The sequence below is a fragment of the Cavia porcellus genome, unplaced genomic scaffold (genome assembly GCF_034190915.1).
Source record: "Cavia porcellus strain 051 isolate PalLab524CR breed Dunkin Hartley unplaced genomic scaffold, mCavPor4.1 scaffold_6, whole genome shotgun sequence".
In the NCBI taxonomy this organism is placed as follows: Eukaryota; Metazoa; Chordata; class Mammalia; order Rodentia; family Caviidae; genus Cavia; species Cavia porcellus.
The window spans coordinates 4,034,043-4,321,298 of record NW_026947489.1 but is presented as its reverse complement, the minus strand read 5'-3'; the positions used below and the strand labels follow the sequence as shown (position 1 = coordinate 4,321,298).

Here is a 287,256-nt window from a genome sequence, read left to right as displayed (position 1 = left end):
TCAGATTTTTATTTCTTACTGCTTTTCATACTAGGGTGGCAATATGATATTTATAAATGTGAGTTTGGGGCTGGGGATTTAGCTCAGCGGCATAAGCGCCTGCCTTGCAAGCAGGCAGTTGTGAGTTTGATCCCTGGTACTGATAAAAAAAAAGAAAATACTTTAAAAAAATGTGAGTTTGATTTATTTCACTTATGAGTATGGTCTCAGGTTGCCTCTATTTACCTATAAAAGCCTCAAGATTACCAAGGATGCTTTTACACTATAGTTATGACAGAATAGTTTTCTTTTCTGGGTCACGGTGAACTGCTGTGATTGTCCTTGAAGGGCTGCATAATGGATGAAGAGGACGGGGTCCTGTCCAGGGCACCTGGACAGGTGAGAGAAACCCAGGAGCTTCCAGCGTCCTCTCATTGCCCCTAAATTCATTCACCCCAGATAAACCCAGCACAGCGTGTCCATCCATTCCGTCACCAGCCTGCGATGTTTAGAGCCCTCTATGCTCCTGGCCTCTGCTCAGCACTCTGCAGATGGGAAACACAACGTCCCGCCTTGCCGGGGACTTGTCATAGAGTCACAGCTAATGCGGATTGAGGACTGACTCTGGAAAGTTACATTTTGGCTCCGTTATTTTGTTCATGCTTCTGTCCTTGTTACCTATGATGAGTGGATCTACAGAAAGAAGTCCAGTCTCTGGTTCAAGGTCTCCATGCTAGTAGGTGATTAAGCCAGGGTCTTATCCCTGGCCTGCTGATCCCTGGACTTACCCACATCTTTCCTAGTATAAACAAATGTTTTGGCATCACTATTGTATTACAACAAGTCTCTGTAAAACTCAGTGCTTTAAAACATTAACAATCATTTATTTGCTCGTGGTTTTGCAGTTTGGGAAGTACTTGGCAGAGGACAATCCAGCATTGCTCTGTGTAGTGTTTGCTTAGACTGGGATGTCCATGGTGGACTTTTAGACTATGAATCAGGTGACTTAGTTGAGATGTTGAATCCCGGGTCTATCATGGCACCCGTTTCCACATGACTAGGTGGGCTTCCTTTCCTATGGCAATCCAGGCTGCTGGCCTGCTTAAATAGCAGCTGGTTTTATTCAGGGCACAAAAGAGGAAGCTACCATTCCTTCCTGACTTCTAGATTTAGAAATCCAAGAACAATGCTCCTTTATTGATCAAAGCAATGAGGCTAGAGTCAAAGAAAAAGTAAGAAACAAAACAACCAATCAGACAAACAGCAAACGTCTTATCTTTTATTGAGGGAGAAATCAAAGTCAAGGTCACATTGCAAACATTGCTCCCAGTGGAAATCTCCGGAAGCCCACTCCTCAATAGGTGATTGGATGTAGCTAATATTAGAGAAGAAAAAGTAAGTGTCTCCTAAGGATTAGTTTGTAAGACTGACAGATTACTGCTGCCTTGTCGACTGAAAGGGAGATTTGTGGAGGGTTTATTAGAATTACCACTTGTAGGTAGGCAGAATTTTCAATTTGCATGTGAAAACAAAGTGGCTCCAGGAGGCAACATGTTCAAAGGCCCAAAGTACCAGGTACCAGGTACCAGGTATGGGGGAGGGGAGTGCGTTGTGTTCATCCAAAGATCTAGCAAGAAGACCTGAAGTGCATGAAGAGTTCTGTTTCTAAGCAAAAGCCAGACCATGCAGCAGAGGTGACTGATGGAGTGGGCTCTTTGCAGCCCAGGTGAACGGCGCAGATTGTCTCCCAGAGCGCTGCAAATCAGGGTGGGAGGAAGCTGACTTCCAGCCCCTCAGCCTGTGAGGCACGCAGGAATAGCTTCCTCTTCCAGGACTGTTGCCAGGCAGACATACTAATTTGTGCACCTACGCTTGCCGCTGACCAAGAGATGACAGTGAGGGGGCTGTTTTGTGTTTGCTGCTCCCGTCCTGAAGCTGAGCCCTCCCAGGCCCTTGCTGCAGCACCTGTGGGGTGGGTGCAGCTGCAAAGGGCGGCACCAAAGTAATTACAGGAAGAATATGCTAATAAGCAGATGCCTGTGATTAACTTGCCTTTTCTGTTGCTTGTCAAACCCAAGCTGCATGTGTTGGAGAAAGTAATTCAGCTGGAGTCAGATGAGTAAAGATTTTATTCAGGGCTTAGAGGATGGTAGGGGAAGTTGACTGTGAAGTCTGCCTTCAGATTCTGGCCTTTGTCTGAGCCCTGCACCAGACTCGGGGCTTGCACTGTGACTGCTCAAATGAGCTTCTTGTTAAGCAACTGAGAGCTCAGGGAGCATGTGGTACTCATGAGCATAGTAAGGTGAGGCTATTATGGCAATGTGTATCTCGTCCCTTAAGAGTGGATGCAACTTGACTCAGAAGGTCAGGAGCACCTGGCCACTCCAGCCTCTCCTCTCCTGAACACCCCGCTGTGCTCCTCAGGTGAGCACTCCTGTGCGCTCCCTTTGAGGTCTCTTTTGCACACGCATCTCATGCTGTATACCCTTCTTGCACAGCCCTGAGTGCATCTGCAGGGTGAGTCCAGTGTGTTCCCTGCAAATCTTTTTGCTCTGTGGGGACCTTGGGCTTGGGTCCCCTTTCTGCCAGAAGCTGTTCCTGTGCACCAGCAGGGTGCTGAGGCTCAGTGCCTGGATGAACGTTTTGGCTTCTTTACTGGGCTTGCTTTGGCAGGTGACAATCATAATGGTGACTTCTGTGTCTAAGTGCCCAGGACAGAGCCTGACAAATTTTCTTTCCTCATGTGGTATGTTAGTCTCCATAAATATTAAGACTAGGACAGTAGAGGATGCTAGGAGGCAAGCAGCAATTTCTTTTGGATCCAAATGGTAGTTTTCTTTAAAAACTTTATATGCGGTAAAGGTTTGTAAAGAGGAGGCAATCTGCCCTATTGTACCTTCTTCCCAGCTCGCCAGGTCTGCTGGTGTCCTCCTGGCAGGGACCAGAGAGGGATGCATAACTGACCTCATCTTTGTTTATCAATGGAGAAATGAGGCTCAGAGAGGGAAACATGAGGATGCACTGGCCTAGCAGTCATAGAATTTGAAAGGGGCTCCATGTGAGGGTTGGAGAGCTTTCTCCTGCATGCCTAGGCTCTGTTTACACTGATCATTAGGAGCATCAGACCAAAACAAACGGTCAAGAGTGAAAAAGCAACCTGTACCGTATGAGTGCATATTTGCAAACCAATGTCTGATGAAAGATAGGCAAAGGGTGGGGTAGGTGTTTCTCTAAAGGTGACATACGAATGGCCACCAGGTCTATGAAACATGATCAACAGCCCTGATTATCAGGAAGATACAAATGGAGACTAGTGCATGGGTACCTTGGACCTGTTAGAATGGCTGGTACAGAAAAGCACAGCCCAGCAGGTGTCGGCAAGGTGTGTAAAGGTGCAGCTGGTGTGGAAAACAATGTGAAGATTCCTTGAAAAATTAAAACTAGACCTTCAATACGACCCAGTAGCCCTACCTCTGGAAACACATCCAAAAGAGTCGAGTTAAGGATCTTGAGAGGCATTTGTGCTATCATGTTCTCCGCAGCATTATCCCTAAGAGCTCAGATGTGGAAATAACGTGAATGTGATTCTATGTATGAATAAAGAAAATGGGATATGTCTCCACAGTGGAATATTATTTCACTTTTAAAAAGAAAGAGATTCTACTACTCTAAGAGCTTCGAGGGACCTGGCAGACGCGATGCTGGAGGAGATGAGATGGTCACAGGGAACCAAGCACGCAAGACTCTTCTTTATATAAAGTGTCTGTAAGAGTCAAAGATACAAAAGTGGACAACAGCAAAAGGCGGTTGGCAGGCAACGTGGAGGGGGATTAGGGTGATTATTAGTTTAATGGCTATAAAATGACATTGTACAGATGAGGGATTCCTGCGGTACGCTCTATGGCGGAGTGCCAAGAGTTACTTTGTGCTGGAAAACTTGCTGAACGGATAAATCTCATGCTAACTGTGCGAACCACAAAACAGATACCAAGAGACACAAGGAAGCTTGAAGAGGCGCCAGATATGGTTATTTCTTGGAATAATATACTTAAGTAAAAATAATTGTAATTAGGGCTGGGGAGAGGGGATCTTTTCTCTATACCTTGCTCCTTCTACACATTTGCCTGCTAAGGAAAGAGTGGTGGCATTTAGTTATCACCTTCTTTTATACTGAAGTCTGTGCTTTTCGCTTCTTATGCCTGCAGATGATCTTATTCACGAAACACAGTAGGGCAAATGTTCAACTGAATCAATCCACAAGTGAATGAATCCCACGGATTTCCAGTGCTGGGCTTATGGGCTGCACAGCACGGCCAGATGCCCTCCCCTCGAGGGCTCTGTGGTTAGGAGGACACGGAACAAATGCGAGCAGGCTTGGCCCCACCACTGTGTCCCGAGTAGCTTTCCAGAGGTGGGTGGTGAGGGGCTTCGGGGAAGTTTCCATCATGCATCCCAGACCTTACAGATCTTAGCTGACAAGCAGAATCCTCACATTCCCCTCCTTGTCCAAACCTCTGACTTCTTAACCCATTTTGAACATTTAGTTTGAGACACACTACAACCTTTTTCAGGTCATTGTGTTAAGTGAAGTGAGGCAGACACTGAAGGACAAAGACTGCAGTGTCTGTGGCGGAAGATGAGATGTTGGTTCCACGTGAGGTGAGGGTAGAATTCTGGGTGCCTGAGCTGGGCGCTTAGCGGGGAGAGCAGGAGGGGAGAGTTTGACCAAGGAGTGCTTAAAGTAACAGATGCGTAGGAGCAAGTATCTCTAGCCTGTTACTGTACGTTAAGGTGACTGTGGGTAACGGTAACCGTACATTTCAAAAGGCCAGAAGAAAGGATTCTGAAATTTTGTGCCACAGAGAAATGATAGCTAAGGAGCTAGGTCTGTTTAATCTGACTAGACACTATGCAAAATACGTATATATGAAAATATCACATGCATCCCACTAAAACACACAATTTTCCTGTTTTACATGCCAGTTAAAAATGAGTTTAATTACTTTTTTGTTGTTTTAACAAGCATCAGAATACTTTTTCTTTAACATGGCCAGTGATAAGGGTCATGTTAATGCATCCTTTTAGTGGATTTGAAGGCAAAAAAACTTAGATGTATTTGCTGTGTATTAACTGTTAGTTACCTTTTGTTTTCTTATCTACAATGTGAATGATACTATCAAGAGTCGTAGGGGTGTAACACTTTACCATACTACACAGTTGACCAATTAGTTTGCCGCAGTTTTATGAGTGTGAGGGAAGGCCTGTGGCCACCTGGCCAGAGGCAAGGCCATTAGTGCACTCCCAGCTGTGGTGGTGTCCACAGTGTCAGTGCAGCCCCACATCCACAGGGCAGCACAAAGAAATGATGCAATGGCTTCGTGGTGAGCCACCCAAATCACCACAGAGGCGCTGGGGAGCTCAAGTCTTTTCTATCAGACAGTAAGCTGCCCTGACCTTTGCCCTGGATGGAGATAATTTTTTATCACACTGGACAGTAGATGCAATTGTCCTGTCTCTTATCTTCCAAGGCTGCTTGGTACATAAACATTCTTGAATGTGAAGTTCCCAACAAAGGGAGTCAATCCCTTTTCTTGAAAACCATGCAGAAATCCAAATGATGAGTGGGGAATTGCCTGACAATTTATTATATGCTTTAGAATGTTTTTGTTAGGTTGCTTACTTTCTTTCAAGGACAGGGAGGGTAAAGGCTTAGCACAGCACCTAGAACATACTAAGTGCTATTCTGAATAAAAGCTAGTTTACATCTTAAAAAAAGTAAGATCACAGAGATTTCTTCTAGTTAACTGATCACGTCATGTATTTTTCCACCTACATTTTTCATTTAATTTCAGTGATCTCTGGCCAATGTCTAAAATGCTAATGTTTTAAATGCTTTGTCTTCCTTTGTCTCTTTGTTGCTAAAAAATGAAGATGCTCCAGAAAATACATGTAAAGGATGTTAGTAATCTCTGTGCTGTCAGCTTCATTTCCCAGGATAAAGTTGATTTGGAAAATTTTTCATGATTCTAACAGCTTTGCAGATTGTGGAAGATTAAAAGTCCACATCCTTGAGACAGTAATGGCTTTAAACATTCTCGGCTTCTGGGTTGCTTTGTAGCTTATGTTTGGTTTTAATTTTACTTTAAAAGTATATACTTAGGTATTTTTAAAAAATGTGATGAGTGAAGAGGCAGGGCTTGCTCAGGAGAATTCAAGGGTTTGTTGGGAAGTGTATTTGGAATCAAAATTTATCTTTTATTCCATCACATTTTGGACTTTGGTTGTAATCAGGGGAAACATAAGAGACTGTTACTAAAACCTTTAGCTTATAAAAATGCTTCTCTTCCAGTTTAGGCTTTTCAAATCCTGATGAGCAGAGACTAAGGACACTGAGCAGAAAATACCAGCATCTTATCAAGGGCAAGCGTAGTGCTCACATCCTCAGTCCCATCACTGGACCACGAATCAGTCACAAACTCTGGATTCAGCAGCCTCTAAAAAGCCCAACCCCCATGACTGCATGAAGCTTCGGAGGAACATCTAGACACAAACCATAACATCCCACCCTGGCCCCACAAAGTTCATGTACTTTTATTTATGTAAATGGCATCTAGTCCATCTTCAAGAGTTGCCCAAGTGCTAACAGTTTCAGCATTGCTGAAAAGTCCTAGTCACAAGACTCTGCTGATATTTAAGGCAAACTTTTGGCTGTGAGTCCCTGTACAAATGAAAAGAGAGTTCAACACTTCCAACATTCAATGGTATAAGATAGACATTTCTATTCCAAAAGGTATAAACAGGGGAATACAAAGGAGTGGGACCAAAGAAAGTCCAAAATCCAGCAGGGCAAACATTAGGTCCTATAGCTCCACGTACAGCATCAGAGACAGTCTGTGTCAAGATGCGAGCCCTGAAGTGCTCGGGTGCCTCTGCGTTATGGGACTTCAGTGGTTGTAGCTCTCTTGGTTTCTCTCAGACTGGCTGTGCTCCTTCCTGGCAGTTTTCCTCAGACTGCCTTCTCTGAACTTCCAGGGTCTCCACTGCACCTTTGGCTTCACATTCACAGCTTCACACACCCTCTTTGGGGTACACTGCCTGGCCTCCTAGGCCTTCTGAAGTCTGGATGAAAGCCTTCCTGACCCCACAACTCCTTCATTCTGCATGCAGCTAAAACCAGCACCACATAGATGATGTCAAAGTCTGCTGCCAGCTGGAGTATTAGCCAGGCTTTCCTCTCTTTGGCTGCAGGGTTTGAGTGCCTGAATCACTGGGCACTCGGAATTCAATTCTGAGAAACAAATTCTCTATGCCACTGCTATTCTGGAATATGATACTCCATGGCTTTCTCCTCAAAGTAAAGTCTCTCACTTTTGCAATTTTGGGGCTGGAAAGGCTGGAGTCCTGGTGCTTCTTCTGATGCCCTCAGTCTATTTTTTCTATTCTCTTGCTCCTTCTCAGCAATCAAGAGCTCCTCTGTTCTATAATTGTGGTCCACAGATTTACTTGATATTCCTTTCTGGCCAAGTTTGCAATGTTTTAAATCACTCTGCTTGGCTCTTTGCTCTTTGGTCTCAACATAAACTTGACTAAAATCCACCCAACATTAGCCATGCCACCACCTCAACAACTGACTGCTGTAAAATTTTTTCTGTCAGATTAATTAGTCTGATCCTCTTATTCTCAGTCTCAGGCAGGGTCTTTGGACACAAATGCAGAGAAACTTCCCGCTAAGCCATAACACACATCATCTGGAGTCCAGACTGCTCCCCACTCTGAGACACAATGACAAAGCTGCCTTCAACTCTGGTGACTGGCATTGTAGAAAATGGATGTAGGAGATTGTTAAATGGTTTTAGCTCTGGCAGCAATATGGGAAAGAATACTTTTGTTTAGAAAAGGAGAAAAGTCACAAGAAATTAAATAATTTCTTTTTATCCTAACCCTTTATATGCTAAAGCGTTTTATTCTTTTAAGTGTAACTTTATCTTCATTTTAAAAAATGCTAGATTTATAGGAAAACAAGCTAACCATCCATTTCTAACTAACGCATTAGATAGGTTATATTGTAGCTTGTTATGTGCATGGCTGGTTGTGAAGAATTAGTATAACAATTTAACCCATATGCAGCTGTCCTGATGTGCCTGTAATATAAAAGATGTATCTGACCACCTGGCAGTTCCTGGATGCAATTTTTTCTGCTAAGGATAAAAGGCCAATGTCTACCTATCAGCCCAGAAGGCTGGAGATAGATTGATCAAAGTTTCATTTAGCGTATATCCCTGCTGAGTGGTAGCTTCTTTCCATTGTTTCCAAATGTATCATTTAATATTCCAAGTTGTTACAGTGTTTTTATTCAGAATGGAACAAGTTTTTATGCAGAATGGAACAAGCTTAAAGCTCATACAGTTTTTGTTTTTTTCACGAGCAAAAAGAATAAAAAATTACAAAGATTAAGTTAGGAGAACAGAAGAAAATTGTTTTTAGAATGAAGAAATATATCTTAACAAATTACAAATCTTTATAAGCAAAAACATCTCACAAAGTACAGGAAAATATTTTTTGTCAACTCCTTGTCACTATTTGTCATATTCTTGGCATTTTATTTTACTATGTGCTTTTCAAACATTTTTTTTTTTTTGGTATTAAGAGTTTCTGGCGATCACTAAGATGCAACCCTATCCTTTTTAAAGTTTTTATTTTGAGACAGAATTCTGCTAAATTGCCTAGATTGGCCTTGAACTTGTGATTCTGCTATCTCAGCCTGCAGCCTGGGATTACAGGCATGTGCCAATATGCTAGGCTCTTTGGTCAGTTTTATAATGCCATTTGTATAGAAAGATCAGAGGGATAATTCTGCATTTCTTATCAGATTGATGCATATTGTAGTTTATTATTGATATTTAGAATGCATAGCAATATAATTGCATATGTAGATGCAATTCCCCCCTTTGTAATATAGATACAGAAATTCTGGTCATTGATACTTGGTGAAATTCCCATCCAAAAAAAGCACCTACTTTATGATCTTGAAAGAGAGAGAGAGAGAGAGAAGAGAGATTATGTTTTGACTATTGACTATTGCCTGTGATAACTGTCCCCTGGGCATTTGATTTCCATGTTTGATTATTAGGTCTGAACATTTTCTACCTAAAAATTTCTTTTTTTAAAAAAATTTTGTTTTAAAGAGAATAAAACCAAGCAAAACAAAACACAATAAAGCCAATCAGAACAAGACAGTGTGACATAAGATTTCAAAACAAAATAGTAGGAAATTGACAGTAGTTACCATAATGCCCCTTGTTGTCCTCAAAATAACTTCCCGTACCCTCAGACATAGAAAAATAAAAAAAAGAACAAAATAGAACCAGCAAAAACAAAAAATGAATGCAATAAAGGACCTCAAAGCAAGACAATAGCAAATCCAAAATGACTACCATAATATATCTTGTCATCCTTGAAACAGCTGCCCATGCCATCAGATACAACAAAATCAAAAGGATGAAACCGAATAAAGCCCAACCCAACCATGAGAATGATACAGGATTCTGGAAAAAGATAACAAGGAATTAATAATGGCTACCACCTTCAGAAGGAGATGCCCCATACATGCTACGTTGCGTATTGTTATCCTCTTAATAGATGGTCCAATAGAGAGGTCTTAGCTCCTTGCTGACTTCTTGCTCTCCTTCTCCACAGTCCATGAATGGCACCGACTCACAAGAGAGGGCTGGCATCTGGCTCTCCCTCAGTTAGCCCAGGCCTGGCACTGACCCACTCTACCTACACATTTCTGTTGCTGGGAATGGTGGAACCTGTTTCTACCATGAATATTCTTTAGCTGCAGCTAGAATAGTTTTAGTTCAGCAGTTAAATGTTCTTTTCTGTGTAGGGATCAGTTCTGGGAGCTCATCATTGTTTGTAATTTGGCAGTCCTGCACCAGCAAAGGCATGTGTCTTGCTCCTCTTCTGCGAGGTCTCATTTCTGACCCTTTGGAGTTGATCCTGGGCAGATTGAACAGACTTGAGCTGCCTGCTGCAGTGATCATCTGTGGTGCAGGCCCTTCTAGGTCTCTGGGAGGTTCTGCTGAATTCATCACGGACGGGAGAGTCATTTTGGGGAGACCTCCGGGGCATCTTTCTTACGCTGCCACGTTCAGGTCATTATCTTTTTAGGCTTTGTAGTGATCTCTTCTCCTCTTCTCTTCTGGGTCCTTCTGCTTATCTTAATGACCTACTTGGGCATACTGCCCTTAAAGTGGTTTACGGTGGTCAGGCTCTCTGGAGATCTCAGGACTGGTCCTTACGAGAGGTGCAAGTGAGAGGAGCACAGCTCCTCCACTGAAACCTCAGCTCCGTGGTTCTTCTTGCTTTCTCCATGATCTCAGGTCTTTGGAGTGTGAGTGCCTTCACCCCAGGACTCCCGGACCCTACCATTTTCATAGGCTGATTTTCAAGCCTCTCTTCCTTGGCAAAAAACGTGGGGAAGAAAACTCCATCCTGCTAACGTGGGATGGTGGGAAACTCCTCAGCATCCTCTTGGTAATGTTTCCATTCTCTTTCACTGCACGGGTTGGTAGACTGCAGAACGGGAGAGGATTTATGTGGGCACAGCCAGGTAACATCACTTCACAAACCCAGAGTTAGCACTTTAGCACTTCCATTTAAGAGTATTAGAGGCAGAGTTTGACAGATTTGGTGGTGGTGGAGGTGGCACTTGAGATGTAGGAGGTGATGGCAGACTAGTGGCCGTTGAAACTAGGACGATAGCTTGCTCATTTTAACCTTGTAATACAGAGCCATGTGTATGTACTTTTCCTTCTTAGTCAGGACTATATCAAGTGTTACAGGTCTTCCCCTCTGGTTTTCACTTCTAAAACACTCCTACCCAGCATCTACTTGTCCCTAACCTGGTGGCTCATCATTCAGGACCGTGGTGGTACCCCACCACTCCCAGATAACCATTTACGTCTAGCTTAGCATCACATTGGCTGTGACATTCCTCCCCAACAGGTTTAGAGAGCTTTTTTGTGTGTCACTCAACTTACTAAATATCATAAATTTTCTTGGAAATATTTTGATGGAGCTGGTATTACTGGAGATACAGATGTTGGTGAAAATAGCAGTATTTGAAATATTGATGGTAAAAGTGGTGGTGCCATTGTGGAGGTGAAGGTTAGTGGAGGTGGAACTGGAGGTGGCAGCTGAGGTGCGGGAGGTGACGTGACGGGAGACTGGGGCAGAGGCAGGGGCGGAGGTGCAGGAGGTGGCAGGTGTGGAGGTGGCAGTGGACACGGAGGTGTTGGCAGGAGAGATGGAGGTGAAGAGATGTGGTGGCGATGGTGGTGGTGGTAGCCGTAGAGCTGGAGGCAGGGGGAGGTGGAGGTAGGGGTGGGGGAGGTGGGAGAGATGGAGGTGGGGGCGGCGGTATCGGTCTGGAGTTGGTAGCAGCAGGAAAAGCTGGTGTGCAGGTGAAATCTGAGAGGCTGCTGCAGGACAGACCGAGCAGTGTGTGTGGCTCTTCTGTGCTCTGGGGAATGTGCTTCCACAGGGCGCACTCTGCAGGACCAGCTCGTTGTAAGAATGATTGCGAACCACTGCAGGGAGTGATTTCTATGGCAGAGAGGAGGCAGACAGCACAGTGGGAGGATTTACATCCTGAGACCCAGATTTAGGACCTACAAGGGTACTTGGAAGCAGAGAGTGGAGATCATTTCCAGAAAGATCAAACAAATGAACCTCACCGATGCTCTGATTGTTAAAAGCCTCTTAGCCATGAATTGAATAAATGAAAAAAAATTCTACATCTAGGTACACTGGAGTGAGTTTTCAGAACTTTATAACAAAAGAAATTCTTAAAGGCCAACACGGTCCATTCCTGGGTGGAGAAAGGGAGCAGGAGGGCAGCTGGTGACCCCCCCCAGGATGATTGCGACAGCAGATTGGCAACCAGAGATCACAGAAGAAACCTGGCAAAGTAACCGCTGGGTACAGAGGCCCTCTCAGGCACTCACGGGGTTTTGCCAGTGCCAAGACAACTCAAGGTCCTCCCTGGAATGTAAAAAATTAACCGTAATTTAAACTTCAGAAAAAAGAAACTAACCCAAATGTAAAGTTTGAGTTAGAGGCAGCAGTGAACTAAGAACTTCACGAGCTCACTGGCAAATCCAAGTCAGCGCTAATTATAAATAATAATATTGATAACTGATCTTGTTATAACCTAAGGCCCCCTAACTATCGCGCAGTAATGTCTGTTCTGTATAAGCTGCTTCCCCTCCCCTTCTCCCTTCAAATCTAACTAGGTTGAGTTTTAACTTCTTAAAGGCCATAAAACAAAGCCCTGAGGTAATAGCTCCTGACAACCCAGGTCTTCCCTACCCAAAAAGACCCGGTAGCCCGTCACAAATTGTGTTAATTGCATTAGATTGTATTAGATTGTACATTCTTCACAAAAATAGCTTCGTTTGTATCATAGCAATACCTGTAACTTGGCCTTACTGTAAATGTGTGTTTTCCTTTCCCTCTGGGCAAAGGATTGATATGTTAATCAAGGCTCTCCTCTGTAAAGAATTGTAAAATCTTACCTAATTGATATGTTAACCATTGTTGCCCTCTACAAATAGAACAGTTGTGGTGCTAAAGTAAGGTAACTAAGGTTGTTAATTGCTGTTAGACTTTTCTATTCTTTGCTAAGAAAAACAAGATTTCTTCTTATCTAAACTTGCTAGTATGCAGGGAGACCTGCAATTGCCATTTCTGCTTTGTAGTGCATCACACCCCCACCCCCCTCCTTACATGTGTGACCAGCAGCTGTTTGTGGATTTACAAGATAAAAAGTCCTGACTTTTAGCTGTGAGGTGTGCAGTCTCCAAATTGGCTCCCGGAGACTCGTCACCAGGCCTGGATTTTACCTAATAAAGCCTTTGCTTCCCAAATTTTAATTTCTTGCTTTCTTGGATTTTATACCGGGGTCCGAGTTATCACAGTCTATAACTGTTCTGGACAGAGGTGGTGGAACTGAGACACTGGGAAACAGAAAGTACAGAAGGAAATAATTTACAGTGGATGAACTCTATATTCTACAGGATGAGTACAGAGAGACCTACTAATTTTCAGTGTTAAACAATCATGCTAAGCGTTTAAACATAACTTGTCAAAGAATGTAAGTAGAATGCTCAGTTTCCAAGCCAGATAGAATACTAGGGAAACAGAGCAGCTTTTCAATAAAACAGAAAGCAGGAAAGAAGAGAGGAAAGGCTGTAAGAAAACCCATAGTCAGTCACGATGAGTGAGACCACAGAAATCACTTCAGATAGGCTGAGGAGGGCAGCTCTGTGCCAGATGGGATTGGGCTGGGACCACTTCCTCCGCAGCACCTCAGGAGACCCTGGCCAGCCTCAGAGGGCCATCTGGGAACCTCCCAGGCAATGGCAGGGGAATGAAAGCGACACCTCTCTCCAGCTGTTGTCCTTACTCAACACAACCCATTATTTCCCCAGGACCTTGTGTCTTTGCTGTTGCTGGTAGACTGAAGACCCTGGAGTCTAGTGTGTGGCTGCGTCTACAGTCAACTTCTACGGCTAGAATAATCCAGTGTGTGGAACATGGCTGCATTTACAGAGGGAACAAGCAACATGCAACATACACGCTGTTCTCCACCGATCTGTGCTCTGGTGCTTTGCTATGGATTGCACCAACCCTGACGTTTCAGAAATAAATTTATGCCCTGCCAGTGTGGATGAAAGCAGAGCGTTGTTGATGGGGTCTTGGGTGCTGCTGGCAAAGAAGGAAGGTTCTTTTTTGCTAGTGATTTTCATGTGATGATAGAATTTTTAAATCAGCCCCTTAAAACACACCGATTCCAGATATGGCGCAGACTGCTGCTATTTTAGGAAGCTGTTTGAAAGCTCTTTCATCAAAGGGAGAGAAATAGCTCGGTGGATAAACCTGCCACTTTCTTCCCGACCCATTTCTTTCTTCTCATTTGTGTCCTCGCTTTGAAAAAGAGAGTCAAACAGCAGGCAGGAATAAGCTCTCTCCACCCGACCTTCTCTTCTTGCATCTCAGAAAGGATGCTCTGGCTTGCCTGGATGTGGAGGAAAGGAAACCTGCCGTGCTTTAGAGAAAAAATGACTGGGCCCCCGGGGAACACCCGAGCTGGATTTAAAGAGACGGCCTTGTCGTCTCAGCAGATTCTGAGGGGCCAGGGGCTGCTCAGATGAGAGGTACTAAGGGTGCGCGGGGTGGGGGTACTCGGTGTTTAGGATCTGGAGGGCATTTCTACATGCCAGCTACCCTCAGCACTTCCGCAGGCGCCTGCCCGCCTTGCCCGTGACCCTGCCAGCCAGCAGGACCCAGTAGTTTGCCTTATTCTTATAGACTGGTTCCCTTCAGTGCCTCTCTTGGAGGCCTTCTTTTTTTCTTTGCTTCTTCTTCCTCTTCCTCTTCCTCCTCCTCCTCCCCCTCCCCCTCCTCCTCCTCCTCCTTCTTCTCCTTCTTCTTCTTCTTCCTCATATTTGATTTTCCTCCGTCTTTTCTAACACTATGGCTTGGATCTTTGAGCCCCAGAGGCCTGTGTGTTAAAAGCCCCAGCTTGGTGATCCTGGGAGGTGACAGAATGTAAGAGGAGAGGCTGAGTCAGAATCCGTGCAGTCACCTGGTGGGCACCCTCATCAGGTCAGTGGGACCCCAGCCCCTTCCTCCTCCCATTCCTTACCAATTGTGAGGTAAATGATTTTGCTCCGCTGTGGACATCGATGAGCAGCCTCACCACAGGGCAGCAGAGCCCATGGACTGTGGACCGAAATCTCCAAAACTGAGTCAAAATCCTCTTTTTCTTTTTATAAATTGATAATCTCTAGTGTTTCCTACAGTGATAGAAAGCTGGCTAGGATGTAAGAAATGGTGTTACATATACTCTTGATAGTTTGGTCCATTTAGTATGGTGGCTTTTATTTCTTCTTGAGAGATTTTCTCAATTGCATTGTTTTTGAACTCCTGGGCTTCAGTGAGCCTCCTGCCTCAGCCCTGAGTACCTGGAAGTCCCTGGGACTACTGCCACCTGCCACTGTGATAGCTTGGTGACTGGTTCTGAGCACCTCCTATGCACCCAGCATAGTCAAAGGCTGCCTTCTAGGCATAGCCTTGCATGCAGGATTGCAGAACTGGCCCAGCCCACACCCACTGGCTCTGTGTTTCCTAAGGTCATCTAACCCTTTAGGCGCTTAGGTCTCAATTGAGTTTTCCAGTAAAGAAGAAATCCTTCAGGTGAAACATAGTTGGATGCTGCTTGTGAAGACGTCACTGTCTTCTTTCAGAGTTTATTTTCAGAAGTAGCCCAGGATCCCTGAATTTTTTTTCTTTTGATCTGTGGTCCTGTTTCCTGCTATTGGGAAGGCCCTGGCACTAGGTGTTTTGCTCACCATATTTTGCCAATCCATACTGGGCAATTAGTTCCCCGTCCTCCGCATAATGCCCCTAATTTCCCTAAGGTAGTCATGCCGTTAGCCTCAACACAGCTAGCTGGAAGCAATGCCAGCCCATTAGACAGAAAGAGGAAGTGGGAGACCTCTCCAGATAGGGCTGCGGAAATGCCTCCTGCCTCCGTTTCCCCGGGGAAAGCCCTGAGAGGTGGTGCGGGGCTGCAGTTAGAAAGTGCATCTGACGGCTTGCGTCTGCCATGGCCTCTCCCTTGACAGTCCAGGCACGCGGATGTACTGAAGACAGGTTTTTATCTCCAGGACTAGGTACTTCAAAGAGACTTTGCTAGCTTTATTGCTGGCCAGAATAGCACATCCTGTAGATGAACTGCTCCCTGGTTCTCTTTTAACACCCAAAATAGAGCAGGCGAAGCCAAGATAAGCAGATGCCTTTTACCCCAAATTCTGAACAAGGAACTTACAGCTCTGGAATCCAACGACCACGAGTACAAAAACCAGAGTCTAACTTCATCTGGTTCTTTCTTCGAAAGGCTTCACAGGGGACAGAGGTTCCTTATTGCATGTGATGTTGACGTGTACACTACTGAATTCTTCTTTGCAAAATTAAATGCTTGCCATTGAATTATTTCGCAAATGGGCTGCTCTTATGATGAGATCTTTTATAAAGCAATACATTTGAGGAAAACGGATGTACCTTGAGACTGTAATGTTAAGTGAAATGAAACAGATATAAATATTGCGTGGTTTCTCTTATTTGAGAAAATCAAAATATAAATAAAGAGCAAATGAAGGATGGATAATAGGACTTAGATCTTTTACAAACAGGAAGAGGAACAAGAGATGGAGTAAGGAAAGGAGGATGGGAAAAAGCCATAAAAAAGAAGCAAAAATAATGGAAATAGAGCTTTTTGACATGGGAAGGGGAGCAATGGGAGGGGACACGGGTGGAAAAAGCAAGATGCCCACGTGCCAGCTCCCCCGGGAACGTAGTTATTATGCCCTGCAAATGGGTACTAATAAAAAATTGAGATATAAAGAAAAAGAAAAAATAAATCCTTTTTGTTACTGTAATTGTAACATCAATACAAAAGAATTACAGGAAGTGTCAACGATGAAAATATCAATTACCTGCAATCTCTGAGCTCAAATATGACTTTTCAATGATGCTTCTAACTTTTCTGTTTATTTATTTGAAACTATGCAATTGAAATAGTATCAGGTTCTTCTCCCCCCACCTACATTATTATCGATTGGCTGTTTTTCACCTTAAAAATGGTTGTGCGGCCAGCTTGTGCCTAGTGACTGAGATGGATGTTTCCATCACGCACTCCCACGTGGGTGTAACTGATACGCAGAGCAGCAGCGGGGTGCATATGAGTCCTTTTGCAAGGCCACTCAGTGTCGCACTCTGGTGGTATCTGGAATACACGTGACTGTAGATGAAAAGCCCTGGCCCTCTCCTTAGACTTGCTTAACAATTTTTTGATAAATTCCCAGAAACCATGTACAAGTCCAGAGAATTCTTTTCTAACCAGCAGTATAGCTAATGTGTTAAATCCAGCAGTTTGGAAAACGACACTGGCAGAACATTGTCTAGTTTTAGTTTCTGAACTCCTCAACTTGGTGTGTTCTACAAGGCATACACACCAGCCAGGGAATCTTTGACAGAGCGAGGTTTTCTGAACTCGAAGTATAGGAGCAGCTGAGACATGAGACATCGTACTTCCTACTTAGTGTGACGAGAAGCATCTTTTTGGGTAAATTGGAGCTGATCTATTGATTGTCTGCCTATAGATGCCTCAAGCAGAATTACTACATTCTCAGAACACTGGGAAGGCGTATGGGTGTGGGTGGTCGGCACTGTGGTAGACACACCACTGATCTCATCTGGTAGCCTGTTAAAACTGAAAAGAGGGTATTTCAGATATTCTCACAAGGCAGTTATTTGCTGCTGATACTGACGGGTGGTATGCTTGTTAACTTTCCATTCCTGTGACAGAACACCTGAGATAATCAACTTAAAAAGAGGAAAGGTTTATTGTAGTTCACAACTTTAGAGATTTCTGTCTGTGGTCAGTTGGCCCTAGTGCTTATGAGTCTGTGGTGAAGGGGTGCATTGTGATGGGTGCTTGTGGTGGAAAAGGCTGCTTATCTCATGGCTGCCAAGAAGTAAGAGAGAGACAGGAGGGGCCGGGATCTCAGTGTCCCCTTGTGGGCTCCTCCCCCGACTAACTTCCTCCTGCTAGGTCCTGTATCGTAAAGATGCCACCTCTTGCCTGGGAATACCATGGACTGCAGGCAAACCTTTACTGGGGAACAGTGGTCCCAGTAAGAGGTGTCCAAAAACCTCTAGCATTCGTTGACAAGCTTTGGGTTCTTTCACTCTCTGTGGAGCTTCAGTGACACTGGTGACCTCTGGGACACCAACGTCAGGGAACAGCGAGGGGACTGTGAGGGGGTGGCTCTGAGTATCTTGCATTGTTCCCTTGTGAAGTAATTTTATTCTTTCTCTTTGACGTGTACATGGTTGGGGCATGGCAAATGGACACAGAAGCACCTGTGATATATAAGTCAGCGGGTACCCAGCAGTGAGCTCTTTATAATGATCACCTAGACCCGTTAGGATGTTTCCAGGACCCACAGAGACCTCCTCCCAGGCCTTTCCTGTTGAAAGGTGTTTTTTTTTAATTGTTGTTTTAGGAGGCCAGAACACAACACCCTGAAGTGTACCTCTAGATCATGAGGATGATTTTGACCTGGTTATTCTGAGAGCCTGCAGACACAGGAGAAGTTTTGGAAACAGTGCTGATGCTATGTGTAACAGAAGTGCTCGTTTGTATGGGTGTTATCTGTCCTGCACTCAGAAGAGGAAGAAGACTTACAGTACTGCAGACGCTTGCACAAGGGTCCATCGACCTAGTTCCACAAGTGCTGATTTCCAACATCAGCAAAGATGGCGATAGTTTTCAGGGTGGTGACTTGTGGCCCACCCACAGCATGCTCCAGATTCTCACCAGCACTTGGGGGCAGCCGTCTTTCTCAATGGAGTTGTGACCTTTTCCGTGCATTTATGGCCCACTTAGGAAAATATAAATATAAAATATAAAAATAAACTTGCAGGGGCATCCTTGTTTGCATCACCTGCTCATTTTTCAATCAAGCAATTTTTTTTCTTATTGACTTGTTAGAAATACTTTTAATATTTTGGATATGAATCTTTCATTTCTTATACGAATTACATGAAGTACAAGTGTCTTCTCTCCTTTCAGCCTCCCCTTCCCTTCCTTATCTTTCTGGTGATGCTGAGGCCTGACCCCAGGCATTGTGCAGGCTAGGCAAGCGCTCTGCCACTGAGCTGCCCTCCTGGCTCCTTTTTGCATGTTCTTAGTGGTACTGTGTGTGTATGTGTGTGTGTGTGTGTGTGTGTGTGTGTGTGTGTGTGTTACTAGGGACTGAACCCAAGCCTTTGCACTGAGCTACAGCCCAAGTTCCTTTTAAAATTTTTTATTTCAAGATATGATCCTGCTAAGTTACTGTCTTGGTTACTTTTCTTTTGTTGTTGAGACAAAATACCTGATGCCCAAAGTGAGGCAAGGAAAGGTGTATTTAGCTTACAGGTTTCTTTGGAGGTTTCAGTCCATAATCAGCTGGCTCCGAGGCGGGGTGGTGTGGTTGAAGGGCAGCTGTTCATGGCAGCTGCAAGCAGCAATAGCAAACTGGGCAAAAGGGGAAGGCACCTCCTTCCCGGCCTTACATTGTATGCCGGCTCCGCCCCTAGGCAGGCACAGTACTCACAGCACTAATCCCAGTGCTAGTCAACGAACCAATCGGGAATGCTAGATTCGGCCACCTCCATGACTGCACGAGGCTTGGGGGCGCATCTGAACACAGTGCACCGCAGTTACTAAGTTGCCCAGGCTCGGTTTGATTTTGTGATTCTCCTGTCTCCGTCTCTCAAAATGCTGGGATGATAGGCCTGAGCTGCCCTGTCTGGCTGAATGGTATCTTGTGCAGAATGCATATTCTTACTTCAAGTGTAATTTGATTATTTATCTTTTCTTTTATGATTAAGAAGTCTTTTCTGACCTCCAAAATTATGAAAATATTTTTTTATTCCTTCCTTGAAAATACATTGTTCTGCTTTTTATTTTTGGATTTAAAATCTACCCAGGCTTGATTCTAGTGTAAGAGAGTCAGCTTCAATTTTTTCTTCCAAAGAATACATGATTGACCTGATGCCATTTATCTAAAATGCCATCTTTCCATCTCATTGTTTACTGTACTACTTTTCCAAAAGTCATGTATTAAGTCACACGTTGGTCTGTTTCCAGGTGTAATATTAAGATGCGCATATTTTGCTTTTCATTCATGGTTCTCAGCTTATAATTCCCAAACTAGGCCATAGAAACTAGACTTTTCTTCCTTGAGGTGGGTCATAGAAACAAATCTTCCTCACCACTAGTTGGCCATAGGGAAATTTTCTGACCTATCATGTCCAAGAGAGAAAATCAAGGCAGATTAAAGTGACTTGCTTTGGTCCACACACACAGTTGGTGTTAGAATCTGGGGAGTCTAGTTCAAAGGCTGCCATTGTTAACTATTCTACAACATTGCCTTTACATAATTGCTCACGCTAACTTTCTATTTCAATAAATAAGGAATCTGGAAACTGTTACTGACAGTGTTCAGGACTCCCAAGTCATGTTTTGGTTTTCTCTCAAGGTCACAAAGTGGCTGCCCCACTGCAGCATCTCCACCGCAGGGCCGGTGGTGCCCAATGGGCGGAAAGGCGGCACCAGCATTATCTGTTATGTTAAGAGGTGAGTGTCCCCTGACACTGCCTCCAAACAGGTAAACAGGCTGCTCTAGGAGGTCACCTTTCATGGTAGTGGTGAGCAAGGAGACTGAGGGGGACGCTGAGACTGGGAGAGTGGGAAGCGGAGAGTGGAAAGGCTCTCCATCCTGCCTCTTGGTCTTCTTTTAAATTAAACTTTGCTATAGCCTATTGGGAACTGGGAACTGAGAAAACTCTAATGTTTCTCTCCATATCTTCCCACAAAGATCAGCACAACAGATCCCTGCACAGAGAAGGAAGTCAACAAGCATTTAGTGATCTGATCTGATTTGTCTAAAAGCTGGACAAGAAAATTGTGCATTTCACATTTATATTGGGTAAAAATAGACAACGGGAGGCCTGGAGATGCCCATGTGCAGTGCACACATCATGTGCAACGATTATTGAACACCGAGTCTATCTCAGAGGTCTGCGTACTTGTAAGGAATAAACGCTCCCTATGCTGGTTATTGGAAAAGCACCAAAGTACCTCCTACACCCTTCCTTTATGAGAAATTTGGTCTCACAAGTAGCTCTAAGCCAGGCAGCAGCCAGTAATTCAAAGACCGAATCTCCCTCTTCGTGTAAAGCAGCGGTGTAACGATGATGGGTCCGTGTGTGTCTGCCCCTGTGAGCTTTTCAGCGTGCTTTCCACTCAACCTCATGAAGCACGCGAGTGACTCAGACAGCACGTTCTGCGTGGGCAGGGAGGACGAGGTGACAGAGTCAGGAAGATGGTTCTCCAAATCCTTGAGTTTTGCATGTAAATAAGTGACATTTGAAACACACGTGAGCTTGTGATTAAGAGACAGAGCATTGACTGCTTCTTTTGTAACAAAAGAAGAAGAAAGATGAAAGGAGAAATGTTAAACTTAGTTTAGACTTTAGGGCTCTGGTTTCCTGTTCTACCTTTACAACTAATTACTCACACTCTAGGCGGTCCCCTCCAGGCCCTTCCGTCTTCCCAGCATGTGAGGTGAAATGGGAGCGCTTTTCTCTTCCCTCCTGCTTTCCTTTCTTTTCTTTCTGTCTGACTTTTATAAATGCCTATTAATTGCACTGATAATTGGACCAGTGTGGTGTTTCGCTGCATACATGCACCTTGCATTGATCAGCTTGGGCTTCTGGGACCCCGACACCCCCCCTCTGGTGCTCAGAGTTCTGCTTCCGGGGCGCCCCTCTTTAGCTTCTGCATAGGAGGCGGGACACGAGTCTGACTGTTATTTTTTTCACTTAGCATAATATCCTCCATATCCATCCGTTCTTCTGCAAATGACAAGATTTCCTTCGTCTTTATTTGCTGTGTTTTCTTCTTCCACCCCTCTGACAGGCATCGAGGCTGATGCCCTGGCTTGCTGGTTGTCAGTGTGCTGCCATAAGCATGGGCACGCAGGTCTCTCTGGTGTGCTGGCTTCCGCTCCTTTGGCTGTGTTTGCAGGAGTGGGATAGCTGCAGCCCTATTTTTAGCTTCCCAAGGAACCTCCACACATTTCTCCACAGTGGCTGGACTAATTTACTTCCCACCAATAGCAAATAAGTGTTTCTATTTAAGAGACAGTGCACTTCTTTCTGAATCTATCCTAAGGGGGCAGAACTCTGAACTGTTTGGATGAAATGATATTTTCTGCTTTTGTTCTTTGCAGATCCCAAACTGCTTTGTTTGTGTCCTTGTAGCTGGATTGTCAGGGCTGTTCTTCATCTGCAGACTGCATTGCTCTGCCAAAGACGGCTATTTCCAGGATCTGGGCTGCAAGCCAAGGTCTGGTACAGCATAGCTGTGGAGGAAAGACTCTCTTTCCTCTTCTCTTTCATCTAGGGCAGACTAGAGAGGCAGAGAGCACACATTCATCGCTCTGTTGCTAGCCTTTGAGATGGAGCTGAGGAGAGAGCTTGGTCTGCTTGTGGCCACAGGGGGGTCCCAGCACTGGCCACCTGAGGGTCCCTCCCTGATTCTCCTCCCCGACTGTGCCCGGCCTGCACCTTCAGCCTCACCGTGTGGTTCAAGCCAGCAAATGTCTGGTCTGCATTCCTCTCTTCCTCTTCTCTTTCTCCTGCCATTTTCTCTCCTCCTGTTCTGCCTCTGCTGTTTTTTCCCTTCCTCTTCTTCCTCGTGATCTCTCTCTTGTTTTGCTGTTCTTCCCCCATGGTTCTTTCTCTGTGTTTGCACTTAGAACAGCCCCTGTCATCCATGGAGTTTAAGGGAAATGTAGAATTTTGGAAAATACAGCTATCTTTACAGTCAGGTAAGTCAACCTCTACTTGGTGCTTGGGGAAGGGAACCAAAAGGTTTCTATCTCCAGGCCAGCACCATGAAGACAAGAAGCATCACGTGTGATAGATGGTACATTATCCTCTTGGGGCTGGGGATATAGCTCAGTGGTAGCCTGTTTGCAAGGTCATGGATGTGCAAGGTCATGGGTTCCCCCCAGCATATCAATCAATCAAAGTCATATTTGTGCCCTGCGTATCTAGTCATGATTTCCTCATCAAATATTGGTTGGTGCCTGCTCATTTTAGATACTATACTGGGTACCAGGTACCGAGCACAGAAACCAATGTGTTCTGTCTGTCCTTATTCCCTTGGAGGCTGACGCTGACCTGAGAGGGACACCTGACCTGAGGCTGCCATGGGACCAAGGACAGAAGTTTTTTCTGTTAATCCTCATGATCCTTACCCAGAGAAGAACAATAGGTATGGGGCAAACACAGTGACACACACAGCCATCAAATGATTTAAGCAAATGCCTGGTGATTTGATTTGCTACCATAGCAACAGGAAACTGTTCTAAGCCAGAAAGTCTGCGGTTACCTTAGGACCGACACCATCTGGATGATGTCCCAGTGGAACCATATTGTCTCGCAGGTGATGCAGAGACCACCTTTAGAGACCTACACAAAGTTCTCTGAGTGATGTTTTACAATGAGCTTAACAAAAACCTGCCCGTAAGTCTCTAGATATCCGCAGAGGGTGCAGTCTTTACCTGCCTTTTGAACAATGGATAAAAATAAGATCTGAAGCGAGCCTGGCTTTGAATGGTTCTGCTGTCCTTTAATGTAGTTTATCAGACAATTTAAGTACTGGCCCTGTGTCAGACACTGTTCTGCTGTATTAAGGCACATGTGCTATAGTTTACTGGTCCAACCCTAATTTCAAAGTCCATTTCCTAACATAATCAAAACAGTGGCTTTATGAGGTTGTGCATTTTATTTAGGATCCATAGGGTTACAGGATTCTGCTGAGGAACTGTGTCATAATAAATCACCATCAGTTATGGCCTCCAGGTTTTACATGATGCAGGGGAAGATTAAAACTGATTTTCAATGTACCTGCTCTCGATAATGTGAACATGTTAAAATTCCATAGGAACTTATGATTTCTGTCTCTCAGGGGCTTGTTAGAGTACCAGTTGCAGGTGGTTAGTGAACGTTTGGACGCCAGCTCTACCTGGTAAATCTAATTAATCAGATCGAAACAGTCTCAAGTAGTGCTGATGAAGCCCCACCTGTGGACCACGCACATCTAATTTTCCAGCACTCATAGGGGTGAGTCAGTGTGCTCCCTCCCACACAGTACCCCCAGCCATCAGCGTGGGTCTGCAGGTTCACAGAGTGATTCACCAGGAGAGGGGTGGGGGCGCGGACCAAGGGACCCGAGAAGGAATGGTTAGGAAGGAAGTTACTCAGTGGTAGAAGGAATACATAGCAAACATGAGGCTCTGGATTTGATCCCCAGCCCTAGGGAGGAAAACAAATAGCCTTACAAAAATGCGTAGTCAATGAATAAAAAATTAGTATTGTGTCTTGCAATTCACTGTTTTTTTTCAAAGTCTCTTGAGAAAAATTACAGGAAAAATAGGTCAGGAATGAGGAATTTTAATGAATTGCAAGATCAGTCTCAGGTAGCCTACCAGAACCTGGTAGAGTAAAATGTAACTGTGGAAGGAAAAATGAAGATAAGGATTTAAAGACGTTTGTCCGGGGAAGAAGAAGATGTAACAGTGGAGAAAAGGAAACCAGAATATCCTTTAATTAAAACAGCGAAGGACTCAGTGCTCGTGGCAATGTTTTGCTCGCTGGGACTGATTGTGAACTCCGGTGATGAATGTGACCCCGCTCCCGCAGCTGCGCTCGACTTTGATGAAATATCTGGGGTGTTCAGGACACTCTGCTCAGCTCCAAGCAAAAGGACGTATATCTAAAAACTTCAAAAGCAGTTCCTCCACAACTGGTAGTAAAAACTTACAGAAAATCGAGGATAAAGAAAAACTCGACAGACCATAAACCAATAGGCTGTAATCGACATTGTGGAACACTGCACGGAACAACAGCAGAATCACATTCTTTTGAAGCATTCAAGAAACCTACTAATATAACCCGTATTTTAGGTGAGAAAACAAACCGTGGGGAGCCCTGAAGCTGGGGATCATCACAGGTGCAGAGCTGGAGCTGATGGGAGAACAAACAGCGCCCCTAGAGGCCAGCCGTGCAATCAGGCTGCCCCGGTGCAGAGAGCACCAGGCCCTCAGGATGGGGTGCAGGGGTGTCACGTGACGTCAGCCCGCGAATGTACAAATCAACGCTGGTGGTTGAGCGGTTCCTTTCCTCGCATCAGGAGAGATGGCACTATCTGAGCCCAACTTCTGTGCCTCATTTTCTCCTCCTTTCTTTTTTTTTTTTTTTTTTTGTAGCAGGAATCGAACTCATGATCTTGTGCTTATCAGGCAGCATTTGAATCACTGAGCTAAATCCCTGGCTTCATCTTTATTTCTTGGCCTTTTCGCTGCCCCTCACAGTTCTCACCCCTGGAAGCCTGAGAGACGCACGGACCATGGCAACAAACCTCGATCAGTTACAAACAATGCAATCATATAGACCGCTTTCTCTGACCATAACACAGTAAAGCTAGAAATCAAGTTAATAGCGAGATAATAAGACAAACTTAAAGCATCCTAGAAATCAAACAATGCATTCCTTAATATTCTACGCACTGAGGACAAAGTCTCAAGAGAAATTAAAAAATAAAAAGCGTACACATCTGAAAAAAAAAAACCTATCCTACTTACAGAAGACATTATACAGTATGTTTTGAGTACACAGAAACTCCTGGACCTAATAACTGAGTTTGACAAAGTTCCAAGATCAACATGTAAAAATTAATGTTTTAATAAATGAACACATGAAAAGCAACATTTAAAATAAAATGCTCTTAATTATCATTCAAAATAAGAGAAATACATAGTTGTAAGTCTAACAAAACATGTCTGAGACTTGTATGCTGAGAAATACAAAATACTGATGAAAATAAATAAAAACACCTATTCCATGTCCTTGGATTTGAACCTTTATGAGACAAGGAGCTTGGGAGAGCTTAGTAATGTTTGTGGGACCCAGTCAGTTCCCACCAGAGAAGGTTGTCATAAGAAGAGAAAAGCCACCCTGGGGCTGCTTCCGCGTGCCTACCACCAGGAGGCCTCGCCAGAGGCTGGAAAGCTGGCTCCGTGGTAACAGCATAGTATTCTGTGTCTTCACTGGACAGTGGTTATGCAAGCCTCCTGCATTTTCTTCTTGTAATTCCATGGTTCTGTATTTTCTCATTGTTCTGCCATGCTGATTCTTTTCTACTCGGATTAGCACACATGCTGAACTGCGATGGATCAGGTGCAGGAAAGACACAAAATTAGGGACATTGCCCTCTGTGAGGGAGAGGGCAGTGCTGAAGGTCAGCCCGGGAGGAGGGTGAGCCACCACATTTTCCACTAGAATATTTCTGTGGAGCTCAGAGAGAGTTTAAATGAGATATTGGTTATAATCCAATATCCTTTACATCTTTATAGTAAGTGTTTGCAGAGGTGAGTGTTTACCCCGATCTAAGTATTACACGTTGCACGCACCAATCTGTACGTCACCCAGTGAGTGCTCTGTTAACAGTTTTGTGTTTTTCTGCACCAGCTAGAAAAGAAGTTTAATTAAAAACCTGCTTTACATCTTCTTAGTGAGTCTGGGTACAAATTACAGTCTAACCAAGCTGTGTAGCTTTCTTGTTCACCAGCAGAAGCCAGTCTTCTGAAAGTGAGTTGCTAGTGGGGACTGATCATTATGGGACCTTTATAACGTGTTCTGACAGTTGTGTGCAGAAGGTGCAGGTACCTCCCCATCCACGGCCTCAGGAGGACCCAAGGGGGCCTTTTCACCACAAGATTGGGTCAGCTGGTTTAAAGGCATTGAAAGAAAACCACTTATGTAATTCTTTCAAATGCTTAATGTGAGCTCCAATATTTGCTGAAGGATTATTCTCCTTCTGCAAGGTTCTCAGTCTAATGTTTTTAATTATGGGGAAAGCAGTGGTCCAGGAACTTCTGAAAGTGAAACTGCTTTCTGTGTGTTATTGAAGGAAGCCAAAGGAAAGAACTCGTTTAAAGCAGGCATGTGCGAAGCCTTGGTGCTTATTGTATAAGCACGAGCAAGGCCCAGCAGGGCGGCTCAGGAGTCTGTCTCCCAATGGGCTGGGAGAGAGATTCCAGACTAAGGGAACAGGTGCGACTCTTCTGGGAAGTCTGTTAGGGTTTTCCAGTTTGAACGCACCCATGTCATCTCCTTCTACCCACTTGCTGCCATCAGAACAACCAGACTGCAGGGTTAAGGAGATCTTTGATTTGGTGTGTTTGACATCCAGCAAGTAGGAAGTTATATTTTCTCCTCTGTCAATAGTTTGTTGATTGCTCTTTTAGTAAAAATGCTCTTCCATTAAAAAAAGTCACAAGTTCAGCTCACAAATTAGATAACTGCCTACAGGGCTTTACTGGGTGGCTAAAGTGATTTATGTCAGTGCTCTCCATGATCATCGCTGTGAGGGAGAAAGGTGTGTGCTCAAAAGCAAAATATCTTAACATTTTTTTCTCCTGAGTCTTTAAAAGCATCCGTTATATGTGGTTTTTATACACAGTAGAGTCCTAATCTGCCATAAAGAAGAATGAACTTGAGACATTTTTAGTTAAGTGGCTTGAGACCATACATTGAAGCAAAAGAAACTGGACAGGCACGTTTGAATATCACAGTGTCTCTCTTGTGTGACTAGCTGAAAGGGTTCATGAGGACCACAATGCGTGACCGACCCGGGAAATGGGAAGATAATGCTCCAGTGGGGAGCAAAGCAGGAAGGAGGGACGGAGGGAAAAGAAGAGGAGAAAAGAGAAGAGAAGGAGAAGTGGAAGCAAAGCCTTTGTAAATACGGAGGGGAAGGAGGGTCGACGAGGGGAAGGATGGGGAATAGAAGAATCGAGAAATATTACACTCAGGTACAAATCCACTATGATGAATGTGACCATTACATATATCAAAAGCACACCAATAAAATTAATTTAGAAACCCTTTAGTGAAACTTCACTTTTTGTCTGTACTTCTGTGTACAGTGACACCTAGTACAGCTCGGTCACCCTGATTTCTGTTAAGTCGCCACAGCCTTGCCACTGTCGTACATGTTAACATGGTCAAAAGGGCAAATCATGTTTTAGTGCTATTATAAAAACAGTTCTGGCTTTGCAGACACCTTGAAGAACACACAGAAGAAAGGTTACGTGTTGGCCGGTTGTCAAAAACATTGTAGCTGGAGACTGCCAGGAAACACAGTACTGTATTTCCTCCTAGACCAGTGACAATGGGTGAGCCCAGGGCACAGCAAAACCACTCAGCTCTGGGCCAAGAAGCCAACGAGAGTGAGGAGTCTGGACATTGCAGTCCCCTTTGATGCAGACACTCGAAGACCTGAAGATCTCCCCTGAGGCCCGTGCCCCTAGAGTTCCACCAACTCCAGACAGCGACACCCTGGGGACATAACCCTGGGCCAAGCTGGAAACACGTGGGTCTTTGGGAACATTCGGAATCCAAACAATTGCACTCATACATCAGGAGCTGAGTGTCCCACACACTAGAGACGACCTCAGCTGGATTCAAAGCCTGCTGGTTCCTGGGCCACACAGCCTGTGATGGCCAGATTGAGGAGGCGGGACTGTTCCTGTCCACTTGGCCTTGCCCTACGGGCACTGGCCTTTAGGCCACAGTTTTGTAGGGGTGCAGCTCACCAGGAGCCGAGGTGATGATTCCTGCTGAGATGGCGTCAGGCTTCTTGCAGTTTCTAGGTTTATAGAGGAAATCCTGGGCTGAAATCAGCCCTGAGAGGTCAGCTTACTTTTCCGGATCTCATTCAAAGTGTGGCGTAATGATGGCTCACTCTCTTCTAAGCTCTTCAATGATAAATTAGCTCTTACAAGGATAAATTTTAACATCACCCAGATACTTTAATTTTTCTCAGAGCAGAGGTTGGTCTAAATTACCCAGCCTGCATTACTGGTACCATTTTTTACTTTTATAGCTGAGAAAAAAATTAAAAAGAGGCAAACTGTCTTATTTTTGAATCATTGATATCAAACTAACCCCCCCATATTAGTGTTTTTGTCCTTCATGAAAATAATACTATTCTTCCTAATAACGTGAGTCCGCAGACCTGGACAGTGAAAGGGTCCACATGGGTCTGAGAAGTCCGGTGAGGGACTGTGATTTGTGTTTGCCAGGCACCCAGCTGGAGACTCACTTCAAACCCCCCCCCCCCCCCCCCCCCGCCCAGGCTCGTTGCACAGGTTGAGGGTAAGGCTGCAGAGGCTGCAGACTCAGAGCTCGGAATGGAGCGGAGCTGATGGGTGCCTGCGTCAGGAAGATCAGACGAGCATCACCCGAAGGTGCCTGTTCTTAGTGCTTCGATGCCCCGCTCCTGTTCAGCCTGCTGACATTCATGGCACAAAAGCCTCTGTGTCTGCTGCCCTGCTCCATACACAGGTGCCATGCAATGGCACAGAGAGGAAATTAGTGCATAAGCCTGGCGCTGAACTGAGGGCACCTGTGGCATGAACGGATGTTGGTTATTATTGAAAGCTCTAGAAGGTTCACTGACACAATGAATGGAAAAATCCACAAATGAAGGAACAAATCAAAGAGCATTTGTTTCTAAGTCTGAACCTCGTAAGAAGTCTAGTGTTACATTCCAGAGAGCCGTGACCTAACTGACCACAGTGGTAAAATCCAGAGACATACCTGCATTTGTTTATTTATTTATTATTCTGTCTGTTCATTCTTTCTGGGGATTGAAGCCAGGAACTTACAGAACTATGTCCGTGGCCTCTTTTTAAATTTTGTTTTTAAAGCTGGAGGTAGGGTCTCAGCAAGTCTCTGAGTGGCCCCCGCTCAGGTTTACAATCCTGCTCGGCTTCCAGAAGTACGGTATGTGCCGCCCTATGTGGCTAAGGACAGGCTGAAATGACGTGTGCTCAATCACAAGCCTCGTTTCCTCCATCCAGTCCTTTTCAGGAAACTGCACAACACTAAGTAACAAAATCAGGTAGAGCCCTGAGGTCTGCAGTCCTCTGGGAGCCGTGGTGGCTGGGTCTTTGGGGTGGCAGCTCAGCAGCCTGCGTCCCTGTGTAAGGAGAGCAGAGGCAGCAGTCACAGCATCCCTGGGGGCGGGGTGCACTGAGAGCAGAACTGCGGGCCCCGGGGGTCCTGTAGCCGGCAGCCTAGGCGGTGTCTCTCCCTCCCTGCAGGTGAGGGAGGCCGGTGGGGGGGGGGTACAGGGCTACGAGGGCCGAGGACAGAGGAGCAGCTTGTAGTTTAGTGTCTAGTTTAGGGGCAGTGGGGACCCATCTGGTCTCTGTGGCTGCAGCGCGGGGTCCTGACTGATGACCAAGGGAGTGCAGAGCACCGCAGGGGAGGGCGGCGTGGACACAGGTCCTCCCACACGGAGTCCTCTGTTCCCCTGACATGGCTTGTAATCACTGTTATTTTTACCCATCAAGGGCTGACTTGATGGCTGTTTCTCTCTTTCTTTCTGAAATTTGATATATTTATTTTAATTTTTAAAATTATAATTAACACACATCAATCAAACCAAATCGGGGGTTCAGTGTGGCATCTTTATGCACACCTGTAACACACTTTGATCACGTGTTCTGCACTCTCCCTGACCCTTCCCCATCTAACAGCTCCCCTTGTGTCTTTTTCCCCCAGATTTCTCACAAAAGGGAAGAAACTCGGTCCCTTTCTTTCTGAGTCTGGCTTATTTCACTTAATGATCTCCAGTTTTGCCCATTTTATGTGGCTGACAAGATCCTGCCCTTCTTAGCGGCTGAATGATACTCCGAGGTGTGCCCATACCACAGTGCTCCCGTCTGTCCACCCACTGACGGACACCTGGGCTCAGTGGGCACAGTGCCTGTGATTGTGAAGCAGTGCTCTGCTGCCATGGTATTCAGGACACGGACCCCGGAGCAATCCCGGAATGGAATGTGTGGAGGAAGCTCCGGGTGTCAGACTGGGTCCTGAGCTGGGAAAAGTTCAGTGCCTTCGCACAGCTCTGTCTCCGCGCACCAGCAAATCCCTGGCCTGTCTGGTTGCTTCCTGGCTCCACTCCTTCAGCATGGTGGGGTAGGGGGCACTGGAGGCCTCTGCAGGAAATCAGATACCACTGGATCCAGAGGAGCAGAGAGAGGCCTGGCTGCTCCCTGGGCCACCAGCTGCAGCTTGCCATCCATCTCTCCCTCCTCCCTCTCCTAACCCTCCTCTCTCCTCTGTCTTTCTTCTGTCTCTCTTTCTCTGTCTCTGTCTCTTGTCTTTTTTTTTTTTTTATCGGTACCAGGGATCGAACTCATGACTGCGCGCTTGCAAGGCAGGCGCTTATGCCGCTGAGCTAAATCCCCAGCCCCTGTCTCTTGTCTTTTTGAGACAGGGTCTCGCTAAGCAGTTCAGGTTGGCCCTCAGCTCACTCTGTAGCCCAGGCTGGTCTCAAACTCACAACAATCCTCCTGCCTCAGCCTCCCAAGTGCTGGGATTACAAGCCTGAGCCACCACGCCTGGTTACTCTCATATTTAGTTTCTTCTCCTTTTCCCATTTTATCATCACTGTGAAAGGTTTAACTGTCATACAGTTTTGGAAACACATAGAAAAACTAAAAGAAAATTAAGAGGTGGAGGAGCAGAGAGAGAGAGACAGAGAGAGAGAATTTCTGCTTCTGCCTTTCTGTGTGTGCTTGGCCTTGATTCATGAGGTGTCCTTCACAGCCCAGAGCAAGAGAAAGTAAGTTCCCTGTCCTCAGAGATGGGGTGATTCCTTCCTGAGTGGGTGGATCTTCGAAGTGTCTAGAATTCACCAATTTTTTCCTATTAGTACACTCTTTCTTGAATTTGCTCCTTGCTGCATCTGGCAGCTTTGATGAATGCTTGTGGTGCCCGTTACGCTGGTTTTACGATCTGTTGTCCACCTGCCTGCCTGTCCCTCAGAGCTGGTCCACTTGGAAGTGTTTACAGGACCCTAAGGAGGCTCATGCAGATGGTCCCAGTATCTTGCTGGGAACCAGCTCTTGATCCGAAGGAAGGGATCCCGCAATGATGCTGGTGAGGCGCTTTGGAAAACATCAAGCTTTTGCTTTAGTTAGCTGTCATTTCCCACAGTGACCACATGATGGTTAGAGTGCGTAGGAACTTTGGAGAGTGGGCGGGCACACACTGATGATTCTGACACACCACAGGCCTCGGCCAGGCGTAATGCATAAGGGAGGACTTATGGCCCCTCTCATCGTGGACTCTACCACATTCCCAATGATTATTCCAAGTCATACTTTCCTTGGCTGCGTGGCATTTCTCTTCAGAGAATGAAAGGCCAGAAGATTTTTCTACGGTTGCACATCCAGTGTCTCCTAACATAAGTGATATCTCAGTAAGTGTGTAGAAAGAGAAATAACCAAGAGTGTATTTCCAGGGCAGGAGGATGTTATTAAAGCTCTAAATGCCTAAACTCTAAACAACCCTAAACTCTAAAGCCAAACTGCTCACCCAGAAGGTTGGAGACATTTACGTTCTCCCTGTAGTCAGTCTGATTCACCAAAACCTTTCCAAAACCTGGAATCTGGGCAGAGAGAAGGCTTTCCAGGCCATCAGCTCCTGCTGTGTGGGCTGGGTTTTCCAGCTAAGCTGAGTTCGTTCCAGGAACCCGATGAGCTCTCATCTCTCGGGCTCCTCTGTGTGTGCTGTTCTCTCCGCACAGAGGATCCCCCATCTCTCATTCATTCTCTCATTCACGATTGAAGGTCTCCCTAGTTGTGTCTATTCTGGTTTAGGAACGAACTCAAAGATGTGATTAAAGAATTTCACAAAGATCCACACTCAATTATGTTTATGTACAATAACAGCAACTTAGAAACAGCTTGAGGCCTCCAAAACTAGGGATTATTCGAATAAGCTCTGGCATCTCCTTATAATGGAAAAATACGCACTTAATCAAAATGATAAAGACTTGAATGTGCCTAAGAAAGGATGTTTTAAAAATGATAAAAAGAAAAGCAGGTTAGTAAGTAGAATATGAGGGGATGCCCTCACTTCCGTGTACTCCGCTTAATGGAACGTGTAGGAAGTATAAAGTGCTTGTGTCTGGGTGGGAGACTGGACTTCACGGTGATTTAAAAGTTTTAAGTCTGTATTTATGACTTTTAGACAGTAGAAATAAATTACTTATATAGTGAAAGGCTTTGAGGATCTTTTTTGCACAGGAAAATGTGTAACTTCTATCCATACCTTGCGGATTTTTTAAACACTCCCTCTGTTGGAAGTCTTCTCCAAAGCAAATCGGACAGGTCCTTTCTTCCTAATTCTATGGCCTTTGTGGCACTGTTGGGACCCTCCTGTGCTATCAGGTAAAAAAGCTTACTTGGGTCTTACTGATGTTCTGTAAATTCCAAACAAGAAAGACTGTGCCATAATTTTGTTCAGGAATATGTGGGTGCCTCCTGTTTGTGGCAGGGTTTCAGTACGTGTTTGATAAACTGAGTTCAATTTGACTTTCCCAGGTACCAGCACCTGTGTGTAAGGCAGAGTCCTAGAAACGCATCGCACACCAGAGCGATGACATCCTCAAAGCCAGATGACAGCACTGAATGGGAAACTCACTGTGAGCTGCTTCTGCATCTCCTCTTGCGTCTCCCAGGACAGCCCTGGCCTGTTACAGTGCAAGAGCGGGCACAGCCCGCTGGTCTTACACAGTGCTGAGTCCTGTGATTTCAGAGGATCACGCAGACTTCTCATCCCAGAAAGCTGACCCTGGGACCCCAGCAGCAGGAAACGCGATTTGATTATGCCAGACAGCAAGGTGTCCAACCATTTTCCCAGCTGTGCTGGAATCTCAGAATTGGCCACTTCCTGTACCTCCTGCTGAATGTTTTGATGGAAATCAAACCACCCAGAGCTAGATGTGGGACAAAAGCAAAAAAATTGCTTGGTCTCATAACAGTGAACTCCCCGGTAGCTGCTGGTGGATCACAGGGTTACTCGATTGTTAGTAAGTGGAGTCTATCGAGTGAGGTAGTGCACTGAACATTTAAATGTGGGTTTGTAACTTGGCTTCTAAAATATCAGTGTCCTTGTCCCCAGGGCTTGGATAAGTCTGATTATTATTTGTGTCTTCTTACTGGTCGACTCCCAACTCCTTTCACCAATGCCCTGGCTCCCTGGGAGGAGGCGTTTCCTATGCGGGGACAACCTCTGAGCCCTGATGCTGCCTGCCACTCCCCTTCCACAGAGTCCTGGCCACCACAGCAGCCTCCCCACATTGACTGACTCAGGGTGTGATCCCTGGAGCCCCAGACACAGCACTGAGAAGTCCTTATCCTGTGGGCGGGAGGCCTGTGTCTCAGAAGGGCCAGCCCAGCTGCCTCTGGGTGTGGGGACCCAGCTGGTTCTCCTGCTCCTCAGGCTATGTGGGCGTCAGTGCCGAAGCCACAGCTGTGCCCTCACAGTGTTTCCAGGGGTGGCACACGCCTTTCCAGGGGTGGCAGACTTTGCTCCTCACACTCAGAAGAGGTCTGAGTCTCTCTAGAAAGCCTGCCTCCTTCCCTTTCTCTGAGGAGCAGTGGAATAACACTGCAGTCCAGCAGATTTCATCCTCACTGTTGGCATGGGGAGCCCCAGCTGGTCCCAATTCTTCATTTGTGCTTTTGGACTTCCCCTCCGGCACAGAGAGTCCCAACGCCGTGACTAGAAGACACTCCCCATGCAGAAGCCACACCGTGGGACGTTGTGGGCAATATCAGCAACGTGGAATCACGTTTTTCTGGCTCCTCTCTTACTTACCCTCTCTCAAGGGCTTTGTGAAAGACCCTGGGCACAAGAACTCCCTTCTGACTTTCGTGGTGGGATGGCTTTGTCCCCTCTCCTGATCTGGTTCATGCTGAGATGCCACACAGACCCTGAGGCGCTGGCAACCCTTCACAGTTGGAGTAGGTGGTTTAGATGCAGATAATGATAAAAGGTACAGATCACTGTTTCAGCCAAAGACCCAGGGCATCCTTTCTTCGGATAAAGTCTTCTCTTTGTCTCCCATTTGGAGAGACCCTGGAGCACCTCTGAAACCAAGGGACTCTAGTTCTCTGCCTGGCAGGAGGCGCCCAGCAAAGCAGTAGAAGGGAAGTGTGAGATTCCCTGATCACCGCAGCTAGGGAACTGCTCCCGCTGGGGATGGAGCCCGGGAAGTCTTCCCTGCTCAGCCGCCCAGGCCGCCTTCTCACAGAATCCACTAAGTGATTTAAAAAATTATTTCCAAATGGAGAAACTAGTAGGGAAAATAGTTTATCATCACAAGGATAAAACGACTTGATCTTACGATCGTGAAGAAGGATGTGCTGAGAAAACACTGTCTTAGAAGCACTCTGGCTGGACACGCTAGTGATTCCGGGTATGCAGGAAGCTGAAGCAGGAGAATCGCAAGTTCAACTCTAGCTTGGGCAATGTAGCGAGATCTTGTCGTGTTAGATAAATAAATGAGCAAATAAATAGGTAAATAAATAAGGTTGAGATTGTCACTCAATGGCGGAGCACTTGCCTAGCAGGGGCGTGCGTCGGAGAGCGAGGGGCGGTGGGGAGTCGGTCACAGGTCCCGTCCCAGTTCACCACGAGAAGTAAGTCCTGCTGCACCTGCTGCGTGGTAGTGTGATTACAGATATTGATAATATACCGTGTTTTTCAAAAAGCTGGTGACAAGGATTTTGAATTTTCTGACAGAAAAAAAAGAGACCTGAGGAATACTGCAGAAATAGATCTATGTTACCCGTGTTTGAATATTACACAGTGAACACATTCTTGAGATGTCATATGGTATTTTTTTCTCTTAATGTTATTTTTTGAAATTCTGTATCATTTCTAATCTTTTTTCTGTTTTTTAAATAAAAAAGACATATCATATGGTACTCTACAGATATGTACAATCTTAGGGGTGAACAAAAGACAGAAAGGGACGCCCTTGTAGGCCCCACCAGTCTCTCTCTCCGCGGCACACACGGTGATTTTCTCTCTGCCCCCGCGATTGGCTCCATTAATCTTCCACGTGGGTGAGCACCTGTGATGGAACCGCACTGAGAATTATCAGGGGATAAGCGACAGAAGGGGGATACTAATGCGAGTCCCACATCCTGAGGGTCACCTTGCATGCTTAATTTCTTTGCAGGTCAGCAAGTTTTTATAAATCATCTGAGAGCAGTGTTGCTATCATTGCATTTTTCGTTTACTTATCTGAAGTTACGCATTTTTGTGTGTGCACAGGTTTGGACACATAGCTGGGAAACCACGAATTCTTCGCAGATTCTTCTTTTTGCTTGTGTTCATACAATGCTCTATCAGTTATCACTAACTTGATACAATTTACCCCCAAATTCAGTGGCTGTACAGAAACCACCATGGTCATTTCCTGATGTCCATATTGTGGTCCAGGAATCCCAGAGTCAGGCACTGGCCAGTCTGTCATCATCTGAAGGATTGGCTGGGCTGGAGGGTCCAGTTCCCACAGTGGCTCCCATGCCGTGGGGGTACTGACCATGGACAGGGGACCTCTTTGGTGGTCTTCAGGGGATCTCTCCACAGACCTTCCCCAGTGTCCTTCCTGCATGTCCCAAAGACAGGGACTGAAGAGACAGAAGGGTCAGTCAGTGCCTTTCCAGCAAACTGTCCTGGGTGTTCCACATCACGGGTGACACAGACAAGCCACATTGCACGCCATCTAGCCGTAGTGATGTGTGAGATTCCCGAATGTCTTAAATCGTCCTGTGGTGCCTCTGACCTGTAGACTCTAAACTAGGGCAGCCCCCTGCCTCTTTGTATCCCCTATGCCTCATGTGCACCTGCATGCATTCACGTGGACACCGGCACATTCACCCAGACACAGACATATTCATGGCCCTGTACGGCCACTCACACACACTCACAGATATGCAGTCACATGCATACTCATGCCTGAACACACTCACCCTCCTCTCTTCACATCCACACTCACTCTTGTATTTAACATATGTGCACACTTACACTCATGCACACACACATGCACACACACATGTACATGTGCATGTATGCAGGTCCTGCCTGGCTGCAGCCACTGGGACTGAGTGTGCTGGCCGAGGGTCTTGTCTGCTGCTTGGTACCCCCATCTCTTGCCTGTCCGACTCACTTGCCCACAGCAGGTGCCTCTTCCATGGAAGATTTTATCCTCCATCCCCCTCCTTCTCCTCCTCCCTCTCTTCTTCTTCTTTTTATTTTATTTTTTTGGTACTGGGGATCAAACTCACAACCTCGCACTTACAGGCAAGCGCTTGAGCTACATCCCAGGCCTCCGCCCTCCTCTTTTCACCACACGAGATCGGAGCCAGGGTCTGTGCACTGAGCCACATCCCCAGGCCTTGTTCAATTTTTTATCTTGATGCAGGGTCTCTGTAACTTTTTAAGTTGCCCAAGCTGGGCAAACATCCTCCTGCCTCAGCTTCCCAGAAGGCTGGGCTGACAGGCCTGCACTGCCACATCTGGTTGCTTGTTTGGTTTTGTGAACCGGTACCCAAGCTCTTGGCTCCAACCTGCCTTAGATGCTTACTGCTGGTCAGTGTGTGTGGCCATCCTGTGTTCTTCGTACATTCATGGCCTGCCTGCCTGGATGCACACTTCCTTCCCCCCCCCCCCGCCCCCAGGCTCTCCTTTCCCTTCCTATTAGGAGAAATTCCCTGGCTGTAATCCAGCCCCTCTGACCTCCTCCATGCCACTTCTGCCTTGTGGCCAGGCAGAGCTCTGCTGGGTGTCGCACCACCTCCTTGCTCACAGAAGTGAGAGAATTTAGGCACCACAATCACAAGGACCAGCTCGTGTAGAGATGAGATGCAAACTGAACTGATCCTCTGTTGCAAGCATTTCTCTGAGCATCTATAGCTTTGATTTGGAAATCATCCAAAAAAGCCAGACAAACACCCACTAGGCATGCAGGACGGTGGGAACCTCTTTCCCTGCTCACTGCTGAGAGGGCGGCCGTCTCCTTGGCGCAGTTCCTGAGTGCAGTAACTGCCTGGGGCCTTAGATATGGTCTGGTTCACAAGGAGATTTTAAGTCATGGTAGATGTGGAGTTGGTCACCAGGAATGAGAAACAGCTCACCAGGAGTCCACAGTCAACTCTATGAAGTGACGAGGCCAGAGAGGGCACAGGTTTTTCTCCTTGGAGAGCCAGGTGTGAGCAGGAAAGGCTGATTTGGGGTGGTGGGAGTGTATGTCCAGGACAGGCTGGGACCAACGCTCCACTAACACACCAGTCCGAGGTGTCAGCTGCCTATGACAACTCTGTGACAGGTCCTGGAACACATGGCCGTGGAGACCTGGGGCTCAGCCTCACAAGCTGCCCAGTCAGGGGAAGAGTCAAATGTGCAGAAACTTGGGGGTAGGGTGTCCCGAGAAGATAAGCAGCTGCACCTGCTGGACTGAGGAAGGGACAGCCGTGACCGCCCACATCTGGTCATGAGTACTTTGGAGGTGACTTGCTCCAGAGCTAGGCGCCTCAGCCCCTGCTGTGACCACGGGATGCTGTCGAGTCCCACTGATGATGGCTGTGGGCACCCAGAGTGCTGCTAGCAGTACTGCTGCTAGACTGGAGACTGCTGTACCCCTGGGGTACCTTGTCCAGGACTCCACCCTCTGGGATGCCCCAAGTCCGGCTAAGGGCTGCCTGAGCCTACTGCTGGGCCAGCCCTCATCCTGCCTTGCTGGACCTGTCCTTCCTGCCATCCTTCTGTGGCCTTGATGCTGGTAGGTCTCACTAACAACCACTGTGCAGGTCTGGCTCCATCCTGTGTCTGCATCGTGCATAGTGGGGAACCCCGGACGGAGACCATCTGCCCTGCACTCCTGGGCAGAGGATGGAGGAGGCGCACGTGTTCGATTTATATACACTTGTACCCGAATATCTGCAAGGAATTGGTTTTAGGACCCCTGAGGGTAATAAAACTCCAAAATGCTCAAGTCCTTTATGTGAAATACGGTAGTATTTGTGGAGCACTTCCTCATACCCTTCTGCATGCTTTTAATCACATCTAGGTGACTTATCCTACCTAAAACAGACAGGCGGGCCACGCCGCCATTCCATTGTACTATTTAGGGAATAATGACAAGAAAAATGTCTGTGCATCTGCAGTTCAGAAATCATTTTTTCCAAATATTTTGATCTTTGATTGACTGGATCCTCAGATGTAGATTTTGAAAATCCAGAGAACTGACTGCACCATATGGGCACGTATAAAATGTATTCAATATGTAAAAATATTTGCAGCTTAATGTATGCATACAAATATTTAAAGTATGTATTTATATATAAATACACATACAAAAGCTCTTTTATTAATGCCTTGAAAATAGTAACCATTAATAAACCACCAAAATGATTTAAAGGAGAAAATCACTGCACGTATACCGATGCACAGGTGTGTGTGTGTATGCATGTGTGTAAACATTTCACTCCAGCTCCACGTTTAACAGGTGTGTGCTGTTCCTCCGACGTGGTTTCCGATTAGGATCTCCTTTTGCTTTGGCACGCACAGCAGGGCTTCCCCTGTGTGTGGCAGTTCTGACTCAGCAGCGGTGATGTGAGACCTCAGCCCACGGCTCTAAGTGCGAAACTCTCATGGATCGTTACCTTTCCCGTCCTTTAAGAATCGCCCATTCACACACAGACTTATTTATTTTAGTTAGTGTGTATTTTCAGTGTACAATGTTCACACCCGTCACGAGGAGATGATGCACACACGTCACATCTTCTTTCCTTTTCCAAAGCTTTGCATTTTTCATAGAAAAAGCTCTTTTCACTCTGTCTCACAGCACTGATGATATTTAACCGAATCACACGGTAACGCAGTCGGGGTGTACTGGGCCTGGACCTCAGTGCTGGAGACTGAGGGGGACTACATAGTGCTGGGTCCAGTCCGGGAGTGGTTCCCCCAGACTGGCGTCCATGGAGGCATTCAGTAGCAGCCTATGGGGTCCTCGGGGGCAAGTGCTGGGGGCAGAGAGAGCCCAGGCAGGGGTTCTGGGAGGTCACCCAGGAGGCCTGAAGAAGTCTAAGTGCGAGATGCCGAAAGTCGCCAGTTCGGATATGAAACGTGTTAGGGCTTGGTACCCAGTCTGGTGCTACTGGAAGGTGATGGGGCCTTTAGGAAGTGGGGTCTCATGGAGGGAATTAGGTCACTGGGGTGCGCCGTCGGAGGAGTTTGTGAGGTCTGCTGTCTGTCTCTCTATCTTGTCCCTCTGTCTCCGCCTTCTACCGTGAGTTAAACAGGCAACTCCACCACACACTCTAATTATGGCTTGCTGTGTCTCCTGAGGCCCAAAGCAACAAGGTCAAGCAACTTCAGACTAAAACTTTCAAACCCGTGGGCCAAAAGCAAAACTCAAACGTATGCCTCTGTGGCTTTTGCATTGCTGGAGTTCAAGGTGTTGTACTTGCTGGGAAAGGGCTCAACCTCTGAGCTACGGCACTATTTATGACTAATTTGTGATCAGGTCACTAAATTACTTGTCCTGGCTTTGAATTTATAATCCTCCTGCCTCGGATTCCCGAGTGATCGGGATTATGGGTGCCTGGCACCCTGCTGTCTGTATTTCCTTCGACTTGTTGGTCTCAGGTATTTTGTCATTACAGACAGCTGACTGACCAAGTGTCCAACCAGGGGCCAGGTGTGTTTTGTACAGGTACACACGTTCCCTAGTCTCACCCACCCTGTGTTACTTGTTCCTACTCTGCTGGTGAGTGAAAATGCAGTCCCTCAAAATGCAAAGTTGTTCCCCTCGGGGACTCACAGGAGTGTGACAACAAATTCATAAATATCTCATTCAAGTCATGCGGCAGATGTGAGAACCCGCAGGTGGTAGAGACCACCTGTGTAGGCAGGGTGCAGTCCACAGGGATGTGACAGCTATTTGAGGCAGGTCTTGCATACTGAGTAAGGTTTTGCTGGGTAACTGATGCGGGAAGCAGAGGACGTCTGAGGGAAGTCTCTGACTTTGCTGAAGGGCTCAGTTCAGGGGGACGGGAGGCTGACACTTGTGGCTGAACACAGAGGGATGCAGAGGAGAAACCTGCATGGACTGGAGAATTCATGCACCGGTGCATTTAAATTCTTTCCGCTACTAGAGGATTTTCACTATGGAACAAACAATAATACCTTTTAACTGAGATTTGTTTTAACTGAGGTATTTTAAAACACAAGTGTAATCTACTTGGAAATTATTTTGCATGTCAGAGGCAAACATCACACAGTTCCCCAATTTTTCAGTGTGGTTTGTTACATTGTTTGTGCTCCTCACATCCTGCAGCGCTGGTCTGCAGAACCTTTGCATCGCAGCTCCCTGGGAGCATCGTCTCTGTCGTAGTCCAGGGGACATTTACTGGGACCCCATGATGCACAGAGGAGAGGGGGAACTGAGAAAAGGGAGCAATGAGGGTGAGAAGGCACTGTAAATGCCTTCTCCCTTCTCATTATATAAATGAAGTTACTGTGCCGTGTAACTCCATTTATACAAAATTCTGTAAAATACAGAACACAAAGTAGTCTCAGAGACAGAGAGCAGGTGTCTGCTTGTCTCTGGATGGGGTGGGGTAGAGGAAAAGCAGGAAGAGGAGGATGGAAAGGAGTGCAGGGTGGACAGCGAAAGCCTCTGGAGGAGACTCAGACATTCACTCTCCTGTTGGTGTGGAGGATTTCATGAAAAAACTCACGCTGTCCATAGGTAGCTTATTTGTGTCAACTCTAACTGTGGAGGGAAGATTTCATTGTTGCCAAGCAGCTGCCAGGATAAAATTTCTCAATCGAGACATGTTTTGAAATAAAGTTTAATTTCAGATTATGCGATGGAAATAGAACATCAGGTCCTGGTAGGAAAAGTCAAGCTTTTTAAATTATAGTTGTTTCCTGTTTCAAATTAGGGATAATTTCTCTTCATGTGTAGCAAAAGGCACTTACGTGAAGCCTACAGAAGTTTTCTGGGTTGCTTTTTGTGACATGACACCACCATCTGACAGGCTTAAGGAGCACACATTGATTTCCTCATAGCTGTGAAGGCCGGAGGTCTAAGATCAAGGTGCCAGCCAGTTGGTGTCCTGAGTCCTCTGTGCCTGGCTTGTAGGTGGGTTTCCCATGTACCCTCACATGCTCCTCTCTCTGTGTATGTCTTGGTCATTTCACACGAGGTTCTTTTTATAAAGACATTAGTCATACTGATGAGGGGCAAGCCCTAGAGCACCATGACTTAATGTTAACTATTACTTACACAGAGTTAAGGTACAGATCTAAAATGTCCCCAAAAGCCTCACGTTCAGAGCTGAGGTATGATTGAAGGGTCAGATCCCGAGGCTGTGACTCAGAGGGGTGTGTTCTTGTGCCTGCTCATCTCTTCTCTCTCTGTTTCCCAGCTGCCATGTGGTGAACAATCTCCCTCCACCATATCTGCGGTGCAATTTCTGCCTTGAAACCAGTCCTTAACTATGACTGAATCCACTGAAACTGTGAACTGAAATAAGCTTCTTCTCACTTTAAAATTGTGGATATTAGGTATTTGGTCCCAGTGATGAGACAATGACTTACACAGAAAATTGGTACCGAGAGTGAGGATCCTGAAGACTAGAATGCTGGTTAGAATGCTGACATAAAGACCAGGCCCCTCTGCGAACAAGGACACCACTGACAGTTGGACTACAGGTCATGTGTGTTATACTCTGGTAGAAAGTGGCCTTAATTTTGCCCATGTCCTTTGCAGGACACCAAGATTAAGGGAAGTAGTCTAAATAATCTGGGGAAGAATGTTCAAGGCAGCCCAATGTTCAGGCAGTGTCGTGACTACCTCTGGTTGCTTTAGCCAGATCTACAGGAGAAAAGTAGCAGAAGTGAATGGTTTGAAAAGTTTGCAATTTAAGCCCAAAAGAAATGCCTGAAAAATTGGGATCCAGGGAAGCATGATTGCTGTTATGTTTTATGTTGGGATGTCCCCCCAAAGCCTCATGCAGTCATGGGGGAGCAGGCCTTTAGAAGGTGGCTGAGTCTAGCATCTATGATTGGTTCATTACCTAGCACTGGGATTAGCAGTGTGAGCGCTGCACCACCCATGGAGGGATAGCCAGCACACAGCACAAGGGAGAGGAGGACACGTGCTCTTTCCATTTTGCCCTTTTGCTCTTGTTGCTTATGATCACCATGAATGGTGGCCCCTGGGCTACATCACCCTGCCTTGGAACCAGCTGAATAGGCACTGAGAACTCCACAAACCGTAAGTTAAATAAACCTTTCCTTCCTTCATTTTGGGTGTCAGGCATTTTGTCTCAGCAATGCCAGAAAAGTAACCAAGAAAGTTGTTGAAAAGATTAGCAACAAAAAGAAGCCAAGTGTTTTTGCATCAGGACAAGAAAGGTGCTTTAAGGGCATCTCCCCAGCTGGTACATAGCTGGGGTGAATAACAGGCAGACCCCTCCGAGGGTGCTTTCTTCACCTGCTGTCTTCACAGCAGCCTCCTCGATAGGCAGCAAGAGTCTGGGGCACTGGGACGCTGGCTCCACCACACAGCGGGTGCGCGGCACACAGCACCTCCCGCCTCCTGGCTGGACCCACACAGGCATTTAAATACATTCACTTATGCCCACTCTTCCTCCATCACAACCTGCTTGTTGAACTGGACACTGTCACATTGGACAGATGTCCTGGATTCCTGCAAATGGCTTCTCAAGCGACCTCCAACCTTCCTGCCTACCAGCTGTTTCTTCCTATCAACCTGCTTCTGTACTTGAATATTCCTTTTCTTTTTTAAGGAAAAAAATAACACTGTTGTTACAAATAAATAAAAGTGCTGTCTACGTAGCCCCTGAAATTATCCCATGGGCTAGCAGGGACTGCACGGCCTGGCTTAGGGAACAGTGATGGGCAAAGGCACAGCCTCTCAGCCCTTCCCTGCGGGCTCTTGGCCCCTAGCTTATGCCTTCTGAATAGAAGGAAAAGATTGATGGACTTCGCCTAGCCAGGGTCATTCTTTAGGGATCCGTGTGGTCTGCTAGTATTTCCGGGTGAACAGGCACCATGTTAACAATCACATTTCCTCCAGCAGGCGATAGCTTTGTGAAGCTGCTTGGAATGTCAGGCCTCCTGGGGTCTGGAGCCCACAGCTGGGAATCCTGGGTTTGGAAGAAAAGGCCAAGGCCATCTCTGTGCCCTTGTGTGGCCATCAGAAAATTGCCTCCTATCTGCCTGGGGGTTCACTGGTCTGCAACATGTCTGCAAGTGTGCCTGCTTACTTAGCTCACAGATGACCTTTTTCTTTTTGGTGAGGATGCTAATAAATATCATATTAACAAGAGAAAAAGAATGCAAAAAGTCAGTACAATACCTTCTGTGAAATCTCAGAAGAAAAGTAGAGCTCTAGAGAGAGGAAGGAAAGAGAAGAAACGAACAGGAAAGAGAGGACAGAGCGGCAGCCAGGGCTGGTGGTACTGACCACAGGGCATGGACCCATGGGGCCCTTGACCTGGGTGGGAGGTGGCAGCCACAACTTTGCAGCTCCTTTATAATCACCAGGCTGGGCCACCTGGGCCAGAGACGAGACCATGGGAGGTGCTTGGGACTCAGTCCCTGGGCACTGGGGATCTCACGGGCACCCCAAAAGGAGAAGTGTGCACTAGTGGAGGGGAAGACGGGATAGAGCCACACCCCTCCCCACAGGGGTGTGTCTCTGGTGACTCTGAAAAGTGTCAGGTCCCACGGGGGCTCCTTGGAGGTCCACCAGGATGGCAGTGCAGCAGGCAGGAGAGGAGAAAGACAGGCAGCGAGCAAAGGGCCCTGCCCTCCCGCTGTGGGGAAGAGGACTGGGCTTCTCCCCTCGCTCCCCACGGAGCTGAGGACAGAGGGGATGGCCACCTCCAGGGTGAGTTCTATATCACCAGATGCTCAGCCCACCCCAGCCCAGAGTCAGAAGCAAAGGACTGCAGGTGGGCAGTTCCCACTGTCACGATTTCATAGCGATAGGAGGGGGCAGACAGGCGTGAGGACCTTTTAGATAGATAGGCGGGAGTTTATCTTAACATTGACAAACCCCCTGAGCCTTTCTGGTTCACAACAGTGTCAGTGTGACAGTGTCCTGTTGCAGAAACAAACAATACCTTTTCTCTCTCTCTGTATTTTTTTTTTTTTTGTTGTTGTTGTTGTTGTTCAAAAGCTCAGAACAAATAAAAGCCTGAACTTTCAGAGTGGAGCAGAATATTTCCCTTGACTGACACAGGTCTATGGGTTTGGGGTGCCAAGCCTGGGGGATTGCAAACAAGGTGAGAAGGACAGTGAGAAAGAATGTTAAAGACAAACCTCCCTGAGTGCCAAATCCAAGACCTTTCAGTCAGTTCCGGTGATTCAGGGAAGTTGGTCCGAGACTCCAGTGAGCACGGCTCCAGGGTGCCTTCATCCGTCTGTCAGGGCGTCCTTCCGCTGCCTGTGGGCTCTGACTGTTTTGTTCAGTGCCCTGCAACTCCAGTACTGATTGGCCTAAATCACCCAGCTACGAACTCCCGCCCTCCACAAGGACCAGGTGAATAACAGATGCATCTTGTTCCAAAAGGGTCTTTGGGGCTGGGGATTTAGCTCTGCGGCATAAGCGCCTGCCTTGAAAGCAGGCAGTCGTGAGTTCGATCCCTGGTACCGATAAAAAGGAAAAAGACAAAAACAAACAAACAAACAAACAAACAAAAAAAACCAAAAGGGTCTTCAATTGTTTTCACTAAGGACTCAGTTAGCTCAGTGGATGGGATCCAGCAGAGTCACTAACTGCTTGATGAAGACAACAGAAGCTGCAGGAATCCAGTGGGGAGAACTTCAGTGGGGATGTGAGCCCTGGCAGGTGGAGAGGGGCTGAGAAGATGTGAAGCATGGGTGCACAGAGGGCAGAGTCCAGGTATAGAGCCTTCTCCCGGGACTGACCAGGAGTTGACTTGGAGTGAAGCGCTGAGCTTAGCCCCCAGGAAGCACCTGTTGTTGACACCAAGTTGGAGGTAGGAAGGGTGGACCCGGACCGGGAAGATGTCAGAGTGGTGAAGTTTGGAGTCTGTGCACTTGCAGCCTGGTAAGAAGTCAGGTTCGGGGCGGGGATCATGCTGCTCCGGGCAGGGGAGGTACTCTGGGAGCTGGTCTTGCTGCTTGTCTTTTGGAGGCGATAAACAAAACCCTGCAAAAGTAAATAATAATCAAATCAGTGGCACATGGAGAAGCCTCTGCAAAGAGCATACAAAGTAGACCCTGAAGTCCTGAGTGGACCTCTCTGAGAGCACTGCCATGGCTTGGCATTATCAGCTGTGGACTTAGAAAATGTTTCTAGAGATGATGACCCTGTGACAGAAGCCCAGAGGCTTGCTTCTGACCTCTATGTCCCTGCAGAGTTCACACACAGACTCTCAAATGCATGCACACATGTGAGTACCTGGGACCACGCACAGACACAAGCATGTACACATATAGACAAATGATACTCACGCATACTTGTGCACTACATATAGTATGCACATGTGTATACTATACCTTTGCTGGTTTGTTCAATCTTAAGTAATTTTCTTAATTCATCTGCTGTAACAAAATACTATAAGCTGGGAAACTTGTAAACAATAGAAAGTTATTTCTTGCAATCTTAAATCTGCAAAGAACAAGATCAAGACACGGCAGATTTGATGTCTGCTGAGGTGCTTTGTCTGGTTCCTAGGTCCTCTTTGCTGGGTCCTCACGTGGTAGAAAAATTATGAGCTCTCTTGGGTCTTCTGAACTGAAATCCTGAGATCCCCACACTTAGGGGTCTGCTCTCAGGGCCCCATCACTTCCCAAACGCCCCACCTCCCAGTGCCTAGAGGGTTAGGGTCCCAGGATACGAATCTAGAGGGTCACGAGCATTCAGGTCACCACAGCCGTCTTTACTCACCACCCTCCACTCTTGCTTGTGTGACACCTTGAGTTCTTGTTGATTTTTCCAATTCCATGTTGAAGAAGGTTGAAGGAAGAGATTAGAAATAACTTGGGCGTTGAAAAGACAGATTTGGGCGCAAATCCTGGGCGTAAGTGTGTGACACTCATCTGTCCTTGTGTAAGTCTCTGCTTCCTTGAGCCTCAGCAACCCCTGTTACATGTATCTGTCCCACGAAGCGGAAAGTGCCACAGCACCCAGGAGATGCTGACGCATGCGGATGGGTGGTACCCAGCAGGAGCTGCTTACTCACCTGAGAGCCCCTCGATGCCTCTGCTTCTTAGCACGTGAATAGGTATAGAATTTCTGAGCCCTACGATGGAAAAGTCTTAAAGATTCACTATACAACAACAGCAATATAGTTAACATTGCTAAACTGTATATTTAAGAATGGGTTAGATGGTTCAATTTACCTTGTGTTTTTAATCATGATTAAGCTTAAACAACTTTAAAACAAATTATGGGATGAATCAGACACAATATTTTTGGTCATATTTTCATTTACACAAATAGTATTAAATTCCAAATTTTAATGGAACTTTTGAGAGAAATTTTAAATTTCAGAAATTCAGTCCACTAGATTTATTCTTTTTTTCTGCTTAATTTGGGGGGATTACCCATTTTAGTGGCAGACATGCAGTTTAGTTCACAGAGATTGGGAAGCTTTCACTTGGGAGAGATATCCTGCCACTCAGAGGGGTCGACGCCTGCAGTCTGCAGGGTGCCGGGGTGTGCAGACATTTCCGAATGTCCCGGTGACTCTAATGCACAGTGAGGGTGAAGACCTCTGATCCGCAGGGACAGCATGTGACCATGAGTGATGGTGGAAGCAGCCCTCGGCACAGGGAATTCTACAGCGCAGTTCAGTGTACACTGGAACAGAGCAAGAGCGGGCTGTGGAAAGAATGCACTTCCCTTCCCACGAACAGAGGAACTGGGAGGAAACAGTGGTGACCTAGCGGCTCTCTAGGTCAGGAGTGGGAGAGTGGTTCACACCACCCGGGGAAGGGGAGGCAGCAGCGTAATCCTCACGGAGCTGGGCACTGAGCTGTGAACCAGCTCTGTTCCTGAACAAGGGGTTCTCTCAAGATGGCCATGAATTTTTAACCTTCAAAAATGCTCCTAAGGCCCACCTGCGAGCCATCCCGACAGGCTCAGTGATATTTCACTGCTGAGCGCATGTGGTGAGAGCCAGCACTGGAGTGGTCATGCCTGTGTGGACACACATGTCACCACTGCTGCGTCCCACCAGAAAGCTTCCACTACCATCAAGCAGCAGGCCTGCTTCTCCTCTAGGGGCCCAGGCGGGATCTGGGGACAGGCAGGGACACTGAAAAGCAGTGTTTGGGCAGTATGTTAAGTCCCCACGATGCTACAATGGTCAAGTCCCAAACAATACTAAGGCGCTTCTCCCCCGACCACTGTGACACAGTGTGCTAATCATATTGACTCTATTTGAATTTTCCTCTGCCTGTGGTAGGGGGCTCTGCTGTTAAACTGGATATGGCGCCCTGGAGCTTGAGTCCGCTGGCTTCCTGAAGGGGCCAGGGGTTAAGAGGAGAGCTGAGTAGAGAGATGCAGAGGAGGACAGGAGGGGGAACGGAAGTGGGCATGGAGGACTCCGTGATGGGAAACAATGGATAGCTAGATAGATACCTACATTCATGCACATGTTCATAGATTCAGATAAGGAGAAGGGGTGGGTACAGATTGATAGGCAGGCAAGGAGACCTCTGGTTAGATAGTATTTGTATGATAGAAAGAACTTCAGTGTCATACGGTGTTGTTTGGCCATTACGGTAGTCCTATGGAACAGCTGTGCTGTAATTACTTTCAGTCTATGGAAGAGAACATTGACCCCAGGTAACCTGGCAAAGTCACACCGCTCACAAGAAGCCACACAAAGACTCAGACAAGGAACTGCCCATGTCACAGCACCTCTCAGGGTAGCCCCATCCCGAACTCTTGATCTGTCTCCTGCCACGTGCTCTCAGCCACCAGTGAACCCCGTGGTCCACGATCAACAGCGAATTTCTCAGTGACGTGTACTTCTGAGATGTAACACATCTGCCAGTACCTATGCCAAGGAAAGCATTTTCTAGGAGGTTTCTGGTTGGCAAAAGGAAGGAGGCAAGAGAGGGGCCCTCAGGAGCAGAGGGAAAGGGATGTACCACCCAGAAACAGCCAGAGCCATGACGGTGGCTTATCTTGGTTCACACACTCACCAGTGACCCTCCCTGGTAGGAGTAGAGTAGGGGTTTATTCCTTCCCGTCCTGATACAAGTCCTCAGGACAGCAGAGCTGCAACTCCATGAGAGGTTCCTTCGAGCTCAGGGCAGGAGGGAACGGGAGGGCGGGTAAGGGGACATGCTCCGCGGTGTTTGCTGAGAAGATACTGCAGTCCCCTGTGGACTTCCCACGTCAGTGGGCTTCTCCTGAAGGACTGTGAGATGGATCGTGACAGTGAGCAGATTTTGGAGAATTTCCTGAGTCCCCTCGCTCTCTTGGGGCAGAGGAAGTCTCAGATGGCTGTCTCAGAACGCGTGAAGAATGGCACAAAGCACAGCTTTCCTGGACCATGCTCAGGCAGGGACCAAGCCCGGCCACCGTGGCCCGGCACACAAGCATCCAGGGCCCCGCAGTTCTCCATGCTCCTCCAAACCACCTCAGTCTGCTGCAGCTGAAGTGCTGGCCCCAGATCCCGAGGCCTTCAGTACTGGTTCCTCCATCAGCTCCTAACTCCTCTGCCCTGCAGTCCCCGCAGCTAGGATGGCAGCAACAGCTGCTGCTTTTGTTGGGAGCCAGTTTTCATGCACAGCTGCGCCTCTGCACATCTTATATCAGCTTTTCTTCTGAGCTATCTTTTCAAAGATGCCTGTGTAGAAAACAGTTTTGGCATATAGAGATTGCACCTTTCTCTGGAGCAAAGGCAGATTTCTTCCCAGACCGAGATAATAAAGATGTTGTCACCATGCAACCCCCTTGTAAGATTGGGGATGCTTTAGGCTCAAAGCTACTCAGTGTGTCAGCAACCTCTGGGGCCCAGCTGCGCCTTGCAGCCTTGGGAGTCCAGGGACAAGGGCAGTGCACGGGTGGGTGCAGCAAGCACTGTTGAATGACGGGGCATGCTCTGAGGACTGTGCCATCAGGTGATTTCTTTGTTTTCAACACATCACAGAGTGGCTTACACAACCCACGAGAGCTATCATGTCACCAGTGATACAGTCTTAAGGAGCCATTAGTGTACACACTGGGCCATCCCTGGCCAAAATGTCACTGTGTGTGTGCATGGCTGCTTCCAGTCTTTTGTCTCTGACCAGGAAGTCTCATGTCTTCTGCGGGTGTCCCTGGCCTGGGGCAACCTAACTAATTAGGCTGCATAAAGGGAGAATGCTGGGCTCCACACCTTCCAGGTGGCCTCTGGCGAGATTCTCTCACTGCGAACAAGGGAACTAAACCTCAGGCCATCGCCCTTGCAGCTTCCTCCTACGAGAGGCACACACTTCTTCAGCCTCTGTCACAGCCAGCTCTGCGGCCCAGCGCACTACTGGGCTCGTGAACTGTTAAGCTTTTTCTGGCATAAATTTTCATGCCTCAGTAAACTGCTCTGCTGCTGAAATCTACCAATACCCTGTATCTTCTTTTGCTATCATTTCTTCTCTTAAAAATACCATGTTAAAAGGCGCCTAAGCATCCACACATTCAGCATTTTAGCCAGAGCCGTGTGCTAACACAGAGCCCTTCTCCAGGGTTCCTACATTTCCTTCACTTGGGTTGGGGCTGGCGGTTATCAGTGTTCTAAAATTAAATGAAAGCTGCGTCTATGTGTGTAAATTTTCCTAGGAATAGGGACTCCCAGTTTTATTGGATTCATAGAAGCGCCTGAGGTGGATGAAATCCTTCCATTAGGCAGAGCCGGTTGGGCATTGCTGGGCTCTTCTGGAATGCTGTGATGAGAAAGAGCCATGTGGCTGGGTTTCAAGTCCAATGGGAAGTTACAGACGTGACAGGGACATAAATGCAGACACCTAACTCCTGGGTGCAAGAGAGAAAATCAGGCAAGAAGGGAAAGAGCCCCAGACCACAGCACTTGCAGTCAGGATGGGGAAATACAAGACTATTTTTTCTAGACTAAATCTCTCTTTAAAAGAAGTAAAGACCTTTCTGGAGGATGTACGAATTAGAAGACAGGTTGGGGTGACCTAGTCTCTTACTCTGCTTGGGCTTCCAGGAAAAATACCAGGTATTAAGAAGCTTAAACAACACACGTGTATTTCTTGTAGTTCTGGAAGCTGGCTTCAACACACACACACACACACACACACACACACACACGCACATGCACACACACACATGTGATGGCACTTGGTAAGATCAAAGGTGCACTGTGGTGGTTAATTTTATGTCAGTCTGACTTGGCCTTAGGAGCCACCAATAAACATCATCTCTGGATGTGTTAGTAAGGGTGTTTCCAGACAAGACCAGGATCTGAATCCACCAACTCAAGAAAGTTGGTTGCCCTTCCTGTAAATGGGTCCAGCCCAGCCTTGCTTCTAGGGCTAAATGAAGCAAGAGGAAGGAGGAGCCAACACTTACACCCGCTTCACAGCTGAGCTTGGATAGCTCCTTTCCTCTTGTTTCTCCAGCCTTCAGATTAAGGTTTGCACCAGCAGCTTCCCCGGCTCATAGGCCTTCACATTTGCAGTGAATTATACTATCTGCTGCCCTGGACCTCCAACTCCTAGGGGGCAAGGAGTGGGACCTCTTTGCCTCCACAATCAGGCAAGTCATTGCTTCATAATCTACTCATCCATCCACCCACCCATCCATCCATCCATCCACCCACCCATCCATCCATCCATCCACCCATCCACCTATCCATTTATCCACCCACCCACTCACCCATCCATACATCCATCCACCCACCCATCCATCCATCTACATTTCCATTGTATCATTTCTGTTTCTATGGAGAACCCTGACTAACACATGCAAGTAGGCTGCTACCCAGGACCCTCTCTGTAGGTTTGGAGGAATGCTACACGTGTGACCAACAGGTGCACTGGAATGCCCACAGCAGCACTGCAGACAGACACACTCTTTGCTGAGAGTCAAAGGTCTGGCAGCAACAAGTGGACAGATACCGTGAGGTGCATTCACACTGAGCTGGGGAGGTGGGGGTACTGCACAGCAGGGAAAAGGAATGAGCCCACAGCTTCAGGCACAAGCAGGGAGGACTCTCACCCAGGAGGGTGGAGCAGGAGAAGCTGGCTACAGAAGATGCACGAAATGTGAGCTGGCTTATGCAGATTTCAAACACAGACAAAACGAAGACTTGGCTTGTCTGGGAATGTGCACATGGAGGGAACAGCTGCTGAGAAGACAAAGAAACAAGTAAGGAAATCCAGAGTATTCCTGCAGGTGAGGTGGACTGGTGGTCTGGAGGGCACATGGCGTGAGGAGACCCAGTGGTGCTGACTGTGTTCTCTGACTTCACCTTGAATCACAGTGGTACAGCAGCTTATTCTGTGATTATTTTGAAAAGCTGAAAGCTGCCCATGATGTAAAAGCTGGCAGAATCAAAATGGAACCACTTTTGTCAAACCCTAAGAAAAACAACAGCAAAATAATAATTAATAAATCTGGGTGTTTGGAGAGGAAGCCACCCATGTACACATAGTTAATAACGGTAACTACCACAAACACCTCTGAGTGAGAACCACAGTTTTGCACAAAGGCCTCTGCAACCACACACACACACACACACACACACACACACACACACACACACACACTTTCTGCAAGGGCAGCTGCCTGTGTATTGTGGACCGATGCCACCATTGTTACTGACATTCATAGCTAAGGATTATTATTTCAAAGTAACGTATGCAAATCTCTTTATTTTGCCTTTAGAAACTTCCCCTTTCTTTGATTTCCTCGAGTATATACATAGTTTCCTGCTGAGTGCATTCCCATTATAATATCTACTTTTAAATAAACTTATTATCTTTGGAGAATCTCTTTGATATTTGAATTCTGGATTTTGACTATACACAAATAATATGTGTCACAGACCATATATATCATATATATACATACATATATATTATATATATTCTTTTTATGAATAGCTCACATAAAGAAAAAGAGAGACAGAGCCTGGTGTGGTATTACATGCCTGCAATCTGGGAGGCTGAGGCAGGAGACTCACAAGCTGATCAGCCTGGGGAATTTAGTGAAATTTAGTGACTTTAGCAAGACCCTATTTCAAAGTAAAAAATAAAATAAAAGAGTTGGGGTTGTGGCTGGAGCAAAGGTCTTGTGTTCAATCCTACTACCACAAAAGGAAGGAAAGAAGGAAGGAAGGGCAGGCAAAGTGTGAACTGGGGTGACATTTACGTTGCAGCTGAGAATTCACCTCTGCACATTTGCCACCACGTGGCACCCTGATATCCTGACACCATGGTAGTCTGGCCCCCTGACACATGGGGGCTCTCAGTGCACTTGCCCTGGATGAGAATGACCTTCTGAGAAGGCCAGGGAGCATCACATGTCTACCTGCAGACATCCTTCATGGGCCTGCTATCTGGGTTTGGCTGTGCAAAGATGAGGGGTGAGGCTCCTGCCTGCTGGGAAGCCTAGCCCTGTGCATGAGTTTGGTTGAACCACATGAGTAGCTGTACAAGAGCTGCCTGTCCTGAGAAATCACCAAAAGTTGCTGAGTTCACTGAGTTAGGGAATAGTGACAGACAAGACTCAAACCCTCGAGGAGAGAACTTCTGTTTCCACTCTGTGGCGAGCTGCTAGGACTCCCTGTATCATGTGGTTTGATAGAGACCATGTACAACTTGCCCATGAAATCACGGGCAGGCATGAGGTCTCTGCTGTCGATGTGGAGGCAGGGCAGTGGAGTGACAGATCTTCTAGGTCACGCCTGAGCCTCAGGAACTGTCTTTCCAGGAGCATGTGGGCCCCAAAGTAAACATTGGAAAGGTCTGGATTGTGTTTGTTTTATGAGAATCTCAGGCCTAGTAATCTCGGGTGGGCTGAGGCAGTGATGCTAGCACTGGGGAGAAGCAGCAAATGCAGTTGAACCTCAGTAGAACGATTTGACTTCAGATAAATCAAATGCTTGCGGACAAAGATCAAAATCTTACCAGTGAGTAGCAAGTGACAATCAGATCATATCTGGTGGCAGCTTACATCAGCAAGTATTTCAGTGGTAGCTACATATGGTGGCAGGCTTTCAATCAGAACCTGACACATTTCAGTCTGCATATGGCCTGCCTATCATTTTATTTACACTTCAGTCTGTGCCTCTGTTTGCACTACACTATTGTCTTAGTTATAGTTTGATAAGCCCACCAGTTAACACGAGCCAAAATGAGTACACAGAAAGTCACTGGGGAGCTTCTCTGAAGTGGGGGGCGATGATGAGAAAACAGAAAACTCTAAGAGGCCAACAGAAAGAAAGGTGTGTTTAAAAGAAAATACCAAGAATCCTATATAAATTGTGGGTTTATTGCAACAGGTGATGTACATTCTCCAAGACAACTTTTGTACAAAAGGTGGTGAATGGCTGTCTAACAAAGCCACGAAACATTCAAAACTGCTTTGCCACATAGCAATCAAGCACCCTGAGTTAAAAGACAAATTTTTGGAGTTTTTTTAAAATAAAAAATGTGAACACAAGGAACAGAAATAATTATTGAAGGCCACCACTACAAATGTTTTGCACTGAAAGCATTATTCTTAGTGGCCTACTGCATTGCTGAAGTTAAGAGGTCTTTTGCTCTTGGTGAAGAGTTGATCCTGCTTACTGCTAAGGATGTGTGTTGTGAACTTTCAAAAGGGGAGGCAGTTCAAAACATAGCTTGTGTCCCTCTTTTGACTAGCAGGATGGTTAGATGAATTGGTGACATAGCAGAGAACACTGAGGCACAGCTGTTAGAGAGGTTTAAGGAGTCGCTGCAGTACACAATCCAGGTGCATGAGCTCACCAAAGTCAACATCAAGGCAATAGCACTTGTTTTTGTGCAATGTTCTTTCATGACAATGCACATGAGAGTGTGTTATGGGCATTTTTGTTAGCAATCAACACCACAGCTCTGGAACTATAGAAGCCTTTGAATAACTACATATCAACCAAAGAGAACTGGTCATTTTCTGCTGTATCTATGGACAGAGCTACCATGACTAGACAGCTTTCTGGTTTCACTACTTGGGTCAAAGAGGTTACTTCTGAGTGTGAATCCACGCACTGTCATCCGTAAAGAAATTCTGGGTAGCTGAAACATGTCATTTGGACTTAACAATGTCTTGCATGATTTGATTAAGATTATCAAGCACATAAAAGTATGTGTGAGAAGATGAACGCAGAGCACACACAACTTTAACACAGAAATGACATGGTTCTCCATAGGTGCATGACTGGCCAGAGTTTGTGTCATGAGAGCTGCTGCAGAGATTTCTTTTATAAAAATAGTCACCAAGGGCAGCACATTTCAGTGACAGAGAATGGGTTACGAGCTTGCTTTCTCATGTGCCATGGTCAACATGCTCAAGGAGCGTCATCTGTCATGGCAGTGAAGAGTGATAACTTGTTCAGGTCAGTTGATAAAGCAATTGTCCAGTGTCCAGCTGTAACTGTGAGGGCCAGAAGTAAGCAATGGGATTCTTGACAAGTCTGGAACATTAGAAGGAAGTTTATAAGAGACTGAGGTAGAACTTTCTTTCTTACAGCTGGTGGATGATTACATATCTCAGTTTTCAAAAGTTTGGGCATTAGTTCCCAACCACAAAAGACCCCAAACTGGTAAGAAATGGACTTTCAATCCATCTGTGAATGAGCTAGGTGACTTTGCTTTGACTGTACTAGAAGAGGGTCAGTTCCTGGATACTGCAAATAATGATAGCCTTAATAGTGTGTTTAAGACAACTTCAGATCTCCATGCATTCTGGGTTAAACTCAGATTGAAATATCTTAAGATTGTGACAAAAATACTGAAAAATCTTTTTCCACTTTCAACTTTGTACTTTTTTAAAGCAGGGTTTTCTGCAACGAGACAGCAATCAAAACAAGAGTGCAGGGGCTGGGGATTTAGCTCAGCAGCATAAGCACCTGCCTTGCAAGCAGGTAGTTGTGAGTTCGATCCCTGGTACCAATAAAAAACGAAAAAGACCAAAAAAAAAAACAAAAACAAAAACAAACAAACAAAAAAACCAAGAGAGCAGAGTAGACTGGACATAAACAGCACACTTTGGGTCTCACTGGCTCCTGTCACCTCCAAATGGTACTCCTGAGCACTGCACACGAACCAATCAGAAAGCAATATTCTCAGCCCTTCACCTGAATCTGATTCACTGGACCAGTCAAAAGTTGCTATTATTAATCCTTCATTTATATATGGGTACAACAAATCAAAAGACACCATTTCTGATACTTCATTTAGAACTGATGTGAAACCAAGTGAATTTGTTGATAGATGGTTTACATCTGGTGGAAGTCCAGGTGAGTTTTTGATATGATAGTTGTCTTCGTGACATAGTTGAAGAAGATGGTGGTCAATTCAGGTATTTTGGATAAAAAAGATATCTTTTGCTTTATCCTTAGTTCTTCTGTGAGTCTTTTCACCAGCCGTCTCTTGCCCTGTAGAGTGTACTTCTTTTCTGCTTCAAATAAATATACAACTTTGTTGCCTTTTCTGTGTGTCTTGTCCAATTCTTTGTTCAGGACACCAAGGACCTGAAAAGAAGCACTATGGGGTTTCTCAGCTGGTAACACCCAATGTCTTAGTTACTTTTATCTTGATGCTGAGACAGACTATCTGACATCCAAAGTTAGGGAAGGAAAGATTTATTTAGCTCACAGTTTGTGGAGGTTTCAGCTCATAATCAGCTGGCTCCAAGGCAGGGTGGCGCGGCACAGGGGAACAGCTAAGGCAGCAGAAGACAGCAAAAGCAACCAGAGCAGAGAGGAGGGAAGAACAAGCTTCTTTTCCTCCCTTATAATGTAAGCTGGCTACCAGCCCCTAGAGTGGGTGCAGCATTTATGCCATGTTCAGTTTCTTCCTCTTGCACAGAATGAGGACATTTATCAAGTGAGAACTCTGGCTTCCTGCTGAGTAGCTCATTAAGCTTCTAAACTCTTCAAGTTGACACAGTGTATCAACTATTACACCCAACCTCAGGGAGGGGAGAAGGGCTGCAGGTGGAGCTGACCACAGTGGCCACTGATTTAATCAGCTGTGCCTCTATGTGAGGGTCTAGAGCGCTTCCAAAGAACTGAACACAGAAGTTCCTGCAGGCTGGTGAGCCTCAACAGAGTATGGAAGCCCTCAGCACTGTTCACATGCCTTGCCCTGTCCGTCTGTTTATCTGATGTTTACGGACCTCTTGCTGTTATGAGCTGTTACAATAAACATGGGTATGTGGTATCTCTAAGGCATGCTGAGTTTAATTGCTTTGAATAAATACTGACAAGTGACATACTGGGTCATACAATTGTTCTATTTCTAGGTTTTGAGGAAAATCCATGTTGACTGCCACAGTGGCTGTACTAATTTACAGTCTCACCAGTAATGTAAATGGTGTCTTTCCTCCGACACCTTTGCTAGTGTTTTTCCCTTTTTGTATTTGGGTTGATAGCTGTTCTGACCGGGGTGACATGGACTCTCAGTGCAGTTCTGATTGGCATTTCCCTAATGGCTAAAGAATCTGAAATTTTTTCATATACTTGGCCATTTGAGAAGTGTCTGTTTAATTTATTTGCTCATTGATGGTTGGGCTATTTAATTTTGTTCACTGGCCTCTTTTGCAATGTCCTTCATAATATACAAGAACACCTATGTCCCTAAGTGCTCTAGCCAATTAATCAAATCCAAGGAAGTGGCTACGAACCCTGGTTCATAGCCTCTGAGTCAGAAGCACAAAGGAAAACAACCTTGGGGCTCATGATGGGGATCTGAAGGAGGGAGAGAAGCAGCGCTGAGCCCCAGAACCTAACCTATGGGGCCAACGCCATCTCCGTGTGGACAGAATCAGAATGCCTTGAGTTAGAGGAAGCCAGCGATGAGTGTGCAGAAACTGATTGCTCCTTTGTTAATGGGAAGAAGCCTCCTCCTTACAAGTGGTTTACAGAGGTTGCCAATGCTGGTTTTGAGTGACAGCGAAATTGAATTTGGTTTTAAGGTGTTGTCTTCAGAGGGAGTGTGGGGGGTGGCCAGCCGTTTACGGGAATGATGGTTTGATTCAGCAGTGCCACTTCTCGGTAGATATCCAAACCAATTAAACTCACATATTTTCGAGATACCTGCACAGCCAAGGGTAGAGGGATTTGAAAAAGAAACATTTTGGGAGGAAAAGATGCAGCTAACACACAGCACGTGGTCATGGATGCCCAGAGGGGTGATGAAACATATCTGCTTGTGCAGGTGCCTGCCAAAGTGTTTTGGAGAAGATTAGCATTTGGGTAAGTGGGAAGAGGGGATCAGACAGCTGGAGGTCACCCACACTGTTAGGATTGGTGCAGAGGAAGGCCAGAGTTGCTTCCTTCACACGAGTGGGGACAGCTGTCTTCTGCTCTTCCACACTGGCACCCCTTGCTCTCGGCTCTTCTGACTCATGACTTACAGCACTGGCCCTGCAGGCCTCTGCTCCTGGCTCTGATCTGGGACTCACGTCAGCTCTTCTGGACCTGAGGTGCGAGTCTGAATGAGAGGGATGCCACCAACTTGCCTGAGCTCATGAATCTTCTTGACCTCCACAACTATGTGACTCAAAACCTTGCAATAAATCTCCTCCTGTATCTGTGTACACCTGCCCTTCCTACCATAGGGAATTGACTTCAGGGTTCCCATAGATACCAAAGACCCTGAAATGCTCAAATCTTTTAAATAAAATAGCAGAGAATTTGCATAGAACCTACACATATCCTCCTGTGCAGTTTACATCAACAGCGGATTCTTTGTAACACCTAATATAATGTAAGTGATATCTAAATAGTTCCTCTAGTCTTAAGGAAATAATGACCAGAAAATATTTTGGACATGTTCAGAATGTATACAGTTTTATTTCCAAATATCGTTGGTAGGTTGAATCTACAGATGTGGAACCCATGGATATCGCAGAAGGATTGTATACTCTTATCAGTTCTGGGTCTCTGGAGAACACTGGCCAGTACTTTGAGTAACAGGAATAATTTTCAGTCAGATGGGCAAGGTTATACTGAATAACAAATGACCCTAGGACTGTAAAGGCACCACAAGGTAAGGCTTGCTTATTACTCATCCTGATATTTTCCAGTTATATGGACGATGGGGCTGTGCTACGGTGGGTCTTGGGGTCTCGAGGACTTGGGTAGACAATACTTTTGTCTGTGACATCGCTGTAGGACGAGATGCTGTAGAGAGGAACATGTGAATCACTTCCTGCTCTTCAAGCCTCCTTTGTAGAAGTGGTGCATGTTCCCTTTCATAATTCAGCAGTCAAAGTGAGTCACACAGTCACACCTAACTTCAAGAGACTGTGTCACACAGCCCTGCCACATACAGCGCAATACTCAGAAAAGGAAGAAATGATATCAGCACACCTCCTTGAAGTCCACTGACCCCTCACACTGTGTCTGATGCAGCAGAGGTGACCGGAAGCAGGTGAGGGTGAGCTTAGTGTCAGGCACAAGGGAAGGTCCAGGCTTGAGCTCTCGAATAACGCATTTGTACAGTGAAGAAATGTGAGGAGTTTTGTGTTTCAGAAGGAGAACTCCCGAGAGGGGTGTGGAAAGTCTTGCTGACCGGAGAGTGGTGCTGTCCCGCGTCACTGAGGACTAAGAGGATGAGTGAACAGGGGATTAATTTGAGTTGTGTTTCTAAAGTAAAATCAGTGGGACTTGGAGTAAGGTCTCTGTGTGGTGTGGAGAGAGGAATCTATGGCAGTACAGTTGAACATTGGGAATTAAGGTGATTGATCTCACTACAGAGAACAGGAGAGATGGAGAAGCTTGGAAGGAACCAGGCTGGATCTGAGACATTCAGGCTTGAGGTGCTCTGTGACCTGCAAGGAGGGAGCTCCACACAGAGCAGCAAGTCAAGGTGAGGGCAAGGTTTACTGTGCAAGGTTCATGGAGCGCTGGAAACGACTGCAGTGCCTGACAGAGGACAGGCAATGAGGAGGAAGTGCAGGCCGGGCCCAGGCAAGCAGAGGCGGGGACACGCTGGGCAGCCAGGCGATGCAGCTCCCAGGAAGCCAGGTGCAGCCAGCTCTGACAGGTGCTTGGGGTTGGGGATGGATGGGCTTGAAGGGGAGACATTCCGTGTCTCTGGGCTGCTGAGAGATTTTCAGTGATACTTCAGAGAACAAGTCCGGTGAGGACTTGGACACAGATGTGGCCAAGGACCTTGGAGGACCCTTCTTCAATTCTTGCACAAGCTCTCTGCTTGGCTCAGAAACTGCTTTGCCTCTTGTTAGCTGAGATGGGTGTAAAGAGCAGGGCTCTCTGGTCCCCTGAGCTCCTCCTTCCAGCTGTCCCACTGCGTTCCATGGCGCATTCTGGAGCCCACTTGAATGCCTCTCTGTGGCCTCTCCATGTCTGTCCCTTCTGGGCCTAGCTTCACGCAGGGCTGTAGATCTAGAAGTGTTGAAGTCACCTTTGCAATCCATGCCTGTCCCATCAGGAAGATTATAGAATTTAATGGTGAAGACACGGAGGGGAACTGATGCTGTTTATTGTAAGTGAAATAGGGAGGAGAGAATGAGCAAGTTGATAGGCGGAGAGGAAAAAACCCTTTAAAGAAAGAGATCGGAACATAAGAAAAAGATTTTAAAAATTAAAGTATGGAGAGAGGATGGGGAAGAGAGCAGCAAAGGAGATTTCCTGTGCAAAGGGGCTGGAGCCCGCCCACCACAGACAGGAGGGGAGACCGGCAGGGCAGGGCAACCTGCTAAGTCCACTTCCGGTAAAGAGCCCAGGTTAGACCATGTGCGGTATCTCCCTGAGCCCCTCAGGAGCCCCAGGAACTCCAGCTAAGGTGTAAGACGGCGGGTAGAACTACCGGCAAGACTTCCAATGTTAGGAGGAAAGAAGGGCAGCCAGGCTCAGAACAGAGAGCTGCCCTGGAGAACAGCTGAGCTGCCCTGCAGAGCCCTGGAGGACCGGGTGCCCCTGCGCTGAGGTACTGGGGGAGGGGCACAGTGACCACCAAGGCACGTCCCACCTCTCAGTGGTGGAAATGGATCTGGGAGCCTTGGAGTCCGGCAGTGAAAGGGAGAGGCCAGGAACTTGTATGGGAACAATGCTGGTGGCCACTGCAATGGAGAGAACCCTGGCCCCTGCTTCAGGCAGCCCCATGACACAGGGATCCGGGTGGAGGCCCAGCTTCAGGCTGCAGACTGCAGACTGCATTACTGTAGGAGCCAGACAGCCCCAAAGGAAGCCCTTTGCAGACCCCACTGAAACAGCTACCAACCCCAAAGGAGCCTTGTGCCTCCAGCTACATTTCCACTACTTCACCTCTAAATATGCACAAAATATCATCAGATGGTTGAGAAATTTCCAATATGAATTTCTGAGCTCAAAGGAAACAGAGGAAAGCACTCTAGATATCCTACTAGATATTGCACCTATGGAAAATAATAAGATGTCACAACAAGTAGTTAGGAACAAAAATGTGCTTTTGGAACTTCAAGGTACGAAAAATACATAATTCAATGAGTCAAGTTAATGAAATGTCCTAGACAGCATTGGTAGGTTTAAAAAGACAAAGGAGAGAAGAGTGATTCATGTGTTGGAAATGGATGCCCTGAGACCCGAAGTTTAAGTGAAATAAATCAGACGTGTGAGTTTAAATGCTGTGTGCTGTCTCTTATAGAGAAATTCAAAGCCGTAAAGAAGTTAAAGATGAGAATGAAAGACAGGCCACAGGAAACAGGGGGATATAAATTTTGCAAAAGGGGAGGGTGCCAAGAGAGGAAGAGAGCGCAGGGGTGGGAGGTAGGAAGGGGGTAAAACGAGAAAGGGAGTAAGATGACTGTGTACGGGTACTAACTCTTCCCAGCAAAGTGATCGTCATGTACTACAAACGTGCACCAACAAAAAGGCCAAAAGCTTGAAAATAAGATAGCGGAGAGACAAAGTACAATATCGATGCACAAAGAACGGGGAGTTCCACAAAGACGTAATTCATACAATGGAGAGAAGGATTTACTAATGGGATGGAGTAAGACCATTGCCTAAATGGAGAAACACAAGCTTTCACGTGTCAGATACATTTCTCAGAAAAATACTGAAAAGCTATCAGCACAAATCACACCATTAAATTACAGCTCCAGCTCTAAGGGAAAGATTCAAAATGTTCCCAGAAAGGAGAAAGGAACGAGTCTCATGCAAAGAACCGGAGCAAACACGACTTCCTACCAAGGTCTGCAACAAAGTGCTTCAGAACCCCCAAAGCTCTGGAGCAGCGCAGTCCAGCTGCTGTGGGAGAGTTACTTAGTCTCGGCCTGGAATTTCTTTTTCATCCTATCAGCGAATCACAAGCAAGAAGGAAAGCCTTCACAGGTGGACAAGCACCCCCACCATGCCTCCTTCTAAGCTGGGGTCTCCCGAGTCCTCCTCTTGATGAGCTCAAGCTTGGGTTCTGCTGTTGGCCAGTTTTTCCTTTAGGACAGTCCTATAATGGCCACTCGGCAAGAGTCCTGCTGAGCCTGGGCAGTCTTCGGTGAATGTAAAGATTAGGGTTAAAGGGTGATGTTCCCCAGGAATGGGGAGTCATTCTAGCAGAGAGTGGAGCCTGACAGGGGAAAACTTTCTACACTTTGTGATCACTGTGATGACTTAGAATCTTAAAATTCTGATAAATAGACACAACATAAATGCATCATTTTAAGCATTATTAAGTACATGATTCAGTGACATTAAGTACACTTGATTGGTGTGCAAACATTGGCAGCCTCTTCCAGAACTTTTCATCCTGCAAAACTGGAACTCTGTACCCCTTAAATCAACCCCAGCTAGCCCACTCCAGGAACCACCCTTCTGCTTCCTGACTCTGTAAATTTTCTAGGGGCCTCATATAATTGGAGTCATGCAGTATTTGTCCTTTTGTGTCTGGGTTATTTTACGTAGTTTAACATCATCAAAGTTCATTTGTGCTGGCGCATGCCTCAGAATTTCCTTCCCTTTTAAATCTGAACCGTATTCTCTGGTGTATACAGACCACACTTTGTTGTTCTGTTACTCTTTTGATGGACACTTGCATCGCTTCAACTTGTTAGCTATTGCAAATAATACAGCAATGGGTGAATTCTTGTTTCCAATTATTTTTTGGAGGAAGAGCCAGAGAGGAGTTGCTGGATCACATGGGGCGTCTGTCCCTTGTTTTGAGGAGCCACCACACCCATTGCTGTAGTAGATCTGCCATTATCATTCCCTGCTGCAATTCACCAGGGTTACATTTCTTCATGTTCTCACCAATAATTAAAATAATGATAATGATTATTACTATTTTGATAATAGCCATCCTCATGGGTGTGAAGCGGTGCTTGAAGATTCCGAAGCTTGTGCCCAAGTTATTTCTCTGCCGGCTTCCAGTCCCTTTTTTTTATTTTGGTCTCGGTGTCACCTGGCCCCCAGAAAGCACCTGCTGAACGCCTGCATTCAGCCAGAGACTGCGGGTGCTTCACTTACCCAATCTGTGCCTTTTTCTGGGGGCCGGAGAGCACAGCGAGCCATCCAGAGCTCACGCTTTGCCGTCCCCCACCCGCCCCCCTTGCTGGCCTTTTGCCTCCCAGGTGCACACCTGATGGGTCCCCTGCCTGGCGCCCCGTGCGCTGGGAACCTCTCAGCCTCCGGTGATGGTGGAAGAAGGGTGGGACATTTGCTCTCCTTTTGTGTAAGACATTTTGACAGTTCAGTTTTGATCTACCCTAAAGGCCAATTTAACACCTTTGAGGGGTGCACTTTTTCTGCCCGAACCCTCATCTTCCCCAGCTCCATGTCACCCCCAAAGCTGCTCCCACTGTGGTCTGACTGTAAACTGCCCTTTCCCTTCAGAGAGAAGCGAGGGCAGTATTGACCCCCCATCACCCAGATGCAGGTGAGCTGCTGTTCCTGGTGCCCCTTAGCTGTGGTTTCAATATCAGGGAGCAGAAGATGCCTACCCCTGCAAAAGCAAAATGCACAAATTGTGTGGGATGACACCTGTAATCCCAGCACTCTGGGAGGCTGAGGCAGGAGGACTCCAAGTCTGAGTCCAGTCTGGGCAGCTTAGTGACTTGTGAGGCCCTGTACCAAATGTGAAGGCCCTGGGTCTATCCCTCAGCAACAGGAAAGCAAACAACAAAGAAAAAGAAAAAGAAAAAGAAAAGGAAGAAAAGCTGGACGAACAGGGGAGTTGGGGAGCCGGGACACTCACTGGCTGGGTGCTGTGCTACTGCTGGTGAAACTCAGCTCCCTGGCTGGGTGCTGGGAACCTGTCCTGCAGGAGGCCAGGATGTGCTGGGGTCAGGGGTGCCCTCACCTGCAGGGAGAGGCCTCAGGGACTGAGCAAGGCGAGAGGTGAAACGGGGCCGGGGTGGGCCTGCCTCAACCCAGTAACACGGTGTAGCGGGAGGTAGCAGCCTTCCCGTCTCACAGCTCTGTGGGAAATGTTCGTCCAACACCTCTGCTTTTAGACAAGACGCAGAGATCACACTGTTGGTCTGCTTTTTTCCCCTGGTGCTAGGGACTGAACCTGGTGCTCTGCTCATGCTAGCCAGAGTTCTGCCCTTGAGCTGCGTTCCCTGCCTCTCTCCTGCTGATCACAGACCATCCTAGGCTAACACTTCCTGAAGCTCCTCATTGACCCTAAGAACCTGTCTATTCCTCTAGAAGACTATGTAAGAGTGACAGGCGGGTAGCCCTGACCAGAATGTCAGATGCGTGCCCCAGGGTAGAGCAGGTGCTCCCCAAGCTGCCTCGTGGCCTCTGTGGCTGCTCCCCTAGGCCTGGCCCCGAGGTGCCCCTCCCACCTCCCTGCAAGATTGCTCCTTCCACCGGCAGGGTCTGACATCCAAGACGACAGGAGAATGTAACCACTAGCTCATCCTAAGCCAAACTCTTGCATAAGAAACCAAGGCTCATGAAGTGGAGTCTTAACTCGGATCTAAATCATTGACCTGCAAAAGATTCTTGGCTTCCTAGAAACTCTGAACTTGGAGGGGCCCTGGATGTATGCCAAGCCCCACAATTCACAAACCGTCTCCCCACCATACTGCTAGCATTTCGTATAAGATGTGGGGCCCAAACCGGCTGTGGTGGTGCACTCCTGCAATCCCAGTACTGGAGAGGCTGATGCAAGAGGATTGCCATGAATTCAAGGCCAGTCTGGGCTCCATAGTGAGTTCAAGGCTGGTCTGGAGTACGTAGTGAGGCAGTCAAAAACAAAACAAAACACATGGTGGCCCTGACCCCACCACCGCAAGAGAGAGGCACAGAACAGCTGCAGTGACACCGCTGAGGGGTGGCACTTCCCCTGACCCTCAGCCTTGCTGCACGCAGCTGGCAGCTGCTGTTGCTGGAGCCCGCAGGCTCTTCTACGGTAACATAGGAAAGTGCACGCCGCTGTGTCCTTGGGCTCACCCTCTACACAGATCTTCCTCTGGTCTGGTACTTTATAGGCTTACCATGGCCTGCAGCCAGGGCTGTGGAGAGGACTGGAGGGGACAGAGCCGGGAGCAGTGGAGCGGGAGGATGCTGGGGGTGACGCAGGTGTGCCTGTGAGCTTGCAAAGTGTCTGAGCGCAAAGGGAAGGTTGTATCTTCCCGTCCCCGCCGGGTCCTTCGGGGTGAACCCTGAGCTGGCTCCCTGGCTGGCTCAGTTGTCCACGCTCCCTTTTGGCTCAGGCTTGGAGGTGGTGAATACAGTCAATTAACTGAGAGCTTGAAGAGGAAGCTGGGACAGGAAAGGCGATTGCTGCTCAAAAGTGGTGGCCTTTCCGGCCTTGCTGATCGGCAAATGTTCTTTCAATGTGAAACTTCAGTGGCAGTCCTGGAGCGGATAGAATTTTCCTCCTCCAGAGTTGGGGAGGAAGCTTGTATCAAGAATTATGGGAGCCACTTCAGTTTAGACGTCAGAAAGACGCAGGGCAAGCAAATACATGTCTAAGACATCATTTTGCATGAAAGAGGGCTGGGAACAGATTCCAGCACACACAGCAGGATGTCTGGAGGAGAGCTATCCACTGTCTTTCTCGTTCCCACTCGCTGTGCTAGATACATCTTGGTGGTTGAAAGGATCAGGAAACCCCTTCTTCCCAGGAAGGAACCGTGGCTCTGAGTTTCCCAACTCATGAAAAGAAACTGCTCACTATGATTTTCAAAGACCTATCGAATGCCTCCGTTTTAGTTCTCTGAGGGTGTTTTATGCACAAACGGCCAACATCATAATGATGGCATGGCAGGTGGCAGGTGCCTATTATTTACTCATGCATTCAAGCAATGAGCAGTTAGAATGTGTGCAGCTTTAGAAGATGGAAATCTGATGTACCTAACAGAAGATGGAAAGCTGATGTACCTAACCCCAATATTCGGGAATTTACGTCCTAAGAAGGCTGCCAACAAGAGGAGAATTTTAGTTTGGTAGAACGTTTGGCGGCACAAGTGATGCCAGAGGTGGCTTCTACCAGGACTGGCAGCCATGCGAAGCCTTGAGAAGTCAGATAACAAGTCTCTGACTGATCACACCGGGTCAGGGAGCAGCAGGCACCTGAGACCCACAGGCACTCTGGGAAGCCAAGCTAGCAGGTGCCAAAGGTTAGGGCCCCGAGGGGTCCTTGAGAACTAAAGACAGGCACTGGCTGGCTGGTGCGCTGAGCCCACTGTGTGGGGGAGTGCGGGTGCTGGGCCAGGCTGGGAATGGGGATGGCCCGTGAACTGGGACAGGAAGAGAAAAGTTCACCAGTCTCTGACTCAAATTTAACATTCTTCCCATAGTATGAAAAATAAACTACTGGAGTATTAATATTGCTGAAGGGATGCCAGAGTTAGCAAATCAAAAGTACAGGCTGCCTGGTGAAATGCAAATTTCAGAGCGATGAATACATTTTTAACGAAAGCCTGGGTGTTTGCAGGGAACTAACGGAAAGGTAATTGGTTGTTGCTGCCAGGCTGATAGAAGAGTAGAAGGAGGAAAAGAAAAAGCAGCTCTGATTATTCTAGAGGAAAGATCAGCTCCAGCTGCCACGCCAGCGGGTTCGGGAGCCCTCCCGTCTGTCCCTCCACTCTTCTGCCTCCCTACAAAGCACCTCCTCTTCCTGCTCCCTTGTTTGCATCACAGCTGGGAACCTCTTCCCAAGGCCAGGCCCACAAGGGCACCCCCGGGGCTGAACTCCCCATCACATCCTCCCAGCCTCTACCTGGTGTGGTTCCTCAAAGCCTGGGAGACACAGGTGATACCTGACACTAGCTCAGGGTGTGTACTGTGCCCCCAGCACTGCATTTTCCCAGCATCAGCTGTAAAACCAGCAGTGAACTGAGAGCACCGAAGGGAACCCCAAGCCCGGGCAGCACATGTTTGTTGAATGATTGCATAGATGAATGAACTCAATCAAACAGCAGATGCCACAGGAAATTTGACAGAAATAACTTGTGTGCCACTGGAATTACTCTAAGTTGCCTCTCTGTATTTGAGAGTGGCAGTTGGCATATCTAGGTACAAATCAGGTGAGTATTTTGACTGGTAGGTATCAGTGCAGGCTTAGTAAGTGTTTGCTCGACTGAGATCGGGTGTGTGACGGTGAGGGCTCACACCCGCCTCCTGCACGCAGACTCCAGCTCAGCCGCGGAAGCACGCTCACTGCCTCGACTGGGCTGTTCCCATCATAGATGGGGAGAATCCGAGTACTCACCAGCTCTGCTGAGGGGTTGGCTGATCTGGGCACTGTATGGGCACTGATCGTCTCATTGATTTTGAAATGTGTGGGTGGCTGGCCTTGTGGGGGACCTGGACTCCCTACCCTTTATGAAAGTCCAGCCAGCCAGCTCTGAAGCATGGAGATGCCCATAGAGGGGAAATGTGTATATAAAGAAATCGAGACTCAGGCACATGGGGAGCCCCGCGCTCCTCACTCATCCCTCCCAGGAGAACAGGTTACCTTGGAGACAGACCTGTCCCTGCGCTCCATGAGGAGCCCATCAGTACTCACTTCCATGGCAGGGTTCACCTCCCACGCAGAGCACTGAAGCCTGTGGGGCAGATCTGAGAAAGCCCCCGGAGGCCACCCACGGCCCCTCTTCCCACCCACTGGCCTCTCCCAACACTTCCTAGGATGTTGCTAAGATTCTGCCAGCTTAATAAAGCAACATATGCGGACGTGTTTTCAAATGGTGACTGTGACACACATGGATGTAATAATCATATTCAGGAAAAGATGGGACAACGCTCTCAGCAATTACAGCCTCATTACAGACGTCCCTGTGGAGCCCGGGGCCGGGGAATCCCTGTCAGGCTTGGGGAAGAGGGAGGTGTGTGATCCTCTTGCTTTTGCAGGAAGCCCAGCAGGGAGGCTGCAGCCAGCAGCAGACCCACGTGGCCAACCCCGTGAGACCTCCCGGCCAAAAATAGCCTGGCACATCACGCTCAGTGGCTGGGCGGGGTATGGTTCTTGCCCAGCATTCAGAGAGGCATTAGAAGGCTCTGAGCACAGCTCGGAAGGCACCGAGCCTCAGCAAGGGCTTTGGTTTATTTCCGTCTGGGCACTGGGCGTTCTTTTAGCTCCACTGTCTGAGGACGCAGTCAGCACTGCACATGAGGAGGGCCAAGCTGTCCATGGGGACAGTTCCCAGGGCCAGGGTTTGTGAACAGACAGGTTTCCTTACAGGGGATAACAGTGCTGTGACCAGTTTACTGTTGCCAAGAATCCTGCTCCTTTACTGACACCTGCAGTGCATTATTACACCTCTCTAGGGAAATACACATGCATGTATACGCACACACACATGCACACGCACACCGTGTGCTGCTTTCAGCTATCAAGTCATGTGGCTCGCTGCTGGGTGTTAAATCAATAAAAAAAGACTCAGAAAGAGGCGCCTCAGCTAATCCTCTAAAAATTCACATTATCAGGGTATAAATCATCTGGAAGTTTCTTGTATTGAATTGGCTTATAAATAATCAAACTGCATGTGTTTGGAAAAGTGAGCATTTTCAGGGTGAGGAAGATGGTGGAATTTGTGTTTTTATTTATTTAAATAAAAAAGGCAAATCCTGAGGAACACAGCTGTGTTCTGTGCTGCAAGCTAGCGCTGACGTTTAATATCAAAGACACATGTCAGTTATGAAAATTGTTTGCAGTTAATAATGAAGAATGCTATCTGACCTATCAGACAACGCCTTTCCTATGGGATTTTTTTATGAGAGTGTTTTTTGACAGGAAGGGGAAAAAGGGGCGAGAGGTAAGAAACACGTGAGCACATGAAGAAGGTGGTGGCTGTCACGCAGCCCCTGCTGGCAAGGACACTCAGCGTATGCCAGGATAGAGCAAGTGGTGTCTCGTGGGGTGCATTTCCAGGGAGGCAGGGGGTGCTGGTAACCCGCCCAGGAAAGCGGTTCAGACTGCAGGCTGGAGGTTCTGGTTTTCTCTGTGAGAAGGCAGGAGCTAAAAATAGCAGCCCGACTCCTTGGGGAGCCCCGGCGTGGGTAACGGAGGACAGAGATTTATGGCTGCTCCAGCTCAGCCAGCTATTGAGCGTTTCCAACCAGGGCAGACGCATTTGCTATCATGTTTATTTCATGTGGAGATGAGCTTTCAGACCACCTGAAAGTGAAATCCGGTTTAGGGAGCCTGGGTCCAGAGAGCTGGGAGCAGAGGCCCCTAGCTTGGACTCTGTCTCACAATCTCAGGCTTCATAAATATTTCACTGTGAAATAGTCTCCTTCAAAGTGTACACAACCTAAACATTACCCTCGCAGCCATTTCTGAGCGTGCTGTTCAGGGGTACTAACACTATACTCAGTCCTTGAGTGCCCATCACAGCCATCGTGTCTGGGACTTTTCACCATCCCTCCGTGAAACTGTGCTCAGGAGACGGGGGCTCCATGGTCCCTCCCTCGGGCCCTGGAACCACCATTCCACTTCCTGGGTCTCTGCTGGGGAGATCGCGGGACTGGAGTCCTCCGTCCTTTTGGGAGTGGTTCGTGTCATTCAGCAATGTGGTAGCACTTGTTGGACTCGCCTTCCTTTTTACCACGGAATAATACCCCACTGTCAGGGGCGGGGAGAAGGTGCGGGGATCCCCTTTGTCACTCTAAGGCTATGGCTGGTCCTCCTTCACAAGAGACAGTTTAACCAGAGAAAAACAGAACAAATTCATTTCCTCAACATTTTACTCCACACAGGAGCCTTCAGAAGTGAAGACCCAGAGACCCAGGAAAAGCTCTCATGTGTTTACTTACTCCCTGCTGGGCTGGGGCTCAAACACAGGCCTCTTGTGCCAGCAAAGTCCTGTACCACAGAGCTCCATCACCAGCACTTTACTGGTTTCATTTTGTGACAGGATCTTGGAGTTCCTCATGCTGGTTCAAATGTGTAACCTCCTGTCTCAGCCTCCCAAATAGCAGATCGTAGACACGTACCCCCACATCTGGCTGTGTGACTCTAACACTGCTGTGTTAGAGTCAATGAAGAATGGGCAGACAGCTGGGTAGATATGGGGCTGAATGGAAGGACATGATCATTAGGTGACAGACAGAAGGAGAAAGGCAGCCAGCAGGTCAGTGTTCTTCCTGGTCTCTCTGGCAGCATTTCCTCCCTCCAAAGCATGAGGTAGGCTCCTCCTTGATGAGGGTTCTCAAGGAACAGAGAGAAAGTGACTTTTCTAGATTTTAGGGTTAATCTTGGTTGGAGAGGCTTCAGTTCCTATGATTCTCCTGGGGAGGAGGAATTCCTCTTTCAAAGACTGGCCTGGAAGGAGGAAAGAGGGGAGACACACAGGATCAGGAAAGGGTTGGAGCGGGGTCTGGCTTCTGGAGCCGTCCAGCCACAGTGCTGTGCTCTGAGGCCCATTTCCAGAGTCCTGACATATGCATACACCACGTTCTGTTTATCTATTCATAGGCTGAGGGCATTTGGATTGCTTCCTCCTTCGGCTCTTGTGAAGTCCACTGCGGTGAACATGGGTGGTCGGATACCCATCTGCAACCTACTTTGAATTCACTGGGGTTTATACCCAGAAGTGTAGTCGGCAGGTCATGTTCAGTTGATGTTTAAGTTTTGGAGACTTGCAGTGCTTTTTCTAGTGGCAGCACTCAGGGATCTGATGGCTCTACCCCTTCGCCAGCACCCATTTTCTATCTTTTTCATTATCAAACAAGCTTACCTGGGCATGGTGGCCCATGCCTGTAGTCCCAGCACGTGGGAAACTGAGGCAGGAGGATCTTTGAGAGTTTAAGACCAGCTTAGGCTACAAAGTGAGCTCAAGGCAAGCCTGAACTACAGAATGAGACCGTAAAGAAAAACAAAAGAGCTTTCTTGATGGATGTGTGGTGATAGTTCATCATGGTGGTCACTTGATTTGCACTTCCTTATAACAATCGATGCCAAGCATGCCATGGCTGTGGATGAGATGAGATTTAAACATGAGTGATCACCAAATCAATGACAAGAACTCTTGTAGTTTATGTTTTGCAGTTTCCAAGTGAGATGTGCTGAGAATATGGGTTTACGGACTAATCTGTGGTTCAGAGGATTCCCAGAAAGGTATATTGAGGTCATAACCCATGGACCTGAGAATGCATTTGATTTGGAAAGAGGGTCTTTGCAGAAAGAGCTGTCTGTGGTTGTTATGGTTTATGTCTGGATGTTCTCCTAAAGCCTCATGTGGTCACAGTGGGCAGGCTTTAAGGAGGCAGATGAATTGAGAGTTTCCAACTGGTTCCTGGTCAAGTGCTTGGATTGTTCATGTGAGTGTTACACTCACATTAGGCAGGCAACCTATATGCAGTATGAGGGAGGAAAAGAGCCTTGCTCCTCTCTTAGGTTCTTGTTGCTTTTGGTATCTTCCTCCCCCATGAACGGATGCCTGTCTGCCAAGCTACTCTACCTTGAATTATGGACTGAAACCTCTATAAACTGTGACCTAAACAAACCTTTCCTCTTTAACTTTGGGTGTTGGGTATTTTGTCTCCACAATGAGAAAATGCGTAAGACAGTGACCACTGCTCCTGAGACACCTGCATAGATATAGGAACGGTCCCATCCCAAGCCTCATCTCCCTAGGGTGAGAGAAGAAACAGGATCAACAGGAAGGAGCCAGTCAGCAGGTCATGCCCAGGACAGTGTCATGGTTCTGGGTGTTTAAGGATCACCTCCAGCAGCTGATGGTGAAAACAGTCCCAGCATCTCAGAGTGGGACAGGATTGGACACAGAACCACACATGAGTTCAGTCTTCCAACTGGCATTGGCTGTGTTTCTTAGAGTGGGCCAGAACCTGAGAGAATGGGTGAGTTTTGAAGGACTACCTCAGCCTTTCGTAGTGGTCGTGAGAAGAGCTTGTGTACCCTCTCCGGTCTGGGCTGGTGTGAGGTCATCCTATTTAAGTCACAAGAGTAAAACACTGAGGTGTCTCCTCTGCATTTAAAAAGAAGGTAGAGGAGCAGCACTGCTTCTCTCTGGCGTCTTATGTGAAATTATACGCCATTTCCACGGGCCTCAGTCCTTCTGGCTGCCTGTCCGCTTTGTACAGCCTGAGCTGTCCTGAAGTCCCCTGGACGTGTGACAGCCACACGGCCTCTTGAGCACTCAAGTGAATGATTTTTCTCAGCTTCACAGTGTTACTTTTCTCCAGCTCAGGGAGGTTTCGTGTTCCCTGGACAGTCACTCCTACTAGACGAATGAAGACAGCATGGTGACAAGCGCGGGTGTGATCCCCACGGAACTGTTGAGGTGACACACATGGTCACCAGCCGTGTGTGCCCGGTGTGTGGGTAGGCACAGTTGGGGAGACACAGGAGGTGTGTGACAAGGCATCATGGTCCTGTGTACACACCAAATATTGCCCCTGACAGAGGGTCAGAACTCAGGAACCACGTTCCAAACAGAGAACCATGTTGGCCTCTATGCATAGGAGGCCAAGGAGCAGGTTCTGAGCTCTTGTATAAAAAGGTTGGGACAGCTTCATTTGCAGACGGCTGCTGCCCACCAAGGCATGGACCTCTTTTATAATAAAAGACCACTCCGTTCAAATCCAACAACTGAGATGTGTTTCAGTGGCTGTGCCTCTGGCTGGGTCTCTTTAAGATCCATGGTTTTGTTCCCAAACTGCAGATGGGCTTAGTCCTTGCTGCCTGGAACATTTTTGCATTTCTCTGTATTGATTTGCTGGAGCAACGCGACCAGTATATCTTGCATTATTCATTATTTTTTGTCATTTACTTTGAAATGCAGAGTTGGAAATCTGTACAACTAACACATACCCATTCTAAAATAGATTATGTGCCCAGACATCATTTGTGTAGTACAAGCCTAACTTGCCCGGAACATTTCAGGAGGTTCCCTTGCTGAAGGGGGAAAAGAGGAGAAAGCTGGTCCTGCTGGAGCAGCTTGTTCCTCCACTGCCCCCAGAGCTAAGGCTTCCTCCCCTCCAGCCGGAAAGAAGGGGGAAGCGCGGAACCAGAAGGGCTTTCAGTCCGGCGGGCAGTGCAGGGCTCGCGTGTTTAAGCACACTGCAGAAATTAACACCCTAATCAGCCAGGAAGACGTGAGTCACCTGAAGCTTGCCCGGAGCTGAGGTGATGGCTAATGTCCGTCATGACCCCCGTGGGCACACCGTTAGGCGATTTATGAGAGCAGAGGACGGTTCTCCTGGCTAAGTAGGAGGTACTGACCAGCTGGACTTGGTTAAGGGAGTTTACTTTGGGTTCTCTGGTGCCTGAAGCACGCCATAAACTTTCTAGTAAAGGCCTCCGGCTGTGGCTTTATTCATGTGGCCGGAAGAAAGCGACACCATTATACATGTGCTGAGCATATTTTGCCGCTTTTAATGGTCTCTAGCACTTGTCTCAAGTTAGGTATGTGTGAACTCTAAATTGTTCGAGAGTTTTCATGCTTTTAAAATCAAACACAAGGAGGGATTCTTTCAGTGAGCATTGGGATCCTGTTAGAGTGGGTGGGCTGAGACCCTCCTGGGAGGGTGGGGGACTCGTGCAGTGGGGACCCTGTGATGGGGAGGCTGGTGGCTGCGGTGGAGTTCAGCTGAACAATGTACCTGTCTACTCTCAAAAAGTACTAAAAGAAACTGTGGACAGCAAATTCAGAGCAGCAGGGACCAATTTTAATACAAAGTTGTATTAAATCTCTCTTTTTATGATATGGACACATCTTAGTACAATTTTATATTAAACTTTTCATTTATATTTAATATAAACGCTTTGATACCTACCTATAAAGAATAGTTTAAATCATCAAGAGTCACTCGCCGGCTTCCTCAGGGTCCTCCTTCCTTGATGTTGGGGCTGTTCCAAGGCCAGGCTCCCCAGGAAACACTCCAAGGTTGAGGTTTGTGGGAGCCACTTTACTGGGAAGCACCTTGGAGTGACCCTGAAGGGATGGAAGGAAGCAGCACCCCGGAGCAGGGACTCCTGAACACGATGAGGGCGCACAGAGCTCTCTGCTGGTCCTGCTCAGAGCTGTGAGGGGTGGCCCTTCGGGCTGCTCACTCAGAGCTGGGGCAGGGGGCCAGGACTTCATCTACCCAAGAAAGCCAAGGCACTCATTGCAAAGCAGTAAAAAATGCGAGCTTGGGAAAGCAGTTTGGGTAGCTCAGGGAAACTGAGGGTCTGGCTGGTATTCTACGGCATCTACAAGGGTAACTAACTCAACTTTTCTTTGTTTTAGCATGTGGCAGAGAAGCCCTCGCGCCTCGTAACCTGCTAAGCAAGTGTGCTACCACCGAGCTGCACGGCTCGAGATTTGCACTCCCCCTCTTAGTTCTCTAATGCAGGATGGTCTATCCTACAAGGGTTCAATTCTAGCACTAAAGTGACTTCATTCATCACTTACTTGGACCAGTTTTCTAATGAGGAAAAGAATTCCAAAGAGGAAATAACATTTGGAGGAGGTTCACAGTTACTCTGTGACTAACTGAAAGTCCAATTTTTTTAGACATAGTCATATATAATTTCTACCATGCTGTTTTTCAGTGATTTGGATCCAAAGACAAGTGGCGATGGAGACAGGAACGCATCAGGTCCACAGCATTCAGTAGACAGGTCCACAGCGGTGCGAGCTAAGAGTGGTCTTCGGTGTGGTCATAACAGCATCGCGTGCCCGCTAGCCAGATGGCAGACATGAGGGGCTGCTGTCTTGGTTCAGCAAACACAGAGTGTAGTAAGCGCCAGGCTGTGATTTAGACCTCTGACTCTGTCTTGGAGACTTAAATATACAGTAAGTGGTCTCTAAACTTTCTATCCCAATGGAGCTCTTTTCTGATGTTGCCTCAAAGGATCCGCAATTTTTGGATATATGACAGCTCTGGTATTTCCTGAAATTACTTAGTCATGACATTACTGACATTCACTCAAGTCATTCCCGAATTTTTGTCACTAAATATAAGATAAAGAAACCAGCACTACACGTGGACCATCCCTGGTGTGGGAACAGCTAGACCTCACCCCTTCCAGGGCGTGGGCTGGCACACAGGAAGTACAAATTTCCCCCACCCCTAAGTGACCAGCTGATCTGGAGAACCACAGCTGTGATGATAGCGATTAAGTGGATTTGACGTCTGTGGTGCTGTGTTGTTTCCCTGACCTTGCAGGTCTGGGGTCAGTGGTCTGATCACAGGTTCAGAGGATAGCGGTACGTGCAGTGTGGCATCTGGGGGGATTTCCTTCTGAGGGCTGCAGCCATGGTTGATTTCCTAAGGTCTTATCTTGAAGTCCTGTATTGTTTTCATTGTTTTGTTGCATTGGGTTTTATTCTTTTGCTTTGCTTGATTTTGTTGTATCCGATGGCAGGAGCATCTATTTCAAAGATAGCAAGATATATTATGGTAGCAATTCTGGATTTGCTATTGTCTTGTTTTGAAGTACCCTATTGAATTCATTGTTTTGTTTTTATTCATTCTATTCAATTCTGTTTGATTTTACTATGTCCAAATGTATCTGCAGCTAATTTGAAGACTATCAAAGGCATTATGATAACCATGTTGACTTCATAATGTTTTGAAGTCCTGTATCACTTACATTGGTTTGTTTTGATTGGTTTTATTCTGTCTGATTATCTTGGATTTATACTCTTTAAATGAAATTTTAAAAATATAAGATAAAGAAATCTTGCTGTGGATATAGGTCAGTAGTGTAAGTGTCTGACAATTACAACGTCCTGAGTTCAATTCCTAGTTAAAAAGAAGAAGAGGTAGGAATCTTAAATGTACCTAATAGATTATTTTCTTCAGGTTTGGTCTCCAAAATGGAATTAGGGTCCAAGAAAATGAGCATACTGACAGCATTTTGCTCCATGCTTCCAGGTTTCTTTGGAGAAGGCCTGGTCTCACTCAGAATCAGTGCCCAGTGTATTGGTCTGGGGCCCAATAATAGCTTGATCTTTGTGGTACTGATTCACAGCAGCCACGCGCATCACGAACTCTTCCCACGTGTATTACAACTCTTCACAGTGGGTTCAGTCTTCCAGTTTTGATTATCAAATACTATGCACATACTGAAATAGTGTTAGTGAAAATGGTTCTCCTCTTTGGAGGTTTTTCTGTCATTTATCTGCAGGAAGCAGATAAACTTCCTGTGAAGTTTTCCTCACCAAAACCTCTGCCTGGGACTGCCTGGTGGGGACCCAGGGCCTGGGCAGGATGACAGCCCAGTCCCTTCATTCCTTGCCATCGTGTGGAGCTGGAGGGGTTTTAGGCCAGTGTCTTAGCGGGCTCAGAGGGGTGCTCCAGAGCAGGGCAGCGACCTCCGAATGGGCTGATGAGATGTGAGGGAGGCTGAGGCAGGGCGGGGTTCGGGGGGGCAGGGGAGACTGGAGTGAGGTCCCTAAGGCCAAAGGCAATCAAGGGCCCCCAGACCACCTGTGGAAGTCAGATGCTTGCTTCAAGCTGGCATCACACTGTGGCTCTTCACCTGAAGTCACTTAGTGGTTAGCGACATGATTTAGTAAATATTCCCCATCGGTTCCCAACCTTTTTTAAAGCATAAACCAAATTCTTACATGTAATGATACATCAAATCTCTTCTGTCTGCATCTTTTCTTCAATTATACCTCGAGTACTAGTACTTTATAAAATACCACTGGACTTCTCATTTTTCTTTTTAAAAGTGATCTTAATTGATTTTCTTTTCATTCTAGTATCAGACAACCCTTCATTCTATAAAATGGCGTGTTTCCTTCATGACTTTTATTTATTGGAACTTTCTTTGATGCTTTTTGCATCATATTGCATCCTTCCAGATAAACTCCAGAACCATTTTGTTAATCTCACAAACACCTAAACAAAGAAAGAAGAAAAACATGAAAAAGATAAAAAGCTACAGAAACAGTGAAAAGCAGCAGTTGTATAATATTTTCTGAGGCATATTTTTGTATTTAGGATGTTGATTAATGTCGTCTTAAATTCTGACAAGCTGTCTTTATATTTATCAAAATGATTCTTAGCAATTTAATATTTGTTAGTGATGTTGTATCAACCAACAAGATCTTCCCCTGTCTCCATCAGTCTGCCTTCCTGGTTATTTCTGTTCTATGTAGAAGCTGTGGTTTGTTTTCTTTGTACAGAGTCAACTTATTTCCTCCTTTTATTAGTTTTGAGAGCCTTTTAATTTAGTCATTTAGATTTTTCAGGTGTATAATCATATCATGTGTAAGTAATGATAATTTGGTCTTCAACATTCCAATAATTCTTTTTAAAAATTCATGGCTTATTGCACTATCCAGATATGCTAGAAATACTAAATAATAATGAGTTACAAGAAGTCATTTTTTAAATGCCTGGTTTTTAACAGGAATGCTTCAGCATTTCACCACTGCCATTTATGTGTGGATTCATTCAACATTTACTAAGCACGTTAAGTTGCTAGATTCTGTCCAAGTGCTGGGGATCCAAGTCCAAAAAAGAAAAAGGATCTGACCCTCAAGAGTTTAAATTAACAGGTCTGACTTTGAACTAGGCACGCCGTAAAATGTCAAATAACTAGCCCAGCTATTTTGTTGCCAAAAGCAGAGCTGTTTTTAGTAGTCAGCTTTCTATTTGCTACTAGGATTTGATGACATCTTTTACTCAATGCTTTCATAAGATAATCATGAAATTCCCTCCGTGTGTCCGTCCACAGATGAATGGATGAAGGAAGAGTGGAATACACACACAGTGGGGTACGACTCAGCCATGAAGAAGCATGCATTTGAGTCACTGGTAGAAAATGGAGAACACAATGCTAAGTGAAATAAATCAGACACAGAAGGCTTCTTCGAGATTCTCACAATAAACATAATTTAAAGGGGGAAATAAAAGAGCAGGAAACAGGGAGGTAGATCTAGGGACGGAGGGAGAAGGATCCCTGGGAGAGGGCGGGAGTAAAAATGATCAAGATGCAATTAGCTCGTCCATTCCCCAGGAAGCACGTGGTAACCGTGGGCTGCAAACACATACTCTAAAGAGACATTCTGTGTCCTCTTTCACTGCAAAGTGAGTTGGCTGTGAAGGACTACTGTTGTGAACTTTCTTTCCTTTTGCATTACTAGGAATTGGATCTAGGGCCTTTGCCCTGAGCTGCATCCCCAGCCCTCTATTTTTTATTTTGAGATGCGATCTGGCTAAGTCACTGAGTTGCCCAGGTTGTTCTCCCATTAGCCTCCTCCTGCCTCAGAGTGCGGGGATTAGAGGTGTGGGCAGGGATGTGGCTACTGTACATTGTTCTGAATGCTCCTCATCCTATGTGGTCTCTAACTCCTGAGGCCGTCTAAATGGGCCTAAGCCTGCATGTTCCTGAAGTTACCACCTGGCCTCCCCTTGCTGAGCAGAGGCCGCTGATGGCAGGACTCGTGGGAACCAGGCGTTCTGAAGTCTCAGATGTGCAGGGCGGTGGGATTCTGGCCCTGCACTTATGACTGTCACTGGAGTGATTCAGGCACCGCTTGCGATTCTGAGCTGAGCAGACCAGGTGGCTTTGGCTGGGGAGTAGACGGTGAGCGTGGTCACCTTTGGTCCCACACTGTGGACGCAGAGGCTGCCTTCACCCTCTTCTGCCTCCCCCAGCTGACGGTGGGCCCGCATCTGTTCCTCCGAGGGTCCCCTCCTGCGGCCAGCTCCCTTGGGGAAGAGGAACACTTCGCCAGCAGGTCACCTGCCTGGCCTCAGTTCTCCGGTCAGGGGTCTGGAGGGGCTGAAGGATGGATGACCCCGCTGGCAGTGTGGACAGAGGCGCCCTTGCCCTGGACAAGCCACATGGGTAATGGTGCTGCCTGGAGTGACACTATGCATGCAGGGTGTCACACGGACAGAGCTGGCTGTGGAAGGGGACCAGGGAGCCCTGTCTCAGTCTGTCCTGTGCTGTTAGAGTAGCAGATGTGAAGATGGGCTATTATTTATTTTAGAAATGAAAAAAGAACAAAAATTATGATATGGGATTTCAAAACAAAATAATGGGAGGGTAACAACGGTTAACACCGCACACTATTGTCTTCAAAGTAGTTGCTCAGATGGCAAGACACAGGCATGAAAATGATCAAAATGAAAGCACAAACTGGTTTTTGGAGATTAGCAGTATAACTATGTATCATACATATCATATATATATATCTTTCCCCTTCTTTCTTTTGTCCTTTCTCCAATCCCAGTTCTTTCCTGTTAAGCAGATTCTTTTCATTTTCACACTATCTATTGCACATTTTGGATCTTGTTTACTCTTTACCCTAGAGAGACCATACGACGTTTACATGTGAGTCTGATTTATTTCGCTGAGTATGGTCTCAAGTTGCATCCATTTACCTACAAAGCCTCCAGCTTACCCCTTTTTTTTATAGCTTAGTACTCCATTGTAGAAAAAGACCTCATCTTTATCCATTATGGGCATTTGGGTGCTTTCTGAGATTTTGTTATTGTAAATTGTGCTGCTATAAACGTGGGTGCACATATACCTCTATGGTATGGTGTTTTCAATTCTCCTGGGAAAATGCCCAGAAGGGGAATAGCTGGGTGGAATGGGACCTCTAATCTAGCTTTGGAGGCATCTCCACACTGATGAGTACACTCCCACCAACGTGACAGCATGGGGTGGGGCAGGGCTGGAAAGAGGGTCCCTTTCCTTTTCTGTTGTTGGAGGCACAGAAATGCCTGGCGAAGGCTCCTCACACCTGGTCTCTTGGGGGCAGCGTCTGGTGGGTGCCCCGGGCAAGGAGCCATGATGTGAGGGGCCAGGCAGTGCTGGCTTGCGGGTCACCCAGCTGCTCCCTCCAGTGTGAGAGGCAGTGCCGAGGTCTCCAGAACACTGCGGGGTCACACGCTAGCGACGCTGCACGACAGCGGCAGACACACACATTTTTTACACAGTGAAGGTGGTTTATTGCTTGTGATGATTTTAACAGGCAAAACACCATGCCGGGGCCTCACACTACAAGGGAGCTGTCTGAAATAAAGGCCGCATGGAACCGAGGCTGGAATAAACAACGCATCGGTTTCTCTTGAGGTTCCACTTCCCCTTGTGGGTGGACAGCAGTCAGTCAACAACAGCCCCAGCCCACGTTGGGGGAGGCTCTGCCTTGGGGGCTTGCCCGCGCCCCTCCCCTGCTCCCCCACCAGGGTTTCCTGCGCTTACTCGGGCATCTCTACTTGAAGAGAGCAAAGGTCATGCAGGATGAAGAAAGAAGCCCTATTGCCTTTTCTTACAAAATGAGATGAAAAAATAAATTTGAACACACTGTTCAAGGGTCACGCTTCCTTAAACTTTACACATACATACACAGATATGGGTTAAAGCTCTCATTTGTCTTTATCAATATACTTAGAACTTTAAAAAATAAAATTTTTAGGGGGTACCTTTCATTTCCTGTGTTAGCCTGGAAACATTTAAAAATATATCTCCCTAGAACTCTTCTGTGCAATAATAAACATAAATAATATTAACACCTATGTTATATATATAGCAAAGGACGTTTCCGGGTCCACACAGGCCACAGGCCTCGGCGTCCCTTCGGGTGACCTAGACGTAGCCTGTAGCCTGCCTCTGTAAGCCAGACAGGTCCTGCTCTGGCTGTGGGGAGCTGGACAGGAACTCACTGTCCCGTTTGTCCACATGTAAACTACTACTGGAGAACCGAAGGACACTGCCCAGCCCGCTGACCAGCGACAGGGAGGACACACAGCCAAGCGAGCTGAAGTTGGGCAAGCTGAAGAGGGACTGCAGGGGGGCTGCCCGGCTCGTGCTGAGCGACTTCCTCCGCAGATGCCCAGGACACTCTCCAGATACGGCCGCCCCTGGTATGGAGGACCCCGGGGACCCCCTTGGGCTGTTCTCTCGGAGCGGCACGCTTGTGTCCACAGTGCTGGGCTCCCCGCTGGCCTCAGGGGAGCAGACTGGCGGCTGCTGCAGGTGCTGGGAAGTTTGCAAGGCACAGTCCTTGGAGAGGGACTCAGAGGGGCTCCCAGTGCCCCCTTGGGAAAGCTCGGCCTTCAGCTCTTGGGGGAGGTGTCCCTGAGCAAAGCGCTCTTTGGGAGTCTGGAGTGTCTTGCGACATTTCTTGGCCAGCTGGCGTCCCAGCTGCAGCTGGGTGGGGAACAGGCTCCCCTGGAGGGCTCTGAAGAACAATCTGGAAAGAGCACAGGAGAAGTCAGAGTCTGCTGCTGCAGGAGGGGCTCCCGGTAGCTCCACAGGGCAAAGCCACAGCAGTGCTCACCCAGGACTCGGGGATGCTGTCTCTGACACCCACCTGGGCAGCAGTGCAGTGACAGGCGTTATGAGGCAGATCAGGTAAAACACGGGGTCTCCCAGTAATGTCTGCATGGTCCAGTATGGGTTAGATGGAGGATAGCAGGTTGCACAGGCAGAATTGTAGATCAAAGCCACCGTCAAGAACAAAAGGATGCTGAAGCCACATGCTACCCAGTTGAGCCAGGTCTGCAGGGGAAGCAGAGACAGAGCTTTCATTTCAACATAAAAGTGGCCATGGAGAGGAAAAGGCATCAGTCACTGAGTGGGCGGGAACTGAGGGCTCAGCAGAAACTGGGGTCTTTGTGGCTGGTGGGGCTTGGCGAAGCCTCAGGAACCAACTGGGGCAGGGATGTGAGAGCAGGATAGGGGCCCGCGGAGAGAGTGCTGGGCAGGGGTGTGGACTGGAGAGGGAGGAGGGGCCGAGAGCTGCTCCAGGGAGGTGGGGGGTGAGGGAGGCCGTGGCAGCTGCCCCTGCTGAGGGGCTCCAGCCAGGGTTGCCTTCATTGCTGCCACAGGGAGGCCAGCATTTTGGGGTTCTGCTCAAAGAAACGAGACCTCCCGGAGCCTGCCAGGAAGGGTGGGCCCCGCGGCGTTGGGCCCTCTGGGATGTGACCTTGCCGGCAGCTCATACCCAGGTTTTGGTTTCAATACCCAGGTGCAGGAGGAAGGTGAGCAGCGCGATGGCCGTGATGGGGGTGCCCCAGGTGAACATGTCCACGTCCGAGTCATAGTAGGCCTGAAAGACAGCAGCGTCCTGTGTCTACGGGCTCCAGGATGCACGAATGGGAAGACCACTCGGTGTGCCCACTTACCATATAAGGGATGAAGAAGCAGACCAAGCTCTGGAAGGCGGCATCAACCATGTTTAACCAGAAGGCCCGCGGCCGATACTCCTGGGACAGGAAAGCAGGACGGGAGATTACAGGGAAGCGACCCTCTCTCTCCTCAGACGGTGTTTTCTGGGATGCTGTGGCCCTGGACACACAAGTCAGGGTGCCAGAGGAAAACCTGCTACTTAGGGCCCTGGGTCGGACAAGGCCCCGGGGCCAGACGAGAAACCAATGCCTGTGGATCTGTTTCCAGCTGAGCTGGAGCCTCTGCACCCCCAAAACAAGCCTTGGTAAGTACAGCCCAACGGTAAGAGGGGAGCACTTTCTAAATCTTCCATGGGCGCATCTCCCCTTCAGGTGGGGAGAGCACCTGAAGCCTGGAGTCCTCCCCTGCCCTGAGACTTTCTATTCTTTCCACGTTCTGCTTTGCCAGGGGTCGTGGTGAGTCCCTTAGAAGGATTCTTACGGTTTTAAATTCGGTGACAGATGTGCCCTATGTTAAAGGCAAAAAACGGCTGCTATGATGTGGATGTGGTTTGACTGTGGCCTGGGTTCACAGACTGAAATTCAGTCCCCACTGGGAACCACTAAGGGGGTGGAAACTTGATCAGACTATGCAGCTAAGGGCTAAAACCATCAGGGTGGAGCCACCAGCATTGAGTATTTGCAGCAGCGTAAGGGGGAGAGGCCAGAGGAGACAGCCCCGCGCAGCTTCCTGCCTCATGCCAAAGATGCTCTGCTCTGCTTCCAGATTCTTCAACCACAAAGCTGTCACCAGATGCCGTTCTGCAACCTCCCATCTCCATAACCAGGACCGGAAAATTCCTGTTATTAAGTAGTCTGCTTCAGGTCTTTCGTTACAGTGGTGCCAAGCAGACTAAGACGACTGTATACTCAGAGCAAAAATAACCTGGACATAGGTAAACTGAGGTTTCGTTACCTGGTAACCACATTTGTGTTTAACCCTGCTACATCCAGCTAGCTGACAGGGACTTCATCCTGCAGGACGTGCAGAGGGCACAGAGAAGCACCTGCTAGCATTTCAGGAAAGTGCTGGCTCTCTCCTCCTGCTGGTCACCTCACTCTGCACGTGTGGGGTGTTTGGCTGGCTGAGGTGATGGAGGATGGGACTTCCCTAGATGACAGATGTCAAGCAGCACCTGCCTCGTCCCAGCAGCCTGCTCCAGTGAGGACCAAATGCTTACTAAAGCGGCCAAGAGACATTAACATGCAAGGGCACAGCCTTTGAGGTGGAAATGGCTGGAGGAGGAGGAGGGTGCCGCAGTGCTCCTGTAAGCTCAGAATTCAGACTTGCCGAATAGTAGTATGCAGACGCTCTGTCTGAATGGCCGGTTAGAAGCAGCGGTCACTAGTGGGTCTGCTGTGGGGTTTACCTGTCTGGCCTTTCAGTGGTTGGCTGGTTTTCCCTATGGGTCAGTCTTCTTTCAATTCCCATTGAAAAGAAGTAACTCCTTTTGGTTTGCTTTAGAGGATCCCTACTGAGCTGGAGCTGTCACCTGTGACTGACTCAGATTTGGGAAGCGCTCTCCGTGGGCAGTGGAGGTGCCTGGGTGGAGAAGGTTTTTGTACATTGCCTGTGTGCTGTGGTTGGATTCCCCAAAGGTCTGCATGTGTGTGAAAGGCTGAGTCCCCAGGGTGGCACCACTGGAGGTGGTAGAGCCTTCCGGATGGGTCCATGGGGAGGTCTCTGGACCCTGGGGTGTGCCTTTGCAGGAAAGGTGGGACCGAGTCACTTGCTCTTGGCCTCCTGGCTGCCGAGGTGAGCAGTTAGTTCTCTGGCCCTGCCATCCACCACAGGGCTGAGCAATGCTTCTGCCCTTTGAGAACCACGAGCTATTTAAATAAACTTCCTCTCTAACAAGTCAACCTTCCCAGTGACATCGCTATAGCAACCCTGGGGGAACCCAGCGCTCCGCAGCCCAGCAGATAGTGTTCATTTTTCTCACCCCAGGTCAGAGTCTAGAATTTGGACAGTGCATCCAGGGTGCCTGTTAAAGGCGACTTGGAGACAGAGGGCAGGAAACGGGCGGCAGGGGCAGGCGCTGCGAGCCTACCTCCATTTTCTGGCCACTCTTGTAGAGCTGCGGCTCCAGCAGCAGTGTGTCCGCCGACACGTCCTTGTCCAGCACCCCGGTCACGAGTTGAGGAAGCGACGAGAAGAGCAGGTTGAAGAAGATCAGGTACCACTGATCGATCATGGCAGACGCCGAGAAGCCACAGTAAAACTGGAACCAGAACAGGAGGCCCACGAACATCTGTGACCGAGAAAGACAGACCGAGACCGGGACATTCTTTACTACCCTCACAGATCTCTGTCCGAGGGATCTGAGAGCCTTGCAGCTTTCCTGGCAAGATAAAATCAGCAAGCAGCGATGCCCTCTCCGATCGCGGTCCTGCTGTTGGCCTCTGCCTCTCCCTCTCTACTCTCCCCAGCTCTCCCCGGTCTCCTAAGCCCAAGGGATGGGCAGCGGGAGCTTGTAGCTCCAGGAGCAGCCTGCCGACAGACGAGGTTTTTATGCCAGAAGAGCTGTAGATCATCAGTGTAACACAAAAGACAAAAGGTTTGACGGGGTAGAACACAGCTGTGGCTTTCCTCTAGGACCACTGTGCCTTTTGTGTCCCCCACAAAAACTTCCTAGGGATACCTCCTTGACCCCCTTTTCAGTGAAGAGCAGCAGACGGTTGTGGACTTCCATGGCATGGAGGACACACAGAAGAACATCAGCAAGGCAGTGATGCCACCAACACTGACCCACTGGCCACTGCAGCACACTGGCTGGATGCCAGCAGGTGGCCACAGGCACTATGTTCCCTCCTTACAGGGACCTTGCTTTGCTGAGGAGGAGAAGGGAGGCTGAACTGTCTCCTGACACCCGGTAGGAGCGGGAGCCAGGGGTGCTCCTTCCCCAGGATTCCGAAACCACCAAGAGCTGTGGATTTCCTCAGCACCATCTACGGGCGCATGGAAGTTTAGCAGCCATGAATGTAATAACGTGTATCTCAAATGTCCTCTTGATGGCCTGTGTTGAATGCTTGCTTCCCAGCCTGTGATGCTACAGGTGGTGGGGACTTGTGGAAGGAATCAGGTCATCTCAGCTGTGCCTTGAAGAGGGTATTGGTCCCCTTCTGTCTCTCTCTCTCTCTTCTTCCTGGCAGCCATGAAGTGAGCAGCTGCTTCTGCCATGTGCCCTGGCCACTGTGTGCTACCTCATAGGACCGAAAGCCTAGGACCGAAGACCACAGGACCCAAGGCCACAGGACCCAAGGCCCCAGGACCCAAGGCCACAGGACCCAAGGCCCCAGGACCCAAGGCCACAGGACCCAAGGCCCCAGGACCCAAGGCCACAGGACCGAGCTGCCATGGACTGAGGCTTCTGAAACTGTGATCCCAATCAGCCTTACTCCTTCAAGCTGCTCATCTCAGGGGTTTTGTTAGAGTGATTCAAAGCTAACAGGGAGAGCACCCCAAACTGGGCTCCAGGGAGCAGAACGTTCAGCCCTGGCTGCCTGAGGTTCCTTGTCCACGACACAGGCACTGCTGTGAGGCTGACAGGACCTGGCATGGCCAGGTGCTCCCTGCCGACACTGCTGGCAGCTTGCAGACCCCACTTTCCTCTGTGAGCTCAAGCACAGCCTCTATGTGTACCATTTCAAAGAGACTGAGGTGCCAAGATGTGACTCGTGCAGCCACAGACAGGCTTCAGACCAGGATGGGGAGGGTACGATGGGGAACATGGTGCCACGGACGCACATCCTCTCCTGGGCACTGCCAGCCTGGGCTCTGGTTTTGGAGCTGCGATTATCTAACGCTGTTGACTGTGATTCAGCTCCTCAACCTCCCCAAGCTTTGGATTCTTGACCTGGGGTTTGTTTGTCGTGAAGACTGGAAGCAAACGCTTGTTCTGATGGACCCATGATGACACACAGCCTCCAAGCCTTGTTTCAATCTGTGCTCTCCATCTCCTCACCTCCCCCTTCACACCCTCAGCCCACAGGCTCGGAGTTTTCATTGACTTTCTTCTTTTCTTCCTCCCACGCCTGCCTTTCTCTCCCACAGGCTCAACCTAATGAATCATCTGTGAGCAAATGGAGTCAAGGCAAAGAGGAAGAGAAGCACTCGGATAATTGAGATTCTCTTTCCTGTGGTACCAAAGAGCTTTGTTCCCAAACCACGGTTGCTATGGAAACCTTTCTTCTCTGCTCTGTATTGGCAAGGAAGGCCGACTTATTCTTAACACTAATGAAGCTCTTGTGTTAGGAGGCAGTGTGATTGTCCTTGAACTCCTCGCGCAGATGGATGCTTGTAACAAAGGCCCTGCATCTCACACGGAATAAACACAGGTGTCCCTTCCCTTCCTGTGCCCTCCACAAGGACGGGCTCGTCGTGGTGGGCGGGCAGTTGTGCCCATCCCTGACGGCCGCTCTGGATTTTGCTCAGACTCAAGACATTGAATGGAGTGATCGGCCTTGTTTTTGCCCTCCAGCAGAGCTGAGAAATTTTAATTGGGAATTTCAGAAATCAGCCAGCTCAACCCCTAGGTTTGGTTTTTGTTTTTCATATTAAAAAAAATCCAAAGGAGGCAAACATATGTGGATGGCCAACTCACAATATTCAACAAGGAGTTTTCCACTTTACAAAGCAATACACCTTCCGGGGAAATTTTACTTTGAACGTGGATCTTTGCGTAGGTGACACACATGTGGCCAAAGCCTCTCTCGAAACTGTGCAGTGGGGCTGGGAGGAAGTGGTAGACAGCCTGCCCAGCATACATGCAGCCCTGGAGCCCTGGATTTAAGCCTCAGTAAAACACACACACGCATACGTGCATGCATATGTGTGCATGCACACACACACACACACACACACACACGGTGCTCACACACGAAGGCTGGGAATTGGACTCAGGTTCCTAGGCAAGCAGAGGTCACAAGGGGAAGCAGCAGACGCGCTGCAGCATGTGGGGTCTGAGCGAGGGTATCAGGTAGGCTGCCTGCATGAGCCGGAGTTTCAGCTTCCAGTCTTTCCAGCTTGGGATGGTTGATCAGGACAAAGCCCTCTTCATAGATCAGGGAGGATCCTTAACTTGCTTAAGACCCCTCTGCTTATAAGGAACAGATATGAGGCTGGATCCCTCCACTCCTGGGAAGCCAGAGGCTTCTAGGTAACTGTATCTGAGGCCTTGCCATGCTAGGGACTCAATGATAGGGTAGCAAGCACGGAAGACGAGCTAGCATGGGCAGGACAGCACAGTGTGGCCGTCCTTGGATACAGTCCCAGGAAAAAGCTAGTCTGAATTAATTCCCAGTGAGACCTACCCAGGCAGACACACCCTGACGGGTTCTGAGCATCCGTGTCCATTTGCTGGAAGACGTTTTGAAAATCAGGCAAGAGGGTGGGTAGTAGACAGGATCAGAAAGGAGCGTGTCCCCTCCAGCACAAACCATCAAGAACATGAGCGAGAGGCGCACTGACGCCAGGCTGGTCAGCACAGACACTTTCATATGGAATTAGGAAGAAAACCCGACCTTTTAATTTATCTTTTTTCAGAAAGGTACCGGATAACCCTGATGCTGGAGTTCTGGCCTACAGAGCTGATTTGGGGGACTGTGCTGGAAGGTCACTCATCCAAGAGCTTGTTTATATCTTGTTAGTCCGCTGAGCCACACACTATCAGAGGCTGGGCCATGACCAACAGCCTGGAGAGCGCTCAGTGAGGATATAGAAATCTCTTCCAAGTGTGCACGGTTCTGGGATGGCCTTGGGGCCCATCCTACAGGGCTGTGAAAGAGGATGCATTGCAGAAGCTCACTTAGCAGGGAACTAAGGTTAAACATGAAGACCCGTGCGAAAGGGAGCAAGCAAGTCCTGTATTCACAGCACCTGAACCAGACTAGCTCCTCCTGGCAGAACTGTCCTCAATCAATCCGGTGTGGGGGAGATGAGTGCCACATGGGGCTGGCCAGCAGAGGGCGCACCTGCCCTGCAGCCCAGGAGGGCAGGGGTCACTGTTCCTGCCCCCTGGCCCACTGCCCTGGCTGGGGACTTGCCCGCCAGACCCAGGGTTGGTTGTTTCTCTGTAGGGCACCTTTCAGTATTGCAATCTGAGCATGACCAAGAAACCTGATGCCTAGACCACCAACTGCATTTCTGCTCGTCCTTTGATCTCCGCTGATGACTCAAAGGGTGGGGTTCCTCTGTGGGCACCCCAGCAGCAGGCTCCCGAGAAACGCGTGGACAGCAGTGGAGCGCTTGGGCATGTCCACCGGCGACTGTGGCCTGCCCAGCTTACTAGCTGGGTGGCACTGCAAACTGTGGCTTCTGGGTCAACCTCCTCCTCGCTAGAAAGTCATGTGAGCTTTTGCGTGGTTCCTGTGTGCGTCTCTGGCCTTCTGGGGCAGAGGTGCAGCTACTCTCTGAGTCAGTGTGGTGCACAGCCAGGCCCAAGTGACAGGAAGGGGGACAGAGTGGACAGGAGCTGAAGACCCCCTGCCTGACCGAGGTGTGGCCCTGAGAGCCCCAGACCTCCGGATTAAACGCCTCCCAAGCCCCGCTCTGACACTTACGGTGTTCTTGTAGAAGAAGTAGAGCACCATGTTGGCCAGTCGCGAGTAGCACCAGTGTCCGTGGACGATTAGGAGTCTTTCCAGGTACCGGAACTTGGGCACCGCGAAGTCACTGGCCATCACTGCCTTGAAAGGGAAGGAAATCCCATTACTGGGGACGTCTCACGTGGCACAGACACGTCTTAGCCACGCCAAGGATAGGTCTAAGCGAGGAAGAAAAGCCCAGCTGCAAACACGGGTGGAGTGTGGCTTCACCATCTGCTCCGTCATTGTCTCTTTCAGTTAAAAACACGCTTTCAAGACACTTATGATCAGGGATAGTGAGTTATAGGATTAATTTAAGGCTCCCGACACTGGGCACCTAACTGATGAGTTTCCAGTTTTGGCTCTTGCTTTTCCACGCTGTTTTTGGATGCATGAAGCCACTCTGCCTTCCTCCGCCCTGGGGACCCACTGCTCTCTCTCATCATGCCAGCACCCCATTCCCAGGGGAGCCCAAACTCCCCATCCTCAGGCCTCAGAGGGGAGGTGCATGTAGGGCTGCTTTCTCTAGAAGAATAAATAGTTGCTCTATTTATTTCTGTTTGGGGGGAATGACAGGGAAAAACATTGTTTATGTTCAGCACAGATGGTACAGGGGATTGAACTCATGACATCACGCTTGCCAAGTTCCCGGCCCAAGCATAGATGCATTTTTGTGCTCATATTCTGGCCGTCCACAGTCGCCTGCATCTGCAGACGCAGAGCCCACAGACAGAGGCCAACCTGGGCCACCTCAGGGCTTCCCTGCCTTCCTCGCACTCCAAGCGCTGCTGCTACACATTTGTCCTTGCCGAAAGCTGAAACTGGAACCTGCATTTGACTGACTTTTGCCTCTGCACAGCGCCCCAAGCAGTGCCACTGACATAAGGCGCTTGCCACCCTGTGCTGGCTGAAGGAGGCAAAGCACACATTTGGTTTTTTCGGTGTTGTTGGTTTTTGCTATTTCCTGCAGTGAGAAGCTGACTCGGGCAGTGCTGGCCAACCTCGTGAGCAAAGAAACTCAACAGTCAGACTCGTGTTCTAGCAAAGCCCCTAACATGGGCCCTTGCACTGGGTTCCTCTGGCCCCTGCTTCAGGCCCTGTGACTCACAGCATGGACCCTGCTGCAGCTGGGAACAGGGACCTCGGGGCAGGCTTCTGGGGCCTGCACATTTGCTCAAGGCAGCCTTTGCAGGATCCTACATGTCCTCTTCAGGTCTGGATGCTCAGGTTTTTCAGGTGACTATAACCTGCTGCCCACATTAGTCCTGTAGCTGTGGCAGCGTGGGGTGGGGATGGGAGCAGGTCCTTGAGGAGCAGGAAGTGGGAGCAGGAGCTGCAGCAGGGCCTGGGCCAGGCAGGGTGTCTGGAGGGCAGAGACCTCCTGGGACGCTCGGTCTTCCTGGGCTCCTCCTGTCTGCTATCTGTGGAGGAGCCCTGATTCCCAAGTCCTGTGGTGTTGAGTGACCACGTCTACTACCCCAGTTCTGATGGAATTTCCAGGATGGTGGGAAACTTTGCAAAGGCCATTCTGCATTCATTCCTCCCGAGTTCTCAAGGGCCGGGATTTCTCCTCCAAGGTTATTTGGAGGTCTGCCTTGGAGGCCAGTTAGTCTATTTTTATTTTTTTGTGGTGTTGCGAGTTGAACCAGGGTCTTCAGCATGCTGAGCAGAGCTCCCTTCCACTCTCCCCTTTCACAACTGCCCCTTCTGAGTGAGTTTTCAGACTGACTCCACCGAGGACACTGCATCTGACGATCTCTTTGTGACTCCAACTCTGTGCTGACAACAGTGTTCTCTCAAGTAACGGGACTAATGAATTAAAAGAGCACACAAAACCTTTTAAGCCCTTCTACACTGACAAAAGGGGTACTGACACATTTGCTCTGATATTCCTGACAGCCGGTCCAGAAAGCCTACTGTTTCTGACTTTTCAGTCCTGTGTGGTCCTCTTCTGTATCAGAGGAATCTGCATCTACAAACAACTGGGGGTGGGAAATTTTGGGGAAAAAAACTGCATCTGTACCGAACACATTAATCCTCAATACAGCATCACGACTGATCAGACAGCATTTACATGCTATGAAGTGCATACCAGAAGTTCTCTGGTTATGCTTCAGATAGAGGAGGATGTACCCAGGACGCACGCAAATACTACATCATTTTATGTAAAATGTTTACGCATCCATGGTTGAGGTGTCCATGGGGGTCCTGGGACCAATTCCTCTAGATGTTGAGGGCTGACTGTAATGTGCTTCCACCGAGGAGCTTCGACTTGGCTATACTTTACCATCGAGTAATAAAATCTGCAAGCCACAGGCCCAGCACATAGCAAGTGCTTACTAAATATCACTGAATAAATGACTCACTAATATACAGCCTGGTTGACAGCCTGAATTTTAGAAAATTGTTGAATAATTGGTTCCTCAAGTCTTAGTCAAGATCAACAGTGTCGTGAGCCAAGCTTGATGCAGTGTTGGAAATCACTGCCATATGACATCCAAAGAAGCACAGTTTTAATTAACTCACGGGTTCCAGCTCGGGAACATCAGGCACTGACAAGGTGACACCGACAAGCACAGACCGAGCTGCAGGTCTGTCCCTTGCAGGTTGGAACGGTTATGCTCCATGATACAGTGACACCAGTTCCCACAGTACAGCTGGTGTTCAGGACCAGTAAAGAAGGGGTGCTTCCCAGGGATGGGCCACAGAGCCGGGAGCAAGGCGCTGAGTCCCCTTGCCTACTCTGAGCCGCTGTTTCCTAAACACGTACCTGTGCAGACTTGTCGACTGCACTTGGCTTCACAAACATGAAGTGCCTTTCACCTTACCTTCTTCCCTTGACAAAGCAGAACGCAAGGATTTGTTATATTGAAGGCAAAGCCCTGACTGTGGGACATGGAGCCCGAGTACGGCCAGGGCAGCTTCACCGCATGGTGGGACACAAGCCAACCACTGAGGGCCACTGAGACCTCCAGGACAGCCCGACTCGTCTTTACCTGCATGCCCTCTTGGCCTGAGATGCCCACGCCCACATCTGCCACTTGGATCATGCTGACATCGTTGGCTCCGTCACCTGGAAACAGCAAGACAGGGAGCACCGTGTGAGTGGAGGTGTGGAGATACAGCAGGGGGACACTATCGGGTCCCTCAGGACTCTGGGAAGGCATCATAGGAAAGTGCAGGAAGAGGCACCCTGGCTGGGGGACTGTGGTCAGAAGACTGCCGGCCACACCAGGAGGTGCCCCACACAGCGGGATGGCGCCGAGCACCTTTTAAACCATGCCCCCAAGACAGAGTTGGCTCCTCCATGGGCAGAGTCCCCACCATGGTGTCTGACCCAGTGGGCGCTGCCACCCTCAATCCCACCATGATCACAGAGGCTCAGCTACTCCAGGAAGGCAGCCAAGGTCACACCCATTCACACTCACACCAGCCATTTTCTAAATTAGGAGGAGGAGGTTACATTCTGTCCAGTGGCCACAGAGGGCTTTCTGTCCCCTGGCTACCATCCAGCGCGTTCACCTGCACACTGGAGGGCCTTCTGAGCCCGTGACAAAGCAGAGCTTCTCTGTGCCCTCACGGTGCCCAGTGACAAATGTTTATGAAGACGGGGTCAGGGAAAGGCAAACGGAGACACAGAGGTCACTGTCACTTGGCGATAGTGACCACTCTTGGATCTGGGTAGTGGAACAGCCCCAGTCACAGCGTACACTCAGGATGGACAAAGCATAAACGGCGCAGACGTGCCAAGTCAGAGTGTTTCACAGCGCGACCTCCAGGACGCTTCTTTCCTGGGGTTTATCTGTTCTTTATTGGATTAAGCCCAACACAGGTGATCAATTTGTCACACGGACACCCTGGGAAGCAATAAAAACCTCTCCAGCTTTCCCAGAATGTCACATTCAAATGAGATACAGCCCACGGCAAAGCGCTCTGCAGTAGAAACTGCTGGCACTGAGGAACCAGTCCAAGCACTCTTAGGCGCATCCGTTTCTCTGCTGAGAGTCTAGTTTTTTGGTTTTTTTTTTTTTTTTTTTTTTTTTAGTTTTTGAGTAGCCAGGGTTTTACTTCCATTCCTTAAACACCACACACCGATGGCTACACAGCAAAGCCAGGCACCGATGCGGCTGTGAGGATGTGGTTTACAGCTCACATCTCTCTGGCCTTTCAAGACAGATCTTGTCGTCAAGTTCCCAGTGAGGATGCAGGAGTGCAGAGGGGTGAGCAGTGTGGACACGAAATGCAGACCCCTTGGCTTCCGACTGTCACACATGCCCTGCAACCCTGAACCTCACCCCAGGCACGGGAAAGCAGAGATGGCCCTGGAAGCCTCTCCCGGGATGAGCCTGTCTCTGCAGGATCAGGGCCCCCCACCCATCTCCGTGCTCCTCCTGAGAGACATGGGGCTTAGGAAGGCGCCCAGGCCGGGATCTCTCTTCTCATCTCCGCATATTCAGGCTCAGTCCTAGCCTCTCCACCTCGTGAGGTGCCCGTGATGACTAGGCAATGATGCCCATCTCAGGAAGGAGCAGCTGCCACAGACCTGTGGCACATATTCTGATCACTAGTGAGTGACGACCCCTGGGGTGGACACATTATCTTAGGGCCAACTTTCAGCCAGGTGGAGATCCAGTTTACAGCTGGCAGCACGGCACTCCCTCCCATCCTGAACATCATCAGGAGGGTGGACTGGGGAGTCCCTGAACATGTACTAGAAACTCCACCTGATGCAGCAGCGGGTGGAGACGCTGCCTCAGAAGTCAAATGTCCTCCAGGTCACTGCTGAGGAGGCCAGAAGGCTCTCCAGGCCAAGAGGGCAGGCAAGAATTCACACCGCTAGACACACAGGTGCCAGGAAAATGACCAAAGACCATGCATCTGTTCATACCCCAGGACAGTTTACCTAAGGAGATGCTTGCTTCGGGATGATCAGCAATGCTGAGCTGATGCCAGGAACGGGGGATTCTGGACCCTGCCGACTCTGAATCCTTGTGACACTCAGGACGCCAACCCCAGGAACTTCTCCATGGGGAGGCCTTTTTTCTAAATTGGGCCAGGCTAATGCCCAGAATATCAGTCCTTCGCTGTGGCCGGACTTCCTTAGTTGAGCAGGTCTCTACTGTCCTGTTTCCCAGGAAACAGTGTAAACACCACCTGCCTTTCTCAGTTAGCAGCGCACTGCTGGCCTCAGAGCACGTTGCTCTACCTACCACTGTTTTCATGGTTTTCCAAAGCAGGTTTCCTATGTGGAACATGCTGCCCATGTTACTCACTGGGTGTGATTCTATACACGGGAGAAAGTTAGAAAGGCTTTCCCCATGTACGCCGCTGCACAGGAGAGTATCAGAACGCCAGGCTGCGCTGGACGCGGCAGCTAAGTGGACGGCTGCAGGCACAGGTGTGCTCACCTATGGCCAGGGTCATGGCTTTGAGCTTGCTCCGCACCAGCTTCACCACCATGCTCTTCTGCAGCGGGGTCGAGCGACAGCAGAGGACAGAGCGGCACTGCTTGGCCAGGAAGAGGAACTTGTCCTCCAGGTTCTTTTCCAGGGCGTAGGCCAGGCTCCTCCCATCGATCACTAGGCTCAGGCTGGGGCCCCGGGCAGTGGACTGGGGCGGGGCCGAGCACAGAGGGAAGAAGCCCACACTGACGTTGCCTTCGGTCTTCTTGGGGGTGCTGTGGGGCCCCCTGGACTGTACATACTGCAGGCACTGTTCAAGCAGGGCTGCACATGCTTCCTAGGAGGGGCAGAGAGAAGTTTAGCCAGGTTGCTCCACACAGCCAGGTGCCTGCCCGGCACCTCTGAGCTGATTTCTCCTCGGGTGCCACAGGTGGGAACATCTGCTGCCCAGAGCATCAGCCTCTACCACAGGCCCAGCCAGCGAAGACGAAGCAGGCTGGGTTTCTCTATGATGCCGCTGATCACCTGTGACCCAGGGCCCAGCTGGAGGGGTCCTGCTGGCCTGGGGAGCCGGCTGTGTCACCACTGCTGCGCTGTAGTTCGCTGGCCTGAAGGAGCCTTGCTACTCACCTGTCTGCTTTTCAGAGGGCTGGAGGCCCTGACCCAACCCTCTGTCTTTCCTATTTACCTACCACTGTGGAGCGTGAAGCATTTTCAAAGTCTTTGTTGGAATCTGCTCCTAAGGAAATCTAATCATGAGCGAGCGCCCTAAAATCTCTACCTCTACCAGAGAAAGAAGAAAAAAAGCACATTTAGCAAGGCACTTATTTGGCCACAGCCTCCAAAACTGGAAGTGAATTCCAGGGAGAGGAGAAACTACTGAGCAACCTGAACTCGAGATCAGGGGCAGGAGCCAGAGGCCCACGAGGGACAAACAAACCCTGCAGGAGGACTGACGGCCCTTGGTCCTCTGAGGCCAGTGAGCCCACTGGCATCATGACTGCTTCCCTAGAGTCATGACTTTATTTTCATGCTCGTGGCTGCCTTAGGCCTGATTAGATTCAAAATGTTGCCCTTTTGTGGTCACCCGGACTTCGGGGAAGAGCGAAACCCACCCAGATCCAGCAGATGAGGACACACCGTTGTTTTCTATGAATCGGCCTTTCCGTTGATGGCGTTTGGCAGCAGTATTTTGTGTAATTTGATCTCACCTGGCTAAGACACTCACAAAGGAGGACTGTCAGGCTGCCTCAGAAATGACCGGCATGGCAGGAGAAGGGTGTTTGAAGATGGGGAGTATTTGGAAGGGAATTTGTGGCACTGTGGCTTTTACTTCACATTTTAAAAATTTAAATATTCACTGTATATTTGGCTCAGCCCTTGCATATGAACAAAAACGCTGAAAATGTAACACTTCAAAGCTGTAAGGTGCAGACAGCATGGCATATATTATTTATATCGGAAATATAAACCGTGAGTCAGTGATCCAAGATCCCATTTTTAGAAATAAAGAAAAAAACAAACAAACAAAAAGGAAATAATGAAGGTAAGGGCAGATAGAAATAAAACAGAAAAACAATGGAAGGTGGAAAAAAAATCAGTGAAACCCAGACTTTGTTTCTGGAAAAGATCAATATAATTGACAGACTGCTTCTAAACTGACCCAAAGAAAAAACCCACGTGGCTGATATCACGATCCAAGGTGGGTTCCCCAGAGCCTGCAGGCATGAAAGATAAAGAAATATGAGAAGCAGCAGCCCCCACGGCAGCGTCCTGAGGTCTGGACAGTCAGGCTTCTTGTGTGGCACCAAGGACAGGTGGGCCCGGCTGAGGGTAAGCCCAGGTCTCTGGCTGCCTTGACTGTCCAGGGAAGCTCAGGGAGGGGCAGAGCAGGCCTTGGGAGAAAGCTCCCCCTCCATTCTGAGCGTGAGACCACACACGGAAGCATTTGCATGGAGTGATGCAGGGAATCGCAGCCTAGGCTGAGCAAGCACGTGCAGTGAGATCCCTCAACGCGCCGGGGATTTCGGGGGATAAATACGAGCAGACCGTGAAGACACGAGGGTCTGTGAAAGCCTCCCCAAAACCCACCTACCTGAGACTCGGCGTTCAGGGTGATGATCTCCTCGTCATGGTCCAGCAGTTTGCAGGCGTGGGCGATGTTAATGGCTGTCTCTTGCTTGTCACCGGTGAGAACCCAGATCTGCAGGCCTGCCTGTCGCAGTTTAGAGATGGTTTCGGGGACTCCATCCTGCAAGCGGTCTTCAATCCCAGTGGCACCTGTGCAAAGGTATGTGCGATGGTGTGCATGAGACCCCTCCTCACAGGCCCTCCAACGCCCGAAAGGGGGCCAGCACCACACCCCTCAAACTCCAAGACTTTTATGGGCGGCACAGCCCCTGCTGCCTGGGGCCTGTGTGAAGCTTGGCCACCAGTCCTGTCTGCACACACTGACAGGAAGTCCCTCTGGGAGCACACTCTGTGGTCAGCATTAAGGGGTGGTGGTGGACGCCTGTGCAAGCTCTCTGGGGGCAACTCAGGCAGGCGTGCCTGGGGGACCATGGTGGTCACTGCATGCACTTCATTTTTCCCAATGCAAGCTTAACTTAAAACTTTACAGACAGCTTCAAAATCACAGTGAAGGTGGTCAAAAGGAGCAGAGGACAAAGCCCGTCCACACTGTTCTAGGGAGGAGGACTCGCACCCATTGGGAGAAGGACCCAAGACACATTTGCCTCTGAGAAATGAGAAGAAAGCAGCTGTCCAGGGTGAGAGCGTGAGTAACGCAGAGCCAGCAGGACCCCGCCATCCTGACCTCAGGCCAGCACCAAGGGGTGCTTGGTCCTTGGAGTCGAGGCCTTGCTACATTCCTGAGCTCCAGCCATGCTCTGTCAGCCTCTCCAGCAGCAGGAGCACAGACACATGCTGTGTGCACCGCCTGGCCAGTGGGCTCGGGCTGGGAGAGCACAGAGCTGGCCCAGGAAGTCACAGCCCAGTTCCTTAAAATGAGCACAGCCACTTTAGGGGGACAGCATTCACCTCTAGGGATGCTGCTTCTTACACTACTGGGCTCCTGGATCCCAGGCCTCCCATCAGACTAGCGAAGTACAGGAAGTACTCATTATATCAGAACATCAAACTGTCAAACTGAGTTTCTATTAACCAGAAATCACAGATACGTAGACTTCCCTGCTCCTCTGTCCAGCACTATGGGAAACTGAGGCAGGAAGCCTGCAAGCTCAACCAGAGGCTGAACAACTAACTTACTGAGAGGTGGTCTCAAAATGAAAAATAGGAAAAGGTTTTGGGATGCAGCTCAGGTTCAATGCCCAGCATGGTGGGAAAACTAAGTATAAATATCGTAATATATCACTAAAATTAATTAGTATCAATTAAATGTACACAGGGCACAGTAGGAGCTATAAACACGTTAGCCAAATGAGCCCATTTCTTTCATTCCAACTGAATTGTAAGATGCAAAGTGCAGCAGTTTCTGGGGCACAACCAGTTCCCCTGGTTTGCCCGCGTGGGGAGAAATCCTCGGGGTCGTCGCAGAGTTGCTCCTCCTGTCTATTTCTGGTGGAGGCTGACTTCCGGGGAGGCGTCGGGCCACCACCCTTCGGTCTGGCACACAAGCACACAGAGGAGTGGCTGGAGAGAAGGCTCAGCTGAGGCCCTTCCAGCCTGGGGGACATGGAGCTCCTTATGGAACTGCACCCGCGGGCCACCGAGCAGCCACCGACGTGGCTCCGTGCAGAGGCGCTCGCATGAGGTTACCCAGCAAGTGCAGGTTGGTCTCCAGGCGAAGGGCGGACTGGAAGAGGAGCTCCTCGCGGTTGTCCAGGGAGGACTCCGCTTCCAAGTGACCTTGCAACCAGCAGGCGTACTCCTCTTTGCTCAGAACCTGTGTGCGACACCCCCGTGAGGCCACGCGCGAGGAGCAGCCCTGCGCGCCCGGCCGTCCACACGCGCACGCACCCTCTTGGCGATGCACAGCGTGCGCAGGCCCTCCACGGCGTACAGGTTGAGGAAGCTCTGCGTCTTGCTGCGGATCCTCTTCTGATGCCGCCCTCTGGCGTCCTCTGGGGTGGAGGAGAAGCAGAAAGGCGGCGCGTGAGAACCGGCGTCTGCGTGTCGGATCCACGCAGTGCTCTGCGTCACGCTGCGCGCGGGGTAAAGATCAGTGGTTTAAAAAAACTTCATCTAAACATGTATTTTTGGCTGTTGCCGAGATTCTTTGCGGAAATGAGAAGCGCCAGAGGTGAAACCCTCATCACAAACCACGCGCCTTTCCTGGGTCTGTCCTGTTAAACGGGCGCGCTCTTCGGTTCGTGAAAAATCATGTGTGATAGCGCAGTGTCTCTCCCTACTTATGCATTGGCAGTGTCGACAGACAAAACATTGCCAGATACTGTACCGGGCAACTTAAGCTAAAAAGAAAATCCATTTGAATTTCAAACTTCATTGAGTATTTTATTTTGTCTTGCCGAATCGGTGACCTCGGGTCCTGAGCCCCTTGCTTAAGGGAAGCCAATTCTGTTCCAGGCGCACCCAGGACAAGCTGGAGGGGGATAAACACTTTCCTCTCCTGCACCCTCTACCTGCTTTTACTACCCTGGTATATTAGGCTATCTGCAGAGGCGGGTAACAGGCATTTCTGAGGCTAAGTTTACTGAATTTAAAGCTGTGTGTTTGTGGGCTACCCTGAGGACCCTGGGAGGAGGAAATGCTGAGGTACCCCGTTATGGAACCATGAGCCAAAATAAAACAACTCTCTGCAGGTCTACAGCAGCATCTGGCTAGAGGACCGAAAAGCTGACCAACACAGGAGGCGGCTTCCAGACTCAGGGCTAACAGTTTGTGGTTTACATTTAAGGTTTTCCATTCATTTTAAAAAACACACCAGCAAAGCCGAGTGTGGTGGTGTAACCTCAGCACTTGGGAAGCTGAGGCAGGAGGATCAATGTGAGTTCCAGGCCAGCCTGGGCTACAAAGTGAGCTCAAGGCCAGCCTGAACTGCATAGTGAGACCCTGTCTCAACAAAACAAAACAAAACAACACAACCACTGTTGGAGCTTGGGGGGGGGGGCACCTGCCGTAGTCCCCTTGGGGGAATGGTGCCAGATTAGGCTTTGGGGCCACAGGTCCTGCTCTGCAGCACTGAGCTGATGGAGAGGACAGTGGCCTGTCCAGTGCAGGGTTTAGAGAGGTGAAACCCAGGGCTGCTTCCTTTCTAGGGGTAGCAAACAGCAAAGCTGCAGCGTCAGCCCTCCAGAGCCTCTCCAGCGCCAGCAGCGACTCGCCTGCACCCAGTTCCTGATCCCAGGGGTAAGACTCACCCCATAGTCCCGCTCAGACCAGTCTTCTGCCCTGGTTCGGGAGCATCACCAGCTCCTTTGCGGCCTGAAGTTCCACCTTGGGCACCAGGAATTCTCAACCCCATTTTAGTTCAGAAGTAACAAACAGCCCAGTGTGGAGCTTCTTAGCATAAAGTCAGGATGGGAAACCACCTGCTGCCCGCTAGGTCCGAGCAATAGCTGAAAACTGCAGCCTGGACCTCAAAGCTTCCCCATGGCCAGAAGGCAGGAAGGAGCCTTCCAGAACTTCTGGCTTGCGTTCCCCATCACTATCCATAGGATGGAAAACCTGACACTCCCCCAAGGAATTTCGTCTCAGTGCCAGGGAGACAGGTTGGGTGCAAGGGCTAGGCCAGGAGCACTGGGGCCCAAAACCTTCCCATCGTGACCCAGCAGACCAGGGCTTCTCTGATGTGCAGCACTTAGACAAAGAACAGACAAATCTCACTGGACCTGCAGGGCTGGGTGGGAGATTTCAGGGCCAGGCGGCGGGGAGCGGTACCTGAGGAACAGGGCAGCAGCAGGTCCATGACCACCGAGTCGGCGCCCTTGGTGTAGACGTTGATCTCGTCAGTGAGTGGGTGCCGGATCACCACCGACATCCTCTTGCGGATGGAGTCAAAGCCCAGTGTGTGCAGGAGCTCGAAGGTGAGCCTGCCCAGGTGGGGCAGCTCCACGGAGACCTGGTCTGGCAGCCGGTCCACCAGCGCACAGTTGTAGGCCCTGGCGGCGTAGACCAGCGCTGCCTCGTCTGGACTCTCAGCCTCGTAGCGCAGCTCCTGCTCCTGGCCTGGCTCTGGCTTTCGCTCTGAGGCCCAGCTCTCAGCCTGGCTGCTGTAGCCATTGCTGGCTAAGGATGGGGCAGGCTGGCCCAGCCGCTCCTCCAGCTTGAGAAACACACTGTCGTTGGAAAGGTTGGACAGCAGGCTGGATCCCGATTTGTGGTTGGACTTGTTGGTGGCCAGGCTGCCTGTGCTGCTGCAGACGGAGGTCAGACGGCTGGGCGTGAACCGCCTCAGGAAGTCTTCTATCGTCTTCACGGGGGACTTCAGCTCAAACCTTACCCTCACCTGCTGCAGGACGGTGAGAAGACAGGGAGGGAGGGCATTGCAGGGCTCCTCACTGTGCCTAAGAAGCCCAGAGAAGTGGGCATCTTGGCTTTGCATAGAACCGGGTGCCTTTTACCCTCTATTAAAATGCCACTTGGAAGACCAGTTTTCACATTCTCTTAGGGCAAGTTAGAGGAAGGCACTGCAGACCAGATGTGGGACATTAAGGCAGCCCCTGTGCAAGCCTGTGGCCTCTGCGTATCCAGACCTGTCCACCTGGGGTCCACCAGAGGCTGGTGTGACCACTGTCAGAGAGACAGCAGGGACCCCCTCATTCATCCCACATCATCCGCCAGTGGTGTCAGTGGACAGGGTGGGAAGGCTGACCCACCAGTCTGGGAAGGGTGGGTCAGGTCTGGGGCACATGTCCAGCTTTGCAGCATCCGTGTCCCAGCATCCTGTCCATGTTCTGCACCCAGCCCATCTTGCCCTCTCCTGTGAGCCTCTGGGGAGGAGCTATGAAGGCAGGCAGGGCCTTCTGAACTCACTGCCCGTCCTGACCAGACCCTGACCAGCCACTGTCTGGCCCTCCTGTCCCAAGTTCAGATGGTGTCCCAGGCAGTCTGTCCTCTCCCCATTGGCCTCGCCCAGGTGCGCTCCCTCCACAGCCTGGGGACCATCACTCTGCCAACTGTGCATCCCACTGCAGTCCGCTCACACCTGAGAGGCCTCTGAGTGGCTCCCTGCAGGAAATGGAGCCTGAGCACTCTTAGCAGGATGTCGGGGCCCCAGGGGTCACCACTATCAGGGACCGCTATCCGCGACTTGCCTTTTGTCGTGGCTGATCTGGGGATGTGACCACCACGGTGTTGCAGATGGTTAGTGCAATGAAGAAATCGAAGATGTCCGACAGCTCGGGCGAGAGGTGGGCCAGGGGCTGCTCCTGGTGCCTCGAGATGGCCAGGCCCTTGTCACACTCGCTGACCTTCTCCAGCAGCTTTGGGTCGGGTGTGATGTCCTTCTCCTGGGAGAAAAACGCGCGCTTGCTGGTGAGGCTGCCCCAGCCTCCTGCCAAGGTGGAGCAGCTCAGCAGTGCACACAGGGCTTCCTAACAGCACCCTGGCCACAATTTTAAACTGCAGGAGATGTTACCACAGATGGAAAGAAAGAATATATTCAGACACATTTTTTTTTTGTCTTTTTCACTTTTTATTGGTACCAGGGATCGAACTCATGACCGCCTGCTTGCAAGGCAGGTGCTTATGCTGCTGAGCTAAATCCCCAGCCCCTATAAAATACATTTCTTATAAAGTATCTAAGAATACTGTTATAAAAATGTATCAGTCTTAAAAAATGCAACAGGTCTGTATCACATCACTCCACAAAGCATCTACTTTTGTTCTTGCTGTATTTTTTTGAGACAAGTGTTTTGACTGGCCTTGAACTCACTATGTAGGCTAGGCTGGCCTTGAACTTGCAGCAATCCTCCTGCCTCAGTCACCTGAGTACTGGAATTACCACCACCATCTCCAGCTCAACATCTTCTGAGAATCATGGTTCTGCATTTCCTCGCAATGTTTTTGGGTCTGTATTTAAATTTTACATAGTAAACATATTTCATATGTACACTGGCAATTTCCATTTCCCCCAAACATATTTCTGAACTTTTCCATGGATTTAAAAATTCGGATGGACATATCATAACTTGTCTGATCATCTCCTTATTACTGAATACCAAGATCTGTTTCACCACCTTGCTGATGTGAATAACCCACTGCAGAGCAATCACTGACCGAATCCCTGAATTACCAGGGCAGAAAGGGCGACTCCTACTGAGGTGCTGCAGGGAATGCAGCCTCCAGCACCGCCTGCCCCTGCGCCCCGGCCTCCTCTCCACCTGCCCTGGTATCCGTTATTCCTGATCACCCCTGGAAACAGCAGCTCCCGGATGATCCAGGAGGACCCAGAGGGGCGAGGAGGCCACCCAGAGTGGGCCCAGGGGACTTTCTTCCTTGTTCTTCAGAGATTTCAGAAACGGAAGCATCTTCCGAGTTTGCCTCTCACATTGGACACTTCCTAGAGACGGAGGCCCATCCACGGCAAGCATGGCGAGGAGAACGCTATGTAATCGGCTTGGGCTCCTCTAACACTTTCTGTCAGGGCAGGGGATTGGCTTCGAATTGTCAAGCTGTCACCTTGTCCTGATGTTTTAATTGCATCACTTGGCAGGACGCGTGTCCTCGCCGACACCCTTTCTGGGCAGCTCATCTGGCAACACAGTGGCGAACGACCATTGCGGGAAGGTGCTGGCCACAAAGCTCTCCAGCAGAAGCTCGCCTGCCGGCTGAAGGCAGATGCTCCTGCCAATCAAAGGAAGCGACGGTGGGAAGGCATGGGCAGTGTGCCTGCCTGGGCGCACACTCACCATGGGGCTGCTGAAGGCCGTGTGTCTGGACAGCATGCTGGCCCGCTTAGCCTCTGCCCGGCTCCCTGTACGCCGGTGGGACTTGGTGCTCTGTGTCCTGTGCATCATTCGAACGCCCTGGTGGCTCCCGATGCTGCCGCGCTGAGACCATGATCCCCGCTTGGGCACCACTTCCTCCTCCTCCGAGTCTGCTTCCTGGTACCTGGCCAGGCGCTGGGCTGCAGGGACGGGGCAGAGTTAGACTGCGTGGGTGTAGGCTGGGCCCACTGGGCAGATATAGTGATATATATATTTTTTATGAACTAGGATTGAACCCAGAGCCTTTGCATTGAGATACACCCCACCTACTTTAAAAATTGTGTATACAGGGTCTTGCTCAGTTGCCTGGGCTGAGCTCTTATGCGTGATCTTCCTGCCTCAGCCTCTCAAAGTGGGGGGGTCACAGGTGTGCATCCCCCGTTCTGCCCTGCTCTCAGGGCATTTTGATTACACGAGGCTCTGGGGCAGGGATCCCTCGGGGCGCTTTCTAACACCAAGGACACATTTAATGAGGATGTCCATGGGCAGAGGGATGAAGGACATTCTCCTTTATCCACAGTCTCATCATCCTGAGGAAGGCGATGTGTCCCACTGTACTTCACAGAGGAGAAGTCTCATCTCAGGGAACTCAGGGGCCTGGTGAGGTCACAGATGCAGGGACAGCAGGATGAGGGAGGGGCCAGGGGTGCCAAAGCCCGCTCCACACAGTGGGCCCTGCTGCCCATCACATCAGGGTTTGTGGGGCAGCTTGAGGCAGGTGAGGTGTCACAGGTCTGCATTGCTACGGTGTTTACGCAGGGCCTCCGGCTGGGGCGAGGGTGTTAGCTGGGCCAGGGCCTCTGCTGGGGGCCACGGGCAGGGCACCATCAGCATGCGCCCTTGTCCTGCTCAGCACTGTGGGACAGTGAGGCCTGTGCTCCTGTAAGGGCAGCAGTTTCCCGCGGCCAGGTGTGGGCCCAGCCAGTGAAATTTTGGCGAGGATCTTGACTGCGATCCTACGCTTGAGCCCTTAGGGGGTGCTGCTAGTCCCAGTTCCACAGCCTGGGAGCAAGCCCTGGGGAGGCGGTTTAAACTATGCCTGTGCTGCCTGCTGCCCCCTGAAGGCGCTTGACAGGTTCCCCTCGGCATCCAGTTAGGGCTGGCGTGAGGACCATGCAGCAGAACAAGCATTTAATCAGACTTTCGAGTGCAACGGAACGCCGGGTGGGTACAGAGCACCTCACGTCATATCAGACCTTCCTTTGGAGCTGAGAAAAGCAGGAATAAGGACTGGATGTCACCTGCTCACTGCCATAGGCTGAGAACTCCTCACCCTCAAGATTCCAGGAGCAGCACCTGCCCTGAACATCCCAGGTGACAGGGGCCTCAGGAGGAAGCCAGCAGGAGGGGAGAAGGAGGCCTTCACTTCCTCAACTTGCAGGTCAGGAGCCTGGCCACCTCCCCAGACAGTGGCCTCTAGGTGTCAGAGCACAACGCAGCCACCGCTCGGGCCACGCTGAGGCTGTGGGGCCAGGCCATGGCCACTGCTGATGTCTGGTGTGGCCAGGAACATCTGACCCAAGTGGACTCGGGGTTGCTTTCGAGGCCCGTAGGGAGGATGAGGCTGAGGTTTAGGGGACACCTTGCCCTGGGTGCATACAGTCAGTTGTCTAGGCCATCAGGTCACAAGGACAGAGAAGGGGACCCCATGGTCTCTGAGGCTGGTTCTGCTGTGTGAATAGCAAAAGGGCGAACTTGCTTGCCAGCAAGCAGTCAGGGCATAGGTCACAGAGTAGCTGGCTGAGCATTGGCTCTGCCCGGCCACTTGCTGTCACCAGCTGCCCTGGGCGCTTGTGCACAACATGGTGTGGGATGCTTGGCTGCTTCCTCCCTCACCGGAAACCCTCTGCTGTGTCTCAGGCAGGTGACAGAACCCTCTGGTTTCACAACAGGCTTTTGACAACTATCTGTGATTCCCATGGAGCGGCAGGTCCCAACTTTGTTACTGTTTTAAAATGTGTATTAATAATGTTATTTTGGAATGACTAATCATGGCTCTGTGCATTTTCAGGATAGGAGGTGATGTTTCCATGTATGTTCATAATGTGGTATGATGGAATGAACACATCCATTCAGCAGTGAACACATCCACTGCCTGGCTGATCTGTCAGGGTTCATGATGAGACGCCTGAAGTTTACTAAATTGTTCACACACACACACACATTATTACTGAACACACGTACTCAATACTGTGCAGAAGGTTGCAAAAGCTATTCTTGCCTATTGGAAATTGGGTGGAAGAGGCAGGATGGGTGGCAGAGAGAGGGGAGGGAGGTCCGGTGATCTTTGTTGCTGTTATGCTGTCCTGGTGGCCTCATTTGGAGGTGAGAGGACCCCAAACCAAGAGTGCTGTGTGGGTTCCCTTTCCACAGTGCCCTCTGATGGCTGAGGTGAGGGCGGCTGGCTCCACTCATCCCTGGCTTGCTAAGCGGCAGCTCCCCTGACCCTGCCCTCGGAGAGGAAGTGGCAGCAGAGGGTGAGCAGAGGAGGAGAGGGCGGAGGGGCCACCCACACAATCAGAACTTAGGTGATTCATCTCTGCAGCCACCGCAGACACTGTGTTCCGGGATAAGACTGAGCATCTGCTGGGGGGGCCGTTCTGAGAGCTCTCAGCTGATCAGAAGGGCTGATGGGTGACACTCTGCTCTGCTCCTCAGCACGGAGCATGGAGGGACTGTGCGGCTCGGCAGTGAGGTCCTCCAGGCTGCCTTCCCTGCCAGGCTGCTGCATTCAGCTGGCAGAGGACAAGTGCGCACGCAGATGCCAATCGTGCCAGGCACTGCAGCAAAGCCAGGCGATGTCGACCTGGTCTGTCATAGTGGCCGGCTTTAGACTCCTGAGGTGTTGACAGTCCCACCCCATATTTATGCTCCCTTTAAAAGCAGCCATCTTCAAAGTGTGTGTGTGTGTGTGTGTGTGTGTGTGTGTGTGTGTCCCTACATGTAGCTTTGGACACAGCAACCACCCTCTGGTCCAGCCCGGACTGGAAGCCCCAGCCCCAGACTCACCATTTGCATCGTGAGAATATTCTACCCCAGATACAGTGCACCTTCGGAAAACCATCTTGTTCTCAGTTAAAGTGCCGGTTTTGTCGGAGAAGATGTACTGAATCTGCCCCAGGTCTTCGGTGATGTTCAGAGCACGGCACTGCAGCTGGGAGTCTGTTTCCTCGTCATACAAGTCCAAGTCCTGGTTAATGAAGTACACTTGGCACACTTTAACGATCTCAATGGAGACGTACAAGGAAATTGGGATCAAAACCTACGAGACACAAAGCGCAGCTAATGAGTAGCCGTGAAGACCCGAGAGCCTCAGAATTAGTCCAATCTACCGAACTGACAATTGACTACACCGAGGAAGCAGGAGCTGTACTGTACCTTTAAGAGCTTATACAGGTTGGTTTACAGTCACTATTGGAAAAGGGGAAGAGCAATGGCAAAGGGTTTAAACTAGCAGAGCCTATGGAGCGACTGCGGAGCGGATGCCCACACGTGTGTCTGGAAGTGTGGCCAGGGCTCAGACGGAAGCGAGCATTTCCGTGTTACTAAGTTGTGTAGGAGAGAGGCTAGGAAAGGAGAGAGAGAGACAAGAGAAAAAACACAGCAGTCAGAGTCCTTGTAAGCAAAGCCACCTCAAACCACAGCAGCATGCGACCCCCAGGGTCCCCTGGGTCCCAGAGATGCGGTGGCCCTTCTCCTGAGGACACCCTCCCCTATGATCAGGGATGGCTAAGAGAGGAAGAGCCAGCCTGGTGGTGAAGGACCGTTTCTGTGACCTCACAGGATGCTTTAAAGCCAAGGGAAGTCGGGTTGGAGAAAAACATTCACTATGACGTCTTCAGAATTGAAGACCAACTTCTGGAAAATTGATGTTTGTTTATTTTGTAAAGTCACAGTACTGAATTAATGTTTATGAGCCTAGAATATCATATTCAGACGAACTGGGTTCTCCTGGTATCTTAATTATGTTAATGAACACCAACTATTATCCTAACTCAAGGCTAGAACAAAATTTGCATTTATAAAAAGGACTAATTTGGAATGCTAAATAAGGCTGCTTCCTGCCGGAGAAGCACAGATGTCAAGGGACGCAGAACTCCTCTGCCAGGCGAAGCCCCGCACACGTGCTCTGGACACCGCTTCTTAGGAAGACTGGTGCGACCCTCACAGCCCCTCCTTGGTCTTTGGAGCTCGGGAACCATACGACTCCTTCACAGACCTTTCTAGGCACAGATTATAGGCTAGTGACCTCGAGTTACAAGGGACACAAGGGATGAGTCATATTAGCAGGAACAACGCTCAGGGGAATCACCAATGCTGACAGCCACCTCGGGATCCTGATATCGAGCCCCAGGACAGAGAAAGCACTGAGTGTGAAGGCAACTCAGCTCTGAATGCAGCAATTTGGATAAGCTGACAGCAAGTCACCCAACTTGGCTTCTTAGTTCTTACAACAGACCGTGACCACATCACATGCCCACAGTAGGGAAAACAGGGCACAGATGCGTGTGAGCTCTCTCTCAGTCTTCAGAGCTTTTCAGAAAGTCATAAAATTATTTTGAAACAAGAGATTTTTTAAAAAAACTTTTTAAAGTCACTGAAGCTAGGAATGTAGCTTCGTGCTGAAATGCCTGCCGACCAGGTGAGAGGCTGGGTTCGATCCCCAGCACTGCACACACACGAAGATAAGTAACAGGGAAAACAGAAAAATGCAGTGATAACCAACAGTAACCCTACACACACGAAGAGCCTCCAGAAAAGCAAAGGAGAATTTAATTGGATAATCCCCAGGGAAAAGCCCTATAGCTAAAGGAAGGCAGAAGGTCAGCGCGGCAGGCAGATATATCTGTGGTCCTCTCAGATGCAGAAATTCTTAGCAGAGGGTGATGAGTTTTACGTTCTCTTGAGAAAAGCCAAGCACTTTTCACATGGCAGTTAAAACTGTTACCTGCAGAACTATTATCATTGTCAAAAATGAGTACACTGCAGCTGTGACTGGGGACAAGGAGCTGCCATCAGCCTCGGGGACGTCAAATAGTGCTTTCTTTTCTTGGTAGCGCCGTACCCACAAGCCGTGTCCTGAAGGAACATTCAAAGAGAAACACCATTCATTGGACAGGGAAATAAGACAGCGCCAGTGTAGATTAAGACCACCTTGCGGGTGGTGACTGGCCACAGAGGACTTGGTTTATTAGCTTTCCTCGCCACACACGAAAGCAGAAGCACGGTGGACTCTTGGGACCCACGACCAGGCTCCCGGAAGGAGCCTGAGCTGGGGTTCTCTGCACACTAAGGGTTTTCTGCTGTTGGTGTGAACTGGCACACAGGTCACGAGGCAGGACTCACCACGGCAGAGTGTGAAGCCCACAGAGAACCCAGTGTGCATCTCACAGTGCCCAGTCTCACTACTGCTTGCTGAAGACAGGGTGAGCCCTGGTACCGCCCAGTGAGGCCCCTTCTCGGAGATCCAAAATTCACGTGTGATGGACCCGAGAAGCCAGTGGATTCTATGCACTTTATAGAATGAAAGAGGGCCCATCCTCCCTGAAAAGGGAGCTTTTTAAATGTCCACTGCACCTATGCCTCTTACCCCTCAGCTCTGAGACGGTGTCACACTGCCCACTGCAGGATGACGAGCTGAGCAGGGGCAAGGTGAAGGTCATGTGCTGGGGCCTTGCTGTACCTCCCCACATGCCTCATGGAACATTCCAGCTCTTTCTGAGGACCCAAATAAGTCTCTATTTGTGTGAAGTTTCCACTGGTTACATTTGTGCTTCTCCAGCCATTAAGCCTTGCTTCACCAGCTATGCCTTCCACTGGACTCTCGGGACTGATCCACCCTCTATCTATGTAGCTGTCATTCTGAAAACAGCATTACTCTGCCAAGGCCCCTGATGGAGGCATCTCCTGTCCCAGGGCCAACGGCCCTCGAGTCCGAGTCAGTGAAAGATGTGGGTTTGACTTTAGGGTACTGGGCAGGTCCCAATGAGTTAGGGGAGCCCACCAGGCTTGCCTGGAGGCTGCTCAGCAGTGTCCACTCATTGGTGATCCTCCCCGGAGACTTACCGACCGCTGAAAACAGAGACATACAAATGAGGAGAAGGACACACCAGAGCACGTCGCAGTTCATCTGCCTCTCAAGCTGACTGCGCTTGTAGCGGGGCCCGCTGTTGTTCAGCAGAGCCTTGGTTTCATGTCCTGCAGGGGAGGGCGGGAGGGCGAGCAGTGTCCAGTGATGTGGGTCCACAGAGAGAAATACTGTGCTGCCATTAAGCACAGTCGCGCAACACACTCAGTCAAAAGAGGTTATAAAATTAATCTTGCGTATGTAATAGCCATGGAGAAATGAATGGAGATGCTAAACACGCTAAAAAGATAAGAGGAAAACCTTTGGCTTAGATGTTATTACAATTCTTGACCTTGTTCTTTTTTCCCCTAATTTGCCCCAATGATGGGTACAAACTAATCTTGGGACCAGATGCAGGTCAGGAAGAAGAGCTCCACGCACAGAGCGAGCGCCTGGAGGTCCGAAGGGGCCCCGCCTACCTGCATAGATGACGATGCCCACCACTGCCTCTGTGTTCCTGATGGTGCAGCCGCGAAGCAGCAGGTTCTCCTTGTGCAGTCCGGCCTTCTCTCCGTTGCTGTGGATGCTGTCGGGAGGGGGCGCACATTGCTTGACTGCACCTGGCACCCCTGTCTCAACCCACACTGCCCTGGGGAGGAAGACGCTGGCACAGTGGAAGCCTGGGAGGCCTGGGGGCTGCACAAGGAAGGGGACTCAGGAGTCCCGGGGACATAGGTCTCCACCGGGGCCAGGAGGAGGCTGCTGCTCACTAGTCATGGAGCATCCGGAAGCAGCTCTAGAACAGGATGTTTGTTTATTTTGCACACAGGCTTGTTTTTACTCCAGGAACTGACCACAGCTTTTGAAGGACTGACTGTGGAACAGCAGAGCGAGCTGGGAAGCCCTGGTAGGTGGACTCTGGGATATTTGATGTTTTGGATAGGTAATATACTCCTAACTTGTATGTCACAAAAATACAAATATGCCTTTAGAAAAATGGAAAGGTATCAGTTTTGACTACATTTCTTTAAATCTTTTTTCTTATTAAAAGTCATAAAGTTAACCAGGCATGGTGGTTCATACCCCAAATCCCAACATTCTGGGAGACTGAGGCAAGAGGATCACAGTTCTGGGCAACTAGCAACTAACGAGACCCTATCTCAAAAATAAAACTAAACACAGGGCCAGGGACTGTAGCGCAATGCAAAGGCCCTGGGTTCAATCCCCAGTATGACACAAAACAAAACAAAACAAAACAAAACAAAACAAAACAAAACAAAAAGAAGTCATAAAATTACTAACATTAATACACTTGATTTGAAATGTGGCGAATCTAGGAGAAAAGGTTACAGATTCTGTTTGATGGCTGTGCGGACTCAGAAGCATATTTCAAGTCTAAGCCATGGCGCTCAAGCTCGTCCTCTTGGCCCACCGATGAGCTATGTTGCTGGGACAGACACAGCCCGAGGAGCCTGAGGCAGGTCACAAGAGGAGCAAAGGCAGAGGCTGACATCTCCTGGCAGCGCCACCAAGACGGGGGCTGTCCGTAAAGCTGCCTTCCCATCCCCTTGGCGGAGAGCCCTCTGCATGCCCCCCAAATGCCCACCACCCGAGGCCTCCCCTGTGGTTCTTGGCAGCTCACCAGAGGCTCCAGGAGCCCGTTCTCTCCTGCTAACCCCTGGTACAATGCCCACGGACCAGGGAACTGCATTTATTTTCTACTGAAGAAGAAGGGCTAAACAGTAAAGTCAAGGCTGCAATGCGTGCTGGGACAGTGTATTTCCTGTGGGTCTGTTGTGCACTGACACAGTGACAGCTGTCCTGCAGAGCCAATGCAAAGGGGCCCGTGCAGTGTGGTCCGTCGGTACGGCGACACCTTTGGCAATTCCAAGGCTGAGTAAGGCCTAAGTCTGAAGAGGGCACTAAGGCCGGAGACCCCTCTGTAAGCCTCACATCTAGAGCCCAGCTGCAGAAGATGCCGCGACATATGAGAGTCTGCTCCACGCTCTCCAAGCACCAAGGGCCTTGCTTCCCACCTGATGTCTAGGAACAGCTGGACACGTGCACTTTCTCAGGGACAATAGTAATGACCAAACATTCACAATCCGGTCATGCTTACTAGAAACAAGGGATGAGCCCAGTGGAAACAAACAAACAAAAAATGTCTTAGATTAAGCTTTCTTGGGCAAAGCATGCACTTTTCTTTTTTAGCAACTCCCGTCAGCCCTCCATATTCACAGGCGCTGAACACACACAACCCAACCAACCACAGAGAGAAAAATTTGTAAAAAAATTCATGTGCATTGGACATGTACGCATTTTTTCTTTTTGGTCAGGATTCCCAAAGTTAAACACTATGGTGTCTCAACTATTTACACAGCACTGGGTGCTCGGAGTCATCCAGGGATGGCTGAAGGTATGCAGGGAGGTGGGGGTGCAAAGGTTCTGTGCAAATCCTATGCTGTGTTATTCTTGGTATGGACAGGGGGGGCTCCTGGAACTGCACCCCCAGGGCACCGAGGGACAGCACTGCGGTGCTTTCAGACTAGGGGAGAACTCACCACCACAGGTGCCCCGCAGACCCCAAAGCAGGCTGCGGGTGCAGGGACAGGAACACAGCTCGTGTGCACTCAGCCTCCCTGTGTCGGGAGTGGAAGGCTCGGACAGCAGCACGGCCCCAGGGCCTGCACTCGGCAGCTGCAGAGCTGCCTGATTTCTGAAACAGAGGCTCTAGGGGCCTGGGGCCCAGCAGGCGTGTGTCCCCCTCCAGATAAGCCACACAAAGAAGCAGCGCTTGAAACTGCACTGCTGTGGCTACCTCTGCTGCGGGACTGAGACTTCTGCAGGATTCAGGCGTTGGAATCCCAGTCCCAGAGCCCCAGACTACAAGTGCATTTTGAATCAGCATCTTTAACAAAGAAATGGAGTCCAAATGAGGTTATTATGGTGGATGTGACAAAAATCTGGCACGTTAGCAGGGGAGATTAGGACAGAAACATGCAGAAGACCACAAAAGCCATCAGCAGAAGATGACTTCACAAGCCAAGCAGAGAGCCCTCGGGGGACGCTGACTTCCAACACTTTGGTCCCAGACTTCCAGGGGCAGGCTGTGGGAAACAGACTTGCTGAAGCCACCCGGTCTGTGGGGCTTTGCCACGGCAGCCTTGGCAACCGAGCATAGCTGTCAGCATCAATCCCAGACACTCAGAGGGAAGGGCTCATCTAGTCCAAGTCCCGGAGCCTCTTGACTCATCAACTGATCTCTTCTACAGGAAAACTGCTGGTGATAACTTCTGGTTTCCGCTGGAAAGGGGCCTCACTCAGTGTCTTGGGAAGCAGCAAGGTTTGAGTATTAACATCCCGCACACACGGCTTTCCTCTCTTGAGGATGTTACAGCTCCGGGGCTGTACTCACTGTCTGCATTTGTTAGCTTCCCAGCTTTCGGAGAAAGATAAACTCTGGGGCCCATTGGAGTGCTGACAGGCGCCCGTGGGGTAGATAACCACTGTTCAGGATAAAGGGTTCGAGACACCAGCATGCAGGTGTCTCCCCAAGGCCAAAGGCAGGAGCGCTCATGGCAGGTGCCAGACACAGTCCTTGAGCTGACTCCCTCCGCGGGTCCGCATGTGCCACACCCCGAGACTCAGTCCTCCTCTCTACTCTTGCTGGGCAGTGGCTCCTTGTCAGCCTGGTCCGCAGTCTCAGGGCTCCTGATCCCTCTTCACACCTTACATTTGCATCCACTCAACTGAGCCTCCTCCTCCCCCTCTCTGCAGCACTGCCCTAACTTAGGGTGTGCCAGGGCCCATCGCACGCTCTTGGTATATTCTGTACTGCCGGCCTGCTCTGGCATGGTCACCGAGGAACCCTCTGGGTTGTCAGTGTGAGCATTGCATTCTCCCGGAGCATCCTCTGTGGCTCTTCTTACTCTCACTTGGCAATGGAGCTCCTTCTCTGCCCTTCCCGTGCCTGCTTTCGGCCAGCTACGCCACAAGGCCATGTCCTGCCTGCCTCATGCAGACCTCTGCCTGGAGGAGCTGGGCCCTCCAGGTTAGGCCTGCACTCAGGGTTCACAGTCTGCACAAACATTTGCAGTGCTAGGTCTCCTGGTCCTCCAGCCTGGGTTCCTCCAGTTCCTGCTCCAGCATCTCCCTCTCTTCCAAGCCAATGCTGAGGGCTGCCTGTGTCCTGGCATTGGAATAGGTCTGTCATCCAACATGGAGCAAGGAATGCCCTTCTCCTCTTGAAACTGTGTCCTGTGACTAGGAGTTGGGTCTCTGTAGATCACCTTCTTGACGTGAGCCCCACTGGCCACTCTTCCCCTCCAACTGCTGGGCCTCGTCGTGGTGAAAGCTAAGAGGCGGGTGCTGGCACACCCCCTGAAGTCCCCTAGTGGATCCTTAGTGAACCACTCACATGAACCTGATGCTCTCTGTGACCCAAGGGTCCCCTTGCTGACAGAGGGAGGAGGACAGAATGATGGATAACTGAGAACTGCTGGCACTGATGGATTCTGGCCACATTTTTCCTTAAAATAATTAGTAGCACCAGTTTTTGTCTATTTAATTTAAGTATAGAAATTACCAACCTGTGTTTTGTATTGATGTTCAATTTTCTCTAGATGCAATTATGTCAGTGCCAATTTTAAAGAGTCACATGGACACGGTTATAATTCTCTGAGAGTGAGAGTATTTTAGTGACATCTCTCACAAGGCTCCATCTAAACACTGGGACTGTGGTGGGTATGGAACAGGGACAGCTCTGCTGTTGGTAACAATCCTGCTGCTGTCTCCCAAAGAGTGACAACAGTCCCTGGAGGGGTCATCTTCCAGGAAAGGAGGCCACCACAATAAGCAGGCGTAGACTCCTGGTTGCAGTCAAGCCAGCCTTATTATGGCCTGGGGACAAGCAAAAAGGAAAACTCAGAACCTAATCTAACAATTCTTACTTAGGGTTAGGAAAGAAAACAGGAGTGGATACACTTGCATAAGCCAAACAGACTTGAAGTCAAAAAACGGTCCTAGGAGAAGAAGATCATTATGTAGTGAAAAAGCGTGAGCTCACTGGGAAGCTGTAATACTCACACACATACAGCCAACATTCAGCACCTAAACATATACAGCAAACACTGGGAAACAGACAACTGGCTTTCCTATGTGAAAGGGAATTCAGCACCTGATGACAACTGGTCCGCCAGTTTCTTTGCTTTAGTCCTCTGGGGAGAAGGGCAGATGTTCTGCTGAGTTGTGATTTCCAAGATTCCCATCCACCTTGAAGACAGAGCACAGCCAAGCAGCTTCAGCCAGGCCTCTGTGCACACGGGCCTCTGTGCGAGCCGGGCCTGGGCCAGCACCGGAGAGAGCGAGCTGGAAATAACTTGAAAGGGGTGGACAGCGGTGCCCTTTCCAGTTCGTAACTGATGATGTCATTAGGGTTCAACCATGGGGACTGTCTTAAAGAGCACTGCCCTGAGACAAAGTGCTAGGCACTTAAGGTCAGGGAAGGAAAGATTCATTTAGCTCACAGTTCACACAAGTTTCGGTTCAGAGTTGGCTGGTTCTTGGGCAGAATGGCCTGGCAAAGGGGCACTGCAGAGCAGAAGACACAGCAGCAACAATATGCAGCAAGCAAAAAGCAAGGACCCTCTCTCTGTCCCTTGTATCTTCTCCTGCCTTTATGGTGGGTGGCACTCACATACAGGGTAAGGCACCTTTAATCCTACCCAGTACTATGTCACATCAATCAGTGGCCTGATCTAGGAATCACACACACTTAGTCTTCGCATCACACACTCTGGATAAAGACACCACCTATGACTACATGAGGCTTTGGGGGGCATCTAGATCCAAGCCATATCATTCATTCTGCACCTGGCCCCCCAGAGACTCATATACATCTCTTTGTGTAAACAGTACTTAGTCTATCCCTAAGAGTTGCCAAATCCTGACAGATTCATGAGCCTTAGAGATTTAAGGCAAACTCTGAGGTGTGAGCCCCTACAGGGAAAGTAGTTAAAAATTCCCAACGCACAGTGGCACAAGATAAACATTACCACTCCAAAAGGTACAAATGAGGGTGTAGAAAGGAACAGGACAAAAGCAAGTCCAAAATGCAGCAGGGAAAACATTAAGTCCTGTTGAGCATGCCCAGCAATCTGTGGCAAGATGTGACCACCAAGGGCTTGGGTGGCTCCACTCCTGAGGCATTCTGGTAGTGGTGGCTCCATGCCTTGTCTCTCGGGCCAGCTCTGCTCTTCCTTGTGTATTTCCTTAGCTAATCCACATTCCTGGCCTCTCCAAACTTCTGGGATCTCTAATGCATCTTTGGCTTCATACAGCTTCACATATTACTTCCTCAGTGGCACAAGGCCTGGCCCTTCCAGGCCTTCTGAAATCTGGGTGGAAACTTTCCTGACCCCATAGTTCTTGCATTCTACATGCACCTAAAGCAAGCACTATGTGGATGTCACCAAGGTCTGCTGCCAGCTGGAGCAGAAGCCAGGCTTGCTTCTCTCTTGGCTGTGGGGGTCGAGTGGCATATTGCGGAGCAATCTGAGCCCAATTCTGAGGAACAAATACTCTAGGCTGTCACCATTCTGGAACATGGCACTCCGGGGCTCTCTTTTCAAAGCAAAGTCTTTTACCTTTGTAACTCTGAGGTTGCAATGGCTGGAGCCTGCTGCTCTTTGTGATGCCCTCAGGTCACCTTTTCTGTTTTCTGGTTCCTTCTCAGCAATCAAGAGCTCCTCTGCTCTATTTTGCCATCCACAGATTTACTGGAGCTTCCTTTCTGATCAAACTCAAATGTTTTAAATCATTCCACTGGCTCTTTTCTCTTGATTCTCAACACAGATCTGGCTGCTCCTGACAGTAGACGTATCACTCCTTAACATTAGACTCTCTTGTCTTCTGCAAGCTTGATTAGTCTGCCACTCTTAATTTCAGTCTCTGGTAGTCTCTGGACACGAACAAAATGCAGTTAAATTTTCTGCCAAGCTATACAACACATTGTCTGGAGTCCAACAGCCAATGTAGTTCTTCCCAGCAGAAACCTACTCAGCCTGGTCTTTACTAACATGATTTTTTATCAGCATTCTGGTCTGAGCTCCAGCCAGAACCTTCCATCAAGTACAGTCCCAGGCATTCCAGGACTACTTTTTCAGCCAGCATCTCCAAGTCTTTCCAAATCCTTCCCACATGCCAGTTCCAAAGGCTCCTGAAACACATGGTCAGGTACAGTCGCAGCAACAACCCCATTTCCCCAAATTTTATCTTAGTTACTTTTCTCATTGCTGAGAAAAATATCCAACACCCAAAGTTAAGGGAGGAAAGGTTTATTAGCCTCAGAGTTTGTAGAGGTTTCAGTTCAGTGCTGACTAGCATGGCAGAGGGGCATCACGAAAGAGAAAGGGTTCATGGCAGGCAGAAGGCAGGAATCGCAAGCAGCAAGTCCAAGCAAACTTGGCAGCTTCTTTCTGCCCCTTTTATTTTCTATCTAGCCTACAGGGTTTAGGGTGGTACCAAGCCAAATAATGGACTGACTTAGTAATCACCCACCCTTATTCCTAGCACCCGAATCCTAGCATTGCATCATAAGGCAATCACACACTCCAGATCCAACCACCTCTGAAAAAGTCCTACCTTTGACTGCATATGGCTTTGGGGGACATCTAGACACAAGCCATAGTAGTTGGAATTGTCTTAAAGAACACTGAGTTTTGAAGAATACTTGAATACTGGAGTTCCTACGGGTTTCTAAAAAGTAGTTTGGGAGAGATTTTCTATTCCCTAATACCCACTCATCAAAAACACACTGTGCGGTTGTATTTTGTGTATTCAAAGCTGCCAACTAACACCACCAGCAAATCCGAGAACGCCCCCTGCAAAAGAAGCTCACTAGCATCTGCTGCCCCTTCCCATTCCACTCTGCATCCCCAGAGCCTGGCAGCCTCTGATCCCTGTGTCTCTTGTATCAGTGGACCACACACGAGAACCAAGTCCTGCATGCCATGACCTCAGCCCTGTGGTTCTTCCCTTGAATTCTTCACTGGATTCTCTGGTCTGCCTGTGGAGTTGACAGGGCATCCAGATACCCACAAAATTAAATGACTGGTGCTCAGAAGTTCAGGTCAGCTTTCATAGGGCCACCTGCCCCAGCAAGGGGGTAAAGGTAATTCAGACTTGGGTCTTCTTCCTACAAACCCAAATTCAGTTCTGTTTTCCAAAGGCAAATGTGGAAGGTTTTGAGTCTGGATTGGGTGCTCAAAACAAGACCAACACTCGGCAGCAGGCTTGGCAAAGAGTGCTGGCTCCTGGGCATGAATGAAGCTGCTGTCCCCTGGAGGCAGAAAGGAGGCCAGCCTGGGAGGTCACGAGTGCAGAGCCAGCACACCTGGGGACCGGCCCTGCAGCTGATGCAGTCCTGAGACTGCGACAGCCCAGGTCCTAGCCCAGACATAAGAACCAGTGCAGGTTGAGACCTCCTTGCTCTTCGCCTGATATACACTGACTGGCTCCCTCTCTGCCCAAGGAAGAGCTCCCCAGCGTGGCACTGGCTGGCTTTCCTCCCTGGGCGTGTGTCCTCATCTGCACTCCTGGAGCTGGGAGAAGGGCACTCGCACTCTGGTGGCACCCCAGAGCCCTGGAGAAACCTTCATGAGAATGTTACCACAGCGTACCTCCAGACCCCACCCAGGCTGGTCTAGCTGGGACAGAACCTATCTGCTCCCTGCTCGCCTGGTAGACATGGCACACCATGGGGCTGCACAGAGAGAGGCTGAGCTAGGTGTTTCTAAGCTGTTTCCAGCCCGGGCTCTGGAGGGACCAATGGGGTAGGACAGCTGGAGGCAAAGTTGGGAAGGGAGTGTGATTGCACAGTGGAGAGGAGCGGGGCATTTCTTTCTCAAGCAATGTGCCAGCGAGGATGCCCTGCTGGGAGTGCTCTGTGTGAGTACTGCTGGAAAAGCTAGACCAGCCTTGCTGGCTGCAGGCAGAATGGTGGCCACCGAGTGGGAGAGCTGAGGGCTGGGTGCTGGTGTGAGGGTCCCCCAAGCCGTCACCGCCTCTCAAAGTGCCAGCTTCACATGCGTGGAGGTCACCACAGCCTGACCTTTGGTCACCTGCACCCTCCCTAGTGAGTGTCCCTCTGTTTCTGACACCATCATCTCTGACCTCAGCTCTTCCTCTCCTTCAAGCCACCCTTCCCGAAAGCATGGCTGAGCCAAGGCTCCTTTATCTCCTGCACCCAGGACCTCTTTTGGTCTGCAGCTGCTTGGCTATCACCTTGCTCGGGCTCCTCACTTCCGACCTCCCTCTCGGAGTCAGCTCTGCCTCTTCCCCAGGCCTTGCCTCGGTAAGAGCATCCCTGTGCCCGAGGACAGATGCTTAGAGCTAGCCTGGGGGTGACTGTCTGCATGCCTTTCCTTTCTCCCTTGCCCTCTCCCTTGCTCCATGTGAGCTGGCTCTTCCCTGACTGTGAGCATGGCATCGTCTAGGCAGAGGGTCTTCAAAGCCCTCGATTCGGTGATTTGTGCCATCGGTTTGAAGGTTCATGCTTTCAAGTTTCCACTTGCCCTCAATTCCATAGTTTGGAAATAGTGTGCATCACCCCTGAGGTTCCTGCCTTGAAAATGTGGTTCCTGGTGCATCGGTGTTAAAGGCATCACCGTGGCACCCCTGGCCCAGTTTTGGCTTTTGTCCGGCAATGTGTTCTCCCACTGTCACCGTGATGCCGCCTACCGCGAGCTGCACAGCCAGGGGTCCTTCACCAGAGTCTGTACTGTGCCACTTGTTTAGTCTCCAAAACCAAGAGCTAAAAACTGCCTTATTAAGTACCTTTCCGCATCAATTTCATTACAGTGACAGACAGCAGAGCAACACGAGGCCTGGTTCACATTCCCTCGCTGTTAGCTCAGCTGTTTGCTTTATGTACCTGCCATTTCTTCAAACTCAGGAAACCTCAGTACCCTCTTCTCTCTTGAGTTCTTCCTTATACACACAATAAAGACCCAGATGTCTCCTGAGCCTTCTCTCCTCTTGCTCTAGGTGACCGTATTTCTGTGACAGTATTCATTCAGTAAGTACCTATTGTCCTGTGTACTAAATTAACCAAACTCCCAATAATGACACAAGGGGTATCCTAAGATGACCCAATTAAACACCCTTTTATAAGTGTCTCAGCCAGGTTATCCGACCAGACACGGTGGGCTCCAGAGCCTGCCACACCCAGTGCTAAGAGACCGGCTAAGACTGGCTCCCAGAAGTCCCTCGAAGGCAGGACTGAAAGCTGCTGCCACGGGATTCAGTCCTCTCCAGAGTCGACCCAACCACATGGGTGACAAGCATGTGGACACTCATCTGAGCTCATGGACACCGTGTGCTTCCAGAGCCCATGGTCCTGGGAAGGAAGACCAGGAGTAGTCCACAGACAGGAATGTCTATGTCTCCCATCTTTTTCGGCACTGTAAGATCACTCCACGAGCACCCACAGACATTCACCCCAGAGGTTATGTCACTATTGCAACATTACTTCAGGGCAAGGCATCTTCGAAACTCAGCACCTGGCCTGGTCTGGGACTGCACAGAGGTGCTGGGGATGGATCATGCGCATGAACTCCTCAGGTAGCTGGCCAATGGGACCTGGAGGAGGTGGCTCAGAGTGGACAGGAAGAAAATCCATGCAGACAGGTTATGTATGGGTTGGGCAGGGCTCTCCTCCCAAATCTTGTAGAATGCAGTTTGGAATTCCAATTCCTTCCACTGGGTCCTTTTAGGAAGGCGCTAACGTCTTCCAGGTTCTGGTCCTCGGGACCTTCTTGTGGCTGCTGATGCTCGTCACCTTCGCCATGCAGTCTTCTTTCTGTGGGACACGCCTAGAATCCCTGGTGCTTCCTGGGTGCTGGGCACAGGCAGCAGCGCCGGATGCATCAGTAAATCACCCGTGAGCTCTTGCCTGGGACCAGGACTGCCCTGGAGAGAAAGCCCCGAAACCTCCAGACCACCATGGGCACTGAGCCGTGGAGCTGGCTGATGCGGCACATCAGGGTGGCTCAAGCCTATGTTCCTTGGATCCCACATCCCTAGGAAACCATTTTGCACCGGACCCCACCCCCGCCCCCAGCTCAACAAGCCTATCCGGATGCATGTATTTCTCTAACATGTATCTGCCCGCACCAACTGACGCATTGACAAGCATTACCATATGATTAGGGAAATTTCTAAGCAGGCAAAAAGCAGAAAGAACATAACAGTGACCGCCCCAGACCTCACTGACCAGTTTTAATCAGAACCATGGCATCGGCAGATGGCCAGGCCGGGTCTATCTGTCCACTTCTGTGGTCTTTCAGTTTTGGAGCAGGGGAGGGGACCGGACTGTTAAGCATAACACACACTCAGAGGACTTATTTTCTTGGCTGGGGGGAGGGTGCTGTCTCTTTTCTTCTAAGTAGAATGAAATAAACAAGAAAATGAGGATTTTCATCTGTTCCATCCCTGAACTCCATCCAGAGCACTCAGCGAACCCTGGCTCATGAATAAGTGACGGAAAGGGGGAGTGGATTTTATCTTGGTCCCTCTGCCTGGCTCCAGCTCTGCTACCCGCTGAGGCCCTGTGTGAACAGCCACACATCTCCTGCCACAGCCTCGCCCTCTCCGGCTGCTGGAAGAGAAGTACGGTGGCTCCTCATTGCAACGACACTGCCAGGGGTCTGCGGTGCCAGGCTCTAACCAGCCAGCACCCGAGCAGCCATGGGAGCTCAGAGGCAGGCGACTCGGGAGGCATCACTGTGTGGCAAAGAAACTCAATACATATTCATGACTCTGTGTGTGCGTGTGTGGCTCATCAAACACCATGACAAGCAGGGAAGTCACAGGGTACTCACATGCAGCCACGAAACCGACTCAGGTCATTGTTCGGCTTCTCACACTCAATTATGCTGGTGAATGTCAAAGGGTTGAATTCGGAGACCTAAAATAGTAACACGCGTACATTAGAAAAGTCCGCACTCCAGCCATTCTATTTTAAAAGGCATGTGCTTCTCCTGTCCCGCCTATCTGCAGAATGTGAATACTCATGGAACCTAACCCACTCTAATCTTTACAATGGATAACAGTTATTAAATGAGCCAGAGTTAGCAGCGAGCGAAATGATTATGGCCTGAATGCAAAATAACAGGAGACAGCAGCAAAGGAAGCAACAGCGATAGAAAGGGGTGGAGGGCTTTGGCTATTCATTTTTGGAGTCAGATCGGCTCCTTCTGGTTCTGTACATAGATCTAGAGAAGCAGATTCCATGTGAAAAGCACATTGAAAATTCATCATAGTTCTCTGCTGATAAACATTTAAATAAAAAGTCACTGGTGAGCCAACAACTGCTTATTATCTTGCCCTGCTAATGGAATGCTGGCTCCTTACAGAAAGCATCTTTAATGTGGAGCTTTGCCACTGATGGATACCACAGTGTCTGCTCGGATGAGGAGACCAGAAGTGGAGAAGAGGGTCAGGGGAGAGGAGGAGGGGGAGGGGGAAGAAGGGGGAGGGGTGGAGGGAGGGGAAGGGGAGGAGGGAGGAGGAGGGGAAGCCGAGGAGACACTAGGAATCCGTCTGTAGTCTAAACAGCTGGGGTACAGTTAGTAGGGCTCTTTTTACTAGCCTCTGCTCAGACTGTCACCATGTTTTCCCCGCCAAGGGTCACAAAACCATCACGGCACATCATCAAGTGGCTGAAGCACCCCAGCAAGGGCACATGCACCTTTGACACCACAGGAGATGACCTCCTCCAAACAGTGCCGTTCCCAGTGCGGAGGACAGCCATAAGATGACACTCAAGACCCTCACCTCACTGGCCTTCCAGTACATCACGTGCATTACTAGAAGGACTCGCTGGACAATAGCAGCTTGGTGCAGGACATGAAACTGAAACGCTGCTCTGTGGTGCTGGAGACCGAATTCAAGGCCTTGGCTTCACATATGCCAGGCAAGCACGCTGCCAGTGGGCTCCACCCATGGCCCATGAAATGCGACTTTAAAACGCCCTCCTTCAGGCTCCTCAGCCATCAGCCTTCCCCTCAGGCTGAAATGGCCTTGCCCTCTATGTGCAGAATGAGGATCTGCTTCGCAATCCTGTGTTTGTTTAAGGCTGCCCGGATCATCTGGAAGCCAGGGGACTCTTTCTCCAGGGAAGACATTTGCAGATACAAAGTACTTGATGATCACCAACAGAGTGAGCTCCAGAGAATACCAGGAGTGTTCCTGGCAGAAGGGAGGGAGGACTTAAATATGCTGCCTGTTTGGTATCCCCTCTAAGAACAATGTAGGCGGTGCAGCATCAGTAGCATGCTTTGCTCTGGGGCTGGCGGCTACACTTCGAGCGCCATGGAGGCTGTGTGCCCCGGGCAGTGCGCACACCCAAGGCACAGCACGCCTGGCTTCACCTGCTTTTTCTGGAACTGGGAGGATCTGAAGGCCTTTACTACTGGCGGGATCACCAGGGACTGTGGGGGGCTGGACTGTGCTCCCACACTCCCAGAATCCACACACTGAATGAAGCTCCGACCTCTGGGAACTCATGACGTGTCCATATTTAGAGACAGGGCCTTCACAGAAGCTGCTAAGCCACAGCGACGTCATGACTGTGGCCCTGATCCAGGAGGCCTGGACTCCGAGACAGCAGAGAGCAGTGCACAGACACACACGGAGGGGCTGCTGTGGACACGGGAGGAGCTGGCCATCCTCAGGCCCGGGAGGGAGGTGCAGAAGGAAGCAACCCAGCGGGCACTGGAGCGGTGAGAGACCACTTCTGATGTCTGAGTCCCGGGTCTGCGCAGCCCTGGCAAACCAACATGGACACTGTTGCTGGTTTCCTATTTTAACACGGCTTTCCAATCGGAGCGCCATTTCAGGTGGAGAAACTTCTAGCACGTCACTGGTTTCTCACAACAGGTGATGCAGGAACACCTCCCATTTAGGGAACACCCGAATCCATCCCTGTCCCCCATCCCTGTCCCCACTCCAAAGGAGTCCCAGGACACCCCACTTCACGACACCCCTCCCTCTCCCAGCGCCTGGATTCCACACCACCCCGACATGCTGGGCACACTAACTTCATTGTTAGAAAAGTACATATACACACAGCTGGACGGTGACCTCAGACTCAAGGTTACTGAAGCATACACTAGAAAGGGTGTGGCAAATGTATGGCCACAGCAAAAGAATGCAGAGAGCAGATGCAAATTAAACACCGAAAACTGACTGTGATAAATGAATTGATCAAGCAGAACACAGATCAATGTCTGGGATCTTTCAGTGCAATACACAGAGTGCACGCTTGTTAATCCTGTTGATACTCCTGCTGCTGCTGCTGCTGGGGTCCGAATCCAGGGCGTCACACATGTTGCTAAACTACACCCCCGGCCCACAGAGGTCACTCTTGGGGAACCACTCAGCTACACTGGGCCACCAGCAGCAGCACAGGTAGGAGTCTTCAGCTACCTGCTAAGTGCCAGGCGCTGTGCAGCGTGCAGTGCACCATTTCACAGTGAGGCAATGAAGTGCCTTATTTGCAATTTGGGATCATCAAGGACAATGACCAAGGGCACAGGGGCCTTGCAGTGATTGATGCAAGCTTCCTTGGCCTCTCGGACCTCTAGTTCAGTCCTGGATGTTTGCTGAGATGATATTGCCTTAACAAAGAAAGACCATGACACATTCAGTGAGCCAGGATGTGTGCAGGAGAGTCCAGACAGACTTTCCAAGGGCACTGGATGCCTTTGAGGAAGTGCATTTCAGTTTTACGCACCCTGGCTTGATTGTCAGTGTCTTGGCCTCATAGTCAGCAAACCCTGCAGGTGTGGGACTAATAAAGCTCCACCCAAAAGTGGAACAAAAAATCAAGAGGCTGAGGATTTCATCCTAGTTTCCCCTGGCTACTAAATATTCTTCAGCAAAAGAAGAGAGGACCTCTGGACACGGGTCCATGGGTGATCCACAGCTCGCCAAAGCTCCCCGGTGAGCTAGAGAGGCACAGTAGCAGTGCGGGATTTGGCAAGGGGCCCAGCCTTGCCCTTGACTGTGACTCTGCTGGAATCAACAGCAGCCCACCGAACTTTCTCAGCAACATGGGTGGGGCTACAGCTGGCAGCATCCTAAGCCAGCCTCCTCCTGAGGTCCAGCTTGCTCCCAGGCTAACAGGTGTCTGTGTGATTGCTGCAACCTCCCATTAGACCACATGAGACACACATCTCTAGGTCCACGGTACTCACATTGTTAGCTGAATGAATGTTAGATTCATGGGGAAGATTCTGTTACTCATCTTGAGTAACACAGTGAGACTATCCATGGGCTCAGAATCCACAAACTGAACCAATTGCAGATTCAGTCAACCATGTAAAGGTAATAGCTGTAATCTTTACTGAAGAGATACAGGCTTTTTCCTGTCATCACTCTCTAAATGATCCAGTATAAACGAAATACAATGCCACCAGTGTGGTCACTGAAGGGCCTTCAGACAACCTGGGTGATGGCTGCTGCCGTATCGCAGTAAACCCATGCTCACCCCGCCTCGCTGCCCTCCTGGGCTGCCACCGCTCCAGCATCCACTCCTCGCCTTGTGCAGACCCTCCTCCAACCTCTGCCCCTGGCACCTGGCTAGGCTTCTGTGTGTCAGGGCATCACCTTTCCTAGAGAAGCCACCCCAACAGCACCCTGGGCCGGGCAGACAGGGTGCTGCTCCACATTCCCGTGTCCCTGTGCAGATGTCTGGGTTTGAACTGCGCCATGCGTGGCCAGCGCTGACCCTCTCCCTCCTTTACTGGCACAGGTCAGTGGAGGACAGGTCCTTTGTTCTTCTAGCACAGAGCCCTTCACATGCCCATGGGTCAAGGGACGATCAATGCCTATCGCAGGAGGATTTCAGGTACCACAGGGGTCAAACGGTCCCAGAACTCCCTGCGGGCTCATGGGGTGGCCCTGGGCTGGTGCGTCACGGGCAGTCAGGGGCCCTCACTCCTACAGGGCTGGGAGGTCTTCTCTGACGTTCTAGGACGCACAGTCCTCCCTTCACAAGTGCAAGCTCACCTCCCCCGTGTAATATAAAATGATCTCGTATAGCTGTGAACTAAGCTACTTACCAACCTGAACGGTTTAGGCAAGGCATTTTAACACACACGAATGCAAAATTATCCCAACTCTTTGTTTTGCACTTTAAATTCAATCTGTATTTACCCCAAACTGTGGAAATTCAAAGGAGCAGACAGCCTACCACTGAATGAGTGCATGGGTAAATGAATGGATTTACAGAACTTACTCACTACCAAGAACGATTGTTAAACCAAAGTCTTCCGTCTGCTAAACAGGAAAAAGCCCAGCATCTTGTCCACTGCAGTCTTCCCTGCCACGCAGTTGGGGCTCAACCCTGGTTACGAGCTAAGTGTCCTGCTAAGCCACACCAGGTGCCCTGGTGCTGGGAGAGAGGACGTCAGAGCCACACGCAGTCCTCACCACTTCCTGTCACTTTTGGAGATTCAGGTTCTGCACTCCGGTGTATGCCCCAATCAATGCTGAATAGAAATGATCACAAAATCCACTTGGTCACGTTTATGTGATCCCATTATGGGAAGGTGTCCTAAATACAAACACATACAAGTAGACGAGCACAACAGTCCACGACCGCGCTGGGCTGCATACGCGTGAAGCGGCTCTCGACACTTCTGTGTGCGTCACACCCCTCCTGCCATCATCCCCGTCTCCTGGGCAACCCCGCTTGCAAGGATGACAGGGGCTGATGATGACACCAAGACCTTTGTGGTCTTTTCTCAGGAGCGACATCGCACAAGTCTGCACCACAGCTGGCCTCTGGGAGGCTCCACTCAGAGCGCCAGGGCTGCCGGGGCTGCAGCCTCCCCTTCCTAGCTGTGAGTTTTCCTGTTATAAGCACAAGCATAGCGAGCAAGTGGTCTTTCCTTTGTTTGTGAGCACAAAGCCGCTCTGGCGGACTTCAGCCTTGAAACCTGGCCGCCTCCTCCCCTTTCCATTCTTTATTCCCTGCCTCTGCACGCTTCCCGGCCCAAAAGCCCCAGTTTTGCATTTAGATGGCAAAATTCAAAGGCTCAGGGAACTGGGTTCGAGCCTGAACTTTTCAAAATCAAAAATCTCTCTTTCTCTCCCAGCCACAGCCCTGCACGCCACCTCAGTGGGCCCCGGCTGTCAGTGGCACTGTGTTCTCTTTTTATCAAATGTGTAGGAGCATCACCAGGCCGGAGGTGCACTCAGACTGCAGGTATCCAGAGCTGTTCCTCGGAGCAGCACTCCGGGCTGCTCTTTCCAGTGGCCCTCTTCAGAGCGCCTGCCACTGCTGCACGGGCTGCTGCACGGAGCTCAACCAGGCCGCGTGCACAGCTGCCCATCTGCTGCACAGCCACCAGCGCCTCCTGCCCCGAGGCTGCAGATAGCAGCGCACCGTCAGCGATGACACTGCTGCAGGAGTCCCCACAGCACAAGCACGGGACATTCGTCCTGTCTGTCTTCAGCCGACAGCAGCAGCCCACCCCATCCTGGGCCTTGGCGAGCAGCAGAAGTCTGGACCTGACATTGTGACGGTGCTTTCGTGCTGAAGACACTAGGCTTTCCTTCTAAGATCTATGAAAAGCAGTGTTTCTTTACAGCAGAAATAATCCAAAAGGAAAGATATCCCAATTTAAATATCATCAGGAAGATTTAAATTCCTGGGAGTAAATTTAACCAGTAAATAAAATAATACTGAAAACTATGAGTGATGCTGAAAAACAACCCTCAAAGACCTATTTGAATGAAGATACCCTTGCTCCAGGACAGAAAGAAAACACGTCCAACATGCTACGCTATTCAAAGCAACCTGCAGGCACCATGCAGTCTGTTAGAAGCCCACCAGCAGTTTTTGCCGAAATGGAAAGGTCAAATCTCAACCTGTAGCGCTGTAAGGGACCCCAAATGGCCAAGCAATCCTTAAAAGAAGAATGAAGTCAATTTTAAATTTTACTGCAAAGAGCAGCAATAATGAAAAAGTTGGTAGTGACGTAAGCATAGACATACAGACAAGTGGGACAGAACAGAGAACCCAGAATGACAAACCCTTGAATGTGTAGGAAAATGATTTTCAAAATGGTACCAAGGCCACTAAAGGGGGGAAAGTGGTCTCTCTGACAAATGATGCCAGGGCAACTGAATTTCTACCAAAGTAAAAAAACCAAAGTCTCCCAACTCCTGGATCTACCTATACATGAGAGCTAATAGCAGACACTTACGGATTCCAGCATTCCAGAGGCCGAGGCAGGGCGATTCCAAATTTAGGCTCAGCCTGGACAACTTAGTCCCAGATCAAAATTAAGAAACAATACAAGGGCTGGGGATGGATCTCAATGCAAGGACACTGGGTTCAGTCTGCAGAACCACAAGCACGCATGCGCACATTGACGCAGCAAGCAACCTACCACAACAAACCTGTCAGCAGGAACCTAAGACTTAGCAACGGATCCTTCGACAGGACAGGGAAAGTACAGACAGCGAGAGTGAATCTACGACAGGACGCTGACGCTAACATGAAAGACAGCCTGCAGAAGGTGAGTGAGCCTGCCACACAGCGACTGAGCTTATGTCCTGAACGTATAACAACTGTTGTAACTGAAAAACAAAAGACAAACAACCAAATGAAACCACAGGCAAGAAATAGGAGCACTTATTCAGAGAAGGTGCAAAAGGCCAAAAAGCACACAGAAATGTTTACTATCACTGGTCACTAGGAAAAGGAACACAGTGAGACACCACCTCACACCTACAGAATGGCCAGGATTTAAGAGAGAGAGAGAGAGAGAGAGAGAGAGAGAGAGAGAGAGAGAGAGAGAGACTCGAAGCCTTGTACAGTGCTGGTGGGACTTTAAACTGACAGTTTATAAACACCTACATACGGAACTAACATAAGACCCAGTGATTCCTTTAATAAACCCAAGAGAGATGAAACAGGGATGCAAACATACATTTGTACAGCAGTATCCCCGGGGGCATCATTTGCAAGAGCCAGAAGGTGAACACAGTCCAGGTCTCCACCAGCAGATAAACACCATGTGGTATATCCATGTCACAGAATATTATCCAGCCCTCAAAAGGGATGAAGTGCTGATTGAGCTGCAGGGTGGGTGCAACCTGAAAGCCTTACGCGAGGTGAAATGACGAAGGCAAAAAGGGAAATAACTGCGTTTCGCCCTTGACATGAGATATCTAGAACAGACAAATGCAGAGGCAGGAGAAACAAGAACCTTGCGGGGGCCTGGGGGATAGGAGAGTCGTTACCGGTTAGTGTTTAGGGAGCCTCCGGGCGGAGGCCCCCAGAAGCTTTTGGGGAAAAGGCGCTGATAGCTGCGCAGACCACCAAACGGAATCCCATGCCCCTAAGCACACGCGGAAGCCACAGAGCAGCGTCGTGTGTGCTCGAGTGCTGCACACGGTTGAAGCTGCAGGGCTGCCCCTGCCCCTGCACAAGCACAGGCTGAGGCTGCGGACACCGAGCCGGGAGGATCCAATCCGCACTGCCCCGCTGGAAAACACCGGCCTCCAGCTCGGAGGCTGTGATCTGTGCAAGTGCAGCGGAATCTACGCCCCGCCCAAGTCTCCTGGTGAATTTTCTCCGCACCTTGATATTCAGAATCGCAAACTGTAAAGGCTCAAGTGTCTATCAACGGTTGGATCAAAAATATGGTTTAAGATGCATCTATAGGACCACATACTACCAGCAGTAGAAGGAAACAACTTAAACACACAATTTAGATGGATCTTAAAATAGTTGTGTGAAGAGGAAAAGACCCAAACCAAAAATTTACATAAGATAGGATTCCATTCAAATAAATCTCCATACAACCCAAAAATACTGTCTAGTTTCTGAGAGAACAATGTTTTTTGGAGACTCAGAGAGGGGTGAGAGAAAAGAGGACAGACTTCTGGGGGCGGAGAAGGGGGCTGATGGGGCTGGCTCTGGCAGCGCTCCGGAAGGACACACCGCAAACCCTGCGGCCCACTGTGCCTCAGTTGCACCGCAGTGAAGCTGCTTTAACCATGAAGGGCAGTGGGAGTTTGCAACTGATAATTAACTGTATTTTTTCCTCTAGCGGCACACTAATTTCCCATAACTTTGGGGGGTTTGAGCAATTTTTAATAGAACAACCACCCAAATCGCTTACTGAGTTGCCTCTGCTGTGGAAATTACACTGTTATCTGACTGATCAGAGGCTATTTTTATCTTAGGGAGAGAGAAAGTTATTTTTGTAAGAAAATAATTGCTCCACTGCCTGCAACTCAGTTCATCCTGGAGCAGAGTTAACCTGCCAGGAGTCGGGGCTTTATGTCTTCACACAGCCTGAATGGTTCGCCTGTGGGATTCCTGAAAGAAATTGTTTTGAGTGGGCTTGGATGTTTCCTTTAACCCTAGAGCATTCATGTAGCATCTGCTTACTTGTTGGGTCTGGAGTGTTAGTGAGTGGTGAGTCAGACTCACTCCAGATGGCAGCGAAGGCCACAGCCCTGGCCGCAGCACGGGACTCTCCCTGAGCCAGAGCCGCCTCCTCCCCGGGACTCGGCCTCTCCAGCAGGGAGCTCCTTGACTGAAGTCCCCATCCCTGGAGACTCGCCTGCCAGGCTCTCGCCCACAACCACCGTCCCATCCTCTGCCCCGGAACATGTGTCCTGGGACCTGCAGCCGACTACCGTCACGGGGCACCACGACTGTGTCTCTGTCATGGTGCAGCAAAGTGTCTGACACTGGCCATGCAGCACCGATAGAGGTTAACTTGGCTCCTGGCTCTGGAGGCTGGGAACCCAGGAGCACAGGGCCAATGTCTGCCGGGCGTCTGGGGAGAATCTGGGTGCAGCAGGTCCATGGGGCACGGGCGTCACCTGGCAAGACACAGCAAGCTCCTTCATCTTTGGGGGAAAGGCTGGTACTGGGGACTGGGCGGGACCCAGGGCCTTCACGCCGAGCTGCACACCCACTGTCCTTTTTCCTTTTGAGACAGCAGGACACGGAAGCCACCTCCCATGGCACACGCCTGCCCCGGGTAAGGTCAAGCAGATGCCAGCCTCCCTTCAACATCATCCCTACACCCTGAGGTTCCTCATGCCCTTCTGGTTTACATACAAGGAAATGAACTTGGGTACTTCACCACGGGGACACATATGCTCAAGCCCTGCTGCTCACCAATTAGAATGTGTGACCAAACAAGTTTGGGAACCGCGGACTCAGCTGGCAGGACAAAGGACGGGGGAGTCAGACTAACCCCGGTGCGAATCTCAGGGATCCTGTGCACTGGCCAGGTGACCTCCAGCTCCATCTCTCCACTGAATGCAGCAGAGACAGCTGACGTCCTGCCCCCGAGGGAGTCCCAGCAGGATGACAGGCAGGAAGTGGCTGCCCAGTGAAAGTGTCATGAAGACAAGAGTCCTTGAGAGAGGAAGAGCACAGGGAGGGACAGGGCAGAAGACAGGGTGAGCAAAGACCAAGGGGAGCCCTGGACAGGGACCTGACCCCCCCCCATGTCCAAGCCAACACTGTTCAAGCCCCTGCAGAGGCGGGGGCCATCAGTGTCACCCCTGTACAGTGACACTGCTACCCTGGAGCACATTCATCCTCTCACAGTGACTCCCAGGATACAGTGCATCCCACACCCCAGCCAAGGTCCCCCTGCAGGGCACAGAGCAGATGCACGATGGCAGTGATGCAGGAATCTCAGTCCTAACGTCACTCTCCCGCAAGCTCCTCCCGTTCTCCTGGTGACGATGCTGGACCTGGGGGTGCAGGATAAGCAGGCAGGTGCACACGTCTCAGCTCAAAGCCCACGCCAGCATCTCCGGTCTCTCACAAGCAGGCTGTGTGTGCTTCCTTGAGTCTTTGCTGAATTTGAGCGATGCACATAGTTGTGAACCCAGGCCTGTCTGGGTGCTGAGGAGCTAAGTCCCGCTCTCAGCTCTGGGCCCACAGTGGGAGCCCCAGTGGGTGCGGAAGCCAGGAAGTGGGTGAGATGGGCTGAGGTCCTGCAGCGTCTCCAGGGCAGAGGTCCGGGTCTATGGAAAGGCTGGTGTGGTCAACGTCTCAGGGCCAGGCTGTGGCCGAACCTGCCCTGTTCCGCCATCCTGTCTCCCGGTCAGGCCCGTGCCACCCGAGACAGCTGACCTCTTCCACTGTTGCCTGATGGGAAGACGTTGGCACTGTGCTGCCCTTCCCTAGGCCCTGGCAGTGTGAGAAGTGCAGTGAGTGGACCTTACTCAGGACAGCCAGGGCCCAGCTGACCCCAGAGCCACTTCCTCCCCCTGCATAGGACACCGAGCAAATGCGCACCCTGACTTCAGGGGTCAACATAAGGGGGAGCCGGGGCCTATGGGCATCACTGCCACGGCAGGCTTGGGTTTTATCATCCAGCAGCTGCCACAGAGCAACAGAAGACTGACTACAGAGACTCAGGTGACCCTGGGGAGATGCACCACAGTCCACTCCCAAGGCTGCAACAGGCCCCCGAATCTAGTGCCATGTCTCTCCTGGCAGAATCTGGGAAATGGTAGCTACTGGACCCAGGAGGAGGAGGCCAGGGGCCAAGAGCAGGGGCTGCCATGCCTGGGAAGGACCAGAGGGTTAGCAGGTCAGTCAGGAAGGCCAGCTGGGCAAAGGGGGCTCAGTGCCACGGGGCACAGGTGCTGAGGGTAGAGACAGGAGGCCAGGCCACCTGCTCCTGCCATGGTGGCTCGTGGCCATCAGCTGTGGACAGGGTCCTAGGGGAGCAGCCTCCTCTTCTTAGAGTAAAGGCGAGCATTTCCAAGGCTCTCACATAAGTGTGCAAGCTCCTAACTGGGTGGGGCGCCCCATCAGGCCAGGGCAGGCGTCGTGGGCCACAGAAACCCGGAATCCCTTCTTGTCTGACCTCAAGAGCACCTGGCCACCCTCAGGCCTGCATCAGAGCCTCCCAGAAGACCTCTTTTTATAGGCCTGAAACCCAGGCCTGGTTTCTCTTACACTGTAAAGCAAAGAGAAGACAAAACAAGATACTGTTTCCAGGGCATCTCCATCATCCTTGAAGGAAACTCCAAGATTAAAAGGAGGTTTTAGCCAAGCACTGAAAGGTTTTCCTTCACTATTTCTATGGAAAATATTCGCTAAAAAGAGTTTCTGAACCAGGCATTGTGGTGCTTATCTATAACACTGGACCTAAGGGAGGCTGAGGCAGGAGGATTGCAAGTTTCAGGGCAGCCTGGGCAACTTAGCATTTTAGTGAGTTCTTGCCTCAGAATTTAAAAAAATAAAATAGAGCTGAGGGTGCAGCTCAGCGCCGAGGCCCTGGGATCAGTCCCTAATACCCTGAAATAAAACGCATCCATATGTAACGGGCAGCTGAACTCAGAGCGGGTGGCCCCTGTCCGCCACCGTCTGGCTGACCCAGCCCACCTGTCTCCACTGGTTCTGCAGGACGTTTTCTTCCAAGGTGGGCAGGTGAGCTCCCCAGCACCTGCTCCATGTGCAGTGGCCACTCCTGCTAGTGGTCACTATGTAGACCTGGGCTCAGTGATAGCAGCACAGGGATGCTAGGTGCCCCCTGGACGCCATCCTGGGCCTGAGTCCCCACCGGACAAGGGATAGCTCTCCCAACATGGTCTCCAGGAACCCGGAACTGAGCCACACAGCTACTGGCCAGCACAGGCTGCTGATTGAGCATTAGATCATCCAGGTCCTCAGCCTGCACTATGAGGGTCCCTGCTTGGGGAGTGGCCGTACCTGAGTCCAGTGGCTGGGACATCCACAATGACAACAGTGACATCAGTCACATGAGCTGCTCCTGGCTTCTTCCTGATGTCACCGCCCACCCTCCTCCCCACACCAGTCCAAACCTCCACGGTGCGGTGCCAGGGCTCACAAGGGCAGCCTGTGTGGGCCTCACCACCAGGTGTGGGGTCCCAGCTGTCTGCCTCGAACCCAGTGCCCCGTTCACTCTGACCCAAGGTGGCCCAGGGAACGGCTCTTTGTGCCTCTGTGGCTCATCTGCTAAGCTGGAAGAACAGAAACGCCCACCTCAGAGCTTCGGGGAGAACAAGCAGGCTCTGACGAGAGCCTGGCACACAGCGGGGGCTTGGGGGGCTTAGGGACACCGCCCTCAGCAGAGGCTCGCAGCATCCCCCAGGCAGATCAGCATGGTAAAGGCGTGGGGTCGGCCTGGCACTACAGGAAGACGGTGCCACTTTAAGAGGTGGGCCCTGGCAGGTCTCCAAGTGCACCCTAGGAGGGGACAGCCCAACCCCTTCCTCTTCCTCCCCTCTGCTTCCAGCCAGAGGAGAGGCTCCCTTCAGCCTGAGTCCTGGGGTGAGAGCTGCCCACCCTGCCTTGCAGGGACAGCAGCCCGCAGGCTCCTGAGGCACAGGGGTACCCCTGAGCTACATGCAGGCCGCATCTGCAGCCTGTCCCTGAGGGCCACCTGCAACAAACGGCCCGAGCCCAGCTTCACGCCCACCCTGTGTGGACGCCCTTCCAAGGTCCACTTTCATGCACCAAACCCCAAGAAGAGTTTCCATGCCCATGACGCTCTCCCTGGACAGACTCGCGGTTATCAACCTCAGAGTCCATCTGCAAAGAGCTTCCTGGCCGGCACTGGAGGCTCCAGAGCACCTGGCAGAAGCCGGATAAGCAAAGCAGCTGTTTGAAGTTTTGTCCAAAACCAACGTAGATCTAAAAGCTTTGAAGTTGGCTTTCTTCAGCGCACAAAGGGGCTCCTGTTTAGCCAAACACAAGCGTCAGGGCCAAACATCAGACATTCTAGGTGAAGAAGAGCCAACTTTTGAGGGCTGTGCTGGTATATGTTTCTGATCCTGACGTTTGCAAGGCTGAGGCAGGAGGATCACCAAGGGTTTGAGGTCAACCTGGGCTACACAGAAAGTTCAAGACCAGCCTGGACTACAGAGCAAGACCTTATCAATGGATTAGGACCACATTTCTTGTCCTTTTATAGCTGATAGGGAAGTGGGAGGAGGGAGGAGGGAGGAGGGAGGAGGGAAGAAGACGTCCCGATACTTAGGCTACGCTGCTGGAAATGACTGTACTGAAAACCGACAAAGTCACGAAGTTTGCTTCCAGCCTGATCTCACTGTGGTGAAAACTCTCTATGGGGCCCAGTCAGTCACCTTTCAGCCCACAGCTTATTCACGAATATAAGTAAGAGAAAATGCCCTGGATCTGCCTCAGTATTAAACCCACTGACCATCAGGAGCAGCTTGGGCCGCTCCAAGGAGGTTCTGAAGTCGAGCTCCTGCCGTAGGAGGTCTTGTCCCCGTCACCACCACCACAAAGGCACCAACACACTCACGAATCCTGTGACCCCCATTCCTCTCCTCGGCACTCAGACCAAAACCAGAGCCCAAACTCTTCCTCCTGCTGGGACCCCACACACTCCGAGAGGCGTTTGTCTTCCTGCGCCTGTCTGGTGAACACGGAAGCAGTCACAAACGCAGCGGCAAAGGAGGACACTGCAAGAGTTCAGATGGCTGCAGAGACCAGCGTGTGGGACCGGTGCCAGGCTGTGCCCTCCGGACACAGAGAGAGACGTTCCTTTCTGCTGCCACAACACAAGTAGGACAGAAATAACACCAGGCCGCCCCTCATCAGAGGACAAGCCCACTCGGGTCTTCCGGGTCACCCCGGCCTCAGGTGGGTGTCACACAGCAGACGCCAGGGACCAGACTGAAGACTCCGCAGGAACATGCCCTGGTCGATCAACTCCCTGCTAGAGCACTGGGCCTGAGCCCACAGAGATGACTGATCCGCTCCTCAATCGAAAGACAACACAAAGTGATAGACCTTAGCTTGCTTTCTTTTGTAGAATACATTCACTTGCACACCTATACACGTATTCGCTTGCACATATGCACATACATCTGTGCACACACACAGATATAAACACCCACACTCACCCAAAGGTAGAAGCTCAAATGTTCTACAGGATAGGCCACACAGCCAGTCTTCCTACCGGTACAGAAATTCCTGCTGTGCGCACACACATACACGCGCGCGCGCAAAGCCTCAAAACACTTGGCAGTTGCTAATGCAACTGAACTGCATTTAGGAAAGATGTAATTTAATTAAATTTCCCCCTTCTATAATGAGAACATAGTTAAAAAGAAAAACAGCATTTTGTATTTCATGCCACTTTAAATAGAATAAAAACCTGTTGTTTTGGTTGTCTTTTTTTTATTAAAAAAAAAAAAAAAACGGCTGCTTCCAAATACACACACACACAACACACACATACTGCTTTCTCAAAGTAATTTCTCTCTTTCCTGTAGTTATTTAGTATCTTTTAAAAAATGGTTAAAATAAAGAATGAAAATGTACCTGATTTTAATTTATGGGCCTGCTGACTATACTTCGATATATAACAGAGAGCCATAAATCTTTTTGGGAAGGCTTGATGCCGGCCGAGCTAATTAGCCCCCGAAGCCCGCTGTCCCTGTTCGGCCCCTATCAAAGCACATAGCGACATTTAATTAAAGACCAACAACCTGGAAAGCTCATGACACAAGCTCTGGCGGGAGAACCACCTCCAAGCTGCGGTTTTCACCTCTAGCTTTCCTACGGCAGGGACAATTTTGCGAGCATGGGAGTTATTTTTCCTAAACTCCCCGAGTTCTCTCAAGCCTTGGGGAGGCCTGACTCCCCGGCATCGAGGAGGCCTGCATAGGGTTAGGAGTTCACAGGCAGCGTGCACACAGCTGGAGGGAGGAGGCAGAGCCGTCTGGAATCTGTGTGGGTCTGGCTCCAGGCAAATCCTCTCTCCTTAGTGCTTCTGAAGCCTTTGCTGCTGAGGAACGTTTCCATACCCACAGAGACACCAGCACACGTCTACACACGCGTATACATACACCTGTGCACACCCATTCACACAGGTGCACTCACGCCTGGGGAGAGTGACCATACAGCTCTCCCGAGAAGCCCAGTGATGATTGCTCTAGGCAGAGCTGTAGCTCGGATTGTGGACAGAACCCGGCTCAGCCATCCACCCCCACACCCAGAGCACTTCCTCCCAGCACGTGACCAGCGCAGTGCAGATGCCACCTCCCGGCTGGCCTCCCCGCCACGGCAGTGCGGCCTTGGGCTCTGGCCTCTCTGTAGGAAGCCCTCCCGGCCCTTCCTGGCCTCTGCTTCCATTCCTGCACCCACGGGTGCTGCACAGCCTCCTTCTGCTTCTGTGTCCTGTCCACCCAGCACCACAGGTGTTGCTTGGCCTGGGGACAGAGTCTCACAAGGCCTCGATAAACACGGTTCCTGGAACAAGGATGCGGCTCCAGCCAGGCTGCAGGCCGCGCGGATGCACACATGTGGACAGCAGATGCGGGTGCGGCAGGACCCTCCGTGACTTGCTCAGGAGGCGACAAAATTCGCTGGCAACAGGCGCCACTGTGACTGGAGATGGGGATGCTGGGAGCAGCCTTGAGAGTCACCTGACGTGGCCTTTCCTGTCTCTCATCTGGCCCAGGAGGACAACCAGTGTCTCATGGAACTCTTTACACACGTCTGCAGCTCGTGCAGTGCACACTTGTCTCGGAGAATGCTTGCATGTACACACCGCAAGGCGTCTCTGTCTTTTTTAAACCCCTTCCTTCCCCTCCGTGCCCCCTGCTCCTCCAGTTCCCTGCCCCTTTTCCATTCTTGTTGACATCTTTCGTCTCAGCTCATGCTAGGGATGTAATGTCTACACCAACTGGCATCGTGAGGCTTTTGTCCAGGGTGCATCTTTATTCCTGTTTCCCTTTCCCACCTCTTTACCTTGCCCTTGTTCTCTGGACCACTTCCCTAGGGCGAGAGATCCATGCCCTATCCCCTTCTGTGCATCCTTTATCATTTCATTTTTGTGCTTTGACTAACTCAAATGAGAGACACCACATGGTACTGAAGCGTGCGTGTCTGTTTATGTTACTCAACATTATGTTTTCCAAGTGCATCCATCTTCCTACAAGTGACTCAATTCTGTCATTCTTTACTGCCGAGTAATCTTCCACTGTGTATAGAAACCACGTTTTCTTTATCCAGTCATCTGCTGATGAGTACATTGGCTGCTTTCAGGATCCAGCTATTACTAACTGTGCTGTTTAAACGTTGGCACCATGGATCACTGTAGTAAGATGCCTTCAGCTCTTTGGGGGAGACACCTAGCAGGGGTGACATCATGGGGTCTTATGGGATTTCCAATTCAGTTCTCAAAACTCTACACACTGATTTCCGTAATTGTTCTAGTCTACATTCCCACCAACAATAAAGAGGGTTCGTTTTTCATTACAACAACGTCAGCATTTGGTATTGTTTGATTTCTTAATGATTATCAATTTTCTGGAGAAAGATGGAATCAGCATTCTTTAAATCTGCATTTCTCTAATGACCAGAGTTAGTGACCATTTGTATTTCTTTATCTGTGAAGTGTCTGTCCATTTCTATTGTCCAGTTCTCCCCTGAGGTTGTCCGCTCACTGTGCTGATCAAGTCTTCCCCTGTACAGAAGCTTTTAGGTCTTATATGAACCCACTTGTGCCAGAGCCATCTCCTGGTGGCTGAGCCCTTGTCCTCCAGTACTGGGGCCTTGCTGGGATCGCCCGTCATTCCCCTGCCTCTCCCACAGCCCTTACCCCTGTCACCCATCCCCACTGCAGTATTCTCCCCTGTGTCAGTGCCTGGAGCCCTGTGCCCATGCCTCCTCCACTCCGGCCTTCAGAGGGGGCTCCAAGCTCCTCTTTCCAGAGCCCTGCTGTCTTCCCGACCCCAGCCTCAATGGGAGCCACCAGAACTCTTCTCACTGCTCAAAACTCAGCATCGACTGGCAAGGAAGTATCAATCTCAAGGCCTTAAATAATGGAGCCAAAAGTGCACAGACAGCCCTGTTCCTAAGACTCTTCCCCTATACGTGTGCAAGACGTGGGATTTCCGAGAAGCTACACTGGGCCTTGTCAGGAAGGGGTGCTTGAGAGAGACCGGGAGGAAAGGGCTGGGCGTCTTCTGTCCAGAGCCCGTGTGCACTTATTTTCTCCTGCCTGGCCTCCCACGTTTCTCCAGGACTTGGCCTCCGAGCTCAGGACAAGCAGAAGCCCAGACCTGCCAGGCTGTGGCATGGCCTGGACTCTCTGGGCCTCCTCTCCCATCCCCGCACACTTGGGAGCTGGGGCTCACCCGGGAGGCCATCTAGAGATGCAGCTGAGGCCCTGCCACCAGCCCTGGTCTTAGTTCACTCAGCACCCGACATGCACCTGAGCCACTCACGGGAGTCACGGAAGGCAGCCTTTCTGGAGCCCAGCCCACGCTCTGCCGATGTCCGTGTGCTGCCCTGTGTAAGGCAAGTTCCACCAGTGCGCACTCCTGTAGAGTCCTGGACACTGAGAAGCCACGCTGGGCCCCTCGGTGGAGAAGGCACCCCTCACCCAGACCAGGGCAGTGGCTGCTGCTCTTATATCAGCTATGCCTGTGTTCTTTGGCATCTTCTTTACTTTCCAGTGCTCCATTAAGAACTTTTATTCGCTTATTTTTAAAGACGAGATCGCACTGTGCAGCCCCGTCTGGCCTCATAAGTGTGAGGATTACAGATCTGAGCCACCAAGCTGAGCCACTTTAACACTTCCTGATCTCAGCAGCTGGTGACCTGGTGCACTTGGTACCATGGAGGTGGCTGAGGGTTCAAGTCCCAGCACCACAAGGGGAAAAAAGAGGGAGTCTTTCTAGCAAACTTTTGCTGGTGGAGTCAAGTACGATTTCGGTCTCAGAAGAAGCCCCTGATGGACACACCTGGCTCCTGCACGGATGCCAGCCTGAGCTACTATTCCTAAAGAGACACAAATCCTTTGTAATCCAAGTTTCCCTAAGGTCTGGCCACTTCCAAGGGTCCATTCGCCATTTCTCAAACTGGTAAATTACTACTTTGTGTCTGACACAAATCAATGTCTGTTCCTTGTATCTGACACAGATCACCGTTATTGCCTAGTTAGGACTAGTAAACCCTATTTTAATGAAGACTCACTTAAGCAGAGAGTACCGAAGTGTTCTCGGCATTATCATGTTGCAGGGAAAAGCCTGGTTTTTAAGTGCTAGGCTTTTAAAAGCCAGAGATATGCTGCTTCTATTTTTCCATGAGGTGGTTCATAAAGTTCACAATAATAATATATACAGGAGAATTCAGTATTGGAAAAAATGCCTTAGGACGTTTAGGGAAAAAGAAAAGGGGAAAAAATAGAAAGCAAAAACAAAAAGAAAGACAGAAATATACATACATATTTACCTATATCTATATCTATCTATATATATATATAGAGAGAGAGAGAGAGAGTGAGCTAAGATGTACATATGTGCACTAAAGGATTTTGGTGCTATTAAGGAATGTTTTAAAATTAGAATAATTTTAGCTCTTAACTTGACCAATTTGGCAGAGTTACAGCTCAAGTCTGTACTGGCTCTGGGGCTCAGGGGCCCTTGGGAGCCCGGTAGGAGACGCCCTGGCCCGCAGCCATCTTTGAGGTTCAAATGTAGCCTTGCAAACGAAGTGTTCCAGGAGCACCACCGAGACACCAGGTGCAGCTGTCACTGCTTGGGAAGTAGGGATCTGAGGTACCCTGGGTTCAGAAGGGGAAGCTTAGGGGACATGAAACAGGAAGTCATTCACGCGGCTGACCAAGGAGAGTGTGTGGCTTTTCCGTGCCACCACCGCACACCTAGAAGCCCTCTCTCTGCCTCCGGGGGTTCACCCTCGTTCCCTCCCTGTCTGCAGTCTGCACTGGGTCAGGATGAAATCGTCCTCTCCACATGGGCAGCTCCTCTCGGAAGAGGCCACCGTAGCTGTGCGGCTGCTGCCTCCTCACTTCCTATGTGATCATGGTGGGGAGGGGGAACCTGCTCCCTTGCAAGGCATCCACGGATGTGTCACCTGGAGGGAACAGACGGGGCTCCAGCTCCAGGAGACTGAGGCAGGCCTGGTGGGGCAGCCTGGAAGGTGGACAACTTCTTCCCAGAATTCACTTAAAATGCAGGTGGGGATGTTGGGTGGCAAGCTGGTGGAGTCCCGTCACACAGGAGGTGGAAACAGCCTGGACAGGTCTCTAATAAACATTTGCCAGGGAGCTCCCTGATCAGAGCTGGGGGTGCTGCATTTAAACAAATACTTTGAAAAGGGGAGCTCACTATGTTTGTCGCTCAGGCTGGGCTCAAACTTTTAATCTTCCTGCCTCAGCCTACTGAGTAGCTGGAATTATGAGACTGTGGCACCATGCCTGGCTAATTTTAAATTTTTATGTCTGCTTTTCTTTACTCCCAAAAGATTTGCAGCAGCTCCCCCAAAATATACTTAGTAGAAAAGAAAGTTAACAAGATGAATAAGGAAACTGTGGTGGAAATAAGCTGGGGTATGCTAATAAGCCAAAGGCTTGTCAGGAAGTGCTGCTTGGGCCGGGCTGAAGGTTGCTCAGAAACTGGAGCAGCCTCCAGGTGGCAGCCTCCAGGGTGCAGAGCCCCATCCGGTCTTTTGAAGCATGAGGGGCACCTTTGCCTGTGACAGTGACTGAGGATGCACTGCACAGATATTTCAGGGTGATAGAAATGCTGACCTCAAATTACGCTGCCCCATAAATCACTGAACCTAAAATGTCAACGAGGACCTTGGGAGCCATAAAGTACAGAGTGAAGTGAACCTATCCAGGCCAAGCCCAGCCTGCACCCTGGACCCGGGGAGAGCTCTTCTCGAGGAGCTCACGAATGGGGCCTCCGTGGTAGAGGAAGGAAATCCCAGAGGATGGTTTCCTTGTAGGTACCGGAACAAAGTTCCTTAAACCACTACCTGAAGCATCCTTCAGCATCCACCAATAGACAGACAGCGCGTGACCAGCAGTGGAGGCTGGGGGAGGCACAGGTGGTGTGGCTGGATCCACATCATCACTAAGCCCCTCCACACACATTCGACTGAGAAGACACGCCCTGATGTGTGCATATGCCTGTGATTTAATTTCGTCTGGACTCAGGACTGCACAGACTGGAGGTCAGTGGGCCGCTTTTCTCACTGTGGTACAGACAGAGGGCTGGGAGCCCTAGGACCCTGCATTCCCGGCCACGAAGCCTGCCTGTGAGGGTGGTGGTCAGGACTACTCTCCTCTGTGCACCTCACCTCACCCCTCTGCTCATACTGGAGGCAGAAGGCAGCCACAGAACAACTGCTGAGACCCCGAAAGTCCTCAGAGGAGAAAATGTTCCCTTGCTACGTGCTGAGAACAGGCTGTGATTTCTGCTATGCTAATGTTTGGTGAACTCACAGTCACTTGGTAAATGCCAGCTCTCATGAACAGAGTCTCTAAACAGTATTCTGAGTCAGCAGAGGGGAGCCCACCCATACCCCTAGCCTGGGTTCCGATGAGACAGGCTCCTCTGTAGCCTCAGCCTGGACCCTAGGAAACAGATCTAGGTGGAACGGATGGACGTGGGAGACGCTGTGTGGCCCAGAGGACTGTGACGCCTTGGACACGGGGCCACTTACGAGCTCCGAGAAGCCCCGCACCACCTGGCGCCGCTTCAGGTTGGTCTCCCCGTCCAGGTTGGCGGTCTCGATGTGGCACAGCCCGTCAGGGTCGCTGGAGGAGAGCAGCAGGACGTCCGCGGGGATGATCTCGTTACAGTGTAGGCGCACGAAGTCGCCCACGTGGATTTCCTTCCAGAATCGGTGCACGTACTTCTTTTCTTCCCTGTAAGAGAGAACGCACTGCTTAAGTCCCTGAGTCGTGCTTATTTGGCACAGCATGGTGGCCCCAGTTCCCCTCTCCTGTGAGTGCCTGATTTCGGTTCTGCTCCTCTTCATGTAAGTGAGGAGTGGGAAATTACCCCAACACAATGTCATAGGAACAAATCTCACGCCATTCTGGGCAGCCATGCTGATTGCAAATCACAGCCTTCTCACTGGTGCTGCCTTCCCATCCTCCTTGTCCAGTTCCTAGAGAGTTCAGGCTGCCGGCTTAGGTCCTGGTGTGGACAAAGCCTGGCCATGTCCGCCTGAGCTCCAGCTGCAGACAAGACTCCCCTTTCTGTGCACTGTTCAGCGTGGGCTGAGGGAAGTCCTGGCAAATGTGCAGACTCTGAGCCACTGGACACCCAGACACGGAAGTGAGAAGCGTCCCCTGCCACTGTCTTTTACATATACTCTTTGGAAGACACCGCCACCAGGCAGCACCGTGAGGCCTGCAGCCTCCAACCCCACTGCTACAAGCAAAGCAGCTCCACGGGGCTCCGCCACAGTGGCCAGTGCCCCACACGGTCACACGGGGCTGGCTGGCTCTGGATAAAGCACCAAATGGCATTCTGTCGCCTGACCTTCCTGCTTGCCCGCCACCAATCTGACGGCTTCCGAGAACAGAGACAGGTAGCCTTGGTGACGGGCAGATGAAAGCATTTCAGTGTGTTCAAAGTCTTTTTCTAAAGGTCAGACCTTGACTTTAGATCACGGCAAGCATTCGCTTTTAATGTTTTCTCCCTTAGCACACCCACCTCCTGGGCTCCTGTGGAAAGCACAAGCGATCTGGAGGGGCCGACCTTTCAGAACGCTGAATAAAGCTGAGTCACTGCTACACCTTGGAAAGAGGCAGTGCTCATCCTGCAGTGGACAGGGCAGGCTCTGCTCCAAGGAGACCCCCTACAAGGGCACCGGGACTCACCCCGGACTATGACGACGGGAGCAGGAGACACTGTTCGCTGCCTCCGCTCAGTTTATGCTAACTTCATCCCGTGTATAAACCTCCTCCAAACTCCAGCTTACATCTGCTTTGTGATCCTAAAGCCTCAGCTTGCCTGCCCTGCTGGAACAATAACTTAGGGGGAGGCATTTGAGTCCCATGAGAGCCTCCTGTAGCCTCCAAAGGGCTAAGCATTTGGAGAAAGGTTTGGGGTGGCTTGTCTGATTTTTGGTAGTGAGGCTCAAATTCAGGGGTTCACTCCTACCAAGCTTTATCCCCAGCCCTTTTTATCCCAAGACAGGTCCCCACTAGGTCACCTGGCTGGCCTAGAACTGTGGCTCTCTTGCCTCAGCCTCCTGAGCAGCAGGGATCATAAGCATGCTTCATGGCCAGCCTGGAATGTACCCAAGACCCCACCTCAGCAAAGGTGAAGGAAGAAGGACTGAACCCAGAGCCTGTGCATGCCAGGCAAGTGATCTACTACTCAGCTATGTCACAAGCCCCTATTTTTACTACAGATGGAAGTATAAATCTATATTTTCCAGTAATGGAATTGAACCAGGGTTGCTGCTCTGAGCTGCGTCCCCAGGATTTTTACTTTGAGACAGAGTTTCTCTAAGTCACTAAGTTGCACGTTGAACTTGCAATCCTCTGCCTCGTGGGCTTACGGGCTGCATCACCACGCCGGGCTTATGCACTCCCACTGTTCTGGTGGAGTGTGCTCCTGCCCACCCAGGGCAGACTCTGCAGTGTAAAGCAGGCCGCTGGGTCCAGCAGCAGCAGGCTCATGCGTCTCAGGTCCGGCTGCTTCACCGTGCTGCTGGAGTGACTGATGCGCCCACCTAGGACTGTGTGGGCACGAGGCCACTAATGTCTCCACCAGGACAGGTCCCCTTGTGGCCCAGGACATACTGCTCAGGACAGGTCTGCGGTGCAGAGCAGGAATTGACCATCCCTAGTGACTCTGCTTCTCCTGACTGTGCTGGAAGCAACAACCCACAGGCTGTGGGCACCAAGGACAGGTGGGCAGGGGCAGGTGGCACAGGGACACACACCACCCGATTATCCACACGCTTGTGTCGTTCCACACACACATATGCACATCCAGGATGGGGGAAAGCACTACACAGAGGACAGAAACCTGCTTGGCACAATTTGGTAACCTCTTACTAATGCCCTTGAGGCTGGCCCAGCATGACTGCCTCGGGACCACCTCCTCTTTCTCCCGGCCTGGCCTGGTGCTCAGGTGCGCAGATGCATGACCATGCTTCTCCACCACCAGGGCTCAGGGGTGCCGAGGACCAGGGCCTCCCCACTCCAGCCAACACCCCGGCTCTAACCCTCCCTGGGCGAATGCTACACAGCTCCGGGAGCCAGTGTTGTCCTGCAGCAGAGGGCTTCCACATTCTGCAGTGGGAAGGCTGGGCTGGGGACATAGCTCAGAGGCAGAGTTTGCCTCCCATGTGACAGCTCTTGGGTTTGAACCCCAACAATGTAAAAACTAAAACTAACATAAATAAACTGATAGGAATTTAAAAAGCCATAGCCCTCCACATCCCAGATGAGCCTACAGCAACTTTAGAAAGTGACGCTCTGTAGTTTGCCCACATGGCATTCCTCCAAGGACAGATCTGCTCATTGGACAGCAGGATTTTGGGGAGTCCCAGCCCCTGCTCAGGGTGACAGACCTGTGCAAAGCTCCCTGGAAAGAGGCAGGAGCTATGACTGAGGGGCAGTCACACCCCATCCTGAGCAATCGGTGACTACCAGCTGTTCCACAGGGAGACCATCCAGGGCCCTGCTAATCTGGGCCTGCAGTTAGGGACAGGGACGTGGAGGAGGGCACATGACCAGGGTCCGAGGGTACGGAATCTCTACCGTGGTCTTCCTCCTGCTTCCACGTGCGCAAGGCCAGAGACTGAGCAGCCTGTAAGTGAAGAGGTCTGTTCAGCCTCGAGTTCTGGAGGCCGGGAGGTCCAAGGGCAGGGCAGGGTCGGGAAGCTCCACAGAGGCTGCAGGCAGCAGCACAGAGCATCGTGTGGTGGAGGAGGCCAGGAACCAGACCTGTGCAGGACGAGAGCCACTGGCCCTCACCCCGCAACTCACCCCACTGAGCCTCCCACAGGGTGGCTGCCATGAGTGGCACCTTGACCTCTGCTGTGGGAGCCCGAAGCGGGGGCCCCAGAGAGTCTGCACTGAGACAAGGACACTGAGAACGCACATTTATGAGGTGTTTAGCTGCTACCCACATGGTGATGTGTTGTAAAGCCTTGGAGAACAAAACCTACTGTCTCCTACTCCAAGGCAGAAGCTCGGGTCCTCCCCGCTAGAACTCTGCCTTACACACAGAGCAGCAGAGCACAGCACGTGGGGGTTCCCAATATCCCTGCCCAGAGCAAAGCGGGGCATGTGCAGAGCAGGAAGGCTTCAAATTTGCACATCACAGGGTGTGAATTCCTCACAAATAGGTGGGGCAGGAACAATGTCCTGGGGTGGACAAGGCTGTTTCCTGATTGCCCCTAATAGGTGCATGAATTCTTCACAGGAATGGCCAGCAGCTGACCCCCTTCCCTGCTCAGGACCCCCTAGGACCTCAGCACAACAATGACCCACAGTTTAGACAGGAGTGTAAAAGGTATGCTGGTCTCCTGCGGCCACCACCTTCCCCACGGGAGGAACACAGAGGTCAGGTGGCCTCACCTGAGGCTGACTCAGAAGTAATCGAAGGTGTCAAGGAGATGATCTAAGGGCCACTCTTCCGCATCCCAGGCTTCAGAGATGGCGTCCAGTAACACCACCCTTAGGTGCCTGGTGCCCTGCAGTTCCCATCCGAATCTCTCTCTCTCACACCACACATGCTGGGATGAAGGAATTGGGAGGAGGTGGAGGCAGGATGACCTGTGACAAGTTTGACTTCAAGACAATAAATAGAAAGAAATAGAAATAGACAATAAATAGAAATAAATAGAAAGAAAACAAATCAGGATCATCTTTGGTCACTGCTTTAAACTGGGCTCAATGATGTACTTGTAAAGAAGGAGCCATGTGGGGGCTGGGGATTTAAGCGCCTGCCTTGCAAGCAGGCATTTGTTGAGTTCGATCCCTGGTACTGATAAAAAAGGAAAAAGAAAAAAAAAAAAAAAAAAAAGAAGGAGCCATGTTTCCAAGGTTATTAACTGATTTCATAAGCGGAGGCAGCTGACAGGCAAGTGGGCGGCAGAAGATTGCTACTACCCTCTTTCCCCAAAAGTAAGACCTAGCTGGAAAATAATCAGCCTTGGAAACAGCAAAAATGCCAGCCCCGCTCAGCCTGGGCCTGCCCTCAGCGCCCCCTCGCCCAGTGACCACTCTGTGGAGCCAGGCGATGCTGTGCACTCTCAGTCTTCATTGGTGCAAAAGAATGCTGGCTAGAAACACATTGTTAACCTTCCGTTTCCTGAAGCAGTGGCCCCCACTAAGCCTCAGGACTCCAGAGAGTCTGCAGAGCCCACGGGTCTCCTAGATGCATTTATAATTCTTCTCAAAACCAGGAAAACTGAAAGAAAAAGAAAGAGCTTACACAGGAACTGAGGGAACTGTGCTTTCATCTTTAAGGTACTGTTTTCAAGTAGATTTGTACCAAGTAACCTTATTTGGTTAGTTTTTCTTAAGAGTAAAGAAAGGATTTTATTTTATTTTATTTTTTTAAAAAACAATGACAGACTCCAACATTACTCACAGCTGGTTAATCCCTGGTGACCCACTGCCCCCTGATATGCAAGGAGAGTGACAACAAGCCAGGTGTGGTGGCACAGGATTGCAGCCCAGGCACTCTGGGAGGCTGAGGCAGGAGGTTTGAAAGCTGGAGCCCATGTGAGCAACTGAGAAAGACTGTTTCAGAATTAAATGCAGCTGAGTGGGCAGGCAGTGAATTGAATCCCCAGTGTTATATGCACACATGCACACATGCACACACACACACACACACACACACACACACACACACACAAACACACAGTCACAGTAATGACTTTATTGTCTGTGACCTTCAGCCTGATCTGTAAATTCATGAGTTTGGTTGCATCACTGTGAGAGCTTCTGGACTAGACAGGAAGATGTAAGGGCAGGTCACTCCTCTGGAATGTGACAAGATCATGTGAGACTGGTGCCACTGCTGTCAGTGCTGAGCCTTGGGGACAGTTGGATGGTAGCTGCCGCACTATGAGATGCCCAGGGTGTCGCCGAGGTTCCCAGGAGGAAGCAAGAGAAGAAAGGCGGCCGGCACGAGGCTGACCGCAGTCTCCGGGGAGGGGGCTGCAAGGCTCGTGCAGCTAGAGTGGGTCAGGGGACACCACAGCAGCGTTTGAGCCACGACAGGTGTGGGGTGAGCGAGAGCTCCTGGGTGCCCACTCACTGATGCCCACGAGGCCACAGGAGAGGCCCAGGCACGGAGCTTTCTGCCTCGCGCTTGCACGGCCAGCACGTGCAGCTGGACAGGCAGTCACAGAATGTGTGCGCATGGCCACCTCATTCTATTGCGCAGCTGTGAACTGGAACTCAACGCCACGCCCCCAGGGGGAAGAGGCCACCTTCCCAAATGTCCCTGGTATGTGCCCAGGGAGCCACCATGCATACTCCACTCCCAGCTCCTGCCACAACAGCTGGGTCTCTGGGGGAAGAGCTGTTCCTCAGAGTGGACCCTGTCACGAGGCCTTTGGGGATGACCCGTGGACCCTTCCTGGCAGCCTCAGCTGGAGGTCCAAGGGATAAACTCCCGTGGATGCACACCCCACCCCCATCCTAACAACCCCTTTAATCCCAGCGAGGGGGAAAAACTCATGGCTTCCCTGGCTGCACTCACTGTGGGTGAGGCTGAGGGGCACGTGGTCTCCGTCCACCTCAGGGGGTGCTCCCGGAGCCTCACACACCTCTCCACACACGGACAGTGACACTGGTCCGGGAGACACAGGGCTGGACAAACTCACAGTCATCTGTGACTCCTGGCCCGTGACATGCAGGGATGTGCAGGGACGTGCAGGGAGCTTTGCTTTGGAAAGCACCGCTGAGCTGGTGGCTGGAAGGGACCACAAGACGCCCAGTCAAAGAGTCTTCTTTTCCCCCTCCTCTTCTAACTGAGCAGCCGGAGACCGATGTGGTCTGAGAATAAGTACCAATGTGCTTGAGACAAGGTGGCATGGGCGTGTGCCGGTATTTGAGGCAGAAGAACAAATTTCAGTCCTTCGGATACACCCCCTGCCCATCTGTAAATAAGCAGAGGGCTCTGTCCAAGGTCAAAAGACACCCAGCCACAGCTCCCGAGACAGCTGGGAAGTGAGCCCTGAGCAGAGCTCTGCAGACTGGGGGATGAGCTCGCCCTCACTGGGTCCGGGTAGCCTCTTGGGCCGCGCCTCTGGGGAACTTCTGCACTGCAGGGCAGCTGCTGCCCCGGGGGCTTCGGGCTGCTTAGGGAGCGCTGGCGGGACACTTCTGGAAGCTGGTGACCACGGGGCCCAGGTCCTGGCCAACTAGGAAAGCATTCTGCCACCAGGCTACATCCCCAGCCTCAAGCGTTGGAACCTGATCAATAAAATCATAAATGCTACAAGTGAGCAATGAGTTATGTCTTATATTTGACTTGTGATTTGAAATTAAAACAAGAGCTGGGGTTCTGCCTTCTAATTTAGACAGACAGCACAATTATTCACAGGATTTCAATGAAATGGAAGGTTCAGATAAGAGTAATCATATAAAACATGATTCCATGGCCAGCGTAATCTGGATTGTATTATTTCACTGAAACAGAACAGCTTCTCCCTGGGAAGCCAAGGTCTTTTCCAAACATCAAACTGCCTCTGGTCTCCTTATCGGTGCATCACACTTCCTGTGGCTAACACATCCTGGAGTTCAGTTAGGCATATTCCAGCTTTCCTATCCAACAGAAATATAGCTGGCTGCAAATACCTGGGTGCTTCCTGCTTACAGATGGAACAGCCACATGCATCCCAGATCCCCCGAACCTCCAGGGTCAGGAGGCCACGTGTGAAGTATCTGGAGAGATCCAGAGAAGACGAAGCTAGGAATGGGAAAACTGTGTGCACCAAAGAGTCACAAAGCCGCCCGAGTGCGGCCAGCCTGGAGGGGCCTCGGGCCCAAGATAGTGAGAGACACAGAAGGCTCCCTAAACCAACAGAAGAGACCAGAAACCGGGGGGGGGGGGAGTTAAGAGGTGCAGAGGAAGACATCCCAGAACTGATCCAACGGAGGGTGGGGCGGGGTTAGGGTTAGCTAGAAATTCCATTCGTTCCCCTTTTAGATGTCTTCCAGAAAGAGTTAAAGACATCCTACTGTGATCTTTGCACATCCATGTGTACTGCAGCGCAGTTCATAATAGTTCAATCTTGGTATGCCCACAATAGATACACAGATGAAGATGTGGTATTTATACACAATGGAGTACTACTCTGCCATAAAGGATAGACGTGGGTCGCGTGTAGAAAATTGGGTGCACCGTGCGGCCATGATGTTAAGCAAAACATATCAGACACACGATTTCTCTTTTATGAGAAACTCAAATTACAAATTAAGAGAAAAATAAAAGTTACAGAATAGGAAGTGGGGAGACCGATCTTTCTCAAATGGGAAGAGAATCGAGAGACGGAGGGGTGGGTGGGAAGGGAAAGAAATGGAGAGACGAGGAAGGAAGATGCGCTAGGTACATGTGCCACCAAGCACGTCCGCCAGCAGCACACGTGAGGAGCGTGCACCAGGCCACTGCGGGAAGGCCGGCCCGGACACGCCTGTCTCCGCTGGCCCTATTTCCCTTATTTTTTGAGAGACACATAATATTAGCCCACATTTATCAGGCAGGATCTGATGGGTGGGCCAACGGTCAAGACAGTTCGCTTCCCCTTCCCCTTAACACGGCCATCTTTCCTCTTCTGGGTCTTTTGGGATCTCTGCTGCACTCCAGTCACGTGAAGCTGGTGGGGTGCGGCGGGGGCCGCCGCTTCAGGGCCATCCGCTGCTAAGACAGTGACAGACTCCTTCCTGGGCTCTCCCGGCATGTGGCACTGAAGGTGGACAGGGCAAAGCTGTGTCAGTGCTTTCTGCTTCCAGGTCACCGCTAAATTCGAACCTGGCTTTGGGCCGAGCTGCTCTCATCCCCCTGGTGGTCAGCAGCACTCGCTGCCCCAGAGCTCAGGATGGGCACTGGTGCTACTGTTCCTGTCTGGAAATGCTGCCTCGGGGACCACTGTACCCCTCCCTAGAGTCCTGGGCAATAACGGGCCCTGGGAAAAACTGGATGCGTAGTTGGCTTGTGAGCTTGTGGGTGGAGTGTCTGTCTGTCTGTCTCCTCCACCAGCACTGTGGCAGCTCTGTGCTGATGCCCACAAAGCAGTGCCCCGGACTGGGGAGGTCCCCATATATGTGACCGGGGAGACTGCTCAGGCACAAATCCTGTGCCTAGCACCACCAGAGCGAGGGAACCCCACTTCCTACATGGCTCCTTCCCATGGGCCCCGGAGGACCAGCCCCCAGACTGATGGTTCGGTCCACAGAGGACTCTCTGGGTCAGGCTCATAAGGGGTGGCTGCAGCCACAGGCATCCTCTGCCCAGAGCCTCCCAACAATCCTCTGGGATGGGCCAACCAGGCCAAGGGACAAGGTGACCCTGCAGGGCTCGAGGGGGCCCCAACAGTGACCCAAGCTCCCACAGGGAAGGTCTCCCTCCTTCTGAAGCTCGGGAAGCTTCTTTTTATTATATTTTTACAGTCAACCAGTAATAATTGTGTATTGTTATTAATGCATGGGGTACGCTGTGATGATGCTTTCAGATGCTTATCTATATCTATATATCTAGATTATGTATAGTGGAAAGGCTAAGGTTTAAAATCTCTTAGCAATTTCAAACTATCCTGCACACTGTCATTAACCATGGTCATCACGATGTGCAGCAGTCACTGACACCTGCTCCCTGGTCCCCCTGAAACTCTGCCCCTTTGGGGGGACACCTGATGACTGTTACTCCCCCCACACCATCCCGGCTGCACATGCTACTCTGCTTCTATGGATAACTTTTTAACGGTCTGCATGCGTGTTGGGAACCCTCTATCCAAAAATCCAAAACTGAAATGTTCCAAAATCAGAAACTATGTGAGCACCCAATTCCACACCAGATGCAGTCAAAGCACAGTGAAAGTGAACGTGTGTGACCCGTGGAGCTCAGTCTTTCAAGGAGCTTCCTAGGGAGAGCGTTCACCACAGGACTCCGGTTTGATACACCTAAACTTTTCACAGACAAAGCCCTGCTGACACATCAAGCCGCACACATGGATACGGCCCCTCCACCAGGCAGAGGGAGGCCCCTAACTGCTGCCCACCGCGTCCTGAGCCTGGCAGTTCGCAAGTGCTTGTCAGCTCGTCTATTCCACCCATAATGGACACTCTTGGCCATGACTGTCTGTCCCAGGGAAAACCAGATCCCAAAGCCAACAAACTCAAAACTCCACACGTAGGTGTGGTGGCTCAGGCCTGCAATCCTAGCATTCAGGAGGCTGAAGCAGGAGCATCACCCTCAGTTAAAGCCCAGCCTGGGCTACGTAGTAAGACCCTGCCTCGAAAAACCCCAGCGTCCCTTGGTACGAATCAGTGCTATGGAGGCACTCGAGGAGGTGTGTGCTTCCTGCTTCAATGGCCTGAATTCCAAACAGTGCCACCTGGTCCCAGGGCAGCACTCTGCCCAGCGCACCTGCCTGCCACACCTGGTGAGGACCGCTCACATGGGGCCCCGAAGTCCCACAGGACACCTGTGCTCGTCGTCTGTCAGAGGAAAGGGGCCCACCTGGGTGACAGATGAAGGCACAGGATCCCCAGCTGTGCTGGACAGGTCAGGTGGCAGAGGACAGCCCATCACCAGGTGTGTACAGAACAGACCAGGGCAGCAGGAGACAGAAAAGGTTCGGCTCAACCAGAGAGAGCACCGAGTGCTTCCTGCTGGCCTGCGAGGTCCCAGGCTGCAATCCGGGAGCCAATGTGGTCTGCACAGCGCCCTACACAACACTGATATGGAGCCGGAGCCAGCGCTGCAGCCTGGGGCGCCGCCTGGTATGCCAGGGAGGAGGACCTCTGGGATCCGCTCTGCTTCCCCTGAAAAGAAAACCCAGGCCAGGGCAACACCGCCCAGGAAAGAAAGCACCATCTTTAAATGTCTCCACACACACAGAGGGCTGAGACGAACCCAAAAGCTGTCCAGCAAAATATTCATGCAAAGCAACAAAGCAAACAGCATGTGAAACCGCGCTAGTGTGAGTGTGAAGAAATGAAAGCCAGCCGTGCCCTGGCGCCCGCGGCTGGGAACACCACTGTGGGAGGCCAGCCCGAATGGGTCCCTCTGCGGCTGACTGCACACGGGCCTAGCTCTAACTTAGCTAAAAGCAGTGGAGTACACTGTCTCTTTCTGGCACACACACACCCCAAACAACCCAGAAAGCTAACACGTTGGCAACAATTCTTCACTCGTAAGTGGTACCTGACGCTTTGACTCCTCAGTCTAAGAAATTCTAAGAATGAGGCAATACCCGTAGGAATATTGGTGATTTCTGTGGCTGTTTTTTGTGGCTGGCCACAGGGCCTCTGTGCTGAGACACACTTCCAGCTCTCCGAGTTTCTCATGTCAAGACAGCGGCTCATTGTTACTAGGTCCCCATGCTGCCCAGGGTGGGCTCCGACTTGCCATTCTCCTGCCTCAGTTTCCCAGGGTGGTGAGATTCTAGTATGTGCAACTATGTTCGGCTTCGTTTTTATTGGGCACAAGTCATGTCTGGATAAACACATCCTGAGATGGTTAGATCAGGCCAGTGAACAAATGCATCCCCTCAAAACCCATCACAGTTTAAAACCAATTTCACTAAGACGGTGACCCAGTGAAGGCTGAGTAGGGGATGCGCTCATATCAGAGTAAAAAGATGCTGCGTGACCTGAGGAACCATGTGCCAGTGGGTAGGAGAATCAGGGCAAAGGCCGCTCACTGGTGGGGCACTCGATTAGCATGTGCAAGGCCTGCGTTCGATCCCTAGTGCAAAAAGAGAAAAAATGCAAAAACTTCCATGAAGAAGAAACTTTGAAATTTTACAGGAAGAAGGGAGCCCCACAGATAAGTTCCTCCTCGGCTTCAGCCCCGTAAGCTTCAGTCAGCTCTCTGCCTCTGAGCCCTGAGATCGCGCCTTCTCACTGCTGCCCTCCCCAAGACAGCGCCACGCACCGAGCAAAGCTGCTGCTTCTTTCACAAGGAAACCTGCTCCCGCCTCTGCCTTCCACCCTCCTGCACCACTGACTCCCCCCCCTTCTAGGTAAATTATAATTGATGTAATTATGAGACGCACATTGATAAATAATGCATCCCCTGCCTTCCATGCTGAGCCCAGACGCTTCCGTGTAACTGCGAGTTTGTGTCCTTGACCACCATCTCTGTGTCTGCTGACCACTGTCCCATGCTCTGCTGCCACCAGGTGCCTGCTTTAGATTCTACCTATTTATGAATAGACCCCACCTAAATGTCTTTCTGTGCCTGCCTGACCTCACTGAGCATAGGGCCCAGGGCCACCTGTGTGGTCGCAGTGACAGCACCTTCCTCTGTTGTAAACGCTGATGAGTGTCTCACTGCGTCTGTCCACCGAGCCCCTTTTGCATCCCAGCACCGATGGATGGTCTGCATGGTGGCTCCTTCGATGAGGGTGACTGCATGGTGGCTCCTTCGATGAGGGTGACTGCAGCTGCCTCTTCCACTCGCTCTCCTCCTCTCCCTGGGGTGTGCACCAGATGGGGACTGCTGGGCCATGTGCAAATCCTACTTTTCAGTTTTTCCTTATTTACATTTTAATGGATGTAATATTTGTGCGTCTTGAACAAACACAGAACACTTTCGGCATGTGCGTTCACCGCTGACTGGCAGGAGGGCCACGCTAATCTTCTTGTGATCTTTCCTGTTTTAGTATAGGTGCTGCCAAAGCCAGCTTTATGTCTAAATTCTGGATGAACCACCACGCTGCTTTCCACAGGGGCCCTGTGGGTTTGCATTCCACCAGCAGTGCACACTGAAGAGAGTCCACTTGGGCTGCAGGCGGTGCCTAAGGACAGGGAGGGTGGTTAAGGAGGAAGGGGACAGGGCAGGATGGGCCCAGGGAGCTGCTGGTTTTGCTAGATCCACTCAGCAAGAAAGGAACATTCGTTTCATTCTAAGATAGTTAATCTTCAGGGCAACATAGAAAGAAGAGAAGAGCAGTCAGGGGCACACAGGGCCCTCCCCAGAGACAGGGCTGGATGAGGATCTTCACACCCGAGTGTACTACTAATCTACACAGTCCTGTACACAGCGCAATTCGGGGTGTACTCAGAATGAACAGGCTGCTCAGTCTGCATCTCCTCAGCCCCCTTAGGAAGGAGCCAAACACAGAACACGGAGTGTCTTCCAGGTTAACCCCTCAACCACCCATCTTGTCTCTGAGGCTCAGCATCCCTGTCTGCAAACTGGGGAATCTTCGGGACAGTACCTCTGTTCCAGGTGAATGTGGTGGCCATGTCAGATGTGTGCAGTGCCTAGCACCCTGCAAGTTAAGGTCCTGTGCATGGGTGGAGGGTGTGAGTCCCTGCACGCAGGTGCAAGCTCTCTGCTCCTAGGCAGCCAGCACCATCCCCAATGCTTTGGGGCTGATGCATCTTACAGCTGTCAAGCACAAGCTGATGTTGTGGCATCTGTGACTGTAGCCTGCTCTGGCTTCACGGAAGGACCACCTGTGTCTAGAAGTGCCAGCCCCATCTGGCAACACAGTAAGACCTCATCTCAAACAAACAAACAAACATAAAACCAAAGAACAAAAGACCACCATTAGGCACATCTCAGTCACTGGTTTCCCCACTAGTAACTGACCAAAGATAGTGCCAGTCTCCCGCACCCCATAGACAGCTGAAAATCTCAGCGCATCTCTGTGTTAACACAGGGAACACAGGCTCCACACGCCATGCACATGGTCTACCTGGACCAGTACAGAGCACAGAGGCACTTTTGCTCACCAGAGAGACTTCCAAAATCACCCTCCAGTGCCAAGTCACAAAAATGCCTCTGTGGGCCGAGACTTTATTTGGAAACCCTCGGGCTGGATGTCTTCCCTCTTGGGTCAAATCAGTGAGTAGGTGACACTCATGTAGGAATGAGTGAGGACACCTGCCCTGAAGCCCCACAGGCCCCGCTTGTTGAGTACAGTGCTGGACTGCATGCACTGAGCTGACCCCACTCTGTTCTGTAGCAACCCCTGGGCTTTCGCTGGTCAGTGCAGAGGCCGAGTCCCTCCAGGCTGCTGACTCCCGAGCTAAGTGTGGAGCTCTCTCTTTTCCCTCAGACCTCCAGCATCCTGAGCTCGAGTCCTGCAGCTGCTGTAACAGTTACTGCTGCTCTGGGGTTCACACCATTCAGGTTCTGAATGTGAGACCCAATGGAGGTCTGGCAGAGCTGAGCTCCCTTCCGGATGTCGCCAGGAAGTTTAAGCGGGTTGTTAAGCAGAACTTAGGCTGCACTGTGCTTTACATGGGAGACAGCGTGGCAGACGCCCTCGGGCTGCGCTGTGGCAGCAGATGTGCAGGAACCATCTCCGCCCGGCACCTGTTTACACCACTCTTCTGTGGCTTAGAGTCCAGTCACCCAGAGATGGTTAAAAACGCAGGTGGGTGTGTGCTCCCTGTGACACCAAGACACTCTGTGGGAGGGACCTGAGCACCCGTGGGCGTAGATATTTGTGGGGATCCTGGAACCAGTGCCCGGCAGATACAACCCCAGTCTCTTCCTGTACAAGCTCTGGCATGGAAGCTGAGTTATCTTCCTTCTTTAAATGCACTACAGCCTAGCGGGTACTCTGTGAAAACAGGGCTCTGCCTCTACTTTAAAAATAAAAGAAACAAAGATGGAAAACCTGTCATTCCCGCAATTCACAGCCAGGCAGGAGGCACAGGTATTTCAGAATCAAAGACAGGTCAGGGACTGACTTAGGGGGCCATTCACCATGATTATCACAAACAGCCCCTTGCAGTGTGCAGAAAAGACCGAAAATAGTTAAACATGATTATTACCTAGTAGAGGAAATCAAGGGCCCTCTTGGGCACACTCTGCAGAACTGATGTTCCTTGCACGCCCTGTACTACAGGAAACAGCCACACACGTTCCGCTCTCCCTCTGGACATGTGGGGCACACCCTGCCCTCCAGGGCATGAAACCTTGGCCCACAACAGCTCCTGCCGGCCCTCTGTGCTCCCACCCACGGGATGGGCCTGGGACCAGAGCTCAGCTCTTCACAAGCCACCGAAGAGCACCCGGAGGGGGTGAAACATTCCCAGGATTTTTAAGAATGGCTTCCAGGGGTGTAAACTGGAAACCGCCCTCTCATCCTAGGTTGGCAGAATCTTCCTCTTTTTTAAGAGTTGGCTCAAATGCCATATTTCTTCTCCACAAAGCAACACCGAATGTTGAGGTTGTGGGGTGCCAGGCAGGTGAGGCCCGCAGCAGAGGATGGGTCCCCTCTCCTGGGGCCATGAGCCTGGCTCATGCTGTGCTCCCAGAGATGCACTCTTCCCCAGCCACCCCTGCCAGCCCAGAGAATGGGCCCTGAAAACCCTCTTGACAGTGGCCTTTCTTTGCGAGGTGACTGTTATAAGCCAAGTCCTGGTCACTAAATGTTTTTCAGGGAGGAATACATTTATCAGAGACACCTGGCACTCTAAAGTGACGACCTTAGGAGTTGTTTTAAGCTGTTGGCTCAGGATGGAATACAGGGGGACAGAAAGAAAGCCCAGCGGGAAAAGTACAATCGGGGGAGGTTTGGTGCAGATCCCAAAGATGCCACAAGGACAAGAGTCTACGAGAGCAGACGGGGTGCAGGAGGAAGCACAGGCCTGGGGGTGGGGTGTGTCACACTCTGGAACCCTCAGGGTTGATTCACTACCTGCGGGAGGAGTAGGCACATGAACTCCACTCCGATTTCTCCCATGAATGAATCTCCTTTTAGAGCCAAAGACTGAAAAAAAAAGTCAAACGAGGCATCAAAGATTCATCTAAGAAACCCGCCCACTTCATCAAAAGTGCTAGGAGCTGTTAGGAGTGTATAGGGACTTTCTTAAGCTTGATTCTGCTAAGTTCTACCTTTCTACTTTCCATGTGTCATTTTGATTTGTTTTCTTTCTCTCTTTAGGAAACCTCAACCTCACGCCTGGCTCCTTCTGTGCAGCACGTCCTGAGAACAGTGCTGTCACCAAGGGTCCCTGGCCAAGCGGGAAGGTGAGTCTGTTACTGCATTTCACCTTCGGTCTGGGTCAGTGGGGACCACGAGAAAGGGGTCAGGATGGTGTCCCCTCATCTCCTGTAGCCTTTATCTCAGTTCCACCAGTCATCTGGGTGGGCAGGCCCAGCCTGGTCCTCACCTGGTCCTAACAGGAAAGCAGCCGGCTTTGGGTGCATGAGGAGCTGAGCCACCCCATGTGGGACAATACGCATTTCCGGTTACTCGAGGATGTATGTGACCATTGCAACAGAAGAAATGAAACTGCGAAATGTTTTTTAACCAAAAACTACGAAAAAACATTCCGAAGCTCCTTTTTAAAAGTCAGGATTCCCTGCTGAGCACAGGTGCTCACACCTGTAATCCTAGCACCCGAGAGGCTGAGGCAGGAGCTCGTGACCAGTTTGAGGCCACTTGAGCTACACAGAGAGAGTCACTGTCTCAAACAAATAAAACGCACACACATACACATAGGTCAGAGGCATCAGCTGCGGTCGTAGCTCAGGGATGCGCAGTCTGCATTCTCAAGGGAGGTCTGGGTTCAGTTCCCAGCATGCAGACACACACACCTAGTTGGGGTCACCAACCAGAAAGGAAGAAATGCCGAGAGCAGCCATCAGTCCCTGGACTCCCCAGGGTCCGTGGCAACGTGGCAGGCGGAGGCCGGAAACTGTCAAGCAGGAAACAGCCCCTCTCCTCAGCTTCCCCTAACATTCTAATTTCATCTCCTGACAGACAGCCATAGCCGGGTCAGGATCCCCACACTTCCTGTATCCGTGTCTGCAGGGGTGAAGCCCCCAAGAGGGCAGGCGAGTTTCCCGCCACGGCTGGAAGCCGAGGGGTGCACTGCTGGCAGCCACACCGTCCTGTGGGGCGACATGAGACCCAGGGCCGCTGCCTCTCCCCGTGCTTCCTCCCCGAGGTTCCTGGGAACAGCATCTGTGCCCTGGTTCTCAGAGCAGAGCTCTACCTGTGGGCTCTAGCCACAGGGGTGCTTTGCAAATGTGAGACACATGTGTGAGTGGACACGGGACTGTGACTACAGGTCCCGCTGGGCTTCTCCTCGGGCCACCCTAGAGCAAGGCCTGGGGGTCGCACACAGTTGGAAAAGGACCCCACGACGGAGACTGCCCGGGTTCTGAAGAAAGCCCTTCCACAGGAGATGTGGCCCTGGGACCCGTGGGACCCGTGGGCGGTGACACCTCCAGGGGCCAGGCTTGGGAGGCCCTGTGAAGACCCCAACCCATCAGTCACCTCTGAGACCTACGTGGGATGCGCCCCACGTCCCCCTGGCCCAGCCATAGCCTCTGCGCAGTGACCTACATCAGTCTCCTGAGTCAGCAGAAGTCTCCAGTCCGACTCAGTGTTTATAAGATTTGTCTTCACTCGTTTATGTGGTGCTGGGACCAACGCCAGGACCTTATGTATGTTAGGCCTGCACCCCTGGCCTGTAAATGGTGCATCTGAATGGGGTGCAGGACTCATGCCATCAGGCCCGGGTCCCAGCTGGCCTCGTGGGGGCCTTAGCTGGTTAACTGTACTCCACAGTTATTTAGGCTCACTAATCCCAGAAAACCACCTTGAAGACAGCAGGACCCAGCTCCCCCCAAGAATGCAGTGTGGGTGGCACCCTAAAGCTGTGGGAAACTGGCACCAGGGGACCTTGTCCAAGCCCACAGGGGCAGCAGGGCAGCCCAGCAGAGGGCCAGCCCAGGCTCCTACTGGCCCTTCAAAGAAGGGAGCTGGGTGACGAGGAGTAAGATTGAGGTCCCTGTGTGGCCACAGCAGAGGGAAGGATTCCTCAGAAGGGAAGAAGCCAGGACAGGAACCTGAGGGGAAGAGCTAGAGGACAGAGGAACAAAACAAAAAGCACAGGAGACCCAGTGGCTGCCCACGTGGACCCCACCCTAGGGGTCAACTGTGGCCTTTGCAACAGGCAGCTCTGAGCCACACGGCGAGTCCCTGCGAGGCAGTGAGAACATGCACCTGGACGGCTTTCCAGTATTTGTGTCACACCTGGTGCACAGGAGGAGGGTGACAACACAGAGGTGGAGCCACTGTAAGCATCCCGGGCCTCATGTAGGCTCTGAGCCGCTGCAGGGCCCAGCTCCCCACAGAACCACTGTGACCCTCACTCGGCACCCGCTCGGGTCACCTCGGCATCTCTGCAGAGGACAGGCGTGAGGTTAGCCTGCAGCGCGGTCTTCTGAAAGGCCCAGGCTGCCAGCTGCGGTCTGGGTTTGCCAGTCTGCGCTGGAGAGTTAAAACCAAAACCACTTTTCTTTTTAGTGTCTGTTTTGCTTTTCTAAAAGGAAAAAAATAGTTTCCTTAGTTTCTGCCTATTCTCTGGTGAAGAGCACAGTATTAATCACACTTAAAATAACAAGTCAGGAAACAGGAACCGCATTTGGACTCTCGACCTGCTACAGGACACTTCTGTAGTTTCGAGATCATGCCCTGAACCCGGCACAAAGCGCCTCTTGTCAGCTGTGTAATGGAGAGTGTTCTGTTCCACCGTTGCCACACAATCGCTTTGAAGAAACATTACTATAAAAATAAATAAATTTCTTTTTTCACTCAAAGCAGAAGGAAAATAACAAGGCGCCCCAAGCACACCCACAAGCCTCTTCCAAGAACACTTGCATTTGTGCGTGAGCTGTTAAGAATGCTTTGCTGATGATATCAAAGCCTTCGATTTATCTACGATCAACCTGACTTAAAGCACAGAGGAAAAAATACTCACTCTGTTACACTTTAAATTAAAACAAGCTTTGTTTTGGGCACTGCCTTTATTTTTCTTTGAACACAGGGGAATGCATTACTCTGAAACCCTGCACTGCCTCTCTGTCCTGCCCATGCAAAGGCGGCCAAACCAATTATAAATCTCTAAGCTGCATGTTTTGGGAAAGGCAAAGTGTAATTTCATTTTCAAAAACGATCATGAACCTCCACTTCTGACCAAGATGGCATTAAAACTGTGGGATTTACCTGCCTACACCACACAAGTGTGACATACAGCTTTAAACAATGTTTTTTCCTCGAGCATGGTGCACACATTGAGATCCCAGCACCTAGCAGTCTGAGACAGGGAATGGGGTGCAGGGCCACCAGGACTCCACAGTCAGACCCCATCTGAGAAAGGAAAATGACAGGTTTCGGACACTGCGCAGCAGGAACAGAAGGACGGTGACCCAGCAAGAAGGCAGCAAGCCAGGTGAGCCCGGGTGTGCTCATCACGGCCCGGAGGAAGTCTCGATTACAGTGGCACAAGAGAAGGCCTCAGCCGGCCCTTGGCCGACCTCAGTGGCAGGGACCCAGCTGCAAGCCTGATGAAGACCAATGCACCCTGAGAGGCTTCGGGGTCCACAGAGCGCTTGGCTGAGTTTGGATTGGTGCGTCTGGAAGAGAAAACCCATAGCAGAAAAAGAGCTAACTACTCGTGACAAGAGAAGGGAGCAGTCCCTGGAGTCCACTGGGGTCTAGGAAGAGCCCTGCTCTCTCAAGCTGGGGTGGGAAGCCCCTGCGTCCCAGGGCATCGGGCAGATGGGTCGGTGGTTACCTCCTTCACTGAAGGATGCTCCTGCCTCACCCAGCAGAGGTTAATGTAAACTTCCCAGGACCGAACTGTTTCTGCATCCCAAAAGGAGGCTTAGTGTCAACGATGGGCTGGAGGCCACAACTCTAACAAGTAAAATTCAGCAGGTGAACCCTCTAATAGAAAATCACAGGAACACCAAGAAGCAGGAAAATACAGCCTACAAAGGGGAGAAAGAACTATCAGGAATCAAGAAATACCACGGAGGTAAAATGGGTAGACATGGGCATTAAAATAGGAACTACAAGAAAAAGTGAGTTAGGCAGAGACCTAAGGTGGAGTTTTAAAAAATGCTTAAATATCTAATGTTAAAATAAAATAAAATAAAATATCTAATGTTGAAAACTAGGCTATGGTAAAAAAAACACTGGATGGAAAAAAATACTACTGACTCTGAAAACCTAACTGTAGAAGCCGTCCCATTTGACACACAGATTTCAAAACAAATGAAGGGTGAAAACTGAAGAGCCCACTGTATCTCACAGGACAGCTCCTCACAGCCTAATCCAGGACCTGCGATGAGGGTCCAGGAGCAGGCGGGTTGCAAGGGATGGGGGACCGAAGAAAGAATCACCCCGATTTTCAGTGAGGTCATTACAGCCACAGATTCAAAACGTCAGACAAACCTCAGGCACGAGGAACTAGACTGCAAAGCCCGGAGCAGGCCTGCAATCCCGCGCTCAGGAGGCCGAGCCAGGAAGTCTGCTGTGAGGCCAGGCCAGCCTCGGCCACACAGTGAAGGCCTGTGTGGAACCATCAGGAGGAGGAGGGAGAGAGAGGAAGAGAGAGAGAGAGAGAGAGAGAGAGAGAGAGAGAGAGAGACAGAGACAGAGAGAGAGAGAGAGAGAGAGAGAGAGAGAGAGAGAGAGAGAGAGAGAGAGAGGAGAGAGGGAACTACACCTAGTTTCATCAGATGTTAACTGCTTAAGACCGAATTATAGGGGAAAATCACTTAAAAAAACAGAAAGAAGATATACAGAGAAGTAGAGATAAAAACAGTAACAAAATCCCAAGGGAAGGAAGAAGTCAAAAGAACCAAACTAATGCCACAAAGAATTGAAAGAGGCCTGCCTAGCTATAAGGTCACAGCTATGGGAAATACAGGTTAGAACGAAGGAGGAAGCTTCCCCGGGTGAGGAACGTGGACACAGGTCACCCGGGCAGACAGACATGGTGGGAAGTTTTGAGGAAGTAAACCGAAGCCCAGGAAAAGCACCAGTGGGAGGGGAGGAAGCTTCAGAGCTGCCACCTGCCTGGTTTCACCCTCGATGCCCACAGACGGCGGCTGCCAGGCTGGGGTCCACATTCCATCTCCCCACTTCTGGACACCGGGCCTTGCCCACCTGTGCTCCTACATCACTGCTCGGGGAAATATCTGCTTTCTTGTAAGCCGGGGCTTGCCAGAGTTTTAAGGCAAATAAGCCAGATAGGCAAATAAGCCTTCTTAAAATTAAGCTATTCTGCCATGGATTGCTCTGGGAACTCTTATTCCAAGTTTGGAAACTAATTTTAAATCTCAAAAAACAAAAAAGGGAAATCTTTTTTTTTTTATTGTCAAACTGGAAACAGTTGGAAGAGCATGAATGTGGGGCAGCCACGAGCAGGAGCCGTGAAGTTTGTCGGAGTCCAGAGCCAACGCTGAGAAATTAACATGAGGATGCACCAGCGCGTGGATTTGCGTGTCAGTGTGTACCTTGTCGGGAGGAACTGTGCATCGGTCCTGCGTTTCTAAGAAAGTTCTCTTGAGGGATCAGAATGTCCTTCTCAGGACCAAGCTGCTGCCGCTGAGGTCCCAGTACTCATGGGAATCAGCTGGACTGGACGCACGCCCTCCGCTCCCTCCAGTTTAGCGCACATCCCTGGACACCTCGCAGCGCATAAGGCGGCTGCTGCTCTCCGTCACGACTGAACGAAGCAGGGAGAGAAGCACACTCACCAAACAGCCCGATTACCTGAGGTCGCTGACCGCTGAGATCAGCGATGCTCAAAGTGACCACTGTGACCCCAAGTCTGATGAGAGGCAAAACTATGTGTGGTTCTCAGACTGCCAATGAGCTAAATTCAAAGGGGACAGGAAGCCCGACTTCGCCCCTACTGTATTACGTTAAGCACTGGTTGGACCCTGCTCAGCTCTCTACAGGAGCACGGGGATTAATCATCTAAGGAGTGGCCACCAGCCCAGGTTTACCAGTCCTCAGTTTACCTGGTCTCTCTCATTCCCCTTCAAGACTGAGGACATCCAGACAGGAGTAACACATAGGCTTTTCAGGGATGGCCAGGACATCCAATCGCCAGCTTTCCGCAACGTCCAGTTCCACACTCCCACAGCAGCCCCTAAAACCTCCAAACCTGTAGTCACCGTGGGTTCAAGGAGAACCAGAGCCACACATGCCAGCTCAGGGCGGGGCCACCTTCCCAAGCAGAGCAACTGCCCTGAGACACGGCCCAGGTGGCCTGCTCCCAGGCAGTGGCATCCCCTAGAGACTGGGGTCCTCGGCAGCTGAAGGGACCTCTGAGCTCCGAGACAGGAAGTGAGCCTAGACAATGCCTGACTGCTGGCCCGGGGCCCTGATGGGCAGTGACCACGAACCCCTGCACAAGGGTGACCCTTGTGGTTCTCTGAGACACGGTTTCTTACTCTTCCCCTGCTTTCTCCTACTTTGTAGTGACTTGGCAGGATTCACACTGACATAACGGGACTCCCCACACCGCCCCAGGCCACCACTCACACACACACTGGGCCTGTTCCCACATTTTTGGTGCGCAATGATGTCCCCCTGCACACAGCAGCTCTCAGCTGCCAAGGGTTCTATGCCCAACGTCTCCAAGTGAGGACCTGCAGAGGGTACAGAAGCTCTGCCCCAGGGGGAGCTGAGGGACCCCGCAACCAACACAGTCTGCAAGTTATGAAAAAGACATTTACGAGTATCTCCTGTCTGCTTTGCAGAGAAACTCAGCCAGCCCGTGGCTCTGTGAGCTGAGGGTCATCACTGGTGCTGGTGCTGGGTGTGTCTAGGGCCACAGTGGCCCCTCGATGGGGCCAGCGCAGGGCCTCCACCCTCCTGGGCCTCCCAGGCTGGGCACAGCTTACTCCTGGGCCCATGTCCCTCCGCCCCTGCTGTCAGGCAGGCCAGGCCCCACAGGAGGCAGGAAGAGCAGGAGTGAGGTGGTGGAGCACTTGGCTGGCAACTGGGCTTCCTCCCAGCACTACGAAACAACAGCAGTAATAACAGTAAGATGGGAAGCAGGACGCATCAGCTGCTCTGTTCTTCGAATTGCAGAACTGTCAAATCAAGAGAATGTCGGAGCTCACCTCCTCCAACTCTGACCCCACACGCAGGCTTCTCTATTCGTTTCAGGGACAGTGCTGAAAGCAAACTCAGGAAGGAGTTCTGCCAAAAAGTGTATTTTACTAAGCTTATTTTAAATGACTACAGTATGTGCATGTGTGAAAAATAGCTTTTCCAGGAAAAAAAACATTGAACATGTTAAACAAAAGACTGTTTTAATCTATTAGCCACTTAGGGGAAGTAGAGACTTCAGCGTATCTGGCGGGCCTGCTCGGGTAACACATTTTGGTTTTACACAGAATAATGCTCCTGTGCTTTAACTGCCTTGATATTTTAGTTCCAACCATTGCAAATGTAAACAAAGTTTAGTTTTTTGATTCCAGGATAATCTGAGGGTTAGTATGATACTTGTGTACTATTGGAAGAGGTTTAAGAAAAGCAGGACTGACTAATGTTTTAACAACAGATTTCCATGTAGAGGACCCAGGAAACCTGCAACTACTTATAGGAAAATGAAGAATACTTTTAAAATCGAGTCACACCTGCTCTCTTAATATCAGTATCTAAAGTTTAGAATTTAAGCCAGTCGTGGTGATGTACGCCTGTTATCCCAGCACTCAGAAGGCTGAGGCAGGAGGCTTGCCATGAGTTCCAGGCCAGTCAAGACTACACAGCGAGACCCTGCCTAAAAAACAAAACCCAAAAACACAGAATGTAGAATTTTAAGTGTTTGAATTTGGTTAGTAGACTTATAAGCAATGAAAGCTACAATAAATAAAGGCTCTGACATTATTTTTAAAACAAAAATGAAAATAAACTCTTTTTTTCCAATTCCTGACTGCCTAAAGAATAACATCTATTTCATATAGGGTAAAAAATTCAGATTTCTAATTGGTAGGTATAGAAAAAAATATATAAAACTCAAACTTCTATGCAACTTTTTCAGAGTAGAAATTCATTTAACATTTTCAAAAATGCTGCCAAGGATTTTCATATTTCTTCAAAAGGTAACCAGCAAGAATGTGTGAAGATTTTGGTCACTGCTCTCTCTAGCTTAATGCCTACATTCGTGCTAGAGAGGTTGAAGATTGCAGAATATTGCAAGAAATTAACAGGAAAAATGTGGGTGACTTGCTTTCTCTGATCTAGAGCTTTTTTGTGGGTGATTCTGTTCATTCTGAGGGTTTTCCTTGTTACTGTTTTTGTCGCTCTTTGCAGTGTCAGGAATGTAACCCAGGGACTCAGCTGGGGGGGCCTGAGCCCGCTGAGTGACACATTCCTCATCCTCCCTACTGATTTTGGGTGTGTCCTGCATGCAAGGTAAAAGCCTCCCTGTTTGAAGTACTGTTTTCCTAGTGGAGAGCTAACCCCAGAATGCCTGCTGCTGACACACATGGTGTTAAAATTTCTACTGCTGTTGGTTGGGTGTTGCTGGTTACACAAGACTGGTTACACTGGAGCACACGGCTCACCACAAAAAGTTCAGCTGTCAGTTCAACTTTTCAGGGAGGTGGATGTGCAGTTCTGCACGGTATTTAACTTCTCCTGGGGGCAGCAAATGGGAATCAGGCCACACAGGGCTCCTGTGAAGATTGAATGTCCTAAGACTGCAAGAACAAATAACAATCGGCCCAGGCTGTACATGAGAAATTGGTTAGCCTCGGGCTGCACGGTGAGGGCTCCGGCCTCCGCCCCTCTCCCTAGCACAGCTGGGTTTAGGCTGCATGGAAAAGGCACTTCTGCCCTGGGTGCTTCCCGGGAACCCTGCACCTTCCAGTGGAGCAGAGGTCTGGCCTGGCTGAGGTGCCGGTGGGGCGGGGCCACGCTCCCAGCTTCCTGCTCTGCCTGGATCCTCCATGGGTCACCTGTGCTGTGAAGAGCGCACCCTCCTGCCTCAGCCTCTGTGTAGATCCATCAGAGGTTCCTGTGGGCTTTGCCCTTGGAAGCCAGCCTGCCTTCCCTTCCCAGGGCCCCTTCCCCAGCACCTGTCCTCCTGGCTGTCCCGAGGCTGCTGCTGCTTCTAGTGTGTTCACCTTGGCAGCTTGGGCCCTGGTCCAGCCACCCCGGGAGCTGAGTGCTTGCTTGTTTCTCAGCCTCCTTTGCCATGAGAATGTAAACTTACAGGACAGAAGTGCAGTTCTGTGTGCAGCAGTGACCTGGCCGGGCACCGCCCGCCCTGTCTGAGCCCACTCAGAGCTGGCACTGACATTCCCTCCCTCCCTCGCTCGGTGTAGGCTCAGGAAAGTGAGTCAAAGCCCTGCTCATCTTTTATCCGTGATGCTGGCTGTGGTCATCGACATCCCTGGTGGCATCACCACTAGACTGTGAAGCAGACAGTGGACTGAGGCTTCCTTTCCGGCTGGGTGTGTCTAAGCCTATCCCCCGGCCGTCACATCTGCATCTGTATCATCTACATCTCTGTCTCTATCTCATGGCAGGCCAGCTCCTCCTTTACCCAGTCTGTCCCCCACAGCGAATTGGAGCTGTGACACTTGCTGCTCCATCCTTTCTGCTCCAGCTTCTCCTCTGCTGACCACGGCTCTGCAAATCCAGTTGCCAGCGAGCTGCAGCCACAGAAAGACCCAGCTTCTGGTGAACAGCTCCCTGGCTAGCATGTGACTCAGTGCAGTCCAGGACTAAAGTCCACGAGACAGCTTTACAACAGCAAAACCAGAACACGACAAAAAAGGCCACTAAGTCAGTCTAATACTGGGAGATTACGTCCAGCCGCTGGGATGTTACCCACTTCCGAGTCTGTTTTGTTCTGAGACGGGTCTCTCTCAGGAGGGCCAGCTGGTCTTAAACTCACCAGGTAGCCCAGCCTGGACTTGAACTCATGGCAAATTCTCCTGCCTCCACCTCCTGAGTACTAGAATTATAGGTGTGCACCACCCACTGCACACCAGGTTGCGAGTTATATTTAAAACATTTTTAATTATATGGAAATATTTATTATTGGATTAACCAAAATGACAGTAAATACAGAATGTTAAACTTCCTGCCAGGAGCTGCTGCACGCTCTAAGTTGTGTTACTTTTTGCTTGCGTTCATCTCAAAGTCTTTCGTAGCTTCCTTGTGATTTTCTGAGTCTCTCGTTGAGGTGTAACACGTAATGTATACATTGTATTTCCCAAAGTACTTTCTGATATTGATTTCGCCTATGAATTCATTCTATTAGAAAACATGATGCCTTCTAGTGATTCTATTAACCTATTTCATTTATTGAGGCGATTTTTGGCTTAGAATGTGGTCTGTGTGGGAGACAACTCCAGTGACTCCCTTTGAATCCGAAACAATCGCTGTGACTTTGAATACTTGGAGACTCATTTCCTTATACTGATATGTGAAAGGCTGGCTAGGGTATTTCCTTCTCTTCAGTTGGCTCTGAGCATTGCAAATAAGGCCAGCTGAGGTGCTAAACAGTCCTGTTTCCTGGCATGGTGCTCTCTACATACAGGATTGAGCTGGTGAGATGTTAGTGCAAACAGCTCTGGGAATGTCAACTGCGTATGAGCCTCAGGATAGGAGGCTATGACTCCCCAGAGCACAAGAGTTTGCATATCAGAAACCCAGGCAATAGTTGACCAAAACAATTCCACTATTACCTTAATTGGGTTATGTAAATTGATCCTTCTGCATATCTTTGTCTGTGTAAGTTATAGAGATGCCATTCTTGCACCTGACCAGCCAGCTCAAGTTACTCAGTAATGCTCTTGGCATCCTCACTATCACTCATCCCTGAGTGACACCCCCCCTTTCTTCACAAGATAATAAATGCTAGGAGAGGCCTAGGATCAAGGCCTTTGTCCACACATCCTCAGGAGGACTGGACTTAGGACCCCTTGGCTGCCCTTTACTTGGAATACATCTTGGTGTCTTTACTCTCGCCGTGGATTGCCCTGGTGGTGGTGGATTCGAATTGACCAGCTGGGATTCCAATAATGTCTCAGTGGGATTACAAATATAAATTTCTGGATTGTGATGAAAACTAGAAAGGTTACAATACTTGGGCAACGGAACTTGATATTTGGGTTTATAATAATCTGCATTACCGAACAGTCCTCAGGCACTTGAGAAATGTATTTGCTGTTGTTGGGAAAAGTATTCTGTAGCCTTATAGCCCACTTCATTAATAATATTGTTCAACTCTTCCAATCCTTGTTGATTTTCTGCTCATCTTTGTTTTTCTTTTTTTAAGACAGGGTACAAGCTGGCCTTGAAATCACTGCATAGCTCAGGCTGGCCTCAAACTCCTGGTGATCCTCCTGCCTCAGTCTCCTGAGTGCTGGGTTTCGTATCTATTTTTTTTTTTTGTTCTAAAATCTACTTTTTCAAAAACCAGTATTTGATACCAGGTCAGTCTAGCTCTCTAAGTTTTGCTTAGTTTTTGCATGGTATGCCTCTTTCCATCCTTCCTATCAATCTGTGTTTCTGAGTGTAAAGATAGATAGCTGACGAATTTAAACTGCTATCTATCAGATTTTAAAAATCTGTTCTACAGTCCCTGCCGTGTATCACACAGTTTGATTCATGCCCAATAACAGTGTTTACTGAGAAGGTAGAATTGAATTTTGCCATTTTGAAATTTGCTTTCATTATGCTCTGTGTGTTTTTCCTTCCTCTGTTACTGTCTTATTTTTCTTTTCTTTTTTTTTTTTTTTTTTTTTTTGTCTTTTTCGTTTTTATTGGTACCAGGGATCGAACTCACGACTGCCTGCTTGCAAGGCAGGTGCTTATGCCGCTGAGCTAAATCCCCAGCCCCGACTGTCTTATTTTTCTTAGTATTTTCCAGTGTATTACTTTCCATCATTTCATTTATTATTATTTTTGGAGGCATTTTCTTAATGGCGGTCTTGAGGATCTTATTTATTTTTTGTTAGAACATGCCTGCAGTACTACGTACATCACACATCTTAATTCTTCTTGCTCGCCCTGGGATTTTCATTAATATTTAACTTAAAGTAATCCAGTTCAGCTCAATTTCACCTTATTTAAAGTGTTAAAAATCAGCCCAGTAGAGCGTCACTTGTGCCCTCCCCACTTGTCATACAAATGATATCTTTATTCTGTGTATGCTCAACAGCACAGCTTGTAATGCTGCTTTGTGCTGTTGTCTTTAATTTGTTGTTTTTTTTTTTTTTGAGACAAAATGTCACTGGATAGTCCATGCTGGCCTTGAACTGGAAATCGTCCTGCCTCAGCCTTCAAGCACCACGAATACTTTAAGTCTGTACCACACCCAGCTGCTGCTGTGTTTTAAGTCAATTAGGAGAAAGTTACATTTGTATTTTATGTTTACAAAGTAGGTCCTTTTTACTAGTGTTCTTTATTTCTGCAGGTGTAGTCAATTTACTGCCTGCCTGCTTTACCTTATTTATAGAAATTAAAGACCAAGAATGGTTGGATTGGGCGGGGGTGAGGGGGTTAGCTCAGTGACATAAGCGCCTGCCTGGAAAGTGAGAGGTCATGAGTTTGATCCCCAGTACGGGAAACAAAACACAACAATGGGAAAGAAAGGTTGGATTAATCTGAGTGATGTTTTCTTTCCCTGTTCTGAATTAATCAATCAGTAACTTCCTTGGAAGACCTGTATGTGGAAACAATTTAGTTCCTCCACTTCAGTCCCAGCGTTTGAGCCTTCCTGTTTATGTTACTTGTGAACTACATCCACTTGGCTTCTGACGCCACAGCCAAATGCCACTGAAAGGCACCAGGAATGAGTCCTCACACTTCCAGCCGCCACTCGTGAGAGCATGGGCAGGTGGCTGCTCCTTCAGGCCTCAGTTTTGTCCTTCGCTAAATGGGTGTAATGCAGGTCTTCTGAAAATGTTTGAATCATCGAGGTTACCTGTGTGGATATCATCATGAATCCAAGAGCTTAGCGATCACCTGCTACCGTTATTAATACTATCAGAGGGTAACAGTGAGGCAGAAGAGGCTTTTTCTGTGGCCAACATCTATCACTGCCTCCAGCCTTTTTCCTTACAAGTTTAATGATGTGTATTGATTACACATATGTGAAGAGGTAAAGTGATAATTCCTTATTTGTACAGCAGACGCCGACAGACTCCAACTTCCTCCCTTCCACCCTCCTTCCCCCACAGCTTCCCCAATTCTTAATAAAATCAGCATTCCACTTTCAGGTTGACCCCCCTCCATCCTGAGGACTGAATTTGGGGGCTTGCACTGAGCTGCACCTCCAGCCTGCCCTCTCTTTTCTGAGGCAGCCGGTCAGAGTTGCTTGCCAGGGTGCTGGGATTACAGGTGTGGCACACTGCGCCAGCCACCAGGGTGACGTCTTTTAAGCTCCACGTACCACAGAGAGCACGTCCACTCCACCTCTTCATTTCTAGGTTATTCTGCTCGATGCGATGCTTTCTGCTTCCATTCATTTCTCTGCAAGTGGCACAACTGCACTCTTCTCTGTGACTGAGCACTAGGCCCTGTGTATCTGTCCACCTTTCCTGTGAACATTCGTCTGGTGGTGGGCAGCTGGGCTGGTTTCAAACCTGAGCCATTGTGAATAATGCCCCATAAGCCTGGACTTGCAGGGTCTCTGTGGTGTGCTTGATTCATTTCCTTTGAAGGATCCCCGCAAGCTTGAAGGCAGCAACACACGATAGACCTATTTTAGTTTCTGAGGACCTCCACGCTGCTCTCAGGGGCTGTACTCAGTTATAATCCGCGGACAGTGGAGTAAGGGTCCCTTTCCCTTTCCTCCACCACCTCACCAGCACTTTCGCTCTTTGCTTCCCTCTCTTCCTTTGTGTGGTCCTGGGGATTGAACCTAAGGCCTTCCATGGAGCTACGTCAGCTCCTTAAGTTATTATTATTAGTTTTGGGTTTGAGTCAGGCCGTTGCTAAGCCATGGAGCTGCCCCAGCTGGGCTCAGCACTGTGCAGCCTCTCAGCAGCTGGGATCACAGGTGTGACACCCAGGTGGCTTCTACCTCCTTCTTAGTAATAAGCGTCATTGTGGCTTTGATTTGCATATTCCTGACGATCAAGGACATTGATCATTTTGTCATGTATCTGGCCTTTTGTCTTCTTTTGAGAAGCGTTTACTCAGACCACTTGCCAACTTAAAATTGGATTACTTGTTTATTTGTTGTTTTCAGTTCATTATATATTTTGGATAGTAACCTTTGCTACAGGCAAACACCTCCTTCCATTCTGCAAGTTGTCTCCATATTGGTTCTTCCCTTTGCTGTGCAGAAACTTTTAGTTTGATTTGCTTCTTGTTTCCTGCGCTTTGGGATGGTGTTCGGGGACATCCCCGCCTGTGTTAATATCGTCAAGGGCTCTCCTGGGTTTGTTCCAGAGTTTGAGCTCTTGTTATTTGGATCCACCTCACAGAATTTTTAAAAAATATTTTAATCCTTCTATTATCTTAAACACAATAAAGGCATTTCCAAACTCAAACCCCAATCTCTTTTTTTGTTTGTTTGTTTGTCTGGATTTTTTGTTTTGGGTTGTTTCTGAGACAAGGTCTCACTGTGTAGTTCAGATCCCAATTTCTCTTTAAGTTTTGAGTTTTCTGAATTTAAAAGTCTACTAGAATTTTTAGAATTTTCTGAATTTAAAAGTCTACTAGAATTTTAAAAGTCTACTGAATTTAAAAGTCTACTAGAGTCGCTTCCTTCAGTAGTTGGCTAACTAATGAGAGTTTACATACTGAGAAACATTAAGAGTTGTTATGTAGGTTCAATGGCTCATAACTTAGTGGAAGCGGAATTTGTAATCTTAGATAAAAAGTAATGTAAGAAAAACATTACATTGAAGCTAATCGGTTTTTATTTTAGGAGGAATTAACAATTCAGTTTGGCTTACTCTTTGATTAACCATAGTGAAATATTTCTTCATCTGTGAACGGGTGACACACTCACTCTGCTTTGTGTAAGGTGTAAAACGTGAGGGGAAATAGCCACTTAGAGAGCAGTTTCCCTGATGGTGTATTCTGTAAGCTGTGAGAGAGAGAGAGAGAATGCTTCGATCTGGTTTCTGCTTCTCCGGAATAAGACAGACCTGGGCTTTGGCTTCCTTTCTAGTTCTCCTTAGACAACCTTCCGTCCCCCTGTCACGGCACTTCAGTTTGCGTTCCTCTGTGTCATGGGAATGTCGCACACTTCCTAGACCTTTGTGAGAGATCAATCAGCTCAGCAGGGATAGATCCTATAAATAAAATTCAACACTGTTCCAAAGTCACACATCCAAGCTGAACTTGTACGCGATGCTGATGTAAAGATAGATTATCGTTAGTTGTACGTGCAGACGGCACACATAACAACGTAGCACCATACCGTATGCATTTGTAAACAACATATTTTTGTGATTCAAAGAGATAGACACGTTCACTGCAGCTCACTGAAACACGGAAAGAAAGCCATGTGCGGCATGTTCTGCCGCAGAAACTCTGCCCTCTTGTATCTGTGGTTCCATATCCATGTCTGTCACAGCACTATGGTGCTTACGATGTCAAGGGTGTGCTGACGTCCCGTGCTCCTCAGCACACCTGTGCTTGAGCACTGCTCTAGTCTAGCGGCTGGGTCAATGCCACACACAAACTGCACTCCTGCCCTGTGAGTTTACATTCTCGTGGTGAGGGAGGCTGAGACATACGCAAGCGCTCAGCTTCTGGGTGGCTGGACCACAGCCCAGGCTGCAAAGGTAAACTGAAGAGAGGACAGGCAGGGGGCTGGTGTGGAGGGTCACTCTCTCTGGGGACAGGATGCTGCATTGTGGGGAGGAGAGGTGGGTGGGAACAGCGTCACTCAAGTGAGTCAGGAGCAGCCGTGGCTAAGGAAGGGGCCCTGGGAAGGGAAGGCAGGCTGGCTTCCACGGGCAAAGTCCACAGAAACCTCGGATGGATCTACACAGAGGCTGAGGCAGGAGGGTGCGCTCTTTACAGCACAGGTGACCCATGGAGGGTCCAGGCAGAGCAGGAAGCTGGGAGTGTGGCCCCGTCCCACCGGCACCTCAGCCAGGCCAGACCTCTGCTCCCCTGGAAGGTGCAGGGTGCCTGGGAAGCGCCCAGGGCAGAAGTGCCTCTTCCATGCAGCCTAAAGCCCAGTTGTGCTAGGGAGAGGGGCAGAGGCCGGAGTCCTCACCGTGTAGCCCGAGGCTAACCAATTTCTCATATGGGTCAACAGCCTGGGGGGCCAGTTATTATTTGTTCTCCCTTAAAAAAGAAAATAAAAACAAGAACGAAAACCGACTCATTACTTGTTCAATGGCTGCTATTCCAGAACCGGCTCCCAGGAAGAGATTCAGATGCGGACCTCCACTTTGGGTGCACTGTGTCTCCCCGAAACTCCCCAAACGGTGGCAGTGAGGCTCTCTACAAAGTCTCTCACCCTTCTCCCCCTGGAATGCCAGGATCTGCAGTTCCAAATCCTAGGACTACTGCCCCCCACACCCACCCCACACTGCACTGGCCCCCAAGGCACCAGACCCTGGGTGCTCAGCTTCTTTTGTCTTTTGCTAGTAGGTCCTTTTTAGACACACAGGCAGCTTTAGTATAGGTGCCACCTGAGACCTGCAGGCCAGACCTCCTCATGGGAGCGGGCGCTTCACACCCAAGGAGTTCACGTCCTTGGGATTTTCAAGGAAACCACGTAGAGGAGGCCTCACAATGCCCTGGTTTCACAGCCTCAGATGGACCACATTTTCCTTATCCCAATCGCCCTGCCCTTCCACATTACTCAGAAGCAAAATTATACTTGGGGTGAGTGACGAATCCACAGCGAAATGCAAACAAAGCTCTCCAGCGCTCACCCCACAGCTCACCCCACCTCCCCACCACCCACGACCTGGCCCTCCGCAGACGCAGACGCAGACGGGCGGGCCCGGGGCTGATGGACTGGCCCTGTGTCTGGCCATCTGCTCTGCCGCCCACACCCTCCATCCCCAGGAAGCCCCACTCCTTCCAGAGCTGCATGTGGAGGGGACTCAGGGACGCTTCCCACAGCAAGCCTCACCCTGCCGCGACTGTGTCCTGAACGCTGACTGTGGCTGTAATGGGCTCCGCCTGTCTATGCTCCCTCAGAAAAATGCTGCATTTCTTCACGTGGACGCTTAGTCTCCCGAAGAACAGCTTTCCAGGGAGTGCTGTGGGTGGGGAGTTCCCAAAAGGGGCAGAGCCCTGCTGGGGCAGTCTCTAAAAATACCCGCTGCTGTGCAGAGATGTGAAAGGAGGCTTTCTGCAGCGTTCCAGCTGTGCTGCTGGGAAGCACTTGGCAATCCAGGATGTCAGCACAGACTTTTCCAAATACCACACGGATGAGTGCACCGCGGTCCCGAGTTGCTATTCACGCACAGAGGCTAACAGAGTGCCCAGGAAGCACTGGCCTGCGTGTGGCTCCTGCATGCTTCCTGCCCAAGCTGGGTGCAGAGTCGAGATGATAGACTCCTCACGCTGCATTTCCAGAGGAACAGCCAACCTCCTGTGCTTACTAACTGCTCATCAGTGTCTACCAAAGTGGAGTCCTTTAAAATAGAAAATGTTGCCAGGCATGGTGGTACATGTCTGTAATCCTAACACTTGGGAGGCTGAGGCAGGAGGATCATTGTGAGTTCGAGACCAGCTTGAGCTACAAATGAGCTCAAGACCAGTGCAAACTACATAGTGAGACCCTGCCTCAAAAAGACAAAAAAAAAAAAAAAAAAAATCTGTGATTATTTATTTGTTTATTTGGGGTTACGGGATTGAACCCAGAGCCTTTGTACTGAGTTACACACATTCCAGTCTCACTTGGAAGGCTGAAGCAGGAGGGTCACAAGTTCAAGGCAAGTCTGGGCTACACAGCAAGACCCTGTCTCAAACAAAACAAAATGACAACAAAACCCCACTTCTTTTAAAAACACATTTCAAATGCATCAGAATAAACTCTGCTTGCATACATTTCAGTAAAGTGGAAACGTAAAGCAAAAGCTACACTGGCCACCAGCCTCAGGGGAGGAATTACAAGGGCGGAATGTTACAAGCACACAGGCCATGCTCACGGCAAGCCTCAGCGCGAGGTGGCACTGGTGACCCTGGGCAACCGGGCAGAGAAGCCTGGCTCAGCACCCCCCAGGCTGGGGGTACAGTGGCCGGTTTCCGTGGAATACATTACTGCCCTTGCTCTGGTTTCTCTTTAAAGAGTTATTTCATGGTAGAGGACCTCTGCCAGACTTCTCCTCGAGGTAAGAAGAAAAATACCTGTATCGCGGGATGGCAAAGTCAGGATAACGCACACACACGGCACCCCATACCCTTACAGGTGCCACGGAACACGCGTGCAGCCTCAGCCATTCGGGAGGCTGAGGCGTGAGAAAGGCAAGCTGAAGATCGGCCAGAGCAAGTCAGGGAGCTCCTGCCTCCCTATAAAACTAATCGGCGAGGTGGCTCAGTGGCACAGTGCTTGCCTGGCATGTGTGAGGCCCCAGATACTAGGAAAACATTCTATACTCCCGGCAGTTTCAAGGAGACAATGCTCTGCTAACTATCAGCCATTCCACTATGTACCTATGCACAGCAACATGCTGGAGACGACCTCTGTCACTTAAGAAATAACAACGTATTTAAATTGTGCTTTGCAGAAGGGACACTGTCACAGAAGCAAAGAGAACAACGCATGGATTGGAAAAATACTTTTGCAAGGAATTATTTAACTGGCACTGTGTCTACCAACAAACCAACAAACAAAGTATTACACCTAAATACTAAGCCATTCAATTTTTTTTTTTTTTTTATGTCTTTTTCGTTTTTATCGGTCCCAGGGATCGAACTCACGACTGCCTGCTTGCAAGGCAGGCGCTTATGCCGCTGAGCTAAATCCCCAGCCCAGCCATTCAATTTTTAAACAGGCATGTCTATAATCCCCATGCTGGGGGGAATCAGGAGTCCCCAGCCCACCCAACTGTGTAGCCAGACCTTGTCTCAAAGAAAGAGACAAAGGAAGGAAGGAAATAAGGAAGGAAAAGAGAAGGAGAAGGAGAGGGAGAGAGACAGAGACACAGAGAGAGAGAGAGACAGAGAGAGAGGAAGGAGGGGGCAGGGAAGGAAGGCCTAAGGTGGACCCTGCACAGGCACACTCTACAACAGCACAGGGAGAGCCGCAGAATGCTGAAAGATGCTCCCACCGTTAAGCCAAACAAACCTCTCCCCTCTGTTCTTCTCAAATCACCTGTTGCTCCGCTGTTCTGTGACAACACCACAAAGTGGGCCAAGGCAATCAGAAAGTGTGAGTTCAAACACGGACAATGCTGCGAGCTCCCTGCCTGCCTCGTGTTGACAGGTAGGACGGTGGGAGGGATGCTCGGCCATGTGACAGGCTGTGGGCCCACGGAGGAGCAGTGTGCTGGCAGCACAGTGTCCTCGCATGGCAGGTGATGGGCAGATGCGAGAGGTCTAGCTGGAGGCAACACCCCTGGCCAGGTCTGCTCTCCGGCAGTGGACAGGACCAAAAGGACGGGAGCCAGGGTGCCCAGGGAGAGACCTGTGGGCCATGCTGCTTGGGGCAGGCTGCCCTTGGGGCACTGACAATGACTGTGGCAGGGGTTTCAGTGATGCCTCCTAGAGAGCCCCTGCCACGTGTCACCATTAGACACCAAATGTCACCAACGTTACGCTGGGTTTGTGTAGGGCTCTGAGACTAAGCAGTGCAGATTCAAGTACTTTCCAAAGAAGACACTCCCCGACCTCAACGACCCTGCCTCCCTTCTCCAAGAGACCTTGTTCTACGCTGTCAGGGAGAAGAAGCCAGCAGGAAGCCATGAGTTTTTCACTCTGAATCCTTCCCCAGGCTCAGGGCTGGCAGGGCTGCTCACCTCAGCAGGACAGGGCTGGGAGTGAGGTACGTCAGACGCAGTGTTCACGGGGGAAACAAATCTATGCCGATAAAGCTGCTTTCTAAGTGTCTCTGCTAACATGTCCCTGGGAGCATTTGCTCGCAGAAGAAAAGCTAACTTGAACAGATGCAAGTACATGATTACAAGAGTCCAGGTTTTATTAAAATCTAGGGCACAGTGGGATTTTAACTTTAACACACTTCCCTAGCTGCATAACTGTCCTCAAGTATTAAGAGTCGTGGTAAAGAGAGCCAGGAATTACTCCATAGCAAGGTTACCGCTTGGTAAGAATCCACTTCGTGAGACGAGTGAGGTGCTCTGTGGGGTGACCCAGGAAAGAAAAGACAGCCAAGGAGGAGACACTGTGGCTAACGCCACATTTTCCCTTCCGACTGCCTGTGAGCTCTGGGATGTGCAGATCTCTGGACAGAGCTGCCTGAAGCTCGCTCACCCCGCACTCACCAGTCCCATGAGGCAACGTAAGAGAACTCTCCTGACCCGACGTGCTTGACCAGACAGCTTCCAACTCAGCCTGGTTTTGGACTTTGGCGTATGTGTATGGGGGTGATGAGAGCTTTGGAGAAGGCGCCCCAATCGAAACACAAAGTTCACAAAATCCCCCTTGCACCACAAGCCCCGGTAGTGTTACACAGTATTCACAGTGCATCTTCATTGTGGCTGTGACCTGTGAGGTCAGACGAGTGTGGAATCTTCCTCTTGGTGGTGTCAAACAGCTTCAGAGAGCTGAGACCTGGGGATGCCTGCTGCCCCCCTGCACCCACAGAGGGACATAAAGTGGGAGAACTGCCGGAGGCCACTCTGGGTAACAGAGTAGACCCCCTCTTCAATTTGGGGAGCGGGCAGGGGCATCTGATTTTGCAGATTTCAGATTTTGGATTTTCAGGTTAAGGATACTTGACTTTAATTTTCAACACACAGCCAACACACTTATGGACTTATGAGGTCAGGACTCAGAAACAAGACTGAAGACCTGCACTGCAGGATACTCTCCTCCAGGCCTGGGCTGCTACCTCCCAGCTGACAAAGGGCCACATACCAAATGCAGATCTGCCGGACCCTTCCCTCCCTTCAGGGCGGCGACCGTGAGGTACATGTGAGCCTGCGAGGAAGCGGTGACACATGCACACCCACAAAGGCGTGGTGACTCAATACTTGCCCAGTGGAACCATCCCGCTCCCCCTAGATGCTCTCTCCTAGCTGAGACTAGGCGCAACTTCCAAATCACAACCTCTAACCCCCTACGGGGCAAGTGCAGATGCAGTTTTGTTTCTCTGCATCTGAAGCTGGCTCCCGAGGGCGTCCCTCGGGGCTCTGTAAGCAAAGCGTCCCTTGGAGAGTCACAGCTCTGGATGGCAACACCTCGTGAGGGATTTCCTTAAACACGCTTCCCGCCGGGGCCCTGCGGAGGACAGGCGTGACTGCAGGTACTGTTTCAGCCTCTATGTTAGCAGCCAGCGCTGTGTGCACCAGCTTTTCCTGCTGAGAGCTTCCTCACCTCTCCATACCATCACGAGACACCTCCGGTTTGTTGAGTGTCTGTCTGTCTCCCAGAGTGAAGGTCTCTAACTGTACTTCATCTCAGTAACGTCCTTGAGCCGTGGAGCTCCCTGCTGCAATCTTTTTCTCAGAAATGTGTTAAGCGCATTGTTTACTTAGGGGTCAGAGATGCCAAGGCAAGGCACTGTTAGACAACCCCTGTTCTTTCTGGAGCACTCAGACCTCCGTGTCTCCGTTACCTCAGACGCGGAGGGCAGAGACGCTCGCTGGGTTAGGGCAGGGTGAGCAGGTGCCAGGTGCGCTGTGCCTGGCTTTTGATTGTGGTCATCTGATCACCCACAGAAATGAAAACGGAGTTGCAGTTTAAAGGGAAAAGCATCATAAATTCTAACAACTCGGTGGGACTGCGCCTCTCTACTGCCAGCAGGATAATTTCTCCATTCCAAGCTCAGACTTGGGGCAGAAGGGTTGCTCCTCGCACCTCTGGAAGGCTCACCCACGCAGCACATTCTCTTTCTAGACGGCCGTGGTAGACATGGCTCTCAGTACCCTCAACAAGCCCTAAACTCTCACACAGTCCCATCACAGAGTTCAGCGAAAACCCTCCAGAATAGCTGGGCATGGTGACACGTGCCAGTAATACCAACCCGAAGGAGGCTAAGGCGGAAAGACCACTGAGCATGCACGTTCAGCCTGGGCCACACAGTTTGAGGCCAACCTGAATTCCACGATGAGACTGTCTGATAAAACACAACAGTGAACACTAAGTCATCCAGAAGAGAGGGGATCCTCTGGGGCTATTCAGAGAGAGCTTCTCCCCCACAGGAAGGCAGATGAAAAGTCACACCATGCTCATAGCTTGGTGTGACCCCAGAAACTCGAGAACCTACTTTGGACACTATTTCCTGTCAACACCAGTTCAAGAATGTTCGGTGCACACAGGACAGAGGTCCGTTTCACCTATTTCCTTCTCAGTCTTGGGACATGATTTTGGAGGACGGGTCTAAAATAACACTATTGGGGAACACTCCCTGGCATAGTGTTTGGTTCTATGTGGACCTGAACTCCAGCACCACAAAAGTAAATGCACAAAATGAAATCAATCAACACTGTCACTCTCCGCTGAAAACATGCCGATGCTCGCTTTTCTCAAGACAAACCAAGTGCAAGTGACACATGCACTGTCAATCCCTACACTCTGGAGGGAGCCGTGGAATTCACAGCAATGACACCAGGCCACCAGGTGCAGGGCGGCTGTGTGGGGCCTCCTCTGACAGGCGCTCTGGTCACATATTGACCTCGCATGGTGAGTGTTCCCGCCCCTCGGGAGAGGAGACCTTGAGGTGACAGTGCTCAGTTCTTCCCCGAAGCTCCTCTCCAAGCCAGCTGGAACCCACAGGAGAGTGAGGACACAGGGACTGCGGCCTTGACTTAGGAGATGACGTAAGTAAGAGGAAATTTTATGGCTCTTCCGAAAGTGAGGATCCTGCTTAGCGTAATGAAGTTTAAGACACATTTTTCTACTTACGACTCTATTCCTAATATATTAGCTTTTATGGTGTCACATTTTTGAATAAAGAGATTATTAATTTCTCAGGCAATCAAATATGAATCAAATAGTTGAGACGTATTTCCTTTCAAAACCATTTCCATTTTCCTGTGGACTCTTGCAATGTTCACAGCAGGCACTTACGACGGTATGGCCCAGCCTGCCCTCGGGCCGAGCGCCCTACCCGCACTGGCCCACTGGGCGGAGTGCAGGAAGGTCCCCAGCTGTCCCTACCTGAGAATCCAGCCCTGTGAGCCCTCTGGGCTGTGCTTGGCCCAGGTCCTCAAAAATGGGGCATCAGGGAGCTGGGTAACCTGAGGGACAAGACACCCCCCCCCCGCGGCTCCTGGTCTTCAGTTTGGACATCAGGCCTTGTCAATCTCACTGCTCCTCCCCTCGGAAGTCATTGCAGGCCTCTGAGTCACCAAAAGGGGCACAGCCTTGAACAAAGGCCACATCAAAGAGATAAAGGAGAGTTTCCATGAGACACCCCTGGTGCACTGGGGGGTGCCCGTGTGTGATGCAATGGGCACACACACAGCGGCCTTGGATTCTCTGGCCGGGTATGTCAGGGACTCAGGGAAACACTGGGGACAATGTCTCCTCCTGAGTGAATTTCAGACCCAAGCCCTAACTAAGGAGGCAGACGGTGAGTGGCATTTGTACAGGATCTGATGAAGAAAGGCCAAAAAGATGAAAGCAAGTCTTCGAAATCAGAAAGTCAGCATAGCCCACCTTCACGTGTGCGTGTGTGTGCGTGAATGGATGCGTGTGTTAGACACTGTTGACCTCCACAGCACCCACAGCCACCACCCACACACATGGACTCCTGGGCACTGTTTCTCACAGCTATGGCCCTGCAGCCACGAGCAGGTGTGTCACTGTAGGATAACAACCGGCCACAAGGTCAGGACGAAGCCCGTGACCCACTGAAGCATACCGCAGCTTCTCCAGGTCGCACCTGTCCCTGGAGCAGGTGCCTGCTGGGTCCTCTCAACCTGTGTGTTGGCAGTACCCCTTTGGGTTTAGGGACCAAGTCACACTTTTTAGAACTCAGGAACACAAGGCAAAGTTGAGTCAGGAAAAGTTATCTGAGCCCATGCCACCTAAGGGTCACCCTGACAATGCCAATCCAGGTTGAAGCTCCTGAGCGGGACATGGGGACCTGAACACCTACAGCAAGAAACTCGGATACACAACCTGCACATCCCCACCCAGCAGCACTGAGCGCACTGGCCAGAAGGCAGACGGCTGAGCAGACCATCTGCATGTCAGGGTCTCCGAGGGAGAGTATCCCTCAGCCACACAGAGGAAGCAAATTGTGGCATGCTCTCTGGAGGAAACCAAAAGACTTATGCTAAGAGACTAAGCCAGTCACAAAAGACACTGTCTGACTCCATCTCTGTGAGGTATTCGGAGTTAAGTATTCACAGAACAGGATGTTACCAGGGAGATGAGGGGTTGTTGGCTTGTGTTGTCGTCCTCGGGTTTAGGCTCAGAGCCTTGAGCGTGCAGGCAAGCACTCTACCACTGAGCTACAGGCCCAGCCTTTTTACTTTTTGAGTCAGGGTCTCATTACACTTCCCCAGCGGATCTCAGTGTCATGACCCTCCTAGCTCAGCCTCCTCACTAGCTGGGATTCAAGAGATGCCGTATATGAATATGTTTCGTGCGTCTGTCATTTACAGGTAAATGCAAATGAGTCCACCTGCTCACCAGCCTCACTGCTGGGCACGGGGCAGCGTTAGGTGACAATGCTGCCATGAACAGAACCGCCGGAAAGCACTGCGGCCCAACCTCCCCAAGAAGCAAGCACGTAGCGTCTCCCTCAGTTTCTCTTATTAACTTCGGACATTTATCAGGATAACTGTCTGTCTCAGATCCTTCCTCAGAAGCCAGAAATACTTAACCAACTTGATCACAGTTACTCCCGGACCCCAGGCCAAGAGGGTGCAGAATGCTCCAAGATCCCATCTGCCAGAAAGCGCTCTCTCTTCACAGCTGATGTTTCAAGAATGTCATGGGACTGGTAAAAGTTCTAGAAAGGTTCAGTGCTCCAGAAAGATGTGCAGCCCGATTACTAAGTTACAAGGAAAAGCAATTAAGATGCCTCTTTCTACCAAATCAGGTCTTCACGAATCCAAAGAGCAACCCGAGCTATTTCATGTACCCTCAGCTGATGCAAATATACGGCCCCTATGAACGGAAATGGACTCAGACATTAACACACCAAAGGCTGCAGCTCAAGAAGCTGGTGGTGGGACTCCCAGGACGATGGAGGAGCAGCAAGCAGCAGAGAAAACAGCCTCTCTGGGGGAAGAGTGTCCAGACGCTGGAACAGAGCATCTAGCTATACATTCCAGGGGAAGACAGAGGAAAGAAGTGGGTCCCCTGGACCCAGGAAGACTCTGAAGTGTGCACTGAAACCCCCAGAGAGAGCAAAAAGAGAAACTTCAAAGAAGAAGAAAAAGGACGTAGCTGGTGGCACCTTAGCCCTGAGATGGGACTCACTGTGTGAGAGGAGCTGTTTGAATCTGGGGACTCACAGTGACGCTGAGGCCTCTGCAGAGACACAGCCCTGGAGGGGAGCGGTGGACTGGAGGACTGCACTGCCTGGCGGTGAGTGCTGAGGACCTGGTCCTCCCACAGGGAGAGAGCAATTAGCCTGGCGCGCTGTAGCTGGCTGGAGAAACCCAGAGCCCAGAACTGCTGCGGCTCCCTCCAGCAGCTCCCAGCTGGCCACAGCCCAGGGAACCCGCCTGGACAGCAGCGAGCCCAGAGCACAGCCAGTCTGGTCTCGGGCAGCCTGCGGAGGTTACCATGCCTCTGCCATGAAGTCACTGCTGCCTTCCTGGGACAGAGGGGCGAGATTTGGGACTCTGTCCACAGGAGAGAATCCTGGAAGTGGATTGCTTTTCTTTTTCTTTTTCATTATCTTTTTTCCTCTTTCTCCATTGTTTTTATGTAAGTGTTCACATGATTCCTAACCTCTTTGAGGGTATACAAGCATCACCTCAGGAATTAAAATTTAAAAAGAGAGAAAATAAAATGAGAAGACACTTGAGCAAAATGTAGCCCCAGACATTCAGGTCACCAAAAGCAAACCCACCGGGCAATGAGATGGGACAGTCTGAAAGCCCCCAGCAGGTCTCTCTGCAGTGGTAACCAAACAGTTGAATGAGGCTCTGGAAAAAATGAAACCATAAATAATCTCTCATATAACTACAGAGATCACCAAGATACACAGCATGCTCAGTGATGTTAGAGCAGACAGACAAAATACAGACCAACTTAAGAAAATTATGGAAAATCAGCACGAGAAAGAAATAGAATCCATAAAGCAGATTCAAGCAGACATCCAGGAGAATAAAAACTCCACTGTAAGTATTCAAAGAGGAGAAGAGAATGTCAGATAGTTATACAAAACAGAAGAAGAAGAAGAAGAAGAAGAAGAAGAAGAAGAAGAAGAAGAAGAAGAAGAAGAAGAGGAAGAAGAAGCAGCAGCAGCAGCAGCAGCAGCAGCAGCAGCAGCTGGTACTTTCTGGGCATGGTGGCACAGGCCTGTGATAGTAGCTCACAGCAGGCTGAGGCAGGAGGACTGCCACAAATTCAAGGAGAGCCTGGGCTCTGTGGTGAGACTTGTCTCAAAACACAAAGACGAATGGGCTTCCTGGAGCTATGTCAAAGTTCCCATAGTTCAGTAGCTCTGAAATATAAACCTCCCAGTTTACAGTGAGCGTAAACCGCCCTCTCACAGGTCTGGGGTGAGATCCAGGTTGCAGCGGGCTGTGTTCCCCAAGGAGGCCTTGGAGAGGACCTACTGCTGGGCCTTCCGGCTGCTAAGGCAGCCCAGTGTCCCGGCTCTGCGGCCTCCTCCTCCACCTTCACAGCCACCTGGGGCAAACCAAGACCTTCACTTTTGTTTTGTTTTGTTTTGTTTTGTGTTTGTTTGTTTGAGAGGAGGCCTCACTATGCAGCCCAGGATGGCCTTGAACAGCAGGGCGATGTCCCTGTCCCACTGAGACCTTCCGGAAGGCACCGCTGCCCCCCCCATCCCTCCTCCTCCTGGCAGCCCTGTGTTCCTCAGGCCCCTGGTTAATCCCCTCCTCCTGCTGGGATGCTGACATTGCGCAGGGGCCCTTATTCTGCCTCCTATGAGCATAGCAATGCAGACTGCCCCTAAAACACAGGGCTCAAAGCCCTGCACAGGTAGAGTGGGAAAGGGTGTTGGCCTGCAGACCAAGGCAGGGGACGGGTTCAGGTGGGGAGGCAGGGATTACTCCAGGGTGCAGCGTGGGTAGGACACCCCAGATCCCAGGGGATGGCTCTGCCCGGTGTTCGGGAAACCAGGCTTGGGCAGGTGCCGAAGTTCAAAGACAGATGTCCCAGTACCAGACGGAGAGGTTTGGGGAGCAGGAGAGGGAGGGCTGAAAGTGAGGTACTGACCCAGGCTGGGAAACCAAGAGCCAAGTCAACCGCAGCGGGAGACGGGCCCTGAGCCACTGTTCCCAAGGGCGGCTCCGAGTCCAAGCTTGTGCTGGGGTGCAGCTCTGCAGCCAAGTGCCTACCTCACCAAAGCAAGGTCTGGGGTTCAATCCCTGGCACTGGACATCAATTTCAATAAATAAAAGTGAAAATGTAAGTTCTGCTGTTATTCAAGTATGGTGATGCCCACAGATCGGGATACAGCTGGGGCCGGGTGCAGTGTAGCTGAGAGGCCCTGGTTCCTCCAGCAGCACTGGGAAGGGAGGAAGAAGGGAAGGGAGGGAGAAGAAAGGGAGGGAGAGAAGAGGAAAGGAGGGAGGGAGGATTGCTCTCAGTTCTTTAGCAGAAGCTGTGTGGGGACAGGAGACAGAGGGGAAGAGAAGCAAGGGGACCCCGATGTTTTGCAAGGGAATGAAGGCAATGAGTCTAGGATTGTTTGTGCAGAAGATCTCAGCAGACTCTGGGGCCTACAGACCATCCCAGTATTCTGACACCGGGCCCTGGGGTGCCATGAGGAAAGCCTGACAAAGAAGCTGGCTGACAGCCAGGTGTGGGCTCCATTTGCCTGTATTCCCAGCACTTGGGAGGCTGAGACAGAAGGATCGTAAGTTTGAGGACAGTGAGAATTACACAGTGAGACCCTAATTCAAAACCAAAAATAAGACAGTGGCTAGGAGGCTGAGCTCAGACTGCTGGACTGGAAAATATCCTCCCAGGACAGCAGCCTGCTGACTCTGGAGATTGTGTGACCCTTGGCAGGGAAGTCCCCCAGTGGTCTGCAAGGCCCTGGATGTCAGAGCAGCAGTGCTCAGGCACTGAAGGGACCTGGCTGCCACAGGACTGGATCCTGGATGGGCAGCGGTGTGGAGCACAGGAATCAGACTGGCCTGGCAGGAGCTGCAGAGGCTGCGCTCCCCACCCTGCAGTGAGACTTCCTGCCAGTGGCCAAGCACAGCAGGAGAAGCTGAGCGGAGAAGGGGGAGGAGGTGCATAGTGGTGGGCTGGAGAGCACCCAGCAGGGACCAGCTCCAGCTCAGGCACTCACCCCTCTCAGGGAATGGAGCCCCCATGCAGGGCTGCCTCCCAGGGCCTCCAGGCCCCAGCATCACTGGAGACTGCAGAGCACAAGGCAGCTGGCAGATGGTAACAAAAGGAACCAAACTTTCCATCTTATGTAAAAGCAATGATGTTCTTTCAAAAAGAAAGAAACTTCAGGACTGGAGGTGTATTGCTCAGCGGGAGAGGGCTTGCCTAGCACGTGGGAGGTGGTGAATTGGATTCCTAGCACTGCGAAAGGCTAGTGTCTTGGTTACTTTTCTCGAATTGTTGAGACAAAATACCTGATACCCAAATTAGGGAAGGAAAGATTTATTTAGCTTGCAGTTTTTGGAGGTTTCAGTCCACATTCGACTGGCTCCAGGGCAGGGTGGTGGGCTGAGGAGCAGCCGTTGGAGGCTGGGACAAGAGCAGAAGAGCAAAAGAGGGAAAAGCACGCCTCCTTCCCTCCCTTATACAGTACCTGGCTACTCGCCCGGGTGGGCACAGAGCGCACACCACCAATCCCAGCCAATCACAAGCACTAGACTCAGCTGCCCCCATGATTACATGAGAGTTGGGGGGCCATCCAAACACGAATCATAACACAGGATGCATATGTGTGTGTGTGTGTGTGTGTGTGTGTGTGTGTAAATTTGCCATAATATAAGGCACAATGACAGTGAAATACCAAGAAAAGTCAGGCATGGTACTGCATGACTCTAGCACAGCACTTGGGAAGCTGAGGCAGGAGGATCATAAGTTGAAGCCCGGCCCATGCAATTTAGAAACTCAGGGAAAATCTGTCTCAGAATAAAATAAGAAGGGTGGGGCTACAGCTCAGTATAAAGGCCCTGGACAATTTCAGTACTGGAAAAAAAAAAGAAGAAAAACAACAAAAACAGTGAGAGAAAAAGAAGGGAAAGAAAAGTACAGAAATAGAAAAGACTAGGAATGTCTCATATATTGATCTGACTAAAACCTGTTATGTAAAAATGAATAAATAAAGATAAGGATGATACAACATGAAACGTTATTGCTTAGTTTTCCACCAATATGACACGAGAGATCACAACAACAACTGCACACACAGTAAAATGTCACATAGTTCATTGAAAGCTCGGTGGTCTAGAAAACACAGGGGCAGGGCACCTCCAGGGCTTTATCAAAGTAAGCCAGCATGTTCTCCCCGCCCATAGGCCGCACCTTCGCTCTGCTCTGTCTCCCAGGGGCTGCGGGCTGGAGGGAAACCCCGGGTCTGACTCTGACGCATTTATTTCTGCTGCCTGTGCCTGTGCCTGGCTCCACCCAAACCCATCCTGCTGGGCCACCGTCCTGAGCACCGCACCTCCCCTGTGTTTCAATTTTTCAACGCTTTGAAAAACCACTTTCTGCTTGCTTGGAGAGGCAGGAGGTGGACCCCAGTGGTCCCCGCACTGGCTACCACCCCACACACTTTCCCCAGTTGCTCTGAGTGCTCTGGGGCCATGGACACAAAGCTGATTTCTAATCTGGCAAGAGGCCCCAGCTGTGTCTGGAAGGATCTCTGTTCAGCCCTGGAGGGAAGAGCCCAGAAAGGGAGGTAGCCATAGCCTCGGGGCTGGCGGCCAGAGGCTCCTGGCCTTCACCACGCAGGGCTGGGCAGAGACTAGAGATGGAGACGCTGCCCTTCCCCACCCACTCCCCCGCCTGTGTCGGAGATTCAGTGTGGAGAAGCCTGTGAAGGGAAAGCTCAGGCCGCTGGGACACGTGCCATACTCAACTCTCCTCTCAGCAGTCACCTGTGCATTGCCACCCACACCCCCAGGCTGCAGCAGGACAAGGCTAGCACAGGGGACCCAAACTGGAAGGTTCCACATTGATTTAAAGGCTGTTAGAAATGCAACAAGAAGGGGTGGGTCGCTGGGGACACGGCTCAGTGACACTGCTGGTCTGCACCTGGGAGGTCCTGGGCTGATCTCAGCAGTGGAATATAGAGCACAGAAACCCCTACAAATGACTGAGATCCGGGGTCCGTCCCAGCCTGGACTTCCTGTCACCCCATGCCGGGTCCTTGGGCCAGGGCTTCTGAGGCAGAAGAAGAGAAAGCAGGCGGCTGGGCAGGCGCCTGCCTGAGCCGGGCTGCCCAGCTAGGTGCCCAGCCCCCACCTCTCTGCAGGACGCTGGTGAGCAGCAGCTCCCCCGGGGCTGAAGGACAGCAACTCAGGTGCCTGTGCCACCTGCAGCACCCCGGGAGCCACAGGGACTCAGCTGCTACCACACAGCCTGCACCCACACCTGTGGTGGGAGCCCCCTGCCTGTCCCGGTTCATCTTCCTCTCCAAGACCAGATACCCCCTTAAGGTTTTAATTTTACACCTGCGTGTAGGCACTTTCAAAGGTATCATTAAATGAGCCAGTAAATGAAACTTGTCTTAGGTTTTGCAAACAAAACCCACAAAACCCACAAAATATTTCCTAATCTGACTGGACTTATAATATACATCCCACTGTATGGAATTATTAATTTAAACACAACACACTAGGACCAGTGACACACACCCACAGGCTGGGGAGGCCGAGGCAGGAAGATCACAAGCTGAAGGCCAGCCTGGACAACTTAGCATAAAAACGTGTAAGACACTGGTGCATAGTTCAGTGCAAAAGGCCCCGGCGGTCCCCAATACAGAAAACAAACCGAGTCATGCCCTGTTACTGTCGCCCTGTGCTTCCTTGGGGAGGCGAGACCCAGTTCTCAACAGCCTGCAGGGTTAGCAACAGGCTGGTGCATTATTTCAGTGTTTCTAAATGCTTTGCGAAGGCTGCAGAGGCCCCTGCAGGGAGGCAGCACAGGCTACCTAACTCCTCCACTGCCGCTTCAGGTACGAAGCAGGTCTACACCAAGTCAGCACAGGAACGACCCAGACACCGTGGCCCCAGACCTACACGGTACCCACGAGGGCCACAGCCCCAGCAGCACCAGCAAGCGGCAGCTGGTGTAACCTCAAAAAGTCTGTTATGTGCCATCAGGCACCGCACCTACTCCCCAATAAGGAACACCCCCCACCCCCCGGTCTAACAACACCCTTCCTCTGATTTGAGTGCGGAGCTCAGACGGAAGAAAGACGCACCCTCAAGTATCTCTGGCTAACTTAAAATAGGCACAGAAAGTCCTTATGACCTTATAAAACACCTTGGTAGACCAAGGATTGCAAAATACAGCCTCCCTGGGGGGCAACCCTGCAGCAGGGCAAGGAGGAAAGGGGAACCCAGTGACAGGGACCGCAAGAGCCCCCTGCACGGCGGCTGGGGGGCCACGCCGACCACAGGTACCCCAGCTTCATCTCCTCCACCCCCTGGCTAAGGCACCCCCGCTCCATCTCCCCCGCCAAGGCTTCCTGATGCCGGATACGCTCTGCCTTCCAGCGGGCCGCGGGGGTGCACACCTGTCATCCCTGCACTCTGAGAAGCTGAGGCAGGAGAATCGCAAATCTGAGCCCAGCCAGGGAACTTAGCAAGGTCCCGTTTCAGAGTAATACATACAAAAGGCCTGGGAATGTAAAAAGACAAAAAAAGGTCTTCGAAAAATCCCCCTTGGTGAGTGGCTGCGTGACCTGTGGGTTGCACACAGCAGGGACCTCAGGGACCCTGGGCAGCCCCGCCTCAGGAGCACCAGGGGCCAGGAGGCAGGGCTGCCCCTCGAGCCCAGCAGACCCCTCCATACCACGGCAGGGAAACCTGCGCGCTGGTCATCACTGTCATGCAGGACCCACAGTAAGGGTCGCACCAGACCACGCAGGGCTGCCGAGGCCGGACGTGCAGGGCCCAAAGCTGCAGAAGAATCACGGTAAGAGCTGCACTGGGCCCTGTGGGCGCCGGGGAGGCAAAGGCAGGGCAGCGAGTTCAAGGCTGCCTTGAGCAACCCTGGGAAACTCTGTCTCCACAGAAGAAGGAAGAGAAAGAGAAAAGGAAACAGGAAAAGAAAGAGAAAAGGAAAAACAAAAGCAAACGATATCCCAAATGACCAGGCCAGGTTGGAGGGCGGGTGGCTCCGAGCCTCGGCCACAGCGGGCTGGTACTCAGCTTTAGGAAACAAGAAAGTAAGTCAGAGGACAAAGCCATCCCGGGCTCCAGGCACTGGAAGTGTGGGAGACTGACAGATGATGGGCTCAGGTGCTGGACCAGGGGAAATGACCCGAGGCTGGACGTGGGGTGCAGTTCCGTGGTAAAACACCTGCCCAGCAGAAGCCAGTGCCCGGGGCCCCTGCAAAAGCTCAGTACATAAAGGAACAGGTAAGTATTACTGAAAGAACTCTGCAGCCAGGCTGAGCGAGTTCTGCTGAGCGGAGGACGCCAACCGCAAAGTGGCCACAGTGAACTCCTATCATCGATTACATCTGAATCCACTAACTCATAATAATGAAAAAACAAAAATAGCCCACAAAAGAGAAGCAGGCTCAGAGCTAGATCAGGTAAACAGAGAATCCTGGGGTGGCTGGGTCTTCAGGAAATAAGAGCTGGGGTGGCTGGCGGCCCAGAGAAAGCACCAGGACAAGGCATGCAAGAGGTACTGCTCAGTGGTACTCAGTTACAGCCACGGGTGAGCAAATCTCCATAGTCTGCACTGACATCAATGGAATCACAGAATACCTGTGAGAGGGAAGTGAAATTCACACAGTCGGAGCGGAGGGCAAAGAAAATCTCACCAAACACCCTGCCACCAGGACTGTTGACAGCTAGGTACTGGCATTTACCTGTGATAACCTAATGGGAGGCTGAAGCAGGAGGACCTCAAGTTGGAGCCTAGACTTGGCAGTTCAGCAATAAAGTGAGATCCCATTTCAAAATCTGAGAAGGGGCTGCAGGGGCCGCAGCTCAGTGGGAGCCCTGGGTTCAATCCACAGTAACAGCTACTGTGGATGAAGCTTGCAGAGAATCAAGACACCAACCTACACTCAAAGCGTCTCCTGCCAGGACCTCAGGACGCTCATGAGGAGAATTACTGTGTGCACCAGTGGGGAGCAGCAGACTCCATCCCAGCCCAGGATGAGGCTGACACTGGGGTCAGAAGCGAGGCTTCGCCAACGCACAGCCCTGCATGGGAAGGCACCAGCGCCCTGGTCCCCGGGACCCAAAGTCTCAGCATCCACAGGCGACGCAGCGGACCAGCTGGACTGGGGCGAATTCTGTCTCAAAAGAACAAAAACAAAGCAAAACAACTCTAAAATAAATAAATGAATAACTGACCAGGCACGGAGACCTTCAGGACATAGTAACACAGGATAGGAAAGGAAGCCATTAATGACCATGACTGCAGACGGCATGATACTCTACACGGAAGACCCCCAAAACTCCACTGAGAGACCTCCAGATTGAATAAATTCATTAGGGTGGCTCGATACAAAGTCAACACTCAAAGAGCAGTAGTATTCTTACACACAAGCAACAAACTCCCTGAGAAAGAAATTAGGGACCCAACACCTCTCACAAAAGCATCCAAAAAACATGAAATCCCTAGAAGTCAATCATAATGAAGGGAACAAAAGGTCTCTATCCTGAAAACTATAGTACTCTGAAAAGAGAGAGGGAAGAGGTATCAGAAAATAGAGGAGGGGAGGGGGATGGTAGAAAACAAACAAGTTATATAATGTACAGGTGTAAATTCTCTACGAGTGAGATCACTACGTATACCTAACATGGACCAATAAAATCTTATTTTAAAAAAAGGGAAATATATCACTCGTTGTTGGGTAGGAAGAACGAATATAGTGAACATGGCCACATTCCCCAAATCATTATGCATATTTAATGGAATCCCAATCAAAATACTGACAGCATACCTCCCAGAATTAGAGAAAACAATCCTAAAATTTGTATGAAACCAGAAGAGACCCAGAATAGCAAAAGAAATTCTGGGCAACAAAAACAAGGCAGGAGGTATCTCAATTCCTGAATGGAAATTATACCAGTAGCTGTGAGGATTTCCGGCCTCTGAAGCTGGAGATTGATGCTGGGCTAATGCAAGGTCAGCCCTGAGAACACGGAGCACCCACAGTGGCCAAGCAAACCAGCTGACCGGGGTGTCACGTGACACCAACCTGCCTAGTGTATAAATCTGCAGTCACCGGAAGGTCTTGTCTCCTGTAGAAAGAGAGGCTCCACCTGACCTCAGCTTCCTGATTTCTGACTCTGTCTTCATTTCTCCATCCTCCACCGCTGGACCCTAGGACGTCTGGGAGCTGTGCTAGATGGCAAAAAGCTACTGTGATAAACAGTATGAGAAAAAGAAACAAACCAGAATGATGTTGGGGAAGAGCAAAACTAAAACAAAACAAACAAAAACAAAAACAAAAACAGAGGACAAGGGACGTAGCTCAGCCATGCAGCGCTTGCCTGCCAAGCACGGGGTCCTGAATTTGATTCCCGGTAATCACCAGAAAAAAAAAAGATGCCAGGATTGATGGAATAGATTAGAAGATGCTGAAGTAACTCTAACACACTCAATTACCTTATCTTTGACAAATGAGCCAGACGTCTTCACTGGAGGAAAGACAGAATCTTTAATAAATGGTGATGGAAAAACTGGCTCTCCACACACTGAAGATTAAATCTAGACTCCTGTGTCTCACTGTGCACTAAACTAAAACTGAAATAGACCAAAGATCTAAATATCAGAACAGAAACACTGAGTCTGCTGGGAGACAGAATACTTGGAACTCTTGATGACAGTGGTATAGACAACGACTTTAGGACCAAAACCACAATGGCACAGGAACTGACACAAAGAATCAACAACTGGGACCTCATCTTATTAAAAAGCTTTTGCACAGCAAGAGAAACCTCCAGCAGGGTGAGGAGACCCCCAGAGGGCGGGAAAAACTTTTTTTGCCAGCTGCTCCTCAGACAAAGGACTAACATCTAGAACGTATAAAGAACCCAGAAACATCAGACCTTCCAAATTCAAAGACCCAATCCAAAAAATCGGCATATGGAATGAATAGAAATTTCTCAGCAGAAGAAGTATAAATGGCAAATAAATATATCAAAACATGTTCACATCACCGGTCATTTGAGAGATGCAAATAAAAAACAACATTTCCCCCCCCCCAAAAAATAATGGCCAAGATCAAGAAAGCAACCAGTAACAAATGTTGGAGGGGCTGTGGAGAAAAAGGACCCTTCTCCACTGCTGGTGGGAGTGCAGACTGGTGCAACCACTGTGGAAATCAGCGTGGAGATTCCTCAAATTCTAAAGATAGAGGCTCCATTTGATCCAACTATTCCCCTTCTGGGTGTCTTTCCAAACGAATTAAAAGTATCACACCACAAGTTTTATAGCAGTAAGGTTTGCCGTGGTTAAACCTTGGAAAGAACCAAATGCCCCCAAACCAATGAATGGATAAGGAAGTGTTTTTCTGATATATGAAGTACTACTCTGCCATAAAGAAGGACGACCCTGAGACATTTCCAGGTAAATGGGTGCATCCTAAAACCACTTAAAACTCTTAGGTGAACTACATCGGACACACGCATAAATACTGCACTGTTTCTCTGATGTGAGAAACCAAAAATGTCAGTAAGGACCAAAATATACAATAGATACTGGGAAGTGGGAAAAACGTTCAAATGGAAGAGGAACAAGGGAGGGGGAGAGAGGAAAGGAAGGAAGGGACGAGGAAAAGCAGAAGGAAAAATGGAAACCAAGCTTCTGTAACTGAGGAAGGGAAGCGCGGCTGAAGGGAGGGGGAGGGAAGGTGCAGGGAGGGAAAGGAAGAGGCCGGGTGCAGCGCACAGATACAGCCTCCCGGGATGCACGCCATCACGGTACCGAAAACGCACCTACAAAATGTTTTAGAAATTCTTTAAAGAGAGATCCTGCTTATGCCCTGGGCACTGCCTTTTGGTACCGAACTCAGCGTGCCCGTGAGACGCCGCTCCCAGGACGGGCAGGGGAGAGAAGGGTCAGCCAGTGTCTGCCGTCACAGCGTCCCGACTCAGGAAAAGTGGGGGCTTGGGGCACTATTGTCTTCTCTAATTGGGCCCGAAAAGCTGATTCTATGAAGCACAGTTATACATCTGTGATACCAGACACACAAGGCGGAAAGATGTAACCTATTCAAGCTTCACAGCAGGAAGGATGGAGGGTGGGCCACACTGCGGTGCTCTGCCTACGTGCTCTAAGGACTTACTAACCATCCTGGGGTGGGCCGATCTATATTAAGTCAGTATTTGTGGTCCCCAGAGTGCCAGCGAGAAAATAGCTACAAATACAAATACGGCATAAAAATAACTGTGGAATTGCAACGGTGCGCTAGGAGTCAGCTAAGGAGGCAACCGTGAGAGCCACAGAGGCAGCAGCACACGCTGGGAACGGAAAACCACACACAGCGCTGCTTTGCCAGGACCTGCGTGGAGTGTTAAGGAATCAGCGTGGCAGGGTGGTACTCGCCTCAAATCCCAGCACTCTGGCAGTAGGATCGTAAGTTTAATCCCAGTGCTTGCAACTTAGCAAGATGCCCCTCAAAAATGTAAAGAAAAAAATGTTTAAAAAGAGCTGGGAACGTAGCTCAGGATAAAGCTCCTGGGTTCACCCCAGTACTGGGGAAAAATCAATCACATGTCACTATCAAGGAGGAAAGACTGCAGGGTTTGTTTCATCCTGTGGAGTCTGCAGTGCTGGGGGGAAAGCCGGGCTCCTGTCGTCACTGGGAGGTGTTTCAGCCCTGCGGCTCACAGAGCGCACGGGTGGAGAAAGGCAAAGGGTCAGACAGTGACCCGCAAGGTGCGGGGTGGCCGACCACACTCACCTTCGCCAAGACAGACTCTAAAGGCTGAAAGAGAGGAAGCAGCACAGTTTATAATGATCATAGGGAGACTGAACAGCTATGAACATTTATCCATCCAACTACAGGGCCCCAAACCAACAGAAAGTGACAGAATGGAGAGAGACCGCTCAGCAAAAGCTGCGGACACTCACGCCCCTCTTTCAATAATGATTAAAACAGCCGGGCTGGAGACCGGGGAGGAAACAGAGTGTGGACGTTTTAAACCACCTCCCCTGGCAGCATCACAACAGCACACACATTTTGCTTCTCCAGAACACAGGGACATTCTCCAAGGTGACAAGGAAGCAATCCTCAATATACCTGAAGTCTGATAACATACAAAATGTTTTCCGACCCAATGGCAGGAAATCAGAAACCAGTAACAGGTCTGGAGGAGGAAGCTCAGTAGAAGAGCCTTGTCTTGAGTACCTTCTGAATTTGGTCAATACATAGAAATTAACAGATTCCTAAAAAGACAGTGGTTTAAAGAAGACAGCATAAAGACAGACCTGAATAAAATTTGAGATGGGGTCTCTCTATGTAGTCCAGGCTGCTCTTAAAACTGTGATCCTCCTGCCTCAGGCTCCCAAGTGCTGGGATTACAGCTGTGGGCCACCACACCCAGCACTTTACACCAAACTAAGATGCAAAATAAAGCGGTTTCTCCAAGGAAAGTTGTATCTTTAAATATGGTTACAAACTTCCATCTGGTGTCATGTTTATAAAAAGGGCAAAACACTTTGTGCATATTTTGCCTCCTCGTTTCCAAGTATTAATCTTGCCTACAAACAACAAGCATTTCTGTAGCAGGGCATGGTGGTGAGCGCCCACAGTCTCAGCGGCCGCTCAAGAAGCTGAAAGGGGTGGGGGTCACTGAGCCCAGGACTTCAGGCCAGCCTTGGAACACAGCAAGACCTGTCTCAGAAATGCATCTGTCTACTCTCTTACAGATACCAATCAAGGCTGGGAGTGATGGTGCCAGCCAGTAATCCTACGTAGAACTCTGGGAAGCTGAGGCAGGACTGCTTTGCCTGGGCAACTTAGCAAGACCTCAAAATAAAAAATAAAAAAGGGCTGGAGATGTGCATGAGTAAGAAAACCTTGGGTTAAATTTCCAGTACCACGAAAAGAATCATAATCACAGCTAATAAAATAAAATCAGCCACAACAGAAGTTACATGCAGAGTGGGAGGTGGTGGATGTCTGTAATCACAGCACTCAGGAGGCTGAGGCAGGAGGATTGTCACAAATTTGAGGCCAGCCTGGGCTGCACAGTGAGCTGAAAACCAGCCTGAACTACAAAGTGAGACCCTGTCAATAAATAAATAAGTAAATAAATGGAGATTGCACAAGGTCCAACCTTTTGGAAATAGAAAGGATTATGAGCAACTCTATGCTAACAGGCAACAGTGCAAAACAACAGTATTGCAACTTTTTCCACATCTGTCCAAATGATCATGCAGCTTTGTCCTTTGTTCAGTTAGCATGACTTAACATTTTCAAATGTTACTCTCACTCCCTGAGATAAATCTTACTTGATCATGGTGCATAATTTCTTTTGATGTCTTGCTGAACCTAGTTTACTAGAATTTCTATGAGCAACTCTATGCAAACAGGCAAAATGACTGAGAGGAAACAGACAACTTCCTTGAAGAAAACAAATTATTATACTAATTCAAGAAATGAAAAATCCAACTTTGCCTGCCAGAGACTTGTATCAATTTTAAAACTGCACTTGTAGACACTGTGCACCAGGAGACATTGCATCAGTTTACAAACTCTCCATGCAAAGAAAAGGCCCCTTCTAGACTGAAGTTGTCTTCAGTGTTGAATTCTGCCTGAGACTTAATGAAGAGTATGGATTCTCTACAACTTTCAAATGGGAGTACAGTGGAATCCCCCAATCAAGCCAAGAGAATGGTACCCAAAGGCTCACACACACTCTACTGCATCTCGTATGAAGATAAATGCAAACTGGGCATGGTGGCGCACGCCTGTAATCCCAGCACTTGGGAGGCTGAGGCAGGAGAACTGTTGCAAGTTCAAGGCTAGGCTGAACTGCATAGTGTCTTGGTTACTTTCTTCTTGTTATTGAGACAAAATATCTGACACCCAAAATTAGGGAAGGAAAGGTTTATTTCTTACAATTTTGGAAGTTTCAGCCCATACTCAGTTGGCTCCAAGGCAGGGTGGTTTGGTGGGGCCACTGTTCATGGCTCCCAGCAAAACAGCAAAAACCAGGCATGCAAAAGAGAAAAAACAGCCTTCTTCCTGCCCTTAAACTGCATGTTGGCTCCACCTGTGGGCAGGTGCAGCACTCCCACCACCAATCCCAGTGCTAGACAATGAACCAATCACACTGCTGTATTCAGCCATGGCCATGATTGCATGATGCTTGGAGGGGTCATCCGAACACAAATCATAACATATAGTGAGTTCAAGGTTAGTCTGAACTAGGAAATGACCCTGTCTCAAAAAAAGAAAAAGAAATGCAAAAGTCTTCTAAAAATTCTATTAAACTAGGTTCAGTAAGACATCAAAAGAAATTATGCACCATGATCAAGTAAGATTTATCTCAGGGAGTGAGAGTAACATTTGAAAATGTTAAGTCATGCTAACTGAACAAAGGACAAAGCTGCATGATCATTTGGACAGATGTGGAAAAAGTTGCAATACTGTTGTTTTGCACTATTGAAAAATAAACATAGAACCGGGGCCTTAAGCACGCAAACCATGTGCTATATCCCCAGCCTCAAACACCCTTTTTTGATTGAAAATCAAATCAAACCAAATAAAAAACACTCAACAAAGTAGTAACACATGGAACTTCTTCAGTCTTAGAAAGCATCCATACAAACACAGCTGGGAATGTAGTTCCACGGGAGAGTACTTATGTAGCATGTACAATGGCCCTGAGTTCAATCCCCAGTGCTACAAAAACAAAACCAAACCAAAATACATTTTCCTAGACTGCTATAAGCCAATGTCTTCCAAAGTCTTGGACTAGGACACAGCTTTCAACATCGGTGTCATTTCTGTTCAACACTGTGCTTCTAGGCAGGGTTATCAGGTTAGAAAAATAGAAGGCATCAGGTTGGAAAGGAATAGGTGAAACGATCTCATTCCCAGATGACAAGACTGTGTACAGCAAAGCCTAAGAAATCCACAGGACAGGCGCAAGAAAAGGTGGCTGAGTCAGCAAAGTGGCCAAACCCAGGATCCCTAGGCCAAATGAAGAGTAAAAACCTCATGAATACATTCACAGAAACCTGCGGGGACCTGAATAAGCCAGTTTCACAGCTGCTTGATGACATTAATGTCTTAGTTTTGACCATTATGGTACACTCAGTTAAGTAAACTGTGAATATTAACTGTTAATAAGTTAATATTAGCTACAGGAATCCTGTACTATTTTTGGAACTTCTCTGCAAATTTAAAATTATTTCAGAGCTGGGTGTGGTGGCCCATGCCTAAAATCCCAGCACTCAGGAGGCTGAGGGAGGAGGAGCGCTGCAAGTTCAACACCAGGCTGGGCCACAAAGTGAGTTCTAGGCCAAATCCTGTCTCAACACACACACACACACACACACACACACACACACACACACACTCCGAATAAAAATTTACAAATTCTTGAAGGCTAATTGAGTACCACTGAGAGATGCTGCCAATGCAATACGGAGCATTTTTCCTTCTTCCCTATTTTAGCTGGACCAAGGGAAGCCGGGCAGTTGATTAGGGAAAGTCACTTGGTAAATGCATGCTCAATAAAACAGGAATTTAAGAATCACAGCCCAACAGGGTTGCATCCTCTGACAGACCAATGGATGTAGGCAGTGAGCGTCGAGGCCACCAAGACCTCTGATGTGTGAGTGGCAGGTGTGTCTGGGTGTCCCCGAGTCTCGGGGCAGCAAACCACCTCTGGTGCTGTCTTGGCTTGAAAAACAGTCTTTCAAGCCTGAGCCCAGGAAGCTCTGAGGAGGCATCCAGACCCAGCTGCCCTCACAGGGACCTTGGCAGAGGAGAGTGTGTTACACAAGCCACAGAAGAAACCAGAAAGATGCAGACCATGGAAACCCCACGGCACACACAGCTTCTGCAAAATAAACTGCAGGAGCAAAAAGAGAGATAGGAAGGGAAGGGGCGTTTTAGAGCAGAAATCCCTAAGAAACCTCAGCCTGCAGGGGGTGCAGGCCTGTAAACCCAGCTACCAGAGAGGCTGAGGCAGGAGGGTCAGCAGCTTGAGTCTCACCCAGGCAAAAGAGAGTTAAAAGAGGATCCTACTTTTAAAGGGGGTGGGGGCTGGAGCAGGGCGTGGTGGTACATGCCTATCAAAATTCCACACTCTGGAAGCTGAGGCCTGAGCATCAGAAGTTTGAACCCAGCCCTGGAAACTTTCCCACTTATCAAGACTCTGCCCCTGAATAGAAAAATTTTGCGAAGAGGTGGGACACAGCTCAGTGTGAGCATGTGTGTGTGTGCGCGCACACACATGTGCGTGTCCGTGTGCCTGTGTGAGGAGATGGGGAGCATCTGTCGCTCTCCTTCTGACCCTGGTTCCTGTCTTATCTCCTCAAGCCCTGCCCATCAGGGACCCTGAGGTCCCTCTGTGGACCCCTCGGCCCCAGTCTCTGTGGCTTCCACCCCATCCCTATTGGGATCTCCATACAGGAATTGGGTGTCTGCTAATGGAAGCCTGGGCCCCATACGGGGTGCAGGACCTCTTGCTGGGGCTCCTAGGCACAGCCCAGATGAGGGTCCTGCCCGGGGCCCTGGGCCAGCCGATGCCCTCACCAAGGCCTGTCTGCCAGCAGCAGTGCCTACTTCCGCCTTGCACCCTGGGCCACAGCCTGCTGATAGGGGACCCAGGACACTTCCCACCGTGTGGGCCACGGCAGGACCTGACCCTGGAATCCCATAGAGGCCGGCTCACAAGGTCCCTGAGCATTCAGACACCTCAGAGGGTCTAACAGGTCCAGTGTACCTGGGCTTCAAGCAGGGCTCCCAGGGCCATTGTGAGGTTCCCGGGCCCGGGTCCATGTCCTGACAGGCAGCAGGCAAATGCCAGGCTGAGGACAGTGACGCGGGGGCAGGTGAGACCTCCCTAAAGCTTCATTGTTGCGCACTGTACACCTCTCAAACACTCATGGCCACACTGAGGAGGAGCGCTTGAGCTCAGGAGTGGGAGGCCCACCTGGGCCATGCAGGGAGACCCCCATCTTTAAACCAAGCAGATCTAAAATCCTCCTGCGTTGACCCAACACTTTTGTGCAGCAACCACAGCCAGGACACTTGGAGGGGACATAGATCAGGCACATGGCTCTGACCAACAAGGGGCCTGAACAGAGCTGGCCACCACCAGGGTTCTGTCCTGGGTTGTTCTGATGCCAGCTCCCCGAGGTCCTGGGCTTTGTGTCCGAGCCTCAAGCCGTGCACCTTGTAACCTGTCACCTCCCAGGTCCTGCCTGATGGGACCCCTCCCAGAAGCCCCACCTTGGTCCCCCAGTCTCAACCCCAGCCTCACCTGCCCCTGGAGCCTCTCCTGACAGGTGTCCAGTAGCCCCCGATGGACACGCCCCTTGGTCCCCTACAGCCAGCCTGATGGGACCCAGCCTCCCGCTCTCCCCACCAGGGCCTGGCCACACCAATCCCACACCTCCTGCTTGACACCTTCTAGAGCCCATGAACAGGAGTGGGCACTGAGCTGACCATGGTCCCCTGGGTAAGGCCCAGCTCCTCCACCGAGAATAGTGCCCCCAGGCCCTGCAGGTCACCCAGGAGTATATGGAGGACTTTGACCTGGGGCAGGAGGAGCTGGGTGTGGCCCACATGCAGGCTGGATTTCAACAGCCTGGCAACACCACAGCAATGGACAGGACTATTTCTGGGCTGGGGCAGCGGGGCACGTCTGTGCCCTTGGCCCCTCTGGAGGCCATGCTGAGAGCATCTCTGTCCAGGGCTGAGCTGAGCAGCTCAGAGACTCCGTCTCTACCTAAGAAAGAGAGCCAGGAGCACCGCCAAACACCTGGAAGGCTCAGCACTCTGGGAGGCTGAGGCAGGAGGGTGGCAAACTCGGGTCCAGCGTTAGGGAAACCCCGTCTCAAAGCAATGTTTAAAAGGGGTTCTGAGTATAACTCAATGTGAAAGCCTGGAGTTCAATCAGCAGTATCACAAAAACAATCAATGGACTGATCAATCAATAGGCCAGAATGTAGCTCAGTGGTACAGCACTCCTGGGTTCAATTCTCAGTATCAGAAAGACAGACAGACAGACAAAGAAAGAACTTCTCTGGGTCCTGCCTCAGTTTCCCTTCCCACAAGTCAGGGAGAGGGCTCATAGCATTATGAACAGTACTTGATCGACTGAAGATAAACAGTCTGCTGATGCCTACTTAATCATCCTCCTGTCTCAGCCTCCCAGATGCTAGAATTACAGGCGTGACCCACTTCTCCAGTGGTAAGAATCCCTGAAAGGCGGGCACTGGAGTCAGGGCTCCATGGTGACAGGAAGCGGCTCAGGCAGACTCCAACTGCCAGGCAGGCTGAACTACGGAGTGCAGAGGACAGGCGCCAGGGAAGTCCAGGGTTTTGCCCTCAGGGTCCCGCTGGCTGACCTGCAATGGGTGCCTGGAGGATGCGCAGGGCCCTCACTGTCGCCTGAGCCACTTCCAGACCAACAGATCTCGGGCCATTCCTTGCCGGGGCAAACTTGGAGAGCTGTTATTTAAGGGTCTCCTGGCTGGGTGTGTCGGCCCAGGCCTGTGAACCCAGCACTCAGGAGACTGAGTAGGAGGCGACTACAAGGGCCAGGCCAGCATGAGCAATGTAGCCAGACCCCGACTCAGAACCACACGCACACACACGCACACACACACACGCGTGTACACATGCACGCACACGCACACATATGCAGGCACTAGGAAAAGAAAAGAACCCAGCCATCTCCTCCAGTGATTCCTGTAAAACGTCTGAGAAACAGAGGCACAGGAATATTAGAAAAGCGGTCAGGAGACCCGGGTCAATCCTGGTGGCTGCCGTGCCGCGGCTGTGCCCTGAGCAAGATCCCTCTGTAACCTTTGTGCTGCTGTGAGCACAGATTCTGCTGGGAGGGTAGAGTCAAGGCCGCCTTCGTAGTGCAGAGGCAGGGATGAATGCGCGCCCACATTTTAGGGGAACCATCTGCCACCAGGAGGGCAGGGATAACCGGGTGCCTGCGGGCATGACAGGGGCCGGAAGGACAAATATTTTTTTGGTACCGGGAATCAAACTCAGGACCTTGGACTTGCCAGGCAGGCACTGTGCTGCTGAGCTCTATCCCAGGCCAGGACAAATGCTTTTCAAACACAGACCCTTCTCCACCTGAACTACAGGTCCAGCAGGGTGAGAAGGGCGTGCCCCTGGTCACCCACAGCAGATGAGATGCTGCCTTCCTTGGAGTCCCAGCTCTGCGCATGGCTCAGCTTGGATCTGTGGCTCTGGGGCTCACCCACGGGGTTTGAATCAGCAGGAGACGAAGCGGGTACCCTGGACCTGCTAGTGCCACCAGCAGACAGGCGGGAGTCTGCTTCCATCCAGAAACAAGCTCGTAGTAAGACAGCTGCTCAGAGGGACACCAGCCTGCACCTGACCCCAGCACACACTGGCGGACACACGCTGCAGTAACCACCCCTGCCCTTCTATCCTTCTATCCGGCAGAGCTGGGGCTCCAAAGCTTGGTGGCAGTTATACCGTGATGTCCAGAAGGAGCCCTGAGCTAAGCTGGGGCTGGCTGGTAAGGACTAGGCAGGGTCCCTGGGCGGTGAGGACCTGGCTGAGTCGCTGGTCTTACAGAAGGAAAAAGTGGCAGGCATGAGGGTCTCTCGCCCGCTGCCAGACTCAGCCCTGGGACTAGGATCCGAAAGAAGAAACACGGGTAGAAAGGAGGCAGGGAAAACCACAACTTGAAAAGTGTTATTTTAAGAAAAACTGCAGGTTCAGGACAGCAGTCATCCCAGGTCGCACCGCCTGTTTCCCTGCCAGGAAACTCACTACCAGAGCCGCCCCACCGGTCTTAGCAGCTCAGGAAGCCTGCGCGTGGGGTCCCTGCTCCTCCCCAGTGAGCAGCCTGTGCTTGGCCCCCACGCACCGCATCTTCCAGGAGGCCGCCCTGGGAAGTGGGCAGCGCCGCTCTAACTTCCACGCGTGCAAACAGTTTGCATTCTACCCAGGCCCAACCCGGGCGACCCGGCACGGCAGGAATACACTCGCTGGGTGTCCTGAGGACATAGCAACCCAGCGCCCATCTGACGGCTCTGCCTCTGCGCGCGCTTCCTCCTGCCCGGTCCACCTCTCCACGCCGCCCACAGGTGCCCACAAGCCCTTCCCGGGCCCGACGCAGGCGGCCCCGGCTCACCGGCTGAAGACCAGGCAGCCCCGGTGGTTGATGGCCAGGTCCGAGCGGTGGCGACTGTAGTCCTCCCACAGGTCCTTGAGCGCAGTCACCGCCAGGATGAAGAGCACGGGCGCCAGCGCCAGGCCCGGCTGGAAGGCGTTCACGGCGGGCGCGAAGTTGAGCAGCGCGATGAGCACGAAGTACACGTTGGCCAGGCGGTGGAACTGCTCGAACAGGTTCTTGGGCACGAAGGACAGCAGCGTGTACTTGGTGGTCTTGAGCCGGTTGTCGGCGGCGGGCGGGGCGCAGCCGCCGTGGAGCCCGAGCCGCGCGCCCCGGGAGCCGAGCGCGGGGAGCCCGGGGTGCAGCCCCGAGCGCACGGTGCGCGCCCCGCCGTCCCCGCGCCGCCGCCGCCGCCGCCGCCTGCGCCCCGCGGGCTCCATGGCCGCCGCCGCCTCCTAGGTGATCATCGCCGCCTGCGGGACACGGGCGTCAGCGCGGCCGGCCGGGCCGGGCCGGGCCGGGGCAGCGCGGGGGCGCGCACGACGGCCCCGCCCCGGGCTCCCGCCCTCCCGGCCTCCCGCCCAGCCCGGCGCAGGAAACCGAGCTGCGGACCAGGGACCCCGCGACCCGCCCTGGCCACCCCGGGGGACCAGTGACTCTGGCCACCCCAGGGGACCCCGCGACCCAGGCCACCCCGAGGAACCGCAGCTCCATCCTGAGGGTGCAGTCCTGCTACCCAGCGCAGGAAACGGGAGCCTAGGACCTGAGGGGACCCCAGAGCCAGGCCACACAGGAGGTGTGGGGGACCTCGTCCCTCAATCCTGACCACTTGAGACCTCAGGTCTCGGCCCCAGCCATTGGGAATCACTACCCCAGAGAAGCTGGCTCCCTCTCTCCAGCGCTCCGGCCTCACCCTGAGAAGCGCACCGACTCCAGGATGCCCTTGAGTTCCTTCCGAGCACCCCACCTTCCCCACCCCATGCCACGTCCATATTTGGCTCCCGAGGGAGCTGGACCTTCTCCTTCCTACGATCCCTTCAGTAAGGGCTAATTTCTCTCTTTAAATCATTTCATAGAAGGAAAGAATGCAAAGAGACTGCTGCCAGGGTGTGGTGGCACACCTCTGGCATTCCAGCACTCCAGGAGGCTGAGGCAGGAGGATTGCAAATTCCAAACCAACTCGCATTATTTAGTGATTTAGTAAGATTCTGCCTCAAAATTTAAAAAAAATAAAATACATAAAATGGATTGGGAATGTAGCTCAGTGCAAAGTCCCAGAGTTCAATCCCCAGTAACAATAAATGAATAAATAAATCCGTCCATCCATCCACTCAAACATACTGTGGTCTACGGTGCAGCCCCCCAGGGCAACCCAGAAGTAGAGATAGGACAGGCACGTGGAGCTGGGGACTGGTGTCCTCCTGGCAGCCTGTTTGGGTCTGGAAAGGCCCTCCTCCTGCAGACCAGCCCTCCTCCTGCCCTGCCTCCTTTAGTGGGTGCCTGCCCTCAGTCACTTCCCCACCCCCTGGCCTGAGGGTCCTCCCTGCCACAGGCCACAGCGTCAGGAGGCTGAGGACAGATGATTGTGAGAAACCTTGGAGCCCCGCATCAGTCTCCAGTCAGGCGGGGCACCAAGTGAGGCTTGAGGCCCAGAGCAGAGGAAAGTCTGGCTTATGTGTCCCCATCATCACAAAGCAGCGGGCCTCACTGTGGCCAGTGGCAGGGCTCCCCAAATTGAGTGTCCAGGTCAGAGGACAGAGCACAGCGGCCAGGCTGCAGGGCCTGGGGCCTCCTGGCTTCCGCCATCCACGTGCTAAGGCCGGGCCTGCTGATCCCCCTCCTCCACCTGGCCTAGTCCTCACGGGGTCCCAGGGCTGCCAACCTCCACCCCTCCTGGGCCTCTCCAACCGCTGAGGCCCCCCTGTAGCCAGTCCTTTCTTTCCTTACCCTGGAGCTCCCAGGCGTCAACTGCTAGCTCCCCAGGCAGAGGTCCCTTGTGCCCGGCCTGGGAACTGGACCTACTTGCCAGTGGAAGGCGGCCCTCTTTCGTCCCAGCCCAGCTCCAGGGCGAGAGGTCTGGGGCCTCCGAGAATGCACCTCACGCATCTCCACATTCCGAGCCCAGGTTCCGAGGCTCTGTGAGTCACACTGCCCATTCACGGGGCTCGGTGTGTCCTGGGGCTGAAGCCGCTGGGCTCCTTAGAGCACTCCAAGCGGTGGGACCACCTGACCAGCTGGGACCTCCTGTCAGAGGACATCTCGGACCCCCTGCAGACAGTGGAGGCAGCCACGTCATGGTTTATATTTGTGGTGCTGCGGATTGAACCCAGGGCCTTTGCACTGAGTTACAACCGCAGATGCCCTTTCAATTTGATTTATTTATGTATCTTTAGTTTTAGCAAGGGTCGGGTCAAAAGGCTGTAGATAGGCCCAGGCTGGGTTGGAACTTTCTATTTTCTTGCCTCAGCCAATCAATCCTTAATTTTTCTTTTTCTCCCCCCAGAAGAAGAAAGGGTACACAGTACCCTTTTTAGCTGTTGTTCAGGCATGAGTTTGTGGATGGCCCAAAATGTGCTTAGAAATGTGTCGTGAAGGTGGGCGTGATGGCACAGGGCTAAAATCGCAACACTTGTGAGGCTGAGTCAGGAGGATCATGAGTTCAGGGCCAATCTGGGCTCTGTAAGGAGACTCTCTCTCTCTCTCTCTCTCTCTCTCTCTCTCTCTCTCTCTCTCTCTCTCTCTCTCTCTCGACACAAAAAATAAACAACGATGCTCCGCATCCTCTCGGTGGAGTTCTTAGGATGGGAAAGTGCTAAACGAAGTAGTTTCTTCCCGCACTGCGGATGGAGCCCAGGGCCTTCGCACTGGGCTGCGCCTCCGGCCTTTTTCTCAATTCTTCTTCTTTTTTGAGACAAGGTCTCACTAAATTGCGAAACTACTCAGGCTGAGCTAGATTTGTGGTCATCCTGCCTCTGCTTTTGGAAGCGCTGGGATCACAGGCCCCAGCTTCCATGCCTGCCTTGCCGGTGTCCTGCCTGCTTAGCCAGCGGCTGGACTGACTTTTCTCTTTCCATCACCAGCAGTGGCCGCTGCCTGTGGCTTTCTCCGATGGCTACTCCAGAGCGGCCCTGTCTCCTCTGCCTGGGGACAGGAGCCGGCAGGAAGTGCTGATGTGCGGGACTGAAGGACAGGTCAGAGTGGAGCAGCCGAGCAGCTGGACGATGGGGTTGCCGTGCCCTGGGAGGACGGGGCTGGGAGCTGTGTGACAGCATGGATGCCCCAGCTGGGATCAGGACAGAGGCTCAGATACAGGTGACCACTTGGGGATAAGACAGAGTGGGAGGGGACAGACTGGCCAGCGCCAGTCGCTTCCCTGGGTATTTCTGAAAGGGACAGGTGTCTGGGTTTGCTGCAGGTGCAGTGGGGAGCCACAGACAGCCCCAGGTGGAAGCCAGAAGCCCAGATGGGAGACCCAGCAGGACTTGGTAGTGTGAATCTGTAATCTCCACATCACAGGAGGACTGCAAATTCCAGCCCATCCTCGGCAGTTTAGTCACTTAGAGCTTGTCCTAAAGCAGAAACTGGAAAGGGTGGGCCCAGGGTGTGGCGGTGCACACCCACGTTCCCAGCTCTTGGGGAGGCTGAGGCAGCACCTCCTCTCCAGCAAACCAACGCACCAACCAGCGATGAATAAACACGGGATTTGGCAAGGTCTGGCTGGGGCTTTTACTTACTCTTCTCATCCAATTATCATCTAAAAATTTTGCTAGCACTTAGTATTTATGAACATAATCCTGTATTTTACAATAGCTTTATTTTGGGGGAGATGGTTTTCTGTTTACAGCAAAATTTTGAGGGAGGTACCAAGTTCCCATTACCCTCTCCCCTTGCAGCGTGCACAGCTCCCACCCCGGTTGTCCCCGTCTCTGACCAGAGGGTGCCTTTCCAGACAGTGTGGGCATCAGAATCCACTTCCGGTCAGGGCTTGGGCTCTGCCTTGCACCATCAGAGCCCCATGCAGAGCTCTCCTGCACCCCACTCATCTCACTTCCCTCTCTGCCAACCCCAGCAACCCAGAAGCCACCAGTCTGGTCGTTGTCCCCACGCTCCTGCCTCTGCAGAGTGTCCTGCAGGTGGGTAAGTCCCTCTAGGGGCAGCCTCCCCCTCTCCGAGGTGAGTACTGTTCTGTTCTCAAGTGCACACAGTTTGTTTCTGCACCAATGCAGGTCCAGGTGATTATGAATGAAGTCGATGTTGACATCTTTGCGCAGGTTTTCGTGTAGACACAAATTCCCCCCATCACTCGCTGCTCACCTCTGGAAGTTGGCATGGGGTGGTGGGCACAAAGGGCTGGCACGCACCTCAGCCGTGGGAAGGGCGCTCACATGCAGCCTGGCAGCCTTCGCCCTCAGTGGGGCTACCCAGGCGTTTGGGGAGCCACACCAAGCTGCTCAATGCCACGAGACTCAGACACCTCGAGCCACGGCCAGCACCTTCCCTGTCCTCCAGGCAGGCGGCCAGGCCGGTGCCAGTGGAGGAGACGTGGCCAGGGAAGTCTGAAGGGCAGCCAGGGCCACAGATCTGAGATGGAAAAGACTGTGCGGCAACAAAATATTTCTCTGTAACGTCGCCAGGCAGAAGCAGAAGCTTCATGCGCCAGACCTCCTGTGTACTTGCATTTATTTACATTGGTTTTTTCCTCACTTAGGCTCTTAGGCACCTGGTTGCTGCTGAGGCTCTGTACTCGACTCTTAAAGGAGAGAGTTATCTTGGCTTATGCTTTTGGTCCATAACTGGCTGACTCCAGGCCAGAAGGCAGGCAGAAGGGACAGAGGGGAGGACAGCTGCTCAATTCGTGGTGAACAAGGGCCAGGGAGGCTAAAGGGAGGAGCTCGGAAGAGCCAGGCCACGCTGCAGTGACACAGGCTTGGGACCAGACCCCATCTCCAACAGTACGTCAGCTACGGCCCCCCAGCCCCCTTCCAAATACGTGAGCAACTGGAGCTCTCTCACCTTTAAGCCCTGCAAGGATAGAGGTGTAATCAACACCGGGCCCTGTCTTACACTACTGATAGGTATCAGTCATCCCTGGTGTATGAACCAATCTGAAAACCGTTTAACACCATCCATCTCATAATAGGTGTTCTAAAGGATGTACATTTAATAATTACTAATAAAAAGCCATACTGGGGTCACTTTGTTCTAATAAATTGAGTGTTATTAATAATTGAGAAGATATCATTTGTCATTTAGAGACACATTTAAGAAAATTAAAAATTTAATTTGCTAGACTTATTTTTTGTTGCAGAAAAATCTAGTTATGTGATCCACAAAAGACTTCGGCCTGTATTTTATTTTATGGTTTTGATTTTTTTGTGACAGGGTCTCACTATGTAGGTAAGGCTGGCCCTGAACTCACTATGTAACCCAGGTTGGTACTGATTTGGCAGAGATTCTCCTGCCTCAGCCTCCTGAGTGCTGGGATTACAGGCGTGGAGCTACCATATCTGGCAAGAGTTTTAAACATGAAACTTAGCATAATAAAATTCCACGAGTAAGGAATAAAGTATGAGTTGAATGAGAAAAATAATATAAAAATGAGCTAAGAAAGAGCTTAGTTACACGTTTGTAAATGTGGAAGATGGTGAGCATCAATTTTTTAGACTATTTGGATTCATTTGGGTGCATTTAAAACTGCAAGTTTTATAATGTCAACATATGCTGAAAGTTACAGTTTTTGAAATTATTGCAATTGTATTCTTGAAAATGTTAGATGTAAACAGAAAAATATGCACAGGCAGGTGTAACAGGACTGCCCTGGGGTCACTACAGTGGGGGTGCTGAATGCCTTTGTGTGGTTTGGTTCCCAGGGCAGCTCTGTGGGCGGTGCGGAGCTTTTAAGAGACGGGCTAGGGGGAGGCTCTTAGTGATTGGGGGCGGTGCTTTTGGGGGAACTGTGCTCCCCTTCTCCCACCTCTCCATGCTTCCTGGGTGCCCTGCCCTTTCCATGATGGCTGAGTACCTTCATCCGAGGCTCAGAACAACAAACAGGGCCACCCGACCTTGGGCTGGACCTCTGGAAGGATGAGGAAAATCAGCCTTGTCTCTTTACACGGCAGTCTAGCAGGTATTTTGTGATACGGCCTGGCTGATGCAGGGAATGAGACCGCAAAGTCCACTGACCAGGCAAGCGCTGATGTTTCTGAAAAATAAGAGTTCGTGCGGGACATCGGAGGGTGGGTCTGTGCTGATACACTCCCAGGAGCTGGTAAACGCTGGGGAAATAGAATTCATTGAAAAACTGTGTGAACGCCAGGACAGCAAAAGTCATCACATAGAGAAAAACTGCAAGGGTTAACCGTGTGAAAATTTGAAATGTGCGCATGTCGTACACCTCACCAAAATTCAACTTAAGTCATTACAGCAATGCTTTCTCCACAGATTCTTAAAAGCACGATGAAATATGGTATTTCTTTTTACACAGTGTGAAGATGGCTTTTTGTGAATTGTAAGCATGGCATCGTATTTTAAATAAATGCAGTGAAAGCAAAGTACTAAAAATACTTAAAAAATATGCCAACAACAACAACAAAACAAAAAAAGAAGAAGAAGAAGAACAAAGAAAAAAGAAAAAAATGTGGAAAGTACAAACCATTGACAGCTGGAAATGCCAAGATCTTTCCCATGTATGTTTTTTTCTTTTCCATGTGCCCATACAATTCACTTGAACAACTTGTACTGGTTTTTCTTTTTTCTTTTTTTTTTTTTTTTTATTAAAGAGAAAAAGAAAAAAACAGAAAAAGGGTACAAGTAATACAAAATTTAAAAAACAGTAAGAAATCAGTAGTTAATAGATTACATATTCTCGTACATACATATTCTTAGAAATAGTTGTTCAAGTTACAAAATTGAAGCACATAAAGTGGACTTTCAAACAGTGAGACTGCAAACAGTTTTGTTCAGTGATCCAAAAAACACTCAGTAATATGGTTATCTATCTTATACACTTAAACATATATGCAGTTATAACCTTTAGAGCACTTTTTCTTTTCTTTTGTTGTACTGATTTTTCTAACATACTTTTCCCACAAGCATATGTAAACTAACCTCCTTAAAAAGCAAGTACCTTAAAATTATTACAGAATAATTACTAAAATTGGTTGGATATTACTGCCTCATGAAACGCACGAGGATTCCTTTCCAATTGGTACCAGTGAATGAACATTTCTTAGCACTAGTTTGGCAGAACTTAGCCTCAGGTCTCTCTCACATTAGGTTTTTATAGAGAAAGCACTGAAAATCTTGATGTGAATGGTTTGACTCTTGTTAGTGATGATATTCAACTGTCTGGAGGCTTTTGGAATCGTGCAACCCAAATCATTCGGAGTTTTTTAATTTGAGGTGAAATCTCATTACGTAGCCTAGGCCCATGTCAAATCTGTGATCTTCCTGCCCCAGCCACCCCCTGCCCACCAAGTGCTGGGGTCACAGGCACGTGACACCACACCCGACTTCCAATATCTCTTGGTAAAATACAGTTAATCACATAATTTCAGGATACTGCTGCCAACATGTTGGGTTATGGACTTAGAGCACCATGTCTGTGGAGAGTGTATGCTACACTAACCCGAGGGTCAGTGTGCCTGGGAGGAGCTGGCCAGTTTCATCAGGGAGAAGTAACCAAGATTTATACACAATAAATGGCTTCACGTGTGCACCAAAAATATTGAGAAACGGAGAACCTGCCTTGAAAAAAGGACTGTGCGTAACAGTCGAAATTAAAGCGATGTTGATGAGCTAGGATTGTGTGATCCATTCTGTGACATTATAAGAATGAGAAGTCCAGGGTGACGAGGCTCTACCAGTGAAGTGTCCTCAGTAGTGCGTACATCGGTGGAAGGGTGGGGTGGCTGTGATGGCCTCTCTGCACTGTGTAAGCCAGCGTCAGTGATACCAGCATTTGCCCAAAAAAAATTAAGGAAGATTTTTGTGAGGTATGTGTGAGGAAGTGAGCACAAGACCTTCACCCCGAGTTACCTCCCCACCCCTTGGTTTATTTTTTACTTTGAGACGTGGTCTCTCTAAGCTGCTAACTTGCTCAGGTTGGGCTCGAACATGTAATTCTTGTGCTTCAGCCTCCTAGAATACTGGGATCACTAGCTATAACAATTTTTAAAACACAAAAATCTTTTTTAAAGCCTGTTAATCAAACTTTCCCTTCATTCACTCACAGCGCATAGTTTTTCTATTTTCATTTCTCCCCACTACTGTTTCTTTGCAGTGTCTGGGATGGAACCAGGGCTTTGTCAAGCCCTGTGCTCCGGAGCACGTCCTGCTGGTGTATGTATGTGCTGTACTAACAAAAGAGACCGCATGCAACATTTCGCCAGACCACAGACAAGCAAGGGACTATGCAGTGTGACAGCCTTTCCTGATCTTCCCTGCCCACTCTCAGGTCCCTTCTTTATTGAATGAATGACAGGCCGCTTGGCAGGAGAACTGAGAGGTTTATCTGCAGGGTGGGCGCCTCTGACAGCCCTGGAAAAACACCCGCTTAGGGCGGGAAGAATCAGCCCCATGACTGGGCCTTCTGCTGTGGGAGACACTTCCTCCACCACCTAACCAAGGGAGGGAATGCAGGTGCTCCGGGATCCAGCGTTTGCCCTGCTTTGCTGTCTTCACACCTTCAGAGGAGCCCTGTGTGTCCACCGCTGCCACCCAGTGCAGGACGCTGTCCCCGTCACAGGCCCAGGGTCCCCGTCCCATCCCATCCCTGCCTTAGGCAGCCCTCAGGAGCACTCTCAGCTCTTGAAGAATGGTGTTTGGATCCTGTCTCAATCCCCGGAGCATAAAGGGGTGACTACCTTTGCACTGTCCTCCCAGGCCAGGGAGGGCACAGCCCAGACTCTGCCCCTGTACGTGGAGGGCGTAGGCTCTGCAGCCCCATCCTGTGGGCCCTGACCTGGTGGGGCACGGGCAGCACCTGCAGGTGCGGTGTGGCTCGGTGGCAACATGCTTGTCCACTTGCACAGGTCCTACAGCCCAGCAGAGTACAAGGCACACCTGAGGATTCCACCTGTAATCCTGAGAAGAAGAGGCAGGAGGATCATAAGTCCAGCCCAAGCCCAGTTGGAGTGAAACCCAGTCTCAAAGTAAAAACCAAAAAAAGATCTGGGAATGTAGCTCACTGTGAAGGTCCTGGGTTCAATTCCCGGTGCCAGGGAAAAAAAAAATCCATGTCCAACAAGTACCTGCCTCAGTTAGTGGCAAGCGCCGAGGGGCTCAGGCAGTTACTGCAAGCCCCACAAACTCGACTACTCTCTCAAACCCAGTGCTGTGGCTAGAAATGCATCCCCCAGACTCAGCAGAGACCTATGAAATTCGGAACCCTGTGGGCAGGCAGTGATCTCATTCCTAACGCACCACAGCTGGTCTTGATACCCACTGCAGTTTGAAGTCTCCTGTCTCCTTTCCCAGCAGGGAACATCAGATGGTGCTCCCGCTGGCTCTGCCTGAAGGTCCTTACTCAGAGGCCACCCTCTTACTGACAGCTGTCTGCGAACTCTAGCACACCTGTTTCCAGAACACCTGCATCAGGCTGTATCTCTGCACGCTGAGCCACACACACTGCCCCTTCTGATCCTCAGGACCTTGACTTGCCAGGGACCCCACACACTGCATACGAAATCAAATCCAGCTCCAGGAGAAATCTGAACCTTAGCAGGCTTCCAAGACTTCTCAATGGGTGGAGAATTTGTGGGTGGGGATGGAGGTCAGGAGAGACACATTTCATCCAAGAAACCCCAGTGGAACACATGGCTGACTACGTTTTGGATAGGAAATTCCAGCATGCACAAAGACTGAAATACAATCACTTGATAAATATGAAGACCCCTCGTCTTTCCAATATAAAAAAGCAAATGAAGTAAAACATTTTTCCTATCATCAAAGAGTGAGGAAGAAAAGAGATAATAGTATTAGTAAATGCTGTAGGGAAGATAAAATGGTCACTGGATATCCTACTGGTGTGGCGGTAAAGGGTAAGACACTTGTATCAGAGAGTAATCAGAAAGATCAGGAATCACAGAGGCAGCCAGGCATGGAGGAACACCCCTGCAATCTCAGCGCTCTGGGAAGCTGAGGCAGGAGCATCACAGTTTGGAGTTAGCCTGGGAAACTTATTGAAGCCCTGTCTCAAAATGAAAGACAAAACAACTCAGAGATGCTTATCCCACAAAGTCATATTTTATTTCTTAGCATTTAACCTATAAAAATAATGCACCAGTAAGATTTTCTGCAGCATTAGTGATTTTAAGATCTTTTATTTATAATAAAAATTTCCCATCACATTAATGTTAATGAAAAGACAGAACTTGAATGCGTTATGGTAAACCCACTGAATGGATATTAAACATCCATTTCCAATCTGTACTCAAAGAGTATCTAGTGACATGCAGGAATACTAACACCACGTATGGTCAGTACAGTGTGGTCAGTACGGGAAGTGGGCTGTGTGCTTACAACCACAGTGTTCAGGAGAGATTCAGAGTTAGTGATCATTTTAAAGATCGTGCCTGGAGACTGATTAGCAATTCACAATGATCTTCGCATTAGGTTTGAAAGTAGGAATGTGCCTCTGTGCACAGAAAAATTTTGAAAGGTCATATGCCACCGTATTAAAAATAGTTGTTTCTGTAATGTAGCAACTCTCATCTGTATTTTCTAAAATTCACAAGATGATATGAACACTTTTATAATCGGATAAAACAGAAAAATTCAGTTTTCAGAGAGAAAGTAGAAAATACACTCTTTGAACCTGGCGAAATGTACATGGGTCTGGTGAAGTTGGTTGCCAGGAGCTGGCACTCTCTTCCGGCTGACTGTGGCCGGTCATCATTCCTGTGAATGCAGATGTCAGGGTCACACCCAGTTCTGCAGGTGTGGCTGGTTCCCAGCAGACACTGGGGAGACTAAGGAAAGTCTCAAAATCCTCAAAATTAACAGCTCCTGGTCCCCATGCTGTCTACCCACTGGTACTAATGTGGTCCTTCTAGAGAGCCTGCAGGTATGTGAAGGTAGCTTTCCTCCCCACGCACCACCTTGTTATTTTCTCCTGAAATTTACTGATACTTACCGTGCACCAGGGGCTGTCACACACCCTGGATCTTTTGAGACCAGAGGAGTCCAGCTCTTCAGTCTTTTCTCCTTTGTGTACCCTCTTGCCCATTCGTTCTGATTGGCTGATGTCCTTTAACGTGCAACAGCCAGAGGCTAGCCAGGAGTGGCCTTCCCTGCATCCGCTGGGAGAGGTCTACTTCGTGCTGCTGAAAGCCTGCCTGTGCAGACCAGCATGGACTGCAGGTGTCAAGGGTGAGGCCTGCCTACCCGCAGTGCACACATCTAGCAGGTCCACCTGTCCCTGGGCCTCTGGGCTTCTCCTTCCTTCCTTCCTTCCTTCCTTCCTTCCTGTAGGACAGCCGCTGTCACAGTCTTTGTCTCTTTAAAGAAACATTTCACTGAGGTGAGTGACAACAGAAAACAGTTCATCTGCAGAACTTGATGAGCCTGGAGATAAGTATAGCCCTTGAAGTGATCGCCACAGAGGCCGTGTAACCTAGCTGCCCTGTCCAGATGACCCCTTACTCTGGCTCTTCAGTGAGCGCCTGCCAACACTTGGGTAAGGTTCCCCTTTTCAGTGAGCACCCTGCTGTTTGGGCTTCTCCGGGGCTCATCCAGCTCACAATCTGAAATTTTGTACCCCTCAACCAGCATCTCCTCATGTTCCCTGCTTCCCTCACCCTGGTAACAGCCCTCTCACCTACTGTTTCTGTGAATTTGGCTGCTTCCAATTTCACCTGTAAGGGCGTCAGGGATAGTTCTCCTGCCGTGTCTGGTTTATTTCACTCAGCATAGTGACCTCCAAATTTATCACGCTGTTGTAACTGAAAGAATTTCCTTCCTTTGAAAGTTGAATAGCATCCCATTATATTCACGTATCATGTACTATGTTATACACAGATGTATGCGTGTCGCATTACCCTATCCTTCCACTGCCCATACATAACCTGGGTACTTCCATGTCTTTGTTATTGTGAGTAATGGTGCAATTAGCAGTGCAGTTCAAACAGGAAACTAAAATCGTGGACTATAGATATTTCTACAGGATCCCAACTTCAGTTCCTCTGGATATATCTCAGGAGAGAGATTGATTGCTGGATCCTGTAATGGTAGAGGAACCTCCTAACCACTTTCAATAGATACAGCACCAATTTACATTTAAGCTAGTAGTACAAAAGGTTCCTCTGCATCTGTATCTATATTTATTTTTCCTCTAATAGCAGAGTTATGGCTTATGTTTAGATGACCCCCCAAAGCCTTGTGCTGTCAAAGCTAGGGCTTTTTCAGAAGAGACAGTCTAGGGTGTGTGAAGCTGTGATTGATTCATAGTGCAATGCTGCGCCCAAAGGCACTAAGATTAAGGGTGTGAGTGCTACCTGCCCTAAGTACGATGGATAAAATATAAAGGGTCATAAGAACTGTGGTTATCTCTTGCTTACTTCTGCTTTGTGCCTTCTGCCTCCCATGAACTGTTTCTTCTCTTGGATGCCTGTCTGCCTTGCCACACTACCATGGAGCCAGCTGATCATGGATTGAAACCTCTACAAACCGTGAGATAAATAAAAGTTTCCTCCTTTAACTTGGGGTGTTGGTTATTTTATTTCAGCCACAAGAGAAAGGCAACTAAGGCAGAAATTTGGTACCAGAGATGTGTGGTTATCGCTATGACTCCTGACCATGTGGTTTAGGTGCTTTTGAAGCTAATTTGTGGAAAGAAGCTGAAAAGTTTTGGGCATGAAAGCTGAAAAAGTAGCCCTGGAATGCTTAGGCTACTTCTGGCAGATTCTGGTCAGAGCTCAGAACACCAGACTGCTGATAGAAATGATGCTGGTAAAGACCAGACCTGGGAGGTTTCTGCTGGAAAGGGTTGCATTGGCTGTTGGCTTCCAGACAATGTGTTATGTCTTGATAGGAAGTTTGCCTACCTTTTGCTTGTGTCCAGAGACTTTGGTTGAGATTGAGATTAAGGGCAGTTGACTAATCAAACTTGCAGAAGAAATTTCAAGACAGCCTAATGTTGAGCTATTGGGGGCCTTTAGCCAGATCTATGTTGAGAGTCAAATGCAAAGAGCCTAGCAGAATGATTCAAACTGCTGTGGCTTTGGCCAGAAAGGAATCCCTGGTAAAACTGGGTTGTAAAGATAGAGCAAAAGAGAACTCGATTGCTGAGAAGGGACACGAAAATAGAAAAAGGTGATCTAAGCACATAACAAGAACAAACAGGACTCCACCCTTTGGAGGACTGCAAAAATGAAAGAATTTGCTTTGAGAAGACAGCCCGAGGGTACCGTGTTCCAGAATACCAGCAGCACAGGGAAGTTGTTTCTTGGCATTTGGATCATAGATACTTGACTTCTACAGCTGAGAGAGAGAGAAGCCTGGCTATTGTTCCAGTTGGTGGCAGACCTTTGTGCACCACCTAAGTGAGTCTTGGGCAAATGCAGAATGCAAGAGTTGTGAGCTCAGAAAGGCTTCTACCAAACTTTCAGAAGGCCTGGGGGTTCAGGCAGAGTGCTCCTGAGAGGGCAGTGGGTGAAGCTCTGAGTGTGAAGCCAAAGGTGCAGTGGAGATCCCCAGAAGGTCATCTGTGGAAAATTGCAAGGTGGGAGCAGCTCGGACCCATGAGAGAAGTGTGAGAGCTAAGCAACCAGAAGTACGTAAGGGTAGGGTTTCTCAAGCACTTTGGAGTTTACAGCGTACCACGGACTGGCAGGGGTGCTGGGAGTGGGGCTGTGGGATTTTGGTCTCATTTTGTCTCCATTTCTTGCTGTGCCCCGTTTGTAACTTTTGAAATGGAAATTTCTGTCTTGGGCCACTGAATGTTGGAAGTGTTTAACTTTTTCTTTTGCACAGGGGCTTGCAGCTTAGAGTTTTCCTCCAACCTCAGAGGAGACCTCAGACTTGGACTTTTCAGCGGGGCTGAAGCTGTTGGGGATGTGGCAACTCTTAGAGATGAACTAAGTGACATTTGCATGACTCTTCGGTAGAAGTTATTATGTTCAGGGGCAGAATAGAATAACTTGTGTCTAGATGGTCCCTTTTCAAGCCTTATGCAGTCACTGGTGGGACTTTCTTAGAGGTAGATCTAGAGGGTGTGATTGGTTCATCGTGCAATGCTAGGGTTAAGCATGCTAGGATTACAGGTGGATGATTCCTAAACCAGTACACTGATTGGTTGGTACTGCCTAATCCCACTACCTTGGATACAGTACAAGGGACAGAAAGAGGTTTGTCTTGTCCCTGGATGCTCTGCTACCTTCTGCCCATCACGAACTCCTTCTCCTCTATGATGCTAGTCTGCCACGCCAATCTGACTCGGAGCTAGCTTGCTAACTGTGAGTTAATAAAGCTTTTACATAAAGGGCTAAGCATGAGTCTGTAGGTGGAGGTGGAATGTTATAGCTTGTGTTTATTTTATTTTATTGATACTGGGGATCAAACTCATGACCTCAGACTGACCAAGCAGGCACTTGTGCCACTGAGCTATGGCTTATTTAGATATCACCCCAAAGTCTCACGTAGTCATAAGTGAGGCTTTTTCAGAGATGGTGATATCTATGGTGTGTGAAGCTGTGACTGATTTATGGTGCAGTGCTAGGCTCAAGGGTGCTAGGATTAAGGGTATGAGTGCTCCTGCCCTGTGTGCCCCGGGAGTCTGAATTTTGTCCATGATTTTTTTACATCTATTGATATGGTCAGGTTATTTTTATCCTTCATTTTCTTAATGAGGTGCATCTTATTGATTTGTACGGCTGAACCATCTTCAAATCCCAGAAATATATCTAACTTGGTTATGGTGTCTCATCCTTTCAATATACGGATCTACTTGGTTCTCTAGTATTTTGTTGAGCTCATTTATTTCCAATTCTTCTCCTTTCTCTCCTTCTCCCTCTGTTCCTCCTCCTTCTCTTCCTCTACATGTACCAGGGATTTAACTCAGGCTTTGGCATTGAGCTACATTCTCAGCCCTTATTTTTTATTTTGATATGGGTTCTTGCTAAATTACTAAATTGCCCTGGCTGGGTTTGAACTCAAGATCCTCTTGCCTTACCGAGTGCTGGGATAACCAGATATGGGTCCCCATACCTAGCTTTTTTGTTGGAAGGTGTTTAAAAATTGTTGCTATCTTAATTAGCTGATTCGGTTTTCCTGTTTGCTATTGGTGTGTTCAGACTTTGTGTTTCTTCTCGATCCTGTCTTCATAGGTTTTATTTCTTTGTAATTTATCCATGTCTTCTAGATTATCTAATTTGTTGATGTTTCATTGATTATAATGTCCTCTTGTGCTTTTTTTACGTCTGTGGCATCAGTAGTAGTATCTTTTCTTCTATTTATGATTTTACTTATTTGAGTCTTATTCATTTTTTTTCTTATTTTAGTGAAGGATTTATCGATTTTATTTTTTTTTATAATTTTGTTTTTGCAGTACTTGGGATTGAACCCAGGTCCTTTGCACTGAGTGACATCCCCAGCCCTGTCTAGTTTTTATTTTGAGATAAGATCTTGCTAAGTTGATTGGTTAGAAGGAGCTCAACCTTGTAACCCTCATCCCCCCAGAGTCCTCCTGGGATTACAGGCCTGTTCCATCATGTCTGGCTCCCATTCAGAGAATAGAAAAAAAGCACTAACCTGAGCTTGATGGCAGGTGCCTGCAATCCCATCACTTGGGAGGCAGAGACAGAAGAACTTTAGAGTTCCAGGATAGCTTGAACTACTTAGCAAGACCCAGTGTCAAGAACAAAAAACAAACGAAGAAAAACTTGAATCAGAACACCAAGAGCAGCAGCACCAACTGAAACTGACCTCTTGGTTTAGCCCTTTTTTCTCCTAGAACTTTTCTACCTGTTTATTTTTGGCAGTACTGGGGATTGGACCCAGGATCTTTGCCCTAAGCCACATCCACAACCATCTTTCCATTTTGAGATAGGATCTTGCTAAATTTCCCAGTTACCCAGCCTGGGTTTGAATGTGCAAATCTCCTGCCTGGGCCTCTGGAGCGCTGGGATTATAGGTGTGTCTGCTATGCTGGTTTTCAGTTCGGTTTGTATTTCATGTATAAGTTTTTTCATTTTCCATTTGTTATTGATTTCTAGATTCATTTCATCATAGGAAAGATACTTGATATAACCTAAATCTTGTTAAGTTAGCAGTGACTTATTCTGTGGGCCGGTGTGTGCTCCACCTCACAGAAAGGCCGCGCGTTCTGCTCCTTGGTGAATGTTCCGCATCTATCTGCAGGCCCATGTGTTTCTCAGCTCTTGAGCCTACTCCTTGCTGACTGATTTTCCTCCCTCAAGGCTCTCCTCCGTTCTGTAAATTGGGTGCCGAGGTTTCCTGCTTGTGCCTTGCGGCCTATTTCTCAGGCAGCTCCGCCAACGATCACTCTTTATGTAGGTGCTCTGATGTCGGTGCACATGTATCTATGAGGATCACATCTTGCTGGTGAGCTGACTCTTAACATCTTTCCCGCTTGTGATAATCTTTCACCTAAATATTTTTTTTTTTTTCTTATAAGAACACGACATACTCTGTTGGGACTCCCATCTGCCTGGTAGTCTTTTCCCATCGCGTACTTCCAGCCCACGTATGTCTCCAAATCTGTGAGACTCTCCCTTGAACACCAACCCTGCACCCCATGCTTGGTGCCACGCATGGTAAGTACTCCCACAGGAGAACCTAGCAGTGTAAGGTACTGCCCTTCCAGGAGGATGAGCACAGCGGTTCTTAAACTCTAAGGCTGAATCCAAAGAAAAATTGTTGGTGCACATTTATGATTAGTTTCACAAATTAAAAATTTCTACAGTTAAGTGAATTTGAAGTAGGTGACAGAAAATATGTGTAGTTATTGGATTTTATAAAGGAGACAGCTCCCTGCTGTCTTTTCTACTTACCCACTGGGCTGTGACCTGGAGAAGTAGGAGGGTGTGGTTTCCACACTATTGTTGATGCCAGTGCCCTCCATCCAGGAGGAGAGGGCAGGTCTGGAAAGGGGAGTCCCCTTACCCCAGCCTCAGGACCTCTGCAGAGACTTGTCCTCCCCAGAAATGCCCTCTGAATCGCTGTAAAATAAAAAAGAATCATTCTTGTGCACGAATGTGGCTTTCTCCTGGGAACATGGGCAGTGCTTACGTATGCAAGACACTGGATGATTCAGGAAGATTAAAATAGCTTTCTTTGAAAGTTTGCAGACTGGCTCAGGGCTCTGGGAAATTTTAGTTCTGAAAATAGCAAGGCCTTCGCCAGTTAGTTCTAGTGGTACCCATGGCAGTGGAGGGCAGCAGCTGTGGAGGGAGGCCCGGAAGTCACTTTTCAATCCCTGCCGCTGAGGGGCGGTGGGCTTCTTGCTGTGGGCTGCCTAGCTGGGAACAGCCTGGCTCCCTCCTGAGGGGTGGGCCCGCGGGACTCAGAGGACCCCCTGCTTCCCGTCTGAGAGGGGACCATGTTAACAGTGTAGAGCAGGGCTGTCACATACACGATGTACTAGTGGTCTCAGCCCAAACTTTAGGAAAGCCTAATGCTGTGAAAATAGACGTGGGCCTTTGCTGCGGGCTGTCCTCACAGCTTGATGAACCCCAAAACCCTCCCCAGCAGAGAGGCCCAGGAGACACGGTGTCCCGTCCCTCCAGCCCTGTTGTGTCACTCAGGAATAACTTGGAATGACCTAAGGATGCAGGAGTCAAGACAGCGGCTCATGTCCCGAGCTGCTTCTGATCGGTGTGTGCGTTTGTATATGCGCATATGTGTGCGTGTGCATGTATATATATGTATATGCATGTATGTATATGTGTGTATGCATGTGTGCATGTGTGTATGTGCACGAGTGCATGCCTGTATGTGTGCATGTGGACGTATATATGTGCGTGTGTGTACCCAGAGTACACGGGCCCTTCAGGGCAGGTGGCAGGGGCCGCCAGGTGGGAGGACAAGCTGCAGGCTCCCACGCGCTCCTGAGTGCTTTGCTCTAAAACATGAATCCCCATCGGAAGCTTCTTCCTTGCCAGAGACCGAGCCCAGGGACGGGGTGTGCCCGGCAGCATCTGTGGCGCAAGGGCCGCCCCCTCGCCTCCCCTTGCGAGGCCTGGGGGCTGCTGGACCCAGGGCCGTCCTGTCCCCACCCCAGTCCCCGACCGCGGCCCCGTCCCCACCCCGGCCCTGGCCCTGTCTGCAGGGCTGCCGAGGTCCCAGCTCTGTCCGCAGAGCAGAGGCCCGGCGACCTCGGTAGGGGGCGCCGAGCCCCGCGCGGCTGGGAGACAGCGCCGCCTGCTGTGCGCAGCGTGGGCTCCGGTGGGCGCCGCCGGGCGCCTGGGCTGGGCCGGCCGGGAGGGTGCGGTCCCGCCTCCCCCACGGCTGCAGAATCCCCGGGGGCGCACACTGCATGAGAACGGCTTCACCTGGAAAACGCAGCCTTGCTTTGCGTGTCCATTGCTGCCCTGGGCTATGAACAGAAGCGCGATTTTTATCAGGAATTGTTTTAAATCGCTTGGCCCTATCTCACGCATGTTCCCCGGGCAGCGTCACATGTGTGCACTGAGCGACCGAAGACGATGCGTTCCTCAGCGAAATTACGCAGCAATCGCTTACTGGCACACCCACTTCAAAAAATTTTATGTTAGAAAACAATTCTCGTAAAAAAAAAAATCCTTCCTCCCAAACTAGTATTCAATAGAAAGCAAGTGAGAGGCGTGGACGTGCCCTCCGGCCAGGTCTCAGGGTTCGCACACGCTGGAGGGGATCAGGAGAGAAATCAGTCGCAGGCAGGAGGTGGGGACAGGCGGAATCCCTCCAGGGGGCAGGCGGAATCCCTCCAAATTCAGGAAGAGCCACGGCGCGCAGGGGAGGACGACGGTGCCCACCCGCGCAGGTGTCGTGCAGAGGGGGCAGATGCCTGGTGCAGGAGCCTCAGGGCGTGAGAGCTGACTGGCACAGCCTGGACCCCCTTCTGCGAGCCCAGGAGGCCCCGTGGCGTTCCCAGCCATTGGTGGCAAACGAACTAAAGCATTTGGTAAAGTAGTGTATTTGGTGAGTTGGACATGCACATGTAGGTATCACCTCATTACACCTGCTGCTGGAGAAGCATTCCCATCCGGAGCTAGTGTGTATGTGTGTGTGTGTGTGTGTGTGGGTGGGTGGGTGGGTGGGGGCTCTGATGTGCATGGGGGGAAGCATTCCGGCTCTGGGGATTCTGTGAGTGCCCACCACGGGGCAGCTGGAAGCTTGATATCCTGATGGCCTGATAGCATGTTAGTTGTCACTGGCTGCTGAGAACGTCACTGGCATTCTGAATGTGTAATTCATGGGGATCATGAGCTCATTTCCCTTAAAACCTGTGACTTTCCGCGGATGATTTGTTGTCATAAAACTAAGTTTAACTTGACATCCTCCAGGAGGACCAGTGACGGGTTCTGTGCGGGATAAGTGGCTGCCATGGCAACGTCTGGCCCACATTCTGGTCCAGCAGAGCTTTCACTGAACACACGTTCTGGCTGCTGCTTGCAAAGAGAGACTGTGGCAGCTGATTTTGATAAGGAAGAGCCACCGTTCAGGCATTGAAAAACAACACTTCATAGAACCCAAGGTTGGACTGTAGTCGTTCACGCCAGAGGAAGCATCTCTTGGTCCCCCCACTCTGTTTGGAGTTGATGTATTACCACATCGTGGCAGTGCGATGTGTGCATTTACTCAGGTGAATTTAGTGGGAAATATATTTTAGTGACAAGCACCAAGGTTTCATAGAGATTGAGAATAATATGTCAAATTGGCCTAGAGACTAACAGCATTTAGCATTCACCAATACAAAAAGCGTTCTTTTAAATTCTCCAAGGAACCTCAGTGTCTCATCTGTCATTTTTAGTTGAGGCAATAAAATCCTGTTTGTTTGCAAAAAGGTCACACAGGCCCCACCCAGGGCCTCTACCCTCCTCACCCCGCCCTGCACGACCTGCTGACACCCTTCCCAGGCCTGCATGGGGTTGGCAGGTGCCCTGAGCTGGGTTTGGTTTCACCCCTAAGAGTCTAGCTTCGCTTTGCTGTGTACCATTCATAGGTGTCTACAGATCTTATCTGAATTAATCAAATATAAAGTAATTCAAAACCATCACTGTTTTTTCTTTTTCTTGTTAAGGTGCATCTTTGGTGTGTGTGTGTGTGTCTGTGTGGTACTGGGGACTGTAACTGTCACCTCTCATTGAACTGCAGTCTCCTCCCTGGCCTTTTGCTTTTCTTTTCTGGATTTTTTTTGAGACAGAGTTTTCCTATGTAGGTTGGGCTGGCCTTGAATTCACTATGCAGCACAAGTGGATCCTCCTCCCTCAGCCTCCTGAGTGCTGGGACTACAGACTTGTGCCACCATACCTGGCTCTAGATGCATTTTTTTAAAAATGTGGAACAACTTTAAAAAATAGAGAACATTTCATGAATTTGAGGATCATCGTTGGCTGCAGGCCATCCTAACTTCTTTGTACCATTGCAAGTTTAATCTGTGTACTCCTGGAGCAAGCCCTGGGTGCAGCTTCTCAACTAAAGACACTAAAACACAGGCTGGGCTGAGATGCAGTGGTGTTTGCCTGGCACCTGCACAGCTCTGAATCCATCACCAGTACAAGAATCACCCTGGCCTGGCTCCCAAGTGTCAAACCCTTGCCTGGAAAGGACTTAGCTTCTCATTTTAGATACAAACCCTGTCTTGACAGCACGTTAAAAGGTTTAAAGGTTGAATTTTCCTGTGCTTCATAACTGAAGGCCATTTTTGCTAGTGATTCTGTGACAAGTGAGTTACCACAGCCATGGCGTCCAGTTGTCCATGATGGCAAATGTTTCAATCCAATGGGCATCCGGGCACCTGTGGGTGGAGGTGACAGCTTCCAGGGTAGCACCCAGAGAGCTGAAAGATGCTGTGGGAGCTGGATGTGTGGCATCACATGTACAGGTGGGTCATGTGTGGTTTCAGCATCTGTCCCTGGAGAAGGGCTGTCTGGAAGGGCTCTTCCGGGATCTGGGAACAACTCCAATGCTGTCCCTACCTACATAGGCAGGTCAAATCTCTCTCGCCCTGAGAGGACCAGATCAGTGCCACCTGTGTGGTTCTGTGGGCCTTGAAGACACCACTTTGGGGTGTCCCAGTCCTGGGGACAGCTGCGGTGACAGCAGCAGCCTGCCACTTGCATTCATTCCATGCTCGGGATGGGTCAGGGCCAGAGCCAGGTGCCTGCTGAACATGTCTTCGTGAAACCTTTATCAGAATGTACGGTTACAGTTTTCCTATTTGTACTCATCTGCCATGTCTTCTTCGGGGCTGGAGTCAGACAAGGATGTTCTCAGCTCCCACGAACTGTTCTTAGGCCCTCCATGTATGGCCCCTCTGTTCGGACCACCCAGAATCTGCTTCTCCAGAAACCCACCCTGCCCTTCAACTGCCTGTTCTGTTGTCAACTGGAGAAAACTTTTTAAGGGCAGATGTAGAAAATCCTCCTTTGGATGAGCTCAAAGTAAACTAAAAACTTTTGAGACAGGGTCCTGCTATGGAGTTCAGGCTGGCCTTGAAGTCTGTGCAGCCCAGACTAACTCTCTAAACTCCTCCTCTCTTGGTACCTCTGAAGTACCAAGATTTCAGATGTGCACCACTACACCCACCAAAATGAACTAATTTAGCATCTTAATTATCCCACAAAGTCCCTCTTGCCAGAGAAGGTGATATAAGTATGTCTTGATACTTCAAGATGCCTGAAGGCTGGAGCAGGCAGCCTGGGGCATTCTGGATTTTGCACGCATAGGCGCGGGCCCTTTCAGGTGACTGTGAATTTGCACTTCGTGGTAGAGCTAGAAAGCCTTGTCATCCACTGGAGAGCCCACCAAGGCTTTGACGTTGTTTCTTTTGCCTCCTCTTAGAACATTAGCCGGGTTTCTCACTGCTCGGAAAACTTATTTTAGTGATATTTCCCCTTTCTTCCTGGTAGATGGTCTAGACCCCATTTCTTTGAACTAGTGGGGCTCCCTCCTGCACCCCACTGTGGAGCGGGGGGAAAAGCACCCTTTCTATATTTGTGCAGAGTCACGTGTTTTTGATGAGGTGAGTCGGGTTTCCACAAAGCTGCTCCTTGCAGCTTCTGAGACTTTCCAACCCTGTTTTTCTTATCAGAAGCCTACTGTCCTCTGTGGTCACCTGTGGCGTTGACTTTTGAGCACAATAGTGAACGATTCACCTGTGTTCAGCCTTCTATTATTGCAGGCTTGCAGGGAAAACCAGCATCTCAGAAAAGAACTGGACAGGAAGGATTTTTCCATGTGTGGGGTATTTCAGAGCAGGGGTGATTGAAACATTGAACAACCACCGAAAATAAAATCATACGGTTATGATGCTCCTACAAAGGCTCAGAGGTGGGGCTTTTGAAAGATGATTAGATTACAGGGTGCTAAATCCTAATCCACTGATCAATGCATAGCTGAATGTGCTGTTGGGATGTGGGGCTGGTTGGGGGAAGTGGGTCACTTTTAAGGTGTCTTAGCTAGTTTTCTTATTGTGAGATAAATACCCGACACCGGCAAGTTGAAGAAGAAAAACTTTATTTCAGCTTACAGTTTGTAGAGATTTCAGCCCACAGGCAGCTGGCTCCCAGGCAAGTCGGCATGACAGAGGGGGTTGTAGAGGAGAGAAGTTTCATGGCCCAGCAGGCAGGAGGCAGCAGGCAGCAGGCAGCAGGCAGCAGCAGCAGCCCACCGTGCCCTGTTATTCCATCCAGGCTGTATGTCCTTCAGGCCGTACCACCTGCACATGGCTTGGACCCTCTCATTATCCACATCGGCCCTATGCTAAACCCACTGGTGGATTAATTTAGGTCCACACATCCTTAATCTCAGCATTATGTGAACTAGATTCAACCAGCTCCAAACGCCCTACAGATGAATGGATGAGGCTTTGGGAAGAATGTAGATAAAAGCCACGACAGTGTGACTGCAAAGATGTATTCCCATCCCGCCCCTTCCTCTCTCTCCTGCTCCTCCTGCTGTCTCTGCCTCCCTGGCATCTGTGAGGGGAGCAGGTTTCTGCCCCGAGCCCTTCTGCATGATATCTCTCTGCCTTAGAGCCTGCAGAACATGAACTGAAACCTCAGAAACAGCCAAAATAAACCCCTCCTCTTCTAAACAGTGTGCCATGTATTTGGTCACAGCAATGAAAGAAAAGCTGACTAATACAACAGCTACAACTCTCTTGCTTCCCTCTCTGGACTCAGAGGCAGAGAGGGCAGGTCTGGGTGTAGGCACAGATTCACCAGTTAGACAAACACATAGCCATGGATGACTTGCCAGACCTCTCTGAAACCAAGACTTCCTGTTTATTTAAAGGATGGCAGCCCCCACTTCCTGAGCTTCTGGTGTGTGCCCTAGGATGGAGCCTCACGCTCTGAGGGTCCCCCTGAGTTTAATGCTGTCCTGTGGCTGGCTTGAAATTCTCCATAGTTTCTGAACAAGAGTCCCTGCGTTTTCACTTCCCCTGAGCTCCGCCAGTCTTAGAGCCAGGTGCACTGCTGGGTGCTATTCTTGCCTGGTTGCCTGCGTGGCTGGAGGCAGTGCTTGCCACATGGCAGTTAGGTGCTAAGTGGGATTGTACACTTCCGCGTGGGTGGTTCTTTGCTGCTTTATTAGACTCAGGATGGAATCACGCCTGTCTGGCAGGTCCACTCTGACGCCTCCTGCCCTTAGCCGCTGAATAGTTGTCTTGGTTATGGAGTTGATTGTCTTGCTATCACAGTGCTTGCATTTGAGCGACCTTTATTTTACTTAATAACGGCCTCAAAGTACAAGTGTGGTGATGATGATTCAGATATGACAAAGGGAAGCTGCAAAGCACCTCCTTTAAGTGTCAAGGAAAAATGTTTACTTAATAAAGAGAAACAGCATATTTGCTTCGCTAAGATCTAGAGGAAGAACTAACCATCCATCCATGAAATTATAAAGATGCAGAAGAGCACATGCTAATTTTGTTATCACACTTCAGACTGTGAAACTCACAGCCACGTGTGTGAAGAGGGCTTCATTAGAATGGAAAAAAAGTTACAGTTCTGTGTGCTTGTGTGGAATAATGGTACATACAGGCTTGGTACCACAGTGGCTTCAGGCATCCACTGTAGATCTTGGAATATATTCCTTCTTTAGAAAAAGATGTCTATATTTGTTTATATTAACATAAAATATTATTAAAATTGCTTTATAGTTAAAACAAGATTAACTTCCTGAAAGTAGGCAGCTTTTTGTGATACTGCAATTTCTAGCTTGTGTATTCTGGAGAGCTCAAAACAGGGATTGTCTTAATTGCTTTCCTTGTTGCTGGGACACACTTCCTGACACCCACAATTTAAAGCAGGAGAGGTTTTTAAAGGGTTCTGTCCAGAGTGGAAGAGCCCCGAGGCAGAGGAAAGCGCAGAAGCACAGCATGGAGGGGCAGGGTAGGGCAATGCACCTTCCTGTCCCACAGCCTCTGCCTCTAACCAGCCCGGCCTCAGGACAGCCGCGTCCAGCTGCTGCACCCGGTGGTCAGCCAAGGAGCACAGCACCCTACGATCCAGGCCCACCTCTGCACACGCGCCCTTTGGGGGACACTCGAGATCTCGGCCATGGCAGCAAGGTTTATGACCTTCCCTACCATCTCTTTCAGTGTCGGGGGCAGGTGTTCGCCGGATGGGTACAGCTGAGTTCCCTGGCACTCCCCAGCCTCCCCTTCTGTAATTACAGCAGTTAATTTTGACCAGAACTTGCAACCCTTGGTGTCCATTTCTCTGTAACAGAAAAAAGTCTGAAAGCAGTAATGATTCTGCAATTGCTTCTTTGTTTATTCTAATTTATGCCAGCTAGTGTTTACTAGACGTTTACCCCATGTAGCTCCTCACACGCAGCTCTTCCCCTCCTTCACAAAGGCACAGCCTCCTGGGGGTGCAGTGAGTACTTCGATGGTAACAGTGACTGTGATGCAGGAAGTGAAAGTTAGGAGGAGCCAGAATTTGCTCAGGCAGCAAAGAGGGAGGCTGAGCATGGAGGAGAGAGAGGCTGCAGGAACCAGGGGAGGCTCCTCCAGGCAGGAGCAGCAGTGCGGGTGCCCGGGTCAGGTCTGCAATGTCCTCAGAGGTCGCCCATGCTCAGAGCTGGGCTTTCAGAAAGGGATTGGGGCAGGCGGGCACCGTACTCGATGGTGGGTCTGTCCATTGGTGAGTTTGTGGTTGAGTCTGCTGCTGGGAGAGTGGCCCGTGCGGGCGCTCTGGTGGCTCACTGGAAAAGTGACATGGAGGGGATATTTTTGCCCTGAGCCTCCTTTCTCTCCCTGCTCCTTGGCTGTGGGGGGCTGAGCCTTTCCCTCCCTTATGCCCTTTCCCATGCTGCTCCTGCCTTGGAGTCAACCAAGCATGAAATGCTTTCCAGGGTGTAGGCTCAGCGCTGCAATAACCAGGGGTGTGGTCTGGTACAAAGACTCCTCCGGGCTGCGTTTTCTGCTTCCACAAAGCTAGACCCACAAGCCAGGCACGGTCAGGCACGCCTGCAGCCCCAGTGCTGTGGGAGAACGTGGCGGGAGGATCGCAAACTCAAGCCCACTCTGCAATTTAGCCACTTAGTGAGACCCTGTCTCAAAACAAGAGTATATAAATGGGCTGTGGTGTGGTCCAGGTTGTGCAGGTCCAGGCTGAAGAAGGTCCAGTGCCCCACTTCCTCCATACACACTCACAAGAGCTCTTCACTGGGGCCTGGAATTTAGCTCAGTGGCCTAAGCGCCTGCCTGGCAAGCACAAAGTTGTGAGTTTGATCCCTGGTTAAAAAAACAAAACAAAACAAAACAAAAACTTTCATTATATCTAGGACTGTGACTATTTTCAAGTTATTGTATTAAATTTAGGAACTCTTATTAAGGGCGATGTTTTTCAAGCATACACCTATTTATGAAAGGGGAGTTTGTGTATTTACTGATTTCCCCTAAGCATAGAGGCAGCAAGGGTATTTGATTTAATTGATAGGCATAAGCAAATGGATGTAAAGGGCACAGCATAGAAAGGGAAACTAAGTTGAATTACTGCACTGGGGTCACCGATGAGGGACTCCACCATCCAAACAGCCCCCAATAAAACCCCTGCAGCTCAGGAGTGCAGAGTCAGCTGTGTGCGATTGCAGAGCCACCTGGGTGAGCACACACATCAAGAGAGGCAGGTGAACTTTTTATGAGTTTCCAGAGACGCTGGTGGCTGTGATTTGTGTTTATCTCTGGAACACAGTTGATGCGGGGCTGGATACAGCCTCAGGTCTGGGGGTTCTGAACCCCTTGGCTGTGCTGAATGCAGCTCTATGCTCTCTCCCATGCCTGGCATAGAGAGGGCGGAGTGAAACCCAAACCTGGGGGAGGTGAATTCCGAGAAGGCTGTTGCTGTCTTTCTCTGTTTTTGTCCTGCAGCTTCCCAGTGGATGTTAATAGGCTAAAAGAGTTTCTGCAGTAAGAAAGACCTGCTAAGGTATTTACAATGCAGCCAACTCAAGTAAGAGCTTGGATAACCCATTCATTAAGTTCAGTTCTGTCAACTGTCTATCATCTCTATGTGACAAGTCCAGAAACTTAAGGTAAACATTTAGAAATTTCTTTGGCAATGTGACATCTGTCGCCAGCATCCCTGTGTGACATCTAAAGACTCATCTCAGTGAGCAGATAGGGCCAGCTCTGCTGCTGTCTGACTCATGGGAATTACTCAGGGTGTGAATTGCCAGCTACTAGTTATGTGCCAGAAAAGTGGATTCATTGCCATGACTATAACTGATCATATAGTTCAGAAGAAACTAGCTTGGAACTGGTCTGCAGGTGGAGCTTGGAAAGGTTTGAAGATGGAGCTAGAGAGCTCTAGGCTGCTGTGGGCAGAGCTTGAAGAATGACACAGGTCAGAGCTCAGAAGAGCAGAATACCAGCGGGAACGTTGTCAGTAAAGGCCAGGTTTGGACTGAATCAAGGACTGTATTGGGAATTGTACTGGACACCATGCATTTTATACTCTGGTAAAAAACTTTCCAAGTGACTAAGTTTAAGGATGTTTGATTGATGTGGCAGAGGAAATTTCAAGGCAGCTCAAGGTTCAGATTGTGACATGGATACTTCTGGCTGCTCCCAATGCATAGTGAGAATTGGGAGCAGAAAGCAAAGTAGAAGTATTTGAAAAAATTAAATTTTAACCTGAAAGGAACCATTGTAAAGTTGGGGCTAAGGGATGTATGATTGCATTAAAAAACACACAGGTATTTTGTATAAGTCCAAAAAGAAATATTCCTTGAGAGAAACTCATAAATCAGCAAAACTTCACCCATCTAAGGATCAAGAGTGTAAGACAGTGAACCTTTATTAGAGAGGAGTGTTCCTGCATCCCCCGACTGAGCAAGGACCATCTAGGGATTCATTCCCTGGGATTAATTTCACCATGCTTATGCATCCTGGTATCTAGAGGTCACTGAAACCATGGTCCTATGGGGCCTGGGTACTGTGTGTGCTGGCCACAGACCTTGGCAACTGTTGTGTGATGCTGTTTGTGAGGCCTACATGATGCTAGAGTTGTGAAGTCTTAGACAGACCCACTAAGATGTCAAAGGAAGGCCAGAGAGGCCAGGCTGTGTGCCCTGACAGGTGCGTACATGAACCTGCGTGAATGAAGCCAAAGATGCAGCGGAGATCCCGGGAAGTTAGAGATACCAGGCATGCAGAAAGGCTGCCAGCGAAGGCTGCAGGGTGAGAAGGAGTCAGCCCAAGAGAGGGGAGAGAGGTCTTTGGGCTGCAGCTGATAAGGGTGTAGGGGCAGAGTCACCCAATCACTTTGGAATTCAGTTCTCACCACTCTGTGCCTGAATGTTAGACACAGAACAACATGGAACTTAAAGTCTCCCTGCTGGGTTTTGATCTTGCTTTGGTCCCATTTCTTTCTCTATTCCTCTATTCTGGAATGGGACAGCTTACAAAGTGTGCCTTGGGCTTATGCACCTTGCTTTCAGATTTTACAAGGGCTCACAGATACGAGTTTACCTGGAGTTCCAGAGGGAACTTTGGATTTGGACTTTGGATCAGTGTTGCACTATTGAAAGTTTGGAGAAGGGATTATTACATTTTCAATTGTGTGCAGGATTACTATATCAAGTTAGATAGGATTATACTGTCGTGTTTTTTTTTTGTACCAGGGATCAAACTCATGACCTTGCACTTGCCAAGCAGATGCTTACACTACTGAGCTAAATCCTTGGCCCTAGATAGAATTACGAACTTATTATTTTTCTCTAGACATTAAGTATAGTTTAAGAAGATGTGCTTGGGTGTCAAGTGAAAAGGGGTGGGTGTGATAGTTAACCTTAGTTTTCAATTTGCTTGGCTTGGGATTCCCTAGGGGGACTAGTAAGCACTTCGGGTGTATTTCTGTGGGTCGTGGGAGCATGACCTTGGGGGTCTATGTATGATCCCTGGCCTCTTCCCCTGTCATGGTATTTCCTTACTCTGTTTCACAGCTACCATGAACTGCAAAGCTTTGCTCTGATGCTCTCTTTTTCCAAGCAATTTCTGTCTTAAAGCCAGGTATATGTGGACTGAAATCTCTGAAACCAGGGGCCAAAATGAACCTTCCCCTCTGTAAGGGAAAAGTGTTGGGTATTTTGTTCTACCAATGGGAAAACTGATCAGCAGACCTGGAGTAGTTTCCCTTCTGGCAGGTTTATAGTTTGCAAAGGGAAACATGGGTTGCTTACTGAAGTTCGGGCCATACACCTGTGATGCTCACAGGGTCAGGATGTTATATAACCTTAGAGGAGTAAAGACTGTCGACTTTAGGACTATTCCTTAAATCCAGGATTCACCAGGACAAATGCCTAATGCCAACCCTGCAGTCACATTACATGTTGGCAAAACAGGAAAAGTAATATTCTTTTACCTGTGGTTCTCAGTAGAGCAGAGGCAAAATACAGGAAGGAGAGCATGCCTAACTTGTTGTTTCCATTTGCTTGTTGCTCGGTATTCATTCGGGCCTCTCAGCACGCACTGGAGGAGGGTGCGCTCTGTTTCTGTTGGTCCAAACCCTTGTGAGTTCAGTGGCTTTGTGCGGTGGCCTTGGGTCCAGCATCTGTGTGTTTTTAAATGTGCTTGACAAGTGGCTGTCACCTTCTCCTGTTGGACAGCGCAGTTCTCGTGGACAAGGGTCATATCTTTCTGTGTTCTGCTCAGAGGCCTTGAAAGCATAGTGTGTGTTAGTTACACGACTCTGGTTTCTTCAGCTGTAAACTCTGGATAATAGCACATCCCCACTGTAAGGTGAATGAACTTAAAAATGTGTGGGTGATGTGAGAGTGGTGGAGACGGCTCAAGTATGTGATATGCAAGTATGGCCCTCTTAACTCACATTAGCAATTAGTGTATAATCAATATGTACTAATTTTGAAATGATGGGGAAAAATAAAGAGAGTGGAATAGAGGAAATAATGCCCGGGTTTGGCCTGGAGGTTTGCTGGGATGTTTTTCACCGTGGAGGAAAAAGTGAGGACAAGGGACTGAGGTCACGGATACGGATGGGGCTTCTGCACATGACACTTTTGGAGAGGTTCAGCTCTGCTAGGGTCCAGGGCGGTCTGGGACGTTCAGAGCACACAGCACATGAGCGGCCCCACCGCAGGAGCCAGCAGGCTTCGGGCGCACAGGGCCAGCCTGCTGAGAGCCACGCATTCAGCCCAAGTCCTGCAGTCTGGGAGTCAGCTGGGCCTGTCCTTGGGAGCCTTCACACCCCTGAGTGGGAGACAGCAGTGGCTGGAGCTGGGGAGGCTCGGGAAGAAAGGCAAAGCCAGGAAGGTGAGCGCTGGCTCAGGTCAGCAGTTCCTCACACTGAGAACGTTTACTATAAGGGCTGCCAGGCTTAGCGACGGAAACACAAGGTGCCCAGGCCATATGGACTCTGGATGAGCCGTGAACAGATTTCAATATGAGCGCATGTCAAGTGTTACCAACATCACTGGGCGTCTCTATTTAATCCGCCTTCTCCAACTGGTATTTCAGGATCAGACATAAACAAAAACAGCAAGTAGAAAGGGCCTTTCGCATGAATTTACCCAGTGGTGCTTTAATGGAAACATACCTGCAACCTTCTGTGCAGGAGTAGACCCTGTCTCTCTCAGAGAACTCATCCGAGGTGGGGGCAGCGGCTCATAGCTGTAAAGGGCGGCTCTGGAGGTGGAGGCAAGAGATCACAAGTCCTCAGCCCGTCTGGGAAACTTCCTGGGACTCTGTCTCAGACTAAAATAAGAAGTGCTGAGGAGGCAGCTCGGGGAAGAGAGCTTGCTGAGCATGCGTGAGGCCTGGCTTCAACCTTTAGTACCACACAAAACGCACACACACTCACAAACCAAACCAAATTCATGTGAATCAGGAAGCTGTAGCATCTATCTTAAGTCCTATGTTTAGTCTGTGTGTGTGTCTGCGTGCACGTGAGCACAGCTGTGTGCTGTGCATGAGGGTATATGTACACAGCACAGTGTACACAAATGCTAGTTATAAGCATCAGTGTCCATGTCCGCATGCACATATTTATGTGTGCACACGCACAGGGCTGTACGTTTGTGTGCACGCATGTGGTAAAAGGCATCTTCAGAACTCCAAGAAATGTGTCCTGTGGACCTGATGAGGCCCCGTGTCACTCCTGTCACCTGTCAGCACCGGAGGTGTGGTGAGTCACAGAGCCTGGCAGCGTGGGACACTGTGTAACCGTCTGAGAGAATAAAAGATGATCTTAACAAAGACCTCTTTATTTCAGACACTTAAATAAGAGCTCCTCAAAGAAAAGAAAGGCAGGATGATAAAAATGTGTCAGCTGGTACTCTCAAAGACACCTTGGTATGTAATGTACTGAACTGAGGCGTCAGTCATTATAAATGCACCTGATCACTTTTTGTTTTGAGATGCGCAAAACTTCTGAAATGAGGAATGAGAAAAGCACTCGTGAACGACAAATGGCAGGAGTCCGCTTACACAGAAGGCTTTGCATTAAGTGTTGCTGCTAGCGAGTTTCACAGAGGCCAGCTGCACGGGCGGGGAAGAAAGGGGTCTTTTGCCCTTCAGAAGAGGGAAAGGCGCTTTGTGGCCTCACTTAGTGCTCTGTGGGCATTGGTGCCCATGACACAGTCTGCGCAACAGGATGGCCTGTGATGCTTGGTTTAGTTCAAGAAAATAAAGGAGTTGACGCAGCTGGATGGAAATAACTTTCTCATCCCAACCTTTTCTAACTTTTATCCGTGCAAAACTTCCCCCAAAGAACTCTCTAAAAAGTTGTAAATTGTTGGCCTAATGTCATTGACTGTCCAGTTATTTCAGCATCTTTTGGCCCAGTGTGAAGTTAGCTCTTCCCCCTTTTCTTGGTTAAGTGGGATTTAAAGTAGGTGAGGATTCTCTTTCGGCTCAAAGGTGCAGGTTTTGCTCGGAATTCCTGCAGAGGTCCCTGTCCTCCCTTTGCATCTGCTGGCCCCTGGAATTTCCAGCGGCCCCGCCGGAGGCCGTCCTTGCTGGCCTCCCTGGGATCCTTTTCTGAGCTCTTTCCATGCCTCAGATGCCCATGTACTCTAAACAAAGAGGTGCTGGAGTGTTCTCCAGTTTTTTGCCAGTACATCATATTCTTTCATCCTGTAATTATTCAGCTCAGGCATTCTGCTAAGCCCTGAGTTATAACAGAAAGGAGGGGACGACAAAGACTTGGCCTTGCTCTGTGCACTTTGTGAGCCTTCAAGGTGGACATCGATCCATCATCACAGGGACAAACAGCTCCTCCAGCCCACGGAGGTGCGCGGTGCTGTGCCCTGTGCCCTGTGGGGAGGAGGAAGGCCAGAAGAGAGGGTCTGAGACCTGCAGCACTGAGCAGGAAAGTGCCCAGAGGCACTGGGCGTGGCAAAGGCAGGACCTCCGGAAGCAGGACATTCCCAGAGCAGCATTGCAATAGGAGGGAAAAAGGCATGGCCCTTAGAGCTGGAAGTAAGTCACACAACCTGAAGTGACGATGGGGTGCCTGGCAGGGCTGGGCAGGGCTGGGCAGGGCGGGCACGCAGAGCAGGTGAGAGGTTTCCGCTGTGCGTGAGGGTCGTTGTGCTCCTGAGAAGCTCGTGCTAGTAGCTGACAGCCTGACTCAGCCTCCCGGTGGAGGGCAGTCATCAGCCTTTGCATCCACTGGAGTGGAGTCCGAAGTAGGCACCAGGAAGAGGAAGGTTTTGCAGTAAACAGAGAAAGTGGCTGCACGCGACATCACCTGTCCTTTGCCACACAGAGCTGAATCTGTTTGCGGCCGTTTTCCTTTAGTCCAAACAACTTTAGCAATTACTGACATAGAGTCTGTTGGTGACAACTTTGTTCCACTTTTGTTTGATTAGAGATGCTTTTCAACCAGGTATGGTGACGGGCCTGTAGCAGTCCCGGAATTTAGGAAGCTGAGTCAGGAGGCTTGGTGTGCTAATGCAAGGCCAACTGGGCTACATTGGTCTCAAAAAAAAAAAAAAAAAAAAAAAAAGCCTTCAATATCAGGAGCGTAGCTAAGGGTAAAGCACTCGCTTGCCTTGTGCAAGGCCCTGGTTTTGAGCCCTAGTGCTGAAAAAAGAAGCTATTTTCTTAAAGTTTAGAGAACTTCTTTTGATTAAAAATCTTAAATTGCCAGATGTGGTGGTGCAAGCCGTAACCCCAGCACTTGAGAGTCAAGGCAGAAGGGCTGCTGTGAATTTGAGCAGGGTCTGAACTATGTCTCCAGACCTAGTCTCAAAAAATCTGAATTTGATATTTTTCTTTTGATACTTAAATGCATTTTATTGTCCTCTGGTTATACTGTTTCTGAAAAGATGGTAATGCTGATTCTTATTGTTTCTCCTCTGTAAGTAAAATGTTTTTTTCTTAACTTTTCATGACTTTTAAGATTTGATTATTATGTAGCTTTCTTTGTGTTTACTTTGCTTAGAGTTTTTTTTTTTTCTTTTTAAGATTTTTGGATCCAATAATTGAAAAATTTCATCCAGTTTTGGGAAAAATTTTGACCTTAATTTCTTCAAATATCTTCTGTATCCCAGTTTCCCCTTATTCTTTGGGATTTTAATTATACAAATGTCAGAATATTAAACAATATTTTCTCCTAAGTGCTTTTGTTAGTGTAGTTTCCATTGACTCGTCCTCAGTTTTTCTAAGAACTTCTTGGCACTGTCTAATCTGCTTTTAAACCTAAGTGATTTTCTCTTCAGACACTGTATTTTTTCTCTTTTTGGAGCTGGGGCTTGAACCAGGGTCTTATGTGTGCTTAGTAAGTGTCCTTCCACTGAGAGATCACCCCAACTCAGCCCTGCATTTTTCTAATTTCAGATTTCTGTTCTATACATTTCCATCTTTCAGTTTCTCGTTCTCGACTGAGATGTCTGTCTGTTTATTCATTCTCTCCTTCTTTTCCCTGGAAATGCTGAACATGATTTTCGTCAACTGTGAGAATTTTCATGTGCTGATTCCAGCATCTATCATCCAGGAATGTATGCATGTTGACCACTTTCCCTGCCCACTTTTGTATTTTCTTTCCCTTCCTTTTGTCTGTCTGGTAATCTCTAAGCATACGCTGGACATCTACTCTGGGCATCTACGCTGGGCATCTACTCTGTTCTTGTGATTCTGAGTTGTGCTGATTCCTTTGAGAATTTTGGAATTTTTCTGATTGACAGTAAATGGAACAATGGCTGAGAATCATTTCTTGAGGTTTCGATCTGAGCTTTTCAAGGGTGTGTCTAGAGAGTCACTTCTAGTAGGGTTACAATAGCCGGGGCACTGTGGGGTTTCTCAGCAGCACCGCTGAATTTTACCCTGAGTGTTTCCACGCTCAGAGCTAGTGTCCTGTGCATCTTAGGGTGTTCAGCAGCCTTCCTAGCTCTCCTCAGTAGGGAAGAGTGGAATTCTCATAGTTATAACAACCCCAGGCGGCTTCTAGGGGACGTAACCATGGCTACAATAACTTAGAGTACCCCACTACTATGTTAATAACGTTTCGGGGTTTTAATGGCAGCCTCATTGCTTTGGATGTTTGGAACTTTAAAACCTCCGACAGTTTACCACCCCCCCCCCAGCTCTTCCCTTACCTGCAGCTGTACGGCTTTGTTATGTGATAAACCCGCTAGTGTTTGACCGAAGATTGAAGCGGACCCCTCTGCAGACACACAGACCTTTCCTTCCGTGGACCTCCGACTTTCCCTTCTTCCTGTTCTTCTGATCTCATCAGGTTTTGCTGGGTTCTGGTGGTGCTTGCCTGTAATCCCAGGATTCTGAGAGGCCAGGTAGGGAGATCCCAAGTTTGAGCCCAGTCTGGGCGACTTAGCAAGTTAGTGAGGCTCACCTAAAAGATAAGACTAAACAAAAGGTCGGGGGCTGTAACTCAGAGCAGAGGCCCAGATGTGCAAACAAACCACAAGAAGCTCCTCAGCTTTCCACTTGGGCCCAGTCTGTCTTCCTCAGTCTGTGAAATGGCTCACACCGCCCCGCGTATTTCTCTTCTGAGGTCACAACCCTGGGCAGGCTGCTCTTCAGTACCTGGAGGCTTGTTTTCATTCCTTTTTCTATATTCTGTGATTGTTTTCTGTGGGACACAACCTGAAGAACTTACTTTGTCAGGGGCAAATGTCTCTTCTCTCAAGGCTGCATTCTCCAATCAGTAACTAATTATTCAGTTAGACACATTAGGCACTGTTACTGCCATATATGAAGAGACAATGATCCCAGTAGGACAAGAACAAAAACTAAACAAAAGCCCCAAATAATAAACAAAACAAGACACACCAAAAACATCTAATAGCTGAAAACAATTGCCGATGTTTAACGTTTGGAGTGAAATTTAAACCTCTTTGAGATTTTACTTGAGTAACACAGGAAATGGAATGCATAATATGCTACGATAGTAAAATTATTTTTGGTGTGTGATAGCAAAGTGTGTCACTGCTGGATGACACCGATGACCTGGTGACCCAACCTCCTTCTCCAGTGGAGAGCCGGGGAGGACAGATGTCTCCCCAGGGCCACCCTGAGCGCGAATCCCACAGCCGATCAGTGCCAGGCTCTGTCCTCATCTGCTGCTCTTCCCAGGTCCCTGTGCTGACCCCTTGCAGGCTTCCCGTTCCCACTGACAAATACACTCTGGATACAAAAGTCGGGGAGCTGGGCTCCCTCTGCAGCTTAATTTCAGTTTGGTTAAACAAACCTGCTGTAGCAGCTCTAATTTGCTATAGTAATAGGACATTGGCTTGAAAGGTAAGAGCTATGGATTCTGCTCTGTGCGTGGTCACTGATGCTCCTGAGATCTGATAACTGGTGGTCATACCACCCTCGGTCTCCGTTTCCGTTTCCCCGCTTTAGGAAGAGGAGCTGGATAGTATTAGTGAGGGTCCTGCGTGTCCTAACACCCAGGAGGGTGTGAAAGCGTGGCCGAGGCCTGCCTTTCCTGGGCAGGCAGTTAGGGTGGGAGGGAGCAGCAAGTGGGCAGCATGCGGCACTCAGTGAAGCTGCTGAGAAAGGATTACCATGACCAGGAGGGAGGGGCTGTTTCCTACTTAAGCCCCACATCACTGATTAAAGCATGTTTCTAATAAAAATCTCCTGCCTTGTACTCCCCCCCCACTCCGTGTTTTCAGAGAGGAAATACGTTTTAAACCCTTAGGTTATCTTAGAATCAGAGGGCACCGGGCATAGCATGTGTGAAGTCACTTGAGTGTTCTTGAGTCATTTTCTCCATGTTTTGCTTAATTCGGTCGCCTTTCCCACGGAAATGTTTGATCGTCTCTGATAACACTGGTGCACACAGAGGAGGCTATCGATGGGGTCAGAGCAGGAGGCAAAAGCACCGCCTTTGAAATAGAGGCCTTAGGAAGAAACGGAAAGTGAACTATTCTGTGCCTCTGTGGGTTCACTCGGGAGCTCTTTCCCCACTTTCCGGCTTCTGGCAGACAGAAGCCTGCCATGGGCTGTGCAGCCCGCAGCTAACGGAAGCTTGTCTTCTTCAACGCACAGGGATAGATTTATTGGGCTGATAATATTTGCTCACTCTTCTTCTCAGTGGTGATTTATTTTAACTCTCTAACTAATTTAAATTTAATAAAAAAAGAACTTTGCTCATTGCTTTATTGAAGCAAGATTCATCATCTCCAGAAAACACTGCAGTCTTCAAGATTAGTGTGAAAGTGGCAATAGCTACTACCGGGTTTAATTAAAAACAACAAATCATTTGGTCAGTGGTGGTGGATGCTCTCACAGCCCGCCGGATATGTGGCGATTAAGGAGCCCATGTTTTAGGGTGAACACATTGGGTTGGACCAGATTGCCCTCCCGACTCAGCTTCCCCCATCTGAGCTGCTATCATCTGATCAGGCAAGGGTTCTCTTTCGATACTGGGTCAACTGCGGGGGAGAAATGGAGTTAGGCTGTGCTTTCCTTTAGTGACAGAGAAAAAAGATGAGTAAGAGGCAGGAGGCATTGTATGGTGAAGGTCAGTGACAAGAGGGCTTTTCTGGGAAGCCATTTCCTGCCGATTTCCTGTGCTCCGATGAGGGATCTGCGTAGCTCGCATACAGGGCAGCACCTCGTGGGCCCTGGAAGGGGCTGAGATGTATGCACCGCTATTCATAGCATAACTGAGGATCGCTCAGCTCTGCCTTTGAGTTTTTGGAAGGCACAGCTTTGCAGTCAGCTCTCTTCTCCTGCTTTGCTCTCCTCTGCGCTGGCTCAGAGAACAGCCAAGTCTTCACCACGGCAAGAACGAGGGACAGCAAGAGGCACGCGGCCAGGGGGTGCTGGCTCAGCCGCAGGAAATGGCTGTAAAGAGGGCATCTTCTTCTGAAGTAAATGAGCGCTTCAGACTACTTCAACTCACAGGCATCACCAGGCATACAACCCCCAAAGGGAAATTGCGCGTTTACTACACACAGAAGTATCTTGGGAACCACATAAACGTGTGTGTGTGTGTGTGTGTGTGTGTGTGTGTGTGTGTGAGACACACAGATCTTATTTTACTTAAATCAGATGCCAAAAGGAGGTTTTGCTAAGCAGGCTGAGGCTCAGGCCGGCTGGCGGGTGTCCACACAAAATCACTGCTTGCTATAACTGTTGCTGGCCGAGCTGGGTCCAGAGTGGGCAGTGCTGACCTGAGGTTGCTGCAGAGCCAGGTCCGAGGGGCCGCTGTGATGCTGGCCCCTAAGGCCATCCCCACGCCCTTCCTCAGACCTGCCTCACCTCCCCTTCTGCTTTTGTGTGTCCTGTGACTCCGTCTGTCCTATTTTTCTTTCTTTTTTTCCTGACAAAAGCTCTCTTTGATTGTTTTCATCATGGTGGCTGTGTGCCCCTCTAGGTCACTATGCAGCCATCCAGTAAATGATGCCCTGGGCTTTAAATCCCATCCCCAGAGAAAGTGGGAGCAGGAGGCCACTCCCAGCACCCAGCTGCACCACCTACCTGCTCAGCTCAGGCCTGAGTCCAGGTCAAAATTCCTCCTAAGATTTAACTGGCATGGTTGGTGTGCCTGGTTTTCTTCCATTACAAAGGTGTATGATTTTGATTGACTATCACTTATTAATAAAAGCCCAAAGCTGAAGTGAGCACCACTATTTACCCCCTGAAGGTGGAAATCACCCACTTCATTCTAGGCCACAGGTACTGATGCCCACCAGAAAGAAAAATGGCTTTTGCGAGAACCCTTTTGTTAATGCTGAGAGTTTACACAAAGCACTGCTCTCTTTTCACTCGTGCTGTATAATTTAGGATGTAAATTACAGCAGATTCCTTGAGCAGGCCTGAAATTGATGGCAAGAACTTAAAAGGCAGCGTTTGAGACCCACAGATTCAGAGTGTGCAGCCCACAATTAGCATCTGATAGCACTCTAAGAGTGTTTTTAGTCTCTGTTTTGTCGCTTACGGTCTGTGATTTTGTTTAGACCTCCTGCTGAATGTAGTATTTCGAGGGTAAAATGCTGCATGCTCAGTGGTTTGAAAGGCCAAAGAGGGTGGAGAATTCCTAGCAGCACAAGAGTGGAGTGGACACAAAGCCTCTACCTCTCCTTGGAGGGGCCCGTTCTTCATTGAGGAGCTGAGCTATCCCCATGTAGCAAGTTTACATTTTTTACTGGAACTTTGTATTGAGCTGATTGTATTTCGGATGCAGTTGTAAGAAACCAGAGATGCCTGGTACACCCTTATCTAGTTCCCCAGTAGCAGCGCTTCACAAAACTGCAGTAACTGAGAAATTCTCACTCAGGGTAAGGACCGTGATGGCCCCACATCTCTCACCTTGCGCGTATGTGAAGGTTTACTTCTGCACCGTTTATCACAGGTGTGGGCAGCATACCCAGCGGGGAGGAGGGCACATTGCTACGGTCACTAACTGGCAAGAGTCCCTCCTGTTTTGGTAGCATGTGAAAGGCAGAAGTCTGAGAGCTGCAGAGTGAGGAGCAGGGGGGACCCCATGGCTCCAGCAGCCTGAGTGGAGCCTGAGTGGAGGCGCACGTGTGGCTTGCTTTCAGGAGGATTTTCAGGCCCCAAGTTTGCGAGCCCTTTGAGTTGGATCACAGAATGCTGCACACATGAAAGCCGAGCTTCTTTTTCTTTCAGTGTTTCAGGTTTTTGGGCGTGAACCCAGGGCTTCATGCATGCATGGCAGGCAAGCATGTTACCACTGAGCTATACCTGAAGCCCAAAGCTGAGGTCCTGCAGAAAATAGGCTTCCTACTTTCTGTGGTTCTTTTCTCTTCTCCTCTTCAAAGTGGGCGGGAAGTGTAACTCGCTTTACTTGTGGGACACACACTCGGGGGGTGAAGTGTGTAGGCACCATTGAGCCTACCACGAACACCGGCTGTGTGTGTGTGTGTGTGTGTGTGTGTGTGTGTGTCTGTAGGGTCCTTGGAGATCGAAAAGGCCACCTCAGGATATCAATGTCCTGTGGCCACAATCCATAGTGATTGTCTGGAGGAGTGTGGGGGGGATTTATTCAGAGCCCCTCTTTCCCTGGGGCTTTCTCGATGGGTGTCCGAGCTTTGCCTTTACTCCGCGAGGCCCCAAGCTGAGGAGCCCCTTTCCTTCTCCCTCCATTATGTTTACTTACCTGAAAACCCTTTGGAAGCCTCCAATGGAGGGAAACTCGTTTCCTTTGAAGATGGAAAAGGATTTGCACACAGCATTTCACAGAGTTTACAGCAGAACCTAAGGCATCATGGGGTCCACGGGTGTGTGTAGAGTGTCTCCCGTGTCATGTGAAGCTTGAAGAAATGGGAGGACAGATAGGATGATGAAACCCTGTTTCTGGGCGTGTCTGTGAGGGTGTCCCAGAGGGGATCAGCAGTTGAATCGGTGACCCCCTAACTGGCACAGGTGAGCATCACGCAGCCCAGAGCTCCTGACCGGAACACAAGCAAGGGGTGGGAGGAGCTCCTTCCGGTCCTGTTCTCTCATTGCTGAAGCTGGACCCTCTCCTTTATCATGTCCCACCCCCTGCTGGGGTTGTCACCATTGGCTCCCCCAGTTTTCAGGCCTCGGGTTCCAGATTATCAGCTCACAGACGTCAGGTGATGAGGCTTTTCAGTCCTCATGGCTGCATGGATAACTTCTGATAATGACTCTGTCCATCGGTTCATCTCCCCACTCACCTCACCAACTGTGAGTCTCGGGAGAACCCTGCAAAGCAGAACCACCCTTAAGGAGCTTCTGGTTTGGAGACACAGTAGGTTCACTGCTTGGTGAGGAAAGCGCATAGCACAACTATGTGATGATGGCGTGAAGAGAGTTTGTTACTAAGGCAGGTAAAGAAAGCCCTGCGAAGACCCCACAGCAGTGTCTCCCCAAGCGAAACCAGCAGGGCTTTACCTGGGGAAACTGGTCCTTACTTGCACAGGGAAGGCTGCAACGGGTAAAGTGGGGCACTTGTCTCAGGATAGTCAAAGACGCTCCATGAGACGCCTCCCTCCCCCCACCCCCATGGGTGGGAGTTAACACTGTAATGTGATCACAATGAGTAAGGTTTACATTAGGTTACCTAGAAGCATAAACCAGAGTGACTTGGCCATTATGGCTGCTTCCTGTTAGTTTTCTGCTGAGCATCTTCTCCGAAGCAAATGAGCAGCTTGAAGAGAAGGTAAGTTATCCAGAGGGGGAGCACAGTCCATCTCCCAGTGAGCGCGGCTCCCTGCTCCTAACAGCTCCTGCCAAGCAGGTAGCAGAAGGAAAACTTCGCACCTGCTTTATTATTTTTTTATTGCATTTTCTTTTAATGTTCCAGCTGTTTTGCGGCAGTCATGGGCCATGAGGATCCTATAGTGGTAGCAAGTTTGGTCCTAGGGACAGCACAGGGACCATAAAAGGTCCTGGAAAGGGCCTGTGCCTAGAGGTGGTGGTGGTGAGGTTCACGTCAAGTCCGCCAGAGGAAGTAAAAAAAGTTCCTTTGAAACCTCCTTCTCTCCAGAGTTGCAAATGCCCTGAACAACACATTGACTGCTAATTGCTTCTCACTATCTTTTATCCCTGAATTCTTGTCGGGCTCTAAAAATAGAATTGCTGAAATTCTCCTGTGACCTTCCCGAAGCTGCACATTTGAAGCCTCCTAAAGCTAGTTTATTAGCACACCTGTAGCCTTATTTCATTCCAGGAGTCAGATGAAGTGCTCAGAGTCAACGTCCTGAGAACGGACTTTTCCAGATTCCCGTTCCAGGGAAGACCACAGCCACCCAGGGCTCCAGGGTGTGTGACGGTGGCCTGGGCTCCAACACCACACACTCTGCGCTCAGCATAATTAATCTGCTTCAGAAAGCACGGCTCTGTGGGTGACGGTCAGATATGCCTGCCTCAGGTAGCATTTTGTAGCATTTACTCAGATTTTTCTGCTTCCCATGTCCAAAAATAAATTGGCTGGTAACTTTCCCCATTCAGGCGAGTCTTGAAGGGAGACACATTCAGTCCTGTTTTGATTTTTAAATGGCTCCAGCAGAAAAATCCAAATTAATGAGACAGCACTGAGAGCGCTAGTTTATGGCATGAGAAAATCTGAGTCCTTGATTGCAAACCAAGAAACAGAGAAACACTTTCTAAGTACAGTCTCCCGAGGAAACATCTCTAAAGCAATACCTGGTGGGCCAAGTCATCCTAACTCGAAGACAGAGGCAAAAAAGAGAAATAAAGGAAGAAAAAGAAAAAAGACAAATATGCCAAGGGATAAAAAGAAGAAATGGTTCAATTACAGATTTTTATTTTAATTATGACAGACCAGCTTTATAAGGATTTAGGAATTTTTAAGAACATCAAATATTGCATGATTTGTTCTATAGTGCAGTTATTAAATCTTTGATAGAAAGTTAGACTTGTAGTCAAGTGTGATGGCACAGACCTGAAATCCCAGCACTAGGGAAGCTGAGGCAGGACAATAATTGTAAGTTAAAGGCTACATAGTGAGTTCAAGCCCAGCCTGAACTTCATAGTGAGACTCTATCTCAAAAATCCAAAACAAAACAAAACACCAACATTAAGCTTGTTTATAATTTTTTTTAATTTTGGTTTTTGAGACAGGCTCTCAGTATGTACCATACCACCTATAATTTTTATACAAATGTAGATTTAAGAAATTCTTTTAAAGCTCCAAATTGTATAAATATCCAAAGTAGTTTCTTAGGGTTTTCTAGAAGAGCAGAATCAATAGGAAAATACACATACATAAATTACGCTAAGGGATTTACGAGGTGGCTTGCAGGGTGGTAGATGAGAGTCCACAGTGGCCATCTGTGTGCTGGGCAGCTGGAGGACCCAGCAGTGGCTCAATCCAAGAAGAATGAAGTCACAGGACAAGAGGAACCAAGCATACAGCACCCAGCAGAGGGCAAAGGCCTGGAAGTACCCTGGAGGGTGGCTGGGGTGAGTCTTTGTGGGACCCCGAAGAAACTGGAGACCTGGGGAGCAATGTCCAGAGGGGACAGCAGCAGTGGGGCGCCCGCTCCGGAGCTTGGGGGCTGTTGCTGCCTGGAGGCCACCAGGCTCCCTGTGGGCAGGTTCCTGCACCGCTGGCCGGTTGGATGTGATTCCGTGCTGAGGGGATGAGTGCAAACTCACAGACCTCTAGAGGCCAGGCTTGATTGTGATGTGTCATCTCTTCCACTGCTGCCATGGGCTGAGCTGTCCCTGGGCTGGGCAGACCCAAGGGACAGGGAGTAACTCCTTTAGTGAGAATCCATGCAAGGTCACGTGCCACAGGGTGACCCAGGAGAGACTAGGTCATTCAGGCCATCAGTTCATGATTTTAGATTTAAGGCCATGGAACAGATCCTGCCTTTGGGTGACCTGAGGGATGGATGCAGGGCCACAGATGGCACTGAGAGAAGATGCCATTGCCCTGGGTTCCAGCTCACGTGGACTCCAACATAGCCCATGCTCGCTGCTTGGTTTTGGGACGGTTCCACTGGAAAATGTCAGTTTTGATACTGGATGGGAGAGAGACTTTTCCTCCACCATTTTTGCATTTCTAGAAGCAAGCAAGTCCCCAGGGGCTGTGGTTCACAGATTTGTTTTGGCAGATCTCTGGCTTTGGCATCCTGGGCCCTGTCTCAAAGCCCCGAGGTGGCCTGTGGCCCTGGACCCTCTGCGTGGGGCTGTGGAGGGCGAACCTGTGAAAGCCGTGGGTCTGTGCAGGACAACAAACATGCCCTGCGGGAGCGGGCTGTGGTTGGGCCCAGGTCTCACTGGGCAGAAGCTCAGGGGACAGAAAAGGACAGGACTCTGGTGCCTGGGTGGAGAGCTTGTGCAAGTTTCGAGGGTTAAATTCCTGCTTTGAATTCGGGCTACATAACCTTGACCAGGTCTCCTAACCTCTGTGCTGCTGCTCCTCTATCTTCAGTCAACCATAAGACTGTTACAAAATTAGTGTAATAATAATAATAAAATGCATAACCTGATGTAACCTGATGGACAGTGAGTATGACTTCCGTCACTTACCCCTCCGTCGGGTGGGTGCTTGGGTGAGGGGAGGGAAAGCAGGCGGCCTGGGGCTCCCTGAGCAGGGCTGTCGTGGAGGAGCTGCCTGCAGTGTAGACAGAGGAACGTGCCGCCCACGGCCGGTGAACGCAGGGGACTCCCCGGCCGGTGGGGCAGCGCGAGGCTGCCCACGTCTGCACGGCCATTGCTTTGCCACCAAGCTGTGCCCTTCTCCTTTTTTCTTAGTAATTATTTTAAATTGAAAACTGGACATTCCCCATAAATAAGAGTCCAAGCAATCACAGAAATTATATTAAATAAGGAACACGCAGCCAATTTACAAGTATTCCTCGGATAGTAATTAGTTGCAACCATTTGCTGTAATGTAAAAGCATTACTTTTCAAGAGTCCTGAAATTAATTGTATTCCAAATTAGTTTTTTTCTTAGGTTGTCAATTAACTTTCCTTCCTACAAATCTTCTGTGGTTAAAGACATTTTAATGCTGTTAGGAAGTAGCCAGCTCACCATTCCATTATTTTTACATTAATAATCATATTTTTTAATTACCTAGATTCTCTCCCCATGGAAGAAACTGATTGTTCTCAGATTACAGATGTCTCCAATAGCCATCTCCCCCTGCATGAGCTAGTTAGAAAGATGCATTTTGCATTAAATTTTGTAATACAAGTGTTTCCCAGGGCAACCGCAGAGACAAATTGGGAAGAGAGTCCAAGAATTTTCAGATAAGTAGGTGCAAAGGCTGAGCAAGATGGGATGTCTTTCCCTTGTTCATGGATAGGAAGAATAAATGTTGTGAAAATGGCCAATCTCCCAAAACTGTTATACAGATTCAATGCAATTCCAATGAATATACCACTAGCATACCTCGTAGATCTAGAGAAATCACTCCTAAAATTCATCTGGAGCCAGAAGAGACCTAGTATAGCAAAGGCAATTCTAAGCAGTAAAGGCAAGGCAGGAGGCATCACAATCCCTGACCTAAAGTTATACTACAAAGCTACTATAATAAAATAAACATGGTAGGGAATAAGAATAGACCTGAAGATCAATGGAATAGATTAGCAGATACAACTGCAACTACAAACACACTCAACCACCTTATCTTTGATAAAGGGGCCAAACAAGTTCACTGGAAGAACGACAGTCTCTTTAATAAATGGTGCTCTTTAATAAATGGCTCTCCATATGCTGAAAACTAAAACTAGACTCATGGCATTTCACTATCTATTAAACTAAAATCGAAATGGATCAAAGATCTAAATATTAAAATAGAAACACTAAATCTGTTAGAAGACAAAGGAGGTAGAAACTTTGAAGACATAGAGGTAGGTAGAGAATTCATGAGTAGGAATCAAACCTCATGGGGAATCTTCCCAGAATCAATAACTGGGATCACGTCTTATTAAAGAGTTTCTGCATGTCAAAAGAAATCTCCAGCATAGTGAAAAGAAAACCCACAAACTGGGAAACAATCTTAGTCAACTGTCCCTCAGATAAAGGACTTCTGTCTAGAACATATAAAGAATTTTAAAAAAATCAGGCCCCTCAAATTCAAAGCCCCAATACAAAAATGGACATCTGAGGTGAATATACAGTTCTCAGATGAAGAAACACAAATGGCAAAATGATGCATGAAAAAATGTTCATCATCATTAGTCATTAGAGAAATGCAAATTAAAACAACACTGAGATTCCATCTCACTCCTGAAAGAATGGCCAGGATCAAGAAAACTACCAACAACAAATGCTGGAGAGGCTGTGGGGAAGAAGGAATTCTCCTGCACTGTTGGTGGGAATGTAGACTGGTGCAACCATTGTGGAGGTCAGTCTGGAGGTTCCTCAAACAGCCGGGATTGAAAGTCCATTTAACCCAGCTATTCCACTTCTGGGCATATTCCCAGAAGAACTGAAAACATCATACCACAGTGATATATGTGCACCCATGTTTATAGCAGCACAATTTGTAATAGCCAGATCTTGGAAACAACCTAAGTGTTCATCAACTGAGGAATGGATAAAAAAATTGTGTGGTATTTTTATATAATGGAGTACTACTCAGCTGTAAAGAATGTTCACATTGAAATATTTATAAATAAATAGACGCAGCTTGAGACCATACTCATAAGCGAAATAAATCAAACTCACTTGTATAAATACCTTTTACTCTCCCTAGTGTAAAAAATAGTAAGAGTACATAAGATTTTATGTTAATCATGATTCCTCATTACATTGTTTTGAAGCCTTATAATGTTTTAACTCATTAGTTGGAATGGTTTTATTCTGTTTTGTTTGATTTTATTATGTGTGATGGCATGAACAGCTATTTTGAAGAAAACAAAACATATGTCAGCCATTGCTGATTTAATATCATCTTGCTTTGAAGTCCTACCCTGCTTTTGCTCTTCTGTTTCCATTGGTTCTATCATGTTGTGTCTTATTTGGTTTTAATATGTGTGATAGTATAAACAAATTTTCTATGGAAAATGAGATAATATAGTAGCCATAGTTCATTTTCTGTTATTTGGTTCTGAATGCCCTGTAATACTTTCATTCTCTTGAATGTTTTTATACTATTTTGCTATGCTTGATATTACTGTGTGTGAAAGTGTGCTCAACTATTTCAAAGAAAGACATTGTGGTAGGTACTGTTCATATCCGGTTGTCTTGCGAAGTGCTGTGTTGCTTACATTGTTCTGTTCTGATCTGCTTTGTTCTGTCCTCTTTTGTCTTAATGTCTTTAAAATAAAATTTAAAAAGGTGGGATGCCATGTTTTCTTTGTAAAACTTGGTACCGGGCTGGGTAAAACCAAAGGGGATGGGGCTCTTTGTCTCTTTCGACGACACCAGGTGCAGCTGGACACGGAGAGGGAGTATTCATCATGTTTCTGGCTTCTGTCACCTGGATGCTCCAACGGGATTTGCACTGCCGGACACTGTGTTCTGAGAAACTACACCCAAGTTTTCTTGCCTTGATCTGCAGCTCCCTCTGAGGAAGGAAGGAATTGTGGGCCCCCAATGCTAGGTAACCCTAAACCACTTCCATCCCTGGTACAATGAGAGGTTCAAAATGGACCTCTAAAAATTAGGGTGCTTCTTCTATTTCCTCCTGCTGGGAGTAAAACTTCTACACAAGCCCTGGCGGCAAGGAGTCTTTGATGCAGTCAGACTTTTCTGGGCCCCCCTGGGCCCTTGTGGGTCAAAGCCTGGCTAAGTGACATGCGCCTGTTTCCTGGCTTGTGTTCTTCCCCTCCTGTTAACCGGAGTGCTTCTGCACCCTGGATCGTGGGCGTGCTGTCCTTTACCACCTTCCAAATATTTTCTCGTAGTCTGTGTCTTGGCTTCTCACTCTGCAGGAATGGAGGCCACCTGGATGACTCCTTGAGCACAGAGCAGCTCTCTCCATTTTGGCTACTAGCTCCATGAACTGATCTGTGCAGAGCCGGCTAAACCTTTTCTTTCCCCTTCAATTGATGCTAAGCAATGTAAATAGGCTGGCTGAGGTGCTGATGCGTAATCTTTGAGGTGGGCAACAGTCACTGGTCACCTGCTCCTCCCACTCCTAAAGCACGTGGTGAGCCGGACGGGATGAAGAACCACTGCTCCACACTGTCACCTGGGTTCAGCCTCGAGGTAGGAGGCTCTGACTTCCTAGGGCAGAAAGGTTTTCATGTCAGAGCTGAAGCGCCACATTAAAAGCGTAAACATTAGATGCTACCTCAGGTGTGTTATGCAGCTCGGTCCTTCTGCACGTCCTTCCCTCTGCAGATTGCAGAGGCTTTCAGGCCTCCTACCCAGCCCAGCTCACGGAACTCATGTAATTCTGCCATCCTCACAGTCGGTCACCCTCAAGCCCCTCCCTTTTTCATGCATTAATAAAATCTGGGTTGGGCCCTAGGTTGAGGCCTTTATTCTGATGAGCTTTCATCCTGGCCAGACTTAAGACCGCTTGGTTCCCCATAACTATAAATATATCTTAGTGTCTTTATTCCCACTGTGTATTGCACTGAAAGTGGTAGGTTGGAATTAATTTATTGGCATTCCAATAACTTTTCCAAGGAATTACAAATATAAACTTCCCAGACCGAGACGGGGTCTGAGAGGAGCTCTCCATATGTAGGTGGTGTCATCCTTAGATTAGCAGCTTTTAATTGTAGGAAGTTCAATTTATCCTTTTTTTCATGGGTCCTAGTAATATCTAAAAGGTTATCACCAAAAACCTAGGTCATGTAGACTTTCTCATGTTTTCATCCGGGAGATTTAGAGGTGCTTTACACTTACACGTAAGCATGCAGTCAACCCCTGTTTCTCTCTTCTTCAGGGCTCCTCAGGTGCCATTCTAGGAGCTGAATTGCATTGGCTCGGGATTTTGGATAGGGCCTTTTGTGTCTTTCTGTTTTCCCCTGTTCCTTGACCATATTTCAGGAAGTCAAGCTTCCCTATCCATTAAGGGGTGGTTTAGATAATATTCAACCAGAAGCATGCCGGGAGGAGGACAGAGGTGTCCAATGGCAGGAAAAGGGGTCGCCATTATGTGCAGGGCCGCAGTGAATCTCTGTTTCTGCAGTAGGTCAGGCTACCTACACGGAAAAAGCCATTAGATCTCCAACCACTTCACAGGGACCACTTAAATAACCGTTGAAGGAGCTGCCTTTTACATTCAGGACAGAGTAGGCGAAGGATAATTTTGGAGGTCAATTTTATCCACAAATCCAAGGCTTGGAGGAAGGGGATGGAGGAGTCTCATGGGATGAAAGAAGCTGAAAAAAATCCAAAGCAATATGTAGACCTATGTGGGTCCCGATTCAGAGTAAACCAACTATGAAATGACATTTTTTTAGCACTGAGGATCTAACCCAGGACCTCACATGTGTTCAGCAAGGACTGAGCTCCTAAACTGCATTCCCAGCCCGAAAAAGACATTTGGAGACACCTGGGAACGTTTAAATATAAACTGAGTATTAGGTGAAGTTAAGGAACCATTGCTAATTCATTTAGGGCCAATTATGTCATGGTGGTAACAGTAGAAAAGGTAGTAAATATAATAACAACAATGAAAAAGTAATAGTAAAAAATATCATTAGCAGTTAAGAAACATATTGAAAAATACTTCTGGAGCAAAATGACATTTAAAAAATTCTCCAGCAAGTAATCTAGCACACAATTAAACAAACATGGGACTGAGTATGATAGATGAAACTAGATCAGGAAACTTAATAATTATGGAAGAGGGAACATGGATATATAAAAATTTCATTATGTTTGTCTTTACCTATATGAGATGACTATGATAAAAGTTTTTAGAAAGTGTACCTATCAGGAGAAAGAAAGGGACTGGTACTGTGATCTCTGTTTTTAACAGACTGTTGTATTTTTGAGTGAATTATTCTTCAGATGCTGCCTGCCCGTGTTGCGATCTGCTGAGTGGATTCCCACTGGATCTCCAGTCAGCCTCAGCGCTGACCAGGAAGGGGGACAGTTGGAGGGGCCGGGCTGGGAGGCCATCGTCCTCTGAGAAAGGAAAGTTCTCTTTCCTTCCAGCAGCTCACTGTTGGGTGAGACTACCTACAAAACTACTGGGTTAAATTCCATTCATGGAGAAATGGGGGCAGTCTAGAATATCCTCAGAGAAATACCCGAGGGTTTAATGGCCAGAACAACCAACAGCAGATCATAAGCAGGGTCCAGCTGAGCGGATATTGCATACAGTTAAACGGTGAGGAAAACACATTTGCTTAAATGGCGCAGTGCAATTTGGAGTTGTGTCTTAAGTATTGTACTGTGAAATTTCAATTAGGAGCTAAGTGCTGGGAAATGGGCTGTGAGCAGGGACTCTGGCCGCCAGGAGATGTGCACCATAGTGGAGAGAGACAGGATGGAGGGACATTGTATTTGTTTGGATTCAGTTCTGTGTTTTGATGCCTTTCAAGGAGCACGGATCTTCTAATGTGGGGGATGAAGTTGGTCAACTATTCAAGATCTGTAAAATGCGTGAGATACTGTGCAAAGTGTCCAGCAAGGCTAAATCAAGATAGGAGAGTTCCCAGAGACTGGAAACACTTGAGTTTCCTTAGTGGAAGAAAGGAAAGAAACAGAAAAGGAAAGAAAGAAAGAGGGAGAGAAAGGGGTCCTTCTAATCTTCCTGTGGATGCACCATCTGAAACTCACACCCAGATGCAGAGTCACCGTGTTGGTAGGGTGCACTTTTGCTGTACGCAGCAGCTCTCTTAAAACCAGTGCCCCCCAGTTGGAGTGTAACAGGAGGTTACACTGAGAAATGCTCCTTTCAGCTTGTCTCCTGGGGAAAGCCAGTTTCTTTCGGGAGCGGTCTCCGATTCTGTGAATGGAGTTCTGGACCAGACTGAAGGCAAAGCTCAGTGGCTCAGCGCTCAGCTCGCCTGTGTGGAGCCCTGGGTTTGACCCAGCTCTGCATTAAAACCCACTGTAAACCGCTAAGGCTGTGGCTCCTGGTCTCTGGTGCAGAACCCCAAAATGGGGTTGCAGGAAAGAAGTGAACTTTGGCAGTTTGCACTGGGGCTGATAAAATCATCTTGCTGGGAAGTCACCAAAGTCTGCCAGCACTGCCAGGACAGTCCCATCCCCACCCGGAGTCCTGTGCGCATCGGTGCTCAGGAGCCATGAAGGATGCGGCCAGCATTTCCCCCAGTCTTTAGAGTGTGTAGCTGAAATACAGATGAAGAACACAGTTCCAGGCTTATGAGGAAGGAACCTGATATATGGAGAAATGTGCCATTTAGGGTCCAGATTGTTAGCTCAATCACACGTCTCTAATTCTGTGGCTCACGAGTCATTCGACCCCATGAAAATGACTTGGTTGCTCTTAAAATTCTCTCACCCCGTGTGATGGGAGTAAAACAAAATAGTAAGTACTAGGTCCTGTCTAATGTGAAGCTGAGCAAGGAGACGGCCGATAGGGAACTGCAAACAGCAGTGCCGGCTCAGTGGTGACGGCAACACAAACGGTCACTCCTGCAGCACTGCGGGCTGAAGGGAGCGTCCAGCCACGCTCTGTGCTCAGGACCTGCCCTGGGCGCTGGTAATGAGTGAATTTTTAGGGAACAACTGCCCTCCTGATCGTCCAGAAGGATAACGACAAAGGTCCCCATTCTCAGCCCTCCGGAACGTGTCTTCCAAGGCCCCAGAGAACGGTGAACGGTGAATCTTACCAACCCTCTCATCCAAGGCCTTTTCCCTTGCTGCTAAGTTCTGCAGGGCGCCTGCGGCTGTAGCTGGTGCAGTTTGAGGTGTGATCAAAAACTGACACGGGCTTCTTTTTCCGTTTTCACAATTTCACAGATAGAAAATTTGTTCTTATTGTAGATCGTAGCAAATCCTGCATTTGTTTTTATTTCTTTTTATGGTTTTAATTTTTTTAAGTACATGCATAATGATCCCACTTCATGTACATAACACAGCTCAGCTCTTTGCTCTTATTATTGTTAAGCACAGAACTTTTACCTTTGCAAGCACAGGTAATGCAAGCACATTCTAGGCTTTCTCTTTGGCATGGCCTGTCCAAATCATTGGCATCACCATCCCGTGCCTTAGGAGCCGTAGGAAGTCACTAAGGCTCACCTGAACACAGCACTGCAGCCCCACGTCATCTGGCAATGAAACAGCTCCTCCGTGAGCAGCTCGGGGTCAGGTCGTGTATGCCACGTGGATTCGCTGAACAAAGGACGGCACTTATCCAGGCCAGAATGGAGTGGGACAGTGGTCCCATCATACTGCTCAGAAAGGCATAACTTTAAAGCTTAAGAAGTGCTCGTGTCTGTCTGAGATTTTCCGTTTAATATTTTTAGATCAGTTCCCATGCAGAAAGGGAAGCCATGGGGAGGGGACGCTGCTGTGTGCTTTGAGGTTTCTTTGGACCTCCCCACAGGAATCCTCACGCCAGGAGCTTTGTGCTGCTCCTGTCTAAGACAGCAGTGCTGGCAGTCACGTGACCTGTAAAGGGGTCCAGGGCTGCTGTAGACTGAATTCTAGAAAGCTCCAGTGGGTGATGGCAGTGTGGGCCACTCAGATGTACCTTCCAGAGACCTGGGGCTCAGCCATGTACTGAACCCCTGGAGATGCCTACAGCGACAGACCCCAAGGTTTCCCTGGCTCCTGGTGAAGGTCTCACTGAATACTGTGTGAGTTAAATGAAGAATGAACAGCCGGGTCTTTGACTGTCTTGTGGAACTCCTAACACAGCCCAAAGTGACATGGAGTGTATGATGAGGGCAAAACCAGTCAGAAAACCCACATGTGGTACTGTAGCTTGTAAAAGAGAGACTGAAGGGCCCCCCCTGCTGGCTGGCTGAGTTCTGAATTGTGTGCTCACGGTAACGGGTTCTTTGCTCTTCTCTGTCACTTACTAGGGCCAGAGAACAGGCTCGATTTTCATCTTCCTGAGTTAATGCGCTGATGTCATTTCTGGATGTTGTTTGTGGTGGTTTTCGTTTTCTGTTTTTGGAAGACAGAGCCTTGCCACATACCGTGGCTGGTCTCAAACTTAGGATACTCTTGCCCCCGCCTGCTGGGTGCTGGGATCGTAGGTACACACCACAGTGTGTGCCCGGCACTTAGGTCTTAGTCACCCGTAGGGAACGCTTCTGCAGGTACAGCTCATGAGGTGTGCCGATCCGTTCTCAGTGCAGACCTCTCTTGTTGGGCTCGGCCTATCCTCTCCGTAGGTGCATCCGGGCACACAACACGGTGCTAAGTCAATCCTGGGCTTTCCTCAGCATGTGCCCGAGCTCTGTAGATGCTGGTTCCTCAGTCAGTGCCTTTCCATGAATGAATGTAAGTGAGTGAAAAAATGGAGGTAAGTGTTCGAACCCTGCCAGTCAGCAGATGCAGGACAGGAGGAAGCAGCCTCCCCTTTTGGCCTTGAACCTGAAACCCGCATCAGACAGCAAAGGGTCCAGGCATCCTCCAAGCTGCTGCTTACAGCGTCATCAGTGCTTCCTGGTGCTATTATTGAGTGGGCTAAAAATAGTCCAGGTTCTTGTGTGTGATGGAGAAAGAGTAGCCAAGCACACGCCTCCTAGTGTGTGGTAAGTTCACTGAAGATTGTGGGGCAGCAGCAGGAGTGGGCAGCAGGGCAAAGTGGCAGAAAGGCCCTTTCCGGTCTGTAGGGGCAGTCCTGCCCCACCTGAGCTGCCTCCTCCCATCTCTCCTTACTGCTGTCCTAAATTCCAACCCGGATGGTCAGTTGGGCGGTGGAGTGGAGAGCAGGGAGGTGGCCCACACAGCTTCCCCATGTCAGCACTGTGGAGCATGGGGGCCCTTTAGGGTTCTGTGACGTCCACAGCTGGGAAGGGCCACTCACTCAGCTCCTCCGTTTCTCACTGCTGCTGGCAACGCTGAGACTTGAACATCACAGGCCGACAGGCACGGGCTAGAAGAACGCTTTCCCCGTGTGTGTCTGCAGCGAAGAATCCAGGCTCGACTTTCCCCCCATTTAGCTTCATAAAACAAGCACAGTGTTCCTTTCTGAGGACGGAGTGTGGTGTTTATGATGCTCTGGGAGATTAATTCAATTTCATAAAGTAGAAGCCATACAAAAGAAAGGAAAATCTAACGAGGCAAATGCTAAAGATCACACGAGACACCCTTTCATTTTTGAAGCAAATAACTCCTCACACAGGCCAAGAAACATCTCCAGCCTTGAAAACCCATTAGAAAACCAGAAGGCTCTCCACTTTTATAAGTGGACCTTCCCTGACACGTTGCCATGGAGACCGGAGCTCTGCCATTAAAACACACTGTCACCCTCAGGAGGAGCTGCTGGTGGAGAGAGTCGGGGGTCTGGGGAGGGGCGGGGGGGGGGACACAAAAGTCCAGTCCCTCTCTGTCCTGCTGTTCTCCACAACTCCGATCTGCTTTAATTTGAGGGAGGAGCAGCAATGAAGAAGAAGCATCCTTTGAATACCTAGTCGTAGTAATTTCCTTAAAATTGAGATTTTTTGTTTCCAGATGATAAATCCAGTCATCACAATTCCATTGTGGGTTTCTGAGAGAAAGGGTGGGTGCCGGTGATAGAGGGAAAAAAGGGACTCCCACCCTGCTAAATATTCAGTACGAGTTTGTGTTCTCCAAATTGGAAGGATAAATTTTAGGAACCACAGAGGTTAAGAGCAGAATATATTTACTGAGAGAAAGAAAGCTTCTGTCTGAGAGAGAGACAGAAGGGGTCCCGAGTGGGTTGCAGAGGATCCTGCCTTTTCCAGGGATTTCCATAGAGCAAAAGCACAGGGTGAGGCAGGGCGAAATGGTAGGGCGAAATGGGAACTCGTAAGGCAGGCGGGCAGGACAGAACCGTGGCCAACCAATGAGATTAACTGCATAGGGAAAAATGACTAAATAGGGGACAGGTGGGGAGGTGAATCACGTAGCCAGCAGGCATTCTTAAAGAGCGGTGACTTTCTGTACAGGGTTGGGATGGTGACTCCTGGCTTCCTCCAGGAGTTCATTCCTATTTAGGATATCAACCCCTGATGTTTATACGTAGGGTGTGGCTGCATTTGATTATTCTTTTGTTTGAGAGCTGGCCCCCATGGAAGGTATCTGGTTTTTTGCACTGGCTCCTTCGAAGGCCCATCCCTGACTGACTGTTGATAACATTTCTGTCTAATCAGCTGCCAGGAAAGGCACAGCACAAGAAGCACAAGGAAAGAGACAGAGCAGGACACTGGCTGAATGTGGCTGCCTCAACCCTGCTGCTGGCTCTGAGCTGCCTCAGCGTGGCCCGGGGAGCAGCTCCCTTGAGAGTCTGGGGAGGAGGGGGGGCTGGATGCTTGCAGCCTGGGGAGGGGCTGGAGCTTCACTGCCTCCCTTGCTCTTTGTTCTTAAGGAAAGCCAGAGTCCGGCCCAGGTAGTTTAAGGATTCTATGCCTGCGGTTGGGCCCATGGAGAGCAGGAGGCCTGGGGCAGGGTAGGTGTGGGAGCAAGGTGGGTCCAAGAGCCCACTTCTGTGTGTTAGGAATCACCTTGATGTTTGATAACCTCTGCACATTCCTAGATATGAAAGAGCCCTGGATTTGCCCGTAACATTTCCATGAGAACAAAGATTTATGCCTTTTACCCTTCAAAGCCTTATGATTTGATTCCAGAGCACTGGTTCCCATGCTCTGAGCCCTGGAGCACGCATAGCGTGACCGATGGCGTCTCTAACCCCTCCGTTCTCTCCCTCCATCCTTCTTCCTTTCTGCCAGCTCTGTGTCTGCCCCATAAATCATTGCGTTATGCAAATCGAAAAATCTGCCTGTAGCTCCTGCAAGGAGAGATCATTCACACAAGTGGATTTCCATGGAAACCAAACACAGAATGCAACAGGAGGGCGAGGAAGGACAAATTAGACTTGTGGCCTCCTTTCCACCAGCCTCCCTGTGTCCCCCTCCATCTCTTCCCGTGGGTTCCCTGTTTGACCAGAGTGGGTCTTTTCATGTTGCATTGATTCAGTCTGGAGAAGGATGATTTATCTGGGTGCTTACCTCGTGAAGAGCTACAATAGACAGGACAGTGGCCATTTTCTCTTTATTATGAAAGAAGAGACAGGAAGGTACCCTTCCTCCCCAGAGAAATGTGCATAAGAAATGTACCCCGAAGACCTGCCCAGGTGATGTGGTGACGAAGTGCTTGGGCTCAGAGGGTGTCTGAGGAGGCTGCTCCTGGGAAATTCTTCAGCTGCAGGACAGTATATTAGTGCAAAAGGACAGCCATAAAAACACTTTCTTAAATGTTTTATTTTATTTTGTATTTTAATTTTTATTCTAGTTTATTTGTTGCACCTCTGACAGCCGGAAGTTCAGATCTAGAAACTGTCAGGTTTATTTCCTCGGCAGCCCTCTTCCTCGGCGTGCAGGTGCAGGTGGCCTCCTTCCTGCTGCGTCTTGGGTACACGCAGCCCCGGGGCTCAGCTTCCTCTTCCGGTAGGGACACTCATAGATGAGATAGGCCCATCCTGAGGGCCGTGCTTTCACTCCACTGCCTCTGTTAAAGACCTGTATCCAGATGCAGTCACCGTCTGAGGCCCTGGGGGTTGGGGCGTCAACACATAAAAGATGAGGGGACAGTTCAGCCCACGACAGACCCCACTTGGAGAGTCCTTTTCAGAGTCCTGCAAAGACAGCCATGAGCCCAGGGAATGGGGCAGTGTGACCTGCTTGACAGGAGGGGCTGGGGGACTTTGTGGGTGGCCTCCACCTGCCCTGGGAGTCCGTGACACATACCGTGTGCCACTTGCCATGGGAGTAGCTGATATTGATGCAAGGTGGTGAGTGCAGATCCTGTCACCTCACAGAGCAAGACCAGAGGGTCCCTGTGTGGGACGAGGGTGCCATACAGTGGGTGCTCCTGCTGCCTGCTGATCACTCTACCCCCCAAGTGCTCAAAGCGAGGACCCGGGCCAGCAGGCAGCCTGTGTTCACGATGTCTCTGGAAATGAGGAGGGTAACCCCGCGTACTGATGTGTGGAGGAATCACTGCAGACTCAGCTGAGGGCTTCTGATGCAGTCTGGGGGAGGTGCAGTTTGGGGTCATTTCTAATAAGCACCACAGTTGGATTAGATGATTTTGTGATCACATCCAGGTGTTTGTACTCAGAGTGAGGTGTGTGGGCAGGCAGGTGCATCGTCACCTGGGCAGTGCGAGATATTTATGTCTCAGCTCCACCCCCGATGGACCAGATGAAATTGCAGTTCTCCTTCAAGTTTGAGAAGCTCTGCTTCAGCAGGATTAGGTTTGTGTGAACCTTTAGGCTCTCTTGTGGAGTGGGAGAATTGTTAGAATCACTGCTGCAGAGGAGGTTTCAAGGTGTCCAGAGCTTTAACAGTCATCCCTGAAGTTTCACCAGGAGCTGAGAAGGCTCCGGGGTGTCCACTACTTTGATGCTCACAAGTTAGATACTGTTGAAGATAAGAGGTTCCCAGGTCAAAGACAGAGGACTTTGGTACAGCACAGTAGGCAGCATGAACTTCAGGACCTGACGGCTCCCTGTCAGGCTTCTACGTCCCATAGGGGTGGCATGGAGGTGCCCAGAGGGGCAGTGTGGACAGTGAATTTGCATTATAGCTAAGGACCCTTGAGGAATCCCCAAAGCTCACCACAGAAGAGGCGTTCTGCTTCTTACCTCCTCTCCCAGAGGGAGATACTGTCTCTTATCTTCCAAAGCTTTTTATCTTCAAATATCCTTGAAATGATAGGACCAAAGCTGATTCAAAAGGTGCAAATACTCCTTGGAGAACTGCCCCTCAAGAGTTATCCCCCAAAGTCATTCTCTCACAGGTTTATTTTTTCCCCTGTGCCTCAGTATCCCTTTGTGTGGAACAAAACATGGATATGGCAAGGTTTATGGTCATCACTTGGGAAAGAAGCTAACTGCAGCTAATCCGGACCTATTTGAGTCTTACGGAAACTTTGTAAGCATTGTAGTGCATAAGATTGAAGTTTTTGTGTTGTGCATTCTATATTAGGTGAAGTCGGGTCCCTCCAGGCAGGTCTGGCTGTACACTGTGCATTCTATACTAGAGACCTCTCAGCATCTGTCTATAGAAACTCAGTGAATGGGTCAAAAGAATCCTTCTGTAGACTTAGTCAGGGGATAAAGGAGTTAAAATGCAACCAACACTATGAATTACAATAGTAGTAGTATACAGTAATAGTTTCTGGTTTTGACATTTTGCCTTTATTAATGTTCTTTTACATTCAGTCTAATTGAATTTGCAATTGAATTTGAGAACATGATTGCCTCTTTTTACCGTATGAAGACAGTCAAGAGAGTAACTTGTTTGAAATCACTGTAAAGAGGCAGAATGGTGGAGTGTACCTGTGAGCCCAGCTATCCTGGAGGCTGACGTAAGAAGAGTGGTCGCAAGTTCAAGGCCAGCCTGTGCAACTTAGTGAGAACCTTGTCTTACAAAACAAAACAAAGCAAAACCAAACAAAACAAAGCAAAAACAAGGCAAACCGTTAACATGCTAAAACCAAATCTCAGATCCAAGCCTATAACTTTCTGGGAGAGAAATTTTTAGCTGACACATTGGAAAGGGAGAAAAAATGGAACCAGCTTTCTGCTTGCAAATAAAAATCAGTGTTTCTAATTCTACCAGAATTATCACAAGGCACAGATGAATTAATTTTTTGCCCCTTCTGTGGCCATTTTTGTGGCACCTTAGTGCTTCCCAGGGACTGTTTTTGCACATGCAGATCATTGCCAAGGTTTAGCTCCTTCTCACAGTTACCCTCCCCCGGAAGCAGAAACCTTTACAGAACAGAAGCTGCATACAAGGAGAGCCTGTTTGTGGTGTCTGAAGCCTGGCTCTGCATCCGTTCCCCAGTGCGTCCAAGTGTCTCTAAAAAGGTTACCGTGTCACATTAAGTTCTGTAAAGCTTACTGAATGGCAAGGCTTTATCTAACCAGCCAGGCAGTGTAGCCACTGGCTCATTATATCATAGAAGCAGATTTGAAAGAGATTTTAGTGTCTTAGGCAACATATCTAGTGGTTACTTTGAGTCTTAGGACAGTTCATATTTGCTGATACGACCGCTGGCAGATGAACGGATGAATATGGGAAGAGCTTGCAGTTCTTCCTGATCCCTGCGAGCGTTTGCAGTCACCCGTCTTCCTGATTCAGCCGTTCTGGCAGTGGATAATGGTGTCACACGCTTCTGTCTGTGGTCCCCGACGTCTCCAACACTGTGCGTGTTCTCGCGCCCCTGCCTGCCGCTCACATGTGTTTGTCTGTGAAAAGCCTGTTCAAAGCTTTCACCCACTTTTTAAAAACGTGGGTCGTTCACTTTCTTATTATCTAGCTTTATGACTGTTCACCTATTATAGATGTCTTCTGTCAGATACACGATTGTAGGCATTTTTCCTCCCTCTATGTCTTGTCTTTTGACAAGCAGACTTAGTGATTTTGGTAAAGTCTACTTTTCCACCTTTTTTTATGGATTGAGAAAATTTAGTGTTTTTGATATCATAAATGTGAAATCGCTGCCTAGCCCAATTTTAGCTTTTACATTTGTATGTACAACTCATTTTAGTTATTTTCTGTATAAGGGCTACACACACACACACACACACACACACACACACACACGTCTCCAGCTATTTCTTGGCTAATCCTCCTCGATAGACAAATGCCCCTGCACCTTGGTCAAAATCTGTTTACCATGAAAGTCTAGGTCTTTATCTGGACTTTTTATTTTGCTCTTTTGATCTAATTTTCTCTGTCAGTAAACTATTCTCTTGATTACTGCAGCTATTTCAACATCAGATTGTCCTAGTTCTTCAATCTAATTTTTTGCAGTGTGCTCTGGCAATTCCAAGCCCTCTGCGTTGCCTTGTGAATTTTAGAAGCAACTGGCCAGCTTCTGCAGAAACCTGCTGGCTGTTGTCTGGCAGTGCAAGGAGTCATAGATTGACCTGGGAAGAGCAGGCATCGCACCAACCTGGATCTTCTCAGCCCAAACAGGGCGCATCTCCCCATCTGTTTAGTTTTTTCTATTCTCAGCAAAGATTCAGAGAATCTTTACCTCTGGAGGTTGTGATTTTAATTGCTGCAGTTTTATAAGAGGAGAGGAGCACATTCTCCTGCCATTAGTACCAAAGCTGTACATTTGACCCTGCTTCAAAGTCGCTTCTTTGTTTCTTGGGAAAAAAATAATTTTAATCTCCTTTTCAGTTATAATTTACCTACAAATGAAGCAAATCCTATTTTTGCTTCATAGAGATGTCACGAGCCTAGTTGTTTATTGCCAGTATTTTAAAATCCAAGGGTTCACACTCTTATTGTTGTTCTGATCTGTACATTGTAATTTTAGTATTTGCAAGATCTGTCTCTTAATTTTCTATTGCTATTAAGTTTGCAGTAACGATAGTGGATTATGCAAATACTCTGTTACTAAAGAACAAAGCAAAAACATCATTATAAAGAAATGCTTTCTCTGTGATCTGCAGCCGATTCAAACCTGCTGACTAGTTTAAGACATAATAACCCTTTTAATTAACTTACAATAAACTCGCTCTCATAAAGAATTAAAGTGCCTGATATACATTAAAGTACTCCTAAGCAGATCAATTAAGAGTAGGGAGGTCAGGAAATGACGCGGGGAACTTGTGACACCTTATATTATGAGATGACTAGGCCAGGAAGAAATTTAGTTCTCTATTCTATTTTGCAGGTAAAGTAACTGTTGTTCAGAAGTGGAACCAAGTTTGGCGCCCCAGGACCCAGATTCAGAGCATCAGTCTGACTCCCACTTGCTGTTCATGGGGCCAGGACTGATTTCTGGTGGATGCAACCCGGCCTGGCCCTTTCTGGAACAGCATGGCCTTGTAGACAACCAGCTTGGTACCCTGCTGCCCACGTGGTCTCCAGCTAATTACACACCCACACCTGCCTCCATAGTAAGGTAATTCCTAATGACCACAGTAGCAGTTGGTAGGTTTATTTTCCAAAGAATATCTAAATATGTATTTTTGATGTTTCTTTTAGTCTGTACAGGGAAGGTGTTTAGCCAGCTTCTACAGCCGTGACATCTTCTTCTGGAGGACGTGGGGGTCCTGCTGAGGTGCTGTGACTCTGTCACCAGCCATGGCTCTCCGTGCGAGTCTCTGCCCCACACGCCTGCTCTTCCTTCCTGACCACTGCCTGTGGCTTGGAGCATCCTGACGGTAGAAGGCTCCTTACCAATGGAAGCAGGGAATTAGCCAGGCCAGCCCGGTCCTCCCTCTTTGAATGTGGACAGAGAAGGATGCAGATGCAGACAGGAGAAGGTGCTGACTGAAAGCAGCAAGAGCGGCCATGGGAGGGCAGGCAGGAGCTGGCACTTGGAATCTGCAGGCAGCCTCTGAAATACAAAGCCACCTGGAGGCTCAGGTGAGCAGCTGGGAGGGTGCCTTGCGCCGCAGCCTGCTGCTGCCCTGTCCGCTAAGGCCTGCAGTTGCAGCCACTGAGATTTCTGCACAATGACTGCACCTATTTTCTCGGAAGACCCATCCATGTGAGGTTCCTGGGTGCCCACGAAAGTTCACTTCTCTCATTTCCACGGTTCTCTTTATCGCAAAGGCCCTGTTCCTCGGCTTCTCCATTACCCGAGTGGCCCAGCACAAACGAGGAGGTAGCTTTGTCCAGGGGCGGGTCTTCTTCTGCCAGCGTAGAGGGGACTTCACTGGACAGTGGAAGAAGCCTGTGTGTCCCTCTGCGTGGGGGCAGGCTGCGGATGGCGGCTCCCGAGCCCTGTATCCGGGGCCTCACACCTGTGCATTTCATGAGTGGCCGAGACACGGGGTTGCTGCTTGCGTCAGCCAGCCTTCTGTGACTGTGAGCAGGAGAAGAGCTCTGTGAGGGCTCAGGTCTTCAGCCCCAGGTCCCTGCGCCAGAGTGGAAGCAGGACTCAGAGGGACGCGGTGGGAGAAGAGGTCACTCCACGATGACTGGGGAGCCGGGAGGGACGGGAGCCTGGGCTCCCCACCTCTGTGCTCAGGGGCATGACAGGTGCCACCCCGAGTGCTGGGATTTGGATCAAGCCTTTCACTGAGGGGGACGTTTCTCAGAGGAGGACGTTCACTGAAACAGCGGAACACGAGCGGTGTTACTGTGACCCCCTACAGGTGTTCTCGCCTTCCACCGTACTGCAGGGCCACAAAAATGTCCCTGCGGAGTGAGCTCAGGAACCGGAGCGTTGCTCTGAGACTTTTAAAAAACATTGTGAAATATTAAAAACTCTGTGACTGTGTGTTACAAATGCATAGGGAAATAAACAGCAGTAAAACTAGCATTTCTTTGGTGTAATTTGAAACACAAGAAACCTTGAGAATTTGTGTTTTGATTTATCATAATTAAGCAAAACAAACAAACTAACTAACCAATTAACTAAAAGCCAGAAACAGTTTGCAGGAGTGGTCTGCACACATTTGCCGTCTTCTCATTGCATGGCTTACACTGCGGGTGAGTAACCTTTCTAAACCCAGAACCTGGCCACGCGTACTCCTTTCTGTTTGGATCACTTCCTGCATTTTATTCTTTGTTTTCTGTGTTTTGAAAGATCTTTGACAGTTCCTAGACTATAAAGCTTTTTTTTGTCGGTGTCACTTCTTCTGGGACATCTTTGTCCTTCTTGTGACAACCACTGCAAACATTTTGAGGCAGTTTGAAGGTCGAAGGCAGCCACAGCAAGTGACAAGCAGCAAATGACAGTCCTCCTCCTGTCCCTTATGTATCATCCAGATGACCCACCGTTAGGGCAGGCAGCACTCACACCCGGAGTGGGGCAGCCTTCATCCTAGCGAGGTGCCCGGAATCAATCCCAGCATCACATCCTTGATTCCAGAAGCACACACCTAGATCCAGCCACTCTGAAAAAGGCTCACCTAGGACAGCATGAGACTTTGGGGACTTTGTTATGACTTGTGTCTAGATGTCCCCCAGAGCCTCATGTGCTCAAAGATAGGGCTTTTTCAGAGGTGGCTGAATCTATAGTGTGTGATGCTGGGATGGATTCATGGTGCACTGTTAGGGTCAAGGGCTCTAGGGTTAGGGTGTGAGTGCTACTGCCCTAAGTAGCCCAGATAGGATAGAGGGATGGACAGTGCTGTGGTCAGCCCCTGCTCGCTTGCTTGCTTTTGTTGTCTTCTGCCTGCCATGAATTGATTCTTCTTCTGGGATATCTTTGTCCTTCTTGTCCACCCTTCCTGAACCACCCTGCCTTGGAGCCAACCAATTATGAACTGAAACCTCTACAAACTGAGCTAAATAAACCTTTCCCTCTTTAACTTTGGGCGTTGGCTATTTTGTCTCAGCAACAAGAGAAAAGTAACTAAGACAGGGAACATCTAGATATAAACCATAACAACGATTTACCAAGGCCCTATCTCAAAATCAAATGTAAAAGGTCTGCTGAAACAGCTCAGTGGTAAAGCTTGCCTGGAAAGCAAGAGATGCTGGATTCAATTCCTAGTACCACAAAAATAAATAAAACCCAAAAGACAAAAAAAAAAAAAAAAAATCCCAAAAAACAAAAACCCACCACTAACAGTATCCCCAACTAACTTCCCTTATAATTGTTAAATCTCTGACTAGGAAAATGGTACAGCTTACTAAAGACAGACTTGTTATCAATTTTGTTTTTCACTTTATTATAAGCAAGGGCTCAGAAATTCCTTTCTGATTACTTGGAAGAACTTCTTGCTTTCAGAGGAGGCTTGGCTTTCCCAGGCCTAGCAATTTTGTCTTTCTGCTAATCTCTTGTTATCTGGACATCATCAGAGTGGGGATTTATTTTTAGCCCCATAATCTTTAATCAGACGTTGCTTAGTGGAGAGAATCAGCAGTACGTAGCTTCCTTGCCGTTTCCCACTAAAAAGTGAAGAAACGCAAGCTGACATCGCTGGCTTGTGTTACTCCATCTTGCTGGTTGATCAGGAGGTATTTCCAACACAGTTATCAGGGTATTTAGATCTTAGGGTATTTCTGGGAAAATTCTGGTTACCCTATAAAAAGTTTTTAATTGTTTTTAAATTGAAGATAAAATTAAAAATATTATAAAATCTATGTAACAAAAATTATATATAATAAAAATTTGTGTTTACGAAAAAGGAACGTGACATTGAAAGTGACATCCCTGAGATGCCCTCATCCTCCTGTCCCACCTTGGGCCTTTCATGCCCAGGTCCAAACAAACCCGCTCTGTGGGATTCTGTGATCATCAACCTTTTACACTTTTTTTAAACTTTCAATTTTATTTCTCATTGGCACATAGCAATTATACATCTTTATCAGGCACAGTGTGATGTTTTGAGACGAATACAATGAAGATTAGGGTAACGGGCACATCTGCCAACTCAAAGATTGGGCATTCTTTGAGTTAGGAACATTCAAAATGTAGTCCTGACCAGGAGACACACACTGAACTGCTGTCAGCCATGGTCACCCACACTCTGGCCATGAAAGCAGACTGGCACACTGTCTGTTAAAAGTCACATCTGGACCCTTCATGTTTAGATCTTTAATGTACCTGTACCTGCGTATGACCTTTAACTTGTGTGTGTGTATGTGTGTGTGTGTGTGTGTGTGTGTGTGTGCATGGAGTGTGAAGCAGTGGTTCAGTTAACTTTTTATCAAGTGCACTATCATATTCCATTGATCTACAGTGACAGATAGATCTGTAGCAGCTCAAGTTTCAAGGGACACCTCAAGAGAGATGCTCAGCTCAAGGGCCAGGAACCACTGACTGCTGAGCTTCCGCTCAGAGACAGCCTGCCCGGGTCGGTCCCCATCCTTTACACGCAGCTGACTTACTCCTCTCCTCCAAGCCACACGTCTGCATGGGCGTTGGGTTGACACAGGTGGCTTTGGCCCTGATCCTGCTGCCAAGGCCCTTTCATCTCTGAGAAAGGAACAGGCCACTCCTGATCCCTCAGTGCGGTACCGGTAAGAAGGAGAACAACCCTCCCTTAAGCAGTGCTCCAGAAAATGCACAAAAACAGGAGAAGAAAGTTCCTGGAACTGAAATAGGGCTGCTACTCTCCAGAAGGAATTTTTAGTATAAGTGCTGCCAAAGTGAGCACAAGAAGGAATTTCTAAAAACAGCCTTTAATTCATACGATAGGTACAAATGTTTAAAAAGAAATTCTCAGAGAAAGAAGAGGAACAGAGCAAGCCGTGCGTGCAGAGAGCTGTTTTCAGGGTGAGGAGCATGCGGGTTGAGGTCTGTGGCATCTGCAAGGGGACGGGTGGAGGCCTCTCCTGGGGGCGGCAGAGGGGCGGCCGTGCCGAGGAGGACGGCTGAAGCACTCCTGGTGGAAATCAGTAATTGCAGAAAAAGCAAGGGAGAGAAGATTCATTTCCTCAGAGCGTAGCAATGCCCTTGGCCTCTTCATAGGACCCAGAGCACCATTTCTGAGCACGGAGTGGAAAGTGACTGCAGCCTGACCCTTGACCTGAAGGTTTCTGTAATTAAACTGAGCCTGTACTCTTGGAGTGCGTTTCCTGCCCTGTTTGCCCACATTCTCCGAATGCAGAGGGCTCGGCACACACGGTTGGACTGAACTAAACCATGGAGAGCAGAGGAGCCCTGGCTTCTGGTTTTCAGGTGGGGAGCGAGTCAGGCCGAGCCAGTTCAGCAACACACTCACCGCGATGCTGGAGGTCTGGATGTCACGTAAAGCCAGAGAGGGCACAGATCGGCCACTGCCCAAGCACAGCAGCATGCAGAGGCCAGACTGGGATCTCCCTGTGGCTTTGGAGCCCAGGCTTGCCTTGAGCTCACAGAGATCCGCCTACTTAAGTGCTGGCATTACAAGCGCGCACTGCCCCCGCTGGAGAAACGGATCTTAGAAGATGCCAACTATAGAACCTGGACTGGCAGGATTTCTCTATGGTCTGACAGGTGTTCAAAAACATTGAGCCTTTCTCCTAGAGGCTCAGAGAGGTCCAGGAAGTGGGGGTGAGGATCAGCATCTTCATCCAGCCACTCACTGGCAGCCGAAAGAGCACTCAAATTGGTGATGAATGCAAACATCATTCTTTCTGAGAGAATTGTGTGGTCACAGAAATTGCTACTCAAGGTCTGGGTGAGGAATGAAAGGGTTGTGTGGCCTGAATCGGTGACAGAAAAAATAAAGTTTGCATGTGAAGCAGGTGTCTTCGGAGAGAAGTGTGGATCTATTCAGAGGTTACACGGTGGGCACCAACTGAGCCATTTCAACTCGGCTACTGTAAAAATCAGAAAAGGAGACGGAGAGACTCCCTGCGGGCTGCCCATGCTGTGGTGCCCCTTTGTCTATGCCCAACAGCCAGCAGCATCGGCAAACTTTGCCATCTCAGTAAAAACGATGATGTTGGCCAGTCTGTTGTCACAAAGCCCTTAGACAGACAAGGTTGGGACACCCAGCACCACAACATTCAGAGCGTTAAGGCCTGGTCACCGGTTCTGCAGTACAAATGCTGAGCACTGCCTGGAACGAAGAGCGTTCTGGTATGAAAAGCAAGGACGGGGCTGAGAGGGTGAGGGAGGCGGAAGGGAAGTGCAGGCGCAGGCTGCCAGGAGAGGTGAGCTGTGCTCTCTGAGAGCTTCTGCTTCCACGTCTGAGTGTGGTCAGAAGTCAGCGTGGTTCAGGAGAAAACATAACTAAGATCAGACTCAGAAACAGCAAAAGCAAGAACTTGACTGCGTAGCTGCCAGTCTGTGGCAGAAAGCGACTGGGGAGGACCCCGGAGGGTAGGGACAGTCTCCCCGGCCAGGTGCGTGCCCTCCATGCCTCCAGCTGTCCCGAGGATTGAGATTTGACAGTGGCTTGAATCCATAAGTGTACAATGTTCTGGAAACAACATCCTGAGGTGGGAAGGATTTCCACAGCCCAGTCTTTGCATCTCTTAGCAGCAGGACACCCTTCCAAGCTTTGCCCGATGGTCATGCTTCCCTGAGGCGTGTGACCCAGACTGGGCAATCATTCAGCTGCCTTAGCCAGCGGTGAATTGGGGGCACCCGCAGTCCTGATGCCATCCCCCAGCTAGCGGGTGGACGGAGCCTTGGGGGACTGGCTCACAGTGGAGTCGTCTTCTTTTCTCCCTTGTTGCCATCCGTAACGAGTCTGCTTCATACGGACTCATTACATGACGTGACATGACATGACACTACATGACATGGGCATTGCCTGTGTGGGTGTTCTGTCTCCTGGGACTCAGGGGAAGGTGCCCTGTGATCCAGGGTACTGTGGGTGGCAGGATTCCTGTTCCTGGTGACTAGTAGAATAAAGGTCCCTGCTATCTTCCTGAACCCTGGGGAGTGCTTATCAGTGAACCTGCTCCATAAACAAGGAGTGAACAGAGGAGGACTGGGAGGAAGAGAGCAGTGGGGGCAGTGGACAAAGAAGGTTCCAGTGGAGGCGGCAGCCAGGTGTGACCGTCTGAGGTGAGGTGGCCGGGATGCCGGGGCCCTTGCTTTGATTTGGAGCTGACCTCACCCGACGCTGCACCCCAAGAAGAAAGCACGGAAAAGGGTGGGTGTGCAGACTGGGACAGACAGCCAGGACAGACAGCCACGCTGCTGCAGGAGCAGCCAGCGTGCTCCTCCACGCCCACGCCAAGGTGCAAGACGGGAAGGAGCCCTTGCTCCAGGATGGCTGCATCTGAAGCCCCAGAGGGAGGGGGCACACTCGATACACTTGCGCAAGTGGTTCGGAGGGGAGGCACGGCTGACACGGGGCAGGGCTGCAGTGTCTCTGCTCGCCGGCAGCCCAGTCTGCCGCTGGGAGTCTTCACAAGCAGTGCCTGCACAATACCTGACACTCGGCATGGGTGGGCTGAAAGCCCCTAGGGATGCTGTCTTTGAGAGCTGAAAAATCAGCTCCTACTTACATAGAGGAGAAATATCAGAGTGGCAGTTCTGCCTGCTTTTAATGTCGGTTTCGGTCACCAGGCAAGCTTGTGCTCATCCCCGCATCCTGCAAGCTGCAGATCCCAAACGAATGCTTGGCAGCGGGGCAGTGTCTGATCAAATGGGGCCAGCCATTCCCTTGGCTGGCTGCAGAACATTCTCAGATAGGAGGACTGACCAGCATGGTCTCCCTGCTGGGACTTGGTGACAAGTTACGTGTCCCGCTTTTTCAGCCTGCTCTGTGCTGATATGGTGGTGATGATGACGAGGGTGATGATTAGCCCTTGGACTAGAGGCAGCTTCTCTCTCCTGACAACTTATAGAACCTTTGTGACTTCTACCTTCATGACAAGGCAGGGTGTGTGAGTGTGTGTGTGTGTGTGTGTGTTTGTGTGTGTGTGTTTGATAAAAGACTTTTCTCTACACTTTTTTGGTTGAGTTATGAATTAAATTGAATAAATTAGATCAACAGGAGGAAAACTGTTTTAATTTTCCATGTCTGAGTGGAAGTCCAGCTCTAAGGGGAGACTCAGAGAGGGGCTGGGTGATTAAATCTTGCAAAGTCTCCCGAGCGAAGGAAGAATTAAGGACTTGGTGCTGGGGGCCCCAGAGAGCCAAGTTATGAGCCGGGGAGGCGATGAGTACATGGAGAAGAATGAGAAATTATGCAAAGAAATTCTCCAGGCATTGTCTTGGAGTAACTCTCTTCCTGGTAACTTTGCTAATAAAACTTCCTCTGTAGATATAAATTTCTTCTACAAAAAGGAAAGCTTCTGTGGTTTCTTAAAATCATTAGATTAACATAATCATATTCCAGTCTTCCCCAGTCCTGGTTTTGTGTGGTGGGCCCTGAGCCCCGACTGTAAAAATGAGTATCTCACTTTTACCATTAGTAAAGGAAAGGTAGGAGGCGGGACCGGTGGGGGCTGCTCCCTGGTGGCTCCCCCTGGCCCCTGCCTCTGCCCTCTGCTTCCTGGGTGCCCTGAGGCCAGCAGCTTTCCTCTGCCAGGCCTCCAGGATGATGTTTCTGCCGGGGACCCAGGCGAGCCAGGACTGTGATCCCCAGCTGCACAGCACCTGTCTTTCTAAGGCAGGCATCAGGTGCTGTGTCACAGTGCTGGGAGATTGATCAAGCCATCCCTGCCTTTCCCACCTTCCGGCTGGGGACCCTGGGGAGCTCTGAGAGTGGCAGCCTGTCCATTGTGGCCCCCAGGCAGGCAGAACCTTCACAGGTGTGGATTCCAGAGATTGCCATAGAGTTTCAGGTTTTTAGAAATCACCGGCCCCCACCTAACGGAGACCAGCCCCCCCTCCCCATTTCCCCATTGGCACCTCGCTGTCTCCTCTTCCGTATTCCAGCTTCCTTTGGTGGGCTCAGCCTCGCCTGTCCTCCCCTGACCAGCTCATCTGCGTGCTTTGCCCCCACTCCCATGGCTTGGTAAGTTGTGTTGGTTTCCTTTTTCTGTGTGACAAATGGTTCCAAATTCTGAGGCTTAAAGCAGTGCACACTTTTATCTCTTAGCCGCGTAGGTCAAGAATGACCTGGTCTGGAATGAGTCTGGTCACGACAAAGCCAGAGAAGGGTGCACAGGGCGCTGGCCAGGGAGGAGCAGGGCTCCATCTCTCCTCCTTTCTTGGCACTTCGAACTTTGCCTTACAGGTTTGGTAGAAGCAGGACTCCAAGCATCCCTGAAGAACTCAGTTCTCATCTGGCTTAAGTTCGGCAGGTTCTGTTCCATGTGGCACTGAGGTCCCCGCTGCGGCTTCACTCTGGTGGGGAAGCTTCCACACTGCTTCTCACGGGGCCTCCTCCAGGCTAAGCCAGTAGTGGCTCGTCAAGTCTTTTCCACACTTTCCAACTCCGACCTCTACTGCTGGGGTTAAAGGGTTTATGTGACTATGTGCGGCTCACCAGGCAGTCTGCTTTGCAGTACAGTGTGGTCTCCTCTCAGGAGCGAACCCAGGGACAGAGCTCCGGGCCATCTTTATAGAGGAGGGAACCGTGCTGGGTCATCCTTCGTACTCACAGGGAGCCCCCTGCCCATGCTGAAGCCTGTGGCTGCTGGGGTCCTCTCTGGGATACAGCACACTGTTTGCACATCACCCGTACAGCTCCCCCCACACTTCAAACCACCCCACGTGACTTCCCACACCTGAGCCAGGGCGAGTGCTATGGGATTGTCTCCTTTGCTTTCTAACTTGAATTCTTTTTCTGGTTGCACTGTTATCTGCACTTTCCCCCCTATTGTCTCCTGGTTGTGGTTGACGGAAGCCAGCCGTGGAACCCAGGCACAGACGGCTGACTGCTGGGGCGCAGGGCTCTCGGAGACTCCCCTGGTGTCCCAGCTGAGTGTTGCCAAATGGTGACTTCCCTGTCCCCACTCCAAAGCCTGCGGCACTCTGGCAGTGTGCCCTCATCAAGGTAATATCCCACGATGCCCTCTGTGTCCCGCGCCCCCGTGTCTCAGACTTCTGTATTTTGAACTTTCTTAATTATTGGCGGTGATCCGCCTGGTCTTCCTTCACTTCTCTTGGCTCTTTTTCCTTCTTCCCACCTTATTGCCCTAAATTCAAAACAAAGTTCCTTACTGGTCACCAACTTCTCACGAGGAGCAGGAGCGAGCTGGATGAGCCACAGGAAGCCGCATGGCTGCCTCTTTTCCTGGTTTCCTCTCTCAGGAAGCCAGCACACTAGAGAAAACTTCCAAACCAGGCCGGCAGCTTAGTTACTGAGTGAAACCCAGGATCAAATCAGAGGACTGAAAAGAGCTGTGAGTGTAGCTCAGTGTGAAGGGCCTGGATTCAATTCACAAAACAAACAAACAAACACACACACACACACACACACACACACACACACCCCAAAAAAGGCCTGAAGGGACGGGGAGAATGCTGCATCTGTCAGGGAGGCTGAGTGGCCGTCAGGAAGAGAATCTGTGCTTTAAGAAGAGAGTCAGAGCCTTTAGAAAAACTCGCTAGTTTTCTTTACATAAAAGTCAAGAAGTATGTATAGTTCGTTCTCGGTTTCCGGTGAGCACGCAAGGAGCAGGCTGCTCTCTTCTTTCTGGCATCTGGAGCCTTTGCCTGGGCTTGGTGGATGCAGCTGTGTCTGTGCTCCAGCTGTGGCGACAGGATGCAGCCTGGAGGGCAGCGTTACCATTCACTCCTGCAGTTAATAAGCAAGCTCGCCAGCGAGGAAGTGCAGATCTGTCTGACTCCACTCACCAGGGGCTGAGTTCGGGTCTCACATCACAGATGGGAGAAGCCGCTCCCAGTCTGTGGGTAGGAAGCCGCATCTAGTGCTGCACTTCTAGGAGATAAAGCTTTGGGGTTGAGGGAAAAACAGTCCTCGGAGTAGGTTGCCACCAACCTCTGTTTGCCTCCCTCTGTACCACTCAGAGCAGTCTGTCTACTTGGGGAATCTCTTAAATAGGGTTAGTGCTTGGGTTTTGTTTCCAGTCAGAAGGGAGTAACAGAAAGCATTGCCTTCACTGTATGCAGCGTGTCACTGGACCCCAATAAAAGCTTGCAGACGGCTCCCCGGGCCTGTAAGCTGATGTGATGCAAAGCCATGAAGGCAATTCAAGGAGAACAGGGAGCTGCCTGCGCACGATGTTGGATTTCTGGAGACACATGCTAAAAACTGATTTGAGACAAATTATTAACATAATAAAAGATAAAGCTATCAGGTCTGGAGGGAAATGTGGAATATCTGCATAACTTTGGGAAAATAACATGTCCCAACTCAGAAAATGACCCCAGAGGCCAGGGGTGTAGTTCAGCAGTGCAGTATATGCTTAGTATACACACGACCCCACGTTCGGTCCCCACACCAAAAGCAAACCCAAATTGTGCCCCAGAGGAAGCCTCCAAAGCAGTGTTGGAGCAGCACTTCTGTCCGACCTTCTGTCCTTCTGACTCTCCCCCTCATTTATCCCCACAGTAGCTAGAGAAGCTAGAGTTTCTCTTCCCTGAGGTAGGTCAGAGAAACCAGAATCTCCCTCCTCAAAGTCCACCATAAAACCTAAAATATTAGCCTACCTCTCCCTTGCCTTTCTGTGTGAGAGCTGGCCGTCAGAAACTCTGATCCACCTTGTTTGATCAAAGGTCATAGGACTTATCCCCGTGCTAGAAAAGGTCCCACTTCATCCCAGGAGGCAGGAAGGCCGCACGGAGAGGGCAAACAGAATCAGAACAGGAACCTTGGTGTCTTTGGGTCTTCGATCTGAAGATTTCCTTGTACTGTAATGCTGTGCCCAAAAGAAATGTGCTATGGCTTTCTTTTGCTGGCTTGTCTCTTATGGTAGGGTTTGGAGCTGTGGGCCTTTATGATTAGCAGGGTAGAGCTCTTCATCTTTTTCACTGCTAAAGCATGAAACACACTAGAGGACCAAAAGCAGGGGGTGGGTTCACACTGCCTGGAGTCTCAGCTACTCTGAAGTGATGTCTACAGACCCTCGGGAGCCCGGGAGGCTTAGGCCAGCCTAGCAACGTAATGAGGCACCTGTGTAAAATAAAATGAGAAAGTTTTGAAGCAAGGAAATGAACATCATCACAATTTAAGATTGCAGCTCACCCCAACATTCCCAAAGCCAGGTCATATACTGGGAGGACATATTTAGATCTAGCTAGCAGACCAGGAGTACATGTCGTGAACCTCGTATGTATATTTGCTGTGTACATGTCTGTATATAGACGTCTCATACGTGCATAGATCTTCCTCCATGGTAGTTCCTAGTCTCAGGGCCAGGGTCACTCACGTAGTTGTCCAGCCTTCCACACACGCATTTCTAAGTGGAGTCCAGGCGGCCGCTCCCTGCCTAGGTGCAGGGGACTGTCTTAGAGCAGCACCCGTAGTTCCAGCCCATACGGTGTCTCAGTTTTTCTCCGCTCTGTGAGGAAAACACATAAACCAGAAAATCCACAGGGGGGTGTCCGGTTCCAGCTTTAGGATATTGCACTTTTCTTTGGAAAGCAAGGTCCTTCTTTACGGGGTCAGCACAAGCATCCAGCTCAGTACCAACCCGGGCCCGGACAGGCCTGCAGTGCTGCTGGGCTGGAGCAGTGGTCAAGCAGAGCCTGGATCTGAAAGGCTCAGCTCCTTTTCTGAGTTACTTCGGACAAGTGGGTTTGTGGCTCCTTTGCAAACCAGCCTCCATCAGTCAGACTGAAACTTCGCTTCAATATTGACACTGCTCGAGTGAGTAGCTGATACTATTCCAGAATTTATGAAAATAGACAAGAACCGCACCATTTTCATCCATGCAAATGTTCTTTTCAGGGAGGCACGTCTACACTACTCAGAGTGAGTGCCTGTGTGCTGGGGTGTATGAACGGTAAGGAGCTTGTTAGATACAGTCTGATTCTATGCACACATGCGTTTGTGAAAACAAATAGATGTAGAATTTCTTAGTTCCCACAAACTATTTTCAGAGGAGATCATAACACATTCTTTGTGAATTCTTATGCATATCTTGTATTAAATCTGTTTCTCTAGTAAACATGACGCACACACACATGTACCACAAAACTGTTTTGACTGGAAAGGCTGGCACTGAGTATCAAACCAACAAGTACCAGGACAAAATTGTCATGTCCAAATGTGTCGTGAGTTTTAGTGGGTGAATGCAGGGTTTAAATTTCTACCTTTAGGAAAAAGATGTGTTTCTCTTCTATTACACTGAAACTGATGCATCTTGGTATATTTCACAATTTATGTGGCAGTATTCAAGCACCTTCAGTAGCTATATCATGCTGCAAATGACTTTCCCTTGGTCACTTGTCGAGGACTGAAGCTGCTCCGTCTCTTTGATTCTACTCCGTGTCTATTCCACGGCCACGTGACAACTCGTCAGGACCTGGCTTTCTCCACTCATGCCTGGTACCTTTTCATCTTTTCTCCTTCTGGACCATCTCCTTGGCTTCCGAGAATTCAATGAGAGGACCCTGGATGCCACACGCTTGGCTGGGGGTCAGTCTCAAATTATATCTTCAGGAGGTAATTTTCTTTCCTTCAGATTCCTTGTAGTGGACAGACCTGCCTCAAAGGGGCCTTTATTTGTGGAGCCCTTCTAGGACAGGAGGAGGAGCCGAGGCAATGCAATTGGAGACCTGGCTCAGTTCTGCTACCTCAGCTCTGCACTGTGTAAGCCTTACTCAGTGTAGGCTGTGATGAGTGCATGGTGCCATGTTGCCAAAGCTGACTAAGCTCCCCAGGACTTTCTTCCCTGTCCACATCTGACTAGGGTGGGCCTCGAAGATTGTTTTGCACAGCTCTAGAGGACAGCCATGAAGCAGTAGCTGCTTTGAGATCACGTTTGGAAGGTTGGCACAAGGGTTCAGATGTTGGAGAGTTGCCCTGGCCTGCTGGTGTGGGCCCTGCCCCGGCAGCTGTAGCACCTCGGACTCGTGGGTCAAGATTGAGACCAGCTCTACCGTGAATGGATGAGTGATGTAAGCACCCCCTAGAGGTCACCTGCACCTCTCAAAACTGGGGTAGTGAGAGACAGACACACAGAAATGGGTTGAAAAATTATTTATTTACTTGATAAAAGTTTTAAACCAACTTTCCAGAAGAAACAGCTCCAAACGTGGATTGGGGTTTGCCAGTTCCCATGGTGTAATTTCTGTCATCGGGGCTGGTTTCCAGTGTCCCATGGGAAGTCATGGACTGAAGCTGGGAAGAGGCGCTGGGCTGTGAGCCGAGAGGGCTCCAGTCCCCTGCAGCAGACGTGCTTGGCGTCTGTGAGGTAAACAACCCGCTGCTGACTTCCTGTGTGTCCTCGCCCTCCACGCCTGATTCCCAGCCCTGCAAACTTCAAGTTGCAGTCTTAGGTTGAAGATGCCAGCCGTCCAGCGACTGCTCAGGTGGCAGCTGCCTCTGCAGGTGACCGGATCCATGGAACATCTGCTTTATTTCATGTACTCGTGTGCAAGTCTCACTGTGTGGCAGAGAACGCACTCCTAGACCTCAAAGAATGTCTGGAACCATGTCCATGAGATACTAAACCTTATGTTCACTATATTTCTTCTCTAGAAGTATACTTACCTATACTGCAAAGTATAATTTACAAATTAGGAACAGTAAGAGATTCACAACAATGACTGATAATAAAATTTAAGAATTGAAACAGTGTTCTGTAACAAAAGTTTTGTGAATACAGTCTCTCTTGAGAAAGTCAAGACAAACATTTATATTTTCAGAAAGCGGTTGAACTTGTGGGAGGCTGTTGAATACAGGGGTGTTTCCCAACAGTTTCACCTCTTTGAACCAGGACTGCTGATCCACACTGGAAGTGTAATGAGGTAATTTACGTGAAACACCCAGCAGGGTTTAGCACAACATAGACATTCAGAAAACATTGATTTCCTTAATGAGAAATTGTTAACCGTTGTCAATGTAGTAGTCGGCTCATTTCTTTTCCTGGTGTTGTGGAACTCATAAATCCTGGGAATTAAATCCCTTTAATTTCTTTTCTAAGAAGACAAGCTATACAGAGCAGTACCATTCACTAGAAAGGCAATGCAAGCCACATACAAAGTTTTTAAATCCCTACACAATCTTAGAAAAAGAAAAACCAACGATAATAATATAGGGTTTATAACCCAATAAATCCAAGATATTATTTCAACATGTACTGAGTATAAATCAATATTGAGGTAGTTTGCATTCTTTTTTGGTATCAGCTACTTGACACGTGGTTGTATGTTACACTCACAGCACATTTTAACGTCCAGGGCCACATCTAGCCGCCTACTGTGGGGAGCCGCCATCACTGGAGCGTAGAGCACAGAATCCAACTTGTTGCAAATGCAAAGAGCATGCTGTAGATTTTCCCTTCGTCTTATTTGGAAAGTGTGTATTCTAGTGTAGATTCCAAAGTGAGCAGCACCGGAGGTTAACAGAGCTGTCAGTGGTGTCGGGTCATTCTGTCACGGGGGGTGCCTTCTGCAGAACTCATGGGTCACACATTCCAGGAATAGAAGCCATGGTGTCCTCACTCTCTGCTTGTTCCTTTACTGAAGCAAACCCGAAAGGGAAAGGAGGTGTAAATAATTAAGACGTGTCATATTCGTATATCAGCTAGGCACACTGCCTGTATTAATTGTGTGTCACAGACAGAGATTAATGAGTCAAGTTACCCATTGTTTCATACGAACCCAGGAGTCACCTGAAAATGTTTGTCCCTTGAGTCCCGTGAGAGGAGGGTGAAATTCTCTGGGAATTTGCACTCTGCTCAGCCAGCATGCCTCCTGATGTGACCGCATGTGGCATGGATTTTGAGACTGGCTCAGGTGCCAGAGCCCATGCACCACTGTTTCTTTCACACTTGTGTTGTGCTGCTCCTCACACAGTGCTGGGGCTCATGGGTGGCCTGTGATGCAGCTCGGACAGCTCAGGAGGTGGAATCAGTCACCATACTAGATGGGATGAGCTCGCTGTTAGCTTCTGCAGATGCTACTGATTGGATTCCACAGTGTTTACAGGGGCTGTCACTTTCTGTGCAGTGCTGGACACCATTTGGGCCTGCAGGTAGAAGGAAACGTTGCTGTGATTTGCAGGAAGAATTGGAAACCAGAGGTTCCTGTCGGGACCACTGAGGTTTGGGCTGAGATGTGTAGGGAAGCATGCATGGTTTTTAAAGGGAGTTTGCAAAGCCTCACGAGCAGACCCTTTCGTCACCCGGAGAAGGGTTTTATTCCCTCTGCTTTGTTGTTGCACCTTGGGGAGTCGGTTTGCCCTGGAGGAACGGGTCCCAGCACTCCCCAGGCTACGTGTTCTGGGGTTCCACAGATGCAGACTGTGTCACACACTCTCCGAAAAGACATGACAGCTGCCGCCCCGCTTTTCTGTAGATTGTGGCTGAGAAAACCCAACTCTGAGAAGTGCTCTCATGTGATCCTTGGTTTTCATTCCTTGGTGGTCACGGGTTTCCTTCCCAGACCCGAGGGAGGGGAGGTGCTGAGGGTTGGCTCTGTTGGCGATGCCAACTTGCCCTGTCTTTGGATGTGTTGGGCTGAGCCCACTCTCACTGCTGCTTGTGAAGAGACCACTGTGGTCCCCAGCTAGTGCACACCAGCCGGGTCTTAATCAGGCTTCACTCAGAAGCGCTGCCACTGGTGCCTTTACTGTATTTCCTTGTGTGACCCTCAGTTATCTGCACCAGCTTCTGTATTCCTTGTCACCTAGCTTGTGCGTGGCCGCCACTACACTGGTGGACTGTCACCGAAAGAGTCTGCAGGGGGCTTTGGCATCACTCTTTCCGTCCTTGCCCTACTCTACAGAGACTTCTAGGTGGCTTTTAGAAGGTGAATGTGACCATGTTCCCTCCCTGTCCCAAGCCACCTGGGCGGCCTTCACCTGGCCTTGTGTGCCTCCTGACCTGGCCTCCCGTTCGTTCAGAGCTCCAGCCATGCTGGCCTCCTCCACTACTCTGATGTATGCGTTCTCTTCCCTCGTCCTTGGTCCCTCTGGTGCAACATCCTTTGTCCAGATCATTACCTGTCACACAGCCATGCACTACATGATGGCATTTTGGTCAGCAGAGACCCACATATATGATGATGGTCCCTGACACTGTAGTGACACCGGTCTTAGTTTGGGTGTTTTCACATAAAGATGAAATCACCAACAATACAGGTCTCAAAAAGTGCGCTCATCCTCGAGCCGTGTGCAGTGGTGTCTTAATTTGTTCTCGACCTCCAGGCGAGGTTGGATTCCTCTGTTTCTCCTTCTAGAGAGGCCCATGTGGAGGGCCAGCACTGTGACGGTTCTGCTCCTTCACCAGCCTGAAGCCTTTTCAGGACGGGGACCATGTCTGTCTCTTCATGATTGAGTCACTCTGCTGGGCACATAGTAACGCACCTATATCCATCAGGGCTTCCTAGAGAAACAGATCGAATGCAAGATACAGATACATAAGAAGTTACAAGATCAAGTTGCAAGGGCTGCTCCCAGGTCAGATGTGCAGAGCTTGGCTTCCCTTTTGCCTCACTGAGGCACCAAGTTTCCTTAGAGTGAGTTTTCTGTCTTCACTAAATCCCCTCAGCCACACCCAGAACTCTGCTGATGCAGTTTAGTGTTTCTTACTGGAGTTAACACAGTTGGCAAACTGTCAGGCCACCACAACTGGCCACTGTGCGACGTGGAAGAATGAATGAGCTCCGGATCCGTATCCCGTCATGACCCTGCCCTCGCTCGCTCCAGTCATGAGCAGTACTTGGAATGTGTCAATGCGCAGAAACAACTTGCTTAATTCATTGTGTGAGCGTGGTAAATACGGATGGAAACACGAGGAGTCACATACAGTATCGTCAAAGACTCCAAAGGCACTTGCAGTGAATATTGTGTTGTATTATCTGAACTTTAGAAGTTCTCCACTCACCAAAATGTAACACATTCTCTGAAGAGCATCACGATGTAGCAGCTGCCTGACGCGTGTTCATGAGGGCAATGACAGCATCTTTAGTAGAGGTGATTGATTGTCACAGTAACAGGCCTGAGGCTTGCTGGTGGATCAGCAAACAAGGCCTACGAATGCAAGAATGATTCGGTGCGGTTCTGCTGCTAAGGCTTTCTATTGGAAATAGAAATGGAAACCAGAGCCTCTGTGCAGCATAGAATATTTGATTGACAGCTCAGGAGCTTCAGGTTCACCTCCTAACTGGACGCTGTTTCTGGCTCAAGCTGTGGACTGGCTTTTCTGATCCTTTCTGTGTCTGTCAGACATTCACTCAGTGCAGGGTTGACATCAGTGATGTGGTTAACAGATGCTCCTTTTGTTTTGTGCTTTCTTTTCTGGTGCTAATCTCCGCAGAGAAGTGTTCTCTGGATAGCTTTGGGTGATTAGGAGCAGGTACTCGGTCTCCTAACTCAGTCTGCACCCCAAAGCACTTTCCCACTCAGTGCTCCAGACCTCTGGGAGATGCAGATTCACCACACACACCTTTCATTTCTGGAAGATGCGACTGCGTTCGGTGAGGTGGGACAGCTTCCCAGGGTGAGGCCTGGCACTCCCAGCCCAGCTACTCCCAGCTCATTCCTGCTGGGATCCTAGAGATGCAAGGCCCACAAACCTTTTGCCAAAAGTTAAGAGGAAAAACCTCTCGGGGCAGCAGAAAAGGTGGATCTGGCTGCAGGGTACAAAGCAAGTCAGACCAGTTCCCAATCAGCTACAAGCAGAGCACACTGATCAAATCCTTTTAAGATCTTAATTGTCCACATGATAACGAGGGGCATTTATCTGCTACAATTTTTCCAATTGAAAAAGCAAATGATTTCAATTCAGCTGTGGAAAACAGTATTCAGTATTATTCAGAGTAATCACTGAAGCGAAATGCTATTGGAAGCCATTAAGTAAGAATTTGCAGGGAGGTGAAAGACAAGCTGTCCCCTTGGTCTACACCACGACGCGTTTCCTGGAAACCACAGGGCCAATCAAGGGTCTCGTCATGCGAGGAAGCAGAAGGAAGACAAAATGCTGAGGTGAGGGGACAGAGGGGAGGGCCTCAGGTTCCCGTGTGCTGAATCCAAACACCTGGCTACCCACAGAGGGATACTGCTTCTGAAAATTAGGACAGTGTACAGGCCACATCCCACTGCAAAGTAATTTCCCTCCCTGCCCTGCTGTGAAGGGTGTTTTGCAGTAAATGGTAATCACCCTCATGATCATCTGCCACATATTTTAAGAAAATAGGCTTATAGCACGTCTCTCCGTCTATCTGTGCATACCTCCTTCCAGCCATTTCCTTGACCACTTTCTCACTCACTTCTTCTCTCCATTCATACCTTCCTCCCTGAATATCCATTCACCCATCCATCCACCCATCCATCCAGCCAACCATCCATCCACCTACCCATACATCCATCAACGAATCCACCCATCCACCCCACTCCCACTCAACCATCCATCCACCTATCCACCCACCCACCCACCCATCCACCCATCCACCCATCCACCCATCTGCCCATCCACCCATGCATCTATCCATCCATCCACCCACCCACCCATCCACCCATCCATCTATCCATCCACCCACCCATCCACGCACCCACCCATCCACCCACCCACACATCCACCAACCCACCCATCCACCCATCCATCTACCCACCCATCCATTCATCCATCCACCCACCCATCCACCCATCCATCCACCCATCCACCCACCCATCCACCCATCCACTCATCCATCTATCCATCCTTCCACCCATCCCCACACTAGCATATTTTCAACAGGTATATTTCTCTAGTTTATGAAGTGCCAGGGCAAGTGACAGGCTCTAGGATCCTGCAGTTTATCTGAGCATCATGGTCTCTGTTCCTCTTTTGTGGTCTTGGGTGGGTACAGACACAGAAGCTATCCGTTCAAGCCCCCCAGGATAACGGAGGATGTTGGAGCCCTAAGTAAGACGGTCCTTGCTGGTCCCACACCTTGAGACTACTGCTCAATCTGAGGGCTCCAGCTCTCAAGGCTTCCTCTGGAATAGGTCACCAAACCCCACAATAACCCTAAGCAGCTCAGGCTGCTTTTATTCTTTTACAGATGAAGAAACCAAAGTGCGGGGAGATCAGAGGTGCCTTGGGGGCGGAGCGCAGGAGCGCAGGCTGGATGCAAGCTGCCTTGCCCCAGTGATGCTGCGCCTCTCTGGTCTGTGCCGCTCTCCTCTCCCAAGGAGCGTGAGGTCTGAAGCGTGAACAGTGGAGCACTGCTTCCCTCCTGAGTGGAAGCTGTGCCGGTGGGTACAGTGTCCTTGCTATGTTCCCTTGCACCCCCAGCTCTTGTCTTTTCAGGCTGTGGAAGGGACTGGAGAAGCTAAGTGATTCAGAGACCTCAGGCAACCTCTGTATCAACAGTTGTCAGACCATGTCTGCCAACGGCAACACCTGGCACAAGGCGGAGAGGCCTAGCTGGCTGCACCCCAGGGGTGCAGGCTAGAGAGCCACAGAGCCAAGCTCTGCTGGAGCCCTGGGGCCCTGGAGGACAGCGAGGTTCAGGCTCCACCTACTTCCACATTTGTCTGTGGCAAAGGACACCTTCCTGCCAACTTGGAGGCTCTGGGATGCTCTGTGCTGCATGACAAAGCCTCACAGATCCCTAGACCCCCAATCTTGATTCGTGGATGGGGACTTGAGCTGTGCCTCTGGGTCAGTGAGACTCCAGTGCTTATCCAGCATAGCTGGACAGTTCCCTTCCTCCCCCATGCCTCCTACAAGTTCTTCCTGAGATCAGGCTGGCCTCACGGTTTACCTGACCAGGTCCCAGCCCATCAGCCTCCATCCTATGGCTCCACACTAGGTTCTCTGTATAAAACCAAAGCCTTCTTTGCCTAACCCAGGAAACATTTGCAGATGTGATGGTCACTATGTCCCCCTACTGCAGGAATTCCATTTCCTCCATTTGGAGTAGCCTTGCAAATAAAGCCTTTGCTTAACTGGCTCAGATTTGCCTTGGATTTGACAAAACACTTCCCTAGCAGGATCTTACTGTCCTCCTCCTCTGCTGTCCCTGAGAGCTAGAGACTGTCTTTGGTCAGAGGGGCTGTTGCTGAGGCTTTGGGACTTTTAAATGTTGGTAGACAAGAAGAAAGAAGGATGGAAAGAAGGAAGGGAGAAAGGAAGGAGGGGAAAAAGGGAAGGAGGGAAGGAAAGAAAAAATAACAAGAAGGAGAGAGGGTGGGAGAGAAGGCAGGCAGGCAGAAACCAACTCTGGTAAACGGTCCTGCATTCTACATGCAGTTTGCTGTCAGGAGCATGAGATGTTAAGAGTGTGGGCTGCCCTGAGGCTGCCAGGCCCATGCCCTTCCCTGCAAGCCACAGAGCAAGGAGAAGACTGGAAGCCCGGCCTCTGCCAGGCCTCCAGCCCAGCCTGCTCCCAGTGTCTGCTCCCAGCTGCCTGGGCTTCTGTCTCTTCTTACGGGGACAGCCATGTGGCTGGCCTCCTCTCCAGAGCCCACATCACCACCTCTGCTCTGCCCTGCCTGGGAGCACAGTCCTCACTCTAAATACACTACCGCGTCTTTGCCTTTTGGATAAAACTGGCTTCACCTCCAGCTTGTGCCTGTGGGGATTGTCTTGCTTTTTCCTGATGGAATTCTCCCCTTGACAGCCTCCATCCTGACCAACCTCTCATTGGCCCTGGTGTCTGTTAGAAGCTAAGATTGCGTGGGATGCATATTTGCAACTCTCAAGAACTTTCCTGTGCTATTGCTACTTTTTCTTGTTTGCACTCAGGACTCCACCTGATCCTTGAGATGTCTCCATCCTTATCTTGTGGTCATGCTAGCATTTTTGAACCTCGGGCCCAGCACACGCTAAGCAAGTGCTCAGCCCTGAGCTCCACCCCGACCTCATGTTAGCATTTTGATCGGTTTCCTTTCCTCTTCTTACTCTCCTAACTGCTCTCTTAGATCTGTCTTCTCTCTCCCTGTGTCTTCCCCAGAAACCTTGAACCAGCTGTCTCCAGCCTAGCTGTTGTTTATACCAACCTTATTCAGGGCTCGCTGTTTGCAGCATGAGCTTCTCTTGAAAGCTCTAGTTCTGCACTCCCTCTCTAGTGTGCTTCCTCATTAGACCCAAAATAACCCCAAATCACACTTGCCCTTCCCACCTCCGCTGGGCTCCCTTCCAGAAGGAGCTCTGGCTGGCAGGAGACTCACCCTGCCCCAGGGAGCTGTGGTCTCCTTCCCTCTCTGATTAGGCCCCAGGAGGGAGTATCGTATGAGTTTCTTCCTTTGCTGACCTTCTCGCTGCTTCCACTGTCCCCCATCCACTCCTGGCCACCACTCTGATCTGGCCACCATTACCTCAAGTCTTATTTGAAGTAAAATTTGTGTTGCTATCTCTGCTTTTAGTGCTTTCAATACAGAATGCTCCCAATCCACAACTTGGAAACTCCCTAAGTAGCATGTCCATCCGTCTCCCCAGTGCTTAAACACCATTAGCTCCCCTGCTTGTCTAAGAAATATGATGCCCACTCAACATTGTGTCTTCATTAGCTACCTTTATATCAGCCAATCACTGAACTAACTCTCTGGTCCTTTCAGGGCCACCTGTCTTCCTCTCCTTCCTTGCTGGAGGCACAAAATACCAGACGTCAGCACTTACAGAAGTCTATTTTAGCTCATGGCTTATTTTAGGACATTTCAGTCCCAGGTTGCCAGTTCCAAGGAAGAAACAGTCAGGCAAAGGGATGTGGAGCATCTCTCAGGCCTTGGGGAAGCAGAGAACCTGAGGGGGACCTGGCAGGACACTGACCTTTCCAGACACGGCGCCAGGGGACTTCTCTCCACCAAGCCTCCCCTCCCCTCTGCAGCCTCTGTAACCCCAGTGGCCTCTAAGCACATGCGGCTTTGGGGGTGTTTCAAATCTAAGCCGTAACACCAGTGCTTCTTTCCACCGCAACCTTATGGAAAGGCTCATCCACCTGAAGCACTTTCCCTGTTCCTCATACCGTTGATCAAATCCCGTCTCGTATTTCAGCATCGAAATTACAATCTGTGGCAAACCTTTCCGTGAACATTGTTTTCATTGCCTCATCCTTCATCAGGGAAATATTTCTAGATGCATATTAGCTAGAAACGGAGCCGGGGTGCTATGAAGCTGTGAGATTGTTGAAAATGTGAAGTCAGTGAAGAAGCTGGGGGTGTAGCTCTGTGGTCCAGCACTTGCCTCACACGTCCAAGGACTTGGGTTTGTGGTGGGGACTGGGGTTTGACTTTTTCATGAACCTGTACATTGGATCAGAATGTCCGTTGAATACACACTTATTTAATCCTGTTATGTTGAAGTTTTTACCCGTCATTCACCCAACGTGCCTTACACAGGGTGGGGTCCATGGTTCTTCCTTGCCAGGAGTGGCTCCTGCTGAGGCCGTGGGGAGCCGAGGGAGAAACCTGGGCGTGACACACATTTCTAAATAACTCCAGATCAGCCTTATGAAACAGCTGTTGTCCATAAGTACCCCACACTCATTCATCCTTCTTAAAAACTTCACAGACGTTCACTAGCTCCCTCAGGTCCTGCTGAGTAGGGGGATGAGCTCAGTCCTGGGGACAAGAAGGTTCGCCCCACTCCCAGTGGCAATAGTTCTGCTGGCCAGCACGGACAAAGGGCTCTAGAAGCCACAGGAGAAGCCTTTGGTTTATCTGTTTATTTTCGTGAGTGCAGAAATTCCTCAGAGACAGTTGGCATAGGCGACGGTTGGCTGAGTAGTGAAGGCTGGTTGGAGGGACAGAAATGATGTGGGAGACAGGGAGCGGAGGGGAGAGAGACAGAGCAAGGAGAAACTCATTCTGAAGAGAGGCAAGTGTGATAGAGAGAGCCGAGGGCAACACAGAGCTGGAGAGGGAAACCCTTGTTTTCCTGTGGCCAGGCGAGGGTGAAGGGAGTGGGGTGGAGGGGTGTTGGTGGTGTGGTGGGGGCTCATACCATACCGCAGCCTCTTGCCTGAGCGCAGCCGGGGGGCCATTTGAAGAAGGCAGGTGAGCCTTGGTCTTCTGAGGGGAGCTGGACATCAAAGGAGAAGGTAGCAGCTCAAAGCACAGTGCTCCATCGCACTTTGAATATTCAATTTTCTTCTGCGCTTTAATCAGCCATTCTCAAAGACTCCTCTGAGGTTGCTAGCTCCGGCCAGGGGGTGAGTGAGGGGGGCATCTATCTGGGCTCCTCATCAGCACATCCAACCAACTGTGGATAGAAGATAAAAAAAAAAAACACATCTACCCTAAAAACCTATGAACTTTTTTCTTGTCATTATTCCCTGAAAAGTAAGTAAAATATCTATTTCTATGCTATTTGCATTGCTTAGGTTCTCTCAGTCATCAGTTAAAGTATGAGGGAGACGTGGTTGGTTTTAGGCCAATCCTACCACTGAGATTTCAAATGCTGCAAACTTGTCCCAATCAAGCCCACAGGTATCAAAGTATCACAGTGCGTTCATTAACCGAGACAAAGGCCAAAGAAGCAAGGATTCTTGGATTCTTACGGAGGAGCCTGGGTTTTGTAAGGTGAATTTGGATGCCTGCTGAGGGCTCACAGGCAGTGGGAGATAGGGAGATAGGTGTCCTGGAGACCTGCAAAGCGGAAGCAGTGGGTGACTGGAGGAAGGCTGAGACTCAGACCTGCTGGGAAGGAGAAGGGTGGGGGGCTTGGGGGTGTTCACTGACACTCAGCAAGAGGAAGAGTGACGGGCGTGGGCTTCATTTCAGTTTTAGTATTTTAGTTTCCAGTGTCTTCTGCTTAGGAGACTAATGGAAAGTTAGTCCTATGAAGACAGAGGGTAAATTAAGTTCATTAGGCATTCATGAGTTAAAAATTAGTCCTGAAGCAGCAGCGGTGGACTAAGTGGATGGATGACGGCTGTGGAAAGATAAAATCTTAACATTTGGAGTCTTGTTGTACGTGCATAGACCTTCTGAAGTTTATAATTTGGAATAAGAACCATGTCTACTGTCCAGGATTGGAGGAATGCAGAGGTAGGATTTATTAGAAATACCAGGAAGATATTATTTACAAAGAAACAACTGTTATTTACAGAGTACCCGAGTGACCGTACATACAGAAGTTAGCATGAATTTCAGTGTCTGTTTAACTGTAATAACTCTGTCACTTTCTCAAGCACTCAACAAACTTTCTCCTATATAAGAAAGCTTAATTAAGTTAATAGCTATCTTATACATCATGTTTTTAATAAAATGAGAGTTGAAGTAAAGTAAAATAGAGAATACAAAGTAGACATTGATTTACTCCAATTTGCAAGGCAGTTTAAAAAGTGACACACGACCAGATACCTTGCAACTGTGAAGGAGACAAACACCTCCTGCGGTGGGCCAGGCCTCTAAACAAAAGATAAAACAAAGACACCCACACCTTAGGGGTAAACATCAGGAGCTGATATTCTAAATAGGCATCAGATCACCTTGAAGAAGCCAGAAGCGGCCACTGACTCAGC

General features: G+C 49.6%; 1 protein-coding gene and 3 long non-coding RNA genes across 9 annotated transcripts; 2 read left to right on the top strand and 2 right to left on the bottom strand.

Moving 5' to 3' along the window:
- Positions 1-80,117: 80,117 nt before the first annotated feature.
- Positions 80,118-204,913, bottom strand: Atp10a (ATPase phospholipid transporting 10A (putative)). Of its 6 annotated transcripts, none has more exons than XM_063249834.1 (22): positions 204,776-204,913; positions 202,847-203,301; positions 141,864-142,068; positions 121,204-121,289; positions 109,804-109,910; positions 109,324-109,455; positions 108,206-108,336; positions 106,267-106,519; positions 103,180-103,397; positions 101,584-101,778; positions 100,208-100,775; positions 98,327-98,430; positions 98,126-98,252; positions 96,444-96,628; positions 94,355-94,685; positions 91,943-92,019; positions 88,923-89,048; positions 84,413-84,613; positions 82,320-82,400; positions 82,139-82,243; positions 81,473-81,693; positions 80,118-81,385 (listed from the first exon to the last, which is right to left on the bottom strand). In XM_063249834.1, exons 2-22 carry the CDS (start codon positions 203,266-203,268, stop codon positions 80,779-80,781), a joined length of 4,482 nt encoding a protein of 1,493 aa, XP_063105904.1. In that variant the 5' UTR covers positions 203,269-203,301; positions 204,776-204,913; the 3' UTR covers positions 80,118-80,778. The 6 variants fall into 6 exon arrangements, 4 of the variants coding, with proteins under 4 accessions (XP_063105904.1, XP_063105903.1, XP_063105905.1 ...); XM_063249833.1 differs by having other exon boundaries at positions 100,208-100,778; positions 204,776-204,912; XM_063249835.1 differs by having other exon boundaries at positions 81,506-81,693; positions 204,776-204,910.
- LOC134476347 (uncharacterized) lies at positions 203,385-206,519 on the top strand. The gene is made up of 3 exons (XR_010047896.1): positions 203,385-205,125; positions 205,909-206,140; positions 206,244-206,519. It is a non-coding gene; the product is annotated as an uncharacterized LOC134476347 (long non-coding RNA).
- A 104-nt stretch (positions 206,520-206,623) lies between these two features.
- Positions 206,624-220,015, bottom strand: LOC134476230 (uncharacterized). The gene is made up of 2 exons (XR_010047802.1): positions 219,838-220,015; positions 206,624-209,103 (listed from the first exon to the last, which is right to left on the bottom strand). It is a non-coding gene; the product is annotated as an uncharacterized LOC134476230 (long non-coding RNA).
- Positions 219,282-223,040, top strand: LOC134476231 (uncharacterized). Its single transcript, XR_010047803.1, has 3 exons — positions 219,282-219,600; positions 220,535-220,660; positions 222,331-223,040. It is a non-coding gene; the product is annotated as an uncharacterized LOC134476231 (long non-coding RNA).
- The last annotated feature ends 64,216 nt before the right edge of the window (positions 223,041-287,256 follow it).

Bases quoted from the DNA above. Each gene is read 5' to 3' on its own strand.
- Atp10a (XM_063249833.1), bottom strand. From the start codon at position 203,268: ATGGAGCCCGCGGGGCGCAGGCGGCGGCGGCGGCGGCGGCGCGGGGAC. The intron at 121,290-141,863 runs GTAAGTGGCCCC...TTACTATTTTAG, and splicing joins TGCGGGGCTTCTCGGAGCTC to GTCTCCGAATTCAACCCTTT. The intron at 81,694-82,138 runs GTATGAGCTGCC...CTTCCCCTGCAG, and splicing joins GTATTGAAACCAAAACCTGG to ACCTGGCTCAACTGGGTAGC.